At 42.0% G+C, this 269,433-nt stretch overlaps 5 protein-coding genes across 10 annotated transcripts in view; 3 read left to right on the top strand and 2 right to left on the bottom strand.

Annotated features, from left to right (window-relative positions):
- Nucleotides 1-5,440: 5,440 nt before the first annotated feature.
- LGMN (legumain) lies at nt 5,441-31,723 on the bottom strand. 3 transcript variants are annotated; one of them, XM_083864319.1, is made up of 14 exons: nt 31,627-31,723; nt 24,570-24,747; nt 16,889-16,986; nt 15,973-16,054; nt 15,357-15,442; nt 12,664-12,739; nt 12,125-12,187; nt 11,165-11,231; nt 10,557-10,675; nt 9,781-9,870; nt 8,872-9,069; nt 8,076-8,246; nt 6,992-7,059; nt 5,441-6,212 (listed from the first exon to the last, which is right to left on the bottom strand). In XM_083864319.1, the coding sequence occupies exons 2-14, from the start codon at nt 24,705-24,707 to the stop codon at nt 6,173-6,175; spliced, it is 1,296 nt and encodes a 431-aa protein (XP_083720445.1). In that variant the 5' UTR covers nt 24,708-24,747; nt 31,627-31,723; the 3' UTR covers nt 5,441-6,172. The 3 variants fall into 3 exon arrangements, with proteins under 3 accessions (XP_083720445.1, XP_083720443.1, XP_083720444.1); XM_083864317.1 differs by lacking the exon at nt 31,627-31,723 and adding an exon at nt 30,765-30,844; XM_083864318.1 differs by lacking the exon at nt 31,627-31,723 and adding an exon at nt 30,722-30,791.
- An 8,849-nt stretch (nt 31,724-40,572) lies between these two features.
- GOLGA5 (golgin A5) lies at nt 40,573-56,804 on the top strand. Of its 2 annotated transcripts, none has more exons than XM_083863500.1 (13): nt 40,573-40,650; nt 41,221-41,836; nt 44,169-44,390; nt 45,396-45,615; nt 46,166-46,289; nt 47,118-47,321; nt 48,442-48,612; nt 49,126-49,254; nt 51,180-51,278; nt 52,296-52,521; nt 53,517-53,622; nt 54,543-54,606; nt 55,425-56,804. In XM_083863500.1, the coding sequence occupies exons 2-13, from the start codon at nt 41,272-41,274 to the stop codon at nt 55,503-55,505; spliced, it is 2,211 nt and encodes a 736-aa protein (XP_083719626.1). In that variant the 5' UTR covers nt 40,573-40,650; nt 41,221-41,271; the 3' UTR covers nt 55,506-56,804. The 2 variants fall into 2 exon arrangements, with proteins under 2 accessions (XP_083719626.1, XP_083719627.1); XM_083863501.1 differs by lacking the exon at nt 40,573-40,650 and adding an exon at nt 40,727-40,817.
- Nucleotides 56,805-96,064: 39,260 nt separating this feature from the next.
- Nucleotides 96,065-109,439, top strand: CHGA (chromogranin A). The gene is made up of 8 exons (XM_083863380.1): nt 96,065-96,249; nt 96,763-96,809; nt 100,655-100,748; nt 101,174-101,242; nt 103,336-103,434; nt 105,045-105,548; nt 105,979-106,451; nt 108,901-109,439. The coding sequence occupies exons 1-8, from the start codon at nt 96,204-96,206 to the stop codon at nt 108,982-108,984; spliced, it is 1,416 nt and encodes a 471-aa protein (XP_083719506.1). The 5' UTR covers nt 96,065-96,203; the 3' UTR covers nt 108,985-109,439.
- Nucleotides 109,440-110,453: 1,014 nt separating this feature from the next.
- Nucleotides 110,454-253,191, bottom strand: ITPK1 (inositol-tetrakisphosphate 1-kinase). 2 transcript variants are annotated; one of them, XM_083863381.1, is made up of 11 exons: nt 253,056-253,191; nt 252,631-252,809; nt 222,207-222,231; nt 183,968-184,093; nt 176,001-176,118; nt 132,071-132,169; nt 130,147-130,187; nt 126,437-126,602; nt 124,189-124,256; nt 122,555-122,717; nt 110,454-117,004 (listed from the first exon to the last, which is right to left on the bottom strand). In XM_083863381.1, the coding sequence occupies exons 2-11, from the start codon at nt 252,723-252,725 to the stop codon at nt 116,682-116,684; spliced, it is 1,224 nt and encodes a 407-aa protein (XP_083719507.1). In that variant the 5' UTR covers nt 252,726-252,809; nt 253,056-253,191; the 3' UTR covers nt 110,454-116,681. The 2 variants fall into 2 exon arrangements, with proteins under 2 accessions (XP_083719507.1, XP_083719508.1); XM_083863382.1 differs by having other exon boundaries at nt 253,073-253,191.
- Nucleotides 253,192-269,081: 15,890 nt separating this feature from the next.
- The window catches only part of LYSET (lysosomal enzyme trafficking factor), a 3,371-nt gene continuing 3,019 nt past the window's right edge, over nt 269,082-269,433 (top strand). The window contains exon 1 of one of the 2 annotated variants that reach the window (XM_083863613.1): nt 269,082-269,219. The gene's annotated coding sequence lies outside the window, so the exon portion shown is untranslated. The remainder of the gene's footprint in view (nt 269,220-269,433) is intronic. The other variant, XM_083863612.1, reaches the window with a different exon arrangement.

Below are 269,433 nucleotides of genomic sequence, written 5' to 3'. Positions count from 1 at the left end.
ACTTGGAATCAGGCCTAGTAAACCTCTGATTACAAAAAGGCATTTTACTTTGGGTTTTCCTCAAACTTGCTATTGTTTCCTCCTAATAACATTCAAAAGAGATTTAGGCACCTCGACTTATTCCTGAAGCTCCAAGGATAAAAGGGAAGTATTATATGTAGTTGGTTCCTCTCTCAGTCTCTGGGTCATGAAATAAATGTCCATGTCTGTGCGCCCCAGCTGTAGCCAAATCTGCACACAGATAGCAAAACAATGCTGTGCATCTGCCAGCATGGGCTGTGTGCACATCTTGTTGGGAAGGGACAACAACCAAGAATGAGGAACAGTGAATAACAGCAATCTTGGTTTAGAGGATATCATGTGCAGAGCTTGCAGCGTGTGACAGCTGACTGCAAATTCGTGGTAATTTCTGCTACGTGCAGCTGTTGGCATCTCTGCCTTGCCTCTGGGCTACACATCTGCCGGATGCCAGATCTGAAACCTTCCTTCATGCTGCCATCAACCTCCTGCAGGGCTGTGTGCTCCTGCTGGGAGCCTGGACTGCTCTCAGGGTGACATTTGGGATGCCGGGGCTAAACCTGAGACACAAGTTTCCAGTATCGATCTGGGAGGTGGTGCTGCTCTCAGGGCCCTGCGGGCACTCCCAGGTGTGGCTGTCTCTAGCGCCTCCCCCGTACCTCCCCACCCTGCCCATGGCCCAGGACTCCCCTTCAGCCTCCCAGAGCTGTCAGCCCCTGCCCCAGTGATGCTACAGCAGGAATGGTCTCCAGATCCCCTGCCCTCAGCCTGTCCCCCAGCCTCTTCCCATTCCCAAGGAGGTGCTGGATGTCCAAGACTGGAGCTTCCCCTGACGCTCCCCTGATCCTTAGGCTGATCAGATTACCACTATACTATAACATTCACAGTCAATGAAACTTAAAGTAATCTGATGGGTAAGAGGTTAAAGTAGAAACATAGAAGGAAAGAAACTAGGACTGATCTGCTGGATATTTGTGCAGAGCAACCGGACTTTGCACCAGCCAGGGTCAAGCGACTGATTAAAGAAGTGAAGCACTCCAGCCCCTCACAGTGTCCTGGGACATTTGAGTCACCAGCTGGACCTTGGGGCTAGAGAGAAGTATGGGGTATAGAGCTGGTCAGTGGAGCCTGTGGAAACAATGCCGAATCACTGCAATCTGAATGGGCTCAGACCTAAATTTACCAATGTCTAGACCCAAAATCAGACCTGCAGATTCCAGTTTTTGAAATGCAAGGAGTGCCTTGAACCTTTGAATTTATGTGGGCTTTTCTCAAATTGCACATGCAACATTTTCCTCTGGCATAACAACTGCAAAGCTCTGATTTGATTTGCAAGAGCTGCCATGGCTCTCCCAAACCCAGAGATTATTAACAGTAAGGCAAATTACTGTGCCTGGCTGTGAGCTGCCTGGAAGGAAATCCCTGTGCTAGGGCTCAGTGCAGAGCAGAGTGTGCTTAGAGGCTGTGGGGCAACTGGCTTGTTTGGTCCCATCATATAAACCACCAGCAACATTTCATTAAACATAGCTCTCTGAGGTACAGGAGTGATGTGGCCACAGCTGTCCTTTGTCAGGGAATATAAACTGGGAAATGACCTGTATGAGGGTATTTTGGATGACACAGGACAAAGAAGAATGCTGCCTCGCCAAGCTCACAGCTCAGTGGTGGCACTCAGGCTCTGCCTGCATCAGGGTCATGCAGAAACAGCCTGCCTGGAGCAAACATGCTGTTATTTTGGTGACACTGACAAAGCGTTGATTCTCCAAAATGGAGACTGCTGGAGCAGTTCAGCATGTCCCTTCCTCTGGATCCTGCACTGCTTTGGGCAGGTATCTGGCATTTCGGAAGGTATGAGAAAAAGAAGTCAAATGTGGAAATGAAATGGGCAATTTTAAATGCTCCATGGGATTTTGTTTGTTGGCTTTTCCATGAGGTTTCCTCATGCTGCAGCCCAGGTGAAGAGGAAGCAGCCCAGCCTGCTGATCTGTGGCCTCCCCTGGTTAGTCAAGATGGTCACGCTGTGACTCACGTGCTGGCTCTCATGTGAGCCCTCAGCAGACAGGAGTGTTGCAGGAGGTTTTGACTAAATAGGGTTGTGCAATCCAGCCAAGGCCTCTTCAAACACTCATTTGGAGAGAAACGTTGTGCAATGATCACTCATTGAACTCTCAAGAAAAGGATCCCAGTGTGAAAGAGAGGAACAAGGAGACCTGCTGAACCCAGCAACTTCTACAGAGAAACAACCAGCCTGTGTCCACTGCATGCACAGAGCTGATTTAATGCCAGTTTGCACACAGTGACACAATCTGTAAATAATTCACTGAAATAATTATACTGGCAGGTCAAGTTTATCCTAAAAAAAAAGCCATTGAGATCAAAGTGAGTTTCCATGCTGAATTTGAAAGCTTTTGGGCCTCTTCATGTGCCAGTCACCAACTGTACTTTGAAACCTAGCATGAGACTGGCTTTTACTATGGGTTTGTAGAATGATTGAGGCTGGCAAGGACCCCTTGGGCCACCAGTCCAATCCCTGTTCAAATGGGGCTGCCTCCCAAGGTTGTTCAAAGCTTCATCCTTTCAGGGCTGCAGTCTCCAGGCTCAAGCAGCTTTCCTGGGGCCCTAGTCCAGCATTTTAACACCTTACAGTGTGAAAAATGTTTTCCTCCTATCCAGTTGCTGTGCATCCCTGCCTGTCCCACCAGCATCCATCCTTGGATGGGTGCTGCTAGTGTGGGATACTGGCCAGCTCTGCCTGTGGTACAAGGCTTACAGAATTGTAGGACTTTTGTTGTCTTCCACATCTTTTGAGGTATTGTGCCTATAAGAAGGAAACAGCTTCTGATTCAGAATTGCCTGACCTCTTGGCACAAAATGTTGCTTTAGGTCAGCACTTTAACTTAAGCTTCCTTTTCCTCTGCTGCCCCTTCACCCCTGTTCTCACAGGCAGAGGCTGAGGACAGGAATGAGACGCCTTCAGCCTCATGTCCTGAGATGGCTACAAGCATTTACCCTTAACTGTCCCGATGAGACAAGATGATGAGACAAACTTGGTTTGAAGAGAGCTAAAACAATACTGGAATACTGGAATATCTAAAAAAGTGCATTATCTCCAACTCAGAGATAATGCTTTCTGCTTCATTGCTGGTAAGGAAGGGAGGGTGGTTACTGGTGCTCTGAACAAAGCTGTGCCCATCTAAATTTGCATTATACAGAAGTAGCCAGCACACAAGTGTACCATGGAGGCTGAACATGGACCTGCCCTCCAGGTCCTCTCCAAGGAAAGGCAGTAAACTCCTGTCCTGTGCAGCAGGATGTTGGGTAGAAACACATAGTGGATTTGGCACGTGGGTCAGAAAAGGGCCTTGGACTCCATTCCTAGCAACAAGGAGGAAGAGAGGAAACCTTGGCTACAGTGAATGACATTCTTCTCTGGGGCTATGGATATACACAACTCTTCTCTGCTAATTTTGTAAATAACACAGCCTCAACTTTGCCCTGTTTTGCTTGGTGGTGACAATTTGCTAGAAACCTGACAGTTTTCCATATTTTGCATTCCAGCGTCCCAACATTCTAGGAATGATAGGTTGAGCAACTGCATGCTTGCAGGAAGAGTGAGGGTGTCTGAACTTGCCCAATTCACCACAGGATACTCTGATGTAAGACTGAGCTTGCACAAGCCTAAAATTATTTTCTCATTAGATTCTGTTACCATCACAAAATAAACAACCTGCCATGTAGGTACTAAGTGTGTGTGATACTATTTGGAGGCCTGAAAACCAATGTATTGATCAGTGCAGGTGGAGGTTATTGATTTTTTCTTCTGTGGGGCTGTTCCCTGAATGACTGAAAAGGAAATGGGTCTCTGGATAGGAACTGAAAATTCAGAACATGGATGAGAACCTGTTCCATCTCAGACCTGCATTGTGGGTACAGTGACATCTTCAGTGTCCTTCAATTTGCCACATACCTGAGGGAAGGGGTAACAATGCCATTCAGTATGGTGAAGCTATGGAAATCACTTGCAAGAGAAAAACAGAACAAAATCCCACTCTCACGTTTCAGCTTTGCATCCTCAGAGCTACAAGAGGGTTAGGACACATGATGAGAACAAGTGCCACCTGGATGTCAGTGATGTGCAAAAATAAAAATATGCTAGCAGCTGATTTCTCATCTGATAATTACTTTTTGAGGTCTACTTACTATGGCTGGAGAATCTGGGTAATAACATGACACCATCTATAAGGAACATGAAGGCCTCTTTTTTAACTTCTGCATTCTACACATGGAAATCCAAAAGATCAAAAGCCTCTTCTGAATACTTTCTGAATACAGCAGAAAAATGGGCATATATAAGGGGTGAAAAAAGTATTAAACCTATGAATTGATGATGTTAATTGCTTGAGAAGCAGCCTGGATTTCTAGGGTAGAGAACTCTAAAAGCAGAAATGAGTAAAACAGCAGACTGAATCTATACATTCAAACAGGGCTTTGAAAGAGTAGTTTCTCCTGTTCTTTCCAAGTGTTTGGGAGAGCTCTTAGTGTGCTTAGTTTCATGATAGCAGCCAGAATGACTAAGAGCTGTCTGTGGGGCCAGCCCTTCCTCCTGCCATCAGGGAAACAACTGCAACCTATTCAGGCAGTCATGAATTTCATACTCTTTTTTTTTAGATTTCTGCTAAAAAACCCCCAGCTTCACAGCTGAGAAGAAACAAGAAGCAACTCAAAAAGCAGCACGTCTGAACTTTAAACAACCCCCAAGGTGCAAATGTTCATCTATTAATTCAGCAAAGCCTAATTCCACAGGGTTTTACCTTTTCCACTCATCCTGACACTAGCTGTGTTCTGGGATCAATCTCTCACAGCAGACAGTGCTCGTGAAGCTGTTCATGTTCCTCCTGGCTTTAGCTAGCTCTTCTTTATATAAAAGTAGCAGTTACATCTCTACAACCCTTTTCCTTCATGTGGAGTCACCCAGAACTCTCTCCATCCCGGTGATGTTGGTTCAGTTTTTGTCAGACTTCATTCTCTTCACATAATGAGGCAATTTCACCTATTTTAATATACTGTTAGAAAATAACTCTGAAATATTTCTGTATCCTGTCTCCACATGTAAAAAGGTGAGGACAACCTGAAACTTTTGTGGATCACCTCACAACCTCTAATTTGATTGTACTTGTCCTTTACTGAGTCACCTCTAAGGAGTGGCACCTCCAAGTGTGATCTGGGGCTTTACATAACTTTGTTTTTGCTTTTAGGCTGGAGTTTTGGGGTTTGTTTTGGGTTTTGTTGGTTTACTTGTGCAGGTTTTTTTGAGATGACCTGCCTTATGAAAGTCTTACAGGGACAAATTAACTTCCTAATTCATATCATAGACTTAATTAGCTCTCCTTCATTTTCAAGACACAACATGTCCAACACCATATTGCACTGTAGGTGGATGAAACTGTCAACTTTATTTGTATTCACAGGCCATTCCGGTACTCTGTGACTTCCCACAGGTTTGTGAGTATACACAATTAATTAGAGCATACGGGTGCTAAATTTACAGCATTAGATATTTCTGTTTTTCTTTGGGAAATAGTGATTTCTACTCACAAAGATTTTTACTGTTCAACATTTTACTGTGCTGTCCCCATCAAATAGCTCCCAAATATAACTCATTTCTTTAAACTGTTAAGGAGTTAAAGAACAAACTCTGGCTTCTTCACTCTTCAACCAATCTGCAGATTAGTAACTGTAATGGAATTCATTAACTTTTTTTAAAAGTTAAGAGTTAGCAAGGGTATTAAAAAAAAATCCAGAATTAATGACTCAATGTTTAGATTTAGGATGGATTTGGCAATCACATAGGTGGCTTGTAGTGTTCATCCAGAGATTTGTAGGAGCATTGTGCTTTGAAAAGAATTATCCATCTTGAAAGCTCCAGGTGGTCTGCCAAAATGTCTCTCTCAAAGCAGCAGGCTGTCAGCAGGTGGGGATGCAGGGGAGAGCACTGGCAAGTGCTGCACTGCTCATGGTTTGGTGCCTCAGCTCCAGCACAGTTCCAGTACAGTGGCTGACTCTCTCCAGGTTGCATGCACATAAAGTCTGGATTATGACAGCTATGAAAAGTTATCATTTGTAGTAAAGGTTACATTCAGGACTGTTGTTTTCATCAATATCCAAGGCACACTTGATTCATGGCCAGACATATTCTGCAATAGAAAACAGTAATGATGAATAACGTTTCAGGTACTCTGCTCTCAAACTATTTCCCAAACTGACTGCAGTGGGCTGCCATCAGGAGTGAGGGCAGCAGTTCTTCATCTTCTGAGTTGCATGTGCACACTGGCTGAACTACCAGTCCATGCTCACATTCCTTACCCTTCTGCTTTCTTCTCTTCCTTTTACTTCCCTTGCATGACTCACAAGCTGGGATCCCAATCTCTACCACAAGAATTCCAACACTGTGCTGCCCTTGGCTCTACTGCACCACCACAGGGGTCAGCCTGGACCATTACTTCCCTGCTTTCCTACCCCACACATGAAGGACATAGCACCATATTATTCCCTTTCATCACCAGAACCCAGCAGTGCTGTGGTGTTTTGAGCCAGCAGCTGAGGGGGTAGCACAGAAAACACAGCAGTTCCCAATCTGGCTTCAGTATAAGCTCATACAGGAGTTACAGGGCAACGCCCTTGCACCAGTCATGCTGTTTTGTTTGATGTTGTGTGGTGCAGTGGGATCCTCTGACTGGCTGTCATTTCCCCTGAGGCTTAATATGGAAATTAAAGGGTTATGGGGACATGGACCATTATGAGTGTGGAACTAATAACGACGTTTGTCATTTCTAACTTTGGAGTGATTTACTGACAAAATGATAAAAAGAGCAGAACAAGTGAGAAGCTTTTAGGATTAAGCTTTATCTGCCTATTTGCTTTGGTTCTTTTAGCCAAAGTTAAAACTACAGGGCATATTTGGGAACCTCATTACCTGTCAATGGGGTATCCTCCTTCACAAAGGTTGACCAAGGCATACAGCTGTCTCAGTGCATACTCATACTGAAATAAACAAACATTGTTAATCATTTCAGTGATGAAAAGCAGGTATTGTTTATCCAGACTAAATGGTGGAAATAATTTAGAGATGCTATAATATCCAAAGAGTTCAACTGATGATCTAGTACTGGGCTAAATGGATCTTTGTTCTGCACACTTTGCTCTTTGAACTTCAGGCAATCCAGCAATTCAACTTCTTTGTACTTAGGCAAATTAAGCTGTGCTGCACATTGGCCTCATATGCAAGACCATCTAATCTATTACATTCTTAAAATCCCACAGAAAAAACCAAAAAATCCACTCAAGAAGCTATCTTGCCTGACATCAGGACTTTCTTATTCTTATCTAAACAGTCTAACAACAGGACTTGATCCTCAACTGTGATCCCAGGAAGAGCAAAGAGTAATAAAGCCCCTAAACTAAAAAGTGTTTCTCAAGAATTCAGCAAGATGATGGAAGTAGCAGTGAGTCTACTGCAAAGAATTATACATAATACTATATCATAACACAGAAATCTCAATGCACCAAGATCACAAATTCACAGTGGTGGTGCTTGTGTTTCTGTTTTGTCAGCAGAGATGTTTCAAGAAGAAATACAATGTGACTTTTTTAACATTGGGATTTCTGGGGAGGGAACTGATGGTACTAAAAATTACAGATTATTTTTGGGGTTGTTTTTAGTAAACTTCTTACTTGTGTCAAGGTAGTAGAAATGGTTTCCTGCTTCTAAAAGCATTACTTACCCTTCCTCCAAATCTAATCTGTAAGACTGCCCTAAGGTAGCCGTAGTGGTATGGAATTAAGTTTTTTAATTTTGGTATAATTTTGTTAATAAGTTTCTGTAAGATTTTTCCTACCCCCACACACTCCGGCTTCTCTTGAGTACAGTTGTTAAGTCACAAAATAGCTGGGAACAGTGATAGGTAGCTTTTTAATAAAAGCTGTTTTTTGCAAATGTGCCTATGACTGTGCTAGTTTTTCTGGCCTGTTTATCAGGTTATATCCAGTGAGTGGCTTACCACAGGTAAGTGCCAGTTGAAGCAATGAGCTTTGAAGTGGTTCGCTGCTGACTGGTAACAATCATAATTGCTGATGGTCAGTCTGTCTGACAGAATCTGCTTGGTCTGTTCTGTTGATCCTGTTACTACGGTGACGATCTTCTGCATGGATTCTTGGATGAACTCTTTCACCTGTACATAAAACAAAAGGAACTTAAAACATGCTTCTTCTAGATCCAATTTAAAGACTTTGAATGAAATTTTACTTTCTTTAAACCTTCTTTAACTTTCAGGCTCTTTAGGGAACCAAATTTTGCCATTTATTTTTAGCATAGTCTCTTGGACTTGCCTCTTAACACTCAAATGAAAACTGACAGGAAGTCAAGATTCCTGGAACCCAAAATCACTTACCATCCTTCTACTGTTTACCAGGGAAAGAAACACCACCAACTCTCATACTGACTTCCATTCTGCAGGAGCTATTTGATTTGGGATGTTTCAGTTCTACTGAGACATGAGTTTCTCTAACACCTAAGATTAAGTCTTCCTCATAAGAATCGCAATAGATGCAGATAAGGAATTTCCTGTCAATAAAAGCTGTGAGACTGACTTTTGCATTTGCTTACCTTTGACTAGATAATCACTACTGAATGTGCCTTGTGGAACAGGTCACTGCATTTTAAAGGAAGAATAAACCATCAACTAGAGGTTACCAGTCTGAAGAGTAATTTTGTTGACTTCCAGGGATTTTCCTTCTGCCATTGCTTAGGACAGAAATTAACCGGGCCTGATGAGCAATTATTTTTTCTTTTCCTACCTCCAGGTATGCTTTCATCTCTGCAGCAATCTTCTTAGCCTCAGTAATGTCATTGGTAGCCATCAGCTTTCGTTTCATGATTGCAAAGGGCACATCAGGACTAGGTGTCAGGTCATAGTGTTCCACAGGTGGCAGAGAAATGGGCACAGCCTTCTTCCCCATGCCCTGAAACTGCATCACCTTCATGTTGGAGATACTCTGAAAGATAAAAAGTAAGCCAATGGAAACTGTGAACCACCCTCTATAGGTAGTTCTGTCTTTGTCTGCCATGCAAACCTAATTCTCCAAACTTGTTTTATTAGAGAAAATAAAGAAGATCACAGGGTTGTAGGTGTGTTTGTCTGTGTGTATGCACATGTTGGGTTTTTTAATACAATGAAGTAAATGCTGCCAAAAATCAGGCAACTTTTATTTCCAGAACTCACTGCAGGGAAAAAGTGAGTTTTTCCCTAGGTTACATAAATGCACATTTTTTTAAACAAGTATTTAATCTGTTGCATAATGGGACTATTGTAAATGCTGTACCACCTCTTAGCTCTTCCCATTTAAGGGATCGGATCATTTTATTTTTTAACATTTCACTAATATTCATAATATGCCTGGAAGTGGTAAATATCTTTCTTATACTTTACTGAAGTGTCAAATCACTAGTAGAGCTTGGAGGACAACGTGTACCCTGATTTCTTGGATTAAAGCATATGCAAGGCTGATATCCTTTAGCATCAGGGTCATCACCTCTTAAATGCTAGGAGGTCTTCTAAGAGAAATAGCTCATGACTAAAAACTACTAAATCAACCTGCCAGTTTACAGCTGTTTCATGTTTGGGTTTGTTTGGTTTAAGACATGAAAGTATAGGGTATGAAAGGCTTGAAGATCCATTTGAGCAGGAAGCCCTCTCAAATACATACTCTGTTTCCATACTGCATCACATGGCTGGTGTTGGTGCGTTTCTTCACCAGCTGAAACTGCCTGTGCAGTGTTTCTTTTCTCAGATCCTCCTGCATGAAGAAAGTTCCAGAGATCAAAGATAGTTAAACTCAGCTATTCTAAAAATGCAAGGGAAGCTGAAAAGGGTCTTAGCTGCCAGTGGGTAGAAGAAAGTATAGGGTAAGAGCTATACAACCTTTGAAAGATGTAGAAATAAAAACTGAAAAGAAGATTTGACAGCATACCCTCACATTGATTTTAGTAATCTCATCTCCCAGCAAATGGGCAAGAAGGGAGTGGACTAGTATACAAATCCCAGATTTTTTTCATTAACACTATTCTCCGTTACACTAACAAGGTGGGTTAGCCACAGTTCCATATTTAAGCACTCCTGAAGAAGACATGCAACTTACTGAACTGCCCAATTTGTTTAACACATTTGGAGATGTGGTCTCAGATTAGCAAATAAAAATTATGTGAATTTGGAACTAGAAGTTAGATATTTTCTTTCCCATAAATAACAGAAGACAACAATATTTCTGAAAGTTGGTATTGGAAGAAAATTCAGTGGCCCAAACAAATAAAGATTATATATATGGTTTTGGATAGTAGATAAATACTTTTACCAACTTAATTTGTTTATTTTGGTCTCACATATAGCCAAATATTTTCACAAATCTTGTAAATGAGCTATGGTTAAAAATCCTAGTGATCTTTTTCACACATGAAATGAAGAAAATTTGTTTAAGTAGCTTACCATATCTGAATCTTCCATCCAATTTACACTGTACCAGTCCCCAAGATAAGTCTGCCTTTCATCATCATAGTAACATGCATAAGATGACTCTCTGGGATTAGCAGCTGTCGTTGCATAAACTGTAATACAAATAGTAAGGGGTTTTTCATCCTTTTTTTTTTTTTTTTTTTTTTTTTTTTTAATCTCCCCTTCCCCCTCTATGATTTAATGACTTAGCTTCACATGATATATTTGTCTAAATGTGCAGCAAAACTGCCTGGCAGTGGTGTCTCACAGCTGCTTTGCTACTCAATGAAACTGAGAGCAGGAATTTCACACCTATGAGCAGTGCTGAGGCTGAGAAATATCTGCATAATCAGGGCAAGCACCTGGTTCCTGAAAAGAAAAGCTTTCAACTTCTCATTTCCAAGAAACTGAAAGCCTCTTCAGTCTTTTGTAAGACTCTATTAAAATGAACTTCCTGTAAATGAAAAGTATTGCTTTCTTGTGCTCCCCCTGCTAAAATTCTGCATAAACATGCCTTGAATCTACTCTTGTCACAGTCAATACTTGTTTAGGTCTGTGACAAGTTGTGATATTTAAGTCCAGTAAGTTAACTGATTGCTCACCATTGATATTATCAGCCAAGTGATTCATCATAGATCCAGACTCACATGCTTCAATGTAGAACACCATCTGTAAAATAAAAAAATAAATCAGAGACCTTAAGAAATTCCATGAGGAAATAGAGAAAAGTTGTTTGGAGCTTTTTAGCTATAGCTAGTTGGCCTATACTGCTATTCCTGAAAAAAAAGCTATGCATATAATGCTACAAAACAAAAGACAATTTTTCATTTTCAGGAATAAAACTCTGTAGAAAGTGGAAAGAATAATAACGAAAAGGTGTTATTAATCTCTACAGAATCCACAGGGATCTAGTGGCTATTGTACAAAGCACAGATCAAATACACAGGCACTCTATGGACTCAGCAATGTGCTAGTATTGAATGCAGTATCTCTGGAATTGATGCCAGCTGTGTGCTCCTAAACACAGCCAGCCATAGCAGACATTGCCACAAAGAACTGCTCAATAAAAAACACTAATAAAATGTTCAAAATATTAATTTTTCTGCTTAACAGCACATGTGATTAAATAAATTCACAGAATTTTCTGACAAGAGGTAGTCTTTTAAACTATATAAGTGACTGTAAGAAAAACATGAGGTATATACAGACTTCCTGTAGTAACAGTGAAGTCTGAAGTGAACAAAGCACAGGAAGAAAGAGTCAGGTACAAATTACGGGGGAGCAGCAGTTACAGATGTTATTTTTCTAGTTAGAATATGCAGCATTAGCAAACAGTAGTTACACCACATATCAACACTGACTGCAAAAAGAAGTAAACTATTTATGGAAAATTTGGAGCAGATAGATCCTTTTAACTGCAAAATCCTAATGCAAATTTAACTGCATGTAACAGATTCTTCCTACTTTGAGCCAACTCTCAAAATAAAAAAAAAAATCTCTCTTGCATGCCAGCTGGTCTTTTAATTTCAGAACTTCTTGTTATGCTTGGTATGCTTGTTTACCTTCTGGTATTTCTTGTGATGATACATGTACCAAATAGTCTTATTCAAGTCCTTCACGTGAAGCTGTAAAATAAGAAGGCTTGTATTAAAACCACTTACGTTCAACAGACACACAATTCACTTAAGAATAAATACTAACTGTGAATATGTACACTATTTTCCCAATAAATTTATCCAGTCCTTTGCCCTTCTGAAGTATAACATTCTAGCATTTACCACACTGTAAAACACGAGTAATGGTCCCAGAGATGGGACAGATGAGTATGCTGTACCAGAAAGCCAAGTCACATCTATGTAAAATACTCTGCTTGGACCAAAGTCCAGTGAACTAGGGAATGACATAACTTAAGTTTCAAGTAAATGTCACAGATTCTAACTGGAAAATTTCCAAAATACAGTGATGAGAAGAATAATGCTCTTTTTTGGCCTCTTCCCTCAATATAGCAGTGCACTAAATATTCTCATGCTTTACACTTATTAGTTATTATTTTAGTTTGTCACTAAAATGATGGGTTTTATGTTATTCTCAAAATGCTTACATCATCATCAGGAAAAGCCAGAAGTCCTGGAGCTCCATGGTCAGTGAAATAAACAAACACATGATCTTTGGGACCACTGTAATGAAAAAGATTGCAAACAAAGTCTTTTTAACTACTCAAACCTAATCTTCATTACAACAATAATCATCTGCTTCTCAGTGCCAAGACATGTCAATATCTGAAAATAACAGAGCTGAAGCACCTCCTCCTCTTGGCAATAATTTTTTCTCCCAAGCACATTAGTTTTGGATCCTTATTAGAGGAGATAAGTGCCTGCAAAAGGAACATGAACAGGGATATAGACTAGTCCCTAAAACATGGAGAATATGGCAATAACACTTCACGTTCCAAACTGTAAACTGATTGTGAGACAGGGGCTGTTATGTAGGGTATAATGGAAATAGAATTGGTTTTTAATGACTGTGTGAAGAATTGGTTAAACTGTGGGCATTTGTAGAAGTTTGGTAAAAAAGGAATGCTTTTATAAGTACGTTATACCAAGGCACCAAAATACAGGAATGAATCATAAAGACCTCTTTGCTAAGACCCTTAGGTATGTGTAAGGACTACTATGGCCATAATTAGCCACACAGATCACCAAAGTGTCAGCCTACAGCTCCCTGAGGAACTGACCCATGTACACACACACCCATGAGGCTAGACTGCCTCTGCAGTCAGTTGAGCACTGAGTGCTCACAGGCTTTGACACCCTCACCTCTGTGTAGTACAGTTTGCTGTACAGTCTGATTCCACTCTAAATCAAACAGGTCATGTTTGGGTGATAGAAAGGTCTTGCCCTAACAGCCAGCTCTACAAAGGAATTTTCCTTTTAAACAGTATTCAGGGACATTTAAATATAAAATGTGTAAAAAGATCAGAAGTGTCCAGGCCCTCCTCTTTTCCTCTGTACCAGAGTCCAGAAATCTTTACTTCCTTTTGCTCTTTCCTCAGAGCAAACAAGTACAATTGCAGCAGCTCAATGGAACATTGTCCAGCCTTCTGTTTGGCCAGTAACCTACTGGTTAGGGGGACCACCTGAAAGTCCATCTGGAAGCCTCCTAGGGAAAGGATAATTGAGTTCTTGTCCCACCCAATAGCAAAAGTCAGGCCACTTGCAAACTCAAACACAGCGTAATAAAAAAGGCTTGGGTGTTATTTTTTGGGTTCCTGCTCCTGGTCTTAAGTGCAAAAGATTTGACCAAGGTGGAATGTAAACAATTAAGACTTTTATTTGTGGGTTCAAGTTGTCTTCTTGAGTATATCAAGAGACTTTGGCCCTCTGCATGGCTACTCCCTTATTTGAATGGGAACATCAAGTTTTCACAGGTGAGGTGTGTTCAGACGTACATTTTTTTAAAACAAAAATTGCTTCATAGTCACCTCTTGACTCATTCCAGATACTAGAAGAGCACAATCTGGTAATGTGCAGTAATTTATTAACGTTTTGCTTATATGCGTTGCATATATAATTTTCAACCTCAGCATTTAAGGATAAGGTTTGAACAATTCAGAGCAATAACTTCTTTAACTATTGTCCTTCTTTTTTATTGTTCTCCTCAGTGCCAGGGTAGGATTCTTCTGTTCTGTTTCATTGCTATGCCTCTAAAATCAACTGTCAGGTGAAGACAGACTTCACAGCTTTTCTTTAACATTTTAGTCCTTTCAAGTGGTCAAATTTAAATTATTAAAGGTTTTACAGTAATTCCAGTACATAGAAAAATATAATATGATATGGAAAAATATAATATGATAGGCTCTTTATCAATAATCAGAAATATAGTACAACTTAGTAAGGAGGTATCATACTTTCACATCTCAAACTCTGTAGAAACAAGATGAATAACTGACATCAGGTATCCTTCCAAGAAGACTTCTTATTATGCCCTGAAATATATTAACTACATTCTTGAATCCTCTAAATTATATAAGTCTTTATAACCTACTATGAATTATAAATATTACATTCCACTTAGCCAATCTATAACTTATTATTCTTCATATATTAGAATGTTGCCAAACTTAGAGTCGTTTGTGTCATTTCGTTTACAAATAATTTAAGCATAATACATCACTTACAAGTTTAATTGCTTATATTACTTTTTCAGTCACAAAGATTTTCTTTGCATTAATTATAAACCATAATTCCATTTCATTAGGAATGGAATTATGGTTTATATTCAGCCTCAATTACTCTACACGTGCTACAAAGACCAAATCTGGGATTAGACATGCAATTCTTCCAGCTGATAAGCTGGTTAAGTTCTCTCTGTCCCTCTGCCACTCACTGCTAAGTCTGGCCTGAGTTTGACCTAAATCTTCAGCTGATCAATAAAACTGTTCACATACGTTGAAATGAGCCTTGGAAAACCCTTTCCAGAGGTCTCCAAAGTTTGGCCACACCCTCTTAGAATTGCCATTTTTGCAAAAGACAGTCTAAATAACAAAGATCTTAATACAGTTAATACTATCCTCTAGAACTTTTATACCTTAATCAGTCAAATATCTGCAGTTGCTTTCCTGTGATGTATAGATTGAGAAGCTAGAACCATTGCATTTGTAATGTAAAGGATCTGGAATTGTCATCAATAATTTTGCTAGATTCTCCAGTTGCTAATTTACTCTATTCTTTTGTTGAAATCAGTGTCCATTTACAATCACACATGCAATTATTTTCTATATTAAACTTCACTTACCTTTTCAGTACTTTTCCTGATCCCACCCCCTTCACTGCTTCCTCATCTCCTCTGAGAACTGCAAGAAAATTCTTAGGAGTAACATCCTAAGGATTTGAGATTGAAGTTAGATTTGACCATAAAAACAACAGCAAAATCTTCATTTAGAAAGATAGCTTCTTAAAGTTAGAATCCATACATGGATGAAAACTTTAGCTGGCCATCCTTTTCAAACATCCTTTTCAATACATCCTTATCTAATGACTCACTTGGCTGCTGAATCATAACATCACTGAGTGACTGAATTACTGTATTGACTTAATGAAACAATTAGTTTTACACAGCTGTTTTTCAGATTGAGTTACAACTTTCACAATCCAAGACTTTTCTTCCTTTTGTTTCATGTGTCAGCTTGGAAACAGTGTAAAGGTTCCCTTTCATGACCAATGCTTTACTTCAAAGAATTTATTGTCTATATTCATCTTATTAACACCAAACTTCATGCCAAACCATGCAGGTGAATAAACTTGATGCTTTATATTATGTGCATTTTGGAGTGTAAGTTACAGGGTGAAAGAATTTATTCAGTCATTGGATAATGCTGAACCTTCCCCAGGGAAAGGAGTTTTGTTCCTACCTCCTTTGTATAGTCCTTGGGCACTCCAGCATACACATCTGAGCCATTAGGTCTATTGATGACAATGCCTTTGGTTGGATTGCTTAAAGGTAAATGGAACATAAATAGGAATAATTAGCCACATGCCATGCAATGACCACAGAAAAACTAGGAGTCAGCTAACCTGAGAGTCAGGGAACTTGCACTGTATGTCATTAAGGGATTTCAGAATATAAAGGGCTTTGCACTTCACTCAGTTACATATGTTTGTCTCAGGTGTCCTTACCCTCAGAGTACATTCAAATACTCTGCCTCAGATCATGTCAATTAATCAGAATATGTAGGTAGACGGTCTCTATCATCTCCCTCCTTGCAGTCTTGCCTTTATTACCCTTAACACTTTGCTCCCAGTGCTGCAGTTCCTGTAATGTCTGCTGATTTTGGGGGAAGTTGTTTCAGAATTAGAGGCTGTATAAATCAACCATTTCATACATAAAGCAATGATATGCTCTAGACAGTCGCCTAGAATGGGACCTGTACCCATCTTCATTGAAAGTACATGCTGGGAATTAATCTGATAATATCCTCCCAAAAAAAGCCCTGGAAGTCATACACAGACCTCCCCTGTGTTCATGAGTTTAGGTTATTTATCCACAGCACTCTGTCATGCCTGGGAGTTCAGATCCCTTATTCTCATAACAAAGCTCTGCAGTCCTCACTGCCACAGCTGATGCTGAGCTGTGGACTAAGGCTTAGAAAGCTCATGAGCACACTGCAAATGAGAATTATTGTGCTGATGGCTGACGTCTCTATGCATATCACAGGCAGTTTTAAGGGCTTTTCTTTCAGAACTACTACAAAACCCAAAACACACTGGTGACTATGGCATGTTTGTAGAAACCATATAGTTTGTGACCAGTGTATATACATCACTTACTCCTCATTATCAGCAATGTCATCATACATCATGACAATGATCTGCTCGTCTGGAATTCCATTTCGGTGTACAATCTGGTAAGCATGGCACACATCTGCCTGAAATTAAGCAAATTTTCATTACTGGCTTTAACAGAAATTTTACCTTTGATACCAGAAGCAAAATTGCTTTTCAGACCTAGGAGCAGGCTATTGTCCAAAACAAACTGCATTCCAGCATAAGAGACTGAGGGGTGCTAGAGAGCTGAAATGCACAGATTAAACCAGAGCTCATTGCCTTTCTCTAATTAAGAGCAGTTGCATTAATAGTAGAGATTATGATTAATATCTCTCCCTTATTACCTATTTTGATTTCTTATTTAAACAGAAACTAGAAGTTACTTCAGACTTGGTAGAGATAACAAATTTGAATTTAAGTTCTCAGCAATATTCTGCATTGTGTGAGAAAATCAAAATAAAAATCATCTGCAATGACAGATAAATCCAAAGTGTGCCAAGGAGACAAAAAGACTTGGATTTTAACCAATTTTACTTAGTTCTGCACCAAGCCTGCACAACTAAGCATTCAAGACTGTCCTTGACTTAAGCAAGTATTGTTTACCAATCTCATCTGTGCAAAGATTTTATTAAATCTTGCTTTACCATGGGATGAGAATTTGGGTTAAGGAATATTTTCTTTTTAATTATGTATTTCTTACTCTGCAGAGCAACAAGTTCAGGGCTTAACAGATTTCAGAGGAAAACAGAATTGCAGAATTTCTGTTCAGCCTCTTTTCCTGATTTGTACAGGACATGAATAAGCACATTTTCTTTGCACAACCATCTTCCCGTGATGCAGAAATAACAACACCCGTTAAAGTGGTATTACAGTAAATGCAGAACTCTATGAGAATGATAACTTCTTAGTAACCCCAGCCCAAATGATCCTCTTCTTTAAAATTTACAGTCCCTGAATGCCCTAATGGGACATTAACAATTTCTAAACTTGAAAACTACAACCCACCATATGCTAGAAAAAGCTGTGAAGGTTTAATGGAAGAGATCTCCTCTAACAAATGCACACTCCAAATGCAGGCAAGAAGCAAGCCTTAAATCTTACTTGTGTTAAACTAATCTAATTTGCTAATTTGGAAACCAAACTGACGTGGTTTAAGTGGACCAATGTCTGTTCAGATTACTTAAGAGTAATAGTGATTTTGATTAGTTTAACCAAAAGGACACTGTAAAATACTGTAATTTATAATCCTTGGTCTTCTAAGTGCAGACGAAACTGAAAAGAGAAGACAGTTGTACAAGATTCTGTGAAGGGTGAGGTACATTCATTGCTAACAAACTCTCCAACAATAAAATCTCTTAATGTCACTAACCCTGAATGTTAAACTGCTCTTGCCAAAGCAGTTCCATTTCCTGCTTCACAGGTCAGCACCCTATGTTGACCTATGCCGGACAATCTCCAGTTAGTTTTCCATTTCCTTATATGTCATTATACCAGCTGCTGCCTCAACAAGTCAAAACACTGAGGTTAAACAGAGTTAGGAAGGTATTGCCAATAATAAGAAACAGAAGAGCAGAAGTTTGCTCAAGAATATATTTGATTTTCACAAGCAACATAAGCAGAATCACACTAATCTGGGCTTTCTCTACACTGATTGATGAGTAGATCATAGATCCTTTCTCACTCTCAAAATATCCCACACCCCTGTGATGCTGACAGGAACCTTCACAGGCTGGCAACACACAGAAATGCTCAGGCATGCAGTGATACAGCATCACCATATTCAATCAGCAAGTGTCTGTGCTCCCACAGACATGTGGGTGGCCAGTAGGGACTTTAGAGGTGTTTTTAGCTGATGCCAAAATTAGTTAAACTTTGTAAATCCATATTATCAGCTTTTTTGGTTTCCTCTCCTTCCTTCTGGTTCATTTGCCGTTTGCTCAGTATGTCCTGTCTTAGCAAACAGTAGTCACTAGTAAAATCCTTACTGTAGAGGAAGACAGATCAAAGTAGTCCATTCCCTTCAATCTTAACTTATGCCTGTTTGGGGGTTGTCCCAGCCTTTTAAGGCTTTTGCTAAGGGAATTGTACCTGCTGGTAGCATAATGATATCACCAGCAAAGGCTAGAGCAGCAAAACCATGTTTTCCTGCTAAAACTCCATTGACTAAAGTAGGACAGTTATAAGTAAACAGTTAGGGTTTATTGCATAGAATTAGCTGACCTAATTAGTCACTTTTGATATTGCTCATGACTGGTCCATATGTACACATAAAAACCCCATAAATCTCTATAAAACCAGAGTAAAAAAGTTTGCAGCTAGAGCAGGAAGATGTACTTGAATCTAGAGTATTTCTTGTTGATGTGTAATTGCCTCTGAATACTGCTATTTGAGCCTGTTTCTCTGTAAACCACTCTAAAAGAGACAGCTGTTCATTTGTCCCAGATCTCTTATTGTACTATTCTTGCTGGCTCAATATGTGAAATGTATGCCATGAGCATTTACTGCATAAATTGTCACTGCATCATATTTGTGTAACTATTAATGTAACTAATTTGGGGTAGGGCATCAGCTGCCCCACACAGCACAAGAAATGGTGCAGCTGTACAGCTCCTGCTGCACAACTGACCTTATGGGCAGCTGCAAAATGGACACCACTAAGGGTATGGTTTAGACCTTTTACCCCCTGGTTAGTCTAAATCTTCTGCCACATCAGCAAATCTCGATGGAAGATATGCTTAAATAATTAACTCCTAGATTTTGAAAGCATGGGGATCAGAGAGTCAATTACCCTGTCTTCCTGGCACCACCCCTATTTTCCTCTGCCACACAGCTGTTTACACATTTGAATGACACAGCTTTTAAGCAAACTGCTTGGGGGTATTTTTGGAAAAATCAAGTTATTTCTGACACAAGATTGCATAAATAGTTCCTAAAGGGAAAAGCTCGGCCCTGTGTGAAATTGGTTGACTGCTAAGTTCATGGCTGAAAGGAGCATGATTCCCACTACAGCTGGGCTGAAATGTCACAGCCTAAACAAGAAGGAACACTAATATATAAACAAAGTAGAAGAATATGTCTGAAATGCAAGCCATGTCTTACTCCTTTGCTTAAACAGACATCAGTGAATCTGCCTAAAGCTATAATCTATCAAGAATTTAGGAAAGGTTTCCTGAGAGTTCAGTTTAAATTTTGTAAGCACAGTGAGGAAATGTTAACTGAAGCCATAGCCAGGCAGCCAAGGCATCCTTAGTGTCTGTTACCTAAAAAACAGGAGAATTTACAACTCTCTTGGAATAAGATACTTCTCTGGCTGGTAGTGTCTAGAACCCTGAACAAATACAGTCTCTGACCTACAAAGCTCAGTAAGAGCAAGACTAAAAATAATAACTGAAAACAGACCCATGTATACAAATTAGTATTTTTTTAATTTTAATTTTGCCAGACATTTTCAGTCTAGTATTTCCCTTGAGGATGCACTCCAACTTTAATAAGACTATTTTTTCACATCAGGCTTTTCCACAGACTATGTGGTTTTGAGTATCCAGGAAGCACAGATTGGTCGGTCTCTTTTTCTGATCTGATGTGAGGGCAGATTTACATTTGAGTTAGCTGGTATGTCCATCTCACAGAAGAGCCAGACTATTTCTTATAAAGAGAACTAGTTTGTTAAGTCATTCTCTAAATCTCTCAAAAGCATTAGTACTGCATATGCCACTAAGCTTTCCAGAGGTATTTTATCCAGCTCTTCGTGCAGTAGAGAGCTGAGCCACTTTCCCTAGGAACAGGGGGAGTACTCTTGAACAGCAGCCAGTCTGATAATAGAAAAGCTTCTGCAGAGAAGTAAGAGTAACTGCTGAGGAGCAGAGAGGACTGATAGCCCTTCTGCAGCCCAAGCAACTCTAATCAAAACCCCTAAAATAAGGATAAAAACACCAAAGAACTAAGAAACCACAAGGAGAAAACAATATACAAGTTAGCCCTGCAACGACAGTAAGCCTATCATACTGGGCTCTACACTACACAAAAGTTAAAATTTATTGTAGGAACTTGATGAGATAAATGTCTAAGACAAGTTTAGATCATCCTGACTAGGAAGACATCCCAGTTCACCCATTACAGCGGAAGCATCCACCTGCAAGGTGTGAATGTTGCCCTTATTAAGTGTAAATGGTGGTTTTTTTCTTATCTTTTCTATCCTTGATTTCTACTGATAGTGAATCCTGACCACTGACAGCTAAATAACCAGTCTTAGGCAGTTTCAGATTCCTTGAGGTTACAGGTGCAAACTCAGTGTTTCCTAGGTCTGCAAAGTCTTTACAAACTTATTATTTCTGGAGTCTGTACAGCATTTCATGTATGAAATGACACATTTTTGAATATGTAATCTACTTCTTCTGCTTTTGTGGTTGCTCAGTCAGACGAAGACATTACCACCAGATGATTCCTGTGACAATACAGTACGTTTTGACTGTGTTGAAGCAGGCAGCATGCAAAACAATTGGAGCTCAAAAGATAAAAAAGGTAATACAAACATGCAACATCATGTATTAAGTGTACCTTGGACGGCTGAACTGAGCAACTGAAACCCAGAGATGTGTCTGCTGAGTTCTCAAATTACAAAGGGACATTATGAGTGCTTAGTTGCATGTAAGGAATAGCAACAAGTCCAGTAATAAAAAAAAGCCACATTGAATAAGTACTTACTGGAACACATCTAAAAATCCACTTGTACACAGGCTACGTCAGAGAAGCTCTGGGGAAGAAGGGTGATGGCAGGAGTGAAGTGAATTAGAGTACAATATATTTTCCTCTGCAGTTTCTCCCTTAGCAAAAAATTACAAATGTGCAATTCTGGAACACTGCTTTGATTTCTTGTAGTACAGATTCTACTGAACAATACCACGTGTTTCTATGTGTGTTCACTATGTGTTCTGAAGCACAGAAATGAAAGACCGAGTCCTATTCCTGGTTCCACTGTATGTAACTTGGGCAAATAATTCAGTTCCTTAAAATGTTTTTGCTTCCACCCCTGGAAGGTAGGGAACACTAACACACAAAGACATGGTAATCAGTCTGCATAATGTTTTCAAAAATCTGTTAGAACTCCTCAGATTTCTGTAGCATCTTTCCTCCACTGAAAAACTCTCATAAAAGTCTATAATTTTGCTTGTTTTGCTGGGAACAAATTTCTCCAATTTTTTAATACCCAAGGCACCTCTGTCTGGATGACACTTCATGGCACACACAAGAGGATTTCCAGTGACTAACTGCTGGCTCTGTCTCACCACATGGCACGCCTACCACACATGCTCACTCCCACCTGGCCCTTAAGATTGGCCACAAAAGGCAACAAAAGGCAGAACAGCACAAGCTGCTGATGTGCTGCATCTTGTGGGAATTCAGCTTTTTCTTAACAAGTAAAGTATCTTGCTCAGGACAGACAAGTAGGAACACAGTCTCATTCTGAGGGATCCTTCATACAGACTCTTTTATGATGCTGCTTCTGTAACTTTAATAGGATTATTATTGGTGTTCTAATTTTCTTATTTCCAAATGTTAATAGCTGAAGCAAGTGGTACTTTAAAATACAGAGATTTCTAGTATTTAAATTCAGAACAATCTGACATGGCAGATATTTCACAGTGTTAGTTGATATTCTCTTCAAAATTAAAGTATTTAAAGAAATCTTATTCTCATTTTTCTACCACAGGAAAAGGAATTACTTAATAACTACCTGCAAAGCATGACCACACTCAAAAGTTAATAGGCTTCTGTGAAACTGGCATTTTCTAAAGACTCACTCACTGTTGGACACAAATTTTTAAGTGTGGATCTTGTGTTCTTCATAACCCTATTTTATCTGGCAGATACACTTGCCATTGAAGGCTCACTGACAGAGAGATTAAAAACTGCGCCCAGGCAACTGAGAAAAGGAATTCTCATGAGCCACAGCTTCAAAATTGTAGTTTTATGTAAAGAATGAATGTTGTGGTATTAACTCCTCCTGGAATGGAAGGAAGCCAGCTAGACTGGTTATACAGCAATAGCAACAAAAAGAGCACAACTTAGTAATTAAATTTAGACACCCCAAGACAGGCAGTAATCAAGTACAACAGTAGTATTTTCATTATTGTTTCCCACTTTCAACTTTAAAACTCTTCTTTAAGATTTATTTTGAAATAGCAATAGTTAATATTAAGGCTGTAATATTCCAATTATGGTTATCAGGTGATATCCACAGTGCAAGGAGCTGGCAAAATCTCAAAAACCTGTTTGTCGAAGTGTTGAGCGAGCACTTGCCAGTAACAGGTTGTTCTTCAGATGCAACAAGATTGTCAGTCTGATTCATTTATTTTTAAGCTTATCATTGTGCTGGAACTTACAAACTGATTGTGAGCTGAGAAGGAGCAGAAACATACACAAAACCCAGGGTGACAAACACAGAAGGCTCATTTGTTCCTCAGCTGACCAAGAGGATGAAGCCTCTCCATATTTTACAGGCAGTTACATTAAAAATAATAAATACCTTAAAAGCTCCAGCATTCAGCAAATCAGCCAGTACATTTCATACACCTCAGTTTTAAAAATGCTGATTTTGTACACTAGTACTTCACCAACAATACTATAATAACCTATTTTTCTAACATTTAGAAATACATAAATGTACACATAAACCAGAATTAAACTGCCTGTAAACTGCAGTTCTCCAGGAAAGCCAAGTTGCAAATTTAGAGCAAAGATGGCATTTGCATAGATTAATCTGTTTAAGGGATTGTTCAGCAATTCCCCAATGGGAAAATGCTGCAGAAGTTTCCTGATTGCTTACTAAAAATCTTGAACTTATTCAGAGTTAAGTCACTTTGATTTATTCCTGTTCATAGTGACACCCACACTCACTCCACAATTTCACAACACACTGGCTTTCCCAGCAGTGTTAGACTCAGGAGTTCCGGTTCTCTTTCCTCTTGTTTTTGCCACTCACTTTGTTCCCTGCGTGCTGGTGCACCATATCTTTGCTGTGCCAACATAATTCTGAGGCCATGCTGTGGAACACAGTCTGCAAACTGACTCAGTCTAAAAGGAACCCCCTTCCACATGTCCTCCATTCCTCAAAACATATAGTGTATTTACAGCCTTCAGAGATCTTTTAACTAGAAAAAAGGAAGCTTCTCTGCATAATAAAGAGAGGAAAAAAATCAAAATAAATACGCATGTGTCTCAAAATGACGTTTACCTCTAGATAATATCTGTACAACTGCAAGGGGTTAGATCCTCTAGCCGACTTAGTAATAGAGTATTTACCCTAAAACCACAGGTCTCCCAGGATGCAGAAGTGTGATTAGAGGAAGAATACTTCTGTAAAGACAGCTTTTTCAAGAGGTCTGAGGCGGGAACAGGTTGTATGCAAAAAAAAAAAATAAAAATCACATAGTAAAAGAGAAGTGGAAGGGAATTCTTGGGGTGGTAACAAGAAGAACCAAGAGCAGGTTCTGAATGAATCTTGCTGCTGTTTGCTTTGAAAACTTCACATACACCTGGGAGTCTAGAAGTAGAAGCACTTGCTCAAATGACAGAAGGTCTAAACTAGCCTAGATAATAGGCAGCTATCACCTTCCTGCAAGTCTGGGAGCTGGCATTTTCTGGAGCATGGACAGCATCAAGATGTGGAACCAGTGGTCCTTACCTGGTGGCGATAGTTGTACCAGCCATTTGAACCTGCCACAATCACCACCCAGTGCTTGCCTCCATCTTCAGGTTCCTCCATGGGGAACGTGGTGATGCCCAGAGCACAGCCCAGCAGCACAACTGCTTTCAGTATCATCTCTCTTCTTTATTTGCTCCACAAATGGGAGAAAATTTTCCTAATGAAGAATTTTGAGAGAAGTAAATGAGAAGACATCAGTCAATAAACAAACGCAAAACAAACATCAGCAGTATCACAACTAGAAGCTTTTCTTGCTTGTGGAGTTTTCATGTTTGTTTTACAGACCATTTAATCCACAGTACAATTTCTGGCTATATCTTCCTTTAGCACCAAGCTGCTACAAGTTACAACAGTTTTTTGTCAGCTTTCAAATCTGACTGAAAGTAATTCTGAATAGGACAACCAAGTTGTTCAGCTCCTTCTAGATGTTTTGTTCTATAATAGCTGGCAATGAATAAGTCTCAAATACAGAGCAAGCCTCACTATCAATTACTTCACAGATAAAACTCTTTCAGATTCAAACTATTCTCTTGGTATCTGCTTATATGATTCCCTGGTTTCCACTCACTGGTAATTAGCACATTATTACTGAGTCAAATCCCAGGTGATGTAGGATACTAAAAACATGGAGAAGTGCTGGAGATTTGGAGGTCAGTGTCACAAAAGCTCTCTGTGCTCACAGTACCAAAGAGCACAGAAAGAGGCCATGCCACTGTTCTGCACAAGATACAGCCCTAACTGCTGGGGCTGGGGTAAAGTGCAGACTGTGAGAGCCTCACACTATTCCTGCAACCTGTTACGCCAGGGGAGAGCAAATGTTAACCAGCACCACATGAAAGAGAAGCATTTTTGCCTCTTATGCTCAATGGTTAAGTGTCTGCACAAAGTGCACAGTGAGAAAATTGCTTCTTAGCCTGTGAATGTCAAATTTAGAAAAGAAAAGCACAGGGGAGGTTTGAGCCCATGCAGAAATTGCTTCTACTTTCATGAGAGAACTAGAAGTAGGGTCCTTGCTAGTCCTGACCACCTTGATTGTCTGATAAAGCATTTACTCTACAACCAAACTGTCTGGCCATATCTAATGACGGGTTTAAGGTCTGCTTTTTGAATTGGGGTTATGGGGGCAGGCAGGTTCCACTTATTGGTCGCAGTCTCAGGTCTGCTGCATTCAGTGTGAAACTCTTAAAGCAAACCCCCCTGATGAATCGCATGCTCCTGGCACATGCATAAAGATTACACATTTCCTCATGCACTGAGAGATGGAATTTTACACTCACCTACTCACAGAAACGAGACCCTGGAAGTTAATCATTGCTGCTAAGTATGGAAGAGGTGTTGCAGTAAGAGGCAGAGCAGTCCACTTTAACATGGCTTTCTCTGGATTAAAGCTGGAAACCCCCAAGCCACTTAACGTGGTCACAAAGCAAAATGTCAAAACTACCACTAACCAAGTGAGGCATCTAAGTCAGCCTCAGCACCCCAGTCAAAACCACTCAAATGAGGCTGGAACAGAGAAACAGCCAGCTCCTCTCCAAAGCAGCTGTGCTAACCTAACACATAGCATGGGTTCACTGGTCACTAAGATTTAGTCTTGCAGGCAGTAGCACGAAATATATATATATGCATATATTATACTATATAGATATATACATATTTAAAAGTTTGGGGGGGTTTTATCCTTTTTAGTGGAGCTAGCACAAAATAAGGGAAGCCATGACAGTCAAAAAGGAACGAAACATTAACTGTTATGAAACTGCGTCTTCCAAAAACTTATCTTTCAGGAAGAAGCCACTCCTGTCACTGCCTGTAACACCTGGAGCAAGAATAATACACAGTAACTTAACAATTTAGGGTTTGTTCAATTATTAGCTTCTTCAGCACTCAAGCAGATACGAAGGAATAAGCATATTTTTTCATTAGATGACTATACTCTCCCATGTTGAGCTGGAATTGTAAAGCTTTGCCATTGTTGCCAAAGAATGTGGCTTTGTATGGCAACTCTGCCTGATATATCTTGTCACTTCTTCAGATGATAAGACACATAATACACTGTGCTGAAGATGCTCTGTGTGTAAAATGTCTGTAAAACCTGCCTATTCTGTTGCCTACAGCCTGGATAAGATTCAAAGCAACCTGTTTAGAACTTCTGTAAAGTGCCACAATATGACAGAGGCCAATGAGCCTATTCATTTCCAATATTCGATTTCATGTATACCTAACTCCTGAAATACTAGGCAAGAAAAGAAAATTGTCTATTGTTTAGACAATCTGCTTATAAATCTTAACTGAGTTTGAGGCACTGGAATATTGAGCTGAATTTCCTGCAAACAGATCCCTCAGAGCTCAGTGTCTGTCTCATAACATTTCTCCAAGTATAACATGAATTTTATTTACATGAAAAAAAGGGGAAAAAAGAAAGTTAATGGTTTAAATAATTGCTGGAGATCCTTTCACATGATGCTTTTGAGATAGCTCTTTGAGATACCATTCATTAGAATCCAGGGCATATCAGTAGAAACTGTACTGGTGCCAGTTGTTCACTGGGCCATATAACATGATGGCTAATTTCAAGGGAGGTCCTGGCACACAGATATCCATCACATGGAAACAGCCACTGCCACTATCAGTTACTGATACACCAGGCAACTGGAAACAGTTTGATGGGATTGTCTTTCCTGGTGAGTCCACACTCCTGACTATACTGACAAGGATCTACAGTTCTCAGAACCCCAGCCTGGCCCCTGCTGTGCCACACACACATACCACAGATGTACCACACACCAGCACTCTGCCTGCAAAAAGCCCCAGGACAAAAAATCCCTGGGCCAAATCAGGAACAGAGACTTAAGCTACCAGCCCCTTAGGCAGCCCCTCCATGAGGGATTAGAGTCTTCCAGGTAGTACAAGGGTATCTAGGTTGTCATCTTTCTCTCCTCTGCTGAGACAAAAGTTGTGACCGATGCAGAACACCCAGGGAAAAAAAAAATAAACACCAAGAAACATTGCACTGTATTAGCAAATCATACATATTTTGCAATGGATTATTTAGAATAGAAAAGAACCTCCTCTTTGGCACAAATTAATGACATATAATCTCTCTTATCTGTCTCTTCCTATACTATAATTAAATTGAATTAACATCAGAAAGAAGGGAGAAAATTAAACAAAAACCAACCCAGACATACCACAATGGACTAATAACCATAACTAATAAACACTCAGTTCCCTGAAGTTCTCTAAGCAGCACTTAAACACATATGCAGGGGGAATGGGTCTTCATTGTTTGCTTATAACTTCTGTTTTAAAAAAACCCCAAACCAAACAAAGTACAAACAAACAATGATCAAACAAATACACTCACACACACATAATTCTACTTGTTTTAAAGAAGGCCTCTGAGTGCAAGTGGGCAATTTAAAAGGCTGTGTTCAGGGTTGTGTGGTACGAGTTCTTAACCTACAGCTGAGAAGAGAAAGTTTCCCATCACATGCTTTGTCTTCAAGTCATATTAAGAGAGAACAGCTCAGCTGACCAGCTTACCACAGGTACAGAAAAAGCCCTTCTCTGAAGATCCGTCACATGCAATCAATCCTAAATCACACGCAGATGAAGACTGTGGGAAAACTAAAAATTCACTACAAGATCATCTTAGAGCTTTGGTTGATGCACAGAATATCATAAGATTTGATCAGCTCTGCCTAGTCTTTCTGACAGAAGAGTAATTAACTTTGCCTCGAGACCATGCCAGGATAAAGGCCCATCTCAGACACAGTGGGCTCAGCATCAGAGCACCACGGACACATGCAGGTAAGGCTGCTGCAGTTTGCACAATCTGTGGAAGAAACACATCCAGAATTGGGTGGCTCTTGCCAGAACAATTCACTCTTAGAACCAGTCTGTCCTGATAGAGCTACTCTGACCACTTCCCACTAGATAGCTAGCATACATCTCTGACTTGATAAGAGAGGGATGCTTAAGAAAGACCACATCTGGAAATGGCCAGCTGCTGCTAGAACAATTTTTCTGACCAACTGCCTGTTCCCTGAATTCACAACTTTCCTTTGGGAAACAGTCCTTTAAGATCAATACTCTTAGAACAGGATAGCACTCTAAAGAAAGGGCTTTGAGTTGACCAAAGTATTTTCCACTAGCTTTTAAAGCAATATTGACACTTCAGTAGCTTGCACTCCAAATACCTTAAGCACATTCTCCAAGAGCTATATAAACAGAAACCATATCTCTATTTTACTTGCATAAGAAGTACACTAACAGTAACCTTGCTGAAAAATAACAGCTTAAGCTGATCAGGTGACTATTAAAGCTTTTCTATGAAGTCTTTCTTAACAACTCACTTCTTATAACTACTAGCCTTTCAGATTGCTAAATCAGGCCAGTTTCTTTCTCCACAGATTGCTTCCCTATTGCCTGCCACTGTAATACTTAGATGCTGATTTCCACAAAATATGTGAGAGTCTCCCTCACAGTAAACTCATGTCCACAGTTCTGTCAGCAATGTTCCACCTACATGCTGTGCTGGCTGCTACACGAACAGAAGCACCTAAACCTGTCATTAGGCCCCTGCATAAATAATCTGATTTTCTTTCTGCACTTGTGTTGTAGAAAGAAAAAAAAATCTTTATAAATTCTGACAAGGCACATTTTGAAGGAGATTATTGTCCCTGTCGCAAAACATTTCCTTCTAGTAACCATTCTATGAACTGGCTTAGTATGATTAGAACTTGCAGTAAAATTTCTGTTTAACTCCTTAAGATGTATAAGCCATTTTTACCATAAAAACACGTGAATTTGTATTTAACTCAGAATGATTCTTGTAGTTCTAAATGCATTTAAAAGTAATTATAAATAAAGTTCATTCTCCTGTTTGCAAGTGTACTTTTCTCAGCAGCAGAGATGGTACAATTTACCTCAGGGTAAAAAAAAAACCCAAAATCATTCCTAGAATGATGATAAGAAAATACACCTGGTTTAGGAGATTTTTTTCTCTACGTATTTCAAAAAATCCAGACTCAAATCCTGCAAACCTTAAGGCTTCAATGAAACTGTTTCTGCTATTTACTTCCTTATCTGTCTGCAGATGTACAAAGCCTCTGCCATCACATTCTGATAGTAAGAAAAAACAGACACTGCAAAACCGCATGAGTAACTTTGTTACATTGTTTGAATTAGCACGGAGGGTATAAAGGTAAAAGAGTAAGTCAGGTAGGGGTAAGTATGTCTGCTCAGCCAACATGGAAATACTGGGAGCACGGAGAGAACAAACTTCTGGAGAAGTTATTACGCAGAAATTCCACTGTGAGATTACACAAGATTCCCGCACTTCACATGGCTTGAACTATGGTTTATCTTAGCATTTCAGATCTCGGTTACAATATTTACGTTAACCCCCAAACACAGACACCCAGCACAGTGCTGTTCCATGTTAACTGGGAGCCCAAACACAGAGACCCAGCACAGTGCTGTTCCATGTTAACTGGGAGCCCAAACACAGACACCCAGCACAGTGCTGTTCCATGTTAACTGGGAGCACAAACACAGACACCCAGCACAGTGCTGTTCCATCTTAACTGGGAGCCCAAACACAGATACCCAGCACAGTGCTGTTCCATGTTAACTGGGAACTAGTGGTGCTACCAGCTCCTGGCAGAGCCTCATGCAAGGCTGTGACAACCTATAAATAACACCAGCCACAGCGCAGCACCTTTCAGGCATCACTCTCTACCCTAAATCCCATACTTACTCCATCCTTTTCTTCTGTTAAAATGTATTACGGGTGACTAAATCTAAGCTGTTGGCACTACATCCTCCCGCAGTCCTCCCGATCCCCGTCCTCCCCTCTGCCAGCCCTGGGCAATGCCCCTCAGAGGGACCCGCTCTGACTCCCGCCTCTCTCCCAGCACGGAGGGATCAAACACAGTTCCCGGGCCAGCCGTGCCAGCCCCAGGGCCGGACGGGGCGCCGGGCAGCGCTCGGAGCCCGGGAAGGAAACCGGCACCCTCGGCCGCTCCCCTGAGGCGGCGGGGCCGCTCCCCCGCCTCAGCGGCCGGGCGGCGGAGCGGGCAATCCCCTGCTCGCTCACAGCTCCCTCCGCTCAGAAATACCCCGCGTCCTACCCCGCAGCCGGAGGCCCCGGACGGCGCAGCCCCCCGCCCTCACCGCGCCGTGCCGAGCCGTGCCGAGACGAGGAGTGGCCGCCGCGGCCGCTGTGATTGCGGCCAGCGCCGTGCGGAGCCGGGCGACCGCGGGGGTGGGCCCGGGCCCGGCCAATCGCGGCCGTGCGGAGGCGGGGCCGGACATCCGCCCGGCCGCACTACGAGCCCCAGCGGGGCCGGCGCTCCACTGGCTCAGGCGGTCGTGGGCTCTCCGCGCAAAGCTTTCTGGGTCCTGTAGTTCCGCAGCTGCGGGACTGAGTCGCGTGGTCCCGGGTGTCGCAGGAGTCCCGGGAAGCTCCTCTCGCGGGGCCCGGGACCGCGCTGCGGGCGCGTCGGGAGCCGCCGGGAGCCCCGCCGGCCGTGGCCTTTGCGCAGGTTGTCCCCGGGACACGAACAGCGGCGGCTGCGCCTTCCCGTGGGAACTGCCCTGTGTTTTCGGGGCAGGATGGAGACAGGAGGCCCAGAACGGGAAGGCAGAGGAGTGTGCCAAAGGGAATCCATGAAATGACGGAAGAAGATGAAGGGCCGCACATGATCCCTGCGTGTCTCGGCAAGGACGGCCGGGTGGCGGATGCCCGCTGCTGCGGGCAGTGCGCTGCCTGTTCCCGCTGCGGGCTGTGCCTGCACCGCACCCACCCGCAGGGGGCTGGGGCTGGGGCTGGGGCTGGGGCTGGGGCTGTGCACTGACGCCCCTGCCAACTCTTCTCCGTTTTTAACGACAGAAAGAAAAGCAAAAATCCTATGTGAAAAATAGAGGCACGTGTTTCTTCGCCTAGTAAACCGCATAGAAAGAAGCACACCAGCTTCCTCACTGCATATACTATAAAAAACACTTGCATATCTGTAAAAAACTCCCAACAACTAACTTTGCGTTTTGTGACCAGCTTTGTGACTGTTTCCGAATGTCTGCAGAAAGTCATGGTTTTGCTCTGACTCTGGCATTTGCATTGTCTGCCCCGACTCAGCTTTGCTTATGCTCATAATCGTAAAAGGTCATTACAGGTTAATGATCATCCTCTGGGGCTGGCGTGCCCAGTGACATGACACGTCTCCTGACACAGCCAAGCTGTAGGATTCGGGTCACTTCAGGAATCACCTCTTTGAGCTGACAAAGATCACCATGCTGCTTATCCAGCAAGGAAAAAATAAACCAGGAATCTTAGGTTCACCTCATTTAATTCCTGCCTGGTAGCCAAGTGGGTTATGCTTATGTTTCATTATCCTCCTGTCATAAAAGATATCTAATATCACTTAAAAGCATTGCTGATCCATCATCCAAGTCCAAAGGTGTTTCTCATAGCCAGGCTACATGACATAAGTACACTTTGTGTCAGCTGTCACTTCTGAGAAATCTAATACAGTCATTGCCAAATAACTTGTCTAACTTCTGTGTTAATAAACATTGTGAGATAGATGGGAAGACTGCTACAACAATCCTAAATCTCTGTTTAAACATATCAGGCAGGTACTAAAGACACTCGAGTAATACACAGATTTTTACTACTGAATTCAATTATTTCTTTGATTGTGTTAGAAATTTAGGAAGCCATCCTGGATTGAGAGGGAAGTCTGTCTAAGGGAAAAATATGAATGGTGTTGCTTGGTATATGGGCTGACATAAGCAGAGAGACTGCTAAGGTACAGCTGTGAGGCTCAAACAGAAGCAGCTACATCACCTGCAGCAGGAATCCAGCATGATTCTGTAACTGCTGCTATCGTGGAAAAGAGGTAATGGACTGTGACTATGTAAATAAATGTACAGTCCCCCTGCCATGCTAGACCAGCTTGCTCAAAGTCCATCCAAACCAGCCTTAAACACTTCCAGGGATCCCAAACTTCTCTGGACAATCTGTTCCAGTCAGAGGGACTGGAACAAGATGATCTTTGGTCCCTTTCAGCCTGAACCATTCTATGATGCTACAAAACAATTTGCTCTGGCTCTGACAGTGCTAAAAAGCAAAAGTAACCACCACCCATATGTCTCATAACAAAACTTTAACACTGTGGAAGCCGGTTCCAGCAACCCACCAAAGCCACATGCTACAAATGGTATCTAAGATGCTACCAAATTCTGAAAGTGTTTACTAAATGAGAACCAAATTAAAAAAAAAAGACCCAAATGTGAAACTCCAAAACTACAAATAATGTAGTTTCTTTCTTAGTAGCTTTCCTACAAACCAGAAGGCTGCCAGTAGTTTAGCCCAATTTCTTTTTTACTAGGAGTGCTCTGAGAGGATTGTAACTCCTGCATCCAACATTGCTAACACCAGGCTGGATTGGTAGTGCTGGCATTGCAGTAATAGTTCTGGTAAAGCACAGGTGTCCCCAAAAGAGATTTTCCAGATTTTTGGCACAACTCTGGAGATCTCTTAACACAGATATTTGTGGTTCCATGCCACTGACTTAGCAGCTGACAAAATTTGGACTTTTTTGATTTTGCTTTTAATCTAGCAGAACAGATACAGAAAATGTACAGGAAGCCATTTTGGACTGCACCTACACTTTCCTGTAAGAGCAGCTGAATAGATCAAGATTTTTTTTTTAGCAAGTCAAGGACATTTTTTAACTGGGGAAAAATGGACTGGCATCATAAATTGATCATATTTAGGGTATGTACCTTTTAAGCTTCCTTAGTCTATTTTAAACATTTTCACAAATGCTTATTCTTTGTAGTTGCACTAACTTGATAACTAATAGCAAAACAAAATAAGAAATTCTAGGAAGAAAAAACTCATATTTAAGGTGAAGAGTGGAACAAGTTTATGATAAATGAAAAAGTGTGCTGAGCCTGGTCTTTCCATATCTTCACTAGCAAGGAGATTAGATTTGTCACTCTAGCACTGACAGATGACTAGCTGCCTTGTAAAGGGAAACATCAGACATGATTATTCTGTATGTTTGAAACAAGGAAAGATTCTCATTTTAGCAAAATTCATGGAATGACAGTGGAGTGATCTTAGCTATCAAATGATTAAAGGAAAAAGCAATGTTCATCTTTATTTTGGGAGGAAAATCAGAAGATACTTACCTAAAGTGAACTTAATTCAGAAAGAAAGAAAGAAAGGAAAAAGAAAAGAGAAAAAGTAAATGTCTGGAAAAAAGAGGGATTCAGAGATTCAGTTCACTTACTTCCCTTGGGGAATATATACACATACATTTTGAAAGTGAATGAGAGAAAATTTTATCCTTACAGCTTTGTACGTGATTTCTTCAATTGTTCTGACAGTTTTGACAAACTACATTTGACCATGTTCAATATAGTGGGTTCCAATATTTTTGTTGAAAGAATGGAAAAGTAGAAGGAGATACTTGAGACAGCACCAAAGAAAACATTGTTTCTTTCAAGACCAAAAGAAGTTAGGCATTTTTTGTTCCTCTCTCCTATGGACTTTATGAGGAAAGACAACAATGTCTCAGGAAATGTAATATTTATATCAGGTTGTTTCTCCAGGCAGAACTCTGCTGGGGAAGGAGAAGCTGAGATTTACTCTGTGAACAGGGGAATAGGAACATATACAGACACAGAGCTAAGAGACATCCTCATCCAGGAGCTGTCTGCATGTAGCAGTTTTATATTTGTATCTGGGGAAGTCTGAGTAAGTATTCCAGAAAGTTTAAGTGCAGGACTGTGTGGTCACTACATGCAAGATGGTGTCAGTTGAAAATGAAGAAATGCTTTCTTGAACACAAGCTTGCTTGGAAAGTTGAGAAAAGGCTCATCAAGAAAGCTAAATGCACTCAGGTTAGGTTTCTATTTTCAACCTACAGATGAAATAAAAATAACTTCTAACCATGTGCACCTTTTCTGCAGCTGACACTTTCCTACTTTTGTAGTGAGGTGTAGTCAAGGGAGTTGTGTGGAAAAAAGCAAAAGTTTGGTGTAGGATAAAGTAGGTGTGAGGTAATATCCTCAAATATCCCTATGATCAGGAAATTCAAGGGAATGACATTGTGTACTAGAGAAAACAAGCAGGGAGGGGGAAAAGGGGAAGAATCTAAAGGTTAAAATACTACAAACAAGTCCTTACTGGGAGTGGCTTCCAAATACCTGTGTGACTATGCAATGGGGAATGTATTTTAAAAATTGTGAAATAAGATAATGGCCACCAACATTTAATGGTATTATTTATTGCAAATCTAGTTCATCAGGATTTTCATACCTACAGAATATGCAGTGAAAACAGTAGGGGAGGAAAGCCAGTTATAAATAGAACAGCCAGAACAGGATTCTCTGAAGTTGAGTTCTATTGTCTATTTAGTTCATTGCAGACAGTTGTGGATATCGTCATATCTGACATATTTCCTAAACCTCACTGCATGCATCCTCTTGATAATGATTTTTTCCTGCACACAATTAATGCCTAAATATATGATATGTTTTCAGTATCTCTGTGGATATCTTCACCTGGATCCCAAACAGTTGCATTACCTATTGCCACTATCAGGAATAATGCTCTTTTCTTTCTCTGTTGGTAAACTAAGCTTCCTTCCATTATGGTCAAGTTTGCCTGGTAATCTATACATTTGCAACCCCAGGATTAATCCATGTTATCTACAATTATCCCAGGAAATTGCCAAACTGGCCCAGTGAAGATCTTTCATCCATCACTCACATCATGATCTAGTCTTCCATTCTTTACATCAAATTACATCTTCCTGTTAGAAGTAAAGCTCTACCCTTTCAAAGTCTTATTCTGAGTACCTTGAGGTCATGCAAATGCATGAAGAAAGGCATATGACATACCACTAATAGCCCCCTGAATCCTTAAATGGCATTTTACTATCCAGACTTGGTATTCCTTAAGCTGCTATTTTTTAAACATCACTAGACACTTTTGATGTCCTAACTTTGATAATTCTGGCAGTGTCTAGGAGGGCTGGATTTGTTTCCTGTTGTTCTTATATAGAGGAAGGAAATAAGGTAGTGAGGACACTGTAGAAAAAGTGTCACTGTGATTTGTTACAGGAAAATAAAGAAATAGGAGTGACAAAAGAAAATACAAGCAGTAACAACAGAAAGATTGACAGAATGTATGTGTTGTGTTCCTAATACAGCTGAGTTACACTGAGGAAGAAGGAATACAAGCACATCATAACTTTGTGTCTTTCATTTTGACACAAAAATGAAGATGCAACAGTGGAGACAGAGCAGCCTTTCCAGGGCAAAAAATGGGGAGTGATCTAACTCCAAATATTCCAGCCATGAGTCAGCTACATTTTCTAGTCAGGGTCTATTGCACTGCACCCCTGCACCTTGTGTAAACTCCTGTGCCAGCAGTTACAGCCACTAGAGAGAGTTCAGAATTTCCATCATTTCATGTTAAAACGGAGTTCTTATAAAAGTCCTCCTCAAACTCCTGTCAGTTTACCCTAACATTTTCCATGCTAAATGTTTATGGAAGAACTGCTTTCTGATAATTTTCAATTTATAAATCATTCAGTGATACAAAAAAAAAAAAAAAAAAAAGGGAGGGAGGTGGGGATAGGGTGTGGAGGTGTGGAGGATCCAGCAAAAAAACCAGAATTGTGCCCTCTGTTTACAAATTCTCTAGCTGAGATGCTTTTGCATCTGTATGCTTTGAAAACTTCTATTAACTATTAAATAAATAAAAATTTTAAAAATCTTTGAAGGCCTTTTAAATGCAGATGCCTCCTTTGGCTTTGGAAGTCCCTGAGTCAAAATTCTAAGAAGAGTGTAGCTGAGAAATACGTCCAGTCCTGTTACTGTACCTTCCCTCAGTTCTAGCAGCTGGCCACTTTCAGGGAGGGATTTGTGCTTTGACTGGCACTTCTAACCAAGCAGATGATGATGTTCAAGTCACAGCTGTGACTTTTGGCCTTGTTTGTGAGAGGCCAGTCCCATCTGGACAGGTTCCATACCTTCAGGTCCCAGAAGTGCATTGAAGGCTGATGAGTGAAATTCTTACACGTTCATTAGCACTGCACATGATCCATCCCCAGGGTTTGTACATTTTGACCGGACCAAACCTGCTTTGCTCTGTTTGGACACGGATGAGGATTTCATCTTTAATTCCTCCTCGCTATACCTCAATACCCCCCTGGAATGTGCATATAGTAACAGCATTGCCTCAGAGGCTGTGGGTGTGTGAACTGTGTGCTGTGACAGCTGGAAGGTGGACTCCCCTGGGGACTGTGGGTGAGGCCATGCCAGGCAGCTGAAGGAGGAGGCTCTGTACCCTCCTTTACCACAGGGACCTGAGCCAGCACAGAGCTGTTTCACAGTAGCTTTTTGGGCAGGACTTGATTTCTCTTCCCTCGCACAGTCAGGCAAAGTCATAGGCAATAATATGAAATTATGGGCAAGTTCATACCATTTTATTCAGTGCTGCATTGAAGTGATGAATGGCATGAGGCCACACAGTGAATGCTGAGAATGAAATAGAAGTTTAAGTAGCAACTCATCCAGTGACCATCATCTTATTTTGCAATACTCGATATTTGGCACATTTCCAATATACTGCATTAATGAAAGACCTCAGACCAAATATGTAGTTGTGTATTAATATATCATGGCATTGAAAAAGAAGGCTGAATGAGGATGACATAACCTGTCTTTATTTTTTGATGCTATATTTTTTGCAATTTTTATGGTTTTTAGCACAGTCTTTTACAGAAGCTAACCACCAAAGCCCTATTTCAGTATACTTAGAGAAGAGATCAACTTAGTACAAGTCATATGACCACATATCTGTTTTGCCTCTTCTACCTAAAAATTTACCTTAATGAGCAATGAAGAACCTGTGAATCAGCTCAAAGTGGGAAATAGTAATTTAAAAAAAAAATTCAACAGCAAAGCCTGCCCTCTTTTTTTAATTAAAGTCAAACCTAAAGCCCCCAATGTTTTCTTGCAGTGAGTTTTGAGGGAGTGAATTAATCTTACTGTGATATAGTTATTGGGGCAGATATTTTCTAGCTTTGTTACTTAAATTTCCTTACAATGAGAGCTATAATAGGCAAAAATAATATCTGTAAATTATAGTTTAAAATTACTTCTACTTTGAGTATGAATAGGGATCTAAAGGCTTTGTACAGAAAGTCTAATTTTTTGTCTACAACTAGATATTAATCTCTTGCTTTTCTGTGCTTGCAGACAGAAAATTGCAGCTAGAACCTGTCAAACTATGCAGCAAGATGTGCACCATCTCAGATCAGGGCCTGGACCCTGGGGAGGGCACCTGTGAACTGAAAAGACACCTGTAAAGTTTTCAGTGGTAGTTAATGAAGCTGTACGCCCCTTGTGACAGAATTAAATATTCTCACCACTCAGCCTAGCAGGCACATGATTCTTAGCAGTAACTGTCCATAAGCAGACGTAAGAGACTTTAGAAATAGGTCAGTGGAACAAGCAGCAGGTTCTCTTTCCTTCTTCCATCTTCCTCACCACCCTGCAAAACCTGAGAACATCAGTTATGGGAATAAAAATACAGATCTTAAAAAAGCACCAAAGAAAGAGATATCACTACTTATTCAGGGTCTCAGCCAGTAAATTTGCTGCTATTATTTTTTTCTAATTTTATAAATGGAAACATTATTTTTGGAGACTATCAGTGATTGTAAAAATGTAAATAGAACAAATTTTAATAGTGTTTCTGTAATCTTTATGTCTTCTAGAAGTCAAGAAATTGCAAAGATTACAGGCCACATGTGAGACACTAAACAGGGGGAGAAATGGAGTTATTATATTTTATCAGAGTATTCAGAGGGAATAACTGTCTCCTAGTTATTATAAAGTATGATTTCTCTATGGAATGATTCTATAACTGAACAATTGAATATAAAATCTATAAAGGACTAAAAGGATTTGTTTCCCCCCACTCTTAGCCAGTCCCTTTATCAATACAGGGTCTCTGTTTTAAAGATTTTGTATGAACAGGGAATTGCCATAGAATTTACTTTGAGGTTAATAATTATGTCCTCTGCAAGAATTGGAAATTCTTAAGCTGTGGGCAGTTCAGATGTGATCCTAGGAGTCTGCCTATGTAATCTTGAATAAAAGGCACTTCTGTCCAACCATTTACTTATCTAAACTAGTTTACATTTGTAAGATGATTCAGTCAAACAAGGACCATGCAATGGCTCTAGGGTAGAATGGGGCATGATAAATGTGAATTTAATTCCTCTTGCTGGAGTTAAATCTCTGATGTGGGTATATTTCCCAAACAGGTTTTCAGACTCTAATGCAGAGAAGGGTTTGTTAGATGCAGTGGTGCAATCGGATGTTTTCTGGATTTTTTATCTTTTACTTATTTCTTAGCTATCTTCTCCACACCTCTGTAAAAAAAAGAGATAATCTAGGGCATTGACTTTGGCCTTTCATGTTTCTTTTGAACATTGTTCCTGTCACTTTCGCGTGCAATGATCAAATACTTCAAACATTCACAATCATATGTGAATTTTCCATTGAAGAGATTTGTAACATGTTTTGAAGACTGAACAAGTTTAGTAAAACAAGTGCGAACTTGTAATGAATAAAATCTCTTCTAAATATCTCCTTTTCTAGTGCCTGAGAAGGTGATACATTCACATTAATTGAAATTATGCTTATGTGCAGCTGATTCACATAATGTAAAAGCTGAAGTTTGTGAATTCATTTGGTTTATTACTATTATTTCCAATATGTTGCTTAAAGGCAGGATGGATTTTCTATTAACTCATGCCAGTTAACTTAGTGCCAGTTAACTTATTAACTTAGTGCCATGAGTATGTTCTGAATAGGCAGCAGGGCTGATGTCCCCTGCTTGGGCTTAAGTCCTAAGGATGCCCAATGATAATTGATATTTCATATCTGTAGACAAACATTTTGAAGCCTTTGATCTACACAGGAACTCTTCATAACCTTTCCAAACATTGTATGTTCCCCATTGGAAGAAGATTACCATGATAAGATGTAAGGAAACTTCTGTAAACCAGGTTACAACATTCAAATAACTTGATAACAGCATACCAGTGAATTTAACCAGAGAATACTTGTAAGATGTGATCTGACGAGATAACAACTGGAGCTCTGGGGAAACATTGATGTAGCTCACCAGCCATGCATTCAGCATTATAATCAGGAGCACAACAGGTCCTCAACAGAGGAGGATCTGAAGTGGCAGGAGGTGTAAGTGTTGTCTTCATTCACATTCTTGCTGATATTCATGCTCAAGCATGAGTAGAAACTCTGTGAAGCAAGTGTGGTGGTTAACTGTGGCACGTTGGTATAGAAGGTTGAGGAAACAAATAAAGGCAATGAGAGGATAAACAACAATGAAACTTAACTTTATGTAGTGTTTTAAGTGTATCATAAGTGTGGTTTATGTACACTTTAACAGCTGTCCTTACTAAGAATAAGCATTTAAAGAAGAGAGAAAACAGCCATAGAGCTTGAAATGGTTCAAGTACTGCGGGTTGCAGATACTGAATCACAGATGACAGGGAGGGCATTACAGTCAGAAGTATGGCAGTGTGGTTTTACTGGTGGATTTGGCACTGCTGGCCCAACAGCTGGGCTCACTGGTCTTTGAGACCTTTTCCAACAGAGATATTCTGTGATCCTGCGGCTTTCCCGGCTCCTGACAAGTCTCACCAGAAACACTGCTAAAAGCACCGCCAGGGGGCGCGCTCGCCCGCGGAGGGGCGGGGCCTGAGCGCGGCGGGGGCGGGGCCAGAGCGGTCCGGGGGCGGAGCATGATCGGTACTGGGGCGGGGCTTGAGCGGTCCGGGGGCGGGGCGGTGCTCCCTGCGCCTGCGCGCGGCGGCCCCGGAAAGGCGGCCACGTCTGCCGGAAGCGATGGGGCTGAGGCGCCCGGCCCGGCCCGCGGCCCCGCGCTGACCGCCGGCCCCTCACGGCTCCCCCCGGGCTAGGGCGTCCCCCGCGCTTGCAGGAGGTGAGGCCGGGCCGTGCTGAGGCTCCCGCCGCTCCTGAGGGGGGCCGAGCCTGGGGAGGGCGGCGGACAGGCGGTGCTGGGGATGGGGGGCAGCGGCCACTCTGAACGTCGCCTTCCCGGGGGCTGGGTAGAGGCACACGCCGCCTCTCTGGTGTCGCAGGCCCATGGTGAGGGAACGCACCTGTCCGCCGTGTTGGTGTCTCGGGAGAGGCAGAGGGCTGCGGAGTTTGTGAGGGAGGAGATCTGCCTGAGGCAGGTTGGGAATTTGCAGGCCAAACGTCTAAGGCATAGTTGTTTTCTCTTTGTGATACTCTGTAGCAACTGATCATACCAGATACTGATGCAGTGGTCTGATTTTAATAACCTAGATTTAAAAACCTAGGTTTTGTCTGTTTTTCTCAGAAACTGATTTGGTGTATTTCCATTAGTTACCAAAACAGCAAAATAACAAATGGGTAGAAGTATTATAATAAGTACAGCACTAATAGTTTAACACAACAGTTGTTTAATAAACAATACATCTTGCCTTGTCAGCAGCAGTCTGATTTGTAATCCTTCTGTCTTTCACAGTATATGGCCTTGAAATTTTAATTGTGCAGCATTCATCAATAGACACTCATCATGTCTTGGCTTGCTGATCTCGCTGGGAAGGCAGAGGATCTACTCAACAGAGTTGATCAAGGAGCTGCATCAGCTCTGAGCAAAAAAGACACATCAAGCAGTGCAGTTTATGATAATAAGAACTTGGACTCTGCCAATGAATATTCTGAAGTCCGCCAGCATACTGGAGAACTGAAATACCAGACATCATCCAAAGCAGCCTACATCTCCTCAGCAGCTGAAAATATTAAACACCAAAAGGCCACAATCCTGGCAGGAACAGCAAATGTTAAAACAGCACGTAGGACCTCCTCAGAGGCAGCTTCTCCAGCAGAAAACACTTCCACACCCAGAGCTGCCTCACATTTTGTGAGAAGAAAAAAGTCAGAACCTGATGATGAGTTGCTGTTTGATTTTCTCAACAGTTCAGAGAAAGAACCTAATGGAAGGATAGATTCTAAAAAGGAGAAGAGCAAGGCACCTGTTCTTCAGAATCACTCTCGGACTTCAAGCATTAGTTCTGTGTCCACCAGTACACAGAGTGCAAAAACTGCTGAAGATAATTCCGTCAGGAGCCAAGGCAATGGTAGTTAAATAGTATTGAACCTAAAGATATTTAAAACCCAAGTATGTCTAGGATAAGGCTAGGTGATGCATGAAACTCCATGTCACTTCATGAAACATTTAATGGTGGTAGTATGTCAAATGGGTGAGGTACAGCAGGGGCCTTTCACATGTTTTCATCACTGCGGTAATAGTAGATACCATGCTAATTTGACAAACCGCATAATTTTGTGCTCTGGATCTACCTGGTTGCTACTGCTCACCCTGACCTCTCTGAGCTGTGTCAGCCCCGTATGTCCCGGTGTAGAAGCACAGGTGCTGCTGCTTTTGCTCACTCAGGCCCTTGGCTGTTGTTGCCACGTGGGAGGGCAGTGACTTTCACCCAGGGATCGATGGTTGTTGGCAGTTGCCCAGTGCAGTGCCTGGGGTGAGGTGTTCCTTGTTCCAACATGCAGGAGGGGTCAGCTGGCAAACTGGCTTGTCCTGCAGGAAGCTGGATGTGGACAGGCTGGTGTAGAGCATGAGAGAGCCAGAGGGATAAAGCCTCAGGTTTTGCCAGGAGCAGTTCATGACTGCAGCCCAAATCCAGAGGCCTGAATAAGCCTCGAGGCCAGACAGTCAGAAGCTGGGGCTTGGCTCAAGTCAACCACACAAAAAAGCATGTGGCTGGAAAGGGTCAGGAACTTGTGTTCTCTACCAGACTGTCCAGCCTGTACTCCATCCTTGGTGCTGTGCTACTTTGCTGTTAGTTATTTTTGAAAATTACAAGTGGTTCTGTTATTAGTAATGTAGTCTTAATACTTTATTATTTGTTTAGTTCTTTAAGTATTGTAAATGCCAGTTTTTTACTTACTACATTAAGTATGCTGAAAAGCTTTAGACATAAAAAGGAATAATTTCTAAACGTGAATATTTTTCTGTTTCCGAGTCCATGACTTTTTAGTAAGGTTTACTACTAATAATAAATAATACAGATATTATTGAGACCTGTGAGATATTATTGAGGCCAGTGAGACCTGGCTCTATGGCCTTGCTGATTGGTGCTTAAGAAACATTTGTTTTGCTCAGTGTGGCTTGTTGAATTTTCTTCTGAAGATTTTTGAGCAGAGTTTGTATTGTGGAGCTGCTAAATAAGAAAGAATGCAGTTGCAATAGAGGATTTGAACATGCTGTTTTCTAAAGTTGATTGTGATAAAGATATATCTGTGTCATTTAAATATTCAACAGAGAATCTGTTGAAGTAGCTTATGATACATTAGCTATAGACAAAACCAATTAACATTATACTTTGTATATTGCCATGGTTATAATCTGATCTGTGCTATAAATTGTTCCTTTCTTGCTTCATTAGCCTAATTACTGATTTTTCCGAACAAAGAAATGAGCCTGAATTATTTCATAAGTTAGAAACTGTAAATAAATCGAAGGAAAGATAATGACACTTCTTAGGATCGCCTTGATTGGAAAAGGGCTTGAGAAAATGTGAAAGGAATCTTCCTGTCACTGCTGCTAGTTGTGGGTGTGGTTGCTCAGAATTAATAGTGTGCCCCTGTTCCCTGGGCTTAGGGTGTTAGAGGCTGCTGCAGTGGTAAGAAGAAAGGTGAAGCAGCTTGGTTAGTGATCACAAGGGCAAGTCAATAATGTTTTAACAATTGTACTGCAGCCTTGCTTAGAATTAGTTGCAGTCTGGCCCTGTGGATTTTCAGCAGTTATTCCCCTGAGACATTCTAAATTCAGCAGTAATATGTTTGGATTGCCTGCTTGTTTGTTCATTGCTTGCTGTGTCATTTTATCTTAACATTGCTGCAAAGCTTCCAACTATCTGCATGGTGGAATCAAGACTCTTGCAGTGGATTTGTAGGTTTCACAGCGTTAATCAAAGATACAGTGTGTGTGCATGATGGGAAAAGGCTGTTGGTTCCTCCTTCCCTCCAGGGGACTGTTGTTCAGAGTACCACTAGAAGTTTTTATTGTTCTGTCTTTTAAAATAAAATTGGCATTTGCAGAATCTGAATGGAAACCCAAAATGAGTTTGTACAAAAAATTCCTGCACTTAGTTGCTATGTATATCTAGTGTATTGAAATCCTACAGTTGCTATTTATATAATAAGAAATTTTATAACTTCTATGTCTTGTCTTGCAGTATGAACAAGAACACTGCATACTTTATGTAAATAGTCCTGTATTGTGCAACCCCTTGTGAGAAGGAGCTCCGTATTTCATTTCAGCATAAACTATTTTGATTTATTATCATTGTTGTTCCTTAACCATTGATGTAGAACGTGAAACTACCGTTTCTAGAAAGGCAGTTAACAAATACATACATTTGTTCTAAGTCACATCTCTCTGTACAGGAACTCCAGACAGTTCAGACTCTGGCCTGGGAGCACAAGGGAATGGCCTGAAGGATTCATCACTGAGTGCAGTGACCAGCCCCAGCCTTTCAGCCAATGACGATTCCAAATCACATGAGCTCTCCAATCTCCGCCTGGAGAACCAGCTGCTGCGAAATGAAGTTCAGTCTTTAAATCAAGAAGTGGCTTCATTAATACAGAGGGCCAAAGAAACACAAGAAGGTACTTCAGCTATAACATTAGTGAAATGTTAGTGAACTAGGAAGCAATGCTCTATGTACTTATAATAAAAGCTCTTCAGGTACATTTATGACAATGTATGACTTCCCCTGTAATGAGATGGGAGAAATTAAAAGGCTTGTTCAGCTACAAAGATAAAACAAACATTGATTAAAATGATGTGTTCAAGTTAATTACAAAGCTTGTATCTTAGTAAAACACTGGGAGCAAATATCATGTTTAAATTACTTTTCTTGCATTTTAATGGCTTTTGGAAAACACTTATTTTTAAATGAGCAAATTCCTTTGAATACTTCAAACTGACTACTTTCTGGCTGTAGTAGACTATAGTCTCTGATGCCTAGAAACTGACAGTAAAAACATAAAATTAATATTTTTAATATGACATCACTGGCTTTTTCAAACCCAAGTGAAATGACAAATGTAAAAAATGTGAGTACCAATAAAACAATAAAACAGAGCAAACTCCTGCTTTTAGGGATAAAATTGAGGTACCACATTTTTTTCACAGTCACTGCATAAACAGGTAACTTTAATATCCATTGAAATTTAAAGTGTGATGTTAGATTAAAAACAGAAGCTTCTAAGTATTCAGGCTTTATTCATGACTGGTGTATTTTCTATTGTTTTTATTGTGACAATAAACTCAAACTAGAATTAAACTAGATGCTTTATGTAAACATTTCTCTTGGCACTGGGATATTTGACAGTAGGCCATAGCAGGGAATGGGATGGGTGAAATCTGTCATCTGCAGTGTGACTCAAAGAAATGTCTGTTTTGAGATCACCTCCAAAATTTTCTGGGTTGTGCTTTGACATCCAATCTGGCATTTTTTACTTCCTGGTAGCTCATAAATTTTCAGTTTTATTTCAACTTGGTTGTATTTAATTTTTTTCTTTAAGAAATGAGATAGGTGCATCTTGACTACTTACAAGGCCTTGCAATATCTACTTTCGTAAACTTCAAAGAAACCTCTTACTTTGTAGAACTGAACAAATCCCGGGAGAAGGTGGAGAAGTGGAATGCTGACCATTCAAAGAGTGACAGGGTGGTTAGAGAGCTTCAGGCTCGAGTGGATGATCTGACAGAAGCTGTTGGTGCCAAAGATTCACAGCTGGCTGTGCTCAAAGTGCGGTTGCAAGAGGCTGATCAGCTCTTAAGTGCTCGGACAGAAGCTTTGGAAGCACTGCAGAGTGAAAAATCGCGGTACTTCATCATTTCTTACTTTGGAATTCTGTAAATAGTAGTAAGTTTGAAAAAGTTGAGACAGATAATTTAGTGTCTTCAAGAATAAAAAATAAATAATGAGGAAAGATTTGAAATACAAGGATTAAAGTTTGCACTGAAACTGCTCTATCATAGTTGACAGTGGGAACAGGACAAGTGAGTATTAAATACTCCATCAGTTGGCATCTGATTATTGAAATCTATTTTGTGTAAAGTATTTATGTTTGTGTCAGAGGCCTGAAGCTAAAGATCCCAATAATTTTTTTTTTATCTTGGAAAATAGACTTGCTTATGCACAAATTAAAAGATTTTTCTGAACTTACCTCAGTGCTAGGATGTGGATACTCCAGAATATAGGCCAGGGAGGAGAAGTGTGAGTCATTAACTGCAGGCCTCACACCTGTAGTCCATATGCAGTAATCTACTGGGCAAATTTTCAAAGCTGGTCTGGAAGTCAGGAGGTTATATTTCTACACAAAAAATCACACTGGCTTGTTTCTTTTCCAATTAATGTTTGTCTCTATTTCAGGATAATACAAGACCACAGTGAAGGAAGCAGTTTACAAAATCAAGCCCTTCAAACTCTTCAAGAGAGGCTGCGTGATGCAGACTCTGCACTCAAGCGAGAGCAAGAAAGTTACAAACAAATGCAGGTTAGACATGAACAGTAAGGAAGACTTTAAGACTCTGCTTTTGAGGTCAGATCCATGAGGTTCCATGTGCCCTCTCTTCCCTTTGACTTCAGTTCCTGTTCAGGGTACTAATTGCTTGGAAGGATGTGCTGTCTGCTGCACTAAATTCCCTTGAGATGCTAATTTATTTCTTGTATGTTATTTCAAAAGCTTCATGAGTAAAAGTTTTTGAGGATTAATGTTGACAGTTTTTATTGGGTTTTTTTCATGTTAACTTTAATGTTAATGCATGTTTTAAAAGTAAATCAGTAATCAGTTTAGTTTTCCATGGTGTGTCATTACACAACATATTGTTACACAGTTTTACTGTGAGATCCTAAGATGAAGGATCACTTCTGTGGTAAAGATGTGAGTACGTTATTGATAGAGAATGTTTTTCTACATTTAATTTGGCCTTTGTTATATATACTAGCATCTCTGAAAATCTTTATCAGTGTCTGTTTTGGGTTTTTTTACAGTACTTCAAAATATGTCATACTACATTTGATAATATTTTTTGAGGAGCAAGCTTTCTTTTAGTTTGCTAAATAAATGTGGATAATAGGAAGATTGTTATTCCCTCACTATTGGTGGTGAGGGAAAGGAAAGCATCTTCTTACTCGGATTATTTACCACTTGCTTAAGCAAGCAAAGTTTCTTTCCACATAGCAATAATGTGGCTTTAAGTTGGAGGTGGTAGATAGGAGGTGGTGTGCTCTGTGTAGTTGCTTTTAAACTTTTTTTTTTCCTTCCTAGGTTAAAGTTGAGGCTGTGTTTAAACACAAAGTATTGTTTCTTTATTGCTAATAGAATGAGTTTGCGGCTCGTCTAAGTAAAGTGGAAGCAGAACGTCAGAACCTGGCAGAAGGGATAACTGCAGCAGAGAGGAAGTATTTAGATGAAAAGAGGCGAGCTGATGAGCTTCAGCAGCAAGTCAAAGTAACTAAAAGCCACCTAGAATCTGCAAAACAGGAACTGACAGACTATAAACAGAAAGCTACTCGCATTCTCCAAGTAAGCATTGTGAAGAAATACTGTGTGGTTTGTATGCTTTAACTGATTTAAGGTGTTGTGCTTCAGATAATCTAACTTGTGGTATTTTTTTTCACATGACCTATAATGTGTTCTGAGGCATATCTATAATGATACATATATAGAACAGCTACCAGTCTGCCTTTTGTGAACTTAACTTTATAGATGAAGTTATAGAATGGAAATGGTAGTTTGGATCCTGAACCTGAAAAAAAGTCCAAGTGAACCATTGCATTTATTGTCCATAATCTGTCAGTATGTTCCACATCCAAGAGTCCAAGATAGTTTAGTAGATGAAACCTACAATTTGTTCCATATCCGGTATTCTTGATTCAAGAATACTGCTCTGTTCAGCTTGAGGCTGAAGCATAGCATAGAATGGATATTTAACAAGTAACCAGAGAATATTTTTCCGTGTCCTGAAAGGTGGCTTGTGATTAATGTCATATGAGCAGTGGTATATAAAATCAGGTATTTTGGGGTGACTTCTGTACTATATAAATTGTCAAAGATACCATGTCCAGATGTGGTTGGTTTGAGTCTTGTTTATAAATGTTAGCAAGGTGTTGAAGATAGAGATCTCTTTTTAGAATAGTTAATTTAGTGAAGTGTTCAAGGACAGGTTTTAAATCATCTTGGTAAATATGAAAAGCCTAAAATCACAAGTCAATGTCGAGGTAACACTAGGCTGACTCTAAATAAAATGGTTTATCCTCTTTCCTGGAAGAGTCATCGCTGTATTTGGTTCTTGATTTTGTTTGCAGGAGAAAAAGAGGGTCAGTTTTGTCTATAGTGTCTGTTGGTGTGCATCTTGTCTGTTTCAGTACTGAGATGGCCAAAATTGTTATCCATGACAAGCTTATCATTCCAGGCACTTGTAAAGAACAAAGCTGTAATCTTCCACAGATAACACAGGCTTTCAGTAAAATTAGTCTTATGGCATACAGGAATTCAGAAAAAATATCAATATGGAAGCATTTTAATTTTCAAATGTCTTGGGTCATTATTGGATAAAAGAACAGATAAACCAGCCATTATAGCATATTCTAGTTGAGCACTTCTCCAATACTGCTATAAGTAATGTGTTGACTTATTTTTTCAGTCTAAAGAAAAGTTGATAAACAGCTTAAAAGAAGGCTCTGGTATTGAAGGCCTGGACAGCAATACAGCAAGCACAGTGGAACTGGAGGAACTGAGACATGAGCGAGACACTCAGAGAGAAGAAATACAAAAACTAATGGGGCAAATACAACAGATGAGAACAGAGCTGCAGGTAACTGTGCCTGTGTACACCTGTATTTGCAGTTAGCTATGACAGAGGACTGTTCTCTTGTACACTTTGGGTCTGTTGTTTCTAGTATTTGTTACCTTACTTCTCTCTTTCCTTGCTACTATTTACTCCTTTTGAGGGAAGCATTTCTTTCCTAACAATCATAGTGATTTCTCTAGCCATTGCCTATATTCTCTGCAAGAGCTACTAATCCTTGAAGCACTGTAATCCAAGTCATCTGCTGGTATAATGGGCTCAACACAGCAGCTGCATGCAAGTCCATTTTATACAGTTTTAGCCTGTAGACAGTAGAAAGGAGGAAGCAGAAGCTTTTCATGCTCACAAAATGCATTTTTTTATTGCTGTGTTACTAAAAATATTCTGTATAAAATACACCCACTCTTTCCTTTTCCTTTGAAGAAATATTGCATATACTATTTCTTTTGCTGTTACCTGTGATGGATTTGCAGTAAAGTTTGAATGTTAATGAAATCGTTATATTTGTGTTTATTTCAGGATATGGAGACGCAGCAGGTAAGCGAAGCTGAGTCAGTGAGAGAGCAGCTTCAGGACCTGCAAGAGCAGATATCAGCACATAAAATGGCCAAGCAAGAGGCAGAAGCTGAACTAGAACGGCAAAAACAGGTAAGGAATTCTTGAAAGCTGCATCTGTTTTTTGGCCCCATGTGGTGCCATCAGCAAAGCATTTGGCTTAATAAGAAAATACCTAGATACTTAGGCAGTGTTTGATTAAATTTTTGTCTAGTACTCCAGAGAATTCCTCAAAAGCTTAGTGAATGTCACTAGGTCAAGGAAAGTGCAGCCAGGACTAAGCAATGGTCAGGGCCTTCTGGATACTGCTGATGAACAGAGATCCTGCTCAATAAACAGGACCTAAGGGAGTGCACAGAATTGGTCAGGATCTTGAATTTTTTTCAGCAGGGAAACAATCAAACAACAGGGATATAGTAACAGGTGTAATATTTTTCTATCAAAAATCCCTAATACTGGAAGTGGCTACTGTGAAACTTCCTGTGCTCAATTAATTCATAAGTTGTAGCTTGTAAAATAATGTCATTGTAGTACCAATTTAGAGGTAATTTATTTAATCCATTTGTTACTCCTAGTTCTGAATCTAATTGTCATTACTTCTAAACTGCTCTAGTAGAAAAATTGCTAATAAAATTATGTTAATGAATTCTGTCAGACTGTGTCATCTTTTTGAACAAAACGTCTGCCTTGATTTAAGCAGTTTTGTTCTATAAAGAGAGCAGGGAAAAAATGGTAAACTCGTATTTCATGTGAACAAACTTACTATGCAGTAGGAATTGAATAAATACTTTGCACCCTGTTAAAATTTTTCCTTGTAAAAAAAAGCTCATGTAAAGAGAATTAATAACGAAGAAAGCATGAGTTCTCTGTATCTGCTAGGAACAATTTATCTTACAGGATTATCTCTCCTTTCCTAAATTACATTTTAATGGGATACTAGCAGCTTGAACTAATTAAAAGGCAAAAGTCGAGGTCTGCTCTCGATGGGTAGCTGATGTTTATTATGTCAAAGCAGATGGTAGATTGTATTTTGTTACTCCTGCCCTTCTGAGGAATATGCTTTAAGTCAATATAAAGAGTGAGGTGAATTAAAAAAAGCATCAGTTGTTGCAGAAACTGAAATCTTCCTTTTGATGACATCCATTTGCATGTGCTTTTAACATAATTGCTTGTGTTGATACTTAATGTAATTATGATCAGTTCTTTTTGGGAGTTGCTTTAACTATTGTCATAAGGTTTCTGAAACTGAAGATGGAAAATAAGTGGAGGTGTTATCTTTTTGTGCATCTGATAGTTCAAAGGGAGAACAAGATTATCTGTTTTCTGTAGCAACTGGCAGCTGAAGTGATAGTGATTTGAAGATTGTCTTAATTTAAAACACAAGCTTGACAGGTCTGTAAGTGGGAACTAAAATAGCCACTAAATCATAAGAGTAACAAAACTTATAGTTAGATTTACTCTTCAGTAATTTTTTTTACCAATATTCCTTCACCTTTACATCTGCTATGTTAATTTATCTTAAACTTTGGAGGAGGATGTATGTCATACAGAATTATAGGTAGCTATGCCATCAACATGGTTTTCAAACATGTTTAAAGAATGGAATTTTGAATTAATGAGTTTGTTTTAGGAATACACATACCCTCCAAGTATTTTGTAATTGTTACATTATTGACATAGTTTTAAGATAGCATTACAACAAATGGTGAAAGAGTAAGGAAGATAAAATTGTGGTCCCAATGAAATTGTGTGACTCCTAGTAAACTAGTCTGGATTGAGCCTTCACAAAAGAATTTAATTGGCCTTGTAGGTTGTGTCTTGATACTCAGCTGTCTCTATCCCCATACCCCTAATTCTAGCAAGACATGTAACTAAGATAATATTTCAGTTTGTATTTGATTGCAGCATATTGCTTTCTTGTGTTCTGTTGTGAAACTCTAGATAAATAGAGTTTGTCTTTCAAAATACAATACTTATATTATAAAATCTTTTATGTGTAATTGTGATAAATTTTATAGGAACTCCATTATACAGAAGAAGAATTGTATCGAACAAAGAATACTTTGCAAAGCAGAATAAAAGACAGAGAGGAAGAAATTCAGAAGCTCAGAAATCAGGTGTGTATAGAATTTTTATCAGGTGTGTAAATAATTTTATCACCTTCAGTTATGAAAACAGTGATAGGAACTACTCATTTGACTAAACTATCCTGAAAAATCCTGTAAGCATTCTACTAGTGACATACAGTGTACTTGTATTCAGTAAAGAGTAGAGTTTTTAGAGTAGGGAATACAAGAAGGGAACCATGTAAAGATCTTATTTTATAGTTGTATGTGCTTTTATATAAAAGGCGGGGGGGGGGGGGGGGGGAATCAACCACTGTCCCAACTAGACCTGGTGGGGAGTATTGGATAAACCTTCTTCTCTTTGCAAACATAAAAAAACTCACTGGAGTTTGATTAGGTCATTATGACTTCTGCCAAGATCCTTGTAACTTTTCAAAGAACCTAAGTTATATCTTGCAGACTCAGTGATCTCTCTGGCCAACGGTTTATCTTGGCCAGTGGCAGTAGGGGCCAACATGAGCCTGGCCACTTTCTTCACTCCTGTGTACCTGCTCAATGTCAGCAGTTGAATTAGGGTTGTTAGTGTTTGTCTTTTATCAGTCTAATTCCTTTTGGAACTTCCTCATACTTGTGAGCTCCCACAGTCTCCTTTGGGCGGCATGAAGGCATAGGGCTCATTCTGTTAGTTACATTTTTACATATTAAGTTGAAAGTATGGTAGCCAGGCTGGATTAGCTTGCTATTGATTGCTGTTTAAACTTGCCTCTGAGGCATAGCATCGATGTTGTGATCAAATTTAGGCTTATACAGAAACTACCATATGATTATTAGTGGAAAACAGAAAGATACATTTTAACATAGAGTTTTTTGTGTAAAGTAAACAGTTAACAACTGTTGAAATTGTTTCCTCTATTGCACTCACTGATGATAGTTTTGATGGCATTATCCTGTAGAAATTCGGCAGTGGAGTCACTTGGTTTTTGAAGGCCTAGGTTATAGAGCTTTTTAATGTGTCAATTGGTCAGAGTTTGAATTTAGAATGATTTTTTTTTTCTTTGCTTTTTTTAGCTCACAAACAAGACTCTAAGCAGTAGTAGTCAGACAGAATTAGAAAACCGGCTTCATCAGCTGACAGAAACACTAATTCAGAAGCAAACCATGTTAGAGAGCCTGAGCACAGAGAAAAACTCCCTTGTGTACCAACTGGAACGGCTCGAGCAGCAGCTGAAGGCCTTTCAAGGCACAAGTGCTAATGGACCTTCCATTAACATGGCAGGCATTGATGGTGCTGAAGGTAAATAGGAAGTGCAATTCTTCAAACTCTTTTCTTTTCTGCAGTCCAGGCTTTTTTGTTTCCTAATGCCTTTCCCTGAAAGTCTGAGTTTAAAATTAATAAAGCAAATTTAGTCTTTAATTCTTAATACTATGGCACTATTGGAACAATTCTGTCACAGGTGCAAATAAACTTGTATTTTGAGATTTAAACTCAGTATTAGAAACAGAATTTAAGTATTCTCTTGCAAAAAGAGTTTGGGAGGAGAGTAAGAATGGAGTACTTCCTTTTGAGAATTGATCTGGTTGAAATTCATTTCTTCCTTGCTTTCTGTTTTTCTTGAAAAGTAGCTTAAAATACAGTGGTTCTGATGCAGTTGGTTTGTCAGTCTTGTGTCTCTGGGGCAACCTCAGCACTTGATCCATGGTGTTGAGATGTTACTTTTCACTGTCAAAGTTTGTCATTTTGTATATATGTTAAGTAACTTTAACAACAAGGGACTATCACCAAGAGGTGTGAAACAACAGTCCAGACTTTCTCTGCTTATCAAAGCAGGAGTTGTCTGTAAGTAAATTCAGAAAGCTGAAGTTTAGTTACACAAAAGTAACATTATATTTTTTAAGTAAAATTGATACATAGTAAAAAAAGTAAATAAAGTAAAAAATTGTTGAATGTACAAGGTAGTGTTGGAAATTCTAATCAGTTTCATTGTATGAGAGTAAAAAAAATTTGAGCAACTTCCAGTATCAAGCCCATCATTTTATACACCTAATAATAGTTATTGTGACATGATGGAATTGAATATCAAGATATCCATTTAGTAAATCAATACATTTTAAAAATATACTGAGTTGAAAAAAGTTCATCTTGACTGTACGTTTATCAAGAATTGATGACACTGCAATCATACTGATCACTATTTTTATATTATTTTAATATATATTCATTATATAGTGTCAATTTGTTATATTTAAACAAGAAGTTGTCTAATTTTTGCACTTTCCCCCATCAAACAGGTGCTCGTCTGCGCAGTGTTCCTGTCCTGTTCAGTGACACGGACACCAGCGTGGCAGGAATGTACGGGAGAGTCCGCAAAGCTGCCAGTACTATAGATCAGTTTAGGTAAGAGTGTCCTGAGGGAATACAAATTGGAATTGTCTTCCTTGTACAGTTTTCAAGTGACACATCTTGATGTGTATTATTCCCTTTTATGAAGGGAAAAGCTTAAAATAATGCTGCTAAAGTATGGTATAAAATAGTAAGTATTGACCCACTTCGCTTGTGCTTTCTTGTGATATTAGTATCTTTTTGTTAATGTGCTTTTGCAAATTATTGTCAATTATTTAAACAAAGCTCTTACAGATTTTGACACAAGAGGTTCCCAAAATTATGAAAAATCCAACTTTTCATTACCATCTTCTACATTTTTTACTTTCAGAAGTTTTGACTGTCTGTGATAAACACTGTAAGAATGTATTAGTGGGGGAGTATCATCTGTGCTTTTTCTGTCCTGATGAAGACAAGATTTTGCCTTCTAAGCCAATGCAGCTGTTTACCTTGGAAGATAATCTGAGGAATTAGTAAATGAAAATCATTCTGGATTGAGCAATAAATTTGCTTTGATCCCTTTCTGAGAAGTTAAGTGAATTGAGAGCGTTCACAGCAAAGATCTGCTACAGAACTTGAAACAAATACCAACAGAATACAAAATTTGGTAATACTTCTTAATTCTTTAAAACCAAGGTACCTTGATAGAAAGTCCTTTGTGCCTCCCTGGTACCTGAACTTCATTGGGAAAGGATGTCTGTGATTGGGAAAAAATTAGGAGGATACGTTTTATGGTCTGAATTTTCTCACCCCACTTAACGTTTTGAGTACATGAAGGGAAATTCAAGACAGCACAGCCTTGTGTGTATTTGAAAAAAATTCAGGAGAGAGACAAAGCCATGATATTTGAGTTTGTGGTGACTGGGATAAGAGGAACAGGAATTTATTTTTCAGTGTTGAACTGTGTGTTTTGTTTTCTCTTACTACCTGTGTAGCATCCGGCTGGGAATCTTTCTGAGGCGATACCCCATAGCAAGAGTCTTTGTAATCATTTACATGGTGAGTCTGCTTTCTTCAATGCAAGATTTCTAGAGCCAGTTTATATGCCAGCATGTCTTAAATGGCAAGACTGATGTTCAAAGGGCTATAATTAACAACTCAGTGTGGGTTTTTGGAAAGTGGGTCTAATAATACTTATACAAGTGCATTTTTGAGTCATGTTACTTGGCAGTTTTTGGTTTTTTCCCACAAATTGTTAGTATAGCAGTTTTAAAGAAACTTCTGTAACTACCATTTAAAGGCCTGTGAAAGTAGATTTCTAATAGTAAAATATGGAATAATAGTGACCAGTTGCCAAGGTTAACCTGCCATGCCTGCATGTACTGCATTTAGGAAAATAACTTTTTTTAGAGATTTTTTAATATTTGAGTCTTCACTTTGGTTTTTTTTTTTAAGTGGCTAGTGAGTACTCTTCTCTAGTAGCTGAAAAAGTAGCAAGACATTTTTTTCTTGGTAGACCTAAAAAAATAGTGGAAAAGTGCTCGCCCACATCGAGCAAAACTGTCAGGCTGTCAATTGCTAGAAGTGAAATGCCTCCTTTATCCACTGGAGGGCAGGTGCCTGTCAGCTTCAGGGACCTGTGGAAGGGCAGCTTTGGTAAAAAACACCCAGACTTCTGCTGCCTAAGCTGCAATCTGAAGGGAAATTTGATGGTGGTTGTATAGGAGCTGGGAAGTCAGTGGCAGTTACCCCTTTCCAGCTCAAACCTTGACCATGACTACTATAACTTGAATTTTAAAAAAATATTTTTAGCAACTATTTACTGCTGCTGTGGATGGTGATTGTCAGTGCTAAATTTATTTCTTTTCTTTTCCCAGGCATTGCTTCATCTCTGGGTTATGATTGTTCTCCTTACCTACAGCCCAGAAATGCATCATGACAGTCCCAGTGGCAGGTAGACTGAGACAGGACCATCTGCTGTGCCAATGTCATGTGGACTGGCAATGCCTTTGAATTATCAGTCCTGAAACATCAGCAGACTTTTCCTCATGGTGTTTCAGAAGGATGAAAACCATCATGCCTGACTTATCACTACCTTTCAAATATGTGTGTAATACTACGTAACTTTTCAATTTACCTAAAAGAGCATCACTTACCTGGAGAAATGAAGCTGTTAAGCTAAGCTCTGATTAGCCTTTACATTTTATGTAGACCCTCTCATGGTTAGAGTGAAAGATAAGGCTTGTTCTGCAGAGAAATGCAGGGATTTCTGAAATTGCAGCTATATCTGGTACAAATTACTTTAGGTCATACTGGATGTGGGCTATGGTCAGGTAATAAACTGTATTTAGCATTTTAAATAAACTTCTTTCTGGTTTCTTTCAGTCTGCTTTTGCACTTCTGTTTTTAACTTTGTACATAATAGGCTTTTTCTTAACATTAACTGGAAAAAGGACAATGGATTGGTGCAATATATTTTTGTAAATAAGTTTAAGAATAAAATATTATGCATTCTTAGCTTTGTACTTCTAGTGCAATAGATGTATCTTTCCTACCAACTGAATAGTGGGGCTGCCTATTGAACAGCTGGTATTTTAGCTTTATTAGAGAAAGATGGTTTTTGAGAAGGAAGATATAAACTGTTGAGAAGTAACGGTGTTTCTTTTTGCACTTGAAATTTGTATATTTTAACTGCATTTTCTTATACCTCTCTCATTAGTACATGTCTTAATTAGATCTTATTGAAACATTTATTTTCTAAAGCTTTGGGGTACTTAATTAAAACTATTTCTATATGAAATCTATCAAAACATTAAGAATTTCTCATGTCTAAACACTCACCAAATATACTAATAAGCAAACCTCATCAAATATTTATAGTAAAACCCAAAATACCAAACCTACTCTAGGAGTTCTGTTGTTGGATTATGGTATTCTGTAATTATGAATTATCAATGGACAATCACACAAGGTCACTTTCTTTTCTCTAAGAAATTTCTCAGTTTTTTGTGTGGTGCTCACAGCTGGGTAATGAAAAGATGACAGCAAACAATTTGTCACTCTTGCTCTTAAGGATGTGGTTCAGTTTTCATGTGGCTTGACAGCATTAGGTCCCGTGCATGAAGTCTGTCACGCTGGCTCCTATGGAAATTAACATTTGTGGACAAATGACTGTATTGCTGCTCTGGTTCAGATCTTGCGGAGAAAACTGAAATATTTGGATAAACTGAGTAATAAAAGAGAGCATTTATTCTAAGTTGTGTCTGCCCGTTATCACGTTTGTTTTATTTTGCCTAATTCCTGTTGCCTGGGTTTTTTTCAATTTTGGTGCTAAAACCACTTTTGACCCCCAGGGGGAGCTGATTGGTATGGAAGGAGATCAAGTAAATGACCTTGGACCACTCGTTTTCTACATACGTCCAGTTTTTTCATTGAAACACTTCCAAAACACCGAATCTTTGGATATTTCAGTATATTGTGATATTTTGGGGGGAACATTATCAGTGGTATAAATGCCTTTTAACTTTATATCCATTGTACATTCTTTTCTCTCTCTCTCTCTCTCTTTTTTTTTTTTTTTTTTTTTTTTTTCCTGTGTGTGGTTGGTTGGTTTGTGGGATTGTTTGGTTTGGTTTGGTTTTGGAGGAGGTTAGTGGGTTTTGTTTGGGTTTTTTGTTTGGGGTTTTTTTGGTTTTTTTTGTTTAGACAACTTTGGAATGCACAGATACTTTCTTTTTGGTGAAACTTACTGAAGTTACAAAACCCTTCATCACAGATTAGTATTCTTTTCTTCAGTATGCCAGACTTTATGGTAGAAGTTTCACAGGGGTAAGCACTAGAAGATTTCTGCAAACTTCTGCCTATTGAACTGACCTCTTGTGTTCTAGTATCAGTTTGAGCTTTTGTAGTGATGACCCTGTGGTGAGGATGAAGTCTGATGGTGGGCACTTGAATAGCATCAGCCTTGTGTTCTGGACTGTGCTAAACAGTTTCAGAGCTAGACAAGAAATAACTACTCCATAAAGCTTTTGTTCAAACACACTGGAATTTCTGTCCCACAGTTCATTGCCTGCACAGATGCAGTGCAAGAACACGCAACACCATGTGTTGGAGTCCCTCTGAAGATAAATGTCACGTTTTGAGTTGAAGGCTGAGATATACTTCCTGCCTCCATTTGCTGGTGTTGGTCCCCCAGTATAGTCTGTGTAGGTTTGTGGCGTTAACCACAGCTACAGGTCAAAGGTGACGTAAGGACACCGTTCTGACAAGCAGCTCCTCATGGTGGTGCTTTTCTGTTGGGAGGTTGCCTTGCTGAACAAATGGCTTTGCAGTGAACAAGACTCTGGTAGCCTCTCTCCTGAGTGGTGGGAAGGTATTCCAAGTGCCAGATCTCTTCTTGAGAGACTATCAAACTACTGGGCAGGTAAACTACTCCCACTTCAGAGCCCAGAATATCACTTTAGGGGTTTGAAAATATTTTGCAAATGCTGACCCTGTCTTTCCTCACTCTGTAGCCTAGCACCAGAAATAAATGGCTGTCATAACTCAGAGAAAACAGGAATGTTATTTCCCAGCTGCTCTATCTCACTGCCTTGAGAGCACAACGGGCTATTTTGTGATTAAAAAGGCTGGTCTTCCTTCCTTCCTGCCTTCGTGCCTTCTTTTCTCCCTCCCTCCTTGAAACTGCTCCAGGTACCAAGCACACATGACAGAGTTGAAACTGATGAAAAATGAGTAACAGGGAGCCCTGCACTGTTTGTTTGCCCCCTCCCTATTAGGGCCCAGTTTCCAGGCTGTGGTCAGAAGGACAGAGTGCCCTGTGCCGCCCTTCAGAGGGAGGTGGGACGAGCTGTCCCCTCCAGGCTGGCAGCGGTGCAGGAAAGCGGCTGGCAACAGACTGAGGGGAGGGTGGGAGCTGCTCAGGTGGAGGAGCTGCAAAGGGAGGAGGGGATGGGTAATGAGAGCAAAACCACTCTTTCCCTGATACTCTACAGCCTAGAAAAGGCCTGCTTGTTTCAGACTCTGCTCATCTTGGTACATGTTCAATTAGGCAGATGTACTTGGAGACAGATTTGGGTTTCTGCGAAAGAGGGCTCCGTGTGTACCCTCACAAGCCCTCACCTGACACCAAACTCTTCTTTGCCACTTTGATTTGCTGATACCTGATCTAGGCTTTATTTGCTGTGCCAGGTCAGCCACATGTATATTAAGACCCTGTGCAACGGAAGGGTCTTGACTTTATTGCTTGATTGCAGATAACATTAACAAGGGGCAAATCAGAAGTGGACAGTAATTAATCTTCTAATTTCTCATCAACATAGATGAGAGACATATTGCTTCACCAGAGAGAATGGCTTTCTTTGCTGACTGACTGCACCCTGATTATAAGATTTGACATTAATGTATTGCTAGATATTTAGCTATGAAACTGGAAGAATAGAACAAAGAAGTCATCAGAATTTCATGTGCTTTCATTTTTACGTTATCTTCCTGCCCTACAGCTTGAGTGTGAAAGCCTTGACTTGGAAACAGGCAGACAGATGTCAGCAAACCAGAAATTGTGACAGATTAATAATGTTGCATGAACCTGATCTCGAAAGCTCCAAACATCCATGCTGCCCTTTGGAGCATGAACAGCTTGATCGGACAAGGGAAACAAGAATCTGAAGATTGGTTCAAAGAACTGTTCAAGGGCTGGGGATTCACAGGGTGGTGGACTTCTATAGTTAAAACAATTTTGTTATTTCTTGTTATTCTTTTCCTTGTAACAATTGCATTCGGAATCCTACATCCTACAGCTATCAATGGCCTCATACTTTCTACCTCAGAAGTCAACCACGTAGAGTTGGTGAATCTGAAGCAGTCTGACTTCCCTACCAATTGTAAGTGGAGGGAAAACCCAAATCCCGTGTCAAAATGAACCGAATGTTTTTCTTGTAACTTTGTTAAACAAAAAAGGGGGAATTGTTGTATTTCTCTGGGGAATGGATTTTCCCCTCCCGACCCCCTGGAACCTCTTAACATATAGTTTAACCCTTCCTTCCTTTCTCTCCCTAAGTGGCTGAGGTCCAGCTATCTTCTTCCTGAGCAGGAGGCTACATAATGCCCTGCTCTTCTTTGTTCTCTCTCTTTTCCCCTGGATTCCTTGAAGAATAAACACCTTGGACAAAGGTCCCGGGAGGAGAGCATCTTTTGATATCTTTTGTCTTGTCCCTGGTATATTTTCCTCCAAAGCCTCCCAAGGACTGAGCCAGCCAAAGCCCCCCGGAAGGCAGGCGGAGGGTTATTTATATCAGAATAGCAGCTCCCAAAATTATCTGCATTATTCTAACAGGCATCCATGTGCATGCACTCATATAAATAATCCTCTTAGATACAGTTTCCTTTCAGAAATGCACTCACTAATTTAATCTCTATTTTAAGGTACTCAGTTTTGGGCTGGTGGCAGAACTGGATCCCACCACTGCATTCCACAAATAGTGGAATGATCTTTTGAGTTCTCCCTAGCTAATGTTGCCTCCTGACAATACTATTTGAATTAAATGCTGTTCATCAAGGAGTTACTGCAACCTGTTTGGAGAAAGTATCTGATGCTCCAGGCAGCTCAAGGAACTGGAGGGATCATGAACATTAGACTGGATCCTAGGCATAAGTGAATCAAGATGTGCAAAAAGATTGGGCTGGGAACACAGAGACACTTTTTCAAGTTGGAGGGGAAAAAACGAAATTGCTGATTTATGATTACAAATGTTTGCTGTAATGTGGTTAAGTCTGACAGGCCAAATACCATGTAAGAGACTTCTTGTGAGAAAGTAAAAGGTAATAAAAGAGAAGCAATAGCCTTTTTGTGCCATTACTTAGGCCTTTCTAGTCAAGAATCAGGAACGTAGATGAGTGTTTTGTCTAGAATTGACCTTCCCTATGCTGAATTTTACTTTTTTTTCAAGCAGATGTTGCATGTGCATGTTTTCATGTTTGCCTGTTCTGTTCATATCAGGCAAATAACAAAAAAAGTATTTTGAGTCCACATTCTTTGAGGAGAAACTGGTGGAGAAAAAAAATAAGCAAGAGTCGGAGCTCTGTAGCAGCAAATGGATGGGCTCCAGATGTTCTGCAAAATCAAGCATGTGTATTTGGTAAAGATCTGTGGTAAGAAATGGATGTTCTTATTTGCTAAGTTAGCAAAGCTGAAATTAATCAGCTGCAGCAAAATTACTGATAGGGTACAGGGAAGATCTGAGCTTAGTGGAATGGGATAGAGTGAATGTTGATTTTTTCCCACAGAAAAGGAGTCTGTTTTGGCATTCACAGTAAAAAGAAACATTATCAAAGACAGCACTTTCTACAGTTTAGTGCTAATATACTTGATGTGTTTTCTCAATAGCTCATTAAAAAATACCACCTTAGCACTTGTGTCTTGCAGAAACCTGGAATAGATGTGGAAATTCAAGAAATAATTGTCCTAAGTTACTCTATTAAAAAAATTAAGGTGCTTGTTGAAAGCATTGGTGTTGATATCTTTAGTGACAAGTAAACATGGTTCACAATTAGTGTTTAATTTGTAGTTAGAAAACACATTCAGCTGAATGAGAAATGGGAATGCCATTTTTCTGCCCAAACAGGTGGTTAGTTGCTTGACAAGATCTCTGTCCATGAATGTCTCATCTCCACTGCAACCTCCCCAGTTTCTCTCCTGCTGCAACAACTGGGGAGGCTGCACAGCTGCAGCAGATGAAACAAAGAGCAGAAATTGGTATTTCCCCAGCTGTTCATGCTGATATTCAAAGCTACCCTGTACAATAAAGCTAGCTTAGCTTGAATTGCCTCTCAGTGTCTGCCAAGTGGATATGCAGATCAAGACTTTCCCAAGTGGGATCTCCTAAAAACATATTTATGCAACTGAAGGTAAGAGTCTGGGGTTTGTTTTGCAAAGCCTTGATTCTCCTGGGCTCTATTATCCTAGTGAACCATGACTTTGACCTCTATGGGACACTTAGCTGGCCACAAAGTGTTGACACACAAACTTTGGTAGCCCTTGCTTCCCAAAAGCAGCGCATGGTTTGCCCTTGGAGAGTCACATGTGCCTCCTTCTTCAGGGATGGTGGGAGGCACAGTGGGCTGCAGCTCCATGGCCCTGGCCCCATGGAGCCTGGTTTTCCCAGGCTGCTGCCTGTACCCTGCAAGGGACCCCATCTGCAGTCATGGAAAGGGAATATCTGTCTTGTGCCCGGCAATGGGATATCAAAGACCAGGATACACCAGGTTCATCTGTGATGTGTGTGGCCATAATGCCTCACCTTGACTGGGGTTTCTCACTGCATATGGCCTTTTTGCAAGACAGCAATAGGGGGAATTGTCCAAAATTCTGTTTACAAGCCGACACAGAAGCAGGGTTGCCTGTGGAGAAGGTGGGAGTGGTGCTGCCTCTGCCACCAAGCCAGACACAGCTGGGGACTGTTTACAGGCCAAAAATCCTGTGTCTGCCTGTGGGGATCAGGGAGGGAGAAAAGGTCATCCAAGGATTGGAGACCTGGCTTTGCAGCCAGAACAGATCTTTCCAGAGGCATAAAGCAGAGTGGTGTGATCACCTGTATCAGCTATCTATGACTATTTATCATTAACCCAAGGTTATTGAAAGCATTGGTTTGAACTACCTGCACCTGCTGCTTCCCAAGGGTTCACACAGATATCAATTATGCAACAAAAGACTTTTATTAAAGTGAGCAGTACAGCTGCTGCTTTGTGGGGCTGTGTCCTCCTGCCCTGGGCTGTGTTCCCTGCCAGCCATGGGGCCCATCACAGCCACCTCCAGGCAAGTGTAGCCCTGCCCTGGCTCTGCCCACCTCCAGCAGGGTGGAGGCAGTGGGATGAGATGGGGCACCCACTCAGAAACATTCACCTCATCAATTCTTACAGCTCATACTGTATTTATTTACTATTTACTATTATTTTTACCTGGAACACCATGAGTTTTGGGGGGAGAAGATGTTGAACTAAATACTGCTCAAGTTGTTTCCAAAGGAGGTTAGCATGTGATGTTGAAATACAGTTCTAGGAATCATTTTCCTAGGATAAAATTTACACCTAGAGCTGAAGGGTGGGGAGGAGGCTGAAAAAACTTTGGCTGTGACACAAATAAAGTTTCTGGGAGGGTCAGGACCAGCTCTCATCAGTACTGTGTTCCAGCAGTTCTAAGATTCTTTGCCTCAATTTCCACTTGGGTAACTCAGGTAGTTTCAAGAGACTGGTGCTTTCTCTGACCTCTGGAATTTAGATAAAATCCCTGTCTTTAAGTCTTACCATTTTCCTCTCATTTTACTCACAAGTTACCTTGCTTTTAGCTGCAAGGCCCCACAATGCTCCATTTTGCCTTGATGATGGGCTCAGGTCAGCAGCAGAATGGTACGTTTTCCCCCCTGGGCTCTGTGAAGAAAAGCAAGGAGGACACTGTTTGCAGCATCTCTGTTGACCTGTGGAAACTGAGTTTCCATCCACCTTGGCTCTGAAAAGAGGAAACCCCTCAGCCATCACAGCAGCCAAAGCAACATTAAGTACCTGGTCTAACCTTGACACCCAGCGAGTGGCCTCAAGTATGGGAGCTGTTGAAGCCCAAGGTGCTTCTAAGCAACAGCTTCCTCTGCATGTCCTCCCTCAGGAAGGCTGCTCTTTACTTAGTGCTTCAGATATTTCAAGGCACCTTCTGAGTTCCTAAATAGGAATTCCTTCAAGATTTTGGCCTTAGTGGCTTAAGTCCAAGTTGGGGTATTCCCTGCAGTAAGGGCTTATGTTTATGAAAGATTATTTTTCAATGCTTGACCATGAAAAGTTCTGGCAAGTGTTGCCTTGATTTCAGTGACTATTACAGTGATAGTAGGAAAGAAATCTCCTGTAATGCAATTTGAGCTGACCTGAGGTTAGGGTTGGCTCTGTCAGTTCTCCCCCACTGAGCAGGTATAATATTAGTTCAATGATTTTTTTATGGCCTGGAAACTACAGTTTGTCAGAGAATAGACAGATCTTGTTTGTTTTAACCCGTGGCAGATTCTGGCAAGATAAGACCCAAGTTAATGTTTAGGTTGGAGCTTCCAGAGGGGCAGCAGTGGGCAGGATGCTGGTGCAGGGCTCAGGCTGCATCCTCCAGCTGTGACCTCCACTGCACCTTGTGTCCTGGGTTACAGGGAAACCACAGGATTAAAACCTCCCCAGTGGCAGACTTTCTTAGACACAGGTGTGCTGAGTCCTAAGGAAACTTTCTGAAGAGGGATTAAAATGGATCCACTGTGTCCTAAAGCTGCTCCTGTCTGGAGCTGAAGGTGGAGCAGGCACAAGCCTGGCCACGGTGGCTGCTGTTGCAGAGGGGAGGAGAGGCCTGTCCTTCACAAGGCTTGGAGCTCATCTTTTCCTCCTAGTTAGGATCAGCCAGATCTGGCTTTTAACAGCAGGGTGCCTGCCTAAATCACTGACTGGTAAATTACATTTTTCTGTCTAGAATGAGGTAAATGTGTATTTTATCTAGGTAATTAATCTGAGGGATAGAACTAACATGATTATTGTGTTTTCTTTTCCCTTGCTCCTGTCAATATGGCCATGTGGCATTTGTATCTCAGAGCCTTTATTAAACTGGTTTATTTGTGAGCAATCAAACAAGGAAAATTATAAGAACAAGGATGATTTTGTTCAGACTGTCACCTTTATCTAGCACTAACAATCTAGGAAATGACACTGCCTTTTATTGTCTTCCTATCTCTATAAACTTACTTTTATTAAAAAAAAAATAAATAAAGCTCTTAAATAAGCAAAGAGGAACAGGCTTGGAAAATTCTGTGGACTCCAAGGTGCTTCTCTGGTTTTCCTCTGCAGGAACAAACACCACCCATTCCCTTTTTCCCATGCATGGAACCTGTTTATTAATTTGTCAGGAAGCATGACTCAATCTGCAGCTTTGTCAAGACACAGGCAGGAAATTTAGGTGCTTGCATTACCAACTGCTACTGTTTGATAAACCTTTCCCCCATAGGTTTTGATAGTTTGGTGCCTTACCACAGGCTGCTTCTTTGAAAATAGTGACTAGTAAGATAGTCAAAGGTATCTTGCCACTAGAACCTCTTTGGGAGGGCATTGAGCTATCGGGGAAGAAAATGCTGTATGTTACTGGAGGCTAGGAGCAAAGAAGTAGGAGAGTGTCACGTCTGCAGCTCTAGCAAAAGTCATCCATAGGTATCCATCCATAGGTACCCATTTGTCCTGTATTCCATATCTCCAATGACCATGCAACAAGTCCCTCCATGTCCCCTTCAGTCAGAGCAGGCCAAGGTATAACCCGAAATGGGTCAGTGGGTCACTCTTTGGTCCTGTCAATGGACAATGCTGGGATCAGACACAGGGACCCAGGGTAGGGGCAGCTGGACCTGCCTGCACCCTGCATTTCACTTGCAAACTGCCTGACCTCTGGTGCAGCTGCAGCACTGGGACCTGCCCACTCACATGATCCAGTCTCATGGGTTTTTTATAGTGGTTTTCTCCTTGGAATTTTATGGGTTTCAGTGTGTGTTTTCCAAAGGCTGAAGCCCAGGCACAGATCCCAGGTGCCTTGTGGCCAAGAGCCATCTGCACCACAGCAGCAAGCACTGCAATCCAGCAATGATCTACCAGCTGGGAGACTGGAAAACTCTTTTCTTCCAAGTTTCAAAGGCTTTGGGATTTGCTCAGCCCATCTTTTAATTTTCTACACAGATTTTTAACAACTGAAATTACTGTTTAGTGTGGGACTTGAGATGTTTCAGAAATGACCACTCTGACTGCTCAAAGGTTTTAAATTTCATGCTGAAGTAAATTAATTCTGTATTTTAAATTCTGAAGGAAAGAAAGAAAATTATGGTATTGGACAGAACTGGCTGCTTGCCCAGGGTGAGCTAAGTGACCTGGCCCAGCATGGACTGGAGAGCTGGCTGGTGATCCCTGCTTTTCACAAGGGCTGCAGCTTTTAAAAATAATAAAATGCAAGAACATAAAACAGTAAAATATAATAATATTGTAAATCAAAGATTTTACAGTCTCCTTTTGATCTTCTCATTCACATACCAACACCTTATGTAGATATATGCTGATATGAACAAGAGCAACCTCAGCAAAAGGAGCGTTAATCTCCTTCACCATGCCAAAGACAGTTTTATGTTACAATTATTTCATAAAGCTAATAAAACCAGCACACTTTTACTTACCAGTGTTGCATTAAAACAAGTCAGGATAACAATAGCCGTTCAGATTTCATTCTTACCATGTATAGTTCAGATGTCTTGCATGGATGTCTACTGTCCTCTTCATAGGAAATTATGTTTATATGTCATATGCAAAGAAAGAATAGCTTCTTTCTGAAATGTCAGGTTTTTTCTTATTGAAACTATTCCCCTGAAGGGCTGAAAACCCCAAAACCCACATTACAGGAGAAAGTAGGACTGACTGTCAGAAATTAATTCATCCAGCCTCTGGTCATTTTTGACACAGGGTTGAGACAGACAAACCCAGAAGCGGGATCATCTCTGAAAAAATAACAGCAATAGTGAGTTAATTAAGTTAGGGAGTTAGTGCACAGGAGAAAATTGTAGAATATGTTGAAAGTTCTTCAGATCCTGTAATTTTCAGTCTGGAGGAGTGGAAGAAAGAAGTTGAGAAGAATCAGGCCAGAAAACCAGCTGTATCTTGGGCTGCATCCAAAGCGGTGTGGCCAGCAGGTTGAGGGAGAGGATTCTGCCCTTCTTCTTTGCTCTGGTGAGACCCCACCTGGAGCACTGTGTCCCCAGCACAGGAAAGGCATGCACCTGCTGGAGTGAGTCCAGAGGAGGGCACAGAGGCGATCAGAGGGGTGGAACAGATTGAGAGAGTAAGAGTTGTTCAGCCTGGAGAAGAGGAGGCTCCAGGGAGACCTCGTTGCAGCTTCAGTGATTGAAGGGGGCTTATAAGAAAAATGGAAACAGACTTTTTGCAGGGCCTGTTGCAACAGGACAAAGGGGAATGTGCTTAAACTAAAATAAGTTAGATTTAATATTTAGATACAACAAAGAATTTTTTTACAATGAGGATAGTGAAGCACTGCACAAGTTGCCCAGAGAGCTGGTAGATGCTCTAACCCTGGAATATTCAAGGTCAGGTAACAACCCGAGCAACCCGATCTGGTTGAAGATGTCTGTGTTCATTGCAAACAAATTGAACTAGATGACGTTTAAAAGTCCCTTCCAACCCAAACTATCTTATGATTTTGTGATTCTGTGGTTCAGTGGGGTGTGTGTGTCTGATCTACATTACACAAGAAACTGTGGTGGGCCTCTTTGCAATCCTTGTGTGACCTCTTCCTCTGCTTGAGGAAGAGACAGGTCAGCAGTGTTGGAGCAAATGGGCCTGAGCAATAGGCTGTGAAGAGGAAAAATAATCTAGAGGCCAAGGTTCAGCCACATACTCTGGACCTGGGAGGGCTGAATCCATCCCTGGTTAAACTTGTCTCTCACCTTGTATCAGCACACTGCAGGCATTTAAGGACATGGACTGTCTCTTCCATCTGTTCACCAGACTTTATTCCAAATTTATTCCTTCATGATACTGAAAGCAAACAGCAAACATCTCCTACCTGTCATAATTTTAATAGTTTCCCTTTCCTTGAAAATTAACTGTCATCTGTATTTCAGAACCTGAGATTTAACAGTACAAGTGAGACCGAGAGTGGATATAAATTTATGCTTTTAAATACTCACCTTCATGAAGAATTTCCCAGTTGACGATATTTTTGCCTGAGTTTTTGATTAGCAAGAAATTCCTATACACAAGAAATTCCTATACAAAAAGATATCAGGCTTTCTTTTGTGCCCTCTTTGAGGAATGAGAGGGCAGCTGGTGTTCTGGAGCACTACTTTCCATAGAAGCTGATTTCTACTGTCCTTCTGAAGGGCGGTCAAGCACAGGTTACTGCTGATTGCTACTTTCTATTCCGGTTTCAAATTAAGTCAAAAGTGCTCTATTTAATGCTGGCAGGTGATTTATCCTCAATAGGCATGGCTTGCCCAAGCCAGTTTGTAGAACATATATAATTTTTTAAAAAGTTACTGCTCCAAGACATTTTATTTTCCCACCTAATCCTGAGCCTTGAGTCCTTTAGCCCCAGCCATCATACTCCTGATGGCTGAATACTGCCTCTCCAAACCAGTGGTGGTGTAAGCAGCTAGACACTCCTCTTTTCATCCACATAAATGAAAAGGAAAGGAGTAATTCAGTTGATACCAGCCACTCACCCTCTTTGATATCTGATGTTATGATGGTCACCAGTTGCAGCGACAGGTAAAGAAGTAGGTACATCTGTGAGAGGAAGATTGCATGGGCTTCCCAGCACTGGCTCTGACCAAACAGCAGAGGTCATATATATGTTACTACATGTTCATGATCTCCTGCAAAATTTCCCACCCATGTGCTCATACTGGCTAGATGACTCATGATCTTTCCCCTCCTGGCTCACCAGGCAGCCTGAAAACATTGGAAAGCAGGGATCCAAACTCCTACTCACTAATGGGACTGTCCCTGCCTTCTGCAGGGCTCTGAGCATCCACAGCTCCCTGTGCCAATAATTTCAGTACCTTAGTATGTACAGTAATGTGGGCTCAGACCCTTTTAATGGAAAAAATGAGACTGGGTAGCACTTGGGTTACTTGGGGAAGCACACGGTGTGAGGGGAAAGGGTGTTTCCAGTAGCTGTTGTGGAGCAGTGTGAAGGGTACACATCAGCATGTGCATGAACTGAAATGAGCTGAATGAACTTGAGAACTATTAGATGGCTTAAGCCATGTGTATGGAGAAAGCACCTGACACCTTACAAATCTGGGAGAGCAAGAGGAAACCTGCAACTCAGGGAGGTATTGCAGCACTTGCTGGCCGTGTGATGATCACACTGTGCTTCCACAAGGTGAAGGAAGAAGCTGGGAGCAGCAAATCCCCATTGGATGCTGTCCATAGAGAGGGAACCACTGGCAGTGGGAGTACCTACACAAGCCCCCAGGGCAGGCATTGAAGCAGCCCTGCCTTGTGATGGAGCTGCAGCACAGTGTCAACACCCAAGTGTTGCAGGAAGAGGTCCACATTTCTCAGGGGCCTTCTGGTTTTGCAAGGGTATGAGGCAGCATTGTAGGACTGATGTGGGTACATGGAAATCTCAAGACACTGTCTTTTACAAAGCTGCCTTTGTCTGAATTGAAAATCTATGTAACATGGATGTTTGCCAGCCTGGGAACATTTTGGAATCAGTTGTGAGGGCAGTTTCCCTCTGTGACCTACTCTACTCTTTCATGTCTGGCCTAAAGCTGGGAGAAGTCCAAGTCTTTGAGTTTAAGTCCAAATTAGAGCAATCCCTGCTTTGTTGTCATCTGGCCTACTGTTTGTCAAAATGGTGGAGTGGTGAGCTGTGGGTGTAGTGGCTCAAGTCACATGGTCACCTGTCCACATGGCAGCTCACAGCTGGGCCTGGGACCAGCAGTTTGACACTTTACCACTGCAGCAGCTGGAAAAATTATGGGCTCCAGGGCAAGGCATCCATTCATGCTGACAGTCTTCTTTTTCCTCCACCCCAAAGCCAACAGACAGAAATACCAAAGAAACAACTGCCAACCTCAGAGGAGTTTGTGCCCTCACTCTGCATTCCCATGCTTGCACCATTGTCCCTTTGCAAGTCAGAGCAGGACAGCTGGCCCTGCCACAGGTGGCCCATGCAGGGCGTGTGGATGTGCAGAGCTGAAGAGCCCTGGGCTCCCTGCCATTCACTGCTGCCTGCCAGGCTCCTGCCTCCCACGCTGCCTCCAGGCAGATGCAGCCATGGAGCCTCTTGGCAGGCCCCCACAGGGCTGCATCATTCAGCACCCAGCAGGAGCAAGCTGCCTGCTTTGGGCATGGCTGTTGGGACTGGCTGCCCTGTGGCCCCCTGGAAAAGGTGCGCATCTCCACTAGCAGGAGTGGTAAGTGCTCTGCTCCTGCTCCAGTTGCCATGCCCTGGTGTCAATCCCCCACAGCACATATCCCATTAAGTACCTGCTTGTGGCAGGGAACTGTACCACCATGACAGATTGGAGGAGGCAGAAGGGTGTGGGTGAAGCCATCAGCCATCACCCACTGATGATAAAATAATGCATTGCACTGTATAGTTGTGACCCATTTCTAACCTTAAGAAGTTGGACCCAGAATGCTAAAGCAAAGAATAAAACTCACTGCCTTAAGCATGAACTCATTAGTAACTTACTGAGAGTTGCTCAGCCACATCCAGAGCAGAGGGCAGTGACCCTACCATGGCTTTGAAGAGATCTTAGTGACTGGCAGCTTGTCTGAAACACTCAAATTTCCCACATTAACCAATACTCCAGGTCTGCCATGCCTCAGGTTCCATCCTCACCCAGCAAAGTCACCTCACCAAATTATCCACAGCTAGGTGGATAAAAATGTGGACTTTGACATGCCTGCATTGCACAAGAGTTCAGTCAGGCCTTGGGAATCACACTCTGACTCGTGTGCCAGCATTACCCCTGGAAGGTCAAATATCTGAATGCGAATGAACTGTTGCGACTGTGACTTAACTCTTCCCAGAGTATTTTAAGCTATTTTAAACAACCTTTCACTTCTGAGCTGCTGGAGTTCTCATAGGAAAAGCACTCTAAAATAATTCCAACTCTCCAAGAATGTGCCTAAGATAAATCCTGGTAGGCTCATTGCCCATGTTGGTAAGAAAAAAAGATGATTTTCCTAATTTGTGGAGTCCAACTAAAGTGAACAACAATCAGCATTACTGCACCACAGAGGCTCCTGCTCATCTTCTCTGGACTGGTGGCTGTCTCCACTTAGCATCAGGCATGACAAGTCCTGGCCACAGAGTCCTCAAATGGAGGCATCCAGGATTTAAGCTGATTTTTAAAAAGTGTGGTTTAAGCTATATCAACCTCTCGGCACCAGGTTCCTTACCTGTTGAAAAGAAGTGTAGTACCAACACACTGATGATGTTATACTGTTCCATTTGAATAGTACAACGATTCAGAAAGTTCAGGAAAATGGCTTTTAAAATTTCATGTTCTTTCTTTTGGGGGAGGAACTGAGAATGGAATTTGGCATTTCTCTGGCATATCCCACTGCTTTGCCAGTACACCCAGCACCCTTCTCCCCACAGCACACAGCACCAATGAGTCCAAAACAAAGAGCAGAGGATTCTCACTGACAGTTCCCAATCCCTTTCTTACAGTTTCTCTGCCCAGGAGCTCCATTTCCTGTCTGATCCTCTAAAGGTCTCCTGCTTGACCTTACTTTTCTTCTGTGAGAACCAAAGCTCCTTTCTGCCTTGAGCTCTGGGGTTTGCCTCCTTAATGCCTCAGGAGGGGGAGGTGGAATGGGTTAGGGCATGTCCCCAGAGATGAGAGCAGAGAAATGGACTCAATTACAGCATTTTAGGTGTAGTCAGCAGCTACTGCACTGTTGAAACTACCCAGCAGTGTGCAGTATGAACAGCCTGTCCTTCTGAACCCTTTAGCAAAGTCGGAGGTAGATACATTTCTTATATCTGGATGAGGATGTAAAAGAGGGATGTGAGCTTTAAGGACCTCTTGAATCCCAGAGACCTGCTAAAACTCTTTAGATTATTTTATAATATTATTGTCAACATATACATACATCCTGCTAATATCTCCACTAGTATGGACTTTTTTTCTGCCTTTCTTGTATGTATGAGTTCATGTTCAAATACATAATTTATCTTCTGTACCAGGAAGAAGCTTATTCTAATGCTTTTTTCACCATATTAGTAATTTGATTTGGGAGTCCTGAATGTCACAAAACCCCATTTACAGGAACTATGTCACATTTTCAAAGAAGTGCTAAGCCCATCTTGAAAGCTAGGAACTTCTTTTTTTTCAGAATCCCTTGATTTCCTTTCTCACTTGAATTCCCACATTCCTTGGAATGTGTTTGAACCCATCTGTTTGGATCCTCTGACTGCAGCGCACACACATATACCAAATCCTCCTGGGATTAATGTTAAAATGTACTTACTTCAATGACATATCAAAGTATTGACTGGAGGCATGAGTCAATTTCACTGTTAATTCATGCACCTCATTACCCTACTCAATCAGAGTGCTCTCATTCCACTGGGGAGTGTTGCTGTAATTAAGATCCTGGAGCTTTTTGAGAAAAAGTAGTAGAGACAAAATAAATTAAAGGAGAGCTGCTCTCACCTTCTGTAAAAGCTGTAGTTGCATTTGAATTTTCTGCCAAGCAAGAAGATTGGTGTTTGACACGTGTCACTGGTTGCTTGGAAGCAAGTTATGGATCCAGACCCATGAGTAAGTGCCAGCTTCAGAAGGAAACTACAGCATGCAACAGCTGAGGCCTTGAAGCGATGTCTCAAAGACAGACTTTCTTGAGCACTGGGATTTCTTTCATTTCTAAAGTTGCTTTGCCTTCTGCATGATATATTCTGATGCACAGTGAGTATGGGAAGAGGATTCACTTACACTAGGGAAAGAATCTCTGGGCAGGCATTGGGAGCATCCATTTATCAGTGCAGAGTGTGTAAAGCAGGGGGAAGGTCTGCTACAAACGAGTGTGCAGACTGATTCAAAAACCAGTCCATGTTGCAGAAGCTTTGTGGTTGAGGTAGGGAGACTGCAGATGCAAGCAGAATTACATGTCTCCAGCACAGTCTTCCAGTCTGCAGAAGGCATTACATGGGGGAAGTGCATCTGAACCAGCAGAAACTGGCAGAGGTAAAATTGATAATTAATGCCCTGTATCCTCTCACTGAGATCCCTCACTATCCCACACCAGCTGGTGTATTTGAGTTTCTTCCTGGTGTCCCAAACTGCCCCATTTTTTTCACCTGGATATAGCTTAAATAAGTAAATATAAAAATACGCAGCACATTAATCAGAAGAGGAAAAGGCTCTTTGCCTCTTCTTCCTCCTAAGCCCTTTCCTATGACCTTTGTTCATTTACTTGATATTGTATTAGCGATCAATTAGATAAACCCTAATCTGGATTTCTCAATAATCAGTGTTTGCATGGTACAGCGAGCAGCTGGAGATGGAGATGAGGAGGGAAACAGCTGTTTTCTCTTCCCTATCAACACAAGATGTTCAACATTAAAAAGCAGATATTGAGATCTGGCCAGACAGGGCTGGTATAAGGGTCACACCTTGGCAGGGTCGTCACCCAGCCTGTAGCACTGGCCTGTAACTGATAATCTCCTGATACTATTACAGGCAGTGCCATTATGACTGTCAACTTTAATTAAGCACGCTCCCATTTGCTGTTTCCTTCTAAACATCACTCCAGGGCCACAGCTAATTCAGCGTGCAGCCGAGCTTCACCAGGAGGGGTTTAGCCTTGTTTCCATCAGCCACGGCTGGGGTTAGCCACTCGTGTGCCCGTGCTGAGAAGACTCTTTGCAGTGCAGGAGGGAACTCTGGACACAGTGGATCATCCACTTTCTGCCTTTCTCCAAACTCTCAGCTGCTGACAGTGCTGCTCCAGGGCTCTCAGCTCTCACAGAGGCTCAAAAGCAGAGTCACCTCCCCTCCTCCAGGCAGGGGGAAGTCATGCAAAGGGGTGCTGAGCCACCACAAAGCCCCTTCACATAAAGCCGTCAACAAAGTCTTCAGCGTTTGGTGTCTTTAAGCCTTGGCCTTTAGTTTATTCTGCAAACATGAATTAAGCATTAGGACACCTCTGTTCTGCAAGGACACTGGGCACTGATACAGCCCTGTGTTTTATTCATTATGAAGGACTAAATCCTATTGCATTAAAAATTCAAATATTAAACTGTATTAAATGGACACATAGGGGATATATGTCTGTATATCAAGACATCCATTTATTCATAGGCTCAGTAGGGTCTTAGATATATGTAAAAATAAAGGGAAATTAAGTTACTCATCCAGTCTCATAGAGTAAATTGGTAGCTGAGTCAGGAGATGTGCCTAGGAGAGGTTATTATTTGTTGTTGTTTACACAGGGAAGCTCAGACCCTCTGTCCAAGAGTCAATTTATATTTGCGAACTATAACTGTATTTCCTAAGGTGTCATTTGTTTAACACTTTGAGAATTCCATTGTCAGCTACTGAAAAAAACCCCAAACCATTATGTCTTCTTTTCTATTCTTCCATGCAGTTCTATATTAAATTTATCAAATTACTTGTCCTGCTCTTCTTAGCACGTGAGCCTCACTGACCCTTCCTAAGTGAGCTTGGTCCTCCCAAATGGGCACCCAGCCCTTGTTGCATTAAGAGCACAGCTGGAAGGACATCCAGGGGTGCAGAGTCTGGACCCTCTGGGCACCTTCTCCCCTCATCTCTCTCTGCCAGGAGCAGAAGCCAAGTCAGGCTCTTTTAGAGCTGGGACACTTCACCTCTCAAGCCTGGTCAAACTGTGGATGTGCTGGACTGCCCAGAGGAATTTTGTGTGTGTTTTGGCACATCTGATTCATACTCTCGGAGTGGGCTAACAACCTGTAGTCTGCTCTTCCAAAGCATCAAGGAGTCAAAGAGACAACACTACTTAAGAATTTACCTTCCTGCATCACAGACTGGCCACTGCCCTACCCTTATCCAGAGTGTGACTTGTTTTTATTTGTGCCATAAAGCTCCTCTATCTCTGACTCCATCCAAAATCACAGTAGGAAATTTGCCCTCAGCAGTGGTCTAAAAAAGCTATTTTCTAGAGCAACGTACTCTGATTTGAAGATTGGTAGCCATTAGTGGCTGTATTATCCCTTAGCCAGCTTTCCTAAACAGCATCTCTGGCAGTGATCTTATCTTACTTGAACACTGAAGTGGGTATTTGTGGAAAATAACCAAGGGGTAGATGAAGGTCATCTCTGTCCACTTACTTAATTATGGAGTATCTGCTGTAAAGGTGGTAAACAAGTCCACTACAGATGGGGCTAATGGCTTCAACAAAGTTTCATACATCTGTGAGTGGAATGGCAGGATTAACATGGACTTTATGAGCTGGATGGACAGTGTAGTCTTCTCTTCATTGAAATCAGGCCTGGATCAGCCTCTGAAGGACCAAGCACTGTGTGTCTAAAGGTTATTAAAAGGTGCATTGGCAACATCTCCTTGTCCCTTGTGGTGTTCCAGTCATTCCACCTGTGGAAGATGGACAACATCATTCAGGGAAAACACTCTGCTGAAAAAATTTCATCCAGAAATACTGAAGCTAGTAGCAAAAGAGAACATGTGTAAAGGACCCTGCAGTGCAATCTCAAAACTGACAATTTAATGTTCTGTCCCTGGGGCAGAAGAAGCAGGATGATATGTGATTTTGTCTTCCAAAGGCATCTCTAAGAGAGGAAGGCATAGTTGCATTCCAGAAGTTTCAGGTTCCCCTTGTTTGACTCACTTTTTTAAAAGCCTCTCATATTTTGCCAATGGAGTGGCTACAGATTGGTGGATCTGGATGTAGAAATAGGATCACCAGAGGCCCAGTATGGATGGAAACCTCATTCTGCTCCTTCAGCCATGAGACAAGGACTGGGGTGCAAACTTCATTTCAGGGAGCTCGTGCAGATTGCCCTGTTGTGTAGAAGTGCAAGGGCCTCAGTACTGTTGTATTACATCACTGATGTACAAGAAGTTTTTCCATTTAAGAAAATGCTCCAGAGACATAGAGCCTTTACAGAAATTAGAAAGGATAAATTCAGAATAATAAATTTAAAATATGACCTGAATCTCTCATTTCACATCATGGGTAGCAAGAGCTCATTTTGTGTTGCTCAAAAAATACAGTTACCTGCAGTGCAGGGATCAGCACAGCAACATAATCTTGAAGATTAAGTAGTGATCTGTTTTATAGTTCTGTATTGCGGCCTGGGTGAAGCATCCAGGCAACAAGCCAGTCTTCATGATTAGCAATATAATAACAACTGGCTAAACAAATATTTCACACACACAGATCTAATGAGGCTGGTGCTAGGGAAATTGAGTATTAAAATGTTAATTAGGATATACATTTAAAAAAACACATTATTCCTTAGTGTTGCTGGTATATCACCTGCAACACTCAGCATAGTTCAGGAAAGGCTGTAGCCAGATATAGCTACAGAACATCTGCTGAAGAACAAAGTGTTAGCATCCTCCTCAGAGCAGTCATACTGCACCAGAGGGAGGTGTGAGGCCACAGCAGTAGCCCTGGCTATATTCTCACATGCAGCACATCTTGCATAAGAATGTGGAGGTCAATGCAGTATTTCACAGGAGCCCAGAGCAGCTCTGGCCATTCAAACTTCTCAGGGTCAAACAACTTCAATTGTAGGTGGCCCTATTCTAACCCTTCCTCTGAAAAGCATGTGGAGAAACAGAGTTTGTCTCCCAGAGTATGATTCTAGTACTGGACTACCCTGCCACCTATACCTGCATGACAGCCAGGAGACACAAGTACTCCCAGTCACCAGCTTGTCTGAAACATCAGCAGATGTTTCCTTTCTGTCCTCTTGTCACGTGGGAAGGAGCTGCACAGCAACACTGCAAAACCCCTGTTGTGATAGGCTGTGGTTGTGCTACATAATGTTTGATCAGACATGGGCTGGGATAACTGCATCAAACTACTTATTCATCAAGGTGATTTTTGCCTTAGTTTCTCCAAGTTATTTTGTGTGCTTGCTTGACTTTTATGTGTATGGTGACTACTGAATTTGAAAGGCTTGTTGGGCAAACACATCCTAATAGAGAATGTACCAATTGCAATAGGTGGATTAAATCAAGTTACTTTGCTTTTCCAAACCAATAAATTTCTTTGCTCTCCCCAATTAATTTCACAGGTACTCATAAAGCAAATGATTTAATTAGACAGTCCCTTATGTTAGTTGATATTTGCTGTATATGCAATAAAAAAATAATGAGGGTAGATGTATACTGAGAAGATCCTGCCCTGAATACTTTATTAGAAGCAAAGCAAAAGTGAAGCTACTAGGCTGTATTTATTGCTGGTGTAATGAATAAATGAGTCTATAGCAACTCTGCACCTGAGCCACGGAGTCTCAAAGCTCTTAATGTGCTCTTAATATTTAAACTTTGTATCAAAAGGAGTGGTTAGAATGCAAGTTTCAGCAGTTGTTTCAGCATTTATTTGGACGAACAAAAACTTTTGGTGCAGTTCTCACATCTGCTTCAGAAAAGTTGCTGACACACCTGCCCCACTCTCTGCTTTTTCCCCAAGAAGTGAATCCCAATTTGTGACCAGAGACAGAGGCTCTTGATAAGAGAATTCATGCAGGTTTCCTAATGAGAAGCATTGTTAGTTTTAGTTGGAGCGTTTTAAGCCAGAGAGTCTTTTCTCAAATCTTTAGCTATGAATGCTAAGGAAAGTTAGAAACTCCAGTCAAATGTGAGTTTTTTGAATTCTTTACCAAATGCCTTCAAAATCCTGGTAAGAAAAGCTTGGAGGCAGTGTGTGCCCAGAGCTGATGGCTGTCTCTCCACACCTGCTCCTCACCCAAGGGAACTGCTGGTGCGCCTCTGCCTAGAAACCACAGCAGCTCTCACAGGGACCCTGGTGATGTGGATGTGCTCAGGAGCCAGGCTGTGGGTCCCAGGGGAAGGTGGGTTTGTTGTACTCACGTGCTCTAATTGTTCTTGCTACCTCCACTGGCATGCCTTGCTCCCACAGTAAGGCAGCTGAAGCCTGAAGAAGCCTTAGAAGCCAAACAGGAAGGTGAGACCCTCCTCACGATCAGAAAGTAAGTTTTCAGAGGGTGGTGTGAACCAGCAGTCTGCAGCATGAAATCAGGCTCAGGTCTTGGATTCCTGGTCATGTGATCAGATAAAATAAGCTTCCATTTTTCCAGCCACCCAGTGACTTTGAGGCATTTTAGGACCTGGAGGAGTGACTTGTCTAACCAGTGCTTCTTCCCACACTAATATTCCCTGGACATCTGTTCACCTGTACTGATACCTGCCACTGTGTGTTAAGGAGCAGCAGACCCCTCTATCTCACCTCCTTGTTCTTACTTCTTAAGTCCAGCTCCTGCTGCCTTTTCAATTCAAATATCATACATGGAGTCTTTCTCTCTCTGCAAGAGCTTCTTCGAATCTGTGCAGCAGCCCCATTCCTACTCATATCCACTGCACCTCCCAGGTTCCAGGTTGCTGGTGGTGCTCAGGAGAGCCCATTTATGACAAACCAGTACTATAAATGCCCCACTTAGCACAAAGGCAGCTCAAGATACCTCTTCTTGTCTTCTTCCTCTCCACCCTACCCACCACTTACATGTCATCAGTGCTCAGGTGCCTCAAGATATTTTTGGGCTCAGATTGTCTCATGGTTTTGATCTTCCACAGTTTACCCATGTATACACACATTCATGCATTTTCTTTTGTTCCTCCCCCCCACCTCCCCTTAAATTCTACCATGCAGTACAGCAAAACAAATAGAAGTGTGAAATCAGCTTAACCTGTGCCAAATAACCTCTGTGGTAGTATTCCTGCCAAGCAATGAAAGTCATCGTCAAACCATCTGGTGCTATACCATGCATAGGGAAAAGCTTATTTTTTGAGCCCTGGAGGTGGCTTCTGTTTGACTTCAAAGTGCTTGAGCTCCTCCTCCTGATTTAGGCCACTGAGACTGGCATCTTTTCCTGAAGTGGTAAAATCCAAACCCAGCTCTCTCAGGAACCTGTTTCAGAAGATCGTGCCCAGCCTCTGTGTCACAGTTTTAAGCACCCACAGTCATGTTCACAGAATGAGGAAGGCCAAGCTCACTTCTCCCATCCAAGTGTCCTAAAAAGCAGACTAAGAGTACATATTCCTTTGCACTCATTTATTCAGGCTCCAATTGTATTGGGGACAGCTCAGGCAAAAGTGGGGCTGGGGTACCCGTGGCCTCCCATGGCCAGGAGACTCCCAAGGGGATGGGATTATGGCTTTGAAGTCTATCAAACTGAGAGAAGCATTAAACCTTGCAATAGTGCTTTCTAATTTTAGGAGGGGAAGGTGAGGATATGCTCTAAATATCATGGTAAGAAAGAGGCATTGCACTGCTACTACCTCATGGGCTCCTGTTTATAACATGAAATTGTGAATTTCTTGCTTATCCCTTCCACAAGTAGGCACCTTCCTTGAGGAGATGTTGTAGGGTCTGAGGCTCAGGCAGGTAGAGGGTTCTCCTCATCTTGGGTCAGGTACCCAAGCTGATTCAGGGATGAGTCTCTCCATAAAGCTTCACACACCCCTCTTAGACACCTAAAACCCACCCCATACCTTACATCAGGAGCCCACCTCTATCTTCTGGGTTTCATTCTGGGGCCAGTGTGTAACACAAAACACTAATATACCTCACCTAAAACATGTCTGCATATAGCTCTGAGCCTATACACAGGGAGATGAGGTATGTGAGTAGGGGTAGATCCTTAGACTTTAACTTTGGAGTTTTCCTGAATAATTTGTGTTAATAAAATAATGGGGTGTCTATTGCATGGCTTTAACATAACACCTTTCTGAAGTCCTGAGAGGAAATCCGAGGAAGTCATAGGGAAAGAGTTAAAGGCACCACAGTCTACAAAGTTGTGTTCTGGAGAGGTGACACAGAACTGAAACATCCATGGTCACTTTCTGCTTCAACCTTCTTAAAAACCTTTATAAGAACCAGATGTTCTTGAAGACAATTGAAACACACAACAAGAGAATTGAAGCCATGGAATGGAATAAGGAAAGAAGAGCCTAAAGAACATTTAGATTAGTGAGATATGTTCCAGCTTGCATAACCAGATAAAATCCATCTGTGAGAGCTTAAGGACCATCCAAAGCCATTTCCAAGCTATTAAAAATTGCTTTTGAGTAGCTGGGGAATAAGAGAGAAATAATAGGGGAACACTTAATACCTGCATTGCAGGGAAAATCAAGGAATTTAAATATATTTCACTTTAATTCTTGGAAAGATTGCCAGAACCTATTATGAAACCCTCAATTTATAATCAGGTACAGATTAGTCAGTTGATATGAAACTCATTGCAGGGATTTGTCAAGAATAAACTGTGCCAATTTTTTTCCTCTTTGGTCTAGTGGTTAAGAGAAACAGACTTAATTCTAGGAGTTTGGACACTTTCCTGATGGATATGTTTAGGTTTGCACCAGAGAAACACAGTACAGACTTGACTGGGAGAACCAAATCCACTTACATAATAAATTGGAAGAGTAAAAGGTGGCTCAAAAGCATTGCAAGAGTGAGGGACTGTGTGTTCAGCCTATGTCTGACCACTGTGTGGAAGAACGGATGATGGGGAAGGGAATACAGCTAAAAAATGTCTGAATAAAGCCAAGATGTTAGAGCTGGAAAGACACTGGAAGGTAGGCTTAAAATTACTGTGATCACTAGGAAAAGTGTTCTGAAATCCTCAAGATGAAATTGGACAAGTAGAAAAGCAGACTGCTGCAAGCAGAAAAGGGAAATCAATGTACAGCTACAATGAGGTCCACAAAGAAAATTCAAGAGAAATAGCAGCAAAAACCTGGGGATGAAGAGCTGTTGTGCAGCAGTTGCAAAAAAATCAAAAAACCAGCAAACCAAATTTAAACAAATGGATCAAGATATGGGTTTAAACCACCTGTGAAACCCCATGATTTGGAAATTAGAAGGGTATTTGTATCAGAGGATGAAAATCTGAAACAGCTTTCCAATAGAAGGGAGTAAGTCAGGAATCCTTATAAGGTTCAAGATGGGAAAGGGCAATTTTTGGCAGGGAGTTATCAGAGGTGGTTGCAGGACCATAGGCCCTGTCTGTGTGACCCAGGAGCTTCCTGGCTGATGTCTTTCATCTGCTTCTCTGTAAGATATAGGGGGGTGATGGGGCTCTTGCAAGGCTTCAGCTGGAACTGCTGCCTTCAGCCTTGGGAACCCACTTTGTGGAAGAGAGAGGAGATGGAAAGGACCCAGAACACAGCACCATGAATGAGAAGTTTGGAAAATAACTGAGTGTGAGGAGAGTCTTGGTTCATTCAGAATAGAGAAGACTGGGGAGCAGGCTGGGGAATGTGACAGCAATCTTGCACAGAAGAGCCACAGGGTGTGGCATCTCCCTATCCCATCCTGGACAACCTCATCTGAAGAAAAGAGCATAGAAATTATGAGAAAATTGTAAAGTTCAATTTTCAAAATACAAGGATAGCCAAACATTTAGATGAGTTTTATACTTAAAGTGTAAAATTTCATGTGTCCATCAGCCACATGGCTGTCAGTGCTGGAAGGTCCCACATTACCTAATCCACCCTGAAGGCCCAGATAGTTGAATGGTCTGTAAGAGATCCCTTCAGCCTGATGCTTCTGGGAGTCAGTTTTGTCAAAATCAGAGAGAAGCTGGGTGATATACACCTGAAACCATGACAGTGTCAATACAAGAGTTCTCTGTGAACTTAGAGTGAATCTTCCACCTTCCTCTGATCCTCACAGCTGTACCAAGTGATATTTTCTCAGAATTTGTTCTCACAGCAGTGCATAGGCAGTAAAAAAATCCAATATGCTCTCAGTCTCCAGTGGCAATAACATGGTACTGTTTTCACCATTTTCTTTCAGACAGAGTTTGAAGAATTATTATATTAGAAATATTTTTCAAAGACATATTAACCTTAGTCCTGCCCAGTACCCCAGGGTGTCTTTTTAGTCTCAGTCCTGAAACAAATTCTTTTGGAAGGGTAATGATAGGCACTGAAATGAGAGAGAAAAAAGGTTTTGGGTATGAGGAAGAGGGCACAGCAAGTGTGCCTGTGGACAGAGTGCTCTGCCATTACCCTCAATAAATTCTGAAATGGAGGCTAACACCTGGAAGGAGAACAAGGTACCCAGGATTTAATAATAAATGACTGTCAAGAGAAAACAATTCTTTTATTGTTTGCAAGACTGAAACCACAGTGGATGCTAACACCAGGCTTCATAGTGTAATGATCTCTTTTCTCTCCCCTAATAAATAATTTTCCTCATTTAGACTGCCCCGTGGAACAGCTCTGACTTGTTGGATTCCTTGAATGTGCTGATGAATGTTCTCCCATTTTAATGACTGCCTGTAACCTTGCTGCTCCCTCAGCCAGTTGTTTATTACTGCCAGCTTTTTCCCCCTCTAGGAGATTGTTTATTCAACAACCAGGGCACTGCTACTGGAGCATTTCTAAAAAGATTATTCTGCTAATTATTCAGGTCATTAAATGAAAGCTTCAAAAATGAAGCAGGCACCAGCTCTCAGCTTTGAGTTCCCTGATACAAGAATGTTCCTGTTACATAAAACCCCATATTATTTAATTCTGCAGCACTTAACCTTTTTGCAGCCTTCGAAGGAAGGTTTCAGCTCCAGCAGGTGTGGTTTGTTTGTAAGAAATGGAATTTTTTTTTTCTTTATAGTCAAAGATACATTCAATAATCACTGCATGCTGAAGATATTTCTCCTGCCTTTTTCCACGACAGTTTGTATCATGAAGGGGAAAAATCAAAAGCAGATGCTCAGGAAATACCAAACAGGTGTCAGCATCATCCACAGACAGACAACTACCCGCTCAAATACCAGCAGGTTTTGCCTGAAAAACATGAGTTTTTCTTCTTCCCTCATTACCTCAGGGGTCTGTGGAAATAGAGATAGGCTAGAAGTCACCTGTTGGTCAAGTAGAGGATTTGAGAAGGGGTCATCAACTCTCAGTCATTGCTCACCACTTCATGGAGAAGGGGGCAAAGTCCCTGCAGTGGAGGGCTCATCTGGAGCTGCTGTGCTTCCTTCACTGCTTTTGGTTTTGCCCACATCTTCAGAGCTGCACCACAAGCAGCTGCAAAACTTTGTTAAAAACGTGATGAGGAAAGGCTGAAACAAGACCCCAAAGGAGGTGCATGTAGATTTGACAGAAGGTGAAAGAGCCAGGTTTGCAGGTGGTAACTGGGCTGTTTTCAGTAGCTGGTCAAATTTCACGCCAGTGGCAGGGGACTTTAGGGGACCACTCACATAGTCAGGGACAGAGACTCTAGGACCAAGACCATGTGCTGGGGCTTTCTGAAGGGACTAGAAAAACTCAGGTTTGGTTAACTCTGCTGCTCACAGAACAATATGTTCATTCAAAATCTGCTGCTGGGAGCAAGTCCCTTCTGGAGAGGCACCGAGGAAAGCACATGACAGTTGTCCTTATCAGCACATCTCTTGCTGTCTGATCTGAGCCTAATGAGACCCAATGCTCTTTAAATCACTCTGTCTCGTCACTAATTTCATTTCCAACCCTGCAATTGCTGAATATCTCTTCATGCACATATTTATTTGCTCCACAGTTACTATGAGGCCAACAACCCCAAATGAAGTTTGCCAAGTCTCTGAGCTGCAGATTTGCAAATTCATCAACGATGTTTGCAATTAAAGAATGTAAGTTAAAAGCCACTTAACATTAATAACAGAAGGTAAAAAGCAAGTTATGTCTTCCTAAGGTCTCAGCATCTTCAACTCCCTTGTTTGCTAATAGAAGACAAGGGCCAGGATGGTAAACTTGCTGGCTCTGACCTGGGAGAAGAGCGTCGCCACAGGACCAGGTGTTTCATGACAAAAGCCCTGCCTGCCAGAAGCGACGTCTTTGGGGAAGGGTAGGATCAACTGCACTTTCCATTTTCTAGATGTTTCTGTTACAGCAAATGTTATTGTTTGTAACTGTAAGAGACGATTTGGAAAATAACTAGTTGTGTTTAAAAAAGGCCTTGAGGATATATCCAAAGTAACAAGACATGCCGAGAACTAGAAGATTTTTATTTAACTTGTACAGCTGTTTATTAATAATAGCTGCACAGAGAGACACTGACATAGTTTCCAAGCACACAGAAACCCTCTCTGCCCCTTATGCTCCATATAAGTGATAGATGAGATTATATCATGAGCACTAATTCAAACCCACAGCCCCAAGGCTTTTCAACACTGAGTGTCCCCACTTTTTCAGTGCCTTTGTTGCTACCATTGACATTATTGATCCCTTTTGTAGAGTAGTGAGGAAGGTCAATCCCTCCTTCTGGACAGCAAAACCCTCCTTGCTCACTTGGAGGGCCTGGTTACAGAGGCATTCTGTGCCCCCAGAGTCTCAGACTTACTCTGGAAGAACCTTTCCACCATGCCACATGTAAGTATGATCCCTGGACATAGACTGGGATTTACAACGGACAAAGGTTCTATTTCTTCCTTCTGTCTGGTTGGAAGGGGATGCTGACAGTCCCTAGAGACTCACCAACCACCCTGGTTTGGAGACTACTGTGGTCTTGTCTCATGGAAACCTCTGTCAACAGCTTCCACTGCCTTTTATTCAGACACCTTTCCCCCCACACAGGAGCTGACTCTCTCAACAGGAGGATGCTGAGATCCTGACACTTCTAGGAGAGGTTTTGTACCAAGAGCTAAATGTGCTCTGCTGCAGGGATTCCAACTCTTTGAGTAAATCCCACTGTACCCTGGCCAGTGGCAACCTGGGAGGCCAAGCCTGCCACTGCAGCCCAGCTCTGAACTCATGGGGAAACCCAGAGAGCCAATCCCATGCAGCATTGTGCATTTAATGATACCATAGGGGTAACCAGCGCAGGCAGCAGCTGCAGGAATGCTGTCACAGGCTCCAAATGCCAAGCAGAGTTAACAGAGATACCAGCAGCCTTGTCATCTCTTTTTTCCTCCTAACCCTTCACAGAATCTGGCTGTGATAAGAAACATCTGCAGCTCTTCAGCTTTTCAAAGAAGCTGTGCTAGTGCAACGCAGTGCTACCAGCTGAGTAGAGCATCCCATTGCTGTCCCTTCACCCAGACAGGATTTACACCTGTCCTGCAGCATCTGCCTCCAAACTCTGCTGAGGGGGGTCTTGTGTCCTTCAGCACTCTCCAGCCCTTGCATTTGGGATCACAAGGAGTGTGTGCTCCAGTTCATCACCTCAGGGTTCACTCTTGTCCCAGGCAGCTGATTAGCAATTCTGCAGCAGCAAAACTGCACTGCCGCATAAGCCAGGTTTAGATGGTGATCCTTTAAACAGGAATGATCTCTGTCAGAACAGCTTTCTTAAATCCTGAGAGAGAAGCTGCTACTTGCACTTAATTGTTTTTCTGTGTATTAGCTATTTAATGGTATTAGCATCGTATGTGCTCCCATTTACAGAGGAAGCGTTTATCTGTGTGCCTTCACCAAAAAGTGGGTTTGATTAATTAAAAAAGGAGGATGGATGGGATTGCTGTGAGGATTTGAATGTAAATGCACCAGCAGATGCTTCCTGATCCTCCCAGCAGAGTACATCACTTTTAATAAACTCGGAACAGATGGCTGGCTGCGGTGTCAGAGATGATACATATCAAAGTGCTCTGCACTCCCCTCCCAGACAACCCTGTCCTCAAGTCTCAAAATCCAGAGAGGTGAATCCTCACCTGCAGCCCACTGGCAGAGTTCCCTCCACCTCAGGGGTGCTGTGCTTACTCATTGCAGCCATGGAGTCCTGCCAGGGATGTGCAGCTTTTCTGCTTCATGAGCCCTGTGGAAATGTGATTGAGGTGCTTGCTGGAATGCAGAGCCTGTAGTTAGATTAATCAGGCTGCACAAGAAGCAGCAAGAGATAATGTACAGCTAGTTAAAAGTTTAGGTGCTCTTCTTTTTCCTCTGTGGGAGCTGGTTCCTGCTGACTGCAAACTGGAAAAACTCCTCTTACTTCACAAAGCTGTTGAGCCAAGCTGCAGGACTAAAGTGACATCTCACTGAAACATTTGGTGTACCAAAATTGCAACTAAAACTCTTTATGTATTCATTTTATCTCTTGACCAAAAAGACAGGATAAGAATCTCATTTAAAATGGAAAAAAAATTATAAAATGAGTGATCAATGCTTTCTTGTGTCTTTCCTTCCTAGGTCCCTCTACAAAGAGGACTTTGTCCAAAGAGGACTTTGTCCAAAGAGTAAACTGAGGCATTGGATGGTTAAATGTTTTGCAGTGGCCATGTGGGAAGGGAATGGCAAAGCTGAGCATAGAAACCAGGTCCCCAAGCTTTTATCATGGGCTGAAACATTTTCCCCAGTTCCTCATGCCCATTACCGAACTCATTGCTACCTTTGTTAGTGCTGGTTTGAGCCAAACTGTTCAATGAGTTGCCTGACTCCTTCTCACCTATTTGCTGCCACCTGAGGGGGCTGCTGGCAGTAACTGTGGGAGCTGCTGGCTGGCAGGTGAACAGTGGCAAAGCCTGTGTGACTACTGGAAAGGAAAAACGAGCTGTATGATTCACTAGAAAATAGAAGGCAATTTTCTGAGAGCAGGGAGATGAGTCAAACAGGTCTTTCCCTGGACTATCACTAGGAAGCGAGAATATTTCTCTTGAGGAAAACTACTGCTCAGGTGTTTTTGGCAGCTGTTTCAAAGACCAATAGAATTAGGTTAACAGGCTGACTTCTAGGTATCTTTACCATCTGCAGCTTAAGCAATGCAACCAGAGGCAAATGCAGATCTCATTCCATAAAATAAGTTACGCCTCATTCCCAGTGCTGGGAATAGAGAATATCTGGGACCTTGTGAGCAAAATTTCCAATGTGAAATCCTCATGGAGATAAGGGCTGGCACTAGAAAGCTGTGTTCTGTGCTTGTAGAATGAATTCTGGCCTTGGTGCAGACTAGCAGGAAGACAAGAGGGAATGAAATTCTAAGCAGAAAATGAAGATCTGTGCTGAGACTGCTTTTGAAATATCTCTTTTTTTAGCCTGAGCACAACAGAAAAGCATGTGGATCTTCAGCAGAAGGGATGGCAGACTGACAGTGGAATCTCCGGGAGAGGGTGATTAATGTGCAGCTCAAAAGTCGTTTTCCAGGTTCCTCTTTACACTGCAAACCTCCAATGAAGACTTAGATGAGCTATAGTGGGTCTTGGCACACACCATTCTGTAGGACAGAGACAACACCTATGGCAGGCAAGCCTGCAAAGTGCAACATCCTGAGTTGCACTTTAAATCAGATCAAAATTTTCTGGTGTTGGTTAGGATGATGTAAGGACATAGTGTTCAGGGAAAGTGCAGGATGAAATTGAGCTCTTTGGAATTAAAATAAAAAACAGGGCTTAGGATTTTAAAGCAGATTGGATGGATAGAAAGGGGAAAAGCAAATAAAATATCAGGTAGGATATTCTGGAGAGAAGAAAGCATAGATAATAGACATTGTTGAAAGAAACAGAGAGGTTTGAATGGTCTTGTTCAGCATCTCAGTGTGTGTGTATGACCCAGTCCTTAGCTAGCATGATTCCTGGATATCGCACAACATCTCATAGTGCTGAGGATAACCACCAGCCTGTCCTTTCTACTGCACTTCTATAGACCTCTCCTATAAAGCTCTGTGCCCACTCATTTCTTCAAAAGTAAAATATTATTGTATATTAGAGGAGTAAAATTAAGACAATGGCAGTGTGATTGATATTGAGGGGGTAAAAAATACTTCATAAAACTTAGTCCCTGCCAGTAAAATGGAGGCTTTGCTGCTGGATGAATGTCTGTCTTGGGAAGTTCTTTATTTACAGCATGTGTTTATCACTGTAGCAGGGACCACTGGCTGCAAGAAGTCAGTGACTGCAAAATGAACTTTCCCATCAGTACAAACTCATCATTCAGCTCTAATAATCCAAACAAAAGTTTTTAATTAATCCATACAAGAAAAACAGGGGTGTCACCCAGGATGTTGATAGGAATAGAAACACCATGGTCAAGGTCATCCCAGCAATATGGAGGAACTCCGAGTTTTCTTGCAGAAGCACCAACTATGTACCTAAGGATTTTAAACCAAAGCCCATTGCTCCTGCTGAAGCAAAGAGCCTGTCCCTCTGTCATTCCAAAGAACACGTGGATTCTACTGAAATCAAGAGTGTATATGAGGGTTATGGTTTAACAAAAAAAAAAAGGAGATTAAATATGAAGATAAGCTTTTCATTATTCACTGGTTGATCTCTGCAATCCTAGTCAACATATCCCGAGGTCATTTCTGGTGCTAAAATGATACTTCTAATATGAAAGATGAAAATCAATACCCCCTCAAAAATGGGGAAGTACCTTCTCTTGGTGTATGGGGTATGGGGGGTGGGTGTTTGCCTCTGGGCTGAGTAAACACCACAGCTGGAATAGATGAGCCAAGTCTCCTGCTCACTTTTATGCACTGCCATCATTTCCTTATTTCCTTGCTGTGTGGAGACTTTGTTTTACCCCTCAGGGTCTGACTTCTTTAATTAGTTTGGTTCTTTTTTTTTTTTTTTTTTTTTTTTTTTTTTTTAATAGGAGTGATACATAAAGATTTCCTTTTCTCATCTCTGGCTAAATAGAGGATAACAGCTTTGTTAGACAATTGAGTACTCTTCCAATCAAACAGCAACATGTTGTCTCCAGGGGGTTTTCTTTAACCACAGAACACAAGCAGCTGCTGTAATTGTGCTGTTCTTGAGGCCCTCTGCAGGGGCAACCAGGGCCACTGCTTTTCCTGAGAGCATCTTTGGTGCAGCACAGGAGGGAGTTCTGCGCTTGGATCCACAGTGTGGCTTTCCAATAAGCCCTTCTGCCTAAACACCTCTTCCAATTAATGAAGCTGCTCTCAGAATATGAAACATTCATTCCTTAGACTAAGTCAAGGAATAAATCCCAGACGGTTGATGTTTTCAAGCAATTGCATGTAAAATACTAAAATAAAATAAAAATAAAAAATAGAAAATAGAAAATAAAAAATATGAAATATAAAAGAACTGGAGTGATTGTGATGTCCAGGAATGTGTGAACAAAAGGTTGGGACCAAACTCCCAATTCTCTTTGTGGCTATTGTACAGTGTGTACCTGCTGTTTATAAAGGGTTAATAAAGTATAAATAGATGCAATATTAATTTTAAAAACATGAGTAGCCTGTGATCCAGATGGCTATCAACATACCAGTTGATACTGGCAGAGATGGGCTTCAGCACAGTAATAAATAGGGGTGATCAAAATATGGAAAAGTGTTTCTGCAAAATATTTCAATGAACCAGATTTTTTTTTTTTCAGTTCATAGGGTCTGAAAAATTCATACTGATATTAAAAAAGTTTGATTAAAAAAATCCCATTTAATTTCTGTTTTCATTTTTTAAAAACAGTCAAAATAGATGTTAACAATTTGTATAATCATCAAAACCCATGTAAAATACGCTGCTAGTCAACTTCCAAGGAGGGAGCTGCACTGCTCTCTGAGGCACTGATCCTGCAGAGAGTTTCAACAGAAATTATTTGGGACACTTATTTCATTGTTAGGCCTGCACCATTTTCTCCACATTTCACAACAAATTCAAAGCAAGTGAGAACCACATTATTGGATCGCTAAAAACACGGGGAACACCTGTATGGTTTGGCACCAAGTAAATCAAGTTAAAAAGCAGCAGGTGGTGTCTGGAAGCCAAAGAAATCACACATCCTTGCAGGGAGGGCCAGAAGTATTTACGTTAAGAGGTCAGCTCCTGCAGGAGCTGAGAAGAGCACCAATACATGGCTCCCTCTGTCCTTGGACAAGTCAAGGCTGCAGTTAAGCTGCTCAGGACAGAGGTGATGCAAAGGCAACAGGAAACTGGAGAATCACTCCTGCACTGAGGTCACAACAACCCCACACAGCACTACAGGCTGGGGGCAGAGTGTCTGGAAAGCTGCCTGGTAGAAAAGGACCTGGGGTGCTGGTGACAGCAGCTGAATGTGAGACAAGGTGTGCCCAGGTGGCCAAGAAGGCCAATGGCATCCTGGCCTGTGTCAGCAACAGTGTGGCAGCAGGACCAGGGCAGGGATTGTCCCCCTATATAAGGAGAATTCAAATTGATTTCCTGTCTTTACTTTTACTGATGAACAACATTGACTGATGTCTTCTTCTATTTTTGTTTGTTTGTTTTAGGACGTTCTCTGAGCTGGCGTTCTTCCTTCTTACAGCTATTAACCTGACTTTATTCCTTGCCTAAATACATTTAAATTATACCCCTGCCTCTGAGGAATGCATCCCAGCCCCAGGGAAGGAAGCTAAGTCTTGAATTGAACCCAAAACCCACTGGAAAGGATAAAAGTCTTTCTATTGATCTATGTTTGGGTTCAGGCTCTCAATGAACAATTTACTTAGAAATGCTAATAGCACATTTGCTCCTGACATTTCCAGTTTCTCACTCTGTGAATCTGTCAAGCAGCTGCAACATTCCCCTCAGTACAGAAAGTCACATACTCATTGCAGCTTTAAACACAAAGTGAGCATAATACCCATTTATCTGCTCTGCCTGGTGGAAACCCTTCTATTTCTGCTCCTTTGGGATTGCACACATCAACTGTTGCATCCTACATGGCATGGAACACACAGATTTCACAGGAATTTCAGACACTGTTTTGTCTGCAGAGCACATGGATGAGGTAGGCTGAGAGACTTTGCTGCATTTGAAGGTGCCTCGTGCTGCTGTCCCCTTGCCCTGCAGAAAGTAACAACTGCTCCCCAAGGACAGGCACTGCAAACCCTATTCTCCTGTGAAGAAAAAGCATTGGTCAGGTAGGAAACCTGAACTCCTGCAGGCTGCAAAAAAGCCCAGTAACAGTAATTTAAGATTCTGTGGCTGTTCCTCAAGCTGCTCTGTGCTGATGCTCTCAAGCAATTTAATAGCTGAAAGGCTACCTCCTCCTGTTCCTTGCTTAGTATAGAAGGAAAAGGCTTGCTGTGCCTGTAAAGAGAACATTCATTAACTAGCATTAACATGCAATTTGATGTTCAAAAACTGCCTTATCAACAGAACATCTGAGGTAGGAGCCATCTGCACTGCACAGGCTACCCAAAGCTGTGCTCAGGCTGTGCAGAGAACAGCCTGACCCAAACCAGGGTGAGTGAATGGAGGGAAGGGACCAAGGAGCCAACTGAGACCAACAGAATGGGAAGTTTTTTCTTTTCCTAATCCAGGCTGAGTAATTTCCCTGATACAGACTGGGGCAACTCTTTACTACTGGCTTACTGCTGGAGCATGTCTAAACCCTCCAGAAATCCTCCCTGTCCTCTCCACAATGTATTTTATGTGAGGGAATAATAGACCTTTAAGGATATTGATTCCTGAGACATCTATGTATGGCCATTCCTAAAATGAAAATCAGGGGTTTTTAGGTATCCCCAGAAAGTTTCTGGGTCACTGAGTGAAGACTAAAAATATTCTAGTGACAGTGCTCTAGTGAAAGCAGGATACCCCAGAATCTCTTTGCATTATGTTATAGGTAATTATGTGCTGTAGATAATTAACCTGTGGGGCTCACTGGATAGTAGCCAGGTTTAAAGGAGCCTCATGAGAACCAGGTAACTGAGATTGTTTCTTTTGGAAAGGACATGAGCAAGAGAGAAATGTAAATATCATGAAAGCCTCACTGGGCTAGGGAAAAGAAAAAGGTTTTGTCTTTCCCAGCTTTTAGAATAGAAGAAGAGGTAATTTAAAAATAACAGATGAGATATTTTTGCTATGTTTAAGCAAGCTGTGGCATTTAATGCCATAAAGCTGAGGAAGGTTCTAAATTTGAGAAGAGACTCTCAGAGGGACAATCAAACTAGATACTTCTAATTAACACTAAAACATTGTGGAGCACTGTAAAATAAATATCAGGGCCAGTGCCCAGATTTTGGGAGGCTTGGAAGCTGGGATTCAGCCTGGCACACAGGCAGGAAGAGGCCCTAGTCCCACCCCAGCCCTTGTCCCTACCTCTGGGGGAGGGCCCAGGGTCTCCAGCTCCCTACTCCAAGCCAAAATAGCAACTGTTATGTCCCTGTGCACCATATCTCCAGGTAGGTGGTTCAGGGATGTGCTATTGCCACTGTTTGAAAAATAATAATCTTGTGGGGACAGCAGTGCCCTGAAAGTCCTTAAGTCTGCCTTTTGGGACAGAGATATGTCAGCAATACATGCATAAGTCTTCACATCTTTCCTTCATCCTTCTGCAAGAACGGCAGGAAAGCAGGCTCTGTGTTCAGTTGTCTTTTCATCTCTTTAAGTGCATGTTTTTTGATCTGAGCAAAGGGAGATCAAAGAAAGCATCCGGAATGGAAATTGTTTACGTGTTTCATGATTCTAAACCTTGCTGTTGGGGGGAGTGGGGTGGGGGGGAAGAAAGGTTCTAATTACAAATGCTTTTTAATTAGGGATTTTTCCATTTCATTTCCATTAATTGGAAAAGTTGGCACAACTGCATCTAACTTGCATCTCAGAAAAGCCCCTTACCATGCTCATGACATTTGAACTCTGGCCTTGTAGGCAGCCCAGGAGACCCATGTACCCCTGTGGTTCACTTGGTTTTCACTGAGCAACTGGCCTGGAAAGGACAGACAGATTTGATAAACAAAGGAAAAGGAATAAAAGTTATCTCTAAAAAATATACCAGGCAGTCACTTAATGTTCAGATCCTGGGCTGATGCTGATGCTGGCTGAGGATCCATGCGTTGGCTGTGAGCTGCTGGAAGAGTAGAGACTGTCTGATGGGTTTATGGACCCCCCAGAACAGGAGTGCTGCTCCATAGAACTCAGCCATTCTTGTCTTATTTTCTTCCCTCAACCTTCATGAATCCTGTTAGTGCCTGCAGGTCAGTAAACAGGACTGCCTTCCTCTAGCTTCAGAACTAAGCAAACAATATCAATTATGTTCTCATGAACTTCAGAGCAGTCTAGAACGTACAGAATTGTTTTACCTTACTGAATATGTACATCAACATCATATAAAATCTGCTTTGTCACAAATCAAATAAAACCATAGCCATAGGAGCAATCAGTAATTTCCAGAGGAGGCTGTTTGAGATCACTGCTCAGGAAGAACCTCTCTCTCTCTACAACTTGTTGCAGATTCGTGGGGCTCACAGGAATCAATGAAGGTTTTCTGTAACTGCCAGGTAAACTGACCATGGCATTGGAGGGGTATGACATTTCCAGATTGGTGTTTGAATAACATTTAGAATAATTATGTTGAGATCCAAGCTATTTGTAAGGATGTCCAGATGGTATTCTGTGATCACTACAGAGAAGTCTCTTCTTCCAGCAGGAAACATTCTCCATCTGCCCCAGTGAGAGCTGTGCATGCCAGACAAGGAAGAGAATGGATAGGCAGGGCTAGCTATCATCAGGTTTGGCACAATGATGGGCTTTTTTCTGGGTATAAGTAAACCTTTCAACAGGAAAATAAATTAATTTGGGGTTGGTGCAAGGACAGTCTAGACTAAGAAAATCAAAGTAAGTCAACATAATTTTTACTCTGACCTGAAAAAGAAGTGAGGACTGCCTTTGAGCAGCACAGATGAGTACTCACAGAAGCAATCTGAGATTTGAAGCTTATTTCTATTTACAGGCAGACAAGCAAGGCTTGTATCAGGGAAATGAGAGGCAAGTGTGACTGACCAAGGTGGGAAAGAAGAAAAGGTGTGATGTGGGGGTTTTAGTAGACTTTGCTAGTAATTTGGCAATGAGCTTACATTCAAGTTTTTCAGCCAAACAGTTATCAATTGATTTCAAACACAAGAAGGTAATTGTTGCCTATTTTTTGATTAGTGTCTTCTTGGTTAGAGTGTGGTATTATCTGTGCCTTGGCTTCAAACCTTTTTGATATCTTCATGAAAATGACACTTCCCCTCTTTATGTTCCTCAGTACCTGGATCTGTAAAATCACAGCTGTTTGAAATGCAGTCTCAGTGTTTCCAAGCACAGAAGGGGAGTGAATTCTTAATCCAGTTTCAGTCAAGAAATTAGACAACAAAGCTCTCAGAGTAATGCATAAACACAAGATTCTCTGGTTTTATTTCCTGAATTCTGAAATTAAGTAAAAAAAAATATTTTACTCTTGAGAACAGCACTTAAGCTACATAATCTCTCAATCAAATAACCTTATGCATAGAAAGATCACATATCACTATGGCTTTTAGGCTGACCCTCTTGTTCCCTCAGCTCAGAGCATGGATAATGCAACAGTGCTGGGTGGCTGCTTCCATCCATCCAGACATTGCCATCTTCCTAAATCAGTTTCAGGCTGGGAAGGCAAGTGTCTCTTTGTCCATCTGCATATGTTATGTTGGTGACTGCAGGCAGATCATGGTATATGGCTCTCCAAGGTCCCACCACACTTCACGCACAAGAAATCGTGCAGCTATAAGGAAAAATGGAATTGTTCTCTGTAGACATCAACAGCTTGTTTAATAAGGCTGGAAGTGGTCAGAAATGTCCATCTTCACTACTTTGCCACCCATTGAAGATCTACTCCTGTTTTCCATATACTACAACACAAACTACTTTAGAGACTTACAAACCTGGCCTTCCCTTGGAGTCTGCTTCAGACATTGCCTTTCTCTGAGTGGCAGAATACCTTTCACTTTTTTATTTGATCACTTTTGCTCTTTTGACACAAATCTTTCCCTGGCATACTTTACTGTGACAGCTCCTAATATAGCTGTGCCTAATGAGACAAATTCCAAGAGCAGAAATGCTGATTGCTGGACTAACAGTTTCATATAATTTTTTCTAGGGCAAGAAATAGAAAAGTTCATCATCCATTACATGCTACAACAGTGGGAATATGCATGCCATACCTGGAAAGCATTCAGTTTCTCCTTTGCAATGAACTTAATGAATGCAAGACCACACCTTGAGAAAGAGAAGAAAAAAACCAGTCATTCTGGGCACTACATATCCTGTTAAGTTTCTCAAAAAGAGGCCCCAGAGAAGAAAAGGACTTCATGTAATAAACTGGATTAGAACTGAGATAATTTATTGCCCTAATAAGATCAGCATTTATACGTAAGCACAAGTAAATATTGACTAGGAAAACATAGTCTGATAAGTAGATCAATCTGTTTCTCACTTAGGAATACATAGGAATTTACAAGCTTAATAATGCTCAGCTTTTCAGACTCAAAGACTTAAATGATCTGGTGTATCCTGAATGAGGGAAAGGCCATTGTGTATGGTCCCTATCCCCCCTCCCCAGTAAATAATTCAACAACACACACACCCTGAAAAAAAAAAGAGAAGGATAAAAAAGAAAAGAAAACCCCAAAACTAAACAACACAACAACCAAAAAGACCTTTATCTTTGGTTTGTAATATCTCTTATTCCTGGAGGTTCCTCATGGAACAAGCACTGTCATGGGTGTTCATTTCATAGACTTATGAACATTTAACCATCCATCAATGCCATCCACAAAGCACTGTTCAGAAGATCAATTTATTTCCATCTTTTCTCTGCATTTAACTAGAAAATGCAACTGACAAGAGGAGCTTTGATTTTGTTTGAATGGCCTCTTACAATCCAAATGTGCCTTTTGAAGTATGCATTTAAATCAGATAGATATTAGAGGACATTTGGGAACACATTTCCATGTGCACCTGGAAAGAGAAAGGGAAAACAATGGTCCAGTCTGTACTGCCTAATCTCATAGAAAAGTTTGTGTCATCTTCAATAAGATGACAAGTGATGGCCTCTCAAATTCTCCCTAATTCCTTGAGTGCAGGACTCCCCAGTGAGTAGAGTGAGGCAGGGTGGGGAAGAAAGATAGTGCATTTTTCTGAATTTTGTTTTCTAGTCGAAGTCCCTTCATTTTGTGACCTCTGAAATTGCTTGAGGAATAAAATGGAGTAGCAGAGCTGCTATTCCTAAAGAAGCATTGTTCTAAAGAAGCCTTGGAGTCACTTTAGACAAAAAATCCAGCTGGCTGACCTGACAGATGCTCCATCCAAAGAATACACAGTCATTTTTTTTCAAAAGCATGGAAATGCTTGTGACTAAAAGAATTATACAATACGTTGTGTCCTCTCTCCCCCTTATCAATGCAAACTGCAGCCTGGTAATCTTGGTTACTTCAACTTTGGAGTGCAGGGTATTGCTAAAGAGTGTAATAAAACATTGAACAAAGGGTAGTAACCTATTAAAATTTTGCTTGTAGAGTCATAGATGGACGGCAGATGCAACAGCCTTTGATCTTTACCCCAAATAATATCCTACCAACAAACCTTTCATAGAACTGCTGGGACTTACCATATCCATTGGCAAGCCATTTTCATGGTGACCCGTTCCCTGGAATGGAGGTCTTTAAAAGACACTTTAAAATTTCAGCACCTGTCCTAAACTTCTATGGCCAGTGAAAGACAAGGGGGCCCTGAGAGGGCAAATCCACCTACAGATGGCAGCGCTGGCCGGGACACACGAGGTGCCTCCCGTGTGGCTACAGGTACAGGTACGTGCAGGGAGGGCACATGTGCAGGGGTGCTGCAGGTTGCCGGTGTCGGGTGAGGTGCTGGAAAAGCGCTGTCCTGGAAACACACCTCAGAGCCTTCCTGTGCCTGCAGAGTGTGAGAATATGGAGCAAGCAGAGCCTGACACCTTTGCACGGGCAGTCGGGGCTCCTCCGACACCCGGCGAGTGATGGAGGCTGATGGGAAGCCTGTGTGCGAGGGGAGGGGGCAGAGGAGGAGGTGGCTTCCTCCTGACGCCATTTCCGAGGGCTGAGATATATAAATGAGCCGGTTGCTGCAGTGCCCCATCTCGGATCTTCAGCCAGGGCACTGGCGTAGATACACACGCTCCGTGCTGGTCTCCCCCCGGCACCTCGCCTGGAGCCCCCACGCCACGAGAGTCTCGCCCTCTGCCCTTTTCTCTCTGCCTCCATCCCCCAGCACCATGAGCCGGCCAGAACTGCTCGCCGTCCTGCTCCTGGCCGTGCCGGGTAAGTGGGGCTGGGATGGGTCCGTGTCCCCCTGGCCCCCCGGCCCCGCGGTGCGCTGCCCTGGCCGGCCCCGCTCCGCCCGCGCCTCCAGCACCGCGGACAGGGACAGCCCGCGCCTCCAGCACCGCGGACAGCGGCCGCCGCAAGGTCACTGCCGAGCGCCGCGCGGGCCCTGCCAGCCTGGGCCCCTTCCCTTCCCTTCCCTTCCCTTCCCTTCCCTTCCCTTCCCTTCCCTTCCCTTCCCTTCCCTTCCCTTCCCTTCCCTTCCCTTCCCTTCCCTTCCCTTCCCTTCCCTTCCCTTCCCTTCCCTTCCCTTCCCTTCCCTTCCCTTCCCTTCCCTTCCCTTCCCGAGGGGCACAGTGCACCCATCCAGCTGCTGCACCCAGGGACCAGTTCCATCAGAGGGAGATGCCCCTCTTCTCCACTCCCATTTTCGCAGAATAATGTTTCTCTGCTTGTTTTCCAGATGAGATGAATAACAAGTTCTCTTTTTTTCCTCCCCTCACCTTACAGCCGTCTCCCTTCCTGTGACAAATGACATGAATAAAGGCGACACTAAGGTAAGGATAAGCCTGTAGTGGAAGGGTCAAATGAAGAGAAAGGATGTGATCTTTCACCTCCACCTAGGTGATTGGTTTTAGGCTGCTCCCACTGAAATACCCTGTAGAAAGTGCTGGGGATTTGCATGAGATCCCTCAAGCAGGACCCATCTCTGCTCCCTTCCTAACAGAAGTTACCCTTTGTGCATCCACTTTTGGGCAGCCCAGGAAGTCCCTCAGGATGCGACAGAGGGATCAGGCAAGCTTGTTTAGAGGAGATGGAGGTTGGGCATAACTCTCCTTTGTCCTCCTACTTTCTGCTTTTCAAAGCTCCCAACAGGAGGTGACTCAAGGGAGAGTGGGGGGAGATGTGATTCAGGAACTGTGTGTGTTTGGGGGTGTATACATCTGAGTTTGTATGTGTGCTACTTAAACGTGCATGCTCTGGAAAAATAGGCAACTGGTACTCTCAGCTTGCTAATCCATCCTCAGCTCCTGCTCAGCCTGTCTGGATGACTATGAGCAGTGCAGGACTTGGCTGACCTCTCCAGCCCTCCTTTACAGGCTTCTGTGCACACACAGATCTGTGTCACATCCTGCAACATTTATAGCTGCACTTCACAAACGTGCACTCCCAGCAGCCTTTTGGCACCTAAATGCTTGGATAGGGGGGATTGCCTGTGTTTATCTATGTCAGACACGACTCCCTGACCCGCCCCCCTTCCCCATCTTTCATATGAGCTGATCTCTTGGCTGCCTAAATCAAAATTCCTTTGAAAATTCATGTCCATAAAGAAAAGTCCAGCCTTTTTCCTTTTTACTTCTTGAACTGTTTCATGTTATTAAATCTTCTAGCCACATAATGTTTTTCTCCAGGCAGCAGCAGGGGAGGGCACACTGATGCCAGTGTCAGCCACAGACTCCACTGCAGGTAGCCTGCAGAGGATGTGTGCCATGAGCAACACCTCCCTGTGTCCTGTGAGACGTGCCTGGGCCTGGAGAGTAGTTGCTTTGTTAAGTCTTTTAGCCTGCTCAGCCCTTGCTGGGACTGAGCCATGAGCTGTGAGACACTGGGTGCCTTCCTCAGGCTGTGTGCTGCTGAGGAAGGGGACTTGGGACAGGCACTTACCCCTTCAACTTTCCACACCAGAGTGGGCATCTGATGGGACAACCCATTAACCATATGATTTTCCTCATGAGGTCTATTCCCCAATATATTCTATGTGTACAAAATGGCACTTCTGTGGCAGATGGTGCATCTCTACGGAAATGCTTCCACCAAGGAAGGACTTTCTCAATGCTGCCCCCCTTCCCTGGGTATTACACTGACACAGGCTCTAGCTGAGAGCAAAATCAACTTTCTTTTGAATTTGCTGCAATTGGAAGAAGCCTTTAAGTCTTTCCTACCTTCACCATCCTCTGGGAGACAGCATTTCAGGGAGGAAATTCCTAGTCTTGGAACAGATGGAACAGATTAGGGCAGGGATATCATCACACGAATACAACAAGCACTGCAGCTCTTCCTATGCACCATGCTCTGTGCCACCAGCATTACACACTGCTGCCATCCTGGTTTAGAAGAGACAGAAGGTGGAAAAGGGATGTAAGATTTGAGATAATTTCATGTATTACCTGATCAACAGGATTTCTTTTCTTAAGATGTGGGTTTGTGGGTGGCTCAGGGCTGTGCAATGGGTACTCAGCACTTGCAGGCCTTTCCTGGACAGCTCATCAGACCTTCCTTACACCAAGGGCTTTCCACAGGGAGCTGAACAGGACCAAAGCATTTACAGTGTCTCTGGTGTTTGCCCACTCTTGTGCTTGAAGGACATGATTTCTCACTTACAACCATACATTTTAGGAGGTCATAGCTGAGCTCATATGGAGAAGTCTGTCCTTGTAAGGGCACAACCCTTTGGAGATTTCTGTGTAGGGACATTGTGAGCTGCTCTTAAGGATCTAGTTACATGCTCATGGTTAGATGATAACTATGGCAAAATTCCAGTCTGAGTTTCTGCACTGGATTAATTACATTCATTTGGAAAGGATCTCCTCCATTTCCTGATGCAGGCTGTTGTTTCATGACCTTGTGAAGTCTCACTCTGCAAGACCTCCTCTAACAATAAGAGAGTGTTGTGGGATGACTGCACTCTTCATTTCATTACCTTACAAAGCTCCTCCACAGAGATGAATGTGTTTCTGTGGTAAGTGATGTGTCTCTTTGTGCTCAGACAAAGACCTTACATCAGCTTGAAAAACTTGAATCGAATATTTCATTGAATCAGAGTCTTACTTCTCATGCTGAGAAAGTCTTCACTTCTGAAGCTGCATCAAATACTGCTACAGTAAGTGGGTCCAGAGGTTGGAAAACATGAGAAGGAAATATCAGAATCTGGGTTTCTTTTTTCTATTTAAAGATAGAGTGACTCAAAGTCATCTAAAATTACTATTAATGGATCGCTTGTGATACAGGAGAATGATACCAGGGAAATTCTCCTGCTTTTTTTTATTTTTATTTAATCTTTCCTCTAGCATTTCTAATCCATTAGGCAATTCCCTCATACTGTGTAAGGTGTAGAGTTCAGCATTTTATGGTTCTGATCTGCAAAAGCAGAATTCTCTCCTTACACAGGGTGAGAATTTGCCCATTCCAGCTGTCCAGTGAATATATCCAACTGCTTGAATGAACAGCACTCTGATGACTGGGGACTGCTGACTTGTGTTTAATTTCTACTGCAGCCACAGTGCTCTGCTCTCCTGAGAATGGTACCTTGTGAGGGAGGTCAGGGCTCTCAGGGCTGCCTGCTGAAATCATCAAGAGAAAGAGGTTCAGTGAGTGATTTTTTTTCCTCCAAGGCTTAAATAGTATTATTTTTTTCAATCTAGTCTCTCTTTTTTTTCCACAGGCAATTGTGAGCCCTGCATTCTTCCTAGATTGGTTTATAAATAATCATCCTTTTGAACTAAGCAGCTGATTCCTACCCTACTAATCAGCACCAGACTGTAGTGAATGCTTCTGTCCTGCGTGATCATTTGGGTCTACATGGCCACACACTAGGGCGCCCAATAGTGTGTCTTGGCATGGCAAGGATGCCTGAAATCTCAGTGAAGGTGACAAATTAGATAAATAACGCTGGTGGTTTTACGTCAGCAAAAAGGGCTGCTGGAAAGGGTGGGCCCAGAGTTCATCCTGTCTGAGAAGCTGTGTCAGAACTTCTTAGCTTTCAGATGACCTGCCATCATGCAGAATTCTTCCAGTCTATAATGGATGGCTTGAACACTTACAGCACATGGTCAAGCATTTCTCCAAAGGGTTTTGTCCTTTCTAGGGTTGAGAGCAGTATTTCTTATCTGTGTTTGAAAGTAGTGTGCCTCACCTCACCATCTATGCCTGGCTTCAATCTAACTATGAGGGTTTGAAGAGCTTTTAAGATTTCAAGGTCATCTGTTGAACAGCTATGACCACATTTTGCTCTCTACAACCTCCCACTGAGTCCTTTTATGAGATGCAGATTGAGGTATATTGACTTAAAAGAGGATGATTTTCTGTGCATATATTCAGATACCATTTACTCTCCAGACATGCTGAGACTCTGGGATGGTCTGAAGCCGTGCAATCCTCAACTGAATTCTGTGTCACGTTGAAGAAGCTCTTCCCATCATCATGTGTAATTTGCTCACTTCTCAGTTGCAGGAGGTACCTTCTGTTCCTGCGTTAGGGAAAACAAGAACCGAACATTCAGTTCTGACTTGACCAGAAAAGCAAGAAGATCTGTGCCATCATCTGCTGTACTTTAGCCTTGGTAACAAGTAGGAACAAAAGACAAAAACCCAGTTCTTTAATTCATATTTTTGTCTCTTTCTAGGTGATGAAGTGCATTGTAGAGGTCATCTCTGATACTTTATCTAAGCCAAATCCCCTGCCGATCAGTGAGGAATGCCTAGAAACTCTCCGAGGAGGTACTGCCTCAGACTTAAGGCTGAGTATCAACAAAAGCAAATCTGGCCAGTAGGGGCTGGTCCTGCCCTGACCAACTGAGCCCTGGCCTCTGGACCCCTGTCAAAGGGTCCCTGACACATTCACCTTCATTTTCCACTGGGCTGTACTGGGCCCCAGGAGAAGGGATGGAGCCACTGTTTGTCCCAGTCTTGTCCTCATGCTGGCACTGTGGCCACAGGGGTGCTGGGTGACATCCAACTGCCTGGTTTTCATGGGATCTTCCTGTTGTCTTAATCACACGGTTAAGAGATGTGAGAGTAAATCAGGCCAAGGGAAAGAAAAGAGCAAATGAAGAAGGACAGGCATTTGGGGTTCTATTTCATTTCCTGGGGTTGGGGGGAAATTTGCTTTGACTTCTTTCTGTATTAAGTCTCCCCTTTTGCAGATGAACGAATTATTTCTATCCTTCGCCACCAAAACTTATTGAAGGAACTTCAGGAAATTGCTGCTCAAGGTACAGTGCCAGTATATTTTTTGGGGAATGTAACTATAGGGAAGACTTTTCTTCTGTTGTAGTCCCTTATAGAGTTTTATTGCTTGTTTGGTTCTGTGGTTTGTTTTTTTTTTTTAATTTTATATTATTTTGAGATTATATAAATATGCCCTAGGAAATGTAGTTCCAAGATTTTCAGCAAAGACTGTGTGAGTAGGGACAGGAATTTTATTTGTAATAACTCCAATATGTATCTGATAATTTCAATAGCTATCAATGTAACTTGGTGGTGATGTAGAGTCTAGGCATTTTGAGGTGGAAGAACTCTAAAAGGAAACACTAATTTAATTCAACAAATAATAACCAGCTCCCAAAATAGAATGAAAGGCAAGAAAACCTCAGCTGTCTGTGCAGGTGGAGACTAGCACTAAACCCAGGTGTGGCAGCAGGGAAGCCCCACCGAACAGTGCGTAAGACTTGCACCTAAAACACCCCAGAGAAAATATTCTGGAGCTAATAGGTAGATTTTGATGGCTTCCTTAACTTAAATACAAGTTTCTTCAGTTTGGAGAGGTGCAGGTTGCTCACCATTGGTCAATGTGGGAGCAGCAGCAGCAGCATGGAGCTGTGTCAAGGGGTGTTGAGGGAAAAAAGGGACATTCTCAGGTGCCCAGCTGCTAATGTGCAGATCCCAGGCAAGGCTACGTCAGAGCTAGTCCAGATTCCTCTGTCTGGGAGAGGCTGCAACAGGGCTCTCTCCAGGCTGCAGGGAGAGCACCTCCTGGCCTTCCCTACTCCTTCTCCCTGGGGTAACCAGGGGGCAACTGGGCATCACCAGAGACTAGGGCACCCCTGTGCCCTGCTCCTCTGTGACAAGTCTGCCAGAGATGGCTGGAAGGCTGTGCCACCAGAATGCCTTCAGAGCAAGGAAGCCACAGAGGCAACAGGGCGAAGGGAGAGGAAAAATTCAGGAAGTCAGAGTTGGGAAAGAGTCTCATGCAATGCCCAAAGCCATATTTTAGTGACTACCCAAATGGTGGAGGGGCCAGATGCTCAGTGACATCAGATGGACTCCATGGATGCTCTGGTGATCCAGAAGAAAGAAGGGGGATGTGGCTGCCCAGGCACACCAGGGATTTGAGGAGGAGCACTCAGGCAGGCTGTGCCACTTAGCATGAAGTCCATGAGAAGGGATTTGTTTCATGGAGGTGCACCTTGCCCCACTCTTTCCTCAGCCTGAGCCCATCACACCACTTTGTCCCAGGGGAGTAAGATCCAATCTACAGATCACAGAGATTGGGGGTGGAACAGTCTTGTAGACGAAGGGAAAAGCAAGAGTGTTAATCTCAGTGCCCTCTCTGCTGGTGTAGCTGGTTCTGCTCAGGCTGGAGAGCCCACATCATTCAGTTTTGGGCTAGAGAGGACTGGGCTGGCAGCACTGGCTCTTGCCCTTGCATTAAGGCATAGAAGCAGGGCATGAGCTGGGTTAGACAGGGCTTGTTTGGTTTGCAGATCCCATTGCTGGTTGCCAGGACAGCTGCAGCCTGACCTCCAGGTCATGCTGCCTTCAGACACCTCTCTCCAGGGTGTTGTATTTTTCTAGCAGGCTCCATAATCCCAGAGCTAATTTGGGAGCCCCAGACTACCTCTGCAGTGGGAAGGAATGCTGCTTCTTCCTCCCAGCACCCAGGGGACAGGGGCCCCCACAAGCAGGCTGGAGGATGCAGGAGCCCTCAGTGCTCACCTCAACAGAGGTGCGAAGGCAGAATCTGGCAAGAGGCAATTTTTATCCTTCAATAGTCTGGTGATGAAGCCTTTTGTTGCCCTCAGTGCGCTGCAGTTCAGCACCTCTTATTCCCTAGATCTCCATCAATATTAGTTTTCCTGGCAACCCTGCTTTCTATTTAGAGACCATTTTCAATCCTGCAGATGATGTTTCCGATTGTGGTGTTACTGCAGTTGATTCACATTCCCTCCAGTCTCACTCCTCTCAGCTCCCAGGCAGATTTTTCCACTGTAGCAAATATAAAGGGCACAGAACTATTTTCCTACCTCTACTTTCTGAAATACAGAAGGGACCGTTGCCTTTCCCTACTTTTTGTTACTTGACACAGGTGCCAATGAGAGAACTCAGCAGCAGAAGAAAAATAGCGGCTTTGAAGATGAACTTTCTGAAGTCCTTGAAAGTCAGAATGACAAGAACAAGCAGAGAGGTCAGTGTCAGCCTCCACCCCCGGGAAATCCAGGTCAGGCTGTAAACAAGGATCTTCTTTCAAACAGCCTTGATATGTCCATCTGCTTCTCTTTTAGGCATCTTCTTTGATGCTGACACACACAAGCAACCTGGTGTTTGCTTTGTTCTTATTTACCAGCTCAAACAACACATAATTTCTGAGATATAGTAACTGGTGATGGTCAAGTTACCAGAGTGATACTGACTTTTCCACCCTGTTGCTGACACTTTCACTCACTTATAACACTTAAAATGAGTCACACCCAGGAAAATCCTGCACTGAAAGAGTCAGTGATACAGGCAAGGGTGTTCTGGGTTTTTGCCTGTCACCCTTGTTTCCAGGTATCTAAGATATTAAGTAACAAGTCTCTGACGGGAAAATTGAAGCTCACACAGTACACACACCCACACAAAACAACCATATCTTGGAAAGATCACCTTCAGCTGGGATTTCCCTTTGTCAGCATTTCTCCGGCCTTAATAAAGACAGGCAGCTTAGCAGAAAGGAGGGGCTGGCGCCTTCCCTTTTCCTGGTCAGGAAGACAAAATGCCAGTATGGGGTGAGGTGACTCCTCATCCAGCAGCAGCTGGGGGCCCACAGAGGGTCTCAAGCAGCTCTGGGACACATGGCTGGCCCACAGCAGCACAGCACTGCTGTGCCACCAGTCCAAAACTGCTCAGAGCAATGAGGAGTGACACCCCTAGGAGCTACTGCAGCCAGCACCACCAAAATCCAACAGGTAGGATGGTGGCCCTGCACCTCCCTACTGCCAAGACACACCTGAAAGTCTTGCTCAGGCAGCATAGAGATGGAGGAAGATGAAGTGAAAATGAAATGTGGCACGTGGGCCATCCAGGCCCACTGAAAGTCTGGTGACACCAGCACAGTGTCACTGGTGGGCAGCAGCCTTGTGTGACCAGCTCTCTGCATCCCCTCCTCCTGGCAGCTCATCAGCTCTCCTTGGGGCTGCACTTACCTTTCCATCTCTCTCTGGCTCTTAAACTCCCATATTTTCTTTTGCAAAGTGTTTTCTCTGGCTAATAGTGTTAAAAGAGGCCAGTGTCCCTTGAGCAAGAGCAAATACTCAGCCCACATTAAGCTCCTGCTGAGTAGTTCCTTTGCAGAGCAGACACCCCTCCTCCCTCCAGCACCCTGTGAACAGGGCTGGCTGCCTCTTCAGCCTGGTGGGAGAAATAAGGATGTGATGTGAGTGCAGCACTCAGAACAGGCAGAGCTGTGCAAGTGCCATATTACTCTCCTAAATAATTTCATTTTACATGCAGTCTGGTTTCATGCAGGGTGAGTTTGTAGCTGGCATCTCTAGAGATGGTGATGAGGACTGTGCTGCAGCAAAACACTTCAGCATATGTTTAACTTCAGCCTGGCAAGTCTCTCCAGGTGCACAGGCACCAGAGAGAACACTGCCTTGCTTGAATGCAAACATATGCTGCAGTGACTTGCAAAAGGATCCACGGGCTGGTTAAGCAGATTGCTGAGTGGGGCTGAAGCTCCCTAAGAAATGCTTGGCCTTTTCTGGTTGTGAAATGAGCTTTCAGCAGAGGTGTTTCTTCTTGTTTCTCCCTCTGTAGATGCAGCAGGGGAGCACTCTGAAGAGGAGCAGCCCACACGGTCCCTGGCTGAGCTGGCAGCACAGAAACCCCAACAAAATGAAGACTCGAGAGAGGAGGGCAAAAACAGCCTGGAGGAGAGGGAACTCAGGCCACAGGATACCCACCTGGTTGAGAAAGAGGATCGGGAGGAAGCTGAGAGCAATGACATCAGGGATACAGAGGATACCCATCGAAACAAAGTTTTGGACAACCACGTCGGCAAAAATTTTAGTGAGGATGAGCAGCAGCAGCAAGGGGATGAAGAGGAGGAGCCCAGAGGCTCCAGGGACAGCCTGGAGCTTGAGGATGAGGGAGAAGAGCCATCCAGGAAGGGCCAGGAGCACAGCAAGGAGGTAGCAGGGGAGCGTGTGGAGCGGGAGGATGATGGAGATGAAGCTGCAGAGGAGGACCCTACCGAAGCAGAGAGGTCACTCGATTTGGATGAGGAGGATGAGGAGGCTGAGGAGATGCAGGGAGGTGACAGTACGTATCCCAGACTGCACTGATACCTTCCTGGGGTGAGCTGAGAGCACTGAGACAGAGGGTTAGAGGCTTCAAAGCCAAAAAGTTGAGGCAGGTGCTTCCTGGGTTTACAGAAACACGGGGCCAGCAACATCTGACACACAGGCCCTTGCACAGCAGGTAACACAGGCCCTGCAGCTGCCTTGCTGCTCAGCTCTCATAGCTCCTGGGCACAACTAATTCATCTTCCCTGAACTTCCTACAGGGGTTTTGAGTGCTGCCTTCAAGTCCATCACTGACATGGCAATGTGAGAGTGGGTATTTCCAGAATCTTGGGAAAGCAGGCCTAAGTCAAGAAATACATCTGGCACTACCACTGAAGGCTCAGTTCAAAGGTGGACCTTAAACAGGTTAACAGTTGTGTTCACTGCTTTGTTTAATGCTCTTTCAGATAATGATGATGAGCTGGGATTTGGAAAAGACGTCCGGAGCTCTGAAGAGGAGGAAGAAGAGGAGGAGGAAGAGCAGCCCCGGGCACCAAGAGGAGGAAGACATCGCCTGGAGGATGAGGGGATGCAGGGAGAAGAGGACACCTTTCAGCCCAAGGATGCCAAAAGCGATGAGATGGAGGAGGAGTCCTCCAGGGAATGGGAAGACACCAAGAGGTGGAACAAAATGGATGAGCTGGCCAAGCAGCTGACAGCAAAGAAGCGCATGGAGGAAAATGATAGTGAGGAAGAGCCAGACAGGTCCATGAAAAAGACATTCAGGTCCCGCAAGTATGCCTTCAGGAGTCCCGAGGAAGGTGTGAGAAGGTCATGGAAGCGTCACTCGAAGGAAGACAGCAGTGAAGGAGGCTTTCCACTTGCTCCTATGCCTGAAGAAAAGAAGGATGAGGAAGGCAGTGCTAACAGGAGAACAGAGGTTGGTGTACATAGGCTTAAGAATAAATCCCACCCAGTTATCCAAACTATGCTTGGAGATGTGGATGGTATACTGGCATTAATGTAGCCAGCAGTGGTCCTCTGTGACATTAAGTTGATGCTTAGTGAACTTCTAGCCATTCAGCCTCAGGTATTATTGAAGTTTGCACCTGGCTGTGCCTTTGGTTTTTATCCTTATTTTAATGACTAGTGCAAAAGCATTCCCTGTCCCCCAGACTCATGTCTCCAGTGACAGGACTTCTGCACTGGCCTGTGCTGGACATAGTGACCAGAGCTGTAACTGGAGCCTAGGGGTAGTCCTTGTGTCCCAAAGCCCTTTCAAGTCAAAAGGAATGCCTTCCTTGTCTCAGGGATGGAGTGAATAACGTCAGACCTCCTGCAGAGGTAAATCAGGGGTGCAGCTGTGGTGAGAGACCTGAGGCATTGGAGTGGAAATGGTTGACAGATACAGAAATATACCTGAGTCAGGCTTCCAAAGTCAGAGATCTCCTTCCTGATACCTTGTGTGATGCTAGGTAATAGCTCAGCATGTCCCCAGCAGCCAGGAACTGCTGGTGGGCTCACCTTTGTGCTGAGGCCCAGCTCCAGGCAGAGATGATTTGGGATAATGCAGAGGACTGGGCAGTGGGGCTGGGACTGGGCTTTGTGGGCCTGGAACAGGCCATGATTGGGTGCCTGGAAACACACTGGGGCAGCAGGCAAGTGAAGCCAGTTGGCTCTCTTGCCTCAAAACACCCCTCTTGCCTCAGTTATGCACCAAACCCTCGGCCAAAAATTGCCCATCAGCATCCCCCTCATGAGAGCATCTCCAGTTGTGTTGGTTCAAAGCAAAGCCAAAGTCCCAGCTCCAAGCAGGGTGCAGTGGGGTGGGCTGTCCCATCTGCCTCCCACCACTGTCTGTTCACATCCCACATCTCTCCCCATGGGAGGCTGCTCCCCACCTGCCCCTGCAAGTGGCCCTGAGCTGCACCTTGTCTGCAAGGTGGCAGACTCAGTCTCCAAATGGGGACTGGAAAAGAGGTTGCTGATGCTGCAAAACTGCTGTGTTTACAGCTGCAACAAGACTTTTTTTGTCTGGTTGGCTTTTTGAACTAAATCAGGACCTCTGGGAGTCAGTGAGGAATGCCAGACACACAGCAGTGTGAGAAGGCACAGGCACAGGTGCCATCCTGTCTCCTCTCTTCATTTTTGGACTGTGGGGCTGTGTGGCTTGGCCAGTGAGGCCAGCATGGGCTGAGAATGCTGTTCCCTGCACTTTCCAGTCAGATGCCTTATCCTCCAGCAAGATGAGCCTCAGCCAGCTGCTCCCTAACCCACTTCAAACAAAATGGAACAGCTGCTTGGGCACCCTGGGTATTTGCAGGCACTCTACTGTAGCCAGAGCTTTCCCAGAGGCTGAGCCAAGGGCCCAGTGGAGGTGCATGGTGACTTTTTTTCCCTGACCAGGAAAATAGCTCAGGAAGAGAAAAAAACCCCTTATTTTTCATACTTCCTTTTCTCACATCAGCCACATGCAGTGCAGTGGCTCAATGGCAGCTGCCGAAGGCAGCAGCAAGGCTTTTCTCCCTCCACACAGGAGAGGGGCTGTCACCTTGGCTCTGCCACTGGGAAAGGGTCCAGCACCAAGTTTGCTCACACAGAGCCTGCTGCTGTGCTGAGTGCATGGTCTGCAGAGAGCCCAGGTGACCACAGCTCTGAGGGGGGTGACCACAGTGCTGAGTGCATGGTCTGCAGAGAGCCCAGGTGACCACAGCTGTGAGGACAGGTAGGCTGGTGGCGAGGCAAAGCCAGCTGGATATGACCTGAGTTCAGGCAAAGCCATGCAGTCAGGCATCTGAGTACCTGTCCTAAATAAAGCAGCTACAGGTGACAGCACAGATACACAAGAGCGGGTACAGAAAGACCACCAAGTGATGGGCAGCTCGAGCCTTTGAACTGATGGCTTCCTCAGTCACTGTTTTCCCAGGAAAAGTATCTTCTGCTAGTGGAGGTGCAAGCAAAGGCCCAGGGCAGGACGGGGAGGGAGGACACTGGATGGGCAGGGCACTCGCACAGGTGGCAGGCGGCAGGGCCCATCCTGGCACGGCTGGCCCAGGGCTGGCACCCAGAGCTGTTCCCCAGAGCTGCCCCGGCTCCATCTCCCTCCAACCCCGTGCTCTGGGCACAGCCCCGCTGGGGCCGCCCAGCCTGGCAGGGGACGGGGAAGGACGATAGCTACGTCTTGTCCCCATAACTAGCAGCAGTAATTAAACATTAGCGCAGAAGTAATCTGTCCTGTGCACACTTGTGTGTCCAGAGGGACAAACGCAGGCTGAAGGGATGCGGCAGGACAAGGCTGTGCCCGTCAGCCTCAGACAAGGCTCTCTGCAGCTCTGGGGGGTGAGGGCTGCCCGTCTGCGGCCGCTGACACGTCCCGGTTTGTGTTGCAGGACCAGGAGCTGGAGAGCCTGGCTGCCATCGAGGCCGAGCTGGAGCGGGTGGCGCACAAGCTGCACGAGCTGAGGCGTGGCTGAGGGCCCGGCGCTCCCCGGGCCGGCCGAACCAGCGCCGCCACCTCCTCCCTCCCACCGCCTGTTCATTCCCTGATCCAAGAGCAATTAAGCCGAAGAGAAGCACCGTGCCTAGGACCCGACCTCGCTAGCGCCCAGGCCTGCCTCCCTCGCCATAGTGTTGTGCCCATCGCCGCCGCCTCGCCTCACGCTCCTCTCTCCACAGGCTGCCCACGCCCCCGGGGCTGCCAAGCGCAACCTACATGTGTATTTTCTGTCTGGGTGGGGGTTTCTTCCTCTTTTTTTAATAAAAAGACAGGACAGCTTTCTAGAAAGTTCTTTCACCGGTAGTTTCACTGGGTAAAAAATAAAACTGCAATAACTTGTTATCTTTTGATTAAAAGCTGAGAACTCTGACTGTAATATATTCTATATAAAAAATTTATCTAAGGAAAAATAAAACTGCAGTGGGTTCCTTCCTTTGTTTTGGCAGCTTCAGTGTCAGTTGTCAGCACGCTGCGGGGCCTGTGCAGTCCTGCAGAGAGCGGGGGGATGGAGGGCTCCCCTCACCACAGACACACCGCGATGGTGCTTCCCTCCTCACCTGGGCTCCGGCCTGCTGTTCTCTGGGGCCCGGCATGGAGGGCACTTCCCTGTGGTCCTTCCTCACCTGGGCTCCAGTGCTGCTGTTCTCTGGGGCCTGGCATGGAGGGCACTTCCCTGTGCTCCTTCCTCACCTGGGCTCCAGCCCTGCTGCCCTCCAGGGCCTGGCAGGAGGACACTTCCCCGTGGTCCCAAGCACTGTGGGCTCTCCCTGCCCAGCCGGGGCAGCCGGTGCCGCACTGCTCAGCCCCACACTGGGTGTCCTGGGTGTTCACTGAGACCAGGGTCACATCTGAGGCTCATCGATGAACACAGAGAGAACACAGTTAAAAGTTTCTCCCTTTTTTTTTGTGACAGAGCCTCTGCCAGTAGCAGCACCCATACAAGTCCTTGCAAACTCAGGCCTACATGTAACAATTCACAGAAACCCTCAGACCCCCACCACACCTCTACCAAAACAAACAAAAAATCCCCACTAAAAAAAAAAACAACAAACAAGTCCAGACCCAAGAAGCCAAAGAACCCCCACAGAAATGCAGCCACATCCAAAGGATGTGCAGCAAAACGTGCAGCATCCTTTTTTACAAAGGATGGCAGCAGCAGCAGGCAGAAATAGTCCATACCTGATGCAAAATCAAGAGGAAAAATAATGTTACTTGATGGAGCTACTATAAATACTGTCTTTAATTGGATATTCAAGGAAACACAAATATTTGGGATCCAAGGACTTTCTTCAGATGGAAAGCTGGTGTTCAAGGCCTGAATGTGAGGCTGCAAACAACTGCACTCAAAAAGGCTGTGAACATTGAATTCCCATGCAAAGAGGCCTCCCCCAATGAGCTGCTCACCTCGCTGCCCTATCCACTCAGAAAGAGGAAACAAACTATAACTTGTTATAAGGCATTTATTTTCATTATGTGTTGGAAAGGGACAATCCTCTCTTCAAAACAATTACAGAGATAATGCCACAATACCTACTGCATATTGCTTTACTGTTGAAACCAAAACATTGTCTAAAACAGGTGCTTGGCAAACAAAAAGAAAATTAATATATTACCATTGAAATGAATGCTGTTAGATGAAAGCACCATCTCCATTGTCTGATCTGATCAGTCATGCAGTTGAAGACGCCAAATAGCAAGTATTTTGGGTTTTACAGTAAGCCACGATCTTTCAAGGGTTTATATAATTCTATACAAATTTAAGTACAAAATGGGAATTATGTTTCAGAAGTCATAGTGAACCAGGCTGAAGCAAATCACAAGACACACTTGTTAACACTGTACAGCTGGATTTGAACACAGATACCAATGGACTTGCTAAACTGAGCACACACACACAATGGTCCCCAAGATTCAGCCATGCTTGGGTGGGAAGCCATGCTGGAGACTGAAGGACAATATCCAACACTATTCACACCCAGAGGGCCAATTCTCTCACAACTGTTCGGATCCCAAGGAATTGTTGTTACTCCATTTTAAGAACGACAGTGTTTTCAGTATGTGGTTGTCACAAGGGTATACACAAGCTGTATCAAATACTGAATCAGAAATAAATAATAAAAGATACATCTAACACATCTTTTATTTTTTAATATTTTTTTACAGCACTGACTTTACAAGAGGATAAACAACTCATTTTTAGGGGCTGCTAACATCTGAAACAAAGAAGTCACTATTTTATACTCAACATATTCTCAACCTTTTAATAACTTTATATATGTATATATGATTTTTCACACAAAAAAAGTAGTTAAAATAATTTATATCTAAAACTACTGTGTAAAGAATGAAGGAGGAAATAAAATGTGGGTTTCTTTAAAAATGCTGGAAGAGGAAGACCTGATTTTCATGAACTCCACTTGCTGTTTTCAGCTATTTCTGGAGTTTCAAGAGATTTCCTGGCCATCAACAAAAAACTTCCCAACACATTGGGAGCCCTCTGCAAACTCATGACATGCTGGGTAAGGTCACCTGCTAATGAGTTCCTGTGGGCCACAGGTATCTGCTATCAGCCCCAGTGGATTCGGGGTAAGAATGATGGAGAGGAAGAAAACATCACCCCAGATTGCTATAAAAAACCACAGAGTGAAAGTCTGGACAACTGGTATGATGTCTGCTGGCCAGGATTTTACTCCCAAGCCCCACCCTCCTTGCCCTCCTTCTGTATCACAGATAAAGAAGGTTTCTTTTCCTCTTAATGGATTTTTTTTTTATTATTTCCACAAGAAAGCTCCCCCAAGAGCAGGGTGGACCACACCCCAAGAGCCACCTGCACACACAGAGCAAAAACAATTCCCTTTGCTTGCTACAAATGCTACTGTGCTTGTGTTGCTGAGGAATCGCTCCAACATCTCCGTTTATGCCTGGATCCTCCCAAACTTCAACCACCTCAAGTAACTTTTGTTACTATGTAAATGTGACAGAATGCATGGAGGATATGAAACCTATCCAGTCAAAAGCTTAAGTGCTGATGGCCTGGATCCACATAGGGTGAACAGTGAAAGGAAAGGTAGTAAAAATGTGGAAAGTATTTTTCTGGAGATTACATTCCTCTGAAATAGATATTAAAGCAATATTACAAATAAAATCAGCAATGTGATCTGCAATGGCATGTCTATTTTTCTATGAAAGCGAGAGGAGATTATATTAAAGGAAATATTTTAATCTACACAAAGCATTTTCACATATTCCTAATTACAAAACTCACACCATAAAGTAATTGTATACTGAATACAGAAATCAATACATCTCTTACTAAAAAAGAGAGAAGGGAAAAAATTAGCAGGGTAATGCAAGTGAACTCCTGCAAGTGTATGCATGGGGAGACTGCTACAAACTCAAGACTCTGTTCACTAAAAAAACCAAAATCCAAGATTTTCTGCCCAGCTGTGGAAGGCAAGGCTACAAGCTAGTGTGGAAAAGCCTGACTCACTTGTCACTGCTGCCATGCAAAGACTTGAGGAAATCAGTGTTAGTCTAAGAACTGAGAAGTCTGGATTTTTTTAATTGGATGAAAACAACAGGAGCATTTTTCCTGTTTTGCTCTTTTTTGCCAGGCAATTCAAACACCTCTGGCCCCATTTATTCTGTTGCCTTTGGACTGTGTTATGCCTCTATTAACTAATGACTACTCCATCTGGTTGTTCCCTGGCTGGACACTGCCCACAGTTAATCTAGAAAACTTGAGGCTTTATCTTGGGCAATCCTCATTACCTCCTGATGCCTCTGGGTTGAGTTCTTAGCTTGTAATCATCTACAATGAAAACAAATTAAACTGGTAGATAGAATTCTGTCTGTGCAATATGTTGCAGACCTCCTCTGCAGAAACGTTCCCACATCGACAATGGAGATCTTTAAACAGCTTTAACATTACAACAGTCTGAATAGTAATAATGAATCTATCCTACCTACTGACCAGCCCAGCTGATCAGCTCCTCAGCTGATCAGCTTCTCAGCACAAAGATTGCACAGCAAGACACTTCAACCAAAGGCAAAACATCACCGGCCCAGTGGTTCTGCATTACACAAACCACAAATGCTAGCACTGATGCTGATGGTTTGGTTCCATTTCTGCAGTTGGCTTTCACATAATGATCAGGATGTCCTGGCACAGGCTACAAAGTCAGCTAGAGGGGGAAGAAGGTGACTTTACATCACAGGCAGCAGTAATACCACTCAAGTTCTCTTCAACAGGGAAACAGATCTTTACCTATTGAAGCTAATTACAGTGGAAACCAGAGTCTCATCTCCACCATGCTGACACAAAACCTGGAGAAATTCCAATCAAGCTAATGGTATTCTTGTGGATTTCAAACAGTGAAGCAGAACAGTAATAAATCCCTAAAAAGCTAACTGGTGACCATGTAATTTAATACAATTGCTTCCATCAGCACAGTTAACAGCTATGCCTCTGAAAACACAGAAAAACCTTTTTTTAACCCACTATAAAAAGAATTCAAACAGACATTATGGAAAATCTCCTCAGATTGTCTGCAATTTTAAGAGCAAGGGCATTCTGGTATGGTCTAATGTTACTACACTCTTCTACTTTTACAAAGAAAGACAAGACTACAGAATATTAACTAACTTACTGTGAAGCTTACCTTAAATCAAAACTATCCTGAACTTACCAAATGAGGCAGCAATTCAGAAAAGCACTTTAGCACAAGCTTAATAACATACTCATGCTCAAATGTTTTGCAAGAACGTAATTGTATGTCTGGATACTCAGTAATTTACAGTTTTGGCTTTTACAAATTGGTCTCCCAATTCGCCCCTGTGATTTAGCAACATTCTAGTACACGAGCCATTACCTTAATTTCTGCAAGGAAATATAGTAGTACAGCAAATGCATGGTAATTTATGTCAAAACTCTATTGTAATGCCACATCACAACAGGTACCTGCATAACTGCACCTGGTAAATTAAAGTGATACTGATACATTCGATAAATAAAAAATAAATTACAGACTATGGGAAAAATGTCACTGATCACACCAATGACCTAAACTTGTTTTCTAGTTACTGCCAAGGTCTGGAGTAATATTTAAATATAGTATTTCTGCAAGCATTCAGAGAATTACAAAATAAACTTCTAACAATCATTTGTAAACAACTTTAAAATGCACAATTATATTTCAGTAGTTTATTTTGGAGAAAAAAAGCAGTGCAAAATAGGCCAACCAAAATTCAGAAGGCAGCCAGGAAAATAAAATTCTTATTTGATGTTCTAACTAGGAAACAGCATACAGACATTTCCATTGGATCCAACACTCAGATTCATGTAAACATACTTAGTTTTAAAGGTCTTGAGTTAGTAACCCAGTTCTAACATCATTGCTTCATCCCCACCACCCAGTAAAGAAACAAAACCCAAAAAACCAAAAAAAGCCCAAGCCAATAAAGGGAGCAATAGGCAAGTCTACAAACACTCCACCAGCTGGTTACAAGAAAGTACCATACAAAAATATGCACTGGCAAGTTCCTTCCTGAGGGCATCTTTTGTTACACACGTAACATAAAAACACTTTTTATTTTAAACAAATAAAAACAAACCCCAAACTATAGATGTCAATTTTATTTTAGTCATGGCTTTACGAAAGGTTTGGTCTATCAGGAATACTTTTATAAACCCTTACCTATGTACATCTGACTCATTCACACCACAGCCATCCAAGACCTGCGAGCTGCAGACAACATGGGATCCAGCAGCCTCAAAGCATACAAGGGTTGTGCCCAGCTCAGAACTGATCTGCAAACTTTGAAGAAGTTGGCTGTGCTTTTGTGCACCCTGGGATCTGACTGATACCACACTCATAAGGTTCTTCCAGTCCCTATAGAAATATTTTAAAGTTAGTAATCCCTCTAGAGGTGGAATCATCTTCTACTGTGTAAATCATCCTGAAAAATTTGATCCTGGCTACAGGAAATTCCCAAGAAGAGCTTTTTGGAAGAAGACCAGTCTCTACAGAAGAAGATCAATGCCTACAGAAAAAGCATTGTTTACATAAAAGAACTGCTACTTAACACTCTTCAAAACTTTTTTCCCCTCTAGGACTGGTACCATCAGTAGGGCAGTGACATCTTTTACACAGTTTAATCCTCTCTCCATGATCTACCTGGGCTTTCAGTTCTAGACCCTTTCCTTTTGAGTAGCCATCTAATACATGATACTAACCAAAGTGGTATTAAATGCTGCAGTGACAGATGCTTTATGAACATGTGCTATAGAAAAGACAGAAATTCCTGTATTTGCAAGCTAGGAGCTTAACTAAGGAAATTTTCTTAACACCACCCTTCTTAAAGAAAATGTATTTTAGGGCTAATAAGGGCAAGAGAAGGCCACTTCTAACAAAATAGTGTTTCTGTTCTTAGCACTTGGATATTTCCAATATAGTGTTCAGAACTGGCAAAAGTTGCAGGAATTCTCACCAGCAGAAGATACTGCCATACTAGAAGATATCTCAAGAGATACAAATTGGCTGTGCTATAGTTTACAAATAGTATAAAGCACTGTTGTAAATTACCATATGGCCTCGCCTGGCAGTTTGCAACAAAGTAATGGGGTCTCCATGCTAGAGCTGTCCTGTACTTCTACCCTATATGAAGATACACAATTTTGTTTATATTTTACAGAAAAATAAATGCACAACAGTGTGGATCTGTGGAAGCAGCGACTGTGTTACCCCTCAGGATATGCAGATCAGGTGTGCTGCTCCAAGGAAAATGCACAGCTCTGCCAGCCCTTTCCCAGAGTCCTCACAAGTGCAATGGAGGGAGAATTAAACTCCCTGCTACGAGACGAGCTGCTTCCATTAACTCTTCTAGGACTTCAGCACAAGCAGACAGTTGAAAGCATGTTATTTAATCTACTAAATGACTCAATCCAAATACTGGCACCCTCTCTGGGTGAAACATTGCTGTTGGCAAACGTAGTTAGAAGCCAATTTGAGTGAAGCAATGAGGCCTGGGGGGAGAACTGCAAAGCTGGAATAGGGGTGGTCACTTCAGTTCTGTGCCCAGGCTGCTCTGTCCTACTCAAAGTGCAGTGGCTTCATAGCAAGCTACCTGCCAACATCATGACTGGTCAACGTTTCAAGAGATTTGGTTTAGTGATACTGAAGTTGTCTTAGCTTTCTTATGCAATGGCCTACCTGCAATAAAGAGGAATGAGGAGTTTTTTTAGGCAAAAATCTCTAGCACTGTTACATTCAGACACTGCATTTCAACATTATTATCTTCTTGATACCATGAGGTCCGATTTTAAAATGCTGGTCACCAGTGATTACAAAGAACAATAGAAATGAAAGAGCAACCCTCCCACAATGAAAGGACTAGTGTTAAAACACGTGTGTGTAAACTCACTACAGATTTGCAACTGGAATCTGATGAAATGGATTTGGATCACTTTCTCTCTCTTCCCCTTTCAGTCCGTTTCATCAGCAAATTAGGCTAAATCAAATGGAAAGTTTTTTTATTTTGCTTTTTTGTGTTGTGTTTTATGTTGGGTTTTTTCCCCTTTTTTTTTTTTGTCAATTGTATTGTTAAAGCCTGATCTGGTTGTGGGACCACAATTTGTATCCCTGGGGTTTTTTCTCAGTCCATGGCATTGGCAAGTTATTGAGAAGAAGCTTTTGTTGCCAACGTAGCGACGCAGTGCTGCTGGAAGCTGGGGGACACTGCCGAGTTGCAGCCAAGTCTCTGGTGTTGCAGTTTTACTGAGCTGTTGGTCTCGCTGTCCACAATCCAGGAGGAGTCTTTTCCCATGACGCTGAGACAGCCTGTGCTAGCACAGCATATCCGCTCGTCCATGATCCCACCGCTCTGCTCCGCCAGGAGCTTGCTGCGGTTTAGCTGGGTCACCTCAGGTACCTGACCCTGCAGGACAGCAGCTATGTGGTTCAGCAGATCTGTGAAAAATTCAGAAACGCCCTCATAACCTGGAGAGAGAAAAAATGAAGGAGAGAAAAAAAAAGGCAATTAAGTAATTTCCTGAGGTTCTTTGAAAAGCTTCTTTTAACAGTTTTGTTTCTTGGAGTGTCCTTGCCCTTCACTGACCATAAAAAAAGCTGATAATAAAACTGATTAAAAAAAGGTTTTCTCCATGACATCATTTTAAGTGACAGCAGAAGCAGATTAGCATAAAGAGGAACAGAGACTCTTCCAGTAAAAGCATTTTTCCAATGAGAAAAACAATTGCTTTTCAGATTTGCTGCTTATTTTTCCTCCCAAGTATATATACGTGTATATAATTTTAGGTATATTCTATCATTTGTTGCCAAGTCCAGGTTTTTCCCTATGTTACAAACTCTCTGGTATAATGTTGCTCTTTTCCATACCATTTCCAGGTTTACTATGGCAAGTAGCTCTAATGCAGAGCTTTCTTGAGGGTCTGGACCCTCTCCAGAATTTGCCCAGCAATATCCTCAGTTAGGGAAACCTCAGAGGACAGCAGGGCTGGCTTTATACCTTGCAGAAAAGGCAGCTTCCCACTGAGCAAGAAGCAATGTGACACTTGTCTAACCTAACCTAACTTGACACTTTAGAAATGTTTGCTGCTATGTCTGACAAAACACCTGAGGGACAGGAAACTATCTGTACTGTATATTAATGATACAGTATTTGATAGAAACATCAGTCATTTATTTCAGTGCTGAAACCACCTTTCTGCATGTTCTGTTAAGATTCCAGACAATTTACAATGCAGCTTTAATAACAACTTTCCTGGTTAAAACAGTTGCTCAAATACCAGTAGACATGACATTTTTGATAACACAAAGGGTGGCAGGTGTACAGAGCTTTTGGGTCTATTTTAAGCGTTGTGCTATGGGCACAATAGTATCATTGCATTTCATTTTAGAATTGAACCAGACATGCAACACATGGGTACAATGTCCTGAAATGGATCTTAACTGCTACTGCATTACCTAAAATTCTTATCAGTTTGCCTTAGTATTTAGAGGTGACAGATGACATTCAGTGTTATTTAATGGGATAGGCTGATTGTTTTAAAATGTCTGTAAAAGTATTCTGGAAGTGACCTGATATTAATACGGGAGATTGAAGCAATAAGTAAGTTTAAAAGATCCATGTGAATAGCACACATTCACACAGCAGCACATGAGCACAACCAGAGACCACAAAGTAAATGCATACTTTAAAACACTTTTAGTGATGTAATCACTGGGCAGAAGAGTTCCTCAGACCCATAATTAAGTGAATTTTGATTTCCATTCTCCTGTAAAGACCAACTTCCTTAGGCAATAAAAAGGAAAACATGGAAAGTAAGACTGTAATTTCACCTATAATAAATGTGGGGATTTTATGGTGTATTTATAAGCCATATGTCAACCAATTAACTCATACGTAGGCTGCTACATTACTTTGGGTTTCATTGTACTTGGTCCCAATTCTCCTAGATATTTAAAGGTCACACAAAACATCAGCGATGTGAGACAACAGCTCACAGTTTTTCTTTCTCAGAGGCCCTTGAAGGGATTCACCAAACAAAACTCTCAGTTCAAAACACCAAGTTTCCCAGTGCCTCACATGATAATCCACTGGTCGGCAGGGGGCAACTAGGACTCCTAGGGCTGGCCATGGGAGTCAGAACAGGCTCTCCACCCCTTGGACAGAAGTGCTTGTTACACTTTCTTGCTTATGTAAAAGCCATGGGATTAGCCTTCAAATCTACTCAAGAGTGCTTCAAACACCCCAGGAATAAGCCATCTCCATAGTAACAGCTTTAATATTCCACGAGGAGACCCATAGTACCCCAGGGTGTTCCTGTCTGCTCAATGAAAACAAACTAGCCTTGTAGCAGGACACCTGGCAAACTCACAAAGAAGTTGCTTTAAATGTTTAATAAGAATAAGATGGCCAGTCATTCTGTCCTGAAATCAGCAGATGTTAGTGAAAGGAAGCTGTATGTAACAGGCAGGCTCTGTCTGTGCAAGCCCTCTGCACACTGGGTGGAAACGCCCAAGTAATTCTCTTTGATCCCTCAGAAGAAACTTCACAAACTTGGAAAAAGGAAATATAAGGAAGGGAGGACGAGAATTAGCTATCTCAACTCTTGGTTTACAGGACACCTGGGAAAGCTGCAAACTGTGGGTATTGCCTCACTTAATTCACCTAGGGCTCCTGTAGTCTTCTCAAAGTAGTCAGTTGTGGCACACCACTGTGCTGCAATGATAACAAAATCAAGAAGTGCAGATTAAATTACACCTTCAGAAACTACTGGCAGTGAATTTGGGATTCGTGTCACACAGGGAATCAGTGGGAGGATCTAACTTCTGCATGCCTAAAATGTAACTTTCATGAATCCTGCTCCAGCAGGTGCTATCCTAGCACTGCCCACTCGAAACAATTTTGGAAATGCTTGTCTACAAGATGCCTGAATTTTGCTATACTGAGACCAGTCTCCAGAGTCTTCTGGCTGAGCATGGATAGGAAAGATGCCCACCCAGCAATGCATCTGAAAACCAGTACCCACCTCTGTGAGCTTCGGTGGAGGCAAGAAATGGCTATGAGCATTTTTAAGCTAGCATTACAGATGCTACCTGCCTGATTTTTCTCCCTGATCTGGCACACTCAGCTTTTCTACATCTTCCCCTGGTCAGAGAGAAATGGACAGCCCATATCCTGCATTTACAGCAAATGTTTTTACACACACAAAATGCACATTCAGATTTGATGCTCCCAGCTACCATGCAGATTCACCAGAGCCAGCAGTTCACCTGCATGGTGACAGCCTGCAGCTGCTGGGGCTGGGTGAGCTCAGCCACAACCACAGGGGCAGCAGGCTACCTGGAAACTTTTCTCTCACTTATCTCAGGTCAGACAAACATAACTCCCACATGCTACGTGACTGTGCCTACAGTTTGATATCTCAGCTGGTAACCACTGCTAAATATAGTACCAGTAGCTTCCCACAGAACAAAACACACAATAGGCCTTTCAGACATTTATCTTTAAAATCTTTTTGAAGAGTTGCTCGTGCCAATGGATAACAGACAACATCCTCCTACAGGTACACCTGCTCTCAATCATGTAATTAAACTCATCTCAGATGACATCCATGGAGTGGCAGATTCAAATGAGCTTCAAGCCTGGTAAACACAGAAGACAGCACACAAGAAAGGCAGCAAGCCTCTGGGCAGCTGGGACAAGGCTTTGGTCAGGCTTGGCCCCAAGCCATGGCTTGAGTTCCATGGAAGAGGCTGTGAATAATCTTTTAAAGGGCATCTCTTCCCCTCCCTTTTCCAAAGCAGTGGTGCAGAGATAATGCCCTGGAGGTTGGCTCCAGTTTGGCTCTACTGCAGTCAAGGCAGTAGGGCTTGAAGGCTAAGATGATTAGAGGAAGAGCAAGGGAGGGCACTTCCTGGGATGGCACTGAGGTAGGGACAGGGAGATCCCACTCCTGATCCAGCCCACTGGTGACTCTTTTGAGGTGGGCTGAGTTTGAACTTCTCACTAGCAAGGTGCTGGCTCCATCAATGAAGTCAGTCATTGTAACTCTTCAGCCTTTAATCATACAGGCCCTTGGAGGGAAATGATTCAACCTGTGTTGAACATGCTTTTGAGCAACAGAGTATTCTGTGCTGAGATGTAACTTTGCTTTTGTTGCATTTTACCCCACTGCTTCTTCTCTGACCTCAGCAGACCTTGAGAACAGGGCTCATCTTAGTTCTGCTACCTTTTACAAATTTGAAGCCAGTTCTTTCTCTCTCCTGCTTTCTTGTCTGTGTGTCTGGGCCCTGCTGCTATCCCCTAGTTTTTCTCCAACTAGTCTTCCACCTATCCCATGGTGATAAAGTCAGTAGTTACCATCACAATCCACATGTTCACCACCAAAAAACCTGCTGTGTAAGACACAATATAGATCAGCACATAAGAAACTTCCCTGTGCTCTCAAGTCTCCTACAAGGCCTAAAACACCATTAATTCAAAGTCCCTTCAAAGAGCGATTACTGTGCAGACTGAAACACAGGATCTGGGCTCAATATTGAAAACTATTGCCTTAGGGTAGTTCAGCAGAGCAGTTCTGCAAACTTAAGTGTCAACAAGAAGGCATTGGTCCTCTCTAAATATATGTTTGCCACACCGTTGTTCCCCAATGTGGATTTTTCAACATTTCAAGAAAAGGAGAATTTCAGTCTGTACAAAGTACCAAATCCAAAATAATACTTGAAAAAAATTACCCTGTCGCCCTGATTCTTTAACCTTCTAATGATTGTTTACATATTTCTAATGGAGATTATCACACATGTAAGATAAACAAATAAATTGTTTTCTCATCCCTCTCTGTGATGGACTACTGGTTTGACCACTGGGATCAGAGGGGTGTTCCCCTCATCTTCCAATCCTTAATCAAATTCCAAATCCTATTTAAACCCCAAATCATAATAAATGTCCTCTTTCTCTGCTCACCTCTGAATCTGATGTGAGTGTAGTTCTTTCATGTCGTAGAACAGCAACACCACTCAAACCCAAAAACAGGAAGCACCAAACCAAAATGCAGGATACAGGATTGCAAAAGAATGTCCTGTATCACTGACTTCAAAACCCAATTTCTGAAATATAATCCTATTCATAAAACTGCTATGGCTCCATCTAACATCCAGTTCAGGTTGTTTCACTGCCCTGGGCAGAAGAGTGTTTTCATAGGTCTGCAAATTGCGTAACACCATGTGGTAGAACCATGCTGGGAAGTGACCTGAGAATAGCAGAGCTGAGTTTTAAGAGGAAGCCAGTCACTGTGGAGATAGATAGACAAGGCACTACAGGGCAGTAGGAATGAGGACCTGATTTGAAAAACTGAAGAGACTGGGAGCTCAGCCCAAGACTTCTACATGCAAAGACACCACAGCCATATTGAAATTTTAGTCTTCAATGTCAGGTTAAAGAAACTACACAACAGCCTGTGTAAGTCTCTGGAAACAAATATCCCCATTCAGGTGATGAGAGGAGATTCCCAGAGAGAAAAACACTCTGCAAAACAGCACCATATGAGATGATGTATTCTGTTCCTGGGTTAGACTACTGAATTTAGCACAAGTGACAGACCTCACCCTTGTTCACACTTACAACTCCATTTAACAATTCTGGTGATCAAGGTGCTTGTTTAGTTGTTTCCAAGACAAATGTTGCACTAAAAAAGTAGAGAATTTCAGAATGAGGGCTGAGCCCATAAGGGTTAGGTCTCAGCACACAGTCTCACACTGCAGCTCTTGAGTTTCCATTTGCACAGGAGGGCACAACAGTTATGTTACAACTGGGCACTAAAGTTTGACCATATCTTCTAAGAGCTGATACTTCAGTTGCAAATTCCATATCTAGATTAGGGTTCTTCCCTTCCCAGACCGAGCTGTATTTGATCTCAGAACCATCCAGTTGCTGCTGTCCCACCACCAGCCTGGGAAGCAATGATATGAGACAACAGCAGTAAAACTTGCTACACAAATAAGGAGTGGAAAGGCCTTTCTTACCTGGGAATGCATTTATATCAATTACTGCATGCTGCCCAGTCTGATTGTTAATGATGATATCAATTCCAAAGAGGGAAACTCCCAGAGCTTGCCGCAGTGCTTTAGAGATTTCCCGGATGACGTCGTCATTTGGCCGCTCAAACACTCCTTCAATTTTATCCAGCTAGAATGGAAAAAGACACATTACTAAGGGACTCTGAAACAGCCTTTTTAGTGGAAAGATTGATTTTCAGAAGTTTCCAGGTGCATATCCACCAAATCTAATTGCAGAGAACCAATGGCATGAAACCAAGAAAGACACCAAAGGGAAACTGCTTTCATAATTCAAAATCCTTCTTAAATTGGAAATTCATCTGCTTTAAAGCATCTAGTTCTTCCTCTTCATACTGGTGCAGCTATAGAAGCAAAGCAGTGTAGGAATGAATGGAGAATCAGACTCATTATTTTGAGTACTAGATCTACACCTTAGAAAACATACAGGTGGCATATTTAATCCTGTGCTGCAGAAATTCTGACTACCATTATTATTTCAGTGTAGATCAAGGTATATGTTAAAGGGCTGATAGGACAGACTCCTGCTGTTAGTTTAATCTGAGTCACAAATTACAGCTCAGCTGGTATCTTAAGGGCATAGCATACCTTTAATGTGGGTTTTCATGTAGAAATTATTTTGTAAGTATTTAATAAAATGAGTGACTCAGGTTACTTATGACTGGAGGATGGAATCTGCTTCACTTTTTAAACAACATGTTACACAGCAGAAGTATGCTGTATGCCTACAGAACATGACTGGAATACGTATTTTTATGAGTCAGATGGCAGGTAAACCACAGGAGCACACTAAGTCTGAAAGTAAATTTTTAGTAATGGCTTCTCCCTCAACATAACCACTAAAGGAGTTATGACTAGCACAATTACAGCTTTAATATTTAGCATGCCTACCAGTGCTGCACGCACAATTCAAAATCAAATATGAAATGAGCAGAGCTTGTGAAACAGAAAAGAATCCCAAGACTCAAGAGATTGAAAGGACCCAGTGCTGTAAAGTGACTTTCTCAGTAGCTGAGTGCCCAAGAACTTGTTGGGATTCATATGTCCAAATCTTATTAAAAGGGCTGGTAATGCCAGCATGAAACTGTGCAGTGTGCTGGCACTGCTGGTCTCGAAGGACACCCAGAAATGGTCCCATGGTCATAGCTCAGACATGCTCACATGGCAGACAACTTCTGGCCCTCTGTGGCCTTGTGCCAACACAATTTCTATGCTTTAATTTTCACTGTTTGTCTTTCCTCACAGAACTGAGTCCTAGAAGGATAATTTATGCTTATTAATCTCTCTGGACAGGAAAAAGCCAGGTGTTTGCATCCAGAACCCCCTTCTTCCCTTTGCCTAGATTAGCCCTGGGTAGTTTGGGAAGCAGCACATCCCTGCTACAAGTTCTTCCTCACCGGAGCTCGGTAAGGAAAACCAGAGGGGGACACAGTCATGCTGGTTCGTGGTACCAAACAGACCTCAGCCTGCAACACAGAAGCAGACAGCTTGTGAAAGAGAGTCACTAGCTACCAACACTTCCATAAGAAAGGATTAGATAGGTTTCCAGCTGCACTAGAGGGAAAAAGACCAAGTGTACTTACCGCTGTTAAGACAGATGAGGACTCTGGTTTGGAAACATTGTGGCTGTTGAAAAATATTGATTCTCTGTCTGCAATTAAAAACAGGTTGAAAATAACTTTATACCAGATTTTAATTTCCACAGGAATAGTGCAAAGAACAGTAGGTGGCAGTGCAGCCCCATGAATCTCGTCCTGGTCTCAACCATCCACCCCAGCCACAGGGCTCTCTTGCCTGCTGTCACTTGTCTGCCTGCACAGACACATCACCGTGGTTCTCGGACCACAGATAAACAGAACTGCACAATGGTAAACAGAAATCAGTTTTCCTTCCTTCATCAGAGTAAATTCACTAAGTTCGGTCAGATAATGAAGTTAATTTTTCCTAACGTGCTATACTCAAAGTGACAGTTCCAAGAGGAAGGCGCGTGACAGAAGGAAGAAGCTGCAATCATTACAGGTGGTAGGCCAGTAGCACCCAGGGTACAGTGAGAGCCCTGTGAACCTGGGCAGGGCACTGTCACCATGGCAGAAAGCAATACATTTTGTGGCCAGGATCTGTCCTTCTTTTGGAGGCACCAGAGGAATGCAGGAGACACTTGGAGGTGACAGAAGCCACTAATGAAACACAGTGGAAACCATGGAGAGAATTACACCAGCACCTCCCACTCTGCTTCCTCTGTGCTGAAGGTTTTACTGGCTGAAAGAAATCCCCCACTATGTCTCTCTTCAGGATTCCCACCACAGCAGACTGGTGGCATCACAGAGACAACCTGCACAGAGCACCTGGACCTAAGTCTCAGCATGCAGGTGGCAAGAGTATTTCTGCTATGCTAGTCTCTGACTGGACATTCAAGAGCAGCCTCAGGGCCACATACAATCAAGACAGGAAAGCTGTGAAAAGCAAATCCATGTACACTCTGCAGTCTGACCACTAAAAGACTTCTTGTCTTTCCTCTTGTTTAGAAAGATCTTGTACTTTCAGACACTCAGCTCTTTCAGTGTCTCACAGCCACCAGATCTGCTTAACCATCAGATCTGCCAGGTCAGGTTCCTGTGGCACAACCTCCTCAAACTCCCCCAATGTGGGTAAGAGAGAGAGAGAGAGATACTTACCCTCATCTGCCAACAAAACTTATTTTTATGTGGCCTTCCAGATAACTTTCAAGACTTACACTAACAGATGAGGCATTAGGTAAGGCATTTTTAGAAAGATGCCTTAAGAAGTTCCCTTCCAGCAAAAGTATAGACCAACTGTCCTAACAGTTTATATGAACACAGATTCTGGCCTACTTAATTTCATCAGGATATTGAGCAGACCTGAATGTAAATACAGGCACACACAGCTACAAGAACTTCTACCAACATCTACTACACCTATACTAACAAAATACATATTTGTGTTTGAAATGCAGCAGTGAGCACACATAGACATACTAGGATTAGCAGAAAACACTAAGAAAAGTGACAAAAAACTGGCATTTGTTCATTCATCTCCATTGGTTTGATCCCATCCTCACTTTTTGGATTTGTCCAGTTGTTAGCAGATCATGCTGGCTCCCATCTATGTGCTGCTCATTTTTTTATGCTTTTGGTCGGCCACAGAATGCAGTTCTCTGGAAAGGAGCTTTTTTCCATAAAGGCAATCTAAGTAACCTTTAACAAAAACCCTTCAAGTGTTGCTCTCTAGTGACATATAGAAGAATCACTCTCCTCCCTGACAAACCCATTCCTCCTTCTTCCCAACACAACTGGTATCTACAAACCAAAGGACAATTCCCACCAAGATTTACAACACTGGGGCTCACATGAAGAGGGAGGCTCATTTAGGAGAGAGCTCAAGTGATCTTTAATTTAAAACACATACATATTCAAGGTAAAAACAGGGAGAGGAAGTGCTGAAATGATGGAATCCAGGAAATTCTCTCCAAAGCACATTTATAAACAAACTCCGGAACAAATGACACACGAACTTACTGTGAAAAGAGAGAACTTCTCTCCCTCTCTCCCTTTCCACATGACATAGAACAGTGTCTAACAGGTAAGACTCAGGTTACCATTGCATAAATATTTACTATATGAATACCATTCGTACATATTCCAGAGCAGGTGAGTTATCTCCCTTCCTATTGAAATAATACAGAAAAGGAAACATGGTATGTCCAAACCAGCTGCCTTCACTTCAGCAGTTTTTTCACAGGTATTTTCTTTGGAAGTGTTTCCTGCTGAGGCTGCAAGAACAGACATTTTCTTTTCAATCAGTACAATGTACCTGAGATGCCTGCAGAGAAGTTCTTTAAGGATGGTCTTTTCACCACGGTGTAGGATTCTCCGACCACAAAAACTTTATAGAGCACAGCATTGTGATTGATGAAGCTCTGAATGACACAAGGGGGGCGAACAGCTTTGAGGCCTTCCTGGTTGAAGATGATCGCCATCTGGAAGCACACACACATACATGGTTGTGCACAAGGCTGGCAATAATTTCATGCTTACCCACACCTGAGAAGCAATGAGGGAGAACATCTACTGGTGGATTTATATTGACCACGTGCAAATTCCCTCTCCACATCTTGTTCTATTTCATTATGTTTCACTTCACTGACTCACAGTTCTGCAAACACTACTGGCAGTGAAGCTTTCATTTTCAATCAACATTTTCTTCACAGCTCCTTGCAATTTCATTTGTTTCCTTTAGCTGGGAAGCTACTGCAACTGCAGGTACAGCGAAAGGGTAAAACATCTGACTAACACAGATGACCAAGTTTGTATTGAATACAAGCCTGTATCATGAGAACAACAGAAGGAACAGCTCTGTGCACTAACTACACAAATTCTTCCCCACAGCTCTATTTCCTCGATTTGGTTCAGCCCAGTTGCAACAGGCCAAGCACCAGGGCTTCACCCACATCATCAGAAGACATTTCTCAGACTCCAGTAGTCTTACTGCTAACAAATGCTGGCCTATCAATTTTCCTGCTTGGTTTCACCCCATTACTCCAAACAGATAGTCCTCTTGAAGGTATTGGAATAAATATGCCAAAAAGGAGGGCATTTTTTGGGCCTTATGAATGATCAAATAACTGTCTGCATACATGCACAGTAACTCAGTAGATTAACATTTTCTGAGTTCAAGTCAATCCTTGCATTCAATACCTACCTGCAGCTGATATTCTTTCTGTCTCTATTATACAACACAGAGTGAATCTGTGAGTGGTAACAACCTGTGCAAGAAATTTCTCTAACAGACAGAATCATCCATCAAGATGATTCACAGCAACAATATCATACCTCATTTGTCTCTTACTGGTGGCAAGAAACATTATTCTCTTCCTCCTCTTGTGTGGATTGTTGGCATGATAGTGTCTACAACATCACACTGGCAAGAACTGTGCTATTCCTATAATGTTCTGTTCCACTATTAGTTAATTAATTCCCACAAACAAATGTAAGATGAACACATTCAAGGTGTTTTAGAAGTGTGGAAAGCCAGAGTGTATCTTCTCAACACAGCACTGATCTAGACTATTGGAAGCTCTGTGAAGCCTCTCTCTCTCCTGCAAAGCTGTGCTGGCAGCCCCATGGACTAGCACACAACCCATATAACTCCTGTGGTGTTGCGTTATGCTGGTTCACTGCGATGTCTCATGGTTTTTAACATGCATGAATAGAGCTTCAAGAATTTGTTTGCAGGGTGCACTTGCTCTTTGTAATCTAGCACAGACCTGCTGTGCCTGGCAGTAATGTGGGTACAATACTTGATATCATAATTTCCAAACAGTATTTCTCATTATAAATGCAGAGGTCTTTTGAAGGCAAAACAAAACATTTGCACCAAGAATTTTTACTGACAATGTCCATAAGGAATTCAGTCTCACAAAACACAGTCATTCTCTGCCTTTTCCTTCTTGTCTGCTCAAATGCTCAGAAAAAAGAATTCTGAATACATTTCTTCAGGCTATGGGTCTCTCATGACAGCTTTACCAAAGATTAGTGACATTCTGACCTGCTGGCAACCAGGAAGCACAACTTCCAGCCATCATGTCTGTTCAAGTTTAACAAACTTAGTGCTGGCAAACTAGGGGTCAACTGCTGAGCAGCTGAGGCCACTGCTAGTGCAGAGGTCATGAAGAACTAGGGACACCACAGAAAGGCTGACACCACCTCAGCTTAACAACAGCTTGTACTCATATGAGAAAAGTGGAGTCTGCCAGCCTCACCTGACTAACTCACACACCAACCTTAAACTCAAGCCTGCACCTTCAGCTGTCCCTGTTAGCCAGTACCTGAACTTTCTTAACAGCCATCTTATGAAGAAAAGCAGGTTTCTGGTCAGTGCTCTAATTTTAGTGTCAGCTCTACATTGGAAATATATCTTCAAAGAATGGATTTACCAAAAGCCAGACGAAGAGTCATTAATAAAACAGACAACAATTTCTTGTTTCTAGACCTATGCTCCATCCTTTAGACAGACTGTACTGTAAGCAGATATTTTTCCTATCCTTCCTTTGTAATTATTGACCATAAGCAATTCCAAAACAGTTCCATTCTGTTTTGGATAAACATAATATAGTTTTGGATCACTCCTGAGAACTCAGTAACTCCAAAAGTGATTACTACTACTACTACTACTACTACTATGTAAAGTACTATGCAAGATTTCAGTTTTTTTCCAGGGGTCCTACTAAGCTCTAGTCATAAGTTCCTGTGATAAAGTGCAGACTGTGGTTGTATTTTAGTCTGATTTTTGCTCTGGCAGGAAGCTTAGATGTGTCTGCACTGTATGAAAGAAGATCAAAGAAAGATTCACCAGGGAAATAAAGTCCAAGCCTAACTGGACAAGTACTGAGAAGTTCGTGCATTTCAGTTTGCAGTTGCAGAGGAACTCTTGACAGAAAAATCAGCAGGAAAATTGCAGTCTTAAATTCATTAAAAATCCAGTCCCCAAGTGTTCTCAGGAATGACAGCAAACATTTATAGCAGCTGCTCCAGCAAACTAACAGGACTGTCTGTTGGCTTGTGAAATAAGTCAAGCTAAGACCTGCCTGAAAAGTCTCATTGCATTTTTAATAGGAAGAACTGGTCAGTCAAGATTTTAGCCATAGCCATTCTGCTCATCTAGATCTACAATTTACTTCAGGATCTTCAGCTCTCAGACATTGCAGCAATGTCTCATAGTGCACGTTTCAAGAGCAGCTGGGAAACCTGAACTGATAGCCTTGTTGTTAACAAAGGAAGCCAGGAGTTAGGAGAGCCAGCAGCAAGAGCTGCATTCTCAAAACTGATCTGCAGTAAGCAGGAAGGCAGGAAGCACAAATGGAAAAGAATTAAAACAGGACTCAACTCACTTAAATTTAGAGGAAGCTAGTCTCATAGGTAATGCACTCCTTCCAGGAATATTCAACAATTTTAGCTGCAAAAAATTTTAGTTTGCCTTACAGGAAGGCAGATAAGTTCTATCAGTCCTGTTCTCCCCACAGACCCCACTGTGTTATTACAACTGAACATTGCCTGGAAACCATCTCTATTTGTTACTCCCTTCCCTGCTCGAGGGAAGGAGTCAGTTGCTCCATCTGTAGCACAAACCCACTTCTCATCTGTACCACATACTATTGGAAAAGTAACTTTCTGGGATAGAAACCTTATTTAGCAACCTCTTACCAAAGGAGAAACTGAAGGAGATTTCTTGCAAACAAAGCTGACTGAAGACTACAAATTTCTAGAAGCAACAATATATTAGAAGCCAGAAGCTGCTAAAAATAACTTGCATGACAGGGGTTCAACTTCACTTCATTTTAGATTTTTGGAAAAATAAGGTGCAATTACACATGAGGGAGAGGTGGGGAAGAAAAGTTGTTTGGGAACAGCCCTCATTCTATCCACTACAGGACTGGAAATCACCAGCCAAACCACCATAGGGGGAGTGGGAGACAGGACACAACTGGAAGTAGGGGAATAATACTGCAAAAATTTTTAACTTACCTCATGAGAGTTGGTTCCATGGGCCACTCTGGTTTTACAAACTGGGTAAATAAAAAATAAAAAAACAATTCACCACTGAAACAGAACACACAAACGCTTTATAATCCTGTTCCCACCCACACATGCAAACACTGGAGTCCATCAGAACAAGGCACTGACTGTAACAGACACCAGTGACAGTCTTTGCTTGGACAGTGTCCTCAATCACTGCAAAGCTTGGCTTGCTCCAAGCTCTACTCTCTCAATTCCTCCCTGTAACTAAGGTGCAAGCACAGATCTTTATTAGGACTGGACAGAGTTGCAAAGCATCAGCTAAGAAGTTAGTACTAGTACTAGGATTGCCATCTTGTCTACTCAGAGAGCATTTTTACAACTGCATAATTTTTTTTCTGACACTAGAGCTACTTCACAGGTACCACAAAACACCACTGTCCTTAAAACAAAGGAACTGGGACACAGTTGAAACCAACTTCTTTTCTTACCTCCCTGTTTTCAGGGAAGAGCAGGAAATGTAACGGGCTGAACCAAACTAAGATATAACTTATTTTTCACAGGCAATCATAGAAGGGGACAGAAAAAGGCAGAAAGCCTAGCAGTTTTTCTTTCTTCTTCACATTTATCTGCTCTCTATATTCTGATTCTCACCTTCATCCTGATTAAGGGGAGTAAAACCAGTAAGAGGAAAGAAATAACATGCTACTCCAACTATGGAGGCCAGAGAAGAGCTGAAGACCCCAGGACCCAAACAATGACTAGAGCTGATGTTACTTATGTGCTAAGCAGAGGAGATGAAAACTTGCAAGTAGTGAGGGGGTGGATAGGACAAGACTTCTTTGCAGGTTGTCGGAATAATCAAATTGCCAGGCAAGAGGACAGGGAGCTATGAAAGGGAGATAACCTGCACTGGAGTCCAAAATAACTTGGTAACTAAGAAATTTTAGAAAGTGGTTTATGATGTCTCACAGACATGCTCTGGAGAGCTGGACCATTTTTAAGAAAAAATAGAAACAGGAAAATGAAAAAACACTCCCAGAATATCAAGTTATATTAATTTTCAGGGCTATTTTGTAATTTCATTATCTTTTAGTGGGTTTGATTCAGATCTCCAGAATACATGCTGCTGACTACTGCGGGCTAGTGAGTCGGTACTGAGGGCACAATGTGAAGAGGAGGGCAAAGCCATTCAGTGGGATTTCAAGTACTGCTTCACAACCTGTCTTGAGGAGACCTGCCTCATTTGGGAGAGCGATGGCAGGGAGGGCAAAACATGCTTTGTCCACGCGACTTTACCTCTGAACCTTACAAATGAGGCAAGCACCAAGGGAACAAACACCGACTAATGATCCTGCTCACTTTATACTGCAAGGAATCAAATAAAGGAACCAATTAAAGCACAAGCCCCACAATGAAACTTGCTACAAAGCACAAACAGTTCATAGCAGCTGTTTGAGCTGTGAGCCCTTGGAGTCTGTTATCTGTGTTAACCCTCCTTCTTTTTACCTTCTAAGATTATAGTTCCCTGGACCAGGGAAAGGGTGGGTGGAAGAAGAGGACAGTCAGCAAGGCAGTGATTTTCTCAAGAAAAATAATGAATGCAGCTGGCAGGAGAAACATCTTGCACAAGTTCAGGGCAAGAGGCGAACTTTGTTAGAACTGTTAGCATTTCCCAGGAATGCACGTTTACTGTATTGAGGTGTTGAAAGTAAAGAACATCAATAAAAGGCAAAGTAAAAGCTGATAGGGAGGGGGTTTGTTCCACATTCCAAGCAGACTGCCTCAGAGCATTTGATTCAGGAAGGTTTTAATATCCTTGACACTTCTGGCAGTGAAACCCACACTCCTATAATGTTGGCTATGTTTTAGGGGGTGCATGTGCAGTATTTAGAACCTACTAGAAGCACCAAAGAAAAGCCCATGTACATACTGAATGGGAATGCCAGTCCATTCTTCTCTATAAGCTGCAAGGTATCTTCTCCACAGGCACTTGTCAGCTCCATAAAGGGTGGTGAACAGATCCTCTCATCTGTAAGAAAATAAAGAGACTCAAATGAAGATGAGGGGTTTAGCTCCTCAGCTGCATCATTACCAGCTTTCTCCATACTAACTGCTTCTTGACAGTCGGCTTTTATTAAAGCATCCAAAAGGACTGTAAGCCACGCCTGAATTTGGGTTTCTGGAAACATTTCAAAGGATGAAAGGCTCAATTTTCAGACAATCTAAATGGCAATATAAAGCCAGTATTTTCACAGGCAGCAAAAAAGATCAGCTGGTTTGGAACACATAGCTGCACAAGACTTAGCAGGCAAGGTGAAAAGTAATTGGAATCTTAGCCCTTAACTTTATGTCTTCAAGCATAATTTTCTACAGCATTTTACAAAAAGCAGAGTGGTCTGCAAATATGACTAGAATAGGCAGTCTCACGAAGCCATATCTCCTGTGAGGCTCCCCAGTGGCAGATTCCAGTGTGTATTTACTTCAGACAAGGTGCCAGAACATTCTGCTGTTCACTGGGATGGCTCTGCCATGAAAGCAGTGTTCAGTTCGTCTGGCAAAGCCAACCAGAGCACTGCTGAGACACCACCATGTCAAGACTGCTCAGCAAGCTCTGGATAAAGAGAAGAATCATGGGAACCATGGTAAAATTTAATGGAGCAGGTCTGCTCCAGAGTTTCTGCCAATGTTGTGCTTGTTCACAGACTGGGGTTGCAGGAAGGCTGGAGTCAAAAACCAACCCTCTTAGTGACCTGGTAAGCTGACTTGCTCTAGAATGCACTTCCTGTTCACTGCAGGAGAACTGAGATTCCCCTGGGAATGCAGCAGGAAAGGCAGAAACCACTGTAAGACTCCTAGAACTTGCACATAAATAGCTTAAGAGGGCTGGGATGCAATTTCAAGTGTACAGAGAACCTTGGCTTCAGCCATAGCTCTGAGACAGGTCAGCAGGTCCACAGGCTTTCAGACAAAAGCTGTGTGCGCATTGACAACATTGACTAAGTTAAATCAAGGGCATCACACAAGTATGAACAACTATTTAAATTACCTCCTTAGCGAGCACAGCCTTAAGAAAGTACTACTTTCATGGAGTTTGAGCTGTGGCCAGGAGCCACAAATGAGTTCTAACTTGAGTTAGTGGCACAGTACTGAACACAACTCAGAACGGGTCTGCCAAGACTCGCTTTTCAGACTTATTTCAAGAGAAACAGGATGACACCTTCCTCCAAGAAGCAACTGGAGACAAGCACAAATGGTGGGAGCAACTGCATCTGGCAAACTCAAGTCACAGGTTTATATCAACCAGCAACTTGTCTTGAAAATAAGCAAAACATGGCTGGATCCAAACAGGTGGAGGCCATGCAGTGCAGATGGTGCAGAAACTGAAAAGTGCATGTGAACTAAAACCCCAGCAAAGCTAAACATAACTCATGAGACAGCCATGCATTCAGAAATCCCTTTATAAACATTGTTTAGATTAATACTTTTCATGTCATTGTAAGCATCCATATATAAAGAAAATAGAACCACTGAAAGTAACAAGAGATGCAAAACTCACTATATTTTGGCACACTTATCTCAATACATCCCCAAACTTAGAATATCTGAGAACTCTGTTCATTAGCAGTGTTGTCACTACAATAAGTTTTCTGAGAAAAGGCTATTTTCATACATTCTAAAACGGGCAGAAAGATTGATACTTTGAGGTCAACCTCTACAAAACTAAACAAAACATCCCAGATTTCAAAGCTTTCAATTTGCTGCTATGAAAACAGAAAGCAGCATCCAAAAGTGACAGGTACTGTAATATTTACAAGCCTTTGCCAGAGTGAAAGTTCCTTAGTTGGATGAATTTAGGGAATAAGATTTAGTTTACAGATACTTGGGAACAACTTTGGCTTGGCAGCTCTCCCACCCACATGCTTAAGGCTCACAAATAACTTGGCTTCAGAGTGCAGATGCAGAGGAACGTATGGTTCCATCTCGCTTCCCTCTGTTTCTCTCTCATGCAAACAGGAATGGAAGACAGGGAGGATTCAGTGATTCTGTTGACTACATTACACTTGCATGGGGAGATGAAGGAATGGGCAAACAGTAATTCCTTTGACTTTGTACTTAGAAAAGACCACCTGGATCAACAAAAAGTAGTAAGAAGACTCTTAGCATCTCAAAGTGCTCCTGCTGAGTTTGCACAGCACTGGCATTTTGTCTACCAAGAAGGCATTTCTAGCCCACTGAAACCTCTAAAACAAACCATTAATTCACAGCCAGACCTGAGGACAAGTAAATCCTCACTCAACACAAGATTTCAGTAGAGCCTACAGCTAGAAAACTGCTGCTCTGAGTTTAACTGCACACACTGAAATTCTAAAGATAGCTGTAGGTTTAAAAAAAAGTCCTCCAGCTGTCAGCAATCATCCTCTCCTCCTTCCCAGAGTGGCAAACACATGCTAAAGCTTTCTCTCATCACCAAGCTCCCACTCTCAGAGTGACAGCAGTCTCTGCACACCTCTGCACTGAGGTCCAGGACAGACTTCACTCAGTGGCTGAGAGTCAATTCAATACTGATTTACATCAGCTTGGAACTGCACCATGAGACCCACACAGTGCAAATGACCCCCCATGGTACACTGAACCTTCCCTCCTCTCCTGCTGAGTAAGCTGCTTTAGTGTGAACTTACTGAGCTGTGGTCAGGTGCTGGACTCTTGGCACTGTCACCGCTTCTTTGCAAACCAGAAGTGACAAGACACCACAGGAAACCATTGCAAAAAGAACAACAGTAAATATACACAAACAAGTACACATAACAGTCTAGAGGTGAGAAGGGCATCATGATTCTGGCTCCATTGCTGACCCTTTGTATTGATGCTCCAGCCTAACCCTCCAGTTTAAAACCAAGCACTATTCTCATTTGCACCTGAGAGCCCAATGTGGACAAAGCATTTTAATAAAAGTAGTCTGAGAACTACTGTAGCATGAGGCCACAGACATGTCACCCCTCCTGTGCAGCTGCACCGGCCATACCCCACTAGCAAAAGTGACTCTGTCAGGACACAGACCTGATACAACCCAGAACGTGTGCATGGAGCTGATGCTGTTACTTTTCTATCATCAGTACTCAGCTCTGTGCTGTGCACTGAGATGCTGCTGAGTAGAAGAGTCTTCTTCTAAAACATCAAGTTTAGAAAAGACTCTGCCTCATCTTCAACCCTTGGCTACGCACAAGTGACCTTAAATCCCAAGAGATTATTTACTCTCTCTTCCTTCATGCAGCCTGTGCTGGACTGAAGATATCAACAGGAAAAGTCTGTCCATAAGTCTACAGTAGTCAACAAAGGGATTCAAAGGGCATTGCTACAGTGTACATTTAAAGAATGACATTTATTTTCTAAGCACCTGGTTGTCTCAGAGTCATGTCTTTGAAATATGACCACAACTCCATGTGAACCTTGTCAGGTCCAGAACTGCCAGCTGAGCACCAACACGAAAAAATTCTTCAGATCAGAGTGTTCAGAATTCACTTCAGGCAAGTACTAAAAGTATCTGTAGTGCTTTTGTTGTTAAAAACAACATATTATAATTAAATTTAAAAGTCAAAATTCTGGCACTCTGTTCCTCCCCCATCTTTGTCCTCATTTTTGTTGCATGCCTTAGCACAAACTTTGTGGTATATATTTTCCATATTTTCTTTTAGATATTCTCCCTTTTCTTCAAGATTGTTTGATCTCAGAGGGAGTTCTCTCCCTCTCTTCTCTTTCTTACTTTCTGTATTTTTTCTCACTCCCATCCCCATCTCTCATCTAGGCTGTTCATTTTTTCAAGTGCTATTTCTGTTCTTTCAGTGCTACCTACACTTTATCCCTCCATCACCTCTGAATGGAGCTCATCACATTGATTGCAAGTGCAGGGGGAGCGTTTGCAGGGGGACACCTGAGGAAGCTGGCACTAACAGGTCACAGGTGAGAGGCAGCAATCACAGCATCAGGGCAGGCAGCTCTGCCACACCCTGCTGTGGGCTGAGCCTTGTCAGTGCTGTTCCATTCCCATGGAGGAACATTATTATAAGGGCTTGACTGATGATGGCCAGTTTACAGGATAAGTAACACAGCTAACCAACAACAGAGAGGTGAAAGAGCACTCAAACCAGGGTGTCGGGGCCAGGAGGGGATTATTCCAGATGAAGTCCAACAATAGTGACAGGAGCAATGGGATGTGGAGATGGGGAAGATGCAGACTGAAAACTGGCTAGGGAGAAGCATTTTTTTTTTTTTTTTTTTGTGAGAATTGGTGGAATTCTTTGTGCTCAGGACTTGCTTTAGTAAGAGATGCTGAGTACTGCCTCTCTACTCAGGGCACTCTGGTGGCCTGCAGACAGCCTGTCAAACAGTCACAGGGTTTGGGTTTGGATACCCAACCCCCAGAAGAAGGCACCAGAGGCCAAACACTCAACACACACTCCCATTCAGTAGCCAGGCAAAATGGATGGAGGAAAAATAAGAGAAATACATGGCTGCTCCCAGATGAACCAAATCTTAAAAATAAACGAAAACCACTATGACAGGGCTGTACAAGACAGTCCTGGGGTGTTTTTTAATGAGGGTAAATAGTCCTTGTACTATAGAAGTTTGAGAAGTACCAACACAGTGGACAGCTGTGAATAACTGGGGGAAAAAAAAAAAACAAACCCGTAAGAGAAGAAGAACCTATTCGGATTTCTCTGGTCCTCGTGATTTTGAAGAGGTAAGAAAACAAAAAATAGATTGCAGATCCAATGCCCTGCATTCATAGATCAACAAACTGAATTTCCTTGTTTTCAGAAAAAGAGTTTAAAGAGACTTTATGGTCATCGGTGAGATTAGCTCAAAACCTGTGTCTAGAAAATAAATACAATGGGAGGGCCACTCCCTATTAAACTTCAGATTTACTGTCTAAACATGTTTCCCTACCTCATAATTCACCTTCCCTCATCACCTAGCTTAGGGATTAGGAAGTGCAGCAGACAGGCTGAAGAAAAGAGTATTTATACTCACCAGCCTCTTTCCACAAGACCACAATGCAATCAACAAACACAGTCAGACTCTGAACTTCCATTTATGAAGTGGGGAGAAGGCTTCACCTCCCCTTGGCCACGCAGGGCTTTTTAGAGCTAGTTAAGGAGTTCCAGGAAAAGGACTTTTTGATGCTACTGGGGTCATAACAGTAGCTGAGAAAACTATCTGTTTGAAGCTTCAGTCTGAGTACCATCAACCAAAACCCTAAGTGTGTTACTGGAAAAACAAAAGCCAGAAGGTGTTTACTGAAGAATATAATATCTTTTGTCCAAGCTCAGTACTCATCATTAGCAGTGTTTTGTTTACACACAGAAGGTAAAAGATGCACCAAATGAGGGGCGTGCTGAGGACAAGTGAAAGGTAAAAGAAGTTGGGAAACAGGTGGAAGGAAGATGCAGTTTGTCAAAGGAGCACAAGAGGAGGCCTGGAGTCCCCCAGGTGTGCGACAGACTTGGCACACCTAGATCCCCTAATTCTGCTTACCAATTCCAAATGGAGCACAGCTTGTGCCTGAGTTGCTCTGTGCCTGGGAAGGTTGTCAGTATTATTCCTGGAAAGACTGGGTATGTGACCTCCACATCACACAATGCATTACGCAGAAAAATAACAAAGCTGCTTTGAAAAGTGCTGGTCTCTACTGTAAACACCCTTAAGAAAAGCACAAAACCATTCATGTCAAAATCAGGACTGGCTCATCACCTAACACTCATGGAGCAAACATTAAGCCTTAAACAATCAGAAAGATTTACAGCAGATGGGAACAAACTCTAAACTTCCTTCTTTGTTGAAAAAAGCCACTCTTTATTAGAATAGTTTGCACTGTCATTTGAAAACAGTTAAGACTCTTTAAAAATAGATATATTTTCAGTAAACTGTGCTTCACTGTATCTTCCATCAGCTTGTGGCACTATGTTCCTGCCGGAATAGAGAGGATACACAGCCAGGGCAATGTCTTTTTCTCCTAATACAATAACGGGAGGAAATCTTAACTTCCAGCTCACCCGTGCCTACTGAGTTCATTTTCAACCAAAAAACCCAACCACACAAGAGAAGCTGGCAAGGTTTTTTTTAGCATGCAGCTAAATCTTATCTCAAAGGTATTGTAAACTACTACATGACAGAGTATTTTGCCCTTTGAATCCCTTTATTGACTGTACACTTACAGCTTTGGACTGTAACTTCTGCTAAGGTCAAAAGTTGCTACATCAAGGAATCAGTCAAGCGAAGCCAACACCAACTTCACAGCACCCAGTCCTTATGAACTAGAAGAACTCCTTCTTCAGTTCTCCCTCTAGTAGATAAATTTTCAGTTGAAGCTTCATAAACCTGGAAACTCTATTCATAAACCCCACAACTTTTAACAGGTTTATGGCAGCACTTTTGAGCTGTATTAAAAATACTCTCAAGTTGTTTTCCCTTCCCCTCAGAAACGCATGTGCATGAGGAATATTGGCAGAACAGATTTAGTTCAAACATATGTTGATCTATACTCATCACTGAAAAAATCAATGCATATATGAATATCCATGTGTTTGCATCTCACTCTTTAAGTCTCTGAGGGGGAAATTCCAGTATTTTAAGGGTAAATTCTAAGGGTAAAGCAGCTGTATCTGGGGAGCATTTGGCAACACAGTCCAAAGACACAAGAGGGCAGAGCAGACTCAGCTTTGAGGGCACAATTTCAAGCTTAACCTAGCTTGACATACAAGTAACTGCACACCGAATATCTGTGTTAAATGGAACATCTGCAGAGCAACAGTCTTGGTTTTTAAAAAGTAGTGATTTTGAAGCATCTGGGCAGTGAGTGAGGAAATCTCACAACTGAATATAAATATGAAACTATTCAAAAGAATTCACAATACCTTGTTGTTTCCATGCAATTTAGGATTGCTAATTATGGGTTTTGAACGTGATGAAATCAGCTTAGACTCAAGAGGAAGTATAAACCATAAAGAAGAAATAAAGGCAAAGGTCATAGTAAAGCCAGCCTGATGGACGTTTTTCTCCCAGATGAACTCTTCCTCAGAAACAACCATTTCATAAAGCTACGGTCTGTATCAGATCCTCCTTTATTTTTCAGCTCTAGACTTTCATTTTATGCCCTCTTTCCTTAGTGAGCAGAATCTTTCTGATTCCTGAGAAAGGAATTCACATCATCCTGTGGGTGCTCAGGCTGAAAGAGGCAGGTTTTGCAGACAAGCATTCTGCTCACTTGTGCTGATGGAGCCTCACACACACCTGACAGTAGAGTAGCACAGCTACAGATGTGCCCTCAGTTAAAACAGCCCTGTGGTGAAACACAGTCATTGACAAAGCCTGATAAAGTGTGCTCACGACCATGTAACAATTTAAGTGGTGGAAAATTATCCCATTCAACAGACAGAGTAAAGGCTGGGAGATGGGTGCTCATCATCAAATAGCCTCATTTTCCAGCAGGTAAAAGGAGTTACCCACCACCTTGCAAATGCAAGGAACAAGAAGCTTTGCAGTTGAATTTTAAAAACCGAGCACACCTCACCACAGAAAAAAGGAAGCAAATGAACTAGCTGTCCAGGAGAAGGAAATAAACCTTCTGGTGCTTCTTATGCTCTTTGCAAATAAGAATGTAAGGCAAAACTCTCTTATAAGTAACAAGAAGGGTGGAGAAAGGGTGGAGAAAACTTGCTAGAACAGCTTTTGTTGAAACAGTAACATTTATTCCTTGTAGCATTGAAGTTGTACCAAAACTTGGGGACTCATTTTACAGGCAGGAGTGTTTCCAGTGTTACAGAAAGAATGAAGGCAATTTTCCTCATCAAAGAAAAAAATGAAAGGGAGTATTTTGCAAATGTAAAGAAGCCTTTTCTGCATTTTTGTCCCAATAATGCTCTGCTCAGAACACTGGCATTGAAAGTACTGGTATCTGCAACACCCCAAAGGCATTTCAAGAAGACAGACTATGCAAAATATACTCTACATGTCTGCTCTACATTAAAATGCAAATGTCAGATTCAGTGTGAATACCTGAACCCCGATTAAAGTCAACTCAAATCTCTCTAAACAGTAATTTGTATTTGCTGTTTTGTATGCTTACCTATGTATGTTGAATACAGGAGTTACACTTAGCATTGCCGTTTTCAAGTGACAAATGTCCCCAGTTTTAGTATTCCTACCAACATGGACAACCCTATTATGGAGAATGATAAAGGAGTCTCAAAACCAAGTGCCAGTGTCCAAATACAACCTTTTCCCATGAAATACAGAAGGTATATATTGACCCAGATGCAGGAATTTTTATGTTTCCTCTCCCATACTTAGCTAAAACATTACTTAGATTAGTACAAAACGATTTCCAAGCTGAATTTCTACTTGCAAACTCCACAGCTCCAGGACAGGAGCTGGTGGGATATCAGTTTGCATCCCCCTGGCCTAGCTGGTGGATAAGAACAGATGGTGGTGTGCCCTTCTCTGTACGCACCTTGTACACACCTGATTCACACGAGAAACTGACAGTAGAGAGAGCACCAATTTGTTCCATATAATGAGATGCTCATCATTCCCAGGAATCTAAGGTAAGCTGTGAACACTCAATACTGAACTCCTTACTGAACTTATTTGTATGTAACTCTACTCACTTAAACCACTTAGTTCCTCTCAGTTGAAGAATCAGTCTTTCCTTATATTATACAGAGTGCATTGTCTAATAAAATAGAAAATGCATTCATGGCAGGGGACATGATGACAGAAGTGATGTAGGCAGCTTTTTCTTGTCTTGTGTGATGGAGTTCATTTCAAGATACTAGAGTACCCAGATGAGTACAGTCCACTGATGCTCTTTATATCTCTAATCTAAGAGGGTTGATGGACCTTAACCAGATCAGTTTAATGAGCTTTTGGAAGATAAATCCTGGGAGACACTATACAATGAATGTCCCAGGCTTTCAGCAAACACCACTTCTAATCTACACATGCGGTGCCAGAGGCAAAGCACCAGCCCACAAGGAGTGCAAAATAGTGACAAAATTCCCTCCAAGGTAAATGTATCCCAGGGACACACTGGACCTGACAGTATCATTCAGTGCTTAGTTCAAGCCCCCACAGCATAGCAAGACTCCTGCAGCACCTGTGCCCCAGTTCAAGCCAGAGAAGAACACAGCCTTTGGCTCCTGTTCCAAACCATACCAGTGATGACAGGGGAAATGTGAATAAATACCTGCCTTTTATTACTTTACCAGCCCACATTGATCTGAACACAAAGTAAGTGCAAGAGTTTACATATAGATGTAGAAAACACAGCAAGAACATTGGGGTAACACTGAATAAGGGGAGAAGCACATTGCTGTCACTGCACAGCTGAGCAGGGTTGACAGCCAGCCCTGTGGCTAGGTACCTCCTGTCACCTATGCTGGGAGGCTATCTCCGTGCTTTGAGTCCAAAGAGATTTACCAGAGATCTGGTAACCACTTGATTTGAGTTTTTTTATGTAAAGCAGCCACTCAGAGCACAACTACACAACTGCAATGCACTTCTTCCTGTGCCATGGGTGAAATGTAAGAATGTGGCATTTCAATAGCAACAGTGGAAAGAACTGTTTGCAGATACCTAAGCAGAGACTTAACTATCAACTCAGCAACACAAACGAATGATCATGGTCCCAAGTTTGTATGCAACATGGGAAACAAGACGCTAATGCCCTGCCCTAACTGTCCTTGGATACGTTTGCAAACTTCTCTAATACATGTGAGACTTTTTACCTTCTACATTGCTCACCATTCATAGCCTGCACTTTTCATGGAAGGAAAAGTAATGGAAGGAAAAAAAATCAAATGAACAAGCTTTTTTACTCAGAAACAGTTAATATTTTTAATTGAAGATCATATAGACAATCCTGTAGCACCTCAGAAAAATGTAACTGAAACGCTGGTTCTGGCCTTAAAGGATTCTGCTCTACACTTTTTTGCAATGCTTTAATTGGAGTAGGGCACATCGACCAAGACTGCTGCCTACTACAGAGTCTGGTATGATTTGATGATTTTTCCCAAGTGAGGTGGACTGGGCTCACTCCAAATCAATGAGAAAAAATAACTTCTGAGACAAACAAGCTATGAGTATTTTAAACATCAGAAAGAAAAAGACCTATCTACATGGGAAAGCTTTGTTAGTGTATATTTTCTCTTCTAATTATGTTAGTATAACTACAGCAAAGGAATGCACACACACCATGTTGTTTATATTGGATTAGTTTCTGTTGCTAAAGTTTTCAGACAGCCCTGTAAATATTAAGCTATTAGAGAGTGTCAAAAGGAGGGCAATGAGATGGTGAAGTGCCTTGAGGGGAAGCTCTATGAGGAGTGGCTGAGGTCACTTGGTCTGTTCAGCCTGGAGAAAAGGAGATTGAGGGGAGACCCCTGCAACTACAGTTTCCTTGTGAGGGGAAGAGGAGGGGCAGGCACTGATCTCTTCTCTCTTGTGCCCAGTGACAGGACTCAGGGAATGGACTGAAGTTGTGTCAGGGGAGATTTAGATCTCATGGATATTAGAAAAAGGTTTTCAACCAGTATGACTGAGCACTGGAACAGGCTCCCCAGGGAAGTACTCCCAGCACCAAGCCTGAGAGAATTCAAGAAGTGTTTGGACAATGCTCTCAAGCACATAGTGTGGCTCTTAGGGATGGTGCTGTGCCATCAAGTTGGACTCAATGATCCTTATGGGTCCCTTCCAACTCAGTATATTCTGATCTCTTTTCATAAACAACTGCAAAGCACTCTGGGTAGATATCCCACACCAGATCCCAACACTCATCAAAACACTCAGCAATACCTGTGAGAAACTACTGGGAGGCAAGGACTAGCAGTCCTTACCTACTATCCTGAAACTGTGTTGGTGTAGAAAGCTGACACTATTTCCTTGATGCTGACAGGCTGCCAGGAGAAAATCCTGTATTACATGATTCTCTCTGGCATCATGGAGAAGAGGTAGTGGCTGCTGAATTGGAAGGGGCATGTGCCCAAGCTTGGTATTTCTGTGGATGTCATCTGCTAAGATGCCAGACTTCCAGCAGAATCCAGGACAAAGTGGTTTCTATTTCCACTTTCTCTGGCACTGGAAGACTAGGTCTTTGGCTGCATCTTTGGTGCATTCAATGCCTGTGCCCCTGGTTTGACACTGGGCATATCAAGCAGCTAGAAGCAGCCAGAAGCCATTTATTCAATGAAAACCTCAGTGCTTCAAAGCAGCAAGTCCAGCATTTGATCTCCTTCAATAACACCTGGGAGGGAGGGACATGGCAATAAAAAGGCAGAAGGGAGGAAAGATAACTCCACCAGAATGGAGTCCTTGACTGATGTGCCAGCACACATGGCAGCACTGAGTCTGGCTGTGAGCTCCCAAAAGTCGTGTGCCAGTGAATGATTGTGACAGAAAGGGAACTTCATCTCACATGGCTTCAGCCAACTTGTTTCTGCAAGCTGTCTGTGTACCAGCAAAGCCAATGGAAACAGGCACATTTGGACAGTGATTTTACCTTATACATTCAGCAGTTTAAAACTAGTAACTTCTGGACAAATCTATCTCTACCTACGGTTTGTAAAATCCTTGTACTGCACACACATATAAATTCTAGCTAGACAGTGTGAAGTGCAATAAACAGCCCTTTGCTGCCAGACAATTACCTTTACAAGAACTATTGCTGCAAAGTAATCTTCCTGTTTTTCTGAAATGTGCATTCCTGTCTTGCAGGGAACAATGCTGACCTGTATAGTGTGGATACAAAAAGAAATACCTATCATTTTCTGGCTTCAATTACTGCACTGACTCCTGATTCATGACCATGCTACTATCTCCTGTTAAGTATGACAGCAATGGTGGAAGAGATGTCCACATGCAGAAACACTCAGCAAGAAAATCCAGAAAAGACAGACAATTTCTGGCTGATTTTATAGAATGATAGAATGGTTTGGGTTGGAAGGGGTCTTAAAGATCATCTTGTTCCAATCCCCTTGCCATGGGCAGAGACGCCTTTCTCTAGATCAGGTTGCTCAAAGCCTCGCCCTTGAGCACCTCCAGAGATGAGGCATTCCATAGCTTCTCTGGGCAACCTGTTCCAGTTGCTTCAACACTCTCACAGTGAAGAGTTTCTTCCTAATATTGAATCTAAACTTACTTTCTTCCAGTAAAGCCATTTGAAGCCATTCCCCTTTGTCCTATCACTACATGCCCTTGAAAAAGTTTTCTTAGTTTATATGTAGCAACACTGGCCAGGACAAATCCTGAATCATATTCTCTACTCTAGCAAACATTAGCTCCCAAATAAATTTTCTAGTATAATTTTACTGGTTTAAAATAGAGTGCAAATATTGCCCTGAACGGACCACCCGACTGTAGGTGTGTTTCTGGTTTTGTCTTGGGCTCCTCAGCACAAGCTTGCTGCTGCTTCCTGAATCATATGCTTGTAACTTATGAGCTCTGGATTGTACCTCCTCCTCTCTCCTAACTATGGAGAGAGGAACTCCTAAGTATGGAGTTCCCCTCATGCAGTGAAGGGAATCTTTTTTCTGTTTATCTCTTTGTACTGCATTGGGCTGGAGGAGTTGTACCTGCCTCTACAAGTAGCTCCAATCTGTTGACATAAAGACCAGCTGTACTGAGGTATACTTTTTTTTTCCCCATTGGTTTATCCATTTAAGACTTGATATAATAGCAATCTCCAGTCAGTCAGGATTTAAGGCACATGGGAGGTGCTTTCCCTAAGAGTTAAAGCATTCTAAACTTTTCTGTGCTTTCTGAATGCAATGACCATGTCTCCACTTCCCTCTTCTTTATGCCCTCACTTTGATGAATACAGCAAAACATCCAATGTCTAGGCCCTCGAATCCTGGAGCATCCTCTAATTAGGGGACAGCCCACAGGTCTTCTAGCACACTGCTGGCTGTCCATTTGTCCATCACCTCCTCTTCTAACTCAATCCTGCCACCATCCCTGACCTTTCCATTTGCACCTACACACTGCCATCTTGTCACAAGCTTTCTCAAGGATAAAATCCTTTTGTGACATTTCTAAAAGCAGGTCCTTCCTCAAGTCCCCTTTACCAAATATTAAGCTTTTTTTTTTATACAGGTTTTTCTTTCCTTTCCCCTGGCAGCTGGATCATTTTTACATCTCATTAACTGACCTAACGAATGAAAGTTGTGAAGAAATGCATTACATTACATTTATTAGCTTCCTCAGTGAAGTATATATGAAAAAGCCAAGTAATACCTCAAGAGGAAGAAGCCTCATGGATGGACTGAAGAAAACTGAGGTATAGCACAGACACAAACTGGATCATTTATAAAACAGGAGCTGAGTGTGTGCAGGCAGCTGTGTAGGAGCCTCTCCAAAATTCTGGTCAACTGTCCCCAGTTCCTCGGATGTGCTGCACCTACACCAAGGAATACAGGGGATGCAGACTCCTAGGAGGTCAGACTATATCATATACACCCCTTAGCTGTCCAACATAAAGGAGGCTGTGAACCCTATAAGCTGGTAAAACAAGGATTTTCCCTTTCACCAGCCAGTGACAGGACACATGACAGTGACTCAGAGACAGAAGATGCCTTGAGCCACATGGACTCATCTATGTAAATAACAACACCATAATTTGTGGCTCAGAGTATCTGTGAGACCAGTGAAGAGAACAGTTCCCCGTGTGTTCAGTGTCAATTCCCAGTATTCAACAGATCCTTTCCCAAAGGAAAAAGAATGTCCTGTGTCTTCAGAAAATGCACTTCTTTGAGAAGTAAATAGTTGAAAAAACTTGATTTGTACCTGCTGTCTTCCAGTCCACTATTTGGTGGTTGTCAATGCTACAAAGATATGTCAAAATCCTATGCTCTATAATATGATATGTCCTGCACAAAAGAATTTAAATCATAGGCTAAACTCTATTCTTAATCATGTAAAAAAGTTTTAAAGACTACCCAGTCAGAAGAATGCTGGATTCATACCATACCAGTTGTAGGATCTGAACTCTGCTCTGTAGGTGGATTAGAAAGTTATGGAAAGAGCTAAATTCTTGGCTAATTTTCAAGAAGAGAAACATTGCTAAGCTCAACAAGTTAGACAGCTCTCAGCATGACCTATCATGGTTTGTATAAAAAAATCTCTGATTTAGTAGAAATGCTATTTCCTTTTTGTCTGATCTATTTCATGACCTTTTTCCAGGCTTTGGGAATCTGGGTACTAATTTTCTTTTTGACAGACTGAAAATGCTGTAGCAAAGTCAGGGCAACAGAAGACATTGAGAGACAGAGCACTTTCAAAATGAGGAACATACCTGTAGGTCTGGGAAAGCTAAATACTTCAAGGACAATTAGTAGATTTCTGAGACATGCAGTCATGTCTTTCAGTCAGAACTTTATTATCTGCTTCTTACTAGATGAAATAATTAGCTTGTATTTGCAAATATTAAACCCCCCCCAAAACCATTATATACTAATATTAGACTTTTCAACTAGCTAAATGCAGATGAAAGGATGCTCATAAAAATCCAGACTACTATCATTGATGTACGCTTTATTTCTATAAGCCTCTCCAAATACACAAGGTTCCATATACATCAAAGATTCTTCCTTCATTCCTGGACTATCCAATAGCAGTTTCATTTTACTGCTAGGGAAGCTGAAGCAGACCCTCAGTGAGCTGATGAAAGCAACAGTGGATTTTGGTGGTAGGCTTGCTCAGACCATACCTGCAAGTGTCCCATGCTGTCATACAGCACTCCTTGTTTGGAGATCTTTCCCTTTTTACAAAGGCAGCACTCATCACCAATCCATTTTACAGCAGTGAAAGCAAAGAGACAAAGCCCTAGAAGGGCTCATCAAGAGAAAGTCTGTGGGCAGGGCTGGAAAACTCTCATCTTCTGTGCCTGACTCCATCTGGACCAAGAACTTCACCAGTTCTGGGTCTACTCTGAATCAACAGCCACTTGCAATGCAACAGCTGAACAATGTTTGTTGAGGCATTTAAATATAGGGAAAGGAAACAAAGATACAAACATATTGAAGTTAAAAAGTGCAGTAGAAAAGTTTATAAAAGCTATAAACGTCACATAGAGTATAAGCATTTTAGTTTATTCCAAGAATGTAGAACGTGATCCCAAATAACATTAGGATTTGCAAAGATGCCTAACACAGACACATAGATGAAGCTTTATATGAGATTTCCTTGTGTGTCTGGAAGCTCATATCCCTGTCCGTTTGCTGGGTTTCAGCTTAGTGCTCTTGCATTGCTGTGATAATTAGTGATTGCTTATTTTGGTCCTTGTGCCCATGGATGATTTTATGTAAGTGTGAGCTGTGCCACCAGCACTGTGCAGCAGTCCAAATGTGCTCATTTCTGTAGGGCCTCTCAAACACTAGGAACTGCATGTTGGTGCTCAAAGAACTTCAGAAACAAGCAGGACACAGGCTGTACAAACACATCAGTTCTCTGAGGTGGAGAGGCTGTTCTTCGTGACCTGAACTCACATTTGGAGAACATGAAATTATGCAAACAGAGGACTTCTAAGACCATGAATGTGCCCTGACAAGAACATTTCAGCTTTCCTTCCTCTTCCCCGAGGCCAGCACCGGCGCCATTTGATAGAAAAAGCCTGAGTACCATGTATTAGGCAGCAAAGCAGTGCAAATACATATTTTCTGGATAATTCACTCACATTACCAGAGAAAAGGGCAACAGGAGACATTAGGCCACTGCAGATAAGGTGCTGTAAAATTCAACATTTGTGTTAAAATGCAGGAATGATGTACCTTTGGTCTCTTAGGGAACAGCCTTCAAAACCTGACCTCAGCAGTTTCTCTCTGAGATGAATGTGGAGGAGGATGCTGTTATTTCTCAGTGCTGCTGAGTTCAGCTCAGCAAGAAGGGGAAAGCACTCAGGAAGGAATGCTCTGTTTTCCCAAACAAGGACATGTTAGCACCCTACCGGGACACCAACCCAGGCAGTACCAGCATTTGTTTTGTTCCAGTAAGTCTGACTATTAGTCACATCTATGTACTGTCTGAAGCAGCCAAATGCTCTAGTGAGACATAGGAGACTTGTACAGACAATTCCAGAAACACATTCATCCTGTGCCAAAACACAATACACTGTCAGTTAAAGAAGGGGATTCTCACTCCAAGGGCAGGAGTGAGATTTTGTCTCCAAAAATGTACCAGGAGTCAGAGGCGACATAGGACCTGAAAACAGTCAGGAATGTACCACAGTTCAGTCTTACAACATGCTTGTCCTTGAAAACTCTTAGTTTTAGCAGAACAAGAGGAGGAAATACCCTGAGGACTCCTTGAAACGTCTCCACAGGAAGAGACGTTGCAAGTATAAATTATACTGAGTAACTGAAAAAGTGGGGAAAAACACAAGTGTGCTCAGAACTAGAAAATCACAGCAGGTATCAATATTTTCCAGTCTTCAGGCATGTAACATCAACATTTCAAGCTTCTCCATCAAGTGTTTAATTATAGTCTCTTTAGGTTCCTTAGGAATTGTCTGCACAGCATACAGCAGAGTACAAAAGCAGGAAACCATTGGAAGATTTGGTGCTTTACTAAAAGGGGAAGCAGAGAACACGCCAAGTTTCTTGTGAAAATAAGATGATCATGCCTTGCGTAATGCTGTGAAGGGACAGCTGTGACCCTGACAGTGGTTAAGCTTTTGAAAGTGCCAGAGAGCCACATCCAACGTGACAGGAGAGCAGCAAGGACCACGTGGCAGTAAATCTAACTCGCTCATGCAAAAATCTGTCACTACCGCTATTTGATTTTGTAGACCAATTTCATACAAATACACAGAAGAGGGAGGCATCCTGTCTGCTCTGTTCACCTGAGAGCAACAGTTCAGCCTCCCAGGCAGGAATAGGCAGCTGTGAACAGAAAGGAAATGAAGTCTTACAGAACTCATACCCTGCTCATCACAGCTTGGTGCTCCTTCTAAACAAGAGATTGAGGACATGACTTTGGTTCACAGCACTTAGTACTGTCATTATGGACTTTAGGGGCTGCACTAGCTAAATGCACCCTTGTGGAACCAAATTCCTTTATTTCCTCCTATAGCCCTGTTCAGAGCACAAGCACACGGGCTTTACACTCCAGCAGACTCACGTAAGGTGTCATTCCAAGACTGACCACTGAGAAAACCACAAAACCAGAAATGCCCCTTCTTTCCCAACAAATCCTCATCATTCCCCTGCATTTTCTAAGAGGAGGCTGGTGAAGAAGACAAGCACCCCCCCCCACAGCTCAGGGCTCACAAGAATGCTTGTGACATTCCCACTTATTTCAGCCATAAGCGAACCATGACAATATGGCAGTTGGCATGTGTACATGCCACTGGAACAACCAGCAGGAAACCAGTGCAACCACCTTGCTGAGGAGCTGGAACCTTAATCTTCCTGTGGTGCCAGGACTGAATCCTACTGGAAAGGAAAGCAGAGGTGGGTCTGTGTCCATGGAAGGCAAACAGAGAGAACCCAAGGAAGGTAGCACTGCCACAGCCTCTGCTGGCTGAAACAAACCATGCAGGGCACAGAGCTGATGTCTCAGCATCTTTAGAAACTTTAACACTTCTACAGTATGTACTTTATTCAGTTCATATTTTTCACCCCGAGGCTGAGCTAGATGCTTATTTGAATTTGCTTTCAAATCTGCAGGATGACCCCTGCCCCGTATACCATGAAACACTAATTATGTTCACTTTCAATAGTTATTGCTCTGTGATTGAAATAAATACCGTATCTTCAATGCCTGTGTCTTAAGTCTGCTCGAGTAAGAGAATATTCTATAAACATATCCCTGCCAACAAACCAATGCATTCATGTTTTTTTTCCCCTAATACTGATACACTTTCATAGCTTTTCCCTTAGAAATATTTGCAAGCTTATCTCAAGACAAGAAATTAATTTCTTATGAAAGACAAACAGCAGGACACATGTTCATGTAGCACAGTGAAAAATTAAGCATTTCAAACATGTGCCAACTGGGAAATTATCAGTTCTTCATTAGTAAGAATTTGAGTTAGGTATGAATGAAGTTACCAACCTTTCCTCTCTCTTTTCTGTTTATCCTACTAAGCAGGAAATCCCAGAGATCACATTTAATAATGTATCTTTCTAAGAAGTAACTTTAGATTTCTAAAGGATTTTCATGTATTACAGTTCATGATCACTTCTACACGTTCCTCTGCTCATTTTACTTCAGCTTCTCTCAAAAAATACCCAAGGATTTTAATTTCATTTCATTTTTAACCTTTGCATCCTATTTCAAAAGTACTTATATTCTGCAGCATGAGCTGAATCATTATGTTCTGCCTACACAGAGCTGCCAAAATCCAGAGTTAAACTGCAGTCAGACGAAGTTCAAACCACTTTTTCAGGAGAACACAGCCCAGGACTGGCTCAAAAGTTGCTCCTCAGCACAAGGTGGGATCCCCACAGGCAGCATCCCATGCCATCCAGCAGCTACAACCTGCAGGCACCAGTACCAACATTTTAAAAGTAATTTCACATGTATTTCATTCCAGCTACTCATCAGAGAAGCCTGAAAAAATGTCAGCTGTCCTTTTACTAGAACACTCATCTGACCATAATATGACCAATAGAAGGAACGAGAGGGAACAGGACTTAAACACACTGTATTAAACAAACCAGCTTTACGTTTCCTAGTATTTTTAAGAGACCAAAAAGATTCATCCCACCTGGATCAGGAAGGTGTTTTTGTTCCCCAGGGTGAGACTAATCCTTTGCATTACCCTAATCCTTTGCATTTCCAGGTTTGTGGACCCATGTTGTTTCCAAAAAATGGAAACTCATATATATATTTGTAGTGATGGGGTATGTGTTCACACTCTCTCACAAAATATGTTCCTAGTATTCACTTTGTTTCTCTGTATTTTAGTCTTCCTTTAGGTCCCCCTCCCCCCCACCTTTTCTTTTGGTCTTTGCCAAGGAGATCTTCAGTGTCCTTTAATGAAGGGACTTTTTTTCCAGTATCAGGACACTGCCAGATCTTAATGGCACAAATCAGCAGGGAGAAAGGCTAGTGGCAGGTGTCCAGGAAAGAGTATAAAACCATAAAAGCTTCCAAGGACGTTGTCCCTGTCATAGACCCTTGCAGCAGCCCTTTAGGGACTTCTTCAGGAAAGTGAAGGGTTTATCTGCTCTCAACAGGTTTTTCGGACATGAATCTAGTTGCTTTTTTGAATGCACACAAATTAGCATTCACAGCACTCTGTGGCACTGAATTTCCTTGTTTAGCTATGCAGTGTAGGGTAGTGAAAATGTTGGGGTTTTTTTTTTTTCAAGCTTACCACCTACTACTTTCATATTTACCAGAAGAAACAACACATTGCTGTTCCCATTCATCAGCAGCATGCTGCTCCTGATTCACACAGGCCTCCATTGTGCTCCCTCCCCTCTCAGCTGCTTCAAGAAGTTTTGAACACTGCATTTCAGTTCAATCAAATCCTTTGCCAGTGAAGCTGCTGTACTGGGAATGGGAATGGAAAAGAAAGAGTCTGGCCACTATAATGAAACATTTCAGTAACACAGTGCAGTTTCTGTCAAAAAATCATGGACTTTTTGATACTTGTGCTGAGTCTATAGAAGAGATTCTTTACAGCACAAGCAATAAAACCATTTTGTATTCAATGAGGAAGATTTGGAGAAAAAACAAAAAACATACTTCTGTAAGCATGCTTTGGGACTTTAGGCTATTTAGGTTGTGTATCAATGTACCAGGTTATTGTCTTTGTGAGGTTAGAACAGCCACTTTCTGAAACAAAACGAGGTACTTGGTTGGAAGAAGTCAGTGAAATGCAAGAAAATACTACGCTTGTAGATGCAGGTCAGATTTTTAACAGTCTTCTACACAAAGTCCCTACCTCTCATATTAAAGTGCCCTAAAATACCCCCACCCCCCCTAGTTATTAAGAACTAGAAATTGCTCTAAAAAGAATATGAAAGCATTAAATAATAGCTCTTAATTTAGATTGTCTTAGATCAGAAGGGAATGCATTTCCTCAGTTACAATGAGGCTAGTAAGATGCACTTATGCAGCTACAGGGCACTAAAAACACACCACATTCCTTTTCTGTGACTTGGAAAACTAATCAGAGGCCATCATCAAAGAGATACTATGTAATATCTATGCAATTAAGTAAAGTTGTAAATCCTCCCACCCTTGTGTTCAGGAGGGCAAAGAGACTTGCTCCAAAAAAACCACCACAGGCCCAGCTCAGAATTTGGTAGTGCTGGTCAGACCTTCATCCACAATTGCATCTAGATACAAATTTGCAAAGACTAGCATACATGTAGGTAGGGCACAATATTTAAGTGAGATGCCTGCAGGTAATCAGCTTGCTTAATACCATTCCCACCAAAATACACTACATATACCCTTGCCCCATCAAAAAACCATTTATCTAATTTAAAATTAAAAATGCCGTATTATGCATCTTCTGTTCATTTTCAGATCGAGAATATAGACAATAATGTATAGCTGGAAATAAGCTTTAACTTTAGGTTAACTTTAGATTGAGAATCAGATTTTGTAGCTGGATTAGGTTGGGGTTTTTGTATTTGCTTTGTAGCAGCAGATGTGTCTGGTGTGAGGCTCAGCTTGAAGAGTTAAGATGCTCAGATGTTGCTTTTGAATCCAGAAAACTCCATACAATATTTACTGTCCCTGCTCCCAGAAGAGATGTGTTCAGCTGATTACACAGGCATCCCTAGTCCCCTGCAGCATGAAAGGAGTCAGATTTGAGCAGCATCCTTCCATAGCCCATCTTCTTCCTCTTACCCTGAAAAGGAGCCATAAATTCAGAGGCTGCTATAATTCTGAGCTAGCACATACTTGGCAACGAGGACTACACCATTATTGGGAAAAGGCACAGTCTGGAAGAAAAGTACATTTCTCCTGCAGGATGCAATGCCTGTGGCTAGATCCAAGTGTGACACAGAAATAACCTGCTCCCTGCAAAGCAGCACACAGCATGCTCTGCACAGTGAGCTGAGGCAACTGCTGCTGCTTTAGGCTCTGCCGGCCCCAGCCGAGCACAGCACTTCAGGGCACTGTGAGACTGGAAATCAAAGCAAACAGATGTCTCTAATCTCGGTAATAGCACTTGAACTAGTGATTACATCAAAGTTTCTCAGGAGAGTCGTTCACAGGATGATGGTGAGAATTTGGTTGATGGGCATTTTCCCATTAAGAAAAATCCTTCAAGTAAGGACATCATCATTATGTACCACAAAGGTCAGTACCGGCAAAAGACACTTCAGGACGCCCTGTGACAAATAGCAGACTTGTCCCAATATTAATCTTACGCAGCCATCAGCTAGGGATGTCTCAAATGGTAATTGTAATAGAAAAAATAACAAATAAATCCTATTCTAAGAACAGCAGTTCTCTGGCCAACTCAGTCTACCAAAGTTTAGCTGCAGCCCTTCACAGAGACATCTATTAAGTTAATTAAAACACAAATATACAGTCTGGTTTATTTGAGCTACATTTGGTGTCATACTGCCAGTCCACGCACTTTTACTCCCCTACATCAAACCCTGACTTTAGCATATGTAATACTTCATTCTGAGCAAACAAGCCTTCCTACAGGATAAGGATCACTACATTAAATTATCATTATTTTAATTACCATGATAACTCTGGATATGCTGCCCAGCCCTAAAGACATGTTTTGTTTCAAACTACAAAGCAGTGTCACTCTTCTGGACTGTGTTTAAAAGCCATTACATTTATTTAACCCTTATAACAATCAGTATAAAGCAGAAAGTTAAATTGCACAACTGAAAGGGTAAACACCAAGTTCCCAGCAGTGTTAATCTTTCTCTGATCCCTTCTTCCAAGAGGCTGCTTCTTGCAAACTGATGAAACTTGAAAGCCCACAACTACTTTTGGAGATTAGCTGGTGAAGCAGAAAAGAGAAGAGTGAGTTAGGGCAGAGAGCAAGTGTAAGAAAAGTGTTTCATTGTACTAATTTCTTCACACACAATCTCTGTGGCTCTTCTTATTAATGTGTTTTATATTACTTGAATGACTATGCTGAATTTCCATAACCTCTCCTCAGGGAACAAAAGCCCAGCATTGACAGTGGCCTTAATTTAAGACTAAGAAAACAGAAGATGGAGGAAAACAGGTAGCCAAGGGTCCCACCAGATCTCTTGAACAATTTATTCATATAAAACACTTGAGATTTTTACTTCACTTGAGGCAAATTGAGTAGTGATGGGCTTTGGAGAGAAAAGAATGAGACATCCTAAATTTTGAGATGTTGACAGATGAGGAGAGGGAAAAAACCTACTGCTTTAGGTTCTGCCTACTTTTGGAGACATTGGGATCCGAAGCCTAAATATCACCTCTTTTCATTGTTCTTGCTTGTCAGAAGTATTCTGCAATGGTGAGAAAAACATCCTTGTCTGAATTACTAAAAATCAAAAGCCTAGGCATTAGACCAGGCATACTACAGTGCTACTGCTGGTATGGAAGAACACTTGCATGTTGTGTATTTACTCTGATAACAGTCTAAGATGCATGTTGTGTATTTACTCTGATAACAGTCTTACCCCAGACGACCTGAACACAGAAATCTGTGATTAGGTTGGGAGGTACTTCAACTCAGGTACACAGGTAACCCCCAAAATTTAATGTAACACTACCAGCCCATCAAAAATGCTCACAACGCTTTTAAACTGGCAAATACTAAGCAGGTCAGAAATCCTCCCCTGTGGGGGCACCACTAAGAGTTAATAAAAATGGGAAGGCAAAAATGAGCATACATTTCCAGATGCTTAGAAGACAAACAGTACCTGTCAAGCTCCACACTCAGATTTAGCATGTGGATAAGGAAACTGCATTCACATATTGGAACAATTTGTTGGGTGTTTTTCCTAAGAATAAGCACTCTCCAGTGGAATTCTTGCCCTAGTCTTGTGCATGTGTAAAACCTAGAATTAAGTGGCCTTAGGTTCTCTTGCAAATAACCTTGTTTGATGCTTGCACCCACTGAACTAGAACGGATGCTGTCTAGTAATGTTTTTCTTCTCACTAGGTGAGAAGAGAGCAGCAGTCTGAGAAGAGCTGCTTCCAGCACTCATGTCACCTGGAACTGAAGATGAACAATCACAAACTACTTCATCTGCCCTTGGTATCCTCTTTTAGCGTGTTATTTGATACGGAAAGAGAAAGTAGATTTTTAAAAAATCTTTTCTACTGTTGGTTCTCCTAAAAGTCTAACTGCTTCCTGTCATGCCCTGTCAGGAAAATTCTCATGTTTCAATATCTGTTCTCTCTATACTTTGTACTAACTTACATCAAGTTATAGCTAATACTTCGTAGAACAAGTTTTAAATAGCCTCACAAACCCCACCCCCCAACTTGCTAAATAATAATTACTGACTTCTTTTGCAATATCCTTTTCAAAAACAGTATGAGTACTTTATTCTCATGATTATTAATGCAACCCCACTACACTGCTTCAATTCCCTTTTCTTCTCAATCTACCTTCTCTCACTCCTGTTTCCTGTCTGCTTTTTAAGGGAAACAGATGAGTATCCTCCTGGAAAAGATCCCTGCTCAATCTCATATTCATAGATCATGTAGCCACAATGAAAAAAAGGGAGGCAGAGAAACAAGAGAACAACAAAAGGTCAGAAAACTTTCAGAAATTCTTTCACAACATCATTCTACATCAAAAGGCAGAGAACTCACAGATTTGACCCACAAATGTTAGGCAGAATCAAAGCAGCCAGATGAGAACTGCTGGAGGTAAACCAGGATGACCTGAGTAATTCCATTCATCTTCCACTTGCAAAACAACAAATTACCCCTACTGTGTCCAGAACAGGGGAAACTCAAAGCAGAACTAAGCACAGTTCTCACTTCATGTAGAGACATGAGATCTGGGACCCACAAAAAAAAATTACATACTTTTGAAGTGAGCACTACAGTCCACCTGCTGCTTAAAATCTCTCCATGCTCCTTTCCACTCCAGGCTCTAGCATAACAAAGGCTCAGAAGGGGTCCTGGAGAACACAGAGGCTGGCCTTTCCACAGACAGAAGGATCTGGGCACCAAAAACCATCCACTCTTCATGGGAGATGGGTCCGTCTCCCCCAGAGCTGTCTGAGTATTCTGCCCTGCTGGTCTATGCACTGTAATTTTCTTCACTCTCAAGGTTTATTTTGAGGTCTGAATTAGGTTCTGCAGAGTTCCTAATAGGTCTAACAAACTGCAATTTTTTTTTCTTGGCAGAAACAAATATCACAGCAGTTCCTGGTACAATGATTTTACAATCTTATTTTTCAACTTGAAGCAGGATATGCAGGAATAAACAAGAAAACATGAAGGCAGGCTGAGGGAGTGGTAGGCTGGGCACTGACAACATCCATCACTTGACAGAAGGACCTAAGGCAAAACTAGGATTCATGTGAGTAGGGATTGCTCATTTCTGAGAATTAAGTCAAAACATTTTCTTCCTAATTAAATCAATCCTGAGATTCCAGTAAGAATTTCTGACATATGCTTGCTACTTAACACTCAGAGCTCAGCTGCACCACTCACACCCATCTCAGATTTCACTTTGTTTTGTTGAGTACAAGCTTGCCCCTTCACTAATGTTTTGATGTCTGCTTTGCTATACTAATACCTGCAAATTATATGTGATATCCCAGGAGCTGCTTTTTGTAACTGCCACCTGTCCAAAAAACTCAATAACTCCTCTTCAGCACCAATCCTTTTTCATGGAGTCACAGAACAGTTTAGGTTGGAGTGGACCATAAATATCTCCTAGTTCCACTGCGCCAGCTGTGGGCAGGGATGCCTTCCACTACACAGGCTACTCAGAGCCCCATCCAACCTGGTCTTGAACATTTCCAAGGACAGGGAGTCCACAACCTCTCTGGACAACCTATTCCAGTGCCTCACCACCCTCACAGTAAAAAGCTTCTTCCTATTACCTAATTTAAACCTGTCCTCCCTCAGCTTAAGGCCATTCCCTCTTATCCTATCACCACGTGCCCTTGAGAAAAGTCCATCTCTAACCTTTTTGGAAGCTCCCTTTACGTATTGAAAGGCTCCTGTAAATTCTTCCTTTTTTTAAAAGCTCCACTTGGTCTTTTCTTGCCAGCCTGAAGAATGCTGCTGTGTATACCATCAGTTCACCTGTTTTTTCCCCTCCTATTTATAAAATACACTTTCTTCCAATAAGTATCAACAACCAGGACTTTCATACTACTCAGTGCTTTAGTTTTATAGTCTGAAGGATTTCTACAAAATGGCTGTGAAATCCAGCATTCCACCCTATGCTTCTACTCACATAACAATGTTAAGTTAAATATGATAAAATAATATTTAACTTACACCTTTTCAAGATGTGCAACTGCAAAGGTGCAGTACCAGCCCTCCACATTTCACAGCTGACTGAAGAATTAAGTAGGATTCTCCTTAGCCCTCTTCAGCTTTCTCTAGATACTGGAAAAATGACAAACTAGGCTATGAAATGATTGAAATGATGCTATAAAAGTAGGATCTAAATAGGTCTAGGAACTCTCATTCTAATCCGTGATTTCTACTCAATTTTGGTTTGCTCTGAGCAAATCCCTTATGAGCTGCATGTCGAGACGTTTCTATAATGATCGAGTGAACAAGTATTATTTATGGCAAGATTTATGTAACTACCTACACGTGGGAAGCTCCAAACAGTCTATTTTTAGCATCAGATACTGAAAGCTTCAAAATAATGACAAAACCTGAATGTTTAAAGAAACCAGGTCATAGCTCAGAATTTAACTTCCCCTAAACGTAGTTTCAAAGGGTTTTCTCTGTATACAGTTAAAATTAAAACCCATGTGGACACCATGGAAGCCTTACCATCTTCCCCTAACATTGCAGGATCTTTTGTATTAAAGTGGCATTGCAAGGCCTGTACTTTGAGCCCTGTGCAAAAGACACAATAATAGGCAGTCTCCCCCTCAGAGAAGTTTTAAACCAAATAGGACTGATGCAGGACAAGGGTATGAAATGAAGAAACAAGGAGGTGGAGAGATTAACACCTACTCAGGCACCATCACTAAGTCTTGAAACAGGCTCAAGCCTTCTGAGTCCCAGCACAATGCAGTTCTACAACAAGACTGAACAACTTCAGTGTCTCTGCACTTTCTGGCTAACACAATACCCTAGCTTTAATGAAGATAATGACAGTGCTGTTCCTAGATTAATACTATGTGCCCTACAGCCACTATAACCACACATCAACACTTCAATCACTACAGGTTGCATTACATGGTGTATATAGCAAAAAAAAAAGCCAATAAAACCAACCAACCAACCAATCAAAAAAAAAAAAAAAAAAAAAAAAAAAAAAAAAAAAAAAACCAAAACCAACCAAACAAACAAAAAAACCAAAACCAAACAAACAAACAAAAACCAAACAAAAAAAAAAAAACAACCAAAAAAAAAACCACAAACCCAAAAAAAAACAACACCCCAAAGAAAAGACACAACCAGAGCACAACACAGAAAATGTTTTGAAAAAATCTGTTGTTTTTTTCAAATCAAAAAAGAAGAGGAAGCCTCCTTACACTTAGGTTTCAAAGAAAAAAAAAAAAAAACTTCTCTGTAAGCCTGAACAAACATTCATAGCTCTCATAGGTCTACCTTTACACAAGGAAAAATTAATTTTTCCTAAAAAGGCTAACCAAGTATGGAAAGCTATTAAAAGAAATTCCTTTGGACAAATTAATATAAAAAACAAAGACTGAATGAGAGCACAAAAGGCAAATGGATCAAAACCATCTGCATGTCATGATACACATTACATTGAATATGAAATGCATTTGTTTTTACTCTTCAGATACAAGTTCTTTGATTTTCATTGCAACTAAACAAACACTAATGAACCAATGCAATTCACTAACTTAAAAGGTTAATAATGCACCTAATATTTGGTATATTTTTATTTAGGAGATAAATTTTGTTTAAGGATTCCTTTCTATTCCTAAATCAGAAGGGAAAAAACTCCATCCTGATTGTAAGATTACATAGAGAACTATGACACTTTTGTTCCCTTAAGATAAAATTCTTGTGGTAAATCTGATATATAAATAGGGAAGATAAGACAAGTACTGCCAGCTTCACAGAAGTTTGTGCACATCTAGATGTGATTCTCCTACAGTAAATGTCTATTATGCTTTGAACCCAGCTCTGCCTCAATATGAGCTGGTTTTCTTTGTGCACATGTTCAGGCTGCAACAAACTGTAAAACACAACACAGACAGCAATTTGTGTTATTACAAGATGTTATTTTTCTTTGTGGGTAAACTTGTAAACCTGGACTTGAAATTCGAAGGGATTCTCAGCTGTTTAAGTATCCAGGCTCTTGAGCCACCTGCCAGCTGAAAAATGGGGACAGAGAGAACAATAAAGTCTCTTTAATCCAAGGGAACATGGTCATCAACCTGCTACATCATTTACAACACACACTGCTCTATGGGGCTGGATGGAATCCACCCCAGGGCACTCCAGAAGCTGGTGGAAGAGCTCCCCAATCCACTTTCAATTACTTATCAGCAGTTCTGGCTCACCAGGGAGGTTCCAGACAAAAGGAGGCTGTCTGTCTACAGGAAGGGCCAGAGGGAAGATCTGAGGAACTACAGGTCTGTTAGCCTGACCTGGATGCTGGGGAAAATCACAGCGCTGATAATTTTGGAAAGGTGCACTCTTTGCTGGGTAAGATCTGGCTGGATGGCCAGACCCTGAGACTGGTGGTGAACGGTGCTGCTTCCAGTTGGCATCTGGTCAATTAGTGGTGTCCCCCAGACATGAATACTAGACAAAGTCATATCCAGTACTTTTACTGGTGACCTGGACACAGGGGTTAAGTGTACTCTTAGTAAATTCATGGCCAATACCAATTTGGGTGGGAGTGTTGATCTCCTGAAGGGCAGGAAGGCTCTGAAAGGCAATCTGGACAGGCTGGATCCATGGGCCAAGATCAACTGTTTGAGGTCAACAAAGCCAAGTGACAGATCCTGCACTGGGGTCACTCACAGCAACCCCACACAGCTCTACAGGCTGGGGGCAGAGTGGCTGGAAAGCTGCCTGGTGGAAAAGGACCTGGGGGTGCTGGTGACACCAGCTGAACATGAGCTGTGTGTGCCCAGGTGGCCAAGAGGGCCAATGCCATCCTGGCCTGTGTCAGCAATAGTGCAGCCAGCAGGGCCAGGGCAGGGATTGTCCCCCTGTACTCAGCACTGGTGAGGCCACACCTCAAATCCTGTGTTCAGTTCTGGTCCCTTCACTACAAGAAAGACACTGAAGGGCTGGAGCACGTCCAGAGAAGGGCAACAGAGCTGAGAAGGGTCTGGAGCACAAGTCTGATGAGGAGCAGCTGAGGGACCTGGGGTTGTTTAGCCTGGACAAAAGGAGGCTCAGGGGGAATCTTATTGCTCCCTACAACCACCTGAAAGGACGCTGTAGCCAGGTGGGGATTGGTCTCTTATCCCAAGTAACAACTCAGAGGTCAAGAGGCCTCAAATTGCTCCAGGGGAGATTTATATTAAATATTAGGAACAATTTCATTAATGAAAGGCTTGCCAAACATTAGAACACGTTGCTCTGGAAGTGGAGTCACTAACCCTTGAGTCACCTAACACACAGATGTGGCACTCAGGGTCATGGCTTGGTGGTGGGCCTGGGAGTGCTGGGTTGATGGACTTGATTGTAAGGGTCCTTTCCATGTTTCTAAGAAGGTGGGGAGAAGGAGAAAACTTGGCTAATCTTTTCATTGGCTCACCCTGGGTTTCTGGAATGGGCTGGATGATAAAGTGCTTAGAACAGGCGGGCCAGGACTCGATAATCCTGGCTATGTTGTTTATATTGTTGATAAGCCTAGATACTGAACTAACACAGAAAGTAACATTTCCTTGCAGGAACAACAAAAAAACCCAAAAAACCAAAAACCAAACCAAACCCAACCCAAACCAACCAACAAACAAACCCACCAAAAAACCCACAAAAAAAAAAAAAAAAAAAAAAAGGAAAGGGGAGGGGAGAGAGACAGCCTCTCAAACACCAATGTACCACCTGTTGAAGCCTTCTCAGCTATTCCTTTTTTTCCCCCCCTCACCTCTGCAATACCTTAGATGGCTACTACTGCTGCATTCAGTGCATGAATCTAATCCCAGGCAGACAAACCTTCACAAACCAACCGTGTAAAGTCCTCCCCCCATACCTGCCTCCAGAGACCAATGCTTGTGTTTGGCACAGGTTCCACTACAGTTTCAGCTAATTGGTTACACAGTTTTAAAAGCTTTTCTAACCAGTTAAATGATGGCAACTACTATGCCGTACATCTTGAGCCTGCTTCTCAAAGAATTTCTCCTACTTCACAACAGTGACTTTGAAAATAATCACCCTAAAGGAGTAAGGCCAAGAGGGAAGAGGCAAAACATGGCATCATCTTGGACAGGCATGCCCTTGCAAAGAGCTGCATCCATGGAGCAGTTGCTGCCAAAGGTGCAATTACCATCTGAAATGGTAACCCTGCCCCAGCACCTGCATGGATGTAGTTATACAGACTATAAAGCTGCTTTCTTCTGCATCATCCCTCCTCCCACGCAGGAAGTTGAGCAAGAGCATCCATATCAGAGCTATCATTCACTGGAAGGAATGAAAAGCAGCACACCTAATGAAGACAAGCCCACAGAATCTCCTAGATGGGACTCTCCTGTAAATCTAGACCCCCACTGGTGTGAGAAGCTTGTGTTTTACTTTTATATTCAACTAGTTTATAACTACACTAGTCCTTAACATTAAGTTCAAAACAATTGGACAGGTCAAACTGCCTGCAATGGTTGCACTTTTATCAAGGTATGAACTAAGATGCTTTTCAGTGAAACATAAAGCAAAGCTTGTTTACTTTCACTCCAAATGAAGTGTCCAAAAGAACAAGTCCCCTTTCTTCCTAGGACTTTTGGGCCAGGGAGTTGTAGAGTAAGAGTGGGAAGGAGGAAGGGGAGGAAAAGAGCTATTTTCTTCTTTTCCAAATTATGAAATCTGAAAAATGCTCTCTCCACTGCCCCTTTTAGGCTCATTATAAATGATCATTTCTTCAATGAAAATGAAATTGATATTTTCAGATCTCTTCTAACTTTGTTTTCTTCCAAATACTGAAAACCAAAAGCAACTACAATCAGCTCCAGCATCTAGGGCATTCACTTCCCCTGGTGCAGGACCTTGAGAGAAGCATCACATATAGAGAACTGCCTGCATTTCATTAACAGCTTATAAAACAGAAGGCATACAAACATTGTGGGGCAGTGTTGGAAGACACAACACTCAGAACAAAACCTGGCAAATGTAGAGCTCTACACTCCCCACAGCACTTCTGCTATCTAGATGAACACATTTTAAGATTTAGCGGTTTAACTAACTGGCAGCCTAACAGCTGATTAGAAATTAATGCTAACTGTATTAAAATGCCTGCATAAATTTTACCCCCCAAAATTGTATCAAACTCTCAGTTGCATAGGCAGCAAAAATCAACCAAAATCCCCTACTCTGCAATCTGGTGCATGGCAACCTGGGATAGAACTATGAAATGCCAAAGAATTTATGGCAGAATTCATTTCTCTGCAGCAAAACAGGAGTGTGCAATTGAACTTTCTTGGTGGGAATATCCCTCCCAAACTGCACTTCCTCCGTGTCAAATATAGCAAATTTTAAAAAAATATTGTCCTAAAAAGGAACTAAAAAACTATCCCCAAGAGCAACAATGAAATCAGCAAATTACACAGTACAAGAAATCAGTTGGTGTGATACACTTCTCTCCTTTTAGAAAGCAAAACTAATTACCCAATACTGAGGTAACTGCGGTTTATCTCCGAGCAAATGCTTGTGAGGCTTCCCAAATCAGCAATTAGCATCTGTCCCATTGTGCTTCTCTGTCTAATATCTTATGCAAATTATACAATTTATAGCTTTAGATTTAATGTGTGGTTGCCAAAGAACGCCCAAGGCAAGAGGAGCCTACTGATTCAGGAATGCATGGCTCAACTGCCTCACCCTTGTGAAGCAAGTGACAAACTCATTCCACAGATTTCTCCATCAAGGAGGAAATACTTGCTCCTGCTGCACCACATCCATATGAACAGGTGCGGCCGGCCCACTGCTCCTCTCTTGGCATCTCTAAAAAGCAGAATGAAGCCAACTTCAGCCCAGAAGTCAAATAGCCAGAGTAACAGGACTATGTCCAGGTGAAACATGCTGGTTTTTCTATGGGAGCACAGCCTATCATATCCAGGTCTGGCTGCACTGACCCATGAAAACTTTACCTCAGTGGAAGCCCAGGACTTCTCAGACTGCTTGACTCTTACGCCAGCACACATGAATATATGTGATATGGGTCTTGCTCTGTGCTGGCCCTGCACAGGACAGATTCTATTAACATTCAGCATGACCTCATTAAGATCCCTGGCTCAAACTGTCCGTTGTTGATGTTTTTAACTCTGAAGGACAATCAACATCAGGAAGTACTGGTCTGGGAAGGCTACTGGGTTACCTACCCCAGTCCTATTGCATTCGGAGAAGACAAAATGCACTCAACACCAACACTGGCAAATGTTCATCTATCCAGTCTGTTCCCAAGGCTCTAGTACAGGAGATTCATAACTACTGCATTAGTTTGCCCCAGCACTATGACAGTCTTGCTAGCAAAAATCTTACCCATACTTATCCCTTCTACCAGTGTTTAAACAGCACATTCCCAGGCTTCCCAAGTGCTGACTAATCCTCAGAAGGTTTCTCTGAGGGAGCAGGGAGGTTTGGCTGGCATTTTAGAGATCAAGAGAACAAGCAGGACTGTTGTCAAAGCTCTGAATTTCAACAATTAATAAGATATTAGAGTATTAGGAAGAAATTCTTTAATGTGAGGGTGATGAGGCACTGGAACAGGTTGCACGGAGAAGTGGTGGATATCCTATCCTTAAAAATGTTCAGGGTCAGGTTGGCCAGAGCTTTGAGAACCTGGTCTAGTGGAAGGTGCCCCTGCAGGCACCCCATGTTCTTGCCCATCCCATGGCAGAGGTGGTGGAACTAGGTGATCTTTAAGGTCCTTTCCAACCCAAACCATTCTATGATTCTATGACTAGAGATCCTTTAAATCTCAGAGACTATGCCTTGCCCACAATGCTGCATGTAGATTAACTGAATTACATGCAAACCAGAACTTAGCACAGGATGGGGCTCATACTCTGTGTCCCTGCTGCTTACCTGCATAGGTACACACCAGTGCCTAAGTAAGGGGATGCGATAGAATAAACCGTCAGTTTTAAGTGAAGAAATTGCTTCGGTGAAGCTCAGCTGTCCCACACAACCAAGATCTCAGTGGACCCTCAGACATTAAAAAAAAATAGAGATCAGAAAAGATAAAGCTCCTCCTGAACATTAACACATTAACATCTTCCATTGCCTTCATAGTATGTTTAGCGTCACTTGCCAAAAAAAAAAGACCTCCTTCAGAATATTCATTTGTCAGCAGATGGGTGGTGGGTACATGTCTGCAAGACTGACACTTTGCATCTCAGCAGGAAAGATTTCACTGCTGGCTGCTTGCTGGCACTCAATCAGAGACAGAGCAAACACCCACATGGCATCCTCAAGCTGATTAAGAAGGACCTGGGATATGAACACTCCTTCATGTAGGAAACCCAATGCCATATCTAAAGTTAACACTCTCAGTAACAGCTGAGTGCTCCCTTCCCTCCCTGCCCCAGCAGACACTACAGAAGCTGGCAGCTGCACTGCAGCAAGGAAAAAGCTGCAGTTATTCTTATCATGGAGTAGGCTTGCTAGGATGGGCAGGTGGGTGAGACTGTGAAACATTATCTGTTCAATCATTTTCATAATTACATAGGAGATAAAATTTGCAACTGGTCAGTCTTCCTCATGATTTCACCAGGGAGCAAGAGAGGAAATGAAACAAAATGTTTTAAAAATCAGAAAGTCCCAGTGTATAAAGTAACGCCCTGTCCCAGACAATGCACCAGCATGATCTGGAGGGTGACTTCCTTGATCCTCTAGCAGCTTATAATCTGATAGAAAAATTTCAAGAGTGTTAAGTACCGTTCCCTCCCTGTCATGCATTACAAGGGCCTGTTCCACAATGTCTCAGTTCTGTCCTCTCATGAACAGACTCCTTTGTCTCGCTCTACAGGGTCTTGATATAGTAGAAGAGATAGCCATCAAAGAAAAAAAGTCATAATCACATCATTCAGCCATATTTCTGAAAGAATAACAGTTTTAACACATCTGGCTCTATTTGAGTTCCCATTTAACGTGCTGAGTGCTCATAATGATTTATATTAAAATACCAAGACTTTATTCACAGGACAGTAAAAACACTGAAGCATTACTACTTGCATGAGATTTAAAAGTTATGGAGTAGACAAAGTGCTTTAAATCCTCACTGCACTTTTAGGCATTCTTGCTTCCCTGGAGATGAGAAATGAACACTGGAATTACCAAATCAAATGAGAACACAATTAAGCTGACACCGTGTCATCTCCAACTTTTCAACTTGGCAGTGGGTTCAAATCAAAGAAAAGGGAATATATTGTCCCCCAATATATACCAACTTACGGAATTCATAGTTCATCATGGAGTTTCTTTTTAACATCCACCAGTCAGTACTACACACCACCAACCACAACGGTTTGTAAACCTTTCAAATCTAGTTGTGAATGAGTCCTGCCTCTTTCAGCCCAGCTATGATCTTAGTTAATATTTTATGGCAACTGCACAACTATTCAATGGAATTCTAACTCTGACATAGTAGAAAAAAGGGGAACATTTTTCCATTTATTCATGTTCTGTTTGCTCAGGTTTTGTTCCACCTTTGCTACCTTGAGATTGGTTTTACTCTTCACTTGTGGCTGTCTCTTGGCATTGACCATGTTCCTTTTTTCAAGGATTCCTTTCACTTCTAATGCATATTTTTAAATTCAGGAAAGCAGAACTGAAAACAGTCTTTGGGAAAAATAAAGTTTTTTATTTACACAACTGTATGCTCAGCGTCTTCTATGCTATTTTTGGCCACCATCATCTTTTTGTTTGATTCTGTTGGCGTGATCTCTTTTGACTACTGAGGCTGAGGGGGCAGAAGTTTCCAGTAACCTACCACTGTGACACTGAGGTCTTTCCTGAGTAGTGAGTCAAGGCAGAAGTTAACAATGCATGTCCATATTATTTTTTAATAGGCTCAAGAGACTACTATAAAGTGGATCTATCATCATGCTGACTCTTCCTTTGGTAAACCTGTCTGATATTGCTGTCTCCCTTTGTCTGGAACAAACAAAACAATTTGGACTTATCTAAAAAATTTGGTATCCTGTGTTCATCTACCTTTTCCATCATTAATAATAAAAGTCCTGAAATGCCACTAGTAGGGGATGTTTGATTTACCACACTGAAAGGAGTTTATTTATCTTCTCCATGCCTTTGGTCTGTCAAGCACTTTCCGATGCTTCAGTTTACTTAAGATCTGCCCTCTGAGGGGTGATTCCTCTTTTTTGGAAGTTATTCCAATGTGCCGACTTGTTTTCAGCTGTCCAATTTCTAGCTGACAGTTTCCAAGAACTCTAATCGGCCAGAAGGCCTGGAGGCAACTACAGCAACATGGACAGTGCCATTTGAGGGATAAACAATTTCTATTATTCAGACAATCATCAGTTAGCCTGACTTCAGTACCTGGTGAGGTAATGGAACAGGTTATTTCAAGTGTCATCATGCAGCACTTACAGGATGGCCAGGGTCTCAGGCCCAGCCAGCACGGGTTTAGGAGCAGTAAGGTCATGTTTGACCTGCCTGGTCTCTTTTATGACCAGATGACCTGCATGGTGGATGCAGGAAAGGCTGTGGATGTTGTCTGTCTGGACTTCAGCAAGGCCTTTGACACTGTTTCCCACAGCACACTCCTGGAAAAGCTGGGAGCTCTGGGCTTGGACAGGAGCACTCTTTGCTGGGTTAGGAACTGGCTGGATGGCCCAGAGAGTGGTGGGGAATGGTGCTGCATCCAGCTGGGGCCAGTCACCAGTGGGGTCCTCAGGGGGCTGTGCTGGGACCAGCTCTGTTCAATATTTTCATTGATTACATGGATGAGGTATTGAGTCTTTCATTACTAAATTTGCAGACACTAAGCTGGGAGCATGTGTCCATCTGTTGGAAGGTAGGATGGCTCTGCAGAGAGACCTGGAATGGTTGGATGGATGATGGGCTGAGTCCAATAGGATGAAGTTTAGTATGTCCAAGTGCCAGTCCTGCATTTTGACCACAATAACTCCCTGCAATGTTATAGACTGGGGATGGTGTGGACCTGGGGATTCTGGTGACAGCAGCTGAACATGAGCCAGCTGTGTGCCCAGGTGGCCAGGAAGGCCAGTGGCATCCTGGCCTAGGTCAGGAATGGTGTGGCCAGCAGGAGCAGGGAGGTCATTCTTCCCCTGTACTCAGCACTGGTGAGGCCACACCTGGAGTGCTGTGTCCAGTTCTGGCCCCTCAGTTTAGGAAGGATGTTGAGACACTTGAGCGCGTCCAGAGGAGGCAACAAGGCTGGTGAGGGGCTTGGAGCACAAACCCTGTGAGGAAGGGCTGAGGGAGCTGGGGTTGTTAGCCTGGAGAAAAGGAGACTCAGAGGTGACCTTATCACTCTCTACAGCTCTCCTGAAAGGGGGTTGTAGACAGCTGAGGGTTGGTCTCTTTCTCCAGGCAGCAACTGACAGAATAAGAGGACACAGTCTTAAGCTGTGCCAAGGGATAAGCTGGATATTAGGAAAAAGTTTTTTATGGAAAGACTGATAAAGTACTGGAATGGTCTGCCCGGGGAGATGATGGGGTCACCATCCTTGGATCTGTTTAAAAAAAGGAGTGGATGTGGCACTCAGTGCCATGGCCTAGTTGAGGTATTAGGGCACGGGATGGACTCGATGATCTTGGAGGTCTCTTCCAACCTAGTGATTCTGTGTGATTCTCTGATTTTAACCCAATTTAACAAGCAGTGTTTCACTCTCAGTGTACAGAACTAAACAGATTGTATGTTTTCCTACAAATGGAAAGAGTTCTGAAACATGCTCCATGTACACCTTGCCCACCAACAGGATATGAAGGGATGTAACACATGGCTGTGATAGTACGTCATTTTCTTCTCAGCATAGCATCTTTCTGTTTTCATGGAGCAAAGCTGTCTCCTGCTGAATCAGTTTTGTTTCCTTTATGCAAATGCAGTGACTTGAACCACAATTACTGACAATCCAGAGGTGCCAACTGTCTCCATACAGTCTTATGAGCCAGATATGCATTGGGATCTCTATTTCCACCCCATAAGCTGCATTTATACATCAGAAAAACAAAATATCAGCACTTTCCAAGCACTACTGTAAAAAGGGTATCCCAAAAAGAGAGAAAAGCATTATGTTAGCAGTATAGTGTATCAAATGACAATGACAAGTAAATGACCTTGTGCAGGAAGACTATCAAGCAACTGACCATAGAGGTTTAGTTCCCCTCAGTCATAAACTATTCAAGAAAGTCATACCATTTCAAGTTCCTCTCATCAACCTTTACACTTTCAGCCCCATCCACTCTAATTTCTGAAAGCCATTTGGAAAATTCATGAGACAGACCCAATTACTGATGTCAAGAACATAAATGCACTCAAGCTTTCACGATTTTCTTTACTGATACACTCAGCAGGAACAGTTGCACAAAGCCAGCAGATAAGTGAAATGGGAGCCAATAGTGATTTTAGATGGAATGTTAGTGGCCCTAGTGGCAAAGGAAAGGATCCTCCCAGGCAGTGTTACCATCAGCTGATTCCATGCAACCCTGATAAAGCCTTAAGGTCCTGCTGGACTCTGCATGAGGAGAGATTAGAATCTAACCAGGCTTACCACATGTCGGCTAACACTTAGCTGAGAAAATGTAAGGGACGCTAGTTTTCTGGTCCACACCACAACAAACTGCTTCTTCAGCAGCAAAAGTGACATAAACACATTACACCAGAACTAGAGCAGTATTTTATCAGCCAAACCCTGGTTTCCAACTCAGACGAAAGGTCCTATTTTTCAAGACTTATTTCTTGGCCTTTGATCTTGTGACAATATGAGCAGAAACAACTGTGAAAAGCCACTTACTGCAAAAGTATTCCCAGTTAAGTTTTACATTGATACTTTGAGCAATTTATCTTTCAATGCTCTGTCACTACTTTTTCTAGCACCCAGATACTTGGTAAATTTGGATGTCAGCCAAGGAAATTTCTGCTCAAGAGGATGAGACTAACTTGAAACACAGCCATGATGGAATTTAAAACATCTAGTTTATTTAGTGAAGACTTCATCATGACAAGAAGAATCCCTGCTCCTCTTTTCCTAATTCTAGAGAGACAGTAATCCTCAAGAATTAATCCACCTTCTGTTCATAAAACCCAAATTGGAGATGTCTTAGAAATGCCCTACGACCACAGAGTGCAGTCATGGCTTATATCCTTACCCCATAAAATGCAGATTCAGTCAATCTTCAGATCCACCCAAGCCCCTAACACAAAATTCATAGAAGCTGTCACTTAAATAGATATAAACCTTTCCACTTTTTCAGCTTTATCAAGTAGAAAAATGCTTTGAAATCATGCATGTAGATGTAAAGCAAAAGTTTCCAACACTGGTATGTAATAAATGGATCCAGCCTTGTTTTTTTTTTTCAGATTCTGGTAAGCAAAAGAAAGTGAAAGTGGGGTACAGATTCCTCATTTCCAGTCAAAAAAACACATCAGAGTTAAAGAGTGCACCCAAAAATAACATCTGAACTTTACAGGCAGGCTTATTTTGAAAGCTCAGAGGCCATTAAGACTATTAGGATCCAAGATGAAGATTGTTTGTTGGTTCAAGGGGTTATGACTGGCAAACTGTGAGACAAAACAATAAAAATTCTCTGGGCTTTGTGCCTGTTGGCCTGCAGAGTCACTTGAACAGCCCCAAGCTGATGGATCTCAGGAGGCCAGTGGCAGCAGGCTGGCCGTCTGCCACTCCCAGCTGGAACAACAGGGACTGTGCCCATCATATCTACAGATGCCCCCAGCTCTCTCCTACCTATGCTGGGACAGAGATCACAGCTCAAAATAATGAAAACCTGAAGGGAGAGAAGATAGGCAGGAAAGGAATGGAGAGCTGTTCATATTTTCTGATAATGAAATGGCTGACTTTCAACAGTCTTACCTTGAAAAATCCTTTTTAAACTGCTTTAACAAGAGCAAGACATGGTCCAAGACAGAAGATTCCAGGTTCCTACTGGGGCTTCCCACTTTCTTTTCCTGCCACCTCTCTCAGGACAGGATTGGTCTTTCGGAAGCAGTTGTCTAGTTTAAATTTCAAAGCCAGGGCTTGTTATCATAACACCAACAGGCTGATGTCTCTTTGTTATCCTTCTCCTAAATGAATGAATGAGCTTTTATGAGAAAGATGTCAGGTGACACTTCCCTGGGGCAAATGCCCCAGTGTGCTTCCACTTTCACAGAGCAGGACTGAGAACTACCAAGTGTTGGCAGCTGGGTACAGAGGACTGCCATGTGAGTTGCTGTGAGTTGAGGCACTTTAGACAAACTGCTTACAGTCCCAGAGAATATCAATTCCATTCCAACTCCTTCCTTCCACAGAGGTGTACTAGTTTCCAGACAGAAATTAAAATCTAGTGAGTGAGCATACGTCACACATTTTAAGTGAGATAATAAAGACATCTATCTGCATGTGTTCTTGGTGGAAAGAGTGCATACAATCAACAAGGGAGGCTTCTGCACCCCGAAACTGGAGTGGTTATTTGCAGTAGCTGACATCAGTCCTCTAACTAAAGATACTTTACTGATATGTCCCTACACAAAGAAGTGAGCGCCAGGTGGGTGATTAAGAGGCTTTAAAGTGGAAAGAAAAATCTGGCTTCAATTTAATAGGAGCTTCAAATAAAAATAAGAGGTGTCTGAAGTTGACCTGTGTGACTATTCTTCTCTCCTCTCTGACCAAAACAGCTCTGAAAAGTAGGCCATGGAGAAAAGAGGCTACAGTTTCAAAAGGTGAATGCCTAAAGCTATGTATATACTGCTATTTTCATGCACTTTTAACTGGGTGGCCTGATTTTGAGAAGTTCTAAGTGTGCACTCCTCCAGCAATGTACACACTCCATAAACGTCCAAAACCCCCACCCCTGACTACTTGCTTTGGTGTTGAATTGTAGATGCAGTTTTCTACTCAACAACAGGTCCACACCTTCTGTTAGAACAATACCCACACAGTTTGCTTGGCACAGAGACTTGCTGTATCAGAGAAAGTGTTTGTATACCTGGAGAAGAGCTTCTGCTCGAAACAATGCAGCATCAAGAGAGACAGATGAGTGTCAGGAGAAGAAAGAAATGCACAGGGATCACATTCTATGTCCAAAATCATGCAGCAAGGCAGAATCAGCACCAAGCAGAAAACCTCAAGCCCCAAATCAAATGCCTTATCCATTTTATCATACTGAGCTTGCCTCCAAGTAACAAAAGATACGTGCAGCTGTGAGGAGTATTTCTAAGACAGACAGAATCTGATAAAAAGAATCCCAGGGAATAGAGAAGGATGCTGTGATCTGTTCTGTCTCCCACAATGAGAAAGAAGCACATACAGCAGTAATTGCATCTCATATAACAGTAAACAATCAAACATAAATGATTTTGATTACATGTCAGGATGAAAATATCAAAGCTAAAGGGGTGCATGCTGTTTAGAATGTCCTGAGGAAATAGCTCCCATACTTCAAAGACAACTGCTAGGAAGAGAGAAATTAAGGAGTTGCAGCTTGGCTCAAGCAGGAGTTCTCTTTTCTAGGAGAGAAAGACTACTGTCTGTACAAATTTTAGATTTGGAGCTAAATTTAAGAACAACACAATTTTAAAACAATGGAAGAAAAATCTAGGAGTAAGTGGATAAAGAAATGAACTTCAGAGTGTGCAAGTTCAAACATTATCAGAGAAACCAGTAAGTCACTTGAGACAGAAGAGGAAGCTGAGCAGCAGATGGGAACACTAACTAGATAGCACACTGAGTGAGCAGCATGTTTACTTCACTTTCCATTTAAGTTCCTTCAATTTGGATTATTACTTGTAAGATACATAGGGAATTTCAAAAGCTTTTCATCTTTAAACAAAAAATGCAATATGAAAAGCTTAGTTAGTGCCCAGTCACAGGAATCATACATTACCATCTTAAGCATAATTTTAAGTGTTGGATTTTGAATTTCAAACCTGAAGGATCACTTTTCAACACAGCATCAGAAAATTTCGTTATTTTCATAAGGTCAGAGCTTTAAAAAGGCTACACTGTTCCAGTCATACAATATCTCTTAAAAATGACTTTTTATTAAATAATGCTCCTAATCTTTCACCAAACATCACCAAAACTGATCAAGAGCACTTCTATATAAAAATTAATTTTTCAGAGATAAGTAAACAAAGCAATACAACTGCTGAGGGAACAACTGTGACACCAAAAAATCTGTTCAGTGATTCATTTCAACATAGACCTGCCAGCTATATAGGACACTAGCTAGGAATGCAACCTTTATTTTTCTAAATATTTTTTTAAAAATATCCAGAAGCACAGGTTACAGAATAACTAGCCCTTTTAGAGCTTGCTCTCAAAATAACAGAGACCAGGAAAAAAAGGAAGCCACAGCTCCAGACAGACTACTGATTCCAAAATAGAATCCATTAAAATCAATGTTAAAATATCTCTTAAAGCTATTCTTTTTTCCCAGAAGAGAGTCCTACTTGCTTCCAAGTGAGATATCACTGTCTATACTGAATAAAGCAACAATCCCCGCAAATCACCTCAGCCCTGCTAGTAGCATGCTGGCACACCAGGTTCAAGGTGAATCCTGGAGCAGCTTGCTCAGAGAGGTAATGCCGTCTCCATCTGTGGAGAAACACAAAAACCCAACAGGACACGGACCTGAGGAACCTGCTTTAGAGATTCTGCTTTGAGCAGGGAGCTGGCCAAGAGGCCTTTTCCCACTTCAGGGGTTGGGCAAGTCTGTGAGCCTTCTATTTCCACAAGGACTGAGTGGTTACTGTGTCAGACTAGGACACGGAAAGCCCTGGTTCAACCCTGTGCTTTCCCTCAGACCGCTGGTACAGCTCTGGCTTAGTTACCAGCCCTCCTCCACCTCAGTTTCTTTAGTGGCCACAGACTGACAGCAGAGACAAGGAGTGTCTCAGTAACCCCTTCTCAGGAGGCTGGATCAAAGTACTTATCACTCAGACACTTGACTCCATAAAGAGCAAGATACAGGACTTTCAGAAAGCTTAACAATGTCCACGTGCCCAGTCTAGACCCTTCAAATAGGGATTTCCCTTTTTCAGGAAGCATGGAGGATTCTCTGTCAAAAGGACTAGGACATCTGAAAAATAATTAGAGTTAAAATCCAACTATTTATAGATCATGGGGCCCTACTGCTGCAGAAGACAGCCACCTCAGCAGAGCATCTGGTCACCCTCTCTTTAACCTAACTGGCGCAAATCTTTAGTTATACAGTTGTTGTAAGGTCGACAGGGTTAAAATTAAGTGTCAACTGAGAATCATAAGTAAAGATTAATCATTTATAGTTACTTTAAAATATAATTAAAATAGAGGCAATAATCACTGAAATCCAAAACTGATCTGTAAATACAATCTGAATTTTTCTTTTGAAAGACTTCAAATAGCAAAAGGCTTCTCCTTACATATAAAGTCAATCTTCCTGAGTTACAACACTTCTTTGGAAGAGATAATCCCTTGCACTGAACTTAACCCATCACATTAATTTTGTATCCTGTGATAAAAAGAGCTCTCTAGTTACAGCTAAAGACTAGGATATTATTTTCTTAGTAGTTACTTCCATAATGAAATTCCAGAACAATAAAGACGTGGCTCCTAAGAGTTCATGCTATTCACAGATGGATTACATCTTGTTTGAGTTTTCTAAGTGCTAATGGCCTTGGGAAATAAGATGGTAGCTGCAACAGAGAAAACATAACTTAGCAGGTAAAAACAAGGAAGGGGAGAAAAACCCACAGCACTGTCTAGAGGGCTGTAACTTTTCTCTTACTGTAGATCATCACGTGCAGGCATACAGAGGCTGATCTACTTAGGCCAGAACAAGAAGTTAGACAATTATTCCTCTCTCCTGAGATTGCCCCTGCTAAATACAGAGTTGGTTCAAGGTTTTGGTCATGTTATTTCTGATTATGAGACAGAAATAAGATAAGACTGAGGAGAAAAGTTCTGGGGGGAGGGGGATAGAGGGTCAGGGGAAATATGGTCACCAAACACTGCAGCAGCCAGTGACAATAGCTAACACCATCCCTTACTTCATTCCTCAACTATTAACAACTTCAATTGTCAGTTTGACCTGAATATAAATTTCCTTTTTATTTTTCCTCCTTAAGCACTTCTTTTTCTCATCAGTTTGACCAAAGGAGGCTGAAATATGTGGAAGACAAACTGCTTGCAAAAACTGGATGCTCTCCCAAACATATTGTTCTCATAGGGATAACAACAATACTGATAGCAATTTAAGAAAATAAAGAACAAAACCAAACCCTATTGAATCTCTCTGCTGTTAGAGCAAAATCTCAACCACTCCCTCAGAGCACAGGTTTCCCTCAGCACCTTTCTCTCACTCACAAACAGCAACAGCCACTCCAAAACAAAATCCTTCTAAACTAATTGAGCATTTTCTCCTGAAGAGATTCCAAAAGACAAGAGGGAGTGCTGTGAATTGTTAGTCTCATTTCTACACAAAGACTGTACCAGTGGGGTCAGGCAGGTTATACACAAATAATATGTCCATAAATCCACAACTATAAAAATACAAATTTCTGAGCTTCCTACCTGCCTGTCAAGATAGTGATAACACAATCTCAGTGGTATTTCAAATATATCCCATTAGAACATAGTTCAGAAATGCAATTTCCCCCATTACAGTCATCTAACATTTGAAAGAGTTACTTCAAAGCTATTCTAGATTTAAATTCAAAAGCCAATAAATGTTCAAGAATATGACAGTAGCAAAAGTAGGAAGGGAATGAAAGACTAACTTAACTCAACAGTTGCAATGATTATAAATGAGAAGGTAAGAGAATTTTTCAGGTTGAAAAGGAGTGACTCCTTCCACAGAGTACAATTCAAATGACACCAATTAAGGACAATAGTTTATGCCAGGTAACAAGCCAGCACCAGATGTGCATTTATGTTCCTCCCAGCAATTAGCTTTTGCAATGGGCGTCCAGTACTTCTCAAAGACCTTAGCTCTATTTACACTTTAATTTCTTTTGGTCCTTTCCAAAAACAAATTTTCTTCTTCTCCCTCAATTTCAGGCCTCAGGATTCTTAGTACAAGCTGCTGCATTTGTACAGTCATTTCGATTTACCAGCACACAACAAGAAGACAATGTTTTCCAGAAGATTTCTTAGAGTGCTCAGTGTGGTAAATATGCTCCCCATTAAATCCACATCGTATTTTTAATCAGATAAAAACTTGCTTTGTGTATATGGAAAAAGAAGAGCACAGGATTCCAGAGGGCAATCCTGTGACACAGGAATGCTTCAGTGTTTGTGCTCCCATGGAGAAACACTGCAAGGGGCCCAAAACCAAACTTCACATTCAGCCTCCAGAAGGAAGCTGCATTCTTCTCTAGTCACAATAAAAGCCTCCAGGGAGCAGAGATATTGGCCTACCTTGCATGTATGCCTCTATCTGCCGAATTAACTCGTAAGACTTGGACCGATCCAGAAGTGTACGAATAGCCGGGAGAGGATCTAGGATAATGGTTTCTGGATGAGCATCAATGTACTCCTGCAAAACAATACATAGGAAAAAAATGGCATTAGGTTGGCTGAAGAGTGTAGAAAAATAATGAGAAAATAATGGGGAAGAGAATATATAATGTTAGAAGTCCAGCTTCTCTTCAAGGGGAGCCAAATGGACTTAGAAATTCCCCAGACAGTCAAAACACTGACACTTCAAACAAACACAAACATCACAGTTAACTGGTTTAGATACCACATTCCTCCTGTAGACTCTATCAGTAGCAAAACCTGCGCTGCAACCACATTAGCTCACATGGGAGCCAGCAAAGTGCTACAGTAAGAACTGTGAGCAGGGCTGAGAAAGGCCATTAGGAGAAGAAAGATGGCACACAGCTATCTTGGGGTCAGCCATGTATTCAATTACTGTATGTGAACATCACAACTATCTGAACTAGGCTCAGAAATGCATCTGGGTTCTTTTATGTTGTTTTTATTGCTGTCTTCCAGCTGGGCTGAAGACAGTGTTAAGGGCTGGACGATAAGGGCTGAAATTTCTTTTGGCAGAGCTGAAGAGATGGCTGCTTCACTGTGTCTTCATTGCTTTCTACTTCTCCATGTTCATATTCTCCTTTTCTGACTAAAAGAACAAAGTAAAGTTAATGACCTCATGGATCTTCATCTCGATAACTCAATTCCCCATTCACTGAGGTCATGACTGCACTACTACATCTTGGCCAGGAACACTGACACAGCTGCCAGGTAACAAAACTTTCTTCTGTTTCTGAGAACAGAAGCTGAGTTCCTTCATCAGCCCCAGCCCCAGCCTGGCTCTGTAAAGCCAGTGGGATACATGCATCCATCTTACTCTACTAAAAATCAGACAAATATATCCAAAGTTACTATCTCTGTTTCATCCAACTTCCCAAAGCCACCCTAATATTTCCACTTACTTCTTTAAATCACATGCAAAAGCTCCTGCAATTAATAGACTTCCATGAAGTTCTACTTAATTTAAATTGACTATTTTAAAGAAGAAAACATACTACAAAAGATACTTCAGAGTATGTGGAGGTGGCCTCAAGAAATGCACTCTGCTGGAGAGAAAAGAATCTATTCCCAGAAAGTGATTTCACTCCAGATACTAACTGGGCATGCAGACTTCTCCACCCCAGCACTGGGAAACTGTTGCTTTCTGGTGACTACAACTGATGGCTGCTGAAAGGAGATTATTCATTTTAGGTTAAGAGGAACCAGCATTGGGGTTTAATGAACGTACTGCATCACCCACAAAACACAAGCAGCTTTCCTTCACGGGGCATGTGACACCCCTCAGTGGCAATACTTGTGTCTGATATATTTAGTAATCCCTGCAGAACACAAAATGAATTCCCCAAGGATACGTTCAACCTCGCTGCCTCATGGGAAAAGTGACAGCCTTTTGCACAGCTGGTCATCAAGACTGTCAGACCCAGCTGTTGTCTCACTCTTGCAGTACAGCCTGGATAAAAAGCCTCATCAGCTCAGTGGAGCAGAAGCTGGGCTTCACTAAATCCCAGAATATAGAGTTTTCATGAGTGTTCTGCCCCTAGTATTTCCACAGTCTTAAGCAGAGCAATCACCTTATAAATACAGACAAGATTTCTTTTTTTTAGAGCTAGAGTATCTATTACCTAATGCCTCTTAAACACCCACACATGTCTATGCATACATGCCCTTTTATGCAGCACCTAAAACACACCCTGTGGAGCTAGCATGATCCAGTGATTAGGGTGTTAGCTTGAACTTGCTTATAGTGAAACTGTACTTGAATATGTCAGCATCTCCAGAGTTTACAAGGCAGCTCTTTTAGCCCCTCTGTGCCTCCATTTAAAAGACAGGGAGTTACCACACTGTGTGTCTTCCCCAGCACACTGAGAGGACGAGCTCCTTACAGACAGCCCTGATGGGGCAGGAGGCAAACACAGCACCCAGACTGAACATGCCACAGCTCTGAAATGTGGCCTCAGCAGAGCTCCAGCAGCAAGCCACCTGCAGCACTTCTGATGCATGTACGAGTCTTCCTTTTACACTGTGGTGACCACCCCTCTGCCTTGGCCAGTCTGCGGTTCCACCTTGACTTCAAGCTCCCTGGACTTTCATCCTGGCCCCCAGCCCCTACCCTGCATATACTGATCCTTCCCCTCACACATACATTCCTCCTGCCTGTGGACCCCATCATCTTCACTGCCCTCCAAGGAGGGAATGATTTTTCCATCTCTTAGCTCCTGAATCTTCCTGATGCTCACCTCAGCATTGAGAACTATCCTTGCTTCCCCAGGATTCATGTATTCTACTTGGTAATGTGTCTCATCTTACTCTAAGTATTTCCAGAGGAAGCCTGGCTTTTTATGGTTTCTGTAAGGGATCATCACAGTGCTTTATTTCTAATGGTAACAGCCCTAAACCCTATTTAAAGACCATCCAAGCACTAAGCTTGCCACAGCATAATGAAGTTTAACAGGAATAAGGCACGATCTCAAGGCCATTCTACACCAGTCAACATGTCAAGAGAAAAGTGCATCTAAGCTGACTTTCAAGAGACCAATTTCTCATCCTGTTGCCTTAAGGAGCCTCCAAAAAGCTTTGTAAGACAAACATTAAATAACTGATTAAGATGAAGGAGGGGGAAGCTGTTTTCCAAAAGCCATTTAGAGTAGAGAACTTTAACAAACTACGTTAAGGTCAAGAAGAACTGCACTGAGTGCAAGGCAACAGCCCCTTCAAACACACAAAAGCTTTTGAACTTTGAGCAAATCAGCTTTCTTTAGAAAACAAGGAAATTTCTCAGCATTAAATCTGTCAGGTACTATTTTCCAACTCTTCTCCATTTGCAGGAACTTGGACCACCAGAAAGCACAGGAATGGCAAAACTCAGAGCAGTGAAGATCTCTGTCATCTAAGGAAAGATCTCAAACTTGAAGTGTTTCCTAGAGCTCATCTGGGGACAGGCCACACATCTCTCCTTTTAACTGAACCCAGAAACAGCCTCTTTTCAAAGAGACTCTCAATGCAGAACAAGGTCAGTGTATTTGTACGTGTCCTTTCTGTATGAACTCAGCTAGAGGTAAACTGCTGAAGTTGTGCAGGTGACAGGAGCATCAAAATGCACTCACGTCCTCATAACCCTGCATCTCTTCTCACACTCTGTTACTTGGATTTCCATAACAAAGTATTAACTCTGCATTCAAAAACAAAACCATCTAGTTGCACCAGGATTGGCAAAGGAAGTCATCCAGCTTCCCCTTGGGCCTCCAGGTTGCCAGCATTTTCCCAGTCTCCCACACCAACTCACCAGTGCATCACCAACACATGCAAAAGAAAGTTTCAATACCTATGTACAGAAAACTACTTTAAGTAAGTAATTTTAAAATCTGAACCTTACACCAATTCTCTACAACAGGAAATTACAAGAAGAAAAGTCCATTTTGTTCATTTCACAGGAACAATTATGGTAGCTGATGTGAAACCTTTCATAAACTTTGATTCTGTACTAGAAACTGCTGCACACTCAGACATCATGTACTACAAACATACTCAGTTTTCAAAGCCACATAGTTTGTCTAGAAGGCAGGAACTGGTAGCTTGGTTCTCTTTCTTACCAAGAAGGCAGAACTGTAGCATCAGTAAGTGACCTGTGAAGATCACTTAACATACTGGAAAACTCTTGATGTAGCCTAAATAACAGCACATTTCCCATGGCATGGATTAGCTTCACTACCAGAAATATAGATCTGCATAAACAGGAAGGCTTTCTGTCTGATTATTTTGAAAGCAGATGAGCTACTATAGACATGAACTAGAAAATGAAGCAGTTGAAGAAGAAAGAGAGATACACTGAAGCCAAGAGTACAGTAGATTCTCTTCAGTACAGTACAACCTTTCAACTTTGAACTTTCCAGTCTTTCATGCTTCCAGCAAAAACAACTCTGCTCTCTACTTTAGTGCATTTACTGAAGACTGATATCCAGCAGCAGACTCCAACCACCCAGGAAACAATGTGGAAGATATTTAGGCTTTTCAACAATAGATTGAAAGGGCTCTGTCCTTGGACTGCAGTTCAGCTTGACCCAGACAACATCTATGTTTTCCTCTTTCTAATCTTTGACATAAAAGCAAACAAGAAGAAACAAGGAATTTTAGCAGATCCTCCTTTGTTTGTATTCCAGGCCTGGTGTTAAGCCATGTTTTGTACCAGTCCCATTGCTGGCAGAAGGCCAGCAATGAAACTTGAAATCAGAAAGAGACCAACTATTTCATATTCCCTATTAAGTACCTCTGGATATAACCCAGCAACGAAAAAAATACTTTCCTTGAGAAGCCTGTGTATGGATGAGAATAGAACTGCTTGTCATTTTACCCAAAAAAGGTAGCTAATGATTTTTTAAAATATTTTAACAGGAAGTTGATACAGTATCTACTGCAAATAATAGGTAATTAGAAGATAAGAGACTCGCTGGTTCATTGACTTGCTTTTATTACTAAGTAATAAAACTTATATTATGTTTTGTTTAATATTAAACAAAGTCCCATAAGAATATTCCAAAAGAAAACAAGTAAGCAAAGAAACAATGCCATTTGGATTTGTGTTTTCCCACATACAGAAACATGACAATGACTGCTTGTAAAAACATGCCAACATTTTCCAAGGGAGAAAGAGATGTAAAGACAAGCATGTCTAAAGTGTTTGCATCAGATTTAAACTTAAAAGCTCCTTTTTGTTGTCTTAGGCTGTGATGGTCTCTTTCCACAGATACCTCCTTCCAAAAGGAAAGGTAAAGGCATACTGGGGTCTTCAACAAATGCTCACCTCAAAATTGTTTGTCTCTAAATCTAAAAGAGATTTCTGTAGTGGTTAGGAGAAATGAGGGGTGTGGCAAGGAGAAGGGGTAACTTATCTTCCCTGTTACATTTCTATTCTCTGTATATCTCAAAGAAACTTTCTGAGTACTCAGTTGCACTGTGCAGGCTACAGAAGTCCTTTGCTCCTTCATCTTGCAAATCCTACCCACAGGAAGCTACCCTAACCTCTAGCACTTGGATGACCAATTTTTTGTTAATTTTGCTGTTTATGAAGCTCTTCCAGTAATTTAAGACATCATTATTTTTCAAATGGATAAAACACAGGTATTAGCCTGTGAATTCAGGTGCAAACAGACCATTTCAATTTTGTATTAACCTGTCCCCCCCAATTAGAAAATAATTACTAAGGCATAATAGTTCCCTTTGGTTTTTTGCTTGCCTCTTCTCAGCTGCGAAGTCCCCTACCTCCCCTCCCTTCCAAAATATCTCCCTCATTTTCCTTCTTCTCAGTTCCAAATCCTTCTAAAAAAGCTTCTTAATCAAGATTAGAAGAGCCCATCCTGGACAACTCCAGAGCTGGAGAGTCAAGAGTTGAAGGGCAGCAGGGGAGGAAACATTTTAAACTTTCATCAACCTGACAGCAAAAGACTAGGCATAAAATCTGCATCTGATCTGTCTTTTTAAGTAGGCTAATGCAAAGAGAACCTGCTCAGAAGAAGCTTTGAAATACAAATTAATAACCCTATTGATTTTACATCATTGGAGCCATCATTTTGAATGCAAAATGAAGCTGCAATGAATGAAGCTACTCAAGCCCCTGTACAGCAACGACAGGCAGCTGCTCAGAGAGCATTTTGCTCTAATGAAAGTATAACAAAGATTCCCCAATGTTTTACATGAGCCAAAACATACTTAGTTTTCTAAGCCACATACTTTGTCTAGAAGGCAGGAACTGGGGTAGCTGGCTTTCTTTCTTACCAAGAAGGCAGGAACTGTAGCATCAGTAAGTGAAAGGCACCCTGGAGAACTCTGTCTCTTCACCTGACTTCCCTCCATGTACCTCTGGTCAAGAAGGAACCACTGAGGACTATAAGCAATTTTCACAGTTAACTAATTAACGGTGTTCAATCAGCCCAGCCCTGTGTTATAGTGGGTAGGAAGGGAGACTGACCATCATCTCTGCAAATAACGATCATCCCCCAAAATAAGGATTTAAGTGTCCTAAAAAGCAAATAACGATATTTCTTCACTTCTCATCTCACACACTACACTAGGTTCTGCATGCAGTCTTTGTTTTGGCTTTGGATGAGATCACCAGGCACTCATCACTGATTTTCAGTGCAGTGGAGAACAGTTTGCCTCCACCAATATTCTCCTGAGAAACTGTAGTCCATACCACATTCAATTAGCACAAAGACCTCAGAAATCTCAGCCCTAAAGGTCTTTTGGAGCTAAAAATGCCACTGTCAACAGACAACTCCTCCATACCATTTTCATTCTCCTGTAATTTTTTTTTCCAAGGCAACTGAAAACAGTCATAAAATGGCATGCCAAGAGGCTTCCTGTTCTATTAGCACTCTCTGCCAGACCCTACAAGGGCTCCTCACAGACTCCAGAGAGCAGGGACACAGAGTCATGTAAATATGAAGCCAGTTTCCTCCCTAGCTCTTTGCAGATTAGATGGTCAAGGCCTCCCTAACACAGATCTGAAAAAAAGTCATTCTTAAAAACGTCATAAATGTAGTCTGGCAGATCATTTCTCCTCCTGTGGTCAAAGATCCCTTGCTCTCTGCTTCCTGGAAGACTGCTTTACGGAGCCAACAGTCAGACTGCTGCCAGGTATCATCTTGCTGTCACATTTATATTCAATAGCAGGAAAAAAAGCATAATGAATTTTGCACTGTTTGGTCTGGTTAAGATCATCAGAACTTTTTCAGTCAACTTAATCAACAATAAGGGAACCACACTATTTCCAGTTGTGTGTAGGTGCCAGAAATACCACGGTGCTTATATAACACCTCACTCATACAAACAGCTTTCTTGCAAGGGGTAATTTCTCATTTTCTAAGCTGCTCATTGAGTTTTAGTTTTAAAAACCCAAAACAACATCACTACACCACATATTTGGTAGAAAAGTATTCTTACAAATTCTTTTTCTTATGGAATATGCTTCTCTTAATTTTTAATGATTATCTATATCTTAAAAATAATATAGGACAGACAGAGACAGGCAGCTATTTCCAGATAACTTCTGCCCTGGATACGAAACTACATGACTCTAAAACACATTTTGGCATGTAATTCAACACAGAAAAGCCTGTGCTCTGCACCACTGGTTCCTGGTTATACATTTTACTGTTGTGGGGGCTTCTTGCATGCCAGTGATGTGGCACAACTCAGTCTCCTGCAGAAGTAAAGCTTAAGGCCTTACTTTATCAGAAAGAAGATATCATTCATGTGCTTGCTCACAGAGTCCCTATGCTCTACCTCATCCTCTATCTTCCAAAATAAAAACGTTTGGAAGGCATTGGGAGAGAATCTTTTAAGACGTTTTTTCTTTGGGAAAACAGTTCTCTGTACCACTACACCCTGCATATTTCTGACCTTCAATGTAAACTTGAGGGGAAAAAAATTAATAACAGGATTTTAAGCACTAGAGGACAGAGTCACTCACAGTAATCTTGATGTTGCAGAAATTATCATTCCAGGAACTGGGGAGACTAGACAGAACTGGGCCAAACTAATTCAGTGGCTTCTGTCATGGAGGGATGCGTGTAAAGTGATCTGCAAGGACCCATTCCTCTCTGTGATCAGCACTAATACTCTTGAAATAACATAAGAATATTTGGTGGGAAACAGATCTAACTAACCTTACTGATACAAAACAAAACCTTCCCAAGGTGGAAGGCAAACCACTTTTGCTGGGCTATCAGTAGCAAGGCAGCAGTGTGCCAGACAGCTCTTTTCATCAAACCCCTAGAAACTGCACAGTAATCACATTGAATTTGCTGCACCAAAATCGTCCGCCTGCTTGAAATGCAGAAAGAACCACTTACCTGGAACCTGTGAACCAACTCCAGTGACTGGCTGTCATTCTGGTCTGCTTCAAGGATTACATCGGTCAGTTTATGTATGATCACATCCAAAGGGCCTTGATCTTCAATGGGTTTGGTGAGGTCAAGCTGAAGAAATCAAAGAGAAACATTTTATTAATATATGGGGGATCCAAGCTCTTGTCCCTGCCACCATCCAAGGTGTTTCTGCCACACAGATGACATTTACTTTACACAGTGCTTTTGTTTTGGTATGTTATCCAAATCCCTGAGAATTGACACATCACTGAATGTTAGAAAACTTTGCTCAGACAATTATTTCTCAGCAGTGTAGCTCTAATTCCATGAAAAACAGCAAAGTCACCAGCAAGTACTATCCATCCAGACATCTTCCTGTGCTTCTCCACCCTAAACCAACATATGGCTCTTCAGCTCAGTTTCCCAGCATGTTCACCCAGTTTCCCGGTACATTCACATACATGCAAAAGGAATGAGCTAACAAGGATTAACACCACTAATAAAAGGAAGGTCTGCTGCGCCCTTCACTAACTGGGATTGCAAAAACAGCACCCATGACAGGAATAAAGGTAACACAAAAGCAAGTGACTCAGGATCTGTGGAAATTCATCTGCTACTGAGACAGCAATTTTGCTGGTAAGGAGGGGTGCAGCTCCCAGACAACTCTCAGTAGCAGACTTTGGCGTTAGCTGGGTAGGAGACAAAGATTTGGGGTGAGGTGTGCAGAAAGTTTGCTCCAGACAGCACAGGAAAGCATGAAAACAGTGGCAATGTGTTAGAGGACTTGGTCCCAGTACTCAAAGAGGGCTCAAGAGCAGAGGAACCACCTGCACTGGAAAAGGATAGAGGAATTCCTTCTTGATGAGATATCTGGACCTGTACGAGATGCATGCAAGGATCCTAAGAGATCTGGCCAGGGTTACTGTGAGAGCTTGGATTTATCAGACTATAAATCAAAACTATGGAGATTCCAACTAAATCAGGCAAAAAAAAATCTACCACAAGGACAGTCTGGTTACAGCAGAATCCCACAGAGGTGGCAGGATCTCCATTCGTCAAGATTTTCAACACCTGACTGGGGAAAGTCCTAAGCAATTTGATCTGAATTTAATGCCAAATCTGCTTTCATGAAGATGATGTTATGCAGACCCCTAAGATGCTCATGAAACTTAACAATCTCCTGAAGCTACTCACCAGACTGAACACTAGCTCAGTGTAAGTGCCAGAACTGGCTCATATTCTAGCCAACACACTGGGCTGCTCACAGCCCAAAAGCTGTGAGATTCAACCCAGTTGTGAGATTTAATGCATCAATGGCAACATAACCTTGTAAATGCCAAACCAGAAACATCTTTGAGAGGAAAGATGGATGTGTGCTTACTAAAGTTAGCATCTGATTTTACCCACATGATCCTTCTTTTTTATTCAACTCTGGTAAAGAAGGCTGTGAGAGGCACAGGAGGGAGAGGAGTACTGGGCAGAACAAGCTGCTGCTGATGCTGTTTTCTGTTTCATTAGCTAGAGTTTCGTCCTACTAAATTTTCCCACCCTGAAAATGGCTCTGTTTTGGATTAATGAGTGAGTGCCTTAAAGATGGTAAAAGATAAGACGAACCAATAAGATAAGGATCAAACCAATAAAACTAAACCAGCACAGATCTATCAGCCTTATATTAATTTGCTAGTTGCTAATGTAACTATCCATGAAGCTGAGTTACTTTTCTTGTGTAGGCACTCTTATGTGGGCCAGGCTCCTCTGAGCAGAATAACTGAAGGTACTTATGGCCCAAAAGCAAATTGAAAGACTGCCAATTCCTCCCTCAGAGACCACCTTTACTTGCCCATTACTATATGCTCCTACTAAGAGTTATGGGTTGGGACCCTTAGAAGTCCTTATGCAGATTCCAGTACAACTGGAAAACACAGTGTGTGTCTCTCTTCCGAGGAGACAGACAGAGGCACCACCCACAGGTGGGCAGCTACTCCCTACAAGCCAAGAGACCAACAGGAGAGACGTGGCGTGGATGCTCAGGGATGGGTAAGCTGTGGCCAGCTGAGGCAGTCCACAGAAGGTCTGGCTGTCCTGACATGTTTTCACTCTCAAGTAGTGCAGCACAAAGGCTAGAGGACAGCCTAAGTATCTGCAAAACGAATGCAAAATGAAGTGAACTGCAGCTTGACTATAGGACACGGAAGGAGATAATTAACTTCTTCAACCAAGTTCCAGAAAAATCAGTTAATATCCTTAAAAGAAATCTCAAATGACCACACTGCTGCTTCTGATTTATTTCCATCTGCCTATCACATCTGGAAGGACACAGTAAAACAAAGGGTCTATTTAACTAGATCAGAAAATCCTTGGTTGCTGAGGTACAAAATTCTGAATTAATCCATTTTCAGGACTTGCAGTTTGAAAAGCGTTAAGAAGCAAGTAAGTATTTGAGATTGGTTACCCCTCTACATTCTTCCCGAACTTTCAGCTCAATCTGCACAGAAACATTCAGGAAACAAGAGAACAGTCCTCCCTTTCAGCCTTGACCCAAGAATAGAAGTAAGCCTTCAAGGCAAATCCAGGCATTTCCAGCACAGTGTTTTCCATAAGCATAAGACATCTGGGCAAGACAACTTCACAACAGTTGTGCCAGCTAAACGCAACAGGCAAATTTTGAGAACGAAACCAAATGCACGTACTTTGCACACTGGAAAGCATTAAAAAGGCTCCCCCCAACACTGTTTTACTTCCCTTTCACCAGTAAAGCGGTAAAGCAATGTGAGAAACAACAGCATGATAAAGCAGCTTCTCTGGAAGGAAGTTCAGGATCACTTTAATTGCCTCAACAAGGACAGCAGGTACATTTCAGCCACAAAAACCTTCAAAATTTGATCCAGTATTTTGCGGACTGGAGCATCAAATCATTTGCAAGAATAAGTTCTCTGTGCTTAGAGCTATGCTGCAGAAAGCAAATATTCCTGGGCTGTGTGGAATTTGGAAGAGATCCACCTTCCTTTTATACACTAAGAAAAAAAAGTAAAAGTAGAAGGAAAAAAAAAAAAAGATTTGAAGAGGTAAAAAGAAGTCTTTTCAAGCAGAGTATCAGACCCAAAAAGAAATCAGTGAAAGTAAAGTGCAAAATCTCTGATGGCCCTCTGCTGAGAAAAACACTGATTCATTGTTTGTCATCAGCTGGAATTTGAGCCCTCCTACTTCCCTTCCCTTTCAGCATCTCCCTCTCTGAATGATCTCTGCATTTGACATGATCACCCAAAGGTTTGTTATTGCAAAGAACTAACACCATAGCAACAGAAGTGAAAGAAAAGATTTACCAGCGTGAGCTTGAAAAACCAGAGATACATCTATGGTGCTTTTTCTTCTGTGAGGTGGCTATAGCCTGCAGCATACTCTGCTTGCCCTTTTCTTTATGTTAAAAAATCAAATCCAACCAGGTATGGGTTTCATGGCATTGTCACTCATCAGTAAAAACCCAGCAAAACTTAGGTGCATGATATGGAACAGAGTATCAATACTTTACACAGTAAATATGCAAGACATACATGTGACACAGATGGGTGCACTGTCTCTGGGTAAAAAACTGTCTGGATGGCCAGGCCCAGAGAACAGTGGTGAATGGAGTTAAATCCAGTGGGCAACTGGTCACACTTGCTGTTTACTGGGGCTCAGTATTGGTGTCAGTGCTGTTCAGTGTCATTATCAATGATCTGCACAAGGGCACTGAGTGAACCCTCAGTCAGTTTGCAATTCAAGCCAAACTGGGCATGAGTTGATCTGCTGTAGTGCAGGAAGGCTCTGCAGGAGGATCTGGACAAGCTGGATCCATGAGCTGAGATCAACTGTATGAAGTCAAAAAAGGTCAGGTGCTGCACTGGGGTCACTCACAACAACCCCACACAGCACTACAGGCTGGGGGCAGAGTGGCTGGAAAGCTGCCTGGTGGAAAAGGACCTGGGGGTGCTGGTGACAGCAGCTGAACATGAGCTCTGTGTGCCCAGCTGGCCAAGAGGGCCAATGCCATCCTGGCCTGTGTCAGCAATAGTGCAGCCAGCAGGACCAGGGCAGGGATTGTCCCCCTGTACTCAGCACTAGTGAGGCCACACCTCAAATCCTGTGTTCAGTTCTGGGCCCCTCACTACAAGAAAGACATTGAGGTGTTGGAACATTTCCAGAGAAGGGCAATGGAGCTGGGGAAGAGTCCAGAACATGGTTCTGATGAGGACTGGCTGAGGGACCTGGGGGTGTTTAGCCTGAAAGGAGGCTGTAGCCAGGCAGGCATTGGTCTCTTCTCCCAAGCAACAAGTGGTAAGAGATGGGGAAATGTCCTAAAATTGCATAGGGAGATTTAAATTGAATATTAAGAAAAATCTCTCCACTGAAAGAAGTCAATTAGAGCAGGTTGCCTCAGGAAGTGGGGGAATCACCATCCCTGGAGGTATTTAATAGACGTGTAAATGTGGCACTTGGGGATGTGGTTTATTGGTGGACTTGGCAGTGCTGGGTTAACAGCTGGACTTGATTTTAAGGGTCTTTTCCAACCTAAATGATTATATAGGTCTGTATGCCTTTCCTGGTCTTTCAAATCCATATATGGAAGAAACCAACCAGTAGATAAATGTTCTTATCTTGGCTGGCTGCAGCCAGCCTGCCCACCTTTTAATAGAAGGACGGGCTGAAAGTTACAAAACGCTCCAAGCTTAGAAACGACAGTCTCTCCCACAAGCTTCCTAGAGAATCCACTGGAAAGCAAGTTACAGGCACACAGAGCTCCGTCTCTGCCCTCCTCTCCCCCTCCCCCTTCCTCTGTCCTCCAGAAACACACAGCCAGCACATTATCCAAATCATTATAGAGAAGGGCAAAAAATGTTTATTTCCATTAAGCATAATTTGTTTAAAGTTTTGGGGTTGTTTTTCTCCAGAACCCTGGCAATCCATCTGTATTTGAGGGACAGGGCAAGTGCCTGGCAGAGTGCCATGGCTCTCCACTGGTCCCAACTGCAATCCCACACAAATGCATTTCTGGAAGCCGTGTTTAAAAATAAAACTATGTCCAAGTGGAGAAAATCTGGATTTGTTCACCCAGGGGAAAAAAAACCCTAAGCCAAACAACTACAAATGCTGGATTTAGGAAAAAGAAATATAATTTATAATAATGATTAAAATAGTTGTGTATTTTTTGTTTTATTGAGTGTTTCCAGTCCATGGTATAATCAGCTGCATTTCAGAATCTGCCTGATTAGGATTTGTGATTTTGTTTTTTGTTTAAACCTCTTCTTCCAAAATAGTTTTTGGATTAGCATTCACATGAAATGAAGTTTTAATACCAACCTGTTCATTTATCTGAACCAAAGAGAGTAATGTCCACTGCTATATCCCTGCAGAATGTAGAGTCTACATTTCTATTTATCCTCACTTTTCTCTTATTATATTTTCATTAAAAATAAAAATCCGTACAGCTATTCTTCAAACATTTTGCTCCCATTCTTCAATCCACTAACAAACTCCATTCGCCAGGATGCTGTTTTAAGTCCTTGCTATGTTTTCATTTGATGTGCTGCTAGGACAGGAATGTTCTAGGATGTGCATCCTAGAACAGGAGTGCACCTCCCTTCACAGCAGCCTGTCATGCTGCAGGTAGGAAATGTTCGTGAAACTTTCAGCCAAAGGAGGTAAGTGAAGGCAGAAGGTAAATCAGAAACCTAAGCCTTCTCAACAGGCAGACAGCACCAAATCATCAGACATTAACTCAAGTGCTAGAAAACCTAATAGAATGCCACAAAAGGGAAATAATCCACTCAACTTTCTGGTAGGGAACTGTTAATGCCCTGCTATACATTTCACAAATAACAGTCCAAAAACCCCTTTGTGGTAATCTAACCACTCTTCTCCCTGTGAACTAGACATACAACTTCAGCCTGACCTGACTTCTTTGCTCCTTGATTCCTGAGACTGTGTAGGGGATTTTCTACATGATTCTTATTGTATTCTGCTATTCAAATACTCAACTAAAATTGTATTGGTTCCAATATGTGTGGTGTTTATTGCAATCTTAATTCAGCTTCTTAAACTCCACTGCATGAAAACCTTCAGGATTTTAGCCCTCATCTTCCACTGCTGGGGCTATTTTCTACCTTCTATTTTCATCACATAAATTTATATCAAAAGGCTTGTAAAATAAAGCTTTTCAAATTCTTCTCCCAATATCACCCCCAAGTGTTTATCTGTGCTGTGCATCAATGCTGAGCAAGTCACAATGAAAAAAAATTAAAGCTCCAGATGAGGAAGCCAAGTCTTCACAAAGCTGAACCCTGACAGCTGATCTATTGGTGGACACTGCTCTCTCCCAAAAAGCTCCAAGAAAACATCTAAAAATATCTTAAGCACTTTGGAGAGGGAAGCAGCAAAAATCAATACTGTCAAGTTCACTGTTTACTGTAAAAAGTAAACAAAAATACAGATGCTATTCTAATTACAGGAGAGAATGTGCTTGCTTTTAAAAGAAAGTGGGAAATTTTCCTGAAACAAATCAGGGAAACAGTTGTGAATGTCCATCCATACACGTAAGACCTACTTGTGCACAGCAACAGAAGAGAATGGCACAGAAGCCTGACTGCTCTTGGGACAAACCAAGGGAAATCTATATGAACAAGTAAGATCAACACATGCTTCTTTCATGAATTAAACCCTTCAGGAGCAGTCCACTCCTGTCCTGTCCCTCCAGGGACTACACACTCAAAAAAGCAGTTGTCAGATCTGCGCAGCACAAAACTGACACAAATGACTCCTGCCAAAGCCCATGGAAGGTAACAAAGTATATATCTCTAAACATTTCCTCACCAGGGAAGACATAACACTACCGGGCATTTTCAGTGGTATACAGGCTCCCCATAGTTCCTAAAATATCCATGTATTATAGCTAAATATTTGTATATTTAGGAGATTTTCTCCTCATGTCTCTGAGAAAAAAAAGTTATCTCGGCTTTCATCATGCCCAGACAGTGCAGAAGTGTTCTGCATTTACTGCTGCTGCTAATGGGGCCAAAGGATACTAAAGGAGAACATCAACTCCCCTAGACAACAAACACCAGCTCTGTCCCATAGCAGAGGGCAAACAGGGACCTGACCATCAAAGGCTGTAAAGAAAGTGCAAACGCTATACCAAGAGGTGCTGGTTTGTCTCTCCACGCCCCCCTTGCCCAGCACTGCATTAAGCTGCACATCCTGTTGCAGCAGCAGCACTTTGAGAAAGGAAATCCGCTGTGGTGAGGAGATCTCCCCCCTCACACTGAGGAGAGGAGAGGGGATGGCAGCAGCATTGGTAACAGCCACCTCCTCACACGGGAACTCCTTCCCAAGCAGAAAGGAAACATCTTGAAAATACCCGACCTTCTTCCTGGTCTTTTTGAAATCATGGAAGTTGAAGACTGACCAAAGAGCTTACCCTTCCTAACACTGCAGGACACTCAAGGTTACTGCCTGTTGCTCTGCCCAGCTTAGTTTAATAGAACCACCAAAGGAAAAGGAAAGCAACTCCCACACTGTGATACGTCATGCAGACTCTCAGGCAAGTATCAGTGGCATCCCAGGCATCAAGACATGCCTAAAGGTGAGGAGCAGCATAACAGAGCCTAAGAACCTGGGTTCCCATTTTCCCAGACACTGAAGCTTTAACACCAGAGAAGATTCTAGGTTTAATATATGGTTTCTTTGTGTTTTCTTGCATTCTTGTCTTTACTTTGCATTCTGCTGGGCACAAGTTGCTGGAGAGTATGTGTGAGCACTTTGCACATTTTCAGGAGCTGCACACAGCTGCTCCCCTGCAAGCTTGGTATGATGTCTGAAACATCTGGGAAGTTCTCACTTTTAGCTGTATTCTAGATAAAATGAAGGAAAAGGAAGCTTACAGGGTTTTTTTACACTACATATACTAACATACACAGACACCATTTATGGATCACTTCCCCAGCTACTACACAAACTGAATAATCCTTGTACCTTTGAGGCTTGTCCCCAAGTTACACAATCCCCCAGGACCCTGGTGAGCATCCCCTCCTCACGGCCTCCTCTTCCCCCTCCCACAAAAGCAAAGAGTGAGCCAGCACTGTTCTTGCCTGTGCAGTATCACTGGGGTAAGTTACTGCACCCCAGTTACTCAAACCTCTCCCACTGCTCCCCTCACTTCCCCCCTTACTCCTCTGACCCTGCTACATATATTTCCACTGAGCATCATAATCCTGTTAGCACTAAGTTTTGCCCCTTAACTTCTTTACAAGAACTGTCATGTTTGGGCTATGGGTAAAATTCTTCACAGAAACCATTTTCAGACTTTCTGTTTTACCCAGGACTGGAACATTGTTTCTAGAACTTTGTTTTAGACTTACAACCCAACACACACACACACACACAAATTCTAGCAATTAAAGTTGAACAGTTTGGTTTATCTCCTGTACAATACTTTGGCGTTGCAAAAAGCTCTTTCCAGAACTTGCCAAGATGTGGGAATGGCTATTTCTGAGTATGATATTATACTGAGAGCTCATATCCCATTAGGAGTGGACTGCAATGAGCAGGTTTTTGCAGGCAAGTGGTTAAGCAGCTCAGTCTTACTCAGGGATGGTTTGAAAGGCAATTGCTGATTTTCAGCAATGCAGGAGAAATAACCAATGTTACCCAAATCCAGAAAAGCCTCTTGCTAAGGGTGTCTCCTGAGGTCACCAAGGCTCCTGTGGATTAAGAAGGGCAGCAGAACAAATCCACAGATTAGCAGAGGAGAAAAGTTGAACAGCAAATGTGTGACATGGGAGGATTAGTGCCCCAAAGAATGAAAGCAAGTTACAGAAAAACAAGAACCCCGGAGAATGAGCATTTAGCATAACCTGCCTTGCTTCACTTCCTGGAACTGTCAAAAAAGGCAATGTTCACTGCACCAGACTAAAAGGCTATAGAGGAAATCTCTATAGTAGTGGAAGGTATGGGAAAATTACTAAGTGGTTCACAAATTCTCCAGCTCACTTCTGAAAGGGGCAAATCAGACCCAGAAACCCTTCATCTTTTTACTTTACATGGCAGAATTTTAATGCTTTTTTGAGCAAGCTGGGTCAGCTGTAGCCCAGTTATTGAATTGACAGCTCAATCAACCCTGTAGGAGAGCAGACAGCAGAGCAGGAGTGGAATGGAGATGCTATCCATGGAGAACGCTCCACCTAACCCAGAATACAGAAATTGTGCAGTACTACAGCCAGTACAGCCCAGGTAAGCAGAGGGAAGGGCATGAGAGAGGTGAACTTTAAAGTTTTCAACCCTTAATTATATCACCATATAGCGAATGAAAACATTATGATATCTTACAGTACTACAAATACTTTTGGTTTTTTAATAACTACTGGATACAGAGAATGTTAAGAAGGAAGCATATTCTGAAAGTTTCTCTTGAAGATACACAAAAATGGACTGACTAACTTCCTTCCTTTTGATCATGGGATTAGGTAAGTAGAAAAGCTGATACACAAGAAACATCCCCCAGAAAGCCTGGCTACTACCCTTTATCCTAAGGGCTGACAAAGCTCAGCTCTGCACTTATACCACACAGCTCAGGCTCAGCTTTTGGATAATTCTTCAGCAGCACCTGTCAAACATCAAGAGCAGTCAGAGCTCTTGTGTGTGCAGCTGTACTTCCCATGAAATTGCCAATGTCTCTGCTGTGTCTCCACTGTAATTCTCCCTTCAACAAAGCTTCCCATCTGGCACAGCCAGGCTGCCAGAACCCTCTTCATTTCAGTTAGCCACCAGCCCCCAGAGAGCTGTATTTCTAGGTGCATTTCCCTTTCTCAAGAGACTCCAGATGATGCCAAGTTGTAAGCAAATGTAGGTAGCACCTAAAGTACATTTAAACCAGTCTGCTCATCACTTTGCTGAATTTATGTGCTCTTTATTGTGTCCGAGGAAATTCAAATACATGTGGAGGGAGCAATAGCTGTCCAAGTAGAAAGTTTTTATGCTCTTTATTTACACCCTGCCTAAACTAATTAGGATCCCTTCTGAAAAATAAACCAAAATTGAAAAGTACTTATCTTAAAAAAATCCTCCTTCATCCAAACACATTTTTACAGGGCTGCTCATGACCACTGGATAGCTAGTAATGCTTGTGCAACTGCAAAGCATAGAGGAGGAGGAGGGAGAAGTACACTGGAATAAGACAGGCAAGGAACACAAAAGCTTTAGAAGACTTAGCCTGAAGGGAAAATAAAAATGAGTAAGGTTACTCTTAAACATAGAGAAGGCCATGCTTAGGCTGACCTAAATCATATCCCTATGCTGCATGAGCAGAAATCAGAAGAGAGACCCTGAAGAGATTGAAGAGACTGTGACATTCCCTGCAATTCTGTTCCAGCAAGTATTATTTATGGAAGAATGAAGTTGCCTTTCAATTACAAAGCATTACTTCAGCTTGAAACCACTGCTCCCAGTGAGACAGAATGATGAAACCATCCCTTCCAAGGGTGAATTTAAAGGCATTGGAAATGGTCTGAAGTGAACACAGCTGCAAAGGTGAAACAGCTCATCATTTCTCAAAGGGAGGAAGAAGGGCATAGGTGGAGATTACAATCACCCCTCACTGGTACTGCACTGTTAGAAGGTATTGGAGAAAGGAGAAAAAAGTGAAGAAAGTTGGGAGAGGGTGGCTGGGATGGGATGCAGGCAAGGTTTTAACTGGAACTTCAGCGTGTCTGACTCACTGGATCAGCAAATACCCTGGCACAGAGCTAGTAATCAATAGTTAATGGCCAACAGTTTGTTTTGCAACAACTGCAAAACAGATTTGCTTTTTACTTCCCACCATGTCTGATGAAGTCTGCACAAGTGGTCCATGGCTCAGCCATATACCAGACTTTTTTTTCCCACCCAGGTGAACAGTCTTCCAATGCAGCACCTGCCCAACACATATGGAGACCAATAGCCTAGGCAGAACACTTTAGGTAAAATTCCTTTTAAATGAGAATGATAAAAGGTCTTGCTGTGCTGAGATCATCTGACAATCCTTCTGAGGTTATTGCACAGCTATTCTGAAGCAGGAAAACTAACATAAAAATTTGTAATACAAAGAATACTAAATCAAACTATGTTAGTTTAAATTACAGGATAAAATGGTATACAATTCAAGCAGATTTATGATTTCAGGATGGCAAATGAATAAAGAAAGTAATTAGTAAGGACTGCTGAGTTGTGAAAAGCTTCAGGATTTGATAATAAAAGATTCTTAGCATTTTTTGCCAGCATGCCAAAAAGTGAAACATATTTTGGGAATACTGAAAAAAGAAGAAAAATTGGGATCTCTGTGTAGCAAGCATAGGGTTAATATTAAAGATAATACAGAAATAGCCCCAAATTTTACACAAATGTTTGGCTTGAGCTTTCAACAAAAATAGTCTGGTCATGGGGGCAAAGCAAGTTGGTGAACAGATATGGATAAAGATACATCAGTGGGTACCAACAACCAAAGCCAGAACTCACAGAGTGAGGCTCACAGGAGGCAATAACTACATTAATTTTAGGCTTTTTCTTGCAGTCAGAGAGAAATGAATAAACACCTTGACATTTCAAATTCATTTAGTCTGTCTTACTTCCATGTCCTAGAATAGGAGGAATCACACCTAAATCTGCCTGATCAGAAGGAGCTTAGTGGAGTGCCACAGAAATCAAATGACTGTTCAGAGTTTACTGTGCTGAGGTGAAGAGAAACTTTGCCTCTCCCACACTGGATACTTTTTAAAAAAGGCAGCACCTTTTTTACCCCCATCTCTAAAAACCAAAATTAAAATTCAATTAAACAAAACATTACATAGGATATCAGAGAAGGGTGATACAAGCATTCTATATAACTGTATCCTTTATACAGTGCTTCCAAACAATAAAAAAAAAAAAGAGGCAACTATATCAGGGAAAGAGAAGAGGGGAAAAATGATGGTTACTTACTGTTCACCTGACCTAGCAGTATAACGGCATTTCAGTACATTTGAAGATGCCGAAAAATAATCAGATCTTCAAGTGCAAATAAAAAAATGTAGTAAAAAGTGACAAGAATCTCAGAAAGACAGACAAGACCCATCTAATGGGCTTTATGACCACTGATTCTCTAGCTGGAGAAAATTCAGCAAAGCTTTTTCTTTTTTTTCTCACTAAAGCATGCACACAGGCAGAACTGGAGAAAGACGAGGATCCATAGAAGCACAGGAAGGTGAATGAAGGGCTAAATAAAAGAGAAGCTGACAATGGCTTGCATGCTGAAAGCAGCAGTGGCAAACCAGAGAGGCTGTGCTACTGGCAGTCCTCAGGCACTGGTTTTCTGACCATTTTATTTAATATCTTCATTAGCAGTCTTAGCACAGTAAGTAGATTACTGATAGACCTTAATATCTACACAGTGTAACTGGCTCCACCACTTTGCTGTATCATGTGGAAGGGAGAAACACTGAGTAAAGACAAAATGAAAATTACGATGACATGACAAAAAAAAACTCCATTTCACCAGGATCAGGGTATCTTACCTGAGGTTTTTTTAAGGTTAAACTACTGAAAAAGGCACTACTGAGAGCCCCATTGAACAGTGTCGCCCAGTTAGGGCATCCATTACTAGAAGCAGAAAATCAAAATTAAAAAAAGGCTTAAGAATTCAACTAAACTTTTTAAGTTAGAGCTTAAGAACATAGAAAATCCCTTCCACACATTCCATGGCCACGGATCCTTATAAACTATGAATAGGAGGATTTGGCCTAATGCAGATTCTTAGAGTGTTAACCACTTTCTGGCAAGAAATAGCTTACCTTATTCATCAATACTGTTGCTGCAGGGGAATACCAACTGATTTGATGCTATAAATGGGCATTCTGGGGTGTAGAGAACAAACTGAAATCTACTACCCAGGAACACATTTGTTCCTGGAGTTCCCTAAATATTCACAGAGGAACAAAAGAACCAGAAGGTACAGCAATGGAGATCAAATAGAAGAATCTCAGGTTTCAGATTATTCGAACTTGCATTCCACTTTATAAACAGAGCACTAAGTGAGCAGCACAGAGACAAGTTTAAAAAAGGACCATCAGAAACATCACTTAGGAAGTAGCAGGCAAAGCAGCACTTTGTCACTGACCTGTAAATCAAGTCTGGCACAAGTCTAGTTCTGGTGTCTTCCCTCATGCACTTGACTGACAAGCCATCCTCCCCAGATGGAGAAGGAACCTGTCTGTGGCTCTGCCCTTGGCAAGGCAGCCAGGCCACCCTGGACTTCTGCAAGGATCCTGCAGATACCTTGTCTCACTGAGATGGCTGGGCTGATTCACAGGAATATCAGTGACACAAAAGTAGGTAAAAACTTCATTTTAATTGGTTAATAATAGTTTCAGATATTGTCTCACAAGCCTGCCATCTGACTGCTGGGGCTTTAAAATGACATAACCCACCCCCTCACTACTCATTTTCCTTTTTGCTTTTTTGAACAGGAAAATGACTTCCTATTCAGGGAAGATGGTGAATGCTGGGGTAAATAAATCACCTAGAAAAAGAGCAGCTAAAATTGCATTTCTTATTCCTCACTCAACTCTGTTTACAGGAATCTCAAGCCTTCCTGTCACAGCAATAGGTAAACATCCTAAGAAAATGGAGTCTATAAGTTGTTGGTACACCTTCCACAGACAACCAAATCCCATCTTCAGTGTTCATACTCATTTTAACAGGCAAACGTGGGAGGGGGGTAAAATAGTTTAAATACAAGGACACAGCCAGAGTGTGAAAAGCCTGTCTGTGTAGCTTACAACCTCAGGACAAAAAGTGCCAGACACTTCTAGAAGGTCTCATGCTATAACCTAGTTTTCAAACTGTGTTTGCCTGCACTCTCTCCCTGAGCTCTGATTTCAGGGCATTTGTCTTGACTGTCACTCAGCTGTCTGTCAAGACATCCTCCACTGCTTCTCATGCATCAGCACAGATGATGCTTAATTTGCTCTCTCTTGCCTTCTCCAAACTTTTGCATAGGGGTAGCTCCAAACTCTTTCCAAATTTCACCATGGCATCACTTCTCCACTGTTTCACCTGGGCAAAACCCATTCTGTCAACTGCCAGGGAGGGCTGGTCCCAGTTCCCACCTGCCCCAGGGCCCTGCTCCAGCAGATGCTCCCAGCAGCCTCAGTTTGACACTTTGGTCTTCCTCCCCTCAGCTGTGTTCTTCATTGTAACTGTACCTCAAGTTCATAATTCTAGTTTATGCTTTTCTACCTCTGGCTCTTACCTCAACTTCTGTTTTTGCTCCTGTCCCAGCTAGGTCTTTGAGCTCCCCTCTTACATCAATCTCTGTGAGCGTGAACACCAAACTACTGGGCCTGCTATTTAGAAGTCATCATCAATTCCCTCAAACTCTCCTTCTTGCAATCCAGACCTTCCAGATTCCTTGTACTTCTCACCACATCACCCTTCTTTTGGATCAGAGGGAAGTCCTCTCATGTTCATTTTGAAAATTCTTGAGCTTATTCTTTCCCACCTCTCACCCACCCACAAAGCCAACTTCCACAGCCCACTACAAAAATCCAACCAGTACCTTAGCATTTTCTCACATCCTGTTGCATCCACTTCAGAAAAGTTTGCCATAAACATATACACAGCTCTGTCACTTCTACACTTCACAACCCTTTTTCCAATTCCTGCTTTGCTGGAGTGACATAAAGTCAGTTCTAGAACAGCAAAATGCTCCAAAATCTTCGGCCTTTTCTCCCAAGGTCTATTTGACTCCATCTACCAGCTTGACCACACCTAGATTTAGAGAAGCAAGAGTATGGGTGTGAACCTAAACATGGCTACACAGCTTTGAGCAAGGACACCCCAAACTCCTAAAGGCAGAATAACATGCACAGAGATCAGCTGAGCACAGAGGCATCTCAGCTGAACTTAGGGCCTTGACCACTAAGAAAGTCATTAAAGAAAGTATAATATACACACTTATATACGGTAAACACATTTATATATTTTCTTTTACATATATATTCCTACCTTTCCAAAACCCCTTGTTGGAGAAGATATAAATACACATATAAATAACTCTTCTTCCTCCCCTTTGCTTCTAGTTAACTTGCATTTAGGACATGGCAGAGAAGAAACCACCACATTGCTACTCTGAGCCATCTTCAGAAACCAAGAACTTACGTTGAGCTTCTGCACATTTCCCTGTAGTCATTTGTCCCCACTGGAGTATTTAAAAGCCTACATTTCAGGGTGAAAAGGGGGCTTGAAACCACTACATTGCATTTCAGTGACATCACTTGATAATTAGAAGTACTCTGACACTAGTCCTTAAAACTATGATTCAAAACTATAAACACAAACTCTTTCCCTTGCCTGCTCCACTTGAGAGCCAAGCACTTCACCATAACCAGTCAGCTTCAAGTTCTCTGAGCAGGAAAAACTAAAATCACATATCATTGCCAGCACAGCTTTTATACCCAGAAGTTTTCACATCCAATTGGCAAAACGGGTCTGTTTGCTGACAAAACCCCTTCCACATGCTTCCTGAGCATTTGGTCTTTGCTGTTAGCCTAAGCAAAATATCTTTAAACCTCTTGAGCACAAGCACTCTTGAAACTTTCAGGATAAATCTGTATTTCCAAATGAACCCTTTCCTTACTGAAAACAAAAGATGTGAACAAACTTTCCATTTTAATTTATGGTCTTAGTCATATTAAGAATCATCTCCATATAACTTCAGGAGAAACTTCTATTAATGACGCTTTTAATGGACCATGCTGAAAAATAGAGTCGAATTTTCCTCTTTGCATCACATGACTTATTGTACTTGCTTAACCCACTGGAACTGAAAAGCTGATTTAAAAACCTCAGACAACTGGCAAAAAGAGTCTTGCAGATTAAGTTCACCCTGCAAATCACAGCAGAGTAAAAAAACTGTTTCCCAGCAGGAGTTGGTATGGCAATTTCCAAAGGCTGCTTCCTTTAAGCTGTGTTGCAATGTGAGCACAGATGCCTTCACCAGTAGACCCCCAGCTGCTGATCCAGAGCTGTCCAATTCCCTATTCCCACCTTACCAAAAACATTAAAAAGTGTTTCTGACCGTGACTTCCCTCTCCACTTTGCATCTCTGTACAAGCCTCCTTCATTTCCCTCCATCCTTGGCAGCTGAGGATGACTGCTGAACTGGCATCTCCCTCCTCTCCAGTCAGTTCCTGTCAGCTCAGTCAGGCCACCAGTCCCTGCCAGCAGCCCACAGGGCCATCCCTAGCTGGTGTTTACACACAGGAAAGAGAAGGTGTGTGACCCAGGTGGCCCCTACTAAAGATAAAGTTATCACAGCTCCAATTGTTCCTATCTACATCTGCTGGTTGGAGTAAATAATCAAGTTGTCTGAGCTGGAGCAGGGGATGTTGGAGAACTATGAATCAGAGAGCTGCTTGTGTCACAAAACTTCTGTCATATGTTGCATTAAAAATGGTATCTTTCTATAACTCTGAAGCAAATGGCACTTTACCATTATTTCTGCCTATTTGCATGGGAACAAGAGGCAGGGTGTTGAGGAGGTGATGTGTGGAAAGGCAGAGATGTTTATGTAAAACCAGAGATAAACCTTCCCAGTGCCTCATGTGCAACTGTAGACACATGCAGTGTCCAATGCATACAAGAGCTACTCTGCACTGACAGCACAACTGCTGGCAAACAGGAAGCACTGCAAGATCTCCATGCATGCCCTTAAGTGCTGAACTCCAAGCCAAGTCCTTAGAAAAACACAGAGACTGAAAAACAATGGAGGCATCCTCCACAGCAGCTTCCTACTGACCCACAGCTGTGGGACCAGTTTGGTCCTGGATGTAGGCTGTGGGAGTTCCTATCAGCACTGACAGTAAAGGATTTTTAATTCTTCACAGCAGCTTTTCATAAGAAAAATACAAGGATTATGGCTGGAACTGCAATGTTTTAGTTAAAATACAATAAACTGTCCTCCAAGGCAGACTCATGCTTATGAAGCTACAGCAGCTTTGAGCTTTACACGAACAGAACTGACACCCAGGTTCTTCTCTTATATCTCAACCCATTGAGCTTTTCAGGTCTCTGCAACATATTTGGCACAGCTTCTTGATTCCACTTTTGCAACTAGCCAGGAGCAAGGTCTGTTACTACTTCCCAACTTCAGGGTAGTATTGTAAGCTTTGACCAGCTCCCAAGGCATGCTGAAGGCTCTGGAGCTGCTTCTCTGTGAAAAAGTTCCTCAAAGTTCCTAGAGCTACCAAATATTCCTTCTTTTGCAAGAGAGCAAGAACTGATCGGTGAACAAGACTCTTTAGAACAGTCACTGGTTGTGCTGGGTTTGGCAGAGATAATTTTCTTCAGAGCAGCAGCCTGTATGGCACAGTTTTTCAACTAGTGACAAAACCCGTGTTGAGAACACACCCATGCTGCAGTTATTGCTCAACAGGGCTTGCACACTGCTCAGGCTACTTCTGCCTCTGAAGCTGCCCCTGCAGCCTGTGGAGAGAGATGGGCAAGAGGCTGGGAGGGGACACACCTGGGAGATCTGAGCCCACCTGAACGAGCAGGGACTGGCTGGGGTCTTAGATGCCTCCTGGGGTGAATCCACCAGGTGGGTAAACCAAGATACTGGTTTTACAAAGTATCTTCAAAATTTGAGCTCAAGCTGCTGCTGAACTCAGATTTAAAATCACGTGATAGGGTTAAAATTAGAAGCAAATAATACATTTTAGAATATTTGGCAGGCACAGACCAGGCATTTCTGTTGTTCACTGGATGTCCAAGGCCTTTTTAAAATCCCTTTCCCATCTCTACACACACATATAAGCAGGTATCCTTGTAAGATGAAGACATGGAAAAGGTTGTAGCTACATTTAACATATTAATGAAATGTGACATTTTCAGTTGTGCAATTTAAAAGAAGGAAAGTCATTTCACTATCAGTGGATCTTGAGTTTTGACATTACATTTTTGCCCTCATTCCATTTGTTTTTGGTTTTTTTTTGATTTGTTTTTTTGTTTTTTTTTTTTTTTTTTTTTTTTTTACTTATTTCAGCTGTTCCAAGCTTTTCACATCCTTCAAGAATTATTTAAAATACACTGACAGAACATGCCCTTTTCAACACTGGTACAGAAACAATTTCCCTAATGTACAGATAAGAAGATGACCAAGATACATTCCCAGTTCCCTGAGAAAATTAGTGGACAGTCTGCTAATCACTCTTACCCAGGCCATGCCATTACTTATGGATGAGTATGACTGCTAAATGAGGCGTGGCTGAAGAGAAGATAGGAACATACTCACCTTAAATGAGGGCTACTCATTAAGCCTTTCAGAAGACAACGGGGGTGGGGGGGCTACAAGGGAGAGGGAGACGGATTTTTTTATACAGACATGGAGAGACAGGGCAAAAAGGAATGGCTTCAAACTGAAAGAGGGCAGATTTAGACTAGATATTAGGAAGAAATTTTTCACTGTGAGGGTGGTGAGGCGCTGCAAGAGGTTATGAAATACCCTGGAGGTGTTCAAGGTCAGGGTGGATGGGGCCCTGAGCAACCTGGTCTAGTGGACAGTGTTTGAACAAGATGGAAGTTGGAACAAGATCTTCAAGGTCCCTTCCAGACCACATCATTCTATGATTCTATGAAGCCCTTCAGGTTTTTTGAGGAAGGGAGTTATACAAGTATGTGTGTGGAATAACCAACCTCCAGCAGACGATCAGTCCTGTAAAGTCACCTGCTATTCAGAGCAGTAACAGAGGGATCACAGCTGAAATTTTGTTTAAATCATCAAAGAAAATGAGCACTGCAGACGCAGGTCAAGGGTAGAGAATAAAAACAGAGAAGTAATTTGATTTTGATGAGGGTGTGTTTACTCTGAAACAAATATTGACAAGAATATATAAAAGTCTGGCTGAGTTGCTTATTCATATTCTTCTCAGTGAAATTTGAGTGTAACAATTTACTCAAAATTGGTAACATTTCTCCTCTGAGCCAGGCAGTTTAATAAAAGACAACAATCATCTCTGAAATTTGTACGAAAAAGTAAACATTTCCCTTACCATTATTATAAAACCTCAAGCTCAAAGTGTATTTTCTCAGGTTACTAAGGAGCTCATCATGCTGGGCTGTCTCCCTTTACTAAGCCCAGGTGTCTAAACACAAAATTAATGAAGGGGAGGGAAGTGTGGGGAGATGAAGAAGGAAAGGCTCAAAATAAACCAGTGTTATTCAAACACTGCTAGCTCCTAAACAAAACACAACAATACTGACCAAGTGGAGACTCAGAAGACCTGGCGTGGCTCCAGAACACAATAACCATTTGTCTTCTTTGCCAGAGGCAAGCAGCAGCTGGGGATGCCACAGGGGGGGATAAATAGCACCACACTACAACTGCAGGATTACTCCCAGGAGCAGTGCAATACATAAGAATAAAAGATGACAAGTTAGATGAATGCTCTTTGAGAACCTTTTCACAAAGGACTAACTGTTCTTTAGGAGAAGCAGGAAATTTAAAGATGTGCAAAAAATGCCAACATAGTTTTGCCAAATTCACTTGATTATAAAAATCAATCAACATGCAAAAGGCTTCACCTGAATCAGCCTGAAATACTGCAGGGAAACCCTGGCATATGCAGATCTTGAACCAAAGGAAATTTTGTGAAAGTATTGTACTTTCCTAAGAGTAAGTGGGAACCCTTTGAAGCACTCCTCAGATTTTGGAAGATTGTTATACACAGCACAATGGAAACTTCTGAGTGGCAGAGAATTTCTTGAGGGTTTCATAAAATACAGGGAAAGGAAGCAGAAACCAGCAAGCAGTTGGTATTTATGTACTTATTTATTTATTTACTGGCAAAACATGCTTTAAAATTAAAGTTATAATCCTACCTGCAAGTCTGTTCCACATCAAAATCACTTTTTGGGGAAAGGTGTAAGACTGGAACCAAAACAGAAGATTCCTTTCAATGCTACATTGGTCTGTAACATAATAAACACCTGCATTTCTTACCCAGGTTCACTCTCCTGCCTCAATATGAATATACTGAGTGAAAGCAGAAGTATAGGTGCCTCAGAAATACATCTTTGTGGTAATACAATGCAGAAAGGACCAGACCAGCAATACAGGAAACCTTTCTGCTGCGGAGTGTGGGACCTAAACTGGGAGAGTTTTCTCAAGTGCCAATGGGAGGGAGGGAGAAAAAGGAGAACAAACTCCAATTGTACAACATTCAACTTTACATAAAGTAAACCACAGTCCTTTCCAAAAGACCAATAAGTCAGTATATGGTATCTTTGCAAAATGCATGGAATAGAAGCAATTTTTTTTCCTGCCGCTTTCAAAGCTGGCAGGAAAAAGAGCACTACAATGCTGGAAGAAACACTGTGACCAGCAAAAAAAAAAAAAAAAAAAAAAAAAAAAAAAAAAAAAAAAGAACCAGGGAAAAGGGCTTGATTTCCACTAAGAAGGCAAAACATAGGTAAGATAGCCAAGAGAACATAAGGATTCAGTTTCCAGGTCACAGCTGTGACCTTTAGGTACCTAAATTTCCTAGGCAGTTAGTTTGAAATTCTTAGGTTACATCCAAGCAAACAAGTTACCACAAGATAAAGGGTGTGGATTTACAGCTCATGAACTGCAGAAGGCAGGTAACTGTGGAGCAACCCTACTTTCAGCCATGACAAACAGGTGGTAAGGTGAAAGAGTATTAGCATCTGAAACGTGTTTTGCCCTAGAAGAGAGATAATGCTTAATATGAGCACCATTCAAAACGGGTTAACTAGGACTGACAGGGTGACAAGAAGGAAATGTATGGGCTGATTACCGAAGACTTGCTGGCACACAAACATGTTAAACCATGGAGCAATCTCCCACGGGAACTGGTGAAAGTGCAGTCAGTTGAAACTTTATGAAAAAACTTACATCAAACAACAAACAAAACGTAAGCAGTAATTCTGCACTTCAGGAAAACAGCAGAAGCACTTCCACATATACAGAGGCCCCCTCCCTAACTCAGCCACCCAGAAAAGCTTTACACAGAACTTTCTAGAATGGTCACAGCACTTTAGCTCCCAGCAAAGCATGACACCATCACCGTGCAGGGGGATTGGACCTGTACCTTTCTGCAAGGCAGCACCAGTTCTGTGATCGCAGCCTGCCCAGCTTCCATCCCTGCCCCTCCCCTCAGCCCGGGACCCTGCCTGCCTGCAAAATGTGAAACTAAGGCCAAGAAAATTACCTCCTGCATTTGAAAATTACTGGTCTCCTCCACTCTGCAGACTGCAGACATTTGCCATGCCCTTAACCAAGGCAGGCTTGCAGGGTTAGTGTTCTGAATATTCATATATTGCTTACTAAAGACATGTGTCATTCAAGGTTTAACTAGAGCTTTCCAAATAAATCTCTCCTGAGGTTTAACAAACTCTTATGCAGCTCAGCTCTGTGGCATTCACAATGCAATAGACAGCAGAATATCTGAATACCACTAGTAATACAAAAAGACCTATCATAGCCCATTAACTATCCTGTAGCAGAACAGGGCTGAATAACCACAGGTTTAACAGCTGTGACCTGCAGATATTTGCAGAGACACACCAATGTAAGTGTATTTTAGGAAGTGATGTGTGCTGCTATGTGCTCTGAGGTTCCTTGCATAGACTGTCAACAGCCAGCATTTTTAAAAGTCCAGCTCATCTGACAAAGGAACATCAGCCTCTCTCTTCACCAAGAAACTTAAAGAAGTGACAGTTTTCAATATTCCAGCAAGTTCAGAGTCTCTCCAGTACGTGCACTTCAACACCAAACAAGTTACCAGTGCAATTAGGAAACTCCCTTAGCAAACAAAACCGATTTTATTTACTGTCTGATAAGAGCTTTCAAAGGCAACCTGGGCTCAGCAGGGGCCAGGCAGCAAGGATTATGGGACATGCACTTGCATAGCACATCCTGAGTCAGGTGTTTCAACACTGAGTATCTCCATCTGGTAAAGATGCTCTGAGACACAAAGGTAAGTCACAGAAAGGATGCCATGTCATATTTATCACTGCCATGAGTAACTGACAATAAGCTTCAAGGCTTGTCATCCTTTCTCACTGCAACCTATCACCTTTCTTCCCCTTCCTCCCTTCATGCACTCTACAACACAGGATGACCCCAAAAAGCACAAAAAGTAGCCAACTCATCTCCAGGGTGCACTGGCAATGAGTACTATGCTGGGGGCAGACTCACCTTTGGTTTTACTGCTAACAGTGGCAATTTCAATCTGTCTGCAGACGAAACCAAAATAGAAAAGTACCTGAAACATGCTAAGTACTACTGAATTTATCCTGGTAATAAAGAGCAGGAACTGGTTTTATGGTTAAAACCAAGAGCACAGAGGTTCACACAGTTCGTGCTGGTGGAGGCAAGGCACTGCAATCCAGTTGTATTACCACCATGGCAGTGGGCTTTGCAGAAGAATTCACCTTGCAGCAGAAACTAAGAATATACACAAGAGAATTCAGCTGTTTTCTTCTCTGCTGAAAATAAATACTTCAAATAAGTGCTTCAAGTAACTTTTAAGTAATAAAAATAGCTCATGAAAAATGGGTCCCTTTCAAGCTGTCTCCTTCTATGGGAAACATTATGAGAAAAAAGTAAGACCTAACAGCAATTAATTTCCAGCACTTCCAATAAAGTGCATCTTATCACTTATATTTATATCTCAGACTGACACAAGGCAGTTAGACATAAGATAACTACCTACTATAAAGGTGACAGCAATAGAGTAACAATTTATTTCACTTCTTCTGTTGTTTTGGTTTTTTTTAATTTGGTTGAATTTTACTTAAGGAAGCAACAGCAGAGGAAATATTTTTATCAGGAGTATAAAGTTTCCCCTCTTCATCCTGTGCCTGCGGAAGGTTGACCTTAATTTCTTGGTACTAAAACTTTTCTTTTGCAGTTTTTCCTTTTTTTAGACATTTCAAGCTCATTACATTAGTCTGCTATTTCAGAATCCAAAGGTTGTCCGGAGTTCTGGAGAAAATGGGTGGTATTTTCAAAAACAGGTCTGGGACTGCTCTATCTAAAATGCATGGCATTTTAAAATGGAATGGGAGGCGTGCCTGAGTCACAGGCCCACACTTGTGCTAGCACGAATCTTCCTAGGTAAATTAGGAAAGGAGGACACACTGGGATTGACTTTGGTCCACATTAGCAACATAACTACAATATTTCATAAGCTTTAGCAAATCACCCAGTCCAGGTGGAAAAGATGCTACCTACAAAGGCTACTCCTTCAACCTCACCAAAGGCTACTCCTGCAACCTCACTTTCCCAGCTACACCACAGGAGCACTCCGATAAGGCCTGCCCAGAGCCACCTCCTTGGGCCACAGGATGTACCAGATTACAGAAAAGGTTTTTATGAAGTCTCTCTACACTGTTGAAGAGAGCAGTTTCTCATACCCTCATCCCTCCAGGCTCTTTCAAAACAGCATACTAAAAACGCAGCAATAAGCTGTTGGTGTGCTTGGTTTTTTATATATTATAGGGGCAGAGGTTCTCCAAGTTGCCATGCTACTTACCGTCTATATTTATGTCTGCTATATTTGACCAGTTCCCACAGAACCAAAATCCCTCACTAAATACTGAAATTATCTCATTAAAAAAAAAAAGTTTTCATCCTGAAATTAGTATTTCAAGCCTTCTTTCTCTAACACATACCTAGCATGCCTATGGAGTATGCATGTTCCCCTGCACATGGTGGTATCTCATTAACTGCAAAGGAATGAAAGCGTAATCACTGAAACATTAAGAGTCTGTAATTATAGTTTTCTTCTACTGAACTGCCAATAAGCACCATGATATCACAGAATATCCTGAATTAGACGGGACCCACAAGGACCATAGAGCCAAATTCCTACAGCACATTCACAATGTAGTATTTTTTAAAAATAGAGCCATGAGGAACACAAATAGCAAAGTCATGCTATTTTGTAAAGCATAACACAGCTATTGCATTGTATTAAAGTTAGAAAAGTCCCTCAAAAATGGCCAAAAAAGTAGGGCAATTTCTATGAATGTTCACAGAGGGAAGGACACCAACAGATTAGGTTCAGCACACAGACTGAGAGAGAGGTTCTGCCCTCCTATGCCTCAAAAGTACAAGTCGTATTTGCATCACTAAGTAATAGAAGAAGTCTAGAACAACACAAATACAAGCAGTTTAACAGTAAAGATGGTCATAAAATCTGCCAGCATTTTATAATGGAATTCATTCAGAAAAAAAAATTTCAGCTAGGATTCTTTGGAGGATGGGTGGACAGATGGGATGAGATTCACACACATGTCTGTGCAGAGTGGGCTGCTGCATTCATATTTACACCCCAAGAAGACAGCTAGAGCATTTGGTTTTTTGCATGAACCTCAACAGTAGCTGCTCAGCACCTTTGAAAAGCAGGCTCAATACTTAGCAACTTACCTCAGACTTCAGATGTAAGGACCAGTATGGTCAGTCATCTGACTTGTCTTATGACCCAAGCCACAGAACTTCCCCTCACCATGACCTCCATCATAACTGACGACCCAATGGAATACTTATCTTTGTGAAAATATTATATTAAAACTTTATTTTAAACAGTTTTTACTAACTGTGAAGCTAATTTGATACCCAGGAAAATCTTTTAATGATTACTTAAGGTGCCCTTACTAGAACACCTCAGTTCCACTGTAGTAGTACAAATGTCATGTTCTCACTACACCTTCTACACCATTAAAAAAAAAAATCACTTTTCAAAATCTAAAGGAACATATGAAAAATTTAGTGTTGGCAGCTTTAGTCCTGCCACATTTGTCTTTCAGCAGATTACAACTGGAGTCAGACTGTAATTCAGCATTCAGCAGTGGTCCAGGAGGCAGGACTGCTCACTGAGGCTGGCTGCAGGATGCAACAGCAAGTGTTCAAACACTGAGGCTGTCACCTCCAGCTAAGTTCTAGCACCATAGCTCACGGCCCAGGATGTGCTGCAGCCACACCCCAGCACCAAGGCACGTTTCTGCCTGTCCCAGTGCAGGGAATAAAGTGTGACAAACACAGCAGTGTAAGCTGGTACACAGCTAGCAAGGAGCAGAAGGGAGACAAGCAGTTCAGGGGGAACTGTTGTATGAGCACATCACAAAACAGGAGGCTTCTCACCACCACTGCTCTCTCTACAGAAACAGGCATTCCAATGCTGTACTTGTTGGGTAGGTCTGTGGTCACATACAGGCAGACACATGCACAATTTGCCTACTCTTCCCACAGCCAGAACAATGGACCCTGGCTCTGCTGGAGATGCCGCCTGGCCTCACTGATGTGGCACAGGGCTCAGGAGGCCAGTAAGACCTATAGAGAACAAAGTCAGTCCTGTGATATGCTAGCACAATTTTGCAACCTTAAAATGAGGAGTTGGCTTGCCTCCAGACAACTTTCAAGTACAAGTACAAGCACAGGATGGGCTCCAAACACAGGTCCTTCAGTACAGCCTGTTCTGAGCACCATAGTGCAGGTGTTTGTGAAAGGGAACAAAGAACGATGCAGAGCTAGCGCAAAGCATGGTCAGAAGTGTGAAATTTGCTCTTCAAAACCTTTGTCTTTGTGGCCTCCTTTAGACACTTAAACAGCTTGGTGGCTTTTTTGTACTGTGGCACCCAAAACTGATCCCAGCACTTAAGGTGAGGCCGCCCCAGAGTGCAGAGCAGAGCAGGACAGTCCCATCCCTTTCCTGGCTGGCAGTGCTGTGTCTGGTGCTCCCCAGGACACAGGGGGCCCTCCTGGCTGCCAGGGCACTGCTTGCTCATATTCAACCTGCCATTGACCAGGACCCCCAGGTCCCTTTCCACGGCACTGCTTAGAAGTCATTGTAAGTCAAGCACATTATTGGTACCAATATACAATAACAAAAGGCCTGCAATATGAAGACACTAAGACATGAACTTATAATTCCTCTCAATCAAAGAGAACCACAAGCACGCAAGAAAAAAACTAAGGAAGAAAAAATCCCCACCACAGGCAAAGAAATATTGATTATTAGAAGCAGAAGAATCTTAGAGCTGCACAAAGCTGTAAAGTTGGAATAGCAGTCTAGATCCCAGACCCTTCCAGGAAACTTTTATTCCTTAGCTATTACTTGGTGGAGCACTAATTAAGAACACTTAAGAGATTAAAGTATGAGTTTTTTCAATATCAAATAGTTCTTTCTATTTTAAATACTCAGGAGATGCTCCATTTTAACAGCTAGAGATGCCCCATGACTATGAACATCTACACAAGCAGAGAGCATCATTAGATCAAGATTACAAACATCTAAGTAAAGAATTTTACAAGCCCCTCCACATCATTGTGGAGTTGTTCAGTAAGTGAGCCACTTCTTTTTGCTTTAAATTTCTATTTACTTGGTGTTTCTGGGTGTTTCCTCATTGTTTTATTCTTCATCATACTAGCATGAGCATATCACTATGCCATAGACTGTTGCTAAGTGATCCCCCGCAAACACACCAAGTTCTTCAGACAAAACCATAAACAATCCTGAGAGATTCAATAAATAAAGTTGCAGCACATCAATCCTAAGAAAATTTGTAAAGAATTAAAATTCCCAGTGATCAACAACTATTCTTAGTACTTCTCTCTACTAAAGATGAAGTAAACTCTGTCAGCTCTTCTTTTAAACATTAACTTGATGGTATTACTGCACCAAAACTTGGCTACAGACTGACATATCTGGGCAGTAACAAAGTAGACCATCAAGACAGCATTTCCATGGACAGATTATTTTTCATGCATGATTGTGCTGCATTTGCATTCTGATTTTTTAAACAAAAAGACAGCATAGCATTACTTCAAAATCACTTTTGCTGTAAGCAGAGTTAGGCTGTACCCACTACAGGAGAGTCTTGGACAGTAGTAAAAAACAACCCTTCAAAACTGAGTATATTCAGATTTATGGAAAAAGCAAAAGCAGTCAGATTCACTGATTTGAAAAGAACACATCAAAAGTGTCACAGAGCCATGAGCTATAAAAACACCGAGAGACCGACCCCTTTACTGGTTGCTAAGAAAGTACAGGACACCTGATAATAATCTCCACTAACTCAGGACTGCCACAGTTCCCGGGATGTGGCCATGGCTTAGCAACCACATAAGAACAACTTTCAAGTCCCATATGGTTCAAAGACAGTGGGCTGCTCATACCTGCCTTTGGTTTGAACTCAGTCCCTCCAAACTGAGCAAGATGCTCTTCACCTGCAACACTATCGCTCCTAGCTGGTGTTTCACTGGGCCTACAGTTGGGTAAGGCACTCCCTCTTCCATTCCTGCCTGGAGTGATCCTCCTTGCACACAAGGGTATATGCTGGCTGGCAGTGCAGAGACATCGTAAATAAAGCCAGGAGTGCGGTGAAAACAGACTTGCTGAAAGCATCATTCAAACCTTTCTTGTGTCTAAGTCAGCAATTTGCCACTTCAGAGGAAAGGACCTTGATAAGGGAGAAGTTGAAGAGACAGCTGGGAAAACGCAATTCCACTTGCCTTCTAAGCTTCCACTGCACCAACTACCCACTGCTCATCAGGGCACCTCACTAGCCTCTTTCCTTCCTTGTACTATTTTGAAGTCAAACCTACTCTATATTAATAGAGAAGTAAATATAATCCACTGAGCTGCTGTACAAAGGGCTGACTGCACTAAACTAGTAAAAAGGCATTAGACCAACAGACCTGTAAAAGGCACTGCAAGGCCTGGACCATACTGTATAGACTGAACACACTACAGCACAAGCAGCAGCACTGTCCTGGTCCCAGAGGGTGCTGCACCTGCTCAAGCACAGCATAATCACACTGTGGCACACCTGTGGCTCACTGTGCCAACATAGCTTTTGTGTGCATCCACTTCTGCAGGCTTACTCAAAAAGATTCAGATTTTTGGAAGCACAGAAAAACTAGAAATGCATTGATTTAATTGTACAAGCAGGCTGAAGAAGCTAAGAAGAGACCCAGAAGGCAGCTACTCTGAAGAAAAACAAGCACAGCATTTATCAAAAGAAAGCAGAGAACCTGAGCATTCAACACACCTGTCAGACAAGATCGACCACCAGGTGTAATCTCCTCACACAACAGGAACTGAAAGTAGCGTAAGGACATGGCCCTTTACTGGTAGGCAAAAGGTCCTCTGGCCAATGGAGGGTCATCAATTCTAACCTGCCCTTTTTGGCTCAGAAGTGGAAAAACTATCAAGAGTGGGGACCTGTGGAAGGACCAGCAGGGAACAAGTGCAATCTCTACCTCCTTTTTAGTCACTTAGTTCACTGATAACCAGCTATTAAGTCTTGCATGGTATGTAAGTCATTACCACAGGCTCATTAACATGTAATCGGCTTTGACTCAGTTTCAAACTGCTTTGTACTTAAAAAGAAAAAATTCTGCTTCCTTCTTTATAGCTGCTGTTCTTTTTTCAGCCACTTAAAGGTTGTTATCATAAAGGAAAGGGTATTATAAAATAAGCTCATCTAGGTCACAGGAAAGAACATTTTCCAAGCTAACTTAAAGTGCAAATGACCTCTCTGCAATCAACATAAATTCTCTACAGAAAGCAGTTACCCTGTTCTCTAATCTTGCCATCAGTAAGGCAATGAACAATTTAACCCTGGTTATGCTGCTGAGCCTACAGGACACTGCAGCTGTGCAACGAAGCTTCTTGTACAAGAAAACAATTTCAGATGCACTTAGACCTTTCAGTAAAGGAAGCTCTTAGCTCCAATCAACAATTTATGACAAAGCTAGAAAGCTTCCCAGATTGCAAAGTCAGCCAAAAATTCCTCTACAACAGTTGTTTTCCTTACATTTCACTGTTTCACAGTATTAGCTCAGTCCCAATGGCATCTTTTCCATCTCGTGCCGGGATGATTCTGTCAAAACACTGTAAACAACTTCTCTGCACTTTGGCAAAGTACCAGGAGGAGGAATAGTTTTTTTTACAAAAAGCTCTCACTAACTACTGAATGCTCACCTTAAAACACACACTCAAACACAGGCACTACGTATAAGTTAACATTTATAACAACTTAAAATTAGACACAAATTTATTCAGGGAAGCACACCAACTGGGAAATTAAATGAGGCAGCTATAATTTACTGAAGGAAGCTCAGGTTGAAAAATTGATCAGTGAATTCTAGTAAGCCACTGAACTATCATGGATCCTAAAACAGCAAACAAAAAACAGTGTAAGTTAAGTCCATTGCTCAGCAATGACAGAAGCATTTTATGGTTTTGTACACAGGTATAGTTTCTGCTCTCCCACCTGTAAGTTCTGTTGTGCCAGTTTTCAAAGCAGCATCACCCTCAATTTGATTTTCTTCTTTAAATCATGACTGAAATGTGAGATACCTTACTGACTGGTTAGCTGACAGCATTGCCTTAGGATCCTACAAGCTGACAAGCAAACTAACCAAAAGCACATTGGACAAGTTTCTTGACAGGCTTTTATTCACCTATAATATGGGCAACAAGTAATTCTTTTGACAAAAATAACCTTAACATAAGAAAAGAACCATTAAAGTAAAATGTACTGTGACATCACCATTTCAATGACAAATCTGCACACTAAAGTCAGGCTTGGGTTTGCTGCGTCTTTAATGCACAACTGAGTCACAGAAAGCACACCTGGATAAGGAGCCTCCCGGGAACAAAATCACCCTGCTCTGTGGGCAGGTGAGCTGGAGGAGAAGCAGCAGAGCACAAACTGTGACTACCATGAACAAAGCTGCCTCACAGAACTGCACAAAGTTGGATGGCTTTTGTAGTTCCTCTGGCTTTGGGATTTATGCAGATGCATTACTACATCAGTAGCACACTATCTTTAAGCTTCTTCCCTGAAGAAACTGAGCAACAGAGAGACCCATAGGAAACTGCTGGAGAAAGCTTCTCTCCAGGCTCCTCCCAGTCTATGGGAATAAAGTTAACTCTTGCCCTCAACCTTCTCTTTGAAAAGAGCTTTCCAAAAGAAAGGTCTATTTCCATCATGTGCTTAGGACAGATCAGTGCCCTTAGGCATCCAAGGATTTCAATCCATTTATTGAGTGTGAGAAACAATGTTTATATTTGGAGAAACAATGTTTATAATCATCTAAATTTCTCCTGGTAATCTCTTGTCTTCCTCAAAGTGAGATCCTAGATTCAACAATTTCCACCCTACATTATTAATTGCACTACTTTTGGTACCAGTGGAAAATTACCATTAGCAGTAAATTTTACCCAAAAACTGACAGTGATTAAAAAAAAAACCTGTCAAAAAGTCCAGAAATGTTTTCCATCAAAAGGTCAATATCAGAACCGCTTCTGTGGCTGACCCTTTTTCCTCTTCACCAAAAATCAAACTGTTTTCAAACCACCAGAGACATTGTAAAATAACAACCAAAGGCACAGAAAACTCCTACAATGTATGCCGAAACCCTTTCTGTCTAATCTATGTTTAGACATACAGCAAAGAGGACTACACTTTTGCAGAAAGAAATTCAAAGTAAAACCAAGTGTATTGCTTTCACCAGAAATACAGAATTAAAGTGAAAAATAAATAATTATTCTAGCAAAAGACATCACCCTTAAAATACAGTGCCCCTTGGAGAGAAAAAACCGGGACAGGATGGAGGCAGAAGTTCAGCTGTTCTAATTGAGTTGAAGCCACTTTTCTGTCTTCTGCTATATTTCCATGAAGGCAATGAGGTTCAGTAACACATTTCCAGTTTTTGCTGTATTTGACTCTGCTCTGTTTTATATAGAGGCAGCTTAAGTGCATGCATTAGGAGTTTCTCTAGCTTAAACCTAAAGACCAAATACATGAAAACCTAAGAAACTTTAGGGCTTAATGTCTTTAAGCACCAGGTTTAATTGGAACCATTCACTCTTACAACATGAATATGTTTATCTCCTTTAATTGTGAAGTGCCAGAAGAGCAAACAAGCATGCAATATTTTCAGATACAATTATCTCAGCTCATAGATCAAAGGAGTAAGTCTTGCAGAAGCTGGAGAAAGAAGAGTCAACATACACTGAAAAGACTTCCTCAAGCTCCACTGATCTTCTGCAGTTCAGACCTACCAGCACTCTCGCTGAGGAAGACAGATATACAAACAGCCTCCTCCACTGTTATGATGATATTCCCTCTATAAAGCTTCTGTTGGAAGTAACCAAGTCTGAACTACAGTGGATACAGGAGTCATTGCTTAAAAAACATCTCTGTGGAACTAAACTCCAGGACCGAAGACAAGGTTACAACTGCTGTGACAGGAATGAGCTTGCAACTCTGACAGAGCAGAGAACTGCATGACTTCACCCCCAAAATACACAAAGGATGGGGCATTCATCTGGGAGAGGACAGGGTCAGAGATACGGTCACCCTTGTCATGGTATCATATTAACTCCCCATCCTTCCTACTCCAAGAAAAAACTTCAGAAAAGGTCAAAAGAGCTACATGCATATTTGTACTTCAACACTGACTTTGCAGTTTCAGCAAAACTGCAAATGAGACAGGTTGGTTTTAAAATAAGGCATTTCCTGAGTCACATGCCTGTGAACACGTTCCATGTGCCTGTTTTGATACCATATCACAACACCTGCATCTAGTCAGACAAATAATTCTATTGTTTAATGCAGACTCAAAGCCAAGTCTTCGTTAGCCAATAGCCACCACTGCAATAATCATGATTCAAAAAAAGCACCATCTAATTGTGATTTTGTGCAAAGACTAGGAGTCTGTACTCCAGAAAGGGGCAAATAAAGAATTTTACAACACAGCATTTCTCTGAGGGTCTTATTTTTATCCATACTGTTTCTTGATGAGGGATTTATGAAGTTTTGCAGTTCGCAGAAGTATCTGGGAAGATATATGCTAATGACAGAAAGAATATCATACACCAATCTCAGAAATTAACAGCCCCATTTTCCTTCACACACTCATTTGTCTCTAAATCTATCCACTTAGATATCTGAAAGTAACTTAAATGGCATTCCACTACGTGAATATTATCTTTATTAGGAAAAAGAGGCAGAATTTGTAAGGGACTTGCCTAAAGTGCCTGCAGTAAGTGACAAAGCAAGACAACTCCCCACTGCAATTTCAGTCCCATTACGGCCACCAAAATCTTTGGCAGAGGTTCCACAGGGACTGGATTTTCTCTCAGGACTTCCCAACTCCCAGCCTTTAGCACTGTTAGGAATCACTGCCTCATCACTAAATACCAAGGAGTGGGGAGAAGAAAAAGGGGTTGGGCAGAGCTGGCTCCATAGGCCAAAACAATACAAGCTCCAACCTGACAGCCATTCATTATACATTAGTTACAGATTTCTAAATCTTAGTAATGTTTTCATTCACACAGGTGCTGTCTGCAACTGGCTACAGAACCCACACCTCTCTGAGACTACTGGGATTCACCATCAAAAGAAAGAAGTCAAACAAGTCAGTAAGAGACTCTCTCTGAAATGCAAAAATTTCTTCATGGTTTACTCACTCACTCACCAAAAGTGAAAATAAATCTAAATGCAATTTGATTTGTTTGGCTTACTCTGACTAATTTTTAGGAATAAGTGTTTGTTGTTCATTTAATCTACTTTAATCCACATGGTGAAAATGTTCCATAGTTTTGTCTTCCTTCTGTGCCCAAGCAGATGTGCATTTATTCTTCTTCCCCAGTGGACCATAAATGCCCATGCTGTACCTAACTGACTAGCATGCTGATGCAATATAAACCATTGTGCCAAAGTCATCTCTTTCTGCACTGAACCTGTGCTTCACTCCTGCTGGGCAATGCTGCTTCTCAGCTACCACAAAGGTATCACACAGAAGGATCTCTCTCCCCTACCGAGAAGGACCAGGGAGAGGATTCTGCCTGGGATTTGTTCTTCCACACTCCTGTTGCTTCTGGGTTTGAAACTGAGATTATCAAACTTTTTTGGAAGACCAAACTTTGCACAGCCTTTGTACCACTGACACTAAGAAGTATTAGGATCTTTCCAAGATTTTAAGCAGTCGGCCCCCACATTCAAACACATGCAAAGTACCTAACACAATTCAGACTGGGAAGGGCTGGAAGGCCTCTACAGCATCATTTCCAAAAATGCACTGAAGGCAAAGCAGACTGCCATTCTCAGGAAAGCATGCACTTTACTGAAGGCCTGGCATGCATGTAAAAATAAACTTTCTTCTCCCAGTACTTGAGAGCCAACTCTCCAACATCTCAACAACCTTGCTTGCTTTGGAAGCTTTCCAGTCACATGTTGCTGTATATGCTATCAAATATATATTTTACAAGCTCCTTTTCTTGGTTAGGACACTGCTGTTTCAAGTTTATTCCATTAATACTTCATGTGAAAATAAACCTCTCCTCCTTTCTAGAAAACAACAGTTCCTTGGCAACAAATAGTAGAAACCGTTGTTATTAGCATTTCACTTAGACTGAATTAAAAAGTGCAGAGCGCACCCTGAATTCTCCTTTGCAGGCTTCAAGAAAGCCCATGTCTCAAAGGACAGTCTTCTTTTCCAGAGTAAAACATTTCAAATATCTCGATTCCCAGAGAGCTAGGGGATAAAGATAAAATGAGACAGCAGTCCAGACCATTCTGATTGTTCCACATCAAAAAACATGTTCTCCTTCATATCCCACTGCCATTAAAAAGAATGCAGTTTGAAATACGACTAATCCCACTTCTCTAGCCAACTGACTAGAACATCTTTCTAAGATAAAAGAGCATTAGTGTTCATTTGATCCAAAAACATCCACCAAAAATAGGCAATCTTCTCTATTTTAGCATTAAGAAATGTGCACAAGAGCTCTAGGAAAGTTTGGGTGTGGAAGTGCTAGAAACAGCTTTGAAGTCACAAGAAATACGAAGGCGCCAAACTCTGTCACACAAAAACCGAACTGGCAATTTGTCAAAAGCCAAAGGGCTGCAGCTAATTATTCTGGTTTTGCATAGCTTGTGAAACAAAAATAAATGCAAGTCTCTATCAGAGGTACTTGTGATGATTTCCACTTCAGTGCACATGTTTTCACTCTTACATTCGTCAAACTAAGCCAACAGATTTTTCCTGAAAAACAAGGTAGATGCTCCTTTTCTCCCTTGCCAGCGCACAGTCATAAGAAACTGGCTACTTCACTAGCTAAAGAACAACTGACAATTTTCAATCCTAAATTTTGCCCCCCACTAATCTGAGCAACAGAGGGCTAGAAATTGAACAAGATCAGAAGCAGCTTAACTTTTAAGACACTACATAAACCCCTTATTTGCTAGATTCCATTACAGAAAATAGCTTTTTTTTTTTTTAAATAATAAACACCTCATCAGCCATCCACTGCATAGCTTTACAGGCAATCTTCCCCTTGAAACAGTGATGAAAGAATTTATTAAGAAATGCTTCAGTTTAAGCATTTTCTGGCAAGTCACTCCAATGCCAGCACAAGAGCTGCTCTGCCCTAGCCTTGCCAGCTGCTGCCTGCCTAGCAACTGCCTGCAGTCCACGGCAGATGGGCTTCAGTCATGTCTGTCACCTGTCCAGGGCATCCCTACCCTTCTCTGGCCACCACCTCAAGCCACACCAGCTGAGCAGGCAGCTGCAAAGAGTAGGAAGAGCCAGTAAGAAAGGAGAAGGTATGGAACTGCCACAGGAACCACAAGAGCATTACATTCAGAATACTTTAAATGCAGCCTGAAGATTAAACACAGCTGAATTGGTGCTGCCTTTCACTGGAATAGAGCCAGCAACCCCAGCCCTGCTGACCACCTTTAATTGCTCTTGCCTTGGTGCCCACACAATAGCACAAGCTAGTGGCCTCACACTTCTGAGACAGCTGCAGCTGAAATTCCTGCAGCACAGGTTTGCAGCACAGACCCCAAGAGCCCTGGGGCTGGTACTGCAACAGTTCCCTGGGAAAAATGAGACACATCCTTCAGTCTTTCCTCCTGCAAAACTGGAACAAGAGCGCTTCCTTACCTTATGGGCTACAAACAAGTAAGCACCCTAATTCAAAAAGTACCCTGATACTCAAGTGACCCCTGCTTAAAAAAATAAGCAAATGCCCCATAATAAGGGGCAGCAAAGAATTCTGTTAAGAGCCCATCTTGAAAAGCTAGTAAATTGGTTTTTTCCTTGTAATATAACACCGGTTTGCAGCTGCCCCACTGACTTGGATTTAAGTTGCAGAAAATAAATCTAGATGGAAAACATTGCCAGATTTTAAGGATGCTGCAGAGCTCTGCCCTGCCCACTGGAAAAACAGAAATGAGCTAATCCTATTCAGGCTTCCAAATGTTTAGGTGCAGGCTCAGACTCATACTGTCTTTGGAAAGTTCATAACCTTGAAAGCTTTTTATTTAATTAATCTACTGTACCTCTTCTAAGCCATGATGGATGTTACTCTGTTGTACTATATAATGCTGCACACTTCAGCTCTTGTACCTTGAGTTCACAGTGAATGTTTATTATTTCAGAAATTAATCAATATTTCTAAAAAAACCCCAATTATTTATCACCACACAAGTTGAGAGGTTTTCTATTTGTTTTCAATGTGATGCTTTAATTAAGGTCTTACTGCTAGATAAAGGAGAATGCCTGCTTAGCATCCCACTGCCAGTCCTGTTCTTGTTTTATTTCTCTTTAGAGGATGTGCATGTTTCCCCACTCAATAAAAATAGAAAGCTGGAACCACTCTCTCTGCTGGAAGTGGAAGTCTGAGAGAAGACAAAACACAAAACCTGAACACAAGTCATGAAATGTTAATTGCTGTCTAGCAGCAGCTCACTGAATGTGTACAGCACAATTAGCTCTAAGAAAGCAAAATAAAAGAATTTAATCTGTTTAGCCAAAGAAGAGAGGACTATCCTGAATCCTCCCTGCAGAAAGGAAACAGAAGTCACACAGGTGCTTAGTTGAAGACTTCCAAGACTTCCCTTTAGTAGTAGAAAATACTTTCCTGCTCCTGTGAAACACCTTTGGAAAAGAGTAATTTGATGTATGTTCACAGAAGTCAGTACATACCAGTCCCTCATGCTTTGCTCTCTAGAAGCCAGTAACTAAACCTTACCTTCCAACTCACTACTTATCACAAGTAGCAAGTCCACATTCAGAAAAATTCTGAATTTATGTAAAGAAGAAATAAGGTAAACATCCTGAGTATCTTGGGTTTTGATTTACTTGCTTGCTGTCAGATCTAAGAGCTGTTTTCTCTCAAACAGGACAGGTTCTCTAACGGAGAAAGGGAGGCAAATCAAAGAAATGCTGCTGCCTGATACAGGAAGATAATATTTTCTCTGTCAAATAAACCTTGTGCACCAGATGGACATCAAGACAATCCTTCATCCAGAAGCAGGCCTAGAGGGACAGATCATGAGAGGTGCCTCAAGCAAAGGTTTCCAGCAATAAGGGACAAAGAAAGAGCCCATTTCTGATACATCTCCTACTGGCTAAACCACATGCACCAAGATATATGAAGCAACATGCAAGTGATAGGCAAAGGGTGATCACACTTTTCCATCCATCCTGTTCCAGCAGAGCAGCAGGCACCAGTGATTGAGGTATGCCTTTGGGGCACAAATTCCCAGTGTAGATTATTCTGACATTTCAACCACGCTGTCTGATTTGAGACCATAAATTATGAGACCATAAAGCGTTTTTATAGGGACAAAGTCCTGTCTAGTTCTGTCCAAATGTTTCCCAAAATGCTCTTACAATAAATAAATACTTTCCAATAACTTTGCGTCTATCTGATGACTAGCCATTAAGCTACACAAACATCAGACTAAGAGGCAACCTGTGGAAGGACAGCAACTTTAATCCATGAGGTAAAATGGAGTCTGCCCTCTGCCCAGCTAATGGATGCATCACTGAATTTATCTCATATGAGCCCCTTGCTGCTGAAATGTACAGTGCAGGTCAAGGCACATATAGCAAATGCAAGCATTGGACTGTAATACACTGGGGTATTAATAAAATAATAATGTCCCCTAGACAGTGACACAAATATGGGCTAGGTTTCTCCTTGTGCTCCTGGTTAAGCTGTGCTTTGCAAATGCTGGTTTGTTTTTATCAGTCTGGTAACTCCATTATCAAAACTGATGAAAGAAGCTGCCCTTAGCTCTGAGCAATAGGAGGTACAGGTAAGGAAGATGATGCTGTAGTGGTGAAAGGTTAAATACAGCCAGTAAAGTTTATGCCCTTTGTCCTTCTAACACAATGCAGTTCTCAGACAACCACTCATAACTGAAAGACATACTCTCCACTTTAATAGCAATGAGAATTTTTAAAGTCTTTTCGGACAGTGGATTTTTAAAAATAACATAGTCTGATTTTTCAATTTATTTCTTGTTAAGTGCTTTTCTCCTGCTCCCTGCTGGTGTTCAGAAGCACCTTTCACATGGATTTAAGAGCAACTTTAATTACTCCTCTCTCCTCTGTCACCTCCATTGAGGCAGTTTCATCTCTGTTTTACAAAGTGAGGAACTCACCACTTCAGGGTTCAAAACGAGCACCAGCTAAGTATCAGCAAGACTGAAACCTATGACATACAACTCTTCCAAGCACACAAAATAAGCCAGAAAGAGAATGCTTCCCCTTCCATCTTTCAGGGGTCATAGTGTTCTGTGTTACAGCTGACAGGTAAGGTAATGCCTTTCACAAGCTGACACCATCCTTTAAGTAACATCTTGTGTGAAATATGACCATTCAGACCTGGGAAAGAACAAATGTAGCCAACACCTGAACTTATCTGTAGATGGGCCACAACTTGAAGGCACTTTAGTATCATTTCACTGCTCACTGGGTTACAAGAACATTCCTTCTGCCAATAGCCTTTTTTTCAAAGGGCAGATCCTGTTTCTGTTAAGCTTGACTGCCTGTGAATGCAATTAAAAGAGTAACATCACCTAATCAACTATCAGATCTTATTAATTGACAGACACAAGAAAAGCCTAACTGCTGAAAAATCCCACTTTCACTAGGGCACCTATTAAGCTGGACTGCATGTGGGCTTAACACATGCTTCATGAAAGGAGAATCCTGTCTTTCCAAAAGCAGTATCTGTTAAAAAGAACTGAATGGAAAGAAAAGTCATTAAGCCCAGGTCATATTGGCATCCAAATGACAGCATTTAAAATCAGTAAGCCTTTTTTACAAGAAAATAGAGCTTTTACTCACCTGTACTACTTCTACGCCTCTTTTCCTGAAAAAAAAAAGAAGAAAAAAAAAAAAAAGGAAAGGTTAGTGTTGAAAATGTGGAGAAAATGTAAAAACAAAAACTAATGGAAAAGCACTGCTTCATACTAGAATGCAAACTATAAAATTCTGCACTAATAACCTGATTCAAATTCACAAAAGCACTTGTTCAGTTTCATTCCCTGACTAGGAAGCACTTTGGCAGATTCTGAATCATGGCCCCAGAAGTAACCCAAGATGAATACTAAGCAGCTGCACTGCTGGGAATGATAGGGTTGTCAGGTGAGCACAGGTAGGAAGTGGCTGATATTAGGGAAGGAGCATCTCAATTTTAATTAGATCTAGTTTGCTTTTCATTTCTCATCTGCTCTCAGAGTGCGCAAATTGCACCATACCACATTCTGCATACTTGACAGATGTCTAATTTTGAACGAAAGATACACAAATAAATGCCAGGGGGAAGGAACACAGAACCTTGCAGCCATTTATCCTCTTATTCACAGCCTTATTCTACCCCCATCATCTTGGTACACAGGATGCTACCCTGGACTTCAGTTCAAAGACTTGCAGTCAGTCTGATTCCTTCAAGAGCACAGTTCAAACGCTTGGGGGTTTATCAGAAAGGTCCAAGCCTCTGGCTATATGGAGACTCTTTCCAGTGATCCTGAATTGCCAGGGATGAGAGACTGGAGAGCCTATGAATTTATACACCAAAATGTTGAGAACTGCAATTGGTAGAGCCAGCTTAGGCAGATCTGTAGAGACAGTTGTCTACTCTGCTGGTATGAGAATTGAGATTCAGGTACATCTAATCAGACAATGCTCAGTCACTGCCTTTGACAAGTTATCAAGCAAAACAAAACACCTCTGCACTAGTCTTGAGAGATGAACTGAATCCCTGGCACAAAGCCCAGCCATTCCTGCTCCATGCCCTCCTCCCAATACATGCAGTCTGTTTAAGTAAGTTAGAATATTCTCCTCACTTTGAAGACATAGGAAATTTAACTTAAAAATGAAAAGCCTTAGAAAGCACAAGACAGGAATCTCTCTTCCTTGTTCCCACTTGCCCCGCATGTGAAAATCAAAGCCCCTTTTTGGGGGAGGTCATAGAACAGGACTGCCTAACTCTGCCCTCAGTGCTTTTCTATCTAAGAGTGCCTGTGTTGTTGTTCATAGCCACAAATGCTGCACACTGCTGAATACACAATGGCTCCTCCAGTTTTCCACCCAATACAGTAGGTCTTTCTTTTGGGAGGCCATTACAAAGATGCCCAAAGGGACAGGCGATCAATCAGCATCCATGACACAAATTGCCCCCTCTTCCACTTTACCAGTCTGGAGTCTCTGGCCTAGAAGCAGCATTCAACGTACAGACACAGGAGAGAGCCTGTTGTGAGAGCTCAGCAAGGAAATAAAAGAGAAAATGAAACCAAGCACCTCTTGCAAAGAATTTCAAAGCCCTCTTGCAGATAATAGTAACTGTAAGTGGTGGGTGATTAACACACTGCTATTATAGTGTGGGAAGGGCTACTGTAAATCATCACCTGAGGCTGGCCAGATAGATTCCAACTCTGTGGTGGGAAGAAAATATTAGTCTTGTAGAGAAAGAGTTAATAGCCAAATTGTTGAAACTATGATTTTTTTACAGAGCTAAGCAAGAAAAATGGGAAAAATTAGGTGGGGAATGCTGTTTTGTAAATCAGGGCAGCAGACTACTCTGAAGCATTCCAAGTATTGTAAGCTAAAACTTAAAATAATCAAACATTTTTGCTGTGTCTGTCCTGGAGTAAACAGAACAACTCAGAACCACCACGGAAATACACCAGGCTTCAGTGAAAACTGCACCAGAGTCCCTGGAAGGACAGTGGCTGATGGCAAAAGCTGCATTTCTTGTCATGCCTACATACACACTGAATAAGCTTTATTCTACTTGGAGGAAGATAAATATTCGCGAGCCGGCTGCCAAATCTATTTGAGAGAGAATCAGTCCTCATGGTTTCTGTAATCTCCTCCCAAAATGAACTTTGCAAATTTTCTGGGACTTACTGAAACCAACTGCACAGTCCCAGCAGAAGGGAAGAAGCCAGAACAGCACACAGGCAGGGAGAGAATGAGTCCCTGCTCTTAGGTACAATGCCACATATGCTTAAAAAGGTACAGGAAGAAGGAAGCAATTACCAAGGCTGGCTTATAGGCTGGTCTTCCCCTTTTCAGAGGGGAGCAGGATGTCCTTTTTGCTACCTGAAATACGAGAACTTTTTCTACTTAAACCCAGGAGAAAAGAAACCATAGAAGCAATTTGAGGACTAGTTAATTTGGGAAAAAATCTTCTACCAAAATATCACCATTTGAAAATAAGTTATTTTAAAAACAAGAAGTATCCAAACAACCAGGATGTCAAGCCACCATGCACCTCAGTTTTGTAATTAGCTGATTCTCTGCCCAGAAGATTTCCTAAGCCAGCCTAAGCCAGTGACTCCAGGCTTTTCAGCCAGGCAGGGCACAGCTGCAGGCTCAGGGTAGCAAGACATTCCTTATGTAACCAAGCATGCAACACCATCTAACCACACAAACTGCCTTACGTCACCTGGGAAAGGGCTTAGGGTCAGGCATGGAAAGAAAGCTGATCCTATGCACAAGAAACTCTAGGACCTTCAAAAAAAAGAGTAAACAGAGAGAGATCGAAGCAGACTGTGGGCCATAATTCCCCAACAAGAGGTTGCCTGTGTAGGACACACAATGGAAACAAGACAGTTGCTGAATGAACTGTGCTGGGAGTCTGAGAGAGCCATGGACCAGTTACCATTTCTTCCTATTGTGCTTTAAAAAGCCAGTAAGAAAAATACATCTTACAATTCTTGTGTACATTCTTTTGGGCTGTTTCTTTAGCAGAGGACAGGCAGGGCATGATTGACAGGACAGGATGGGATGACACTTTCACCTGGTGTACTAACCACTTGTGTCCCTCATGGTGTTGTCCATGACTTTCTAGCTTCCCATGCAGTTTGAAAGTGAGCCACTGCCTACCAGGGGAAGGGCTCCTATTCCCACCTTGCCTAGCTGCTTCCTGACAAATCTCCCTTTCTGAAGAGAAAAGAAAGGTCATTATTAGCTGTATTTCCTTTCTGCCTCTAAAGAGGCAACTCAGCTGTGTCAACGACAGACTGCATCCATCCACTTTCACTGAATAAACATTTGGAAAATGGTCAGTTATAAACTACATTCCCAGAGGTCGTTGATTTTAAAATACATTTAATTTCAAAAATCATCTACACACTACAAAACTTACAGGAAAAACAGAAACATTTACGTAACTGCTGTATTAGCCTGCAATACCAAATAAAACCCAAAAGCTTGTTCCAACTTATTAGTTCTATACCTGAAACCACTGAATAACTCTACTGGATAATGCAAGCATCCCTGTAAGCCATAGCAATTAAAATAATTACCATGCTAGTTGACTTCATGTTTAAGTTGGAATGATATATGGATTGAAAGAAGAATTCAATATCAAGTTACTAAAAGCACATTAATCAATGTCCCAAAATTGATGTTTTACCACAGCCTCAAACTATGTAGAAATTATAGCTTTTGGGCTTGGGGTTTTTTTAACACTCAAACTAAACAGTTTGGACTAATTCCCCACAGCATTTAGGACCTGAATATCATAGTGAATGACAGTTAAAAGAGAAAAAATTACTATCAGGTTGTATATCGTAGTCATGGTTAAATAAAGCAAATTGGTTTTGCTGTATAGTCTGAGTGACAGATTGAAAAATGTCAAATGGAATTTCAACAGTAAAAAGCAATCTTTCTACTGTACATGCAGTGAAGTTAATTTTCTCAGATATCACTTTGAAAATTTCCCATATAAAGAATTAGCAAATAATAATACTAATAATTAATAATAATGTATTGCTTTAATATTTAAAAAAGGCATTTTCACAGAAAAGCAATACACTGGCATCAAAGGGAGCTTATAAATATTAATGCATCAGAGCAAAAACCTGCAGCCACTAAGACTTTCCACCACACTAAAACCCAGCCAATACTGGACAGCCACAGCCTCGTGGACAGCCCATTTCCCCTCCTGGCATAAAGGCAAGCTCAGCTCAATTGCCTTAGCTTTTCCGCCAGCAAAATGCTCTGAATATTTTTTATTAAATATTCGTGGCAATCCTTGCTTTTATTATTTTTCATCACTGACGGATTCCACCTTATTATCTATCAAGCAACCAAGCAGTAACTCCAGTGTTGGGGTGCTCACTGTCCTGGGGCTCCAGCTCACAGCCACAGCCATCAGGGCACGTGGACATTACCTGAGGGCATCTGAAACAGGGCAAGACTCAGCTGTCACAGGGGAACCTTATGTGCTTTGGTTTTTTGCACACAGATTATCAAGCAGGCAATTAATCAGATATTTTTACTAATTTACATCCAACTACCCTTACCTTTTAGCAAGCTTTTCCCCACTAATCTGTATTCTGGAAGGTTTTATGTTTGAAATAGATCGAAATTTGACATTTGGGGGAGGGAGTTCTCAATTTCCTCGGTCTGTAAAGCATCATAGATCCAAAGAAGAATGGCAATAGAGTGCACCTTTACAGTCTGGTAGGTACAGATAATGTAGTACAGGAGAGAAAACATTTCACTTCAAACTCTTAGTGCTCTTTAGGTAGGCTGAAAAAAACCCAAGACTTTGGGCTGTCACGGAAGACCTTTCAAGTCGGATAAAACTCTACAGAAGGCAGCCACACTTGCGCATTTTTCCTTGTTTGTATAACCAGGGAATGGTCCAAGTAATAGGAGCCCTCATACATCAGATGCTACAACACCATAAGTGATTTTCACACCACCACCCCATTGACACATGACATTTGGTGGAACCATCTGATGTTTTCCACATCTTCAAAGCATTATATCATCCCATTTACAGCCATAAAAATGAGTCTTAAAGAGTGCTGTATCAGAACAAAGTGCCCTGAAAGGGACTAGAAAATAAGAGAGGATCTTGGTAGAGCAGCAGCAGCAGCGCTCTGGTATTCACCTGCAGTGCCATGAATTCCCAGTACAACACACACAAACATTCAGCAGCATTTCACAGCAAAGATACAGCTGGAAACCAACCAACCCCTTATCCTGAAAGAGCAATGACAAAGTGAAGCATCCAACATCAATGCTTCAGACATTCGAGTAGAAGGGAGGAAAAAGCCACGAAAGAAAGAAAGAAAACAGGCACTGCAAGCAGTAACTAAAGGAAATAAACTGCCTTTAGTCACTAAATATTAAGACAAAGTTTCAGTCTGTTTAATGAAACATTACAGGGCTACTAATTTCAGCACTAAAAAAAAAACAGTTAGTGTGGAAATAAAATCTGTGTATTCCAAGTTATAAAAACCATAAAGTCAGTAAATACAAACTCGAAAGAATCTGTTTTCTTTTTAAACTAGGCATTTAAGATGGATCAGTGCTGCTGAGCTCTGCCAAACTCTTTTCTTGGAACTAGTGACCCTGGGTTCTGGGAGCCTCTACTTGCTACTTTCCCAGCAAGGACAGAAAACCTTTAACCACACAGTCTTTTGAGAGCAAAAAAAAAAAAAAAAAACAAAAAACCTGAAAAATCATCAGTGGGAAGAAGGAACTATTAACAGCTGCAGAGAAAAATTATTAAAGGCAATGAGTTATTTATCCTACCAGACATTCAGAGACGGATTTACTACTTGATGACAATTATAAGCAATTGGGCAGAGTTCAGCCTTTAGCCATAGGCTTACCCTACCAGACACTATCAGATCCAGTTCCCAGCTATGGCAAGCAGCCACACCATGTGAGCTCTTTATAACCTTATTAAAAACCACCTTCAAACCAAGTTGTTTTGGAACTGTATCTTCCATTACAAGACGTTAATTCCCCAAAGGTCAGAGTCCTTCAAACTTGCAGGCTAAATTGCTCTAGCATCATCCTTTGGCTTCAATAAACTGCTTGCTGCTTCCTTATGCACTGCAAAGAGCACACACGTCTTCTGTGTTCCCAGTTCCCTTTGTCTCCCCATGACCCCAGTCATTCCAATGTTACTATGACCCTTAACATGCAGACAGCAAACACGTGACCCATCCCTTTTAAAAGTCTTTCTAAGGTCAACAGACACCAGTGATGGCTCAAAGAGACCTGAGAAGAGGCAGAAGAATCACAAGGCAGAAGACAATGTCCCTTCCAGGGACATGGTATTCATCTTATTATATAAAAAACTCTCACTGTAGAAGCTATTAGAGGCTTCTAGAAACATATGAACATGGTGGGAGGGTTCCTATGACTGGAGGATATCAGCTCTTTAGGAAAGACAGGCAGGGGAGTCACCCTCTATATGTCAGTGACCAGCTGGAGTGCAAGCAGCTCTGCCTGGGAACAGATGAGGAGCACACCAAGAGCTCATGGGTCAGGACAGGTGACACAGGCCACCTGACCAGGGAGACCAAGCAGATGAGGCCCTGTCTGTGCAGAAGATAGGAACAGCCTCACATTCACAACCTCTGATTCTCACAGAGGACTTCCCAGGAAGACCATGGAACAGATCCTTCTAGAAATTATACTACGACACTTGGAAAATACAGAGGCGACGGAGGACAGCTAGCAAATTATGACTGCCAAATGCAGTCACTACAGGAAGAGCAACTGAGGCCATCAACCTGCAAAGCATTTGACAGTCTCCCACATGACATCTTTATCTGTAAACTGGAGATGTGCCTCGATGCTCTGAGAAGCTTCAGCTGCTCTAATCCTCATTGCACAAAGACCACCAGTTCAGAATGGCCAGTTAGAAAAGGCTCTGCTGGGCCCCAGGCTGGTACTACAGGTTCTGCAGATCTCCTGCACACCACAAGGGAAAACAAATGCACATCTCCACTCCGCTAAAGCCACGGGGTACAGAGAGAAAGGCATGTCTGCCCAACCAGCTTTCATCTAGAAATGGCTTTTAATCTCCTAAATTTGAAACCAAAGGATGTATATCCTCTGCAACTTTCCAAGACTTTGGCAAACAGCCTTGAATAATCCTTTGGGGAGTTTTTACAGAGGCCAGACACCCACTGAGACGTGCATAAGAAATGTGCAATATGCAAATTTTTTTTTCATTTCTTGGATCTCTAAAAGTTGGGCATTTTTTTTGGCAGAAATTACAGACATATTTAAGTTCAGCAACTTGCCACACAAAAATGAGTTTATTCATCTCCAGGCAGGCTTTAAGTAAGATATATAGACGTCTGGGGCTTTTTCCTTTGTACAAAACTTCACTATACAAACAAGAGAAAGTTAGTATGTCTTCTCATTGAAGAAACTTGATTGTAACTCTTTTTTTTCCTCTCCATAAGGGATTGTGTTTTGGCACTGTGCCAGTCAGTCACCAAGCCTCCCTTATGTTTCATCACCTTTGAGAACCCTTATGATTTCTTGTCTTTTACACTCACCAAGTGACCACTGTTTGCATATGCAAGGAACAAATTGTCCTCTACAGAAGTGGAAGCAGCTATAGATTCACAGACATAACCAATAACAAGAGCCTATGCAAGGAAGTTACTGTGGCCAGATAAATTCACTGGCACAAATAACAATCAGGTTAAAAGGACATGCATGCCAAGGTTTAGCGTTCCTAGAAAGCTTTTCCCTTCAAACTCTGCATCAGTTCAGGCTCACATAACTCATCCAATCATCCTGTTTTGCTTGAGATGCATTTCAAGCTTCAGCCTTTATTTTGGGGCACTTATGAATATACCTGTTATTTTAAAGAGGACTGGCTGGTTAAGTCTCGAATAAAAAGCTGGTTAAAACCAGTTCAGTATCATCTGAAACTAGATCTCACCTTCATCTCACTCTGCAGCTTCCCCAAACACTGTATGAACCATGGCAGTGGAAAAGAGACAAGCACTTAGAATCTGAGAAGTGCACTGTCTGGTACTTTATTTGAGAAGAAAAAATTCAGCAGAAAATACATAATACAAATTAAATAAATGTGAATTGAATTGCTTTTCTCCATTTGAACAGATGCAGATGCCAATACCAATAATGGGAATTTTCCTCCACTGCAGCAGATTCTTCTGCTCAATTTTACATCAACATAGATCAAAGAAAAAATTATTTTACTTTATTTGGAAGCCTCAGTAGAAAGGTTCATATTAAAATGAAAGCTTGGCTTCCAACAAGTGATGATCATACTGTTTGAAAATATTTGATTTATTGACATGTGGCCAACTTCCCTGAGAAGCAATAGGATAGAGCATTTGACAGAGCTGCAGTGAATTTTCTATATGGTCTACACAAGCTACACATGATCCTGGAAATGAAATGAAATAAAATTTCTGCAACATGCAATATTTGAGTATGGTCCTTACAATAAAAAGTATCTAAATGGAGAGACAGCAAGTAAATAAATGTTCTTTATTATAAAGCATACAGAATAATTTTAATATCTGATGTGAAAATCAGGGTGGGGCTCAAAAAGAATAAATTTTAAAAACCCCAACACACGCACCCTGAGCAAAAATGCTCAGGTAAGAGAACACAGTTTTCTGTTGATCTCATTGAATAGAGCTGCAGTTTGAGGAGCTGGAAATCCAGCATACTGAACAAGGCACCACTGCCAACCTCTTAATATCAAGGCAACATAGACCACTAAGATCCATAGAAATAGGCCAAAAACTTTGAGCAGGAATAGGTGTATATATATAATATGAATTGGTTTGCCAGAACACCCATTTTCTTGTTTGCTTCACTGGATTGTTAACAGTGAAGTATAAGGAAAAACCCAACCCTCTGATAAACCACAAATTACTGCCTGGTTTTTATCCAAGCTGTTAGAAAAACCTGCATCTCTCTGAAAGGTGCAGTGAATGATAAAGACAGAAGTTCAATGCAAATCCTGTTTGCTTGCAAGAAATTTAGAGCATCCCATCTCTGTGAACCAAACATTCTTTTTCTGATCAGCTTCAGCCCTTCTGCAGGCATGACATTTGCCCAAGAGGTCCCTTCAGAGCTCTGCCTTGAGCCAATACCCACAGCACATGCCCTGCTGTGTCCCACACCCCTGACCTTGCACGGCACATGTTGCTGCTCCTCTCTCTCACACTGACACTGGGGTACACACAAACACAGAGGGCTCTCTAACTAATCCTGGCCTTGTTTTTTTTTTTCTTGACTTAGCCTAGACAGCAGCTGTTACACCCATCGTTTCCATCAGTGACTGAACACATGTGTTTTGAGATGACAACTTGCCCAAATTTGGCCAGGGCATGCAGGAGCTGATATACAACCCCCCAAACGCTATTACATTTTCTAACCAGCCTCTGCTTTAGCCCAGATTCGTATCTGCTGGCAGGTCTGCTATACTGCATAACTGGGAGAGCCAGACAATTCTGGGCCTCCTTAGATTTTCTAGAAGCTGCCTCAACAAGCTAAATCCTACCTTGTACCTGAGCTCTGTTACTCATACCCTACTTCTCCCTCTCAGAAAAAAAGCCTTAGCCCAACAGTTCAGCTGCATCTTTTGCATTTGCTTCCCTTAATGGACTTGTCTAGGTCCTCTGGTACCTGCCCCTCACCATTACAAGACTCGTGTGATCACAACATGCCGATGACTTTAAAAGGTAACATAAATTCCTCTTACAGGAAAAGGAAAAACTGCATTTCTATTCTAATCTACCAAATTACCATTGTCATCACTAAGGGGGTGGACATATAAACAGCTGATCCAGCTTTTGAGAGGGATTTGGAGAGGCAGTCACACAAAGGCACAGTAGCAGCTAGTTGTTTTCCTCTGGGTCATCTTTGTTCATCTCCACCTTGAAACTCACCCTTCAATCCCAATAATTGGCAGCATCTAATTAGAAGGAAAAATACAAGTAGTTTATTAAATGTTTGATTACATATTTGATTACACATGGTCACAGAACAAATCTCCCTTGGACAAGTGTAGTCATTTTCTCTTGCTCACTTCTTTTGTTCGTAGACACGAGAGATAAGCACTGTGGAGATGCTGCTGTACCATGCACAGGGATTTCAAGCCTATAGGTGACTGCACAACACATGGCAAGGAGAAGCTGCCCACTCCTCTGGTGCCTCAGACTGATTTCCACATTGCTTGTTACTGGATGCACCCCACGTACTCTCTTTAGGGCCTTCACATTCAACAGTGTTATATACAGGATCAGCTCAAAGATACTGCCAGAATTACATCACAAGTTAATTGGAGATACAATCAACATAAAGGAAAAGGACTTGTTACAACTTTCAAACTGTTGTAACTCCAATATATATATAAGAATTCAAAAAAATCATCATACATAAGAAAAAATCTGCATTAAATAACAGCATCAAATGATGTCAAAAAATCTGAATGTCTTAGAACTTTGAACTGTAAGTAATATGACTTTTGTTCATCCCATTTGCTGTTACTTAAGTTATCAAGTAACAGTTAATTAAAATTACTGAACTATTTTATACTAACTGAATTTGCAATTGTACACATTTACCTCTCAATCTCTTAGTAAATTAAAAAAATTGCTCAGAATACTTTCATGAATTCTTGTTTGTGAAGACAAAAGAAAATCCTTGAACAAGTGTCTGCTTTTACACTCCACTAGCACATCTGTCTGCAACAGCAGGATTTCTTATCCCATGAAGTCTTTTTCCCTGGCAGCATGTTTTCACAGCTCTGTGCACATCAGATCCCTGCAGTCAGCTGTGTTTCATAGTGAAGGAGGCTGCTCCACACCCAGCTTTACGTAACCCCCTACCACGCAGTTGCTCAGCCTTGCTGACTTCACTCCTGTGCTGGGTGGGTATTATCTGCCTAGATGGACTGGCAGGGTTTTGTGCTTGGTCAGCACACAGTCCAAGGTGCCAAATACACAAGCATCACCTTAATTAAGGGCAAAAGCTAATCCAATTTAGCAAAAACATTCCTCTTCGAAATCATCCCAGTTGACCATAATAATGTCACAACTATTATGAGAATCAAAACCATCAAAAAATTGCACTTAAGAGATTGTAAACTGTCATATTAGTTGGACTACTCCCCCACATCTCAATTAAGCACTACATCATCCCTAATTATCTTCTCTAGTTTCCAGATAACATTTTAAAAATCGCCAGGTTACTTCTATTTTTGTAAGAATCATTTGAATACCTGCAATTTTCCCCTCCATCTGAGTTACAGCATCAACATCCATGTTGCATAAAAAAATCTTCCTCCAGCCTGGCCTGCACATCTCCACACCACTGCCCCAAAGCAGGCAGCAGCCAAACATCCCCATCCCACAAACAGTTCTCAGACCTGGAAGGCTGCAGATCAGCCAGCACAGCTGACAAGAGCCCATCAGGGCAGTCCAACAGCACCATAGCCAGCCTTGATATTGCAGCACAACCCTCTCTCATGACCTGGTTTTTAGAGAGGACCAGCTCCAGTGTAAAGTACTGAAGTGCAAATTTTCTGAACCAACAAAAGCACTGACCTACATATTGGTCAGACATAATACCTACAGTACCAATTACTAATTTCCAATGGAGTTACAACAGCAGCCAAGTGCTCCAGGGCACTTTTAAACCACAGACCCTGCTTGCAGAGGTACACTACAGCTTCATTTATGTCTCTGTCTGCCTTCAGCATATTCAGTCAGAAGTGACACTTGAAAGGTAAAAGATCATCTAATTATGATTTCACTCTTTGCACGTTGTGGTGTTCTCCTTAGAAAAATCCTAGTAAAGCCACACCTAGACTTTTTACACAAGACTTTCCCTGGTGAAAATTAACTTCTCTACTCACATCACTAGTGAAAGAAAAAAAAAAAAGCCTACAGACAAACAGTTGGGAAATGAAAGAAAAAAATGTAAAACTGCATTTTTGGCCATTTAAGGCTATGAACTGAGAAAGAATGAATAAGCCCTTATGTGAAAACAAAACAGAATTTTAATATTGTTAAAAGCAGGAATATTTCTTTTTCAAGTAATTCTCTGTAAAATATGCCACTGTAACTAAGGCCCTAACCCACAAAGTCTTGCATCCTATCTTACATTAAACACTTACAGATGATTCCAAAGATAACCTGTGTGCTACATGTGCCATTAAATTCCTCACTCTGCTCATACACAAGAGAGAACTACAGAGAAGATAACACCAAAAAGCAAGTTTCTTTTAATTTCTTCCTGAAAGTTTACCACTGTCTTGGCATTAGGCTTGCTCAAGGTCTAATGTCTCTATTTACCTACAGCCATACAACTCTTGTGCTGTAATTTAATGGCAACGAGCCAAACATCACTGGTCTTGCACCCTTCTAGTAGTGTAAGTAGGCAGGGCATGCTTATGATGTCAAATACCAAACACCCTCACTGATGACGAACATGCTCAGAAAATACAGGCAATAAAGCTGTGGATATGAAACTTGTTATTATTGACTCGTAACACACATAACAGAAGCTTGTATTTCTTTTATAAACCCAGACAAAAGGTATTTTTAAAGAGCTTAAGTTGGAATTCAGTTTTTCAGTGGAGAGGCTTTACATTAAATGGGTTTTTAAACTGCAGCCTCTGAGGAGGACATACTGAGTTCCATCAGTACCTCAATCAAAATGCATTTCAGGGACAGGAGGCCAGGACTATAACATCTGCCTCTCAAGCTGTCCCACACTTTTACTGATGGTGCTGTTTTCTCTCTCACCAGCCTCACTGCTCTCACTTGGATCACCAAGGCTTCCACTAGCTGCATCCCACAGGCTCCACAGTTACCCTGGCTGTGTCTGCACCTGCCCCCAAAGGCCCATCTATCCTATACGCCACACAAAAGGAAGGAACTCCTCTTGAGTCCTTCCATGTTCATCCTGCAGCACCCACTGCCTTCATTTTCTGTTATTAGAAACCCTGAGTGTGACAGCTGTGCATTCTGGGACCCAAAGATAGTCAGCTAAAGAGTCCTCAGCCTTCACAGCCTTTGCCTGGGAGGGCACTGCAACACTGCAACCATCCCTGCTGCTCTCTCACACCAGTGAGACAGGACAAGGGGCAGCTGTAGTGCTGTCCTTTCTATCCTCCTCAGCATGGTAGTCTTGGGGGAAAAGAGAAAGACACCTGCTAGGGACCATCATATCTTTCACACTCAAAGCAACCAGTAGCAAGTTTTTGAACATCAGTGAGCATTTTGGACATTGCCATAAACTGGTACCTGCATAGCAACAATGATCCTGAATTTCATCACCTCTGTTCATATGCTCAAGACAGCAGTTGGGCAGTGGGCCAGTACCACCACCAAGTACTCTATCCAGAATGGAAACAACTCTAGCAGCCCTTTACCACTTACCACACAGCTGCAGAATGGACAAATCACACCATCAATTAGGTTGGAAAAGACCTCTGAGAGCAATTCCAACCCATGACTGAAGACCACCATGTCAACTAGACCATGGCAAGAAGTGCCACATCCAGCATTTCCTTAAAGACCTCCAGGGATGATGACTCCACCACCTCCCTGGGCAGCCCACTGCAGTATCTAATCACCCCTTCTGTGTAGAATTTCTTCCTAGTGCCTAACTTAAACTTCCCTGGTACCCAGTCACAGCTTTGCCTTACATAATTTCTTTAACACAAATGGGACCATACAGAAATTCTCCTGAAGGATTTATGAAGCCAAAAGGAAAAAGACCCCATTTAAATCTCTTCCTTGAAAAAACAACAAAAAAACCCAAACAAAACCCCACAAAAACATGATTAAAAAATCATACCTTAGAGAAACAAGGGAGAGAGACCAGAAATGCACTCTCCAACAGATTAACAGCACGGGAAATCTATGGCACACTGCCAGTCCGAGTATAAAATAAGAATACACACAGTAAGGATCTCCTTTCCCTGATGCAAACATGCAGTTTCAGAAGCCAGCACTTGTCCACAAATAATCCACATGGTATCATGGTAAAAAGAAAATAGTCACACACCAAGACAACTCAACAACATGAACTTTCTTCAGAATAATTAGAAACAGCATCCCAACTTAAGTACGTGCATGACCCTTGTATTGGACCAGAAAGGGTGCTCAGACCAGCTCAGAGCATCACAGCAGGCAGCCCACTCTGACTGCCTTATCCATCTTCTTTCCTAGGTATGGCTGACAGCTGTCCATTTGAAAAGCTAGAGGAGGAGGCACAGGGCCTTATAAAGGTTTCATTCTGGTTTAGCATTTTACTCTTTCCTATGAGAGCAATCCTTGAAAACTTCACATATCCAGAGATTACCTGAACACACTGTGGTCTGCAGACATACTGTTTTCTGTCCTGTCACTGAGACAACTGACAGACAAGAGCCCACTTTAAAGTACTGACCTTCTTCTGAAGCAAATTACTGGCCCCTTTTTTTCCACTTGCGAGTGTTTAGATTACACTACTCCACTTTCACTGTTAGGATGGGGTCTGAGGCCAGAGATTCACACAACTACATCCTCACCTGTAAGGGAAAACTGAAACACCGTGGTGTGCTGCTTGCTGGCCACTGGAAAGAAGTATGGTGCTATTTCTCAAATACCATTACAGAAGATGCATCAAATAATCCTGTATTTCAGAAAATAACTATGCAGTCTTCAAATCTCCTAGGAGATCCAGGCCTCATTTAGAAGGAAAAAAATAGTTTCTTGGTACAATGGTGAACAGCAGCTTCTTTTAGAAAAAAAGACTGCAGACCATACCTGATCTCTTAATTTTTAAATAAGCATGACAAAACCAAGCTGTTACCATGGCTGATACAACCCTCAAGCAGCCAATCATTTGAGCCTTTCAGATGTTTAATACAAGTAAAACTGTGTAGAATAAACACAGAGCAGTGCAGACTTCCTGAAGAGCCAGTCCCAGTAAACAACATACAGATGTGAAAGAAAACTAATCACTTCTGAGAAATAACTATTTCTCTCTCTTTTTCTCTCTTTCTTTTTTAGTTCACAGCTAGATAAGTTATATAGCACCTTCATAGATAAGCTGCTATAAGAAAAGTAAGAGACTCCTACTTCAGTGGATATTTTTTCCCAAACTTCCTGTGTTAGGTAAACTTTCCCATTAGCCTCAGCAGGTTTATATTCAAGCTCAAATTTATTTGCAGCTTCCAGAGTTTTCATTCTCTTGTGCAGGTTTCATGTGCACTTTGAAAACGGCAACTACTTGCTCTACAGAATTACAAGGGCCTTCTTGGAACTCAGGCAGCCACACAAGAAGTACAGCAAAATGTAAGCAAGAAAACAATGCTGATCGCTATCACTGCCTCTTCTGCACTCCCCTGGTACACAGCCTCCTGACTCCTTCTCTCCTCTTTGCTTTTCAAACCATAGTTTTATTCTCACCACAAATTAAAGTTACCAAGTTAGGAAAGTCAATGCACAAAGATGAAAGCTTGGCAAAAACTGAGTAACTTATTCTGCATATGAACTGAAAACATTCATAATTTATAAGTATGAAAGAGAACAGGAGCTGAGTGAATTAAAATTGTTAAAACATCTTGGCATCCTTAACAACTAGGTCCAATGAAATTTCTTTATAGAAATCAACAATGTGGAGACAAATTTTAACAACTTTAATTTTTAATTTTGAACCATGTGTTGAAATAGCTAAATGTGTATCAAGAGCTGCTGAAAAATTACAAGAGAAAGTAATACACACATGGGCTCTTCTTTGAGATCCAATGATCTATGAGCAATATACACGTCATGTTCAGTCACTGAACAGCATTCAAACAGGTTTGTATTATTTCAGACAGGCAGAAAAAGTATATTAGGAAATTCACTAATTTACTTAAGTTACAGTGAAGCCTCCTACTAAGCCAAAAGCCAACCTTATTTTGGCTGCCAGGCCTAGGTCTGATTCAAGAGTCTTCAGCTCCTGGATAAGAGAGTATTCTTTGATCTGGAAATTCCCTGTACAACCCCCATCCTAGGGAATACACGGAAGACATCAAGATTTAAATACATTTCAGTTGTTCCCAGCTCATCTATAGACACCTAGCACTCTGCTCCTATTTCAAAGCTGTCTGGGCAGCATGATTCAAAAACCCCTCATAGTCAAACTGTACATTTACAGTACAGCAGGAAAAAGCCATCTCTCAGGTTTTTTGGGGATTTGCCTTGCAGAAATACCTCTGAGTTCCTGTAGGCATCCAACATGGACAACAGGCATTTTAAATAAATAATTTAATTTCCTGAAATGTTGGAGAAGAGGAAAAAAGCCAAGGAAAAACCTTTCAAAGACTTACAAAGGAAGAGAAAAAGTTAACCTTTTAATAGCTTTTATTTCATCAAAAGGAGGTCAAGTTTTACTGAAAGAAAACCTTCATCCCTGCTCTTATAGGCTCCAACAATTATCTCCTCAAAGCCAAAGCAGCTGCTGAAAACAGCCCCGCACAGGCATTACTGTTTCAAAGACCAAAAAATATTAAACCAGAAACATCCTCCAGCACAAGTCTTTTGCTGTAATATTACCAGCACTGCTAGGCTGCTCCACTCTGTCTGGATCAGCCCTAAACAACTGATAATCTACTTCTGGTTAAAGGGAGAGGGAACCGGGAGACTTCACATGGACCACGCACATTCTCAAACAAATATTTTGTGTTTCAGGTTTCACCACCAGAAGAAAGCGTGCTACAAGTCTACTCTGCCAGGGACTTTTCACACCAATGTATCAGTCAACATAAGAAAAGGTGACAACAGCAGTAACAAGTAACAGGAAACTCATATTATACTTGGTCCTACAAAAACAAATTTCAAATTACACTACCATACACTTCCCTGGGCCAAGCAGGCATTTAACATACTTTCAATGGCATCATGGTGGCATGGTTTAATTACTACCTACCACATTTCTGACTCCTGGCCATTGATTGTTGCTATCAAACTATGACATCTTTTAAGTGCCTGCTGTCAGTAGCTATAGTACAACAAGGCAAGAACAAGCCAATGAAAGAAATCCATGTGGTAATCCAGGTTTGCCATCAACCTTGGGCCAACATGAACAAATTCAGTTTCCATTCCATTCCAAGTCTCTCTCAGGCTTTCCATTAAAAAAAAAAAAAAATAGAAATCTGAACACTAGTTCATAATATCCAGTTCCCAAGGAATCCAAATACAGAGATTTCTAAAAGCTTCACAGGGAGCTGGACTAGGCCAAGATCTGCAAACATGATCAGTTCCCGTCAAGGTCAAAGAAACTTAAGGCCTTAAAAAGTAGGAGCTTTTCTGAATCTCAGCCTAATTCATATGCAAGGATTCTTTTTTCAGGAATAAGCACTCGCACAAATAACTTGTCCCCCATCTAATTTGTCTACGGAATAAGATTTAGAGATCTTGATCCTACACATCAGGAAACAGCTTTGCACCAGACAAAATCTTTGGTAAAGTTGTCTTAAAATAAATTACTTTGTTTCCAAAGTCTTGCCCAAGCTACGAACCAAGCATTTTAATTAAGGCCTCCTAATTGCAGTTAGTGTAATTTGGGGTAGGGGGCAGGGAAGAAACATGCTTTTCCACTGTCTGCTGGTACCAAAGTGACTTTAAAAACACACACTAGCTGTAGTAAATGTTCTAACCATTTTCTGTGATTTCAGAAACACATTTCTCTGTTTGAAGAAACTTCCCAATATCTGTTTCTACAGAATTTTTTCACAATGACAAACAGGAGAAACTAGGAACCAGGGAAAATCGGGGAAGTTATTTGTTAACATTTGAACAGACACAGCAGGTCAGACTGAAGGTCTAACCTATTCTGCCTCTGGGCTGTTCTTTCTGTTCTATAGCCAAAGACACAAAAGAAACATCCCAAAATACTGTTTTTCTTCAGTGATTCTCTTGGAAGCAGAGCTATGCTGTTTCATTACTACTGCAACAATACGAAAGGAAAACCTGCCAAAAAGGACAAGGATTAAGCATTACATTTAATAAATTATTCAAGACAAAGTAGGGATCAAATAACAGCACAAAAATATTGTGCCAACCCCCATTCAAACAATACCTATTGTGAGCCAAGATGCAGCCCTTCACTGATCAGGAAGCCACTGAACACAGTAGCATAAAAATGAGGAAAGACTTTTACTTCAAGAGCTGGTAGTCAGCACAGCACACCTGGAAGCAAGAGTCTGCTGCAACCATTATTCTCTGCTATGTACTTGAGCTTTTTACATAGAGAAAAAGACAGAACTCCCCAATGACCCTGGGCCTTTCTCATTCAATCACTTCTCACTCCTCACACTGTCATTGTGGGCTCCACTCCTATTTGACTCAAATGAGCACCCACATCCCACCAGTCTCTTAGAAATATTCACAATTAAAACACAGCAGCTGACCAGCATCAATTAAGCAAAGTCTTCTCCACTCTCCAGAGCCTTCTCAGGGAGACATGAGCTACATGCTAAAGATCCATGTGGTTTGATTACAATACCCAGAAGCAGTGATAACCTGGCAGATACTTAAAGATATCTAAGAGAGCCTTTAAATTACATTTAGACCAGACAGTAGCAAGATCCACTGTTTTTACTGAAAAAAGCAAGTTCTGATCCACCAGAATGCTCTACCTTGAGGTGCAATACTAGTTGAAAATGGGCAATCCATCACTAGTAAGCAACAAAAGTGATGAAGATCAATGCCCTATAGCATACACAAAGAGTGAAGCTAGCCATATTGCACTAAAAAAGGAATCAGAAAGGAAACTAGCCAGAGTTCTTGAAACTAAGCTAGCCACAAACAAAAGCAATTTAGACTGGTGGATGCCTATGACCAAAGATTTTTCAGTCTATTGAATCATAGACAAAAAACCAAAAAACCAGAAACCAAAATTTGAAGCACACATCCTTCCTGCTGCAAACTGAGGGCCTAAAATAGCATTAGAAAGAGAAAGAAAAACAAAAGGGAGTTTCAATCCCTTATCTAGTAGCAAGCCGCTACTTTCTATTCAAAGTGTGTTAAAATTTTGGTTCAGGAAAAATGTCAAAAAAAAGACCTATTCTTTTCAAATTCACTTCAAGCTGGACAAAGTCCCTGGACTTTGCTTTGACCTATTTCTTGAGGCAGAAGGTTACACCAAAACCTCAAGCCACATAGTCAAAAAATACCACCCCATCTAGTGCTTGTTCACTTACAAATACATCTTTTCTCCTCCTGTAGCCCCAATTCCCACTTGCAGTTTATGCAACCAGCAACAACTAATGGTGTAGCACAAACTATTTTTCTCCACAGATTAAACAAGCTTTAAATTGGGGCAGCTCTGAAGAAGAAAACTTCTACCGAGGGACAAAGGGTGCTGTTCAATTCTATCATCACGTACTTTTTCCCCAGCACACAGTGCTCCAACTCAATATGCCAGCAATAATACTTCCCTTTTACTCCTATGCCTGCCCCTTTTCTACTAGATACAGTGTGGAGGTCAGCAACCACAATTGTGGGGGGATTTTTATATCATCAATCTTGCATCAAAATAGTAGTCTTGTGAAGTTTCTTTCTCCCTTTCTTCCCTCTTACACACAGTTTTACAGGAGTTTTCTTTCAAGGCTTGAAAACTACCGGATTGACAGCTCCAGTGAATTAAGCTCCCTCTTTGTCAACAAAACAAGAGCAGCACCACAGGCAACCTCAGAACAAGCTCCCTCTATCCTTCTCTTCCCACCCCTCCAACTAGCAAGTGTATCTGAATGCTGAGCTTCACACACAGCTCTATCATGCCAGGGTGCCTCATACGGTCTCTGATAGTCTGGGTAAACCGTGTTATCTCAGAGGACACTTACGTTAAAGCCACTCATGCTGGAAATATCATGACTCAACACATTATTGGGGTGTACCTGTTCCAGACAGCACAGTAACTCTAAAACCATGAGTCTGGGCTGAGTGCATGCACATCCGTGCTTAAAGACTGATTGGCAAAGAAAATCCATTTTAAACAGAGTGAAAGAATGCAGAGTTGACGCAATTCTTAAAGTCATACTTGAGACCAGAGAAAGGTGATGTTAACTGAAAAAAAATCAATAAGAAGACCAGAAAAACTCAATGTTCTCAATATAAGACGAAAATCAGGTGCAGATTTTATTAAAAAATGAATTGCACATTTGGCATAAATGCTAGAGAAGACAGGGATTCTGTTACTATTGCAGTACTAATACAGTGTTTTGCTTTCTGAGTGCCCCTCTGCTGTGTTGGCACTTAACCTCATCAGGCAGCAAACGAGGATCTGGACACTTCTCTCTTCAGTTCAAGGGCTTTTAAGTTTTACAAACCTCTCCACTGTTGGTTTCAAGTCACAGATTACCATGCACTAGATTAAGTTAAAAGGTGGCTTCTAAACTGTACCAAATCTTAGTTCCTCCCCCTTCTTCTAGAAGCCTTTTTATTTTTAGCAGGAAAGTGTTTTCTTTTTGGGGAAGAACTTTTGACATCTGAACTTTGCAAGACAACTTGACCGATTTTTTTTTTTTTTTTTTTTTTTTTTTTTTTTTTTTTTTTTTTTTTGTTAGTCAAGAGCCAGGGTGTTTTTGTAAAATGAACACCTACACTTAAAAATAAGGATTACTATTCCTTTACAGACTTAAAAAATAAACAAACACACTAAAACCAAAACCCCCCAAACCCTCCCACCCCCAAACACCCCCTGTGATTGTTTCTACTCACAGCCAAACTAGAGAACTGCCAACAAACGCCAATGACCTCCCTACGTTACTGTGATGGCAGAAATGAAAGTGAATTCAAAAATGCATTAAAAGATTTATGTGGAGCAGATTCCTCTGTGGCTACTAAATGTGGTACCATGGACACAACTGCTGCCACCAAAGTCTCGAAAAGTGACTGACTGAAGAGGGTCTACCAAGAGGAAGGTGAACACACTTGCTCTGTGCCTCATACTTTCCCTAAAACTCTGCTAGAACTACCCCCCTTCAGGTCCTGGTGGCTGAGTTCACGTCTGTTTGGCTGTCCTCACACTCTTCAGCTGGCTTGTCACCCCAAACAGCTCCAAGCAATTACAGCCTCTGCTACAAAGCAAAACATACTGATGAGCTTGGGTGGAAGTCTCTCATCATTACCCTGCCACTTTCTCACCCCTCAAACAGCAGCAAGGAGAGCCCATTCCACCTGCATGGGTAACAGACTCCAGCAACAGCACGCAGAGGGGGCCAGATCCCCAGCCTGTAAATTCCCCAAAGCTGAGACGAGATTTTGTAATCAAAGGAACAGCATGTTCCTGAACAAAGCAGCATCTACACGCAGCTGCATGACATGCGGATAGAGCTAAAGAACAACAGTGTTCTGTATCTACATTCATCTCTGTGGCTTGTATTTTAACTAGAAGGAAATAACCAAGTTTCTCCTCAAAACATACATACCCAATTGGCTTTAAATGGTGACTAAAATGCACCATATTGCTGAAGCAGGCAGCATTTCAAGGCCCATTGGTACAAATTATGACAGTTATCATCCTTGTAGGGAAAGCAGGATGGCAAGATAAGGAACAAGCCTAGTCACTCCACCAACTTTTTTAACCAAATGACAAAAGTCATTTCAGAATGGCAGAGAGAAAGGACTGCAGCATTGTGGCTGCCAACAGGTCAGGCGTGGCATTTCGTACATGAACCTTTATGGTATCATTTCCTTCCAGCATGATTAATCACCCCAGACATTACTTGTTCTATCAGCTATTAACCAGATGCCCCAACCCCAACATGAAGATAACTTTATCAAGGTTAGGCAGCAAGAGACATTACTAAGCACTACAACACACAGTGCCAAGGGCCTTGTTTCCAGAGAATCCTCTGAACTGCTTCCTCCTGCTGTGACAAAACACATTGCAGTATAACATGTATTCACCCATACCTAGTATCAGGGAGAAAATCACAGAAAATACAAAGAATGACTAGCAGGTTAAAATACATAGATTTCAGAAAAGGATAATTGTGTTGCTTATGGCTAAAACATTCAGCTCAAACTGGGTCTCTTGAAACACTGATTTTTAGCTCATTACTGCTCTGAGGGGGGACATTCTCAATATCCATGAATATTTGTGGTGTAGTCTGATGAAATAACCATGGGGCTTCAGAATGACAAGCAGGAGCATTATAACTTCACAGCTCAAGATTCAGTATTCTGTATTTTTTTAGACATGTCTCGTTCACTTATTTTTCCTCCTTTGCCAGTGGCACCATGGAGAATTCAGTTTCACGAGGCAGTGCCTCGGGACCCAGACTGGACATGCAGAACCAGTGTGTTACAAAGGGAAAGAACCAATGATGCCTTTTTGACAAGAAGGAAGAAAAGTCTGTGAGGGGTATGATGAAGAGCAAAAATAATCCTGTTCCTGAGGAGGCAGGATCAACTTCAAATTCTTCCAAGCAAGGAAAATTGACTCAGCAGTATGTTTTAAGACAAGACATATTACAAATCTTCACTAACTGGCATCAGAGGGGAGATTAAACAGCTCAATGTGAACAGAACCTGCTTCCAAGTCCTGTGCTTGGCTCTGCCAATTACTTTCCTAGAAGTGCCATTAGATCTGGAAACATGATTTTCTCCACTCTACAGATCAGAGCTTCAAGAGCCCTCAGAGCAACCTCTCAATGTCTGTACACCCTGCTGCCTGCATAGGTAGTACCCTGGATGTGGGAAAGAACAGACTTTTGCTTTGGTTCCCAATTTACAGGAATTATTTTGCATGAGTGGCAATCACACTACAGTCAAATTAGCCCAAGCACCAAAACTGGGAGGAAAGAACTATGAGTAAGGACATTCTGCTTAGAAATAAAGGACCTCCTTCAGTGAAACTCAGTCATTTTGAAAGCCATTCCTAAAGAGCAATGGTTGTCCTCCAAAGAGGATCTCTCTGCAGACAGACAGAATACTAACTAGCATTTCCATAGTATTTGGGCAGCATGGAAGCATCAGCAGCTTCTTCCTCAGTCATATAAAGTACATAACTCCTTGTGAGCAGAGTTAAATTCCGTCAGTACAAAACAACCCATTGTTTCAAGGACTGAACACTGAACTCCAAAATGAGAAAACGGAAGATAACCAGACAAGAGAGGGTTTGTTCTACAACACTGTGCCACATATGTGACCAGCCCAGGTGCTTATTTTATCTATTACCACACTTATTTTAGCGTGTTTCATATGCACTGCTTCCTTCTTTCTTTGGAACATGTTCAAGAATGTCATCTCACCAAAAAGTGTCAACTGTTGAGATGAATAGCACATTATCTGGTCAGTATCAGGAGATATGCTATCAATTCCCAGGTGCAGCACATTAAGAGGAAACACTTTCTGTCATCTCAACTCACTCATGCTGAGCCTCTATATTCAAGAGATTGGCACACATTTAGACTGGTTGCTTAGACTTCCCAAGTCAGGACTCCCAAATTAGTAAAGGGACTTCAAGATACTTAATACACACTAAGAATGATTTCTCAGGTATCTTCTGCACTATTACAGACTGTACCAAACCAGGGGCAGCAGTGACCTCAGGAGAGGTCAACATCTCTGCTCTTAAACAGCACCACAAGCCCAACATATTTGTCCAAGGTGGACAAACAGCAATCTCAACAAAAAAATTCCACTGCCTACCTCGACAATCACAGCATCTTTTTCACTAACCTATCATCCCTCCTTGGCACAGTTGAGGGCCACTACTGTTTCTTCTACCTACAAGAGAACTGGGGGATATGCTTGGCAGAAGAGGGGGGAGCATGTGTTGGATTTATTCTTTCCTACAACAGCTTTTTATGGCCAAGATCATCTCCAGCCTCTTCTTTATGCTGAACAGCACAGTACACTGTATTTACAAAACCTGTGCTTCTTGTCACTGCTTTCTTTTGGGCACTTCCCAGCTGATCGACCTTTCCCCTGAAATGCTGTGCCCCAGAACTAAGGCAGTAGGTGAGGCTACTGCAGTAGCAGCGTTATCAGTGCTGTGCAGAATGGAGACATCACTTCATGTGCCTTGCAGGCTCTGTTCCAACTTATGCACCCCAAGATGACATTTGCTTGGGCTTCTTTAGGGCTTTTTTTTTTTTTTCAACACTGTTAATTTGTATTCAGCCTGTGATCTGCAAAAGAATGCAGATCTTTCTCGGGAAAGCTGCCACCTGACCAGGCTTAAAACTGTTCCTTGCTGCATATCAGTTCCAACAGGTTGTGGTAAAGGGATGTGCCATAAGGAGGAAGCAAACTTCCTGGACCCGAGGTAAATGATTGCTAGACCACAGAACTGAGTCGCTATGAAAGGGTGATTGTTACAGTCACTTCTGTTGTCCAGCAGCTGCGTTGTGTTCCCATGAAATGGTTCTGCAAGCATAACACCGTAAGCTTTGTGTGAGAAGAATGCCTGTCAGTAGGTGCTCTCAGAGATTAAGAAAATGCACACATATCCAGCTCTTCTGGGATGTAAAGTCTCTATGCATTACAGGAAGGAGCAGGAATCCAGAAATAGAGTGAGTTTCTCCTCCAAGAAATACACCCTTCTTTGCTACTACCTTCAACATTTTTTCATGGCTTAGTAAAATTTCTACCATGAGGCCAGTTGTCTTTGTTAAGAATTGATGTCAAAGAAACTTACCCACCCATCTAGCCCCCAGACACTTCTCATGATATAGTATTTCAGACTAACACAACCAACAATGGGAGCTATTGATCAACACACACACATTTCATTTTAATGGATTTTAAGGTTGTAAAAGCTAACTGGCAGAAGCCAGATATTTAACAAAAGTAGTATTTAGGGTTTTTTGTGGGGAATTGGGGTTAAAGAAAATCCCCTGAGTTCTTCCTGGAAAAAATATGTAATATACTTCCTGCCTGTTATATAAAGAAACAGATTAATTTAATACCCTCAAACCAGCATTATTCTTAAATCTGTCTTAAAAATCATGTTTAGGTTCTTGTGCACAGCCCATGGCACACAAGGGACTACAAATAAAGTTTAGAAGAGAAAAAGAGAACCATATGGATCTACAACACTGACAACAGTGCTTACCATTTTATAGTAGATTACTAGATAGTGTGATTTCTCATATGCTAAAATAAGACTTAACTATATCACAAAAATTAAATGGACGGAAGCTGAAGAATCAATTTAGCCTACAGAAAAGGAAAAAGAACCCAAACAAGTTCAAGCCACACAGAAATTTAAATTAGGCATACTAATATTTGGGTAGGAAAAAAAATCATTGGTTGCTATGTTTAGCAGATCGACCTGGTATCAGCCTCAAAATAGTTTCATCATAACTCAATGAAAAAAAAACAACAAAGCAACACACCACAATGACTTGTCATAATAAAATGGTCTTCAGCACAGGTGGCAGATGCTCTGTTGGAGCTACATACCCAAAGTTCTGTGCCAAATCCTAGGCCTGCTGAACTGATGCAGGCCACAACTCAAGAACATGGCCTCGAGTTTCAGAGTCTTCACCAGTGCTTAGCACATAGGAATCCAAACTGGACCAAGACAACTCAGCTTCCTGCATGTCAGGGGATGTTATCAGTTTGTCATGGATGATCTCACAAGGAGATAAGATGACAATTTGGCTTGCTCACTAAAAATCAAGACAACTAGGCTTTACTAGAGGGCATAACTCAATCAGCCTGCTTCCACTGCTTTCTGTGGGCAGAATTTGAGTTTCTCAGCATGTCTATCATTTCCTCAGAACTTCTTCCTCACAGATGTTCATCCTGTTTTATGGAAAAAAAAGGCAAACCAAAAAACACAGCAGAGTAAAATCTTACCATAAATAATCTGGTCATTAGGGTGTACATGCATAGTTCTTCTATCAGTCAATTGTGGGATTTGTTATGACAGGAATTACATCTTCAGGTAATTCTTCAACTCCTTTCCTATTTGTTTTCTACATGCTATTAAGAGGAAATTCTGACTTTTTATGTATATAGCTACACAGAAAAGCTACCACATTACCATGCAAACTAACAAGCTGCACACATGAATGCTTTTGTCCAAAATAACTGAGAAGTAGAACATCATTTAGAATTGGGTGAATTTAAATTATCTCCTCTTGGAGGAAGTGTATTTCCCTTCACATCACTATAACTTATTCATATTGCTGTGACCTTACTGCCTTGTATCTCCAGAGCTCCCAGAAGAGACTATAGTAACAGCAGACATGGAGAACAACTACCAGGAAAATGGAGGCTTTTACAGTGCAAAGAAACATTTGTAAAGGGCTACACTTCACTAATCTTAACTGGTGCCAAGCACACATAACTCATTTTTTGAGTAGATCTATGCATTTTTACACATATATGCCACTCCTCATGTGGCATGAGCAGGAGTCTTTTCATCCACAACGTCCACAGAGACCCAGCAGCATGCATATTTTACAAAATGATTACGTGGGCATCCAAGAGTCCTTACCACCATCTGACATTCACACAACAGCACTCTCACCTCCATAATAGAATGTGGCATCTCCATTTTCCTAACCTCGTGTTACTGCTCACGCACCCGCACAGCGACAGCCATTCCAAGGCCAACGTGGTGAGCATGGAACTGATTGGACTGAGAGTCTTTGCCAACTGGATAACCATTAAAACCAGCTTGAGACAGAAGATGAGACCAAGCAGCTAGAGAAGAGGAACTGCTCCTTTCAGCAGTAGCAGAGACACATGACATCATCAGAACTACACACTCATATCACACTCTTCTAAATTCTCTTAGGAATGCCTAGAAACCTTGCTTTACTTTTCAGCAGGGCATAGATACTCTATATTTTAACAACAGACAGCAACCTAAAGCTCTGAGACTGTGTCACCTTAGAAGAGCAGAAGATAAAGGCTCACAAGAAAGTCTATTTGAGATGCACCAAGCAGACATTTGCACACTGCAGTCCTGCAAGGACCCTACACTCAAGGAACTGCAGCCACAGCATATATGCTGGAATGCAGATAATTCCAAGTGCAACACAAGGCATGGTGTTCTAGTAGCTTTACTAAAAGCACAGGACAACTTGGCAATAGTAGTAAATTGCCTGACTAATAAATTTGTTGACAGTATAAGAAACACGTACCAAGTGCCCTGATCCACACAAAAGAATTCAACCCCATATCACAACTCAAACAGCAATGCCTTCATGTCAGCAAGGCTGAGAGGGAAACTCTCTTCTCACCACAGGAACCGTGCCAACGTGTAGAACGGAACATAAAAGTCTTGCTCCAATGCCAGCTTACAAACCAGCTGATACAGAAAAGAGCTGCTGGGCAAAACCAAAAAACACCTCAGGAAACAGACCAGAACTGAGGACACATCTCAGCCCAAAGGAATGCCCTTGCCATCATGCTTCAGACATAGCAGGGAGAATGACTAACCTGGCACTGGGGAGCAAAGTCACATTCCTCTCTATACACAGCGGCAAGTTCAGCCAGAGGATCAGAGTGAGCTTGGCCCATCTTCAGGTATGGTCTCCCCTGAGAGACATCAGCTACAGGCTTGAAACCAGGCTTCCCAGGTGACGGGCCCAGTGCTCCATCCTCCAGGTCAGCAGCTCTTAAGGCACTATTCAGAAATAACTGATTCTCTGCAATAGGCCTGTGAAAACACACTGCTCATCACTCTGCTCAGAACCCTGGGGTGCAATCCACTGGTCTGGGCCATAAATGTGAAGGTAGATACAACCACAGGCACTACCCTTATCTCTACAAGGTTATGCTCTACCAAGAATACAGCTCAGGTAGGACATACCTAGTCTGTCACAGTGAGGACCAAGCGTGCAGGTGAGCTCAAAGGCCTTTGATAAGAGGAAGATTCCCTTGTGGATAAAAAGATTAGGCAAAAGTTCCAAGACCCTATGTTCAGGCATGAACAGCTCTTTTGTAAGTCATACAGAAAGTTTCAAGATGGATACAAACATGAAGAAAGTATTTAAGGTTCCTGCCCAGTATTTGTGGAGCAGAAAGGTGAAGCTAGGACTGCCTACACCCCAAAGCTACACCTCAGCTTCTGGCCCACTCACACTGGCTCATGTCTCATCTAACAGAAAACCTGGAGCCATGCTTAAGAAAGTGGTCTAGCACTTAGACTCTCTCTCTCAGTGAATGCTTTGAACAGATTTTGAAAAGCCTGTCTGTGACCTCTTTAGGATGTCAGTGCTTTGCACAAGAAGTGGCTGCCCTGGCAAACTGCAAAGAAATAAAGGTTCTCCTTATCCTAATAATTCCCAGCATGCTTCAGGAGTTCATTAGAAGGCTCCTCTTACTTTCCTGGACTATATAACTTCTACATTACAAACTCATACAAACAAATCTGAACTTTGTAGTCATCCAGAAAGTATATCCCTAGGCAACAGGCAAATAAATTCCAAGTACCAGTCACCAGAAAACACAGTAGACAGACAGATACATAGTCCACTCTAACACATGAATCACTATACAGGAATGAGTATGCTTGTCTGGTTTTTTAACATACACAAGATTTCTAGTAAGATGGATGTTAAACTTGGGACGGACTTCTTCTACAGAAAAAAAAAGCTTCCAAGCACATAAGTTATCAAGTAGACATTATCCATGAAATACTTGAAATCTTTGCCTAAATGAATGCAGCTTCTCACTGGTGTCAACAGAAGTTACTAGGAATGAAAACAGAGCATCCAAGATATCATCAGAATGTGCTCCAATGACCGTACTGATACTTAAACCAGAGAGTTAACTCTGCTTGTACAGAAATGCTAATAATGCCTTTAAAAGTATCAAAGCATGTATGAACAGCCATCTCTATCCAGCATCTGCAAATGCTATTCAAACTGAGCTTAGCCTGCACAGGATGAGGTACCCTAATTTTCACCAAGAAATTAGTAAAGCGTAGCAAAGAGAGACACTTTGGGGTCAATTTTCACAGCAGCATGATGACCCAAAACTATTAATAAGTTTGTACAGTACACAAAGAAATTGTCGATCCATGTTACGTAACACAAGTATAAGGAATTTCTAAGGTAGAGAGAAAGGAAGCAAAGCACTTAGTCAAGAAGAGAAACAAGGAAAAGGGAGAAAAAAAGAGTCAGTTTTGGACACTGCTAAATATAACAATGTACAATACATAATACCAATAATTTTTTAATGGATTTTCTGAGATTCACTGTAATTTCCAGCCATGAAAAACAGCCTATTACCAAACATCAAGGCCCTAAAAATTACAGCTTCTGTCTGCCTAATAGAGGTAAAAGTATATTTTTGAGCATCACAAAAACTAACCTAAGATCTTACAGAAGGGCAAAACTTAGCATTATTCATTGACAAGAATTTTGCTTGGAGAAATACATGAAATTACACATTAAACCAGAACTTGTGGCCCTTTCTATACTTTAAAAAAGTCTTGCAAGTTTTGCTGAAGTTTGACAGAGGGGATACAGAATGCCAAGTACAAAAGCTGATGTAATAAGTGTCTGTCACATTCTTGAAACAGTTTTCTGTTCTGCCTCCATCGTCTTTACAGAAAGAAGTAAGTGCTGTCAACAGAAGCTTCACAGGGACTGGTGTTTTTAGCATGACACACTTTAATTAAAGTGTATTTGAAGACTCATTCAATATATTCCATAAAGTTTGCAGCATATTTTTCAATTATCAAAACTGATTTAGTATCCTTGTTATAAACTTACTACTAGAATGAAGTAAGAAAAATTCAGTACCAGAAGCTGTAATGCATGTGTCACAAGCCCGTGGACCCACGTGGAGTTTAAACTCCCAATTAAATAATAAAATTGTGTAACATACTGCAGAAGTTACCCTCTAAGCTATTCAGATAAAGTCTAATTACAGCTTATCAAACTAACCTTTACCTCTGGGACAGCACAAAATAGATGCAGTTATACCATCTTCAGGTGTCTCATTTAATTCCCAAATGAATACAAGTTCACTCAGGGGGTTGTAGACCCTAATTTTATGTATTTTCAGACAACCTCAAGGAAAGTTATTCCCAGATGTTTGACTCTTTCTAATACTAACTCGGCTTCGGAAGAGGGTCTGCAAAGATCCCAAATTACCCTATTTCAACGTGAATACCAGAGACCTCTCGGGAAGCAGGGGCAGAAACGTCTCCAGGCGGGCAGTAACGCGGGGCTGTGCCGAGCCCTCGCACACCCGGGAGACGCTGCACCATCTCCGATAGTTTCCCTGGAGGGCCGGGCAGCGCCCAGGTGAGCGGGACGCGGGAGCGCTGAGCCCGGCCCGGCGGCAGCGGGGCGGGGTGCCCGGGGCACGGCGATCCCCGCGGTCCCGCTCCCGGCCCCGGCGGGCACAGGCGGCTCCGCGGAGCCCCGCACCGAGTGCGGTACGCCCGAGGCCCCGGCCGAGCGGAGAGCGGCCCCAGCCCCAGCCCCAGCCCCATCCCGGGCCGCCGCCTGCCCCGGCGCTCCTGGCGGCGAGGGCCGCCTGCTTACCGGCACAGCTCGGCGAAGGCCTGGAAATTCAGTTTCCTGATCTTCTTCTCGCTCAGCCAGTATCCCACCCGCTTCCCCTTCAGGAAGGTCTGCATGGTGCCGCCCCGCGGGCAGGGCACCGGTCCGGGGCGGCGGGGCAGCGCGGCTGCCGCTCGCTCTCGGCGCCTGCCAAGCGACGGCTGCAAGAGAAGCAGAGAAAGGCGGATCAGCCGGTTCCCCGCGGCGGGCGCTGCCCCCCGCCCGCCCGCTGAACGGCCGAGCCGCACCAGGCGCAGCCCTCGGCGGGCGGGCAGCCCCGACAGGCCCTTTCCCGCACCGAGGCAGGGAGAAGCCGCTCCCCGCAGCAGCCCCGGAGCGCCCAGCCGAGCGGGCACGCCGCCTCCCGCCCCGCGGCACGCCCGCAGCGCCCGCCCGCCCGCACGGACCCCGCCGCCGAGCTCGCCTCCGTGCCCGCCCGCCGCTGCTGCTGCTGCGCGGCCGCGGTGGTGCTGTTGCTGCTGCTGCTGCTGCACCGCTCAGCTCCCCATTCGCCCGCTATTCACAGCCGCCTCCACTTCCTCCTCCTCCGGGCCGGCCCCTCCGCTCCGCTCCGCTCCGCTCCCACCCCCGTGCGGGGCGGGCCCCGGCCGCTCCCGCCCCGCCGCAGCACCGAGGGGCCGCGCCCGCCCCGCGGGCTCCGCAACGCCGCCGCCAGGGGGCGCCCGCGCGGCCGCCTTAAAGAGACAGCGCCCCTTTCTGGGCCCGGCCCGGCCCGGCCGGGGGGCGCGGGGGCGTGGCCCGTGGAGGCGCCGTGGGATTTTGGGTTCCTGGGGAGGCACAGTTTATACAGCATTTACATCTCCTATTGGTGCTGCTAAAAGTGGTTGGCCAGTACGTCTTTCACAGCAAAAAGGTTCCAAGTAAGCATGAGTCTTAACCGCAAAACCAAGGATCTTCCTTCTTCCAGCATTTGCAAGTATCTGTAGGGATTAAACAGAGTTTGCAATAATAGCTATCTCATATTTAACTTTCTTTTGCAGGAGGCAGAAGGCAGGCAATGGACTGACATTCTAATTTTGGGGCTGTGCATCCCTAAACACTGAGGCAGCTGTTCTATGCTTCATTTCAGAGGAAGAATCTTTCAGTCTGAATTAGAGACAGTCTGTGCTGTCTCACAGCAAAGTATCATTTCCCCAGTTGTTGTTTTTTCCCCTTCATCTGAAACGATCACGATTTCAGGCTGAACATTTTTTCTCTGTCTCTCCAGGAATGGAAAGCATGGCCTTCACAATAACAATGTCTTTCACAGAGGGGTTGGATTGCGGTACCTGCAATCCTGAGCTGAGGTGCAGATGCTGCTTCTACGATGACGCTTTCTGTGAACCAGCCCTGGAGCCCTGTGCAGTGGGAACTGCTCAGCGAGTTCTGCTGACTCACAGTGCGACAAATGCGGTTTTATAACTTCAACAGAGTATTGGAAAAATGGTAGAAGTATCTATGTGAATGAAAGAAGGGTGAAAAACTTAAGAAATATGAAAAGAGCAATTGATTTAGGGAGTTGGTAGAAAACATTTTACATTCCTGTCATTACTCACATGAACAGTGCAGTCATCTTGACCCAAGGGTATATTGGAGAATAGGCAAGGAATGGAAACACCTGCAAACAGCTCATGCCAATGGGTTTTGAAAATTTATATCATAGTATTTCTTCTCCATTTGTGGGTTGCTTTGAGGAACAAATATCTTTCTTTCTCTCCTTCATCTTATTTGCCACCGATATGTTCTACCCTTTATTTTACATAACACTTTTTAATTCTAATCATATTCAGACTTTTTTCACAGTTTATTAATTAATGTAATTAGAATTAGTAAATGTATTTTGATAGCATGATTCCTGCTGCAGAATGTTTCACTGATATTTAAACATTTTATGGGAGCATGGTAATTTTGGAAAAATTTGCAACTCAAAAATACAAGACTTTATCAAACATTATCAAATTAATATAAAAATCCTGAAACAAATTGACTTGGGCTTCTTGTTATGAAGTGTTTCATTTTGCCAATATCAGTGCTTTATTTCAGCTATCATTTCACTAGACTTATTTTAGACTTTATTAAAATTTGCATCAGTATATTAAGCTCAAAATTTATATTTGTATCAGAATGGAATATGAATGTATTGAAACATGAAATTATTGAAGCCAACTTCCTAAATTATTTCTTTCTGAATGTTTTCTTCTCTAAGAAATGTCATGGCTTCAGACCAATCTAAAACAGTCTGCAGAGACAGAAATATTTTATGTACTTTTCTCCAGACGCAGGAGAGCAGGTTTTTAGAGGTGTTGAGCATTCCTAAATCCTGTGGAAATGAAGCACATGCACTAAAAAGGAGGAATTTGCTTTGCTCCAATATAGACAAACTTGAATGACATATGTCAAAGACCAGGTTCAATCTTAGGAAGGAGAAATCTGGTAAATGTCTTCATTTTAAACTACACTTTTTGAATCTTAACCCTTGAACAACTGCAGATGTGAGAAATATATTTCACCTGAAGTGCCACTGTACTACATCTTGCTGTACAATGTTGCTAAATAAATTACAATCCTCTGTTTACATTGCAGAGCTTGTTCAGGCAATGCCAAACCTGCGAGCACAGGAAGCCCCAGGGTAATATTTACGCAATTTCTGATCAGGAGCAAGCTGACTATTCCTGTGACTTTCTGTGGCCCAACTCTGCAAGCTGCAGCTCTTGAGTTGCTTCATGCTAATTTAAGGGGTGAGGGTTGATTAGGATCTTGAGCCCTCCAGCAATCTGAACTATCTTCCTCTTCATCTTAGCTTCAGCTACAGGCCAAAGCAGGTTTCCCTTGTTTAGCTGGAACCTCTCACACTTTGTCTTCTAACCCGTTCAACAAATACAGGGCTCTCACAAGGCTGGATACTTGCAATTTGGCACAAGTTAGTGAAATGCCATGAAAATTCATTTTAGAATAATATGAGACATCTCCACTTAATTAGTAATTGAAGTATATTTTCTCAGTATTTTTTGAATTATTTTTCAGCACCTGGCAGAAATCATGATAGGATCTTTCGTAAGGAGCAGAAAGAAGATGGTGAAGTGATTTACATTGCCTGCAGTTTAGGGTTTTTACTTTTATTTCCATTTTTTTATTATTATTACAGGATAGTTGTTACTCTGCTGTGGATGGGCAGAAGGGTGGGCTGAGCCTTCTGTATCAGAACAGGTCTCCAGTCAGTCAAACCATCAAGTCAGATCATGTGCTAACACAGCACTGCTGAAATGAGATTGTAGGTAGGAGGGAACACAAGGAAAACTCTGCATGTGCTGCACTGCAGCTTCTGGGATCTGAGAGAGATACTCAGAGTAGTCCAGGTGCCACACAATATGTGGAACTTGTCATTACTAGTGAGGCAGCTAGAGAGAAATGTATGAGAAGCATGGTGGGCTGCCATTTCCTCAGGTCTCTGCTACATCTACAACCAATTCATCATTGCAGGATTCATCAGAACAACAGATAGGACTTCTTTCCACAGTGGTTCACTAGAGGATGTGTGTGACAGAAGCTGAATTTCTACAATTTATGGTTGTTTTTTTGCTAATTTCTGGCAAAACACATACCTGCAGCTATTGTCTGGAAACTTTTCTGAATGTATTCTTGCCAGCAGCTTTTAAATGATAAATCAGTGAAGGTTAGTCCTGGGGGTGACAACTCATTTCTGAGGTCTGAATTCAAACGTACCACGGCTATCCCTTGCCAAGGGCCACACAACACCTGCCCATTGCGGAGTTCCAGCCACAACTCCCAGGAGGGACCCCCTCTAGTGCCTGATGCTGCCCAGCTGCTCTGCTCTGCTCTGAAGGACTGGGTGCCCATGGAGATGGCACAGGACAGCCCTTGCCAGCTGGAAATCAGACAGTCATTGTACAGTCAGCTAAATCAGGTGGTGCTGTTCAGAGTCCCTCCAAAAACTGCCACTTGTTCTCACATTCTGCCACACCCTCCTTCACAATAATCAATGTGCTTATGTGGCTGTGCAAGAACAGAATAAGGGAGCCAGGAACTGAGATGGACTTAAACAAATCCAGAAAGTTGACAACAGTATTTAAGTCTTAGGCTAAACCAGTTCCTTAGTCTGGATCACCATTCTTTTTCCTACCTGTTTATAGTGGCACAAGGCAGTGAAGAGGTTGGGAAAAACAAGCCAGGAGGACAAGGCATTGAGCTGCTTCTTTTTGTGGCAATCCCACTTCACAGCAGCAGCAGGGATAGGGAAGGCATGGTTCACCTCTACTCCCTCTCTCATCTGACAACTTATGCAGTTTATGCTTCAGTATTCCTATTTTATAAAGAAAAGAAGGATAAATGAGTACTGTCTGAGGCTCATTGGTATTTCTGATCTTTTAGAGATCAGAAGAAGGAATCCGGGTAAAAGAGCTCAAAAAACTTCCAAAAGAGGGTAAGGATGCCCTGGCAGATGACCAACCCATGCAGGGCCATTCAAGGATTCCTGAACTCACATCAGCCCCAATGGAGTACTACTTAGATGGCTACCTGTCACTGAGAGCACAGCAAGCTCTTCTGTTCCAGCCATGAAAACAGGCTAACTATGGGGCTTTTTGAAACTGCAAGGAAACCACCTTTATGAGAAGGTGCATCTTACTTTATATACGGCTAAAAAAGTTTTCTATCCTGAGCTCTGAAGAACATATATGCTGCAGGAAAGTAAGAAAAGGTCTGGCTGCCAAGTTTGCTTGCTTGTCATGTAGCATGTTGGAGACAGGCTCTGTATAAACTCATAAGCCAAGGAAAGCAGTTCATCAGTGGATAAAGAATTTAAAGCCACAAATAAACTGTGTGGCCGAGACAAAAAACAATGAAGTCCCATGCCAACAATTATGTCAGTAGGAGTAGATTTTTTCAAACTGAGTAACTTCTGCTAGTCAAAACCCAAGTGTGGACACAGATGCACAGCTACATTACTGTAGCTCTCTTGTCTTTTACTATGGCAATCAGCTTCATGGAAATAATGCTCATGAAAGTCTTTCAATACAGACACACGGAGATATATACTTAGGTGATTGCTTCACCGTACTTAAAATGATTCAAACCTTTTGTGCAAGGAAATCCTGAAGGATTGTTCTCTGAAGAATTTGGGTGACCTTACATTTTATTAAGTTTTGGATTGAGACTTGTATAAGGATTAGGCTGCAGTGAGGTTTTCTCTACCTACAGTTTCATGCTAAGAGTTATTCTGTTTATAACTGTAAGTGATTTTTTTAATCAGGTGGTTTTAAGCACTTATAACAGATCTGGGAGCATGCTTACAGCAAAACGAGCCATCTTACCACATATTTTGTATTGCTGTAATTCATTATATAAACAAGTGACCTGGACATATATGAATCCTACCACTGTTGTCCCATATTTTGCTAGTTTATATCTGCTTTCACTTCTCCTATTGAGAACACATTCAAGGTGACCTAAAGAACATGTCCTCATTCCAGTGGTTCTCTACTTCCATGAGTTGTTTGGGACTACAGTTGAACCTTTTAAACTGATAAAACTGAGAAAACAGGAAAGATACAAGTCCGGTGTGGGCCACACCATCACTTGCACTTTCTTCTCATGCTCATGGCTCCAGTGATTGAGGACCCTTTTCCTGTTTTGTTTAAATGTTTCCTTAGAGTTCACCAACAGTTCACAGGCCATTGTGCTTGCTGATTTTGTACAGTCCCATCAGGAGACACTGGCTTTCCTCTCAGGGAAGGACAGCAATTTCCATCTTTTTCAAAACTACCCCAATGTATAATCTTACAAGAGCAAAAATATGCAGAAAAGCATTTCCAAAGCCCATGCCAGCAATATTCCAAAGCCATCTAACTTTAGTGTATTAAAAAAAAAAAAAAAAAAAAAAAAAAAAAAAAAAAAAAAACACACCAAATCCATCTGATAGTATCCCCAGCATATGAGCAGGTTGCAGAAGGACAGACTTCATTTTTGCCAGTGACACACAGAGGAAATTCAAGCTTCATCGACAAGATGTAGAAAAGCTTTTGGAAATGACCCCAATCCTAACCAAAATGAGCTTCCTTTGGACAGACAAGAGTTCTTTTGGACATGCCACAACTATCCTGAAGTTAACTAAAGATGCTCCTGGGTAATAATCTAGAGGCACAGTTGGGAAAGCCCAGCTTTGAGTCAGATGCTGTTCTTCTTGTGCTCACAAACCTTTCATACTTTGGCATCAGTGGTGCACTGACTTAACTCCTACTTTCTACTCCCCTACAGGCAGGAATATAACCTGTCTTGCTCCACCATCATCCCCCATCATTGGCTTTTTCCCACTCAGAGTGCATTTTGAAACATTATCTAATCCCCACACTCAATAACCAAAAGAGGCTTTTTTCCCCCCTTCTTGCTCAAGTACCAGTCTCATATCCAAAGATTAAACTATACATATACATCTCCTCCACATTACCAACACTCCATCCTATAACATCCCATTCCTGCCTCCTACTACATTCAGCCCTTCCCAAAGAAGACAGTCATGTAGAAAAGAACTGGAAATTCAGGAGACAAGTAAGTTATAGAAAAGAGAAGCTAATCAGTTGTAGTGTAAAAGGAAAAAGGGGGGAAAACCCAAGCCAAACTACCACCAACAAGAAGAGCTGGAATAAATCAACTGAGACCACAATTTGGTTATAGCTCTGAGCATTTACTAGATGCTCAGGCTTGTAAAGTGAAATAGGTAGCTCATTTAGAAGCACAAACTTTCAGATATTTCAGACTGCCTAGATCCTGTATGACACTTGTAGTTGCATAGATGATAAATTCCATCAATATTTGTTGCATCACTGTGCTATTAAATTTATTATCTCACGTACTCAATGCCTGACAGTTTGCAAATAAAGCTTAGGCAATGAGCACATCTCAATGCGGGCCTTGTTATAATCCCATAGTGTCATTATAGAGCTGCCTGCACAGGTATTGTTTCCCAATCACTTTTTTGGTGGACAGCTAAAGGGGACACTTCCATAGACAGGATCACAGCAAATATTCCTAGTGGTTCTGAACAGGCCACTTCTGTGCTTCGTAGTAATGTACCACACGTTCAAGGGCAGCCTTTAGAGTTGAACATGTAATGCCAATGCTGCCCTTTGGGATTTTCCCTTCTCTCAGAGCTTCTGGAGAGAGGAAGAAACATTCTCGTTTGATAAGGGATGAGCTAACATTGTACCTATTCCCTTTATCAGAACCTTCCTTTCATCATTACCCAAGTGCCAACTGTCCCAATACATATAGAAGCTCAGTGTCTAAAAGAGGTCTATGTACTTGTTTTTGAAATTGTGCAATAAATACAGATACATACACACTCTCTCTTTCTTTGGGAAAACAAGCTAAACAAATCAGATGGAGGACAACTTAGAAGAATGTTCTTGAACTTTCAGCACTTTGTTGTAGTGGTTATTTCTGCTCTATTTGTGCTAAGCCTATGAAGTGGGTTTCTTTTTCACATAGAGGCCTGCCAGGAGAAATCAGAGAGGTTGAGGAACACCTTAAATCAGAGGAAAGCACTCATGCCACCATTTAGACAGCAGAGGCCTCAGGATGTGCCAAGGAGCTGTCATAAAAGTGTTTCAAGCACTTAAGTTTTTCAGCTACTTGGACTATAGAGTTCTCTCAAGAAAATGGTTTTATAAGCCAGGGAATTAGAAGTTAGCCCAGATGTATTGAGGGTAAGGTTGATAGTTGGTTTCAGGTTAGATTTTGGCTACTCCGCAAAACCAAAAGAACCTGCCAGCAGGATTGACCACAATTTGTAGGACATCTTCTGAAGATGATGAAGCCTAGATTGGGGTGGGGGAGAATAATACACATGTGGGTCTTGTCAAAGGGTCTCACCTACTCCATTTTGAGAGAATTCAAAGCTGAACTCTTCTTTGCTAATCATCTCCACTTGCTATCAATAGCGCCAAAAGACTGGTTTACCATCACTCCACACAGCTGGGGAAAGGAGAACTTGCATACGTCACAGACTTTTCTACAGTTACAAAATTCTTGTGTTGCTGCCTAACATTGGTGGGTTTTGGGGGTGCTTATTTGTGCAGATTTCCAGAGAAGGGGCATCTACACCTTCTGTTCTGCTGTTCTTTCTAATCCTTCTGGGTTAGGGTGGCTGTTCTCTCCCACTGGTGCAGTGCTGGCTAACCAATTAAGCTAATTTTCACTGTGTGAAGCCACTCCAGAAAAGTATCAGGCTAATTTTACCAAGCTAAAGATTTTCCCCTGCTTCAGAGGCTGCTTTGCCAGAGCACTTAGAACTAGCACTTCAAAACTGTGCAACAACCTGAGAATTATAGTTTCTAGCTAGTGAAAAAAGAGTGACAGAATAGAAGATTAAAAACCCTTGCAATTGTAACCTCTGCTTCAACACCCAGATCAGGATAGGTTTAAGTTTGCATCACAATCCATTGCAACATCATCATTTATGCACTGGATTCACTGGCGAAACACTTCAACTGGTAACAGTTACCCGTAACACTATAAACTCCTGACAAACAAGCTCTGCACTATGTAGAGGAATCATTTTAGAATGGGGGTGCTCTAACTCTTACTAAACAAAGCAGTGCAGAAATGCACATACAGTGACACACTCATTTAAGCCAGATACTTTTTCATGTGGAGAAGGTGTTGATTTGGATGCACTTAAACTTGTTACTGCCTCATAGCAGCATATTTCTTTACCCTCCCAGTACCTTCATGTTGTTATGATGGCTATGTTTACATTCTGTTGATGAAAGGCAAACCAAGCATACATTTGTGAGGAGAAGTGGACATTTCCCCTCTTTAAGAATGCCAACAAATGCAGTAATAGATGTGCTAAGCTGGAGACATTTAAGTATTCACTTGGAATTGTATGACAGAGTATGACAGTAGGCATTATTGAAATTTCATTTTACATAGCACAGAGCAGCAGCTTTAAAAATCTGCACAGTAAGGAAAAAATGTAATGCCTTTTCCTTTAAAGATTTGCAAATACTGCTTAATGTGCTCTTATTAAATGAAATGCAAATACTTACTTACTAATAAATTATTGAAAATTTCCCTTTGAGAGTAACCATCAACTGCTGTTAATATATCTCTGTTCAAATGTCCAAGTCATTCTGGATCTCTGTGCTGATTTCTGGTACAGACCTCTAGCATGGGCTTCAGAAAAAGGAAAATTCAGGTATAAGGCTAACTGAGTACTTAAAAACTTCACAGCTACCGTTAACTGACTTTCATCTTTCACTAAAGACAAACAACAGGACAACAACAGGACTCCTCCATACAGATGAGGAAGATTTACTTCCAGTTGATGGCATTTGTATGAAATTTATGTGGGTGGGTATCTTATACACACGCCTCTTGCAGTATATTTCAATGTTAGTAACTATGGGTAATTCCTGAGCTCTAAGAGGACAGAGGGAAGAGGTTCCTAAAAGACACACATAAACTTTTTTTGAGTTGGTGGGTTTGGGTTGGGGTATTGGGGCTTTTTTTTGTTTGTTTGGTTGCTTTCAGTTTGTTGTTGTTGCTGGTTTGGTTTTGTCTTTGTTTTTGAAAGGTTACATTCTGCAAATCTTAAACAATATGCTGTCTACCCTCTCCAAATCTGGGGGGGTGCAGTGCTTCTCTCGGGGCTTTTGCCCATGTTTGGCCAGCTCTGGCACCGGCGCCACAAGCAGGTACAGTTCTGTATTCTGGAATACCGTTCCCATCCTGTGAGTCCTTGTCTCAGCAGCAGTGTGAACAATGTGAGAAATAAAGGGATGGAACTCCGGTAGGAAACTTCAGCTGGGTTTTATTGAATCCTTTCACCCAGGAGTCAGCCTGCCAAAGCCTGCTGAACTCACTGGTTCTCCCTTAAAACAGAGGGTGGGGGAGTGGGGAGGTTACACTCCAGAATGGGAAGGGAGTGACCCTGAACCCAAGTGACAACCCTTAGAACAAATCTACGAAAGGGGGAAGGGGAACCTAGACCCTGCCAATCACTCAAAGCCTTCACCAGAACTTTCTGGACAAAAGGTGAGGCCTTGAAGTGACAGACAGGACCCAGGTGTCATATAGATGATGACTGATTAGTAACGATAACAGGGGTAAACCATAATGGGGCAAAACATGGGGTGCATGGGGAAACCCATTGTGAAAAAATATAAAACAAACAGATGCATACAAAAAAATGGCAAAACCCTAAAACACACCACTACACAAATCCCCATCCTGTCTATGCAAAAAAGCTGGGATCCTTTAAATTTGGGAAAAAGCCTGATCTGAACTGAGTTCTTTCACTGTTTGTTTAGTAAAATAAAGTTATGTTTCTGGAAAATCAAAATATAGATACTCCCTGTTGCATACAGTTTACAGTCTGGAGCAAGATAGGTACATCCTGGAAACTGGGAATCTCAGAAGAGACAATAACTAAATCTCTTTAAAATAATTCTGTGGTATTACTAACTTGCTTCACATAAGCACCACTGAAGGAGAGATAATTAGTGGAAATGTAAAAAACAGATCACTTCTCTTGTGAGGATGGAGCAGTCACTCTCTGAGATGGTCAGAGGTTTCTCTTGGAGTATCTACATGGACAGAAGAAGGATTCTGTTTTTCTTTTTGACATGGGTCATTTTTCAGTTAACTTGTTTAAATAATCAAACATGTTGATGGCAGCAAACTCAGCATGGTAATTCAATAACGGTTCCTTTCTGGCATTATGAGCTGACTTAAGTTGAAAACGTGGACAAGCAGGATTCTCAGGAGTTTAATGGCAGCCTTGGAAGTGGACTTGGGGTGTTTTTTAATATTATTTGTGGGGATTCAATTAAAAACGATAAATTATAATGAATAATGGTTTTGTTGAAATGCAATTTATAACTGCAAACTGGTTTGACAAAAATTCTGCAGGAAAGCTCTCTTTCCTCCAATACCAATAGTGTTGGGTCATACCATTGGTGCTGTGAAATCAATATCTGCATTGCTTCTGCATAAATTGTATTTGTCCTCTGTTTGAATGAATGCCACGGAGAGAAATAGTTACCAGACACCTCTGCCCATATCCTTTCAGTATGTTTTGTCAGTTCTTGCTCAACTTTGAAGCCACTTCGTAATTGGCTGAAAAGGAGAACGTAAAAGCAAAGATTTTATCTCTTTTCCTCTGGAATTGTTTTATTCCACAGACAATGCAGCCATGAGGGATACATTCAGAGGTAACTAATGAACAAGGAGCACCAGTGTAGTGAAGACTAAGAGTTCAGTCTAAAATATCAAAGCCCTTCTTAAGACTCAATTCTTTATAGGCACTTTGACAAAGGGTAGTAGTGTGTAATTCTTCCTTCAGCAGATGTTTACTGTGGATGTTTGAGAGAATGAGATAGCTATTCCATTTGTAAGTACCAAAAAGTTTGTTGGAAAGATGATAAATATTTCTACAACTAAGAACAAAGTATGGATGGTATTCAAAGAACCTGGATAATGTTATTGCCTGAAGCTTAGCTCAGATGTGGCTGCTGCTAAAAAGCAAATGGTAGAAGCAGAATTCCAGGAACTGAGAATTAAAGATTAAGGTAATTTAAGGTCCCAAAACCTCAAAGTATACAAAGCAAGTCAAAAGTAGAAAATATCACCATTCAGCTCACTGAATAGCTCTGCTTCATGTGATCAGTGTAGTCAAATCAAGCAAATATACTATTTCAATTAGAAATGAGAAGAAATAAAATATAAAAATTCCATCCTATAGAAAAGTTCTTTGCATGCTCTCAAATGAATGTGCTACACTCTCTAAGAAAACAGGTGTCTCCAACAAAAAAGTTCAAAGAAAGACAGTAGTACAGACAAAACAACCACCCATGAAAAAAGGGAATTAGAAGATTATAGTCTTATTTTCAGAAGAAACAAATGTTCTAAAACACAAACTAAAGATTCATAAAACATAAAATAAAACATATTAATTGAAGCAAACTAATGTTCTTGACTCACACTAAATTATAAGAAACTGATCAAAACAATTTATTACACCACAACAGGATACTGTGAAGCTCACTGTAACTATATCTAATAAATAAAACTGCTACAAGCTGCAAAAACACTGGGCATTCATGCACTCACTGATAAAAATTCACAGGAGTACTATAAGCATTGTTCTGAGAAAAAAAAAAGGGGGGAAAAAAGGCATTCTCTTTTCCCAATGTACAGCCTTAGTTTTTTCATGTGTTACTTCAGACTCACATAAAAACCTTTCCTTTCTATATTTCTTTATAAACACAGCACTAACCCTGCTTTTTACACAAAGGAGAGTTGGCCCAGCTGGAGCTGAGGGCTGATATCACGTGAGGCTTGAGTTTCCATGTGTGTTTTCTTTCTCCAGTCAAAGCACTGGTTCTTCAGTTTGTTCTGTGCTCTACCTTTGGAGCACAAGGAAGAGATGTGAGCTTGTAAGGGTCTGAATAAATCTTCCTTTCTTTCAGTTGTCCTTCACCATAACTGGCAAGTGAGCATTTTCAAGGAGCTTTGTGCTTCATGCCTCACTCCTCAGAATCTTAGCCCTACCCTAAAACTAGTTTAACTCTCTTTGCTTAAGGTTAGGTATGATCTTCACAGGACCAACGTATGTGCTCATGCCCTGTTCTTATTTATGCCAGTTTTCTCCTTGGAATCCCAACATATATGCAGTCTGTAAGGATTCTAGTTCTCTAGCCAAGAGTTCGATTTAGAGTTAGGATCAAGAAGGAAAAGATCTGGGAACATGATGTTCCAGATGAATCAAAAATCAGTGTCCTACAAAGTGGAAGGCAAATGCCATCTTGACAGAAATATCTGTATTAGATTCTCACTTCTTGATTACTTGTCAGTGAAGAACCCACTACAACTCTGCTAAATATAAGACCCACCCAAAAGGATGTGAGATGCATTCTGTCCTTCAGCTTCTGCCTTCCACGTGGAAGGCCAACTAATTTTGGTTATGTAATCATCTCAGGTAATCTACCTTTGCTTTTCTATTTCAGCCAAAATCTAAGCTTAGGAAAGACTTTCTATTAATACTGAGTTATGAAAAACTTAAAGATTACAGCTAATCCTTCTGATTCCTCTTGTCCATCCTCATTTATCCTATGTAGTTTGTCAGGACTCTGAGCACCCTAACAGACCTTAATTGCCCAAACAATCCTCACCTGACCCTTCCCATGGCTCAGGGGCCAGTTTAGCCAAGCCCTGTGCTTTCAGTTCATGCCTGACCTGTGTTGTATCAGTATGTGTCCCCAGCTCAGCCATGACTGTGCCAAGCCATGTTTATCTGCATCTGGAGTTACAGACTGACCTCCTAGCTTGATCTCAGTCATTTTCTATCAGTATGGACCTTCATGGCAATTGCTAGGTGATGTCTGACCCTAGTTCTCACTGGATCTGACCCTGGCCTGTGGGGTGCCTTCCCAGCTTCACCTTGGACCTGCCTTGTTACTTGCCTGATGCTCTGTACTCCTGGCTGAATCTGATGTGCTCTGCTTGCATTGCTCAGGATCTGTGGGACTGAGCTAGGGCAGTGAGGCTCTGGCCCATCACCTGTGTTGTTATGCTTGGCTCCTGCCCTCTGTGGAGCAGCCAGCTCTTTCTGATCCATTGCTCTTCTGTTTTACCTTCAAAACAAACCAAATATTTCCATAAAAAATACATCACATGTCAAAACTAAGTGAAACACTTTTTTTTTAATGCTGCAAAATCCCATGATTAATTATCTGATTCTGTTCATTAAATATTATTTTCTTTGGATTCAGCAGACTTCTATCTTCTCCTTTGCTTTCCCAAGCTGAATATTACCCCTTTGAGCCTCACCAGGTGTATGTTCTCATTTCAATATGCAGAGTTATGAGTTCTTTCCCCTTATTATTATCAGCACTTGTGACTGGAATTTGTCTCAAGCTGAGAACAGTTGCTTCTTGTTCTACTAATTTTGGTATTATTCCCTCTTCCCTCAGAGGCCTGCTGCTAAAACTAACCAAGCAACAAACTCTCAGTTGAGCTATTTGTTCTGTCCCTTCCTATACTAGGGCAGAGATTAAGCATAACACTGAATTTATGCAGATTGAGATCTAGCCCAAAAGTACTACAAATCACTCTGTCTGGTGTAATGCTTCAACTTTCAAAGGCAGCTTGTGATTGTTACAACTCTTCAAAAATTTTAGATCCTTCTCTTTATAGCCACAATCTCAGGCTTATGGTTACCACAGAAGACTCTTGGTTGAGTCTTTTAACCTACTTGGTTTACAAACAGGTTAAATCCTAAACCATCCTCTCTCTCCAATGCAAACCATTCAGTGAAAAGACAGGCTTCTTAAATATAGGAGTAAGTTCCACATTTCACTGATTTTTCTTCAGAATCTTAAGCGCAAATGCAGGCTTTACACTTAGCACATGCATCCACTGCCAAGCCATACATTCACACAGTCACATATTAATTTGTACTGAAACCCTTCTCTTTGACACCTAGGTGGGTATTTTAAAATAAACTGGTTCATCATTACCTCTAACCTTAATACAAGAAACTGCAATATAGCCATGCTTGTGTGGAAGGTCTGTCAGCCACACAGGAGTTTTATTCACTTTTAGATCAACTGGGACCTCACCACCTGTAAGAACGGAAAGAATCGCATTTAGTTGAGAGAAGTGTCCCAGGGGTAAATAACTGTATAACATATAGCTATTCATAACTACAGTAATGGTTTATCTAAAGTTCGGGAAAGATAATGGAATCTTCATTCAAGTGAAGAAAAGTATAAAATCTCTGACCCGGGGGCGAGGGCGTTGCTCAGGTTGGCTCTACCTGTGGTGCAGGGCGCCATCTCGTGTCACTGTCGGGCCTTTAGGTCAATGAGTATTAAAGCAATAATAATAAGTAAAAAACCCAAACAAACAAAAAACCAGACAAAAACAACAACGAAGAGCAACAAAAAACCACCCCCACCAAAAAAAACAAAACAAAACAAAAAAAACCCAAAAAACACACACACAAAAAAACCCAACAAAAACAAAAAGAAAACCACAAACAAACAAACAAGCAACACCATCAAAATCCAACCCTCCCCCCCAAAAAACATCCCCAAGCAACCAACAACAAAACCAAACCAAGCAACCAACCAACCAAACGAACAAACAAACAAAAAACCAAACCAAAACAAACACACAAAAAACAACAAAACAAAACAAAAAGGCAAACAAACAAACAAACAAACCAAACCAAAACAAAAAAAAAAAACAAAACAAAAACAAACAAAAAAAAACCACCAAAAAAACAGAACCCGAAACCAGAACCCGAAACAGTACAACTTAGGGTGAAGTTGCTCTGTGACAGGGGATTTGTAATTATGACTCTTATGGGCTCCCAACAGTCCCTTTTCTCTCCCGGTATGTGCAGTGCCGTGCATTTCTCCATCACCTGTCCTGACTATAATCCAAAACACCGGCCTCCAACGCTGTTCACTGAAACACCAAACACAGCAGGCTAAGCCATCACAGATCTGATTTTGCAGCCGCTCTTATATACTGTGTCACATACACCTACTACATCCCCAAGAAAAGTGGCAGACGATCCTATGTATTTAGACATAAAAAAAAAAAGGAAAAAAACAAACAAACAAACATTGCTTTAGCATCTTTCGTTTCTCATTGAGCATTCCTTTTTAAACCCCTTTTTTAGCCTCCTTCTTAAGGACAGCTGCCTGGGAGTGAATTGTGACTGCTGCTTTTTTCTCTGTAAGAAATGGTAGTTTCCTCACGACTTTAGGATACAATTTAGTAACAGGTTTCACTTAATATGTAAGGCTATGCAGTTTCGGCTTTAGCGGGCATGGAGTTCACCTCACAGAGTTCATGAATTCCGGCAAACACCTGCACACACAAACTCTCCCAAAGTCATCGCCGTCATTGAACAGCACACACCTGGCGGTATAATTTTGCTGTCAATTTAAATCTTCTAGCGTCATTAAAAGCATTTCTCCAAGAGATCATAGAAACATATGGACCTTAAAAATCACCTGATCCCAACCAACCATGGGGTAATAAGCATATAATATCTCCTGATAATTTAATTTAATAGAAACAATCCACTACGTCATGTTTGTGTATAAGCACGTACTGGGGTTTGACTACACATTTGCCATTTGCTGAATTGTTTCGGTCTCTGTTGTAACTTCCTTAGTAACCTCTGTATTTACTTCCCTGGGCGGGCTGTGCCAAAACACAACAATGTGGGTCCGTCCCCCCGCGGGGAACCCAGCGCGGCCCCAGCGCCGCCATTTTGGGCGAGGCCCCTCCGGCCACAGCGGGGCGCGCGCCCGAGCCAAGATGGCGGCCGGCCAAGGCGCCCGCCCCGGATGCGGTGGCGCGCCCCGGCAGCCGTTGGCCGGGCCGGAAGTGCGGTGCCGGCGGGCGGCCATGGCGGCGGGCGGGCAGCGGGGCGGGCCCGCGGGACTCGCCGCCTCCCGGCGCCGCGGCGCGGGCTGAGGGGAGCGGGCCGCCCGCCGCCGCCCTCCCGCTCCCTCCTTCTCCGCCGGAGGAAGGTAAGGAGCTGCCGGCACCGAGGAGGAAGCGCGTCTCGCCCGGAGCGCAAGGTCCGGCGGGCCAGGCAGTCGCAGGAGGAGAGCCCCAGTGGGGTGAAGGGGTCTGAGAACCACCGCGGGTGTGCCCAAAAGCTGCAAGTTAGAGTTGGGTTTGCAAACAGAGAGTAACAATGCGCAAACTCTGTTACCTCAGCCTCTTTCGGTATAACCGGGG

The sequence above is a fragment of the Zosterops lateralis genome (genome assembly GCF_965231275.1).
Source record: "Zosterops lateralis genome assembly, chromosome: 6".
NCBI classification, from domain to species: Eukaryota; Metazoa; Chordata; class Aves; order Passeriformes; family Zosteropidae; genus Zosterops; species Zosterops lateralis.
The sequence above is the reverse complement of the archived record's forward strand: the minus strand, read 5'-3'. Positions and strand labels throughout refer to the sequence as shown.

What these genes read in the sequence shown, in the direction of transcription:
- LGMN (XM_083864319.1), bottom strand. Translation starts at nt 24,707, where the DNA reads ATGATACTGAAAGCAGTTGTGCTGCTGGGCTGTGCTCTGGGCATCACC. An exon ending in ATCACAAGAAATACCAGAAG is followed by an intron (nt 11,232 to 12,124) that starts GTAAACAAGCAT and finishes TTTATTTTACAG; the next exon opens with ATGGTGTTCTACATTGAAGC. An exon ending in GGATGGAAGATTCAGATATG is followed by an intron (nt 9,871 to 10,556) that starts GTAAGCTACTTA and finishes TTCTTCATGCAG; the next exon opens with GAGGATCTGAGAAAAGAAAC.
- ITPK1 (XM_083863381.1), bottom strand. Translation starts at nt 252,725, where the DNA reads ATGCAGACCTTCCTGAAGGGGAAGCGGGTGGGATACTGGCTGAGCGAG. An exon ending in GCCTTCGCCGAGCTGTGCCG is followed by an intron (nt 222,232 to 252,630) that starts GTAAGCAGGCGG and finishes TTTTTTTTTCAG; the next exon opens with GAAAAGAGGCGTAGAAGTAG. An exon ending in GATAGAGGCATACATGCAAG is followed by an intron (nt 132,170 to 176,000) that starts GTAGGCCAATAT and finishes ATTTTCTTACAG; the next exon opens with ATGAGAGGATCTGTTCACCA.
- CHGA (XM_083863380.1), top strand. Translation starts at nt 96,204, where the DNA reads ATGAGCCGGCCAGAACTGCTCGCCGTCCTGCTCCTGGCCGTGCCGG. An exon ending in CCTGCTCCTGGCCGTGCCGG is followed by an intron (nt 96,250 to 96,762) that starts GTAAGTGGGGCT and finishes CTCACCTTACAG; the next exon opens with CCGTCTCCCTTCCTGTGACA. An exon ending in TGACAAGAACAAGCAGAGAG is followed by an intron (nt 103,435 to 105,044) that starts GTCAGTGTCAGC and finishes CTCCCTCTGTAG; the next exon opens with ATGCAGCAGGGGAGCACTCT.
- GOLGA5 (XM_083863500.1), top strand. Translation starts at nt 41,272, where the DNA reads ATGTCTTGGCTTGCTGATCTCGCTGGGAAGGCAGAGGATCTACTCAAC. An exon ending in AAGCTACTCGCATTCTCCAA is followed by an intron (nt 47,322 to 48,441) that starts GTAAGCATTGTG and finishes TTATTTTTTCAG; the next exon opens with TCTAAAGAAAAGTTGATAAA. An exon ending in AACTAGAACGGCAAAAACAG is followed by an intron (nt 49,255 to 51,179) that starts GTAAGGAATTCT and finishes TAAATTTTATAG; the next exon opens with GAACTCCATTATACAGAAGA.